Here is a 251,222-nt window from a genome sequence, read left to right as displayed (position 1 = left end):
GCCAGGCACACAGGTCAGCAGCCGGCACTGCTGATGCACCCACTGTGCAGAGGTGTCACAACACCCGTAGCTGCCTGGGGACCGGTATCGACCCATGCCCAGGGCACAGAATGTGATGGGGATCCTCTGTCTCTTGAGGAAGTGGGTGCCCCGCTGAGGCCCCACACGGAGAGGAAGCAGCATCCTGGGTTAGAAAACGCCACGTCAGTGCCCGTAAGCAGGATTTCAGAGTCAGCACTTTCCCTCTGGAGCAGAGGCCACATTGGTAACTCCTGAGCATCACACTTGTCTTTGTGCGTAACCCTACTTCTCTACAAAGCCCAGCCCACACCGAGGAGCTTGCATCACTGTTTACACCCTGGTGTAACTGAGTACAGAGCATGGCTGGTACTAGGAGGATCAAACCCCTCTGAACCTCTTACCATCCCGCAGGACTCATAGGAAAACATTTACAGGAGGGGCAGCCAGCAGACCCAGAGCCAGTTGGCCATGCTTGGTCCAACATGGCCATGAGAGACCCCTTGAGGCTCTAGTGGCCTCTGGCCATGGAGCCGCATCTCCTTGGGGTCAGCATGGGTGGCTGGGGCTGGTATTAGGGCTTCTGGGCTAGTAAATCAGAGCAGGTCCTGCTTGCCCATGGTGTAGATGGGATGGGAAGTGGACTGTGCTCCCCAGCTCCCATGGGGGAAGGACAGGAGGCTGGTGGTGGGACCTCACTTTCAACATTTGGTCCTGATGATGATTGTGGAAAAGGACTGGAAGCCTTGAAGTCTCAGGTGTGGCATTCAACCCCAAACTTGCAGGAAAAGGTGGCTGAGGAGACAGGGTCACGCCAACCAGCCTCCTCAAGGGGTGTGCAGCCTCGGATGGTGGCTGGGAACAGCCTCCTGGGAAAGGGCCAAACACCAGTTTGGTGAGGAGGTATTACTGCCCAGACACAATGAGCAGCAGCCTTAGGGACACCGACATTGAGCACTTCCTATGGGGCTCTCAGGACTGAGTTGTGGGCTGATGGATGTGAGCAGTGCCTATGCCTGGCTCTGGGGACAAGCCTTGCCTCTGTTTTTGTTCAGGGACACGGCTGTGATGGAGACTTGGGTGAGGATCATTTACAGAGATGTTAAATGAGTTAATCATCAGGGCCAGCAACACCTGAAGATTATTTGGCTCCCTGGTCCCTATAAAAGGAAACAGAGGCCACTAGTTAAGCTTGGGCTGATGAGGAGGGGGTGTTTTCTGCTATGGCTTGGTGATGTGCCTGAGCTCCTGCTGTTCCCTGGGATGGTTCCCCTTGGCAGCCTAGGACACCCCAAGAGCAGGAGGTGGGCTGTTTCTCTGTAAGGTATCCTCCTCTAACTGGCTGTGGCTTCCCTGCATGTGATCTGGAGAAGACAGAGCCCTGCAGCTCTACCTGGATTGCATACTCAATGCCTGGCTGGAAGCAGATCTTGTTGTGTGCTCCATAGCTGTGGTATGCTGGTCCTTGGGCTCTGTGCTGGGACCTTACTGTGGTCACTGACATATCTGGGTGTAACTCTAAGACCTGCTGGGTGCTCTCCACCAAGTCAACCCAGGCTCTGCTTTAAGCTGTGTGAGCAATGTTTTCTGCTGAGTGCTGCTCTGGAAGTGTGATGGAGGCTTTTGGGGTGAGAAACTGCTGTGGCATTTGGCCTCTAATCTACTTCCTTGGTGTTGGGCTGCCTACATGGGTTATGGGGAAGGTGAGTTCCCCATAGCAACATTATCTGGGTAGGTTGGTGGCTGTAGCATGTATGGGAGTGGGGATTTCTCTGCCATCTTTTGTGGCTCCTCAGGAGCCATCCACAGACAGTTGGGGCTAGAAACCCACCACAGCATGGAGGTGGAGAGGGTCATGTCACTGCTTTGATTTTCACAGGAGAGAAATCAGAAGGGTCCCTTTAACTGAAAGCTCCAAAGAAATCAGGCAGGGAGGTGTGGGGTTTGGGTGTGGAGGCTATTTGCTGTCAGTGTTTGCCATGGAGGAAGGCTCCTCGCCCTGAGCAGGCAGCATAGAGTGGCAGGAGTAACCACCCATGGGCAGGGGAGCCCCGTGGCTCCCAAAGGGCTTGTTTCAGGGGAACCGTGAGTTTGGTCATATCCAGACACAGCCTGGTGCTTGAACAGATTCTGAGAAGCTCCCCCTCAACAGCATCTGTTATTTTTCTAGGATTTAAAAAGAAAAAAACAACCAAGAAGCCTTGCGTAGGTGAGGGGACCATGCTGTCACCACCGTGACTCACTGGGGAGGTCTGCGATTTCCGAGAACAAAAAAATTGCTGTAGGGAGAAATTGTGAATGATCGTTTGCGGAGGGGTGGCTGAGCTCTCCACCAGAGAAATAGTTGAATTTCGGTTCCTACTTAGGGCTGGCTGGTTAACAAAGAAGTTATTAATAACAAATTAAGCCTGAGCTCACGTCATGCCTTCCTCTGGAAGTGTGGCAAGAGTCCGTGGTTCCTCCTTTGGCACCGTACCCACCCTGCTCCTTTGGCCAGCTCAGCCCTGTAGTAGCTGGACCGGAGGAGTGTGGGGGGCTGATTTGGGCAGGTGTCTTGTCACTGCCAGGCTGCTCCAGGGGACATGCCCGGGGACAATTCCCAGGCAAGGATGTGGGGGACCACCAGTGTAGAGGTGACCTGGGACTTGGCCACAGTGTGTTTGTCTCCCTTTGGTTCAGCTCACGGCGCCAAGGGGAGCGGGTGCGCAGAAGAGGAGCCCTGTGTGGCAGGTTTTTGGTCAGTGCCAGGGCAGATGGTGTGAGTCAGCCGTGGGGACAGCCCGGGGCGGAGGGCCAGCGGCCGGAGGGAGGAGGCTCGCTTGCCTGTCGCTTCTGCAGGCTTGAGGATGTGCGTGTTGCCGCATCCCTGGCCAGGCTGGCGAGGCGCCGGGCAGCGGGGAGGAGGCAGGCAGGGCTTGCTGGAGCAAGGCCCACCGGGATAATTCATGGAGCGCCGGATGTGCTGTAAAACCCGAGAGAATCCGGGCACTGTGCTCCTCCTGAAACCGCCTATTCAGGAGAGAGATGGGGAAGACAAGAGGGAGGAAGCGGAGGGAAGATGGAGCACTGAAGCCCTCTGTGTCCGGCCGGTGACGGATGCAGGTGCAGCTGCGGATTCCCCGGATGCTCCGGCTGCTCCGCACCGCCCTTTCCTGCAGGGAAGGAGGAGATGCACTTAGAAGTCCCCCCAAACCCCCCAGCTCTGCTTTCACTCTGATTTATTGGTGCTGCTGCAGTGTCCAATGCAGCCTTTTTTCCTATAGAGCTGGGCCTTGACATGGCAGGTCTGTGTGGATTCTCTGAAGTCTGATCTAGGGTTGAGCTGTTCCTCATTAGTATAACCTCTCCTCTCCCCAGCTGCTCATTTTCAGGAAATGTTTAGAAATTAAGGAGCTGTGAAAACTCTGCCCAGCCTGTCATCAGCTTGTTCTGAAATAAGCACACAGCCTCAAAGGTTACGAGGGGGAATCCACATGCATGGCCTTGCCTGTCCCTACCCACACAAGCAGATGCAACAGCTCTCCCTTCTTTAGAAAACCAAGCTAAATAAAGCTGCTGCTGTTGTTTTGGTGGCAGAGCACTGTCTCATGCCATTTTCCTGAGCGGTGCTTTTGCCTGTGCAAGGCAAGAGGAAAGAGTGAGCAAAGATTTTTTGGGAGGCTCCAATAAAGCTGATGGATTCTTCCCTGGGGCTGTGTTGGATTGTGATTTCTGACACATTAGCTGTGGAAATCCAGGGTAATTTCACTGAAGCCTTTCCAGATATCTGCCTGTGTAAGAGACCAGGATCTGACCTGACTGTTTTAAAGGAAAAACTGCCCAAGGGATAGCTCCAAGATGCATGTTCTTGCTTTCTGCCTCTCTTAGCGAATGCTACATGCAGCACTCCTACAAGGCAATTCTTCATTTTAAATGGAAAGTCAAGGGACTGCTTTCTTTAGAAACGTTCCTGCAGTGCTGGAAACGACAGGCATTTGTTTCAATGAAAGAGTTTGAGATCTCCAGGAAACTGGGGACCTGGGCCACCTCCCTGTGAAGCTGGTGGCAAAGGAACAGTGTGGCTGGGCTCATGGGTTGAGTGATACAAGGCACTAACATTAGCACGGGTAGTAAAAACCTTTCCTCTGCAGGTGTATGTATGGCACATGCATACATATAGATGCATTTGCAATATCCAGCAAAGTATATAGCAAAATACTCTGTCATATGTCTGTGTTTATATAAAGTGTTCCTTTCAGCAAGCATCTGAAATGCAGATTTGCTATCTTCCTTCCCTCCTTCCTTTCCGTTCTTCCTCAGGCTGAAAGAGGAACTAGGGTTGGGTTTTTTGCTGGCTTTTGGGCTTTGCTGGGGAGCTGTGGCTGGCTGACAGTCTTGGTCACTACAGGATTTCAATGTCTGAGCACCTCACTGGCTGGTGGAGCTAACGATTAGATGGCAGCAGGATGTAACGATGTGTTAATCCACTCGTCGCCTTGTCATATTAATGTGACATGATGGTGTCCTGCTGTGCTGGAGAAGTGTTTGAGACGGGGCTCCTGAGTGCATCACACTGAGTGGCCCTGTTAGTCCTCCCTGCTGCAGGGACTGGGATTTCAGCCTCTCTGGACTCGCCTGGGAGCAGCAGTTTGGAGGCACCATGGGCCACTGGATTCCTTGCAAGGGCTCAGATGAGAAATTAAGGCAAGAGTTTGATCTTGGGCAAGCTCCAGCTCCAAGTGGATCAGGCAGAGCAGAGGGCAGCATGCAGGAGAGCAGGGCTGGCTGCTGCTCTTTGCTGGCAGTGATGTGGAGGAAGAGGAGGCACTGCGAGGTGGCTGGAGGAGCTTGAGGAACCTATGGAGCCGCACAAATAGCCAGGACTGAGTGCACTGGACACAAAGGACAAGTCACTTCTGGGAGACCCTCAAAAACAGCTCAGGAAAGGGCTACAGACCCTCTCCAGCCTGGGCATGTGTGTTTTCTCCCTCTGGAGACCAGGAGGATAACTCGAGGCCTGGTATCTGCTTGTTGCTTCCTCAGCTGGGATCATCAATGAAGCTTCCAGTGGTTTACAGCTGCACTGTTCTTGGCTCCCCAGGGCAGAGACATTTACTGGATCAGTAAATTATTTGAGCCTATGTTTAAATCTACCTGTGTAGGATGGGCTCTGAGCACCCCTGGGTGCTGAAGGCTTGAGAAGCATGCTCCCTGCCTACAAGGCTTAGTAGAGGCTTTAGCCTCAAGGGTGTAAAATGTGGGGAAAGGCATACAGGGATGGAGCTTTTGGGAGAAACCCATGACAGCCTGCCTCAGGAGAGCTGAGAAACAGCATGTGCCTCTGCTTTCAAAGATAACATCCATGAAGGTTTGAAGTACAGAGCTGGGAGACAGACAGTGTGTGGGGAGATAAGAGCATCCATCTTGCTTAAAACCAAAGGCATCCAGTCCAGAATCCCAACACCTGTAGTGGTCAGTAGTGAATGCTGGAGGACAGGTATTGGAAATGGGTAAGCAGACACATTTCCCTGTTATGTTCTCCTAGGACCCAGTGGTGTGGGGCTTGGATGTCTCTTGAAGCAGAACTATTCTGCAATACACATGCTGAAAGAGGTGCCCATGAGTGACAGCATCTCCAGTTTCCTGACTCCCCCCAGGCTCTGATCTCTGAGCAAAACAGGAGGTCTTGCCCTGCCTTGAGGGAAAACACTGGAGTCTCATGTTTCTTTCTCATGATAACCAAGTGCAAGCTGGAAAAGCTGATGCAGACCCACTCCTCGCAACATGCCTGTAAGGAAGGATTGCAAGCAGAATAATAGAGCAAGAGGCACAGGGCACTTGTGTGGAAGCATCTGCCAATTTTTTTTTTGAGGGTCAGATTGGTGGCTTAATGAAAGAAATTATCTGCACAGCACAGCCCTTCCTTAACAAGTGGTTAAAATCCTGCTGAGTGTGAAGTGCTTTTAGGCCTAGCTGTGCAGGTGTCATGAACTGCATGAACTGTTCTTCCGGCCCACCGGTGACAGATGGGGGGGTTTTCAATACATCAGGCAGTTTAGGCTTATTTGGCTTGTGCCCTCACTGATTGGGTTATTCAGTTTATGCATCTCACCGAAGGCCACTTTCAGTATTGCTAAAATCTATTGTGGCTGCACCATGGTTTGCACCCCCCACCCCACCCTCCCCCAACATGCTTTGAGTGACATGCAAACATAAAAAGAGGCTGCTTGAGAGATAGAGGAAACCTACTGTCTGTAGCAACTTGCTTTACAGTTATTTTTGATTGAGGTTGAGGCCACTGTGGTTTGTGCCCCAGAAGAAACCGGGCTGTGCACAGCCAGTTCCCAGCAGTGCTGGTGTTTGCCTTTTACCTTCTCTGATCGCAGAGATGTTTGATTTCTAAAGATCAGAAGGGAATGGGTTCCTTTGACTTCCTCTAATGTTCACAAGGTCACAGAGCAATCCTGTATTTCTTCATCTCATTCAGTCCATAAGAATGTGGAAGCTCGTAGGAGTGTTAATTACAGCCAGTTATAACCTGCTTGACTAGCCAAGATGCTCAAATGGTTACTGAAACCTGCTGTCATTGAGGATGGGCATTGTTCTTCAACCAAGGAAGCCTTCTGGTTTTGAGGAGCTCACAGAGCAGTTGTTCAGCAGGACTGATCCATGGAGCAGCTTGGTTGGATAGTGTTAGAATTGAACATGTTCCTGAGAAATTCTTGCCTGCAGTGCTGTGCAGTTTGCTTTGTGGAGTCCTGATGGCTTGTCATGAATCTCTTCCAGCCCAGCTGGTGAATTTTTTAATCTGCTTGTTGATTACACAGGGACCATGTATTTACAGCTCTGCACTGTTGTTTAGTTTTTCTGCATTATGAAAACACCCAGGAAGCCCCATTGAGGATGAGATGCTCTTTGTGATGGGGCAGCAGCAACAAGCTCAGTGTCATGACCGTGAATGCAGATATGAAAGTTGCAACTGGATTCATGAGCCTGGGAATGGAGGAAGCCACTTGCAGAAGTGGGAATCAAACCTAGAAATTGGGCCAAGTAATTAAGCAACTGGCTGGGTGCTGTGCAAACACAAACCAAATAGACAGCCTTCAGTTTTCTTCTGTCAAGGGGAAAACCTACCAGCTTTTCAGCTGTGATAGTCAGCGATGGGCATCCAGCTGTAACCCAGGGACATGGCAGCACTGTGTTACCAATCCCTTGGTTTCAAAGAGCTAGAGCTCAGAATCCCTGCAGCTTCCAGTACTTGGTCTGCTTCAGGGGTCCTGTCTTTGCTACTGTGACTGAGAGCAATACTATGAAATTTGAGCTAAAAATGGCTGTAGCTGTACAGCTTAGTTCCCAGGGTTATAAGCTGATGTGGCTTTCCAGACAGTCTGTGCTGCCAGGCATAATTTACTGCTGTTTGCACACATGAAGAAAGCTCCTGTTGACCAGAAGATGCCCCAAGTCTCTGTGTGTGAGCACCACAGTGTGTGGTGTGATAGTGCTAGTTTCAGTCTTGGTACCCCTGATTCACCCCAGGTAAGTGGTAGATGAATCACTGCACCTACCTCCTGTGGGCAAGGTGGTGTTTCTCTCCTGGGCTGTGGATTTTTGTGCTTAAATGTGAAACTCTTTGTACTTGCATGTACTGTGTCCTGCTGGCAGTGACCACTGGTTGGCTGCTTGCTTGTAGGTACACTTCACTTTCCTCCTTCTATTAGTGCACAAAGTCTTTTGCCTCCCTCTCCAGCCAGCCAGGACCAGCTTAAATCACTGTCCCAGCCCGTCAGGAGAGGAGACCCAATTCCCAGATGATGCTACAGAGCCAGGAGCACACCTCTTGTTCTTGATACTTTCCTCATCGTGACTCCCACAGGGTGATTTCCCTCAAGGTGAGAAACAGCTGGGAGGAGTGAGGCTAATTCCTGGCCACGTGAGATCCTTGTGCAACAACACAAGTCATCCTGCAGTTTGGCTGTTATTACGAAGCCTCAATTGGTCTGAGGATGGGCCTGGGGCAAAAGGGAGGGTCTGACTCTTTGGGTGACATTCTTTGGGTGGCTGCTGGAATGATGAAGAGGAACTCTGTTGGGTGACGTCCATCAGCTCCTTCCTGGCAGGAAGTCCTCTCGTCAGGGCAAGGAGGAAGTCAAGAGGGATAGTACAAACTGTATTAACCACAAGGGAATCCTTGTCCTCCAGCATGGGCTTACAGGCTCTGACTTGGTGACTTGCTTTGGGGAACTAGATGGTAACACTAAATGAGCCCATTTTCACTATAAATATCCTGGGTCTGAGTTTTCCACTCAACTATACAGACAGTCCCAATGGGTGAGTGCTCCCAGCCTGGGAACAAGCAGCAAATCCAGGCTCTTTAGGTCAAATGTGCTGACAGTATCTTATTAAAGAAGAAAAACACCTCCTTACTAGTCCATGAGGCCTTCCAGTGGTCCTGTCATCTCCTTTCTGCTGATGTGGGTGCTCATCTGACCTTCTGGTGAGCTGGTTCAGGGAGTTAAACTGGCTGAGAAATAACCCTCCCCCCCCCCAAAAAAAAAAGTGATTAGTCTTCACCACAGATGGTATAAGCAGGTGTTGGTGGCAGGGAGGGAATGGGAATGGCTGGTGGAGGAAGGGCAGGAACCACAACACCCTGACTTAGGTCAATTAAAACTGTTGTGGAATTTCACCCTGAGGCTTTAGTGGGATTTAATGTAAGCAATGCAGTAGCCTTGGCTTCTCGATGTGGCATGGGGAGAAACTGCACCTACAGAGCAGTAAGGAGAAAGGAATGAGGTAAGGTGCCCGCAGACAAGAATGGCTCTAACTTCTGAAGAAACACAACACTTGGTAATTACTAGAACTAAGCACGTTTCAAACGTCACTGCCTCTTGCACTGTCAGTGCATATTCATTTCGAGAAAAACAGAATGTGCTGGGGTTGCATTCTCTCTCCTCTTCATGAATCTGCTAACGTGTTCAGAAAAGGTCTGTTTTGAAAGCCCATATTAGAGGTGTATTAATTTTGAACTTGTCAGAATGAGCATTTGCATTGGAAACAGTTCTACAAGTTTGTCTGCATCACAAATGAAACAAACCCTCACGCTGGCCGTAAGCATGTGCTATTAAATTAAACTTGGGTTGATTCCAGCTGAACTCAGGCACAGGCTTACTGGGCTGTACTCTTCCCCATTCATCAGTCTTCTGATTTTGCTCCTTGTGACTAGACTTATTTAAAGATGTTTGAAGAAATAACCTAAACCAAACTAAATATGATGGGAACTAAACTTTTATTTTGGTTCTCCTTGGCTTGCAGGCAAGCCCTGTATGTATGGTAGGGCTGCAGACCCTGTGGATCCATGTGTCTAATCAAAGCAGACAAGAGTGTAATTCAGACTTTGCATATTTCAATGAAATATTCATGAATCCAGGAGGGAATAACCTGGGGTGAACATCACTTTGTATGAATCTGAATATATTCTGTATCACTGTCAGCAACGTGCAGAAGGTTCAGAAAATTCAGAAGAGGGCCTGTGCTTGTTGAGAAATGTCTTACTTCTTTGGCTCTAAGGACAATAATGACTGCATTTGCCCAGATTCTCATTTAATTAGCAGATTTCCCAAATTGGGCCCTTAAGTCCTTATTCACCCTATGTGGAAGCACGTGGCTTCCCAGGGAGGCTGAGAAAGGCCAGCTCCCACTGGAGCTGGTGTGAGTGGAGGGTGCTCAAGCTTCTGAGACGCGAGGCAGGTTCTTCCTTGGCTACTTAATACAGACTTAAGTGCTGAACATTAAACACACCTTCATTAGATGATGCTAGTCTCCATTTTTGAATTGATTCCTCTCAAGACCTATAGGTTAAGAGTGAGAAGGAAAATCAGTAATGGAGCAAAAATGAGTGTGATTTAGAGATCGGATTGCATACAGCTAGAGCCATGCATCAGGATAATGAGATTCAGTCCTGTTTGGTTACAAGCACTGGAGACAGAAGCAGAAAATGTGATCCACCAAGCCAGCTCTCAGGAAATGAGAAACAATAGAGTGAGGAAATCAAATTTCGAACTGCAGGGATATATTTATCAAGTTTTCCTTAGAATTTTTGCAGAGCTTTTTGGTGTTCTCTGTGCAGCTTTTTTTCCGTATTTTTTCGGTCAGCCGACATATGGCTGGAGGATTAGATCACTGTAAAGCACTGTTGTTTGTGACCTATTTGTTAATGCGAGGCTGGGGTCAGTGAGAAGAGATGAATGTACTTGTCATTGTTTGGTGCTTTTCAAGTGCTGTTCCTGTTGTCACTCACACCGTGGCCAGACATTTGGAACAAACTCATTAGCTAATTAGTGGTGTGCTCAGCCCCACGTGGCAGTAGTTGCTGTGTGGGCGATATTCACGTTATGGCTGTGGAACAGGCCCTCCTGTGGCTTCCTGGCAGCCGCTCTTCGCTAGGTTACTTGGGAGGGCAGCCGTGGCTGGGCAGAGATGGGGGAGACTGTGCTGGCCTTGTCTTTGCTGGGAGAATCTCTTGCATATCAGACATGGTGCTGGAGCGCTGCTCATCCTCCTCCTGCTCCGTGGCATGCAAGGGGCCCATCTGCTTTCTCCACATGCTGCCCTCGGAGCAGCTACTGGGGAGCTGCCATGGCTATCGGCTTCTGATGCGGAACGTATGCAAATAACGGCCTTGAACTCTGGCTCTGCCAACACAGCTGAAATGTTGCGGGCTAGGAAGGATTTGATAGAGCAGCTTGGGTCAACATCCAAGGTGTGGTAGAGCCTGCTCGAAAGAGGGATGGGGCAGTGCTGGGATGGAAAGTTTTCTACGCTAGCTCCTGGGTTTAAAATCACGGGACGAATAGCAGCGACTTCCCATTGCTAACATGAAACGAGAGCCATAGATCCACTGCCACGAGCCCCCTCTCACTGCGAATGTCCTCAGGGGACCACCAGAAGGGATGGTCCCTTTGCAGCCTGGGCAAATCTCTGCTGGTGCAGCTGTATCAGTCCAGTACCTGACCAGTGTAGCAGGAACACTGTGATTTAAGGCATTAACGTGGGTGTAATATAAAAAAGTGCCATTTTACTTGGCTGGCTTCTTTAGCTTGTGCTAAGTGGCTTGATCTGGTTGATAGAAAATACAGTTTTGTTGATACAGGCGTGCCAGCTGCAGGAGCTCTTTGCTGGGTTCGTTGATTCGTACACTTATGCTGTAGATGGAGACACCTGGGATGGGGCTGGGAAGGGAGAGGAAGCCGCCTCCTGCTTGGCAGAGTTGTCTGCCCAGACCTGGAAGGAAGGCAGGAGAAAAGGCAGCAGGAACAATCTTGTTCTTCCCATTTTATTTTAACCAAGGTCTTTCTTCTCGTTCTTTAGAGCTGTCAGCACCTAATCATTAGGATTAATGAACGTGCACAGAAATGTTAGGTTTCCATCGTTGCCATTTTCTTCTAAAGAAGAAAAGAGGGAAGTATTCTTTCAGCTCCTGCTGATAGCATCAGATGTGTGCCAATCCTTAATTTTTTCAACCAGAATTTAATTCTGCCTAGTTCTCCTAGCTCAAGGTTAACAGCTAAGCCAGCATAGCAGCTAGCTGCAGAAGACTTGGCTTCCCAGCTACCAGATGGTATTCAAAGCATTTGAACTTGCAGCATTTCTAAACAAGTTGCTTTTAATGCAGCTTACTCAGTATTTCACTGCAGTCCCCGTTCTTCTGTATTTAAACCTCGATTCCGTGGCAATTTTTTTACAGGCTCCATGGGAGAAAGGGCTGGGCTGTAAGTTTTCAACGCTCAGCCTGACCTTCTTTTCACTTGAAAAGCAATACCTTATAAACTGGATTTTGCTCCCAGTTTCCTTTGTTTTGTTATGCTTTAGTAAGGCGAGATTCATCGGGAATTTGGGTTTTAAATGACCAGTAGCACTACCCGGAGCCAAGTGTAATACGAGCAGAGTCCTGCGAGCCAGCTTCTCCCCTGACCCGCACCAACCCTACTGTCTCCTGAACAGCAATGTCCCGTTTCCTTGAATTGTCTCACGGTTTTACGATGGGAACAAATATATTCAGGGAGAACTACAATGAGACTGCTAACCTCTTCCAACCTGCCATCCTGGACGCAGGTTTAGTCATTATCCTCAGAGGGGAAGGACGCGGGCTCCAACCCACCCAGACTGCCTGGCTTCTCCCGCTGTGTGTCTCCTCTGAGCTCCCCTTCGGATCACCGAGTGTGGTGACCAGAAAGCTCCCCCCACCATCCCGAAGCGTCCCCCGATCCATAAATTCTGTTATTTTGTATCGGTGCCTTCAGCAGGCTGGTAACGGTGCAGTATCGCACTGCGTGAAGCGATGGGAGCCGCTTCAGGGCCTGGCCACCCACCCGGGGCTCTGTTTTTTGGGGGGGACCCCCTCTCCTGCCTCCAAAACGAGGCTTCCCCGCCCTGAAATCGGTTTCCCCTTGGCGATGTGAGCGCGGAAGGGGCTCCCCTCGGCTTCCCCAGGCCTTGCCGAGCGTTTCCCCTCCATCAGACGACACGATGGGCCCGAGTAGGAGCCGGGTCCTCTCCTAGGACCCTGCCCGCCGGCTGCCCCCCACCCTGCTCGGTTGAGGGGGCGGCGGGCCTGGCCGTGAGGAGAGCCGGCAGCGGCCCGCCATGGCCGGCGGAGGCCGCGCTGGCGGGTGAGGAGGGAAGGGGCCGGGCAGCGCTGCCCGGGCGGAGGCCGAGGCCGCCATGTCCCGTCCCGTTCCCCCCCCCCGCCCTTCAGCGTCGCCGCGCCCGGGCCGGGGCCGCGCCTCGGGGACGCGCGCGGCCGGTTCCGCCTCCTCCGCCACCTCCCCCCCCCGGCCGCCGCCATGTTGGATGGTGCGTGTGGGTGTCAAACCGAGCCAGAGGCGGCGGCGGCCGCCGGGCACCGGGACACCCCCCTCCGCGCCTCCCGCGGCCCCTTCCCCGCTCCTCCCGCACCCCCCGCACGCAGCGCCAGGTCAGTCCGGGAGCCGCGGGGTGCGGGAGGGGACGGACGGACGGCGGCGGAAGAGCCTCCCCCCGCCTTTCCCCTCAGCAGCGGGGTGCGGGGTGGGCGCGGGAAGGGCCCCCCGGGGGGCTCCGGGCCTCCCCGGGAGGGAGGGAACGGGCCCGGCGGCTGGTTGCGGGGCGGGGGCGGCGGTTGATGGGCCCCCGGGGCAGGCGGGGCGGGGGGCGCCGGGTGTGTGTTGGGGGAACCGGGGGACACACGGCGGGGCAGCCCCGGCGGGGGGCCGGGGTGGCCTTTGTTGTCGCCGTTGGGTGGGCAGCAACAGTTACTGCCCATCATGGCAGCCCGGCGGCGGGGCCGCGGGAGCAGGGAGCGCGCCTCCGAGACCCGCCGGGTCGGTGCTGCCGGGGGTGGGGGGGTGGGACACGATCGCCCCCGGCCCTTTCGCCTCTCGGGGTGCGGGCTCCGTCCCGCTCAGGGCCCGGCAGCCGCCGGAAGGGTTTTCGCCGCCAGCCTCCGGCCGAAAGTTTGGGCCTGGCTTCCCGGGCCGGCCGCGTCCCTGGGAGCCACCTGGGCCGGGGCTGGGGGGGGGCTGGCGGCGGCCTGCCCCGGCGGGGGGGGGCGGGTGGTTCCGGTGGCCGTCACCTCGCCTTTGCGTTATTAACCTTAATTGTGGTGCTGTGGGATCGCTTTTATTTTTGCAGTCGGTTTGGAAGATGTGTAGTAGTCCTTTCAATTATTTTTTTAGGGTTTATTTTTCATATATATATATTTCTCAATCTTTCTGCAGTACCTTTGATGCTACAGATTGGTTTTGGGTAGTCAGTGAGCTGCGTTGTATTATAAGCATTGCTGTTGTTGTGAAGTATATTGAAACAAGAATTATCACAGGCAAGCCACAATGGAAGTTTCCCATTTTAAAGCCGTAAGGCATATCGATAACGTTTGGTCTCAGTTTGATTTGGCCAAGGGGTATGTAATGCTTCCCCCCTCCCCCTTCTTAAGTATGGTGTCATCACTGATTTGAAAAGCTAAGTTATATTTAAAATTTACATGAATTAGACACGTTTCTTTTTCTTAATCTACTAAGAAAATACCCTGAATTATATACATATACATACATTTTCAACCGGAGGCCTAAAATACTTGTTTGGATTGTTAAGGTGTGTTGCGGATGCTAGGGACCGTAGAGGCTGACTTTAGGAGCTCAAAATGCAAATCAGGCCACAAGATTAAGTTTTATTATGCTCTCCACTGAAATACATGTTTTATGGTAATATGGAACTCTTGCATAATTCCAGTGTGTTGCTGTGTTTTGTGCGAGACAAGGTCATAGAAAATTGGATTGTTAGGGTGTAAAATATGGGATGTTAGAATGGTTTTTGATTAAAAATATATATTGTAATGGTATCTTTAGCAAAATACAGCCTATTTAGGAGGTACTTCTAAATATGTTTGTCTTGGCTGATTCTTGGATCCATTATTTTCGAGCAAACTCATATATAGGGTTTTATTGTGAAGAATCAAAACTCGATAAATTTTCTTTTATAAACACAAAGTAATGGCAAACTAGCTAGATAGAATTTCAAAGATAATCTTCCGTATATTAAATATTTAACTACGTTATCAGAAATTATCGAGTACAAATTAACCATGAGTATGCATTCCTGAAGACGAATTCTGATAAGGCCGAATTGGCTGCAAGTTACACTTCAGGAAGTTTGACTTACGAGCCCTGATTGTAACTTCCTTGATGCCATAAAGTAACTATGCGACATCATCCCGGTGTGACGATGGTTCTATGTGGTAGCTTGAGTTTCACATCTGCTGACAAATGAAAATTAGTATCTGCCTTTAAGAAATGAAATATAATGAGATATTAACATGGTGGACCTCTCTCTTTAGAAGGAATAATTGACCAGTTCACTAGGTAGGAGCTAAATAGCGTTGGATAATATTTGAGCAAGAGAAGTCCTATCTGCGAGTTACCTGGTGGTCCTGTCCTGACAGGAGAAGAGATACCCGAGACCTGGCTGCCGGGTAGCCTGGATGGTAATGTGCACGTTGTTTTTCACGTCCATTATTCCTACAGTCATTTTTAATGAATAGTTGACAAACATCTGATGTCCAGCGCAAGCAGTGCTGTATAATGCAATGAGCATAAATGAATTCAGCTTGTACTGACCGCATCATTATTTACATAACTGGTTAATCATGCTAATTTTGTTCCAGCTGTCAGCCATTTGATTGCTTTAAAACTCGGAGCTTTTAAGAAGCCTCAAATCTTGGATCACTGCTATGAAATGCTAAAGGCCTAATTTGTTACTTCATAAAAATGCTGATAGTCTTTCTTGATACAGAAATTGGTGTTTTGTTTTTGTGTTTAGTTTTATTTTTTTTTAGAGAGAAATCATTAAATGATAATCTTGTTTTAGGAGAAATACATTACAGAGTAGTTACGATATTCATGATCTTGCTTTTCTTAGGTCTCGTACGTAGGATGGGGAAATGGCTATTGGTTTTGCCTGGTCTAGAAGAATATAAGTTACTCTAAAATCTTTATTTAATGACTGGTACTCAGGAAGCAACTTTCCAGTCTTCCAGTGCCATATTTGCAGAGCGCTAAATTGTCTCTCGGGATCTTGCTAATAGAAAATGAAAGGTGCCTGGTTTGTATGAATGTCTGTAATGTTCTTTTTCCACTTTGCCTTGCTCTGATCTGTGCAGGGAAAGTATCGAAACGTACTAGTATCCTGCTGTCTTAAGTGCTTCAAAGAACAGCGGGTTTGGGTTTTTTTGTGTATTTCAGTAGCCTGGCTGCTCATTAAGAAGGCATGAGACACCGTGGAGGAGAACAACATGTATGCTGTCCTTTAGAATGAAACCTGCTAGGTCTAATTGTAGGTCTGCTAACATTGGTATACTTCAGTTTGGTTACATACTGCTTATGCGCTGAATAGTAGGCCATAAAATGTCCCAGAATTAATCAGTTGAGGTGGCTGTTACAGGAGTGCTTTCCTATTCTGTGGGGGGAAAAAAATTGAGAATGTTTGTACGTCAGAATGAGTGAATTCAGGGACCGTAAGCATCAGGATGGATCTAGAACTAAGTGGTTGTTGCCGTTGAACCTCTCGGTGGGTGGTACAGGAGGTAGAAAGCTACAGAAAAGCTGTTAATGCTTCTTTATCGTTTTGCAAATAACTGTTTTGTCTTTGGTTTTCAAATTTGGGATTTGGTTGATTTTATATCGATGCTCCAAACTATCGAGAAGAGGCAAAATAGTTGGATCATAGACTTATGAGGTGTGCTTTGTAGGTAACTAGAGGTTGTAGGCAGTTTTTAAGGAGAGAGTAGCTTAAATTACTGAAATTGAGTTCCTTCAAACTGTAATATATAAGTTCAGAGTTACCACAAGAAGTTAAATACATGTGAATAGTGGAGTTTGTACAAATGATTATACTGATTAGAAAATTAGTTTAAAAGTGTTCTGTGTTTTCGACTTGCAGCGTCACTGGCAACTGGAGAGGTTTACCACAATTTGGTTTGTATTTCACTGTTGTGCATTTTTATATGGAAATATTACTTTGAATCACTACGCTCAGTGAAATGCTTTTCTTCTGTATAGATAATTTTTAGCTCTTCTTTTTGGTATTGTTACAAAAATTGAACTTAAAAATTGATCTCGGAACCAGTGCCCTGTACTGCGTTAATTGTTAATAACGTGTATATCTGTTTTCATGTCACCCAGGGCTGTTAACATAAATGCCTCTAACTCGGGCCTTGATTCAAGGTCACACTTGGTCTGTTCACACTGCCTGTGCCTTGGCTTGCACGCCCACTTGAAAAAGCCAGCTCTTTCCAGGTGGGGAAACACGAGTCCGGGGCAGAGGATTGCTCAGGCGCGAGCAGGTCCCCACCGGCAGCGTGAGTGCAGCTGGCTCCAGCAGCACGACTGGGTAAAACCAGTCCCAGCCCAGAACTGGGTACATCTCTGCGTTGGAGGCTCCCCTTATCTAAGTTTTATGGTGGAGGTGGCTAGGTAAAGTTTTAACGAATCTCAAACACAGTATGTTTTCTTGTCCTGATGCATACAATTTCTTTTCAAGTAATGATTCTCCTTCCACACTTAGGCAGCTCTGGGAGCTCTACTCCTAAAGTAATGAGTTGAAATTTTTGCATGAGACCTCTGCAGTTTTCTTCCACATCGTTGACTGCTCCTGTCTTTCCTCCAAGTGCTGTTTTATTAATGTTGTCTACAGTTGCTGAGTCTTCTGTCATGTAGCTGTATAATAAATAGTCAGTGTACAAGGCATGAGAAGTAGAATACTTTTGGAGTGTGACCCCGGCAGGAGAACGCTTGCATGCAGTCTGCTTCTGTAGGCAAGGTACAAACCTGTCTTTTGTCTTTTAGACTTGCCTCTATCTCCTCCTGCTTTCTTGCCCTCATAATTACTTTGTACTTTGCACATGTATACATCTGTTTTAGTGCTTATTTGAATAGCAGTCCTGGTTCCTCTCTCTGGTCGGGTCATATACATGTTTCCTATGGCACGGATTTGGTCACCTTTAGACCCAGTGTGTTGTGGATGTTCTTTTTCAATGGAAATTTCTGTTCTTATCCCTTACAGTAAAATATTAATCTGTGAATCGCCTGCTCTTTTATGCTTATAGTGCAGCACTCAATGATCAATATTTTTACAAATTAAGTGATTTTTTTTTAAAGTTCAGAGCTGCTTATTAGTTTAAAAGCATGCCAGACACCTTACCTAGAGATGTTTTATGTCCATCCTTCAAGATGGAAATCAGAAGACTCACTTGCTTTGTTTGTTTTTCAGTGTAGCAGTAGTTATACTCATGGCCAATTTTGGGGCCTGCCATTCTAGAAGTGACTACTTAAAGGTAGATGGTGGAGTCTGGGGGCTGTGGCTAAAATGCACATCTGTTTCTCTGAAGAAATTCAACAGCCAGACATTGATTTAATCTCCTGCAGTACAACTTATAGAGACTTTCCTGCAGTTCTGAAGATGTCACTCACATAACGTGATGTCTTCTAAAATCAAAGTGGTAGTTTTCATTATTTAAAAGTAGAAACCCAAGCAGAGTGAGCTCTGTGCTTCTGTTTGGTGGGTCAGTTCTCTTTGGTTGAGTTTCGCCGTTCAGGAATGCTGCAGTGTATGTTGTACTCATGCTAGTTAAAAATGTCAGCGTGGATGACAAAGGTGCTAATGGTGTCAGGGATGTTCTTTTACATTTTTTTCTTTATGCACTTTGAAATCATATTAATTTCTAGACTTAACATCAATTTTGTAGTTTCTGGACCTTTACAAGGGCAATGGTCTTTTCATAGCTTTGCTAGAACAAAGACATTTTAAGAATCTTAATAGAGAATCGTATAATCTTATTACAACTGCTCCTGACTGTTTAAATCACTTCCTTGTACTTAAATAACAATCTGTCACCAGCTTTTTCGTGATTGTAGTTTTTGTCAGATGCAATTTATCCCCCTCCGTGTTTTTGTTATAATTTTTTTTTTCCTTCTGATTGTGCAACCCTTAGGTTGGCAAGCAATTTCTTTCTCAAACAGTTCTTCTGACTTCATTGGGACTAATCGCATGAGTAATTGCTCACTGGTGTAAGGGTTGTACAGTTCACATATAAGACCTTTGCAGGACCTCATGGACAAAAACCGCTAAAATATCTGATATATACAGTTCTAATATTCCTTAGGGAAAGGCAAACCAAAGTATTTTTAAAGGTAACTTCCTCCCCTGAGACACAGGCACAACAGACTCCCTCAAACATGTTTCCTTGTAGGTAGGAAATCTGTTCCCAAGTGGCTAGTTGTCTGTTGCTAACTGGGTGAACAGGTCCCAGGCAGCATTTTAATTTTGTCATTCTCCTGTTTGTTTTTTTTTTTTTTTTTTTTAAGTAGTGAGGATTTCTTCAGCCAAATCTGTTGACCCAATTGCTGCTGCAGCTGCCTTTCTACTATCTGTCAGCTCTGTTTGGACAGGGATGAAGGTTGTGACAGCAGCAGTAAGGCATAGATGTTTGGCCTAACCCTGTGAAATCAGCCAAAATTTAAGATCATTCGTTAATCCTTATCCTTCAGTTTTAAATAGAACTATTTTAACACGCCTGCCTGTTCTCTGATGGATGGTCAAGCAGAATGTACTCTGTCATGTGGTATATGTAAAGGAAAGCACTTCAATTATTATTTGAAAAACAGAACTTTAATGCTTTTAATTATTCAGTTAGTTAATTAATCAGTGAAACACCCTACCATTTTGTGACATTGCTGGAATGTGGCTAGTAATGTCGGTTTAGAGAGAGATCTGAATCGTGCGTTACCAGCAGTATTCAGATCCAGGGAAGATCTGGTGACTCTTTAAAATGCCCTTGCCCAGGTATTTCATCATTTGATAAAAACCTCTTTCTGTAATGACCATTTGAAAGCATAAGACTCGCATCTGTTCTGTTACCTAATGAAATATTTGCCTTCTGAGCCCATACTGGTTTATTGCATGGTTTTATGATTGCTTCTTGTAATACTATGCTTCTTGCAGTGCATTTTTTTTTTAAATTTTTTTTAAGGGCTTGGAATGCTTATTACTGACGAGGAGTGTTACTATTTTTTTGCTGCTGTTGTTGAGCAGAGTTCATTAAGTTAAACTTTGTCTACCAGTTTAGGAGAGTGTTTCTCAGAAAGTAAAGATAATGCCTGCGTTGGAATGTTTTTAGATAAATAGCCTAGGTGACACCAAGTACTTTTCTTAGAAGTATGCAAATCAGAAATCAATATTTAGTATTGTAATTGTAGTTTTTGAGAATCTCTACAACTTCCTTGTGTATATTTTTAAAGCAGAAATTTCTACATGCTACTCAGAACTACAGGAAGACTGTCATTGTACCAGACTATAATTAAACAGCCCATTTTTTTATACTTCTTCAGCAAAGTAACTGCTTTCTGAAGATTTTATAGGATTGGTACCTGGGTGACTCCTCTGAAAGCTATTTGTATTTATATGTTTACTGGTTCTCTTGGGAAGATTTAATAAGTAAAATACAGGAATGTTTATAGTTGGTTTTACTTGGCTTTCAGAATTCTTAAATTTTAGAGAAGTTGAAGAATAAAAGCTTGTGTGACAGCAAAATCACTTTTAAACTGGTTTATTGCAGAGAAGCACTGAGGTATATCATCAAAGGATGTGAGGGTTTTTAGTCTGCAAAACTGCTTAAGTGTTGCATTCAAAATTAACAAATCGCTGACCCCTTTGTGAAACACTGAGACAGACTGAAATGTCTGGCTTTTTTTTACGTTTGACTACCTAGTGAATAATCTCCTTTTGCCTAGCCTGCTGGTTTAAGCACGCTGAATAGTATAATTGACATTTTGGTGTCTATCTGCCAACTAATAGTGTCTGCATATATTCAATTTCACAATAATACAAACATATGATGCCTCCAAGAAAGTATTTATATCAGCTTTAAAAGACAGAGCACGTTGTATAACTTGAAGGTGTGTAATAGTGGTGAGTGCTCTGTGTGGTGGGAGCTCTCTGCTTGCATTGCAGGCTGCTGAAATGTTGAAGAGGTGAAGAATAGCAGGATAGTTTTGTAGGTTGTCTTCATTATACTGTTTTTAATATGCTTTATGAGGGGTTTTCTGTTTATGCAGTTTATGATCTAGATCAAAGTATGTAAGCACGTACTTTGAACGTGTGAGGGATCCGTTGATCTAGGACTGGTCATTGACTTTTGATGCCGAACACGGCACGTTGTTTTTCAGTACTGTTAGTTTTCCAGGTGTAAATGCAAGAAACATGCTTGAACATCCTGAATGCAGAAATATTTTTGTTATGTGCGTGCCAGCACAAAATCATGTCTGGATGCCTTGGGACGGAGCCAGATTTTTAATCCTTTCTTTTTTTTTTTTTTTTTTTTTTTTTGTGGTCAGCTTGGATAGTGTATATAATACTATAGCACCTTTTCCTGTCCCTGGAAATGCTGATTTTTAGTTTCTTAAGAAGGGATTTCTTTTTCTTACTCAGATGAAAAATAAACTTTAAAGGAGGAGGAAAGTCTGTGGTTTTTTTTTTTTTTTTTCTTGTTTTAGTTTTATGCTTTATAGAAAGGCTTGAAATATGTCCTCAAAACTTTGTCTCTCTTGTCTCACAGATTCAAAGCTTAGAAATTGAGCAGCAAAAGGTGGGTAGGGGTCTTGAGGTAGGGAGAGTAAGAGAGGGGGAGAAACGCGCTGGTGTGAGTTGCCTTGGTATTCGCACAGCGTGCTCGCAGTGGAACTTTTACTAGGTAGCAGAACTGGCAAATTCCATAGATGTGTGTGCCTGTGTAAATGCATGTATATATCAACTGGAGCTTAAATTTGGTCAGCTAATGATGGTAATGCCCTTGTTACAAAGCTTCACAATTAAAACCACATTTGAGTGCCTATCAAACGTGTGAAACGGATGTGTCTTTAAATGCCACGAGGCTTGTGCTTCCCTCAAGCTCGTCAAAACTCCTATTTTAACTATTTTAATAAAATATGGTGACTTTTGTATTTTCTCCTTTCATGGGAAACCAGAGTAAAAGAGAATTAAGCCCCGCCTTCTGCTTACACGCTAAACAGATGCAAATAAAAGCCCCGTCCCTCCTGGTTGCATCCTCTCTCCTCATGGGTTTCTACATTGTTTTGATTAAAGTGGTTCTGTTACCAACTCCCAGCCCAGAGGGCAGGTGAGAGGAAAAAAAATCCCTGATTACAGCTCAGTGATTAACATAACTTTTTGAGTTTTTAATGTCATCATTTCACAGAAAACAAAGTTCCAGCAGCTTCACAGAGTATAGGGTTGTCAGAAAGGCAAACATCAAAGTGGAAAGAAAAGAGGAGTTTATTTAAAATATAGTAGAAAGACTTAAAACATTCGTGCTAACCTATGAGAGCTATTAAAAATTAAAAAAAGCCTTTGAAGCTAAGCATTAAAGATTTAATAGTATTAATTGAATTAAGCCGTGGGAGTTAAGGATATGTAGACACATGTGTAAGTGTATGTATTCTAAGACATTATCTATATTAAGGAAGCTAAGGTATTGAGAGTTGAATTAATTGCACTTGACTTATAAAGGCTACCTTAACAAAAACCTTTTTATTCTTGGACTTAATTAGAGTAGATACCATTATAACTGAAAGTGTAAACAAAAGTGCAGCGTACTTACTATCATTTTAAAACTGCAGTGAAGCAGCAAAGACCAGACTTGGCATACCTGAACAAGGCAAAACAAACAAACTAGTTTCTAATCTACACTTTAAGGATAATTTTGTTTCTTTATATTATTAAGTCTGATTTTTTTTAAAAGAATAAATACCTTTTCCTTTCGCTGTTACGAGAACAATAACTTAATACCATTGTACTCCATACTATGATTTCTTCCCTCCCTTTTTACCCCGTGATGCTTACTCTGCCTGTAGTTCCAGCCACAGGTGTGGGCTTTTTTTGGTAGTTACACTTTCATGTTAGTTCATAATGTATTTTCTCTTAAGAATGACTGATTTTGGTAGTTTTTGGCTTTTCTTATGTTTTGAACTTTTGACCGATAGGAAGACTTCTTGCTGGAGGAAGATGAGGTACCTCCATAGCTTTGTAAATAGGTAACAAAGAAAAAAAAAATCGGAGTCAAGTCTGTGGCACTGTTACAGTGTGTGGGTTTTTGTTGTTTTTTTTTTTTTTTTTTTTCCTTTGCAAATTGAAAACTCAGTGCAAGACTTAACATATTTGACCTGGACATTAACAAGCAAGGAAAAGCCAGGTCCTTATTGTCATTTGCAGAAAAATGAGCAAGGAGAGCTTCTTGCAAGTGTGCAGGTGGCTTGGCTAAGGAAGATGATGTCCAGAGGGGAGCAACATCAGATATTATTTGGTCGGCATGCAGATACTGGTGTGTAGAGACACCACCAACCTCATCAAGAGGGATAACAAAATTGAGGGTGATCTTAATACATTCATTTTTCCTCCTTCAGGAAGATGGTTGCTGACAGGGTAAGGCGGGTTGTTTGAGCTCTTCTTGCAGCAAATGTAGTTACTAAATGATTCAGCATGCTACTGTACCCACGCATTTTAGCAATATTGATGAATTCATTACCCTTCTGTTAGCTGGTGGATGTTAATGGGCTAGAATTTCTTCTGTGCATTTGGACTAGATGGAATGCTCTTGAAAAAAGATTAGAAAATGGAGTGGGTGAGGTTTTAAGTCACTTTCTTATTCTGTTTATAAATCTGAAGAGAGAGAATGGTTTTAATGACTTGCATTAAAACAGTGGTTAAAAGAATGCTCAACAGTGCAGGGATACCAGGCAGCTATAGGAGGTACAGATAGTAGTAGTACTACACGAGGGATTTACTTGCATCTCTTTTTTTTTACATGTCCCAAGCTATAATCAGCTGCTTCAGAAATACCAGTGGCTTGAGTGTTGGATTACACATGGTCGTATTGTCTTCTACATGCAGACTCCTTACAGGATGTATATGGAGCCCTGAGGACATGTACAGCGTTGCTGGTTGCAGAGTATCAAAGCTGAGAGGGTATAACATGTTCTCTGCAAGAGCCGACTGGAAGAAAATGACCTTTGATAATGGAACAGGCACAGATGCTTTTGAGTAACAAGTCTTTGTCATCCTCTTTGCGAAGAGCAAGCTAACCTCCCACTCAAATAATTTTCCGTCTGAATATCCAGAATAGATAAGAGGGTAGGTAGAATATTACTGCTGAAGGATAGATTTGGAAGACTTCAGGAATTGTTACAATGACAGCTGAAAATTTCTGTGTATCTGCATGGGAGAATGTAGGATTCACTGGTATCTTCAAGCCATTTTTTTTTTTCCCTAATTCCACAAAAATCAACAAAATAATAATAAAGCAAAATAATAACAAATCTTTGCGTTTGTGAATAGGAGTGATTCTTATTAGTGCCTGAATGAAGGAATTGGAAAGTTTTAAGTAGCGTAATAAGGAAAAATCCTTTTATCAAATGTGCTGATTTTTTTGTTTGGTCTTTTAGTGATTCACTTCCATCAAAGATGAACTTAAGAATATAGCTCAAAATCAGGAACTGAAGTAGACCAAAGTGACTAGCAGTATTTTTGAGTGCTGCTTCATGTCAAGCATAACCGAGTCTAAATCCAGGCTGCTGGTGGCAGGGTTATTGTGCAGCCAGAGGAGAGGGCACATACTTTCTGCCCAGCAGAGCTCCTTTGGGTGGAATTGCTTTTCCTGCCAAGGTGGTGAGGCTAGGTACGTTAGACAGCTCTGTTAGGGAGAGGGAAAGAGGTAGGGTTGTTCGGAAAAGATTTTGGAAACTGTGGGTAGTAAAAGGCAATTTCCCAGAAAATGCACCGTTTCCAGTTTTTGCCCTGCTATCTGCTGAAAGCAAGCCCCAAATCTAAACCATCATCTTTACCAGCAATTTGAGCTTTCAAGGTGCAGCTTTACATTTTGCCCTGTAAAATGTAACTGTAGATTGCTGCTGAAATGAATGTTACTTTCCTTATTTGAGGTGTACTTTAAAGTAATTAGAGTGACCTTGGGACTAATTGGTTTGGTGACCTGATCTGTCAGAAACCCCAGCTATCCATCTCCCCCTCACCTCCCCTGGTTTGTCAGATCAGCTCGCTGAACCGATTCTATCTTGAGATCTGGCGGGTGATGGCAGAGCAGGTAGGAGCAGGACGCTGCCTTCAGTAGCAGCTCTCAGCCAGCTGAGAATAAAGTGTAATGTGAAGCCACATCCTCAGTTCTTCTCTGAGCCTGACTGCTGCATGGTAAAAGCTAGTGCAAACCCCCTGTTTTTTGGCCAAAACGTTCCTCCAGACGGGTGCATAGAGGATTTTAGGATATATGTTTACTGCTTTATAATTTTATAGCAACTTAATTAGTCATGAGCATACAGCTGCATGTAGCTTAATTTCTGAGGGTTAAAGTAACCTTACATTAATTTTTACCAGTTATGATAGTTGAATTAAGAGCACATGTTGACTTTTCAAGATGAGTGTGCAACTGTGGTGGCTATAAGTGATGGCACTTGAAGTTTTATGCCTTGAATGGGCATTGATGGACATAGGTGGGACAATAAATCAGTCTCCCTTTTCTTTACAGGCTTCTAGTTTGTGCTAGCAGCCAGTACACTTAATTTAAACTGAAGAAAATAGTAGTGTTTTGGATGCATGGACAGATACAGCTTTGCAGACCTTGCACTGTTCCTTGAACAATCCTTTTCATTAGAAAATCACGTCATAAAGTAAAATTATTAATTAGTCTTTCAGCTTCTACCAGTAGTAACATGGGGAGTTAAACTTTTTTTTCCCCCCTAATCTTTGTCATGATGAGCATTTGCCTTTGGCCTACTGAATTTATTAATGTGGTTTCATGTCTGTGGTGTGTAGGTGGATAGGAGAAACTGCACATGGTCACGTCTGCTTCATGATAATAAAGTGCAAACTGAATTTAGTTAATGGAATCATTAGGTAATTGTAAGTAGCAGGTACCTTCCCAAAATATCAAGTCTGATGCTTCAGCACAGATATATATGAATATAGTAGTTCTTGTCACCTTTTAATTTTAAAAATTGCAATTGTATAAGAAAACACTGCGGCTTAAGAATATAGCTAACATTTTGTGGTCTTGTAACCTTTAGGTTGTATTATTTACAGTTCCTCCTGTGTTCAAGCTGATCTGTCAGGGCCCTGAGCTGTTGGGAGAGGAGATACAATGGCTTCCCTTTGGCAGGTGCCTGTCACCCAGTAAGCAGCCTAAGTGACAAGCCTGGACTTTTCTAATTAGTAATAGATTCTAAGACACATCCTCTGGCAGGAATATCAGGTATATTCCTCCTTTCCGAAATGAAAATATGGAAGGAGAGAAATGTCTTCCGCTGCCTTTAATTTAATTGTAAATGCTACTCAAATATACCCAGTACACTGGATTTATTTCAGATTGTTACCTTTTTGTTAAGGCACACATTGGGTGTTTGTGGTTTGGTTTTTTTTTTTTTTTCTTACTCTGTTTGTGAGAATAAAAGACAAAGTGCTTTCATTCAAGTAGGTAGTCCCCAGAGAAGAAATTCCTTTTGAGAGTTTGGGTAGGTATTTTCACTTCCATGTTGGATTAATTTGCATTTAGAATTTCTGGTTCAGTGCGTAATGGCTTGACCTTACGCCGTTTTGTAATTCTGAATACTCTGTTATTCATTACACACCCGGTACTTGCTGTATTACTAGTGAAAAATAAACAGATCTGCCGTGTAAAATGCAGGTAATACTGTCAATGACACTTGACCCAGCCATAGAAGGAGGAATGTGTTATTTTTAAAGAGATGCTGTCAAAGCTTGTAATCCTAAAATTAGATCTCCAGTGTAGGTTGGATTTGGGTCGTTTGCGGTGATCTGCATGGCTCTTACACAGGCTGTCCCCTTTCGCAGCACTTCAGAGCATATTTGCAGCTGCTTCCCACGCTGTCAATAATTCCAGCTGCCTTACAGGCTGCAAAGTCAAATGTAAATGAATGTCAGAGCACCAGCGACTCTGGCTTGGTGGGTCCCTGAAGTAAAGTGGCCACGTAGTGCTGCCGTGTAGGCTGCAAGATGAAAGTTAGATTTCTGCTCCTTGCCACCCCCCCCCTTTCTGTAGACTTTGTGAGTAACGAGATAAGCTTTTCATTGAGCTCAAATCCTGCCCTGGTAATTTAAGTAGACATGTGGTAAGAAAAGGTGTTACAGAGAAAACTTAAACAAATTTGTGGCTCTAAATCTGTTTTACGGCTAAATGGCCATACAAGCTGGAGTTAGTTTTTCCTCTGCGAGTCTGAGGCATGACTGTAAAATCAGTGTAGAAGCTAACCTTGGGTTCATGAATATGCATAAATTTGAAGGAGAATTATCTTTCAGCATTAACTCTTTAAATAAAGAAATAATTTGGCCACCTGCTGTCTGTGAAAGCTGACCTTGTTCTCTCATTTGTAAAAGAGAGTGGAAAGCTTCCAAAACTTTTAATTTTGAACCATTTCCTCTTCTCAGAAATTACACTGAGGAGACAAGCATTTAAGCTGTGAAAAATGGAAATTAAACCTTTCTTCTGGAGTTAACCCTGTTCTTCAAACCATTTGCCGATGTGTATTTGTAACTCATTTCCTAAATAATTTTGAAGGTTGAGGAAGGCCATTGATGGTAATTTCAGTGTCTTCATTTTACTGTTTTACTCACATGAATTGCTGTTTTCTCTGCCCTACAATACCAAGAGAGAGCTAATAAGTGTGCTACTTGTTGGCTTTTATGTATAGTGCCAAGCTTCTTCGCTTCTCTTAGTACTCTTCTCCAAGTGACCACAACGTACAGTTGCCCCTCTTCCTGTTTGGTTTTGGGAACAATGTTTGTATTGCAGTAGGATATTATACTGTAGGCAATATAATGATATCCTCTGCTCATCCAGTTGTTCTGTAAGAATTATTTATGAATGGGGGGAAAAAAATGTGAAAGAGAATAAGTTTGAAAATTTCTCTAGCAGTGTTGGATATAAGAAAAATATCATTTGTTCCGGATTGTTATATTCCTGAATTTTAAATAAAGGCTTGTGCTCCGTTTTTTTGTCAAAGATTTCTGGTTCCTGCCTGTGGAAAACAAGAATTTCTAAAAGTACAGTGCGCTTGGATTTGTACACTTAATGAGCTACCACAAGAAAACTAGGATGTGAATTTACAGTTTCAGACAATGGGAATCCTTTTTCTTTGCTATAAATAGAAGCTGATTTATTGTTAGGATTGGGGTTGTGTTTGCGTGTGTGCTTTTTGCTCTGTGCAGGTGTGGTGTCCGTGTCTGTCTGTCTGGGGGAACTTCTTCCTTAGTCAGCATCTGGCAACGCTTTCCTCTTAGCCTCATTCTTCGCAGACTGGCTCTCCAGGCCCTGGGTTCTCCAATTTATCCTGGAATACAGGTCCCTGAGGATCGCCTGCCTCTGTCATTCCACCCTGATAGCAAGGAGAGCAGATCTCTAGCTGTTTGTGTGTATTCACAGCTTAGAGGTAAGGCACACGCTTTGGCTTTATAACATGTTGGAACTTCTCCTGGCAGCTGCCTCAGCACATCTTGGGCAGGAGAGGCTCTTGGTGGCTCTTTTAAGGCTTTATATTCACTTAGGTTCCTTTGAAATTATAGTGGGATGCAAATATGTCAGCTGGTGCTGTTCAGATCCCTTGATACTGAGGATGGGCTTTCATAATACAGAGCCGCTCAGCAGCGTGGCTGGCCTGCGATGGCCCGTAGCCCACCAGTGCTCCCACTGTTGCGGTGTTTTGGTCTCTTGGTTGCCACGTAGCTGTTGAGGACTGTCCTGTGACCTGAATAAAGAAACCTGCTTGAGCTGTAGGATTGTATTGTCTAGTGATGACCAGAAAAATATCTTTCTGTAATTGCAGTATGAATCTTTGGATGAAAACTCATAGTTATCTTTTCGTGTAGTTCATGAAAGGGGTGATATCTTTATGTAAATTAAGGTGTCTGTAGAGACTGCCTCGAGATCACAGAATGACTGGATTAATAACTGTTTTCAAAAATTCACTTTTTATATGTTACATTAAATGTCTAATACATGTTGTCTATAATACTGTTAATTAAAATTTTATGCAAATTTCTGGTGAACTTCTTATGTTTAGTGTTAATTTTCACACTTTTTATGGCCCACTTGGTATTAAAGGCTTTTCCATATATTTCCAGTCAACACTTAGCTGAACTATGTATATATTTACCTTCAGGCTTGTTACAAAGAGCATTTTATCAGTGCAGACAAACCCTGGCTTGAGTTTTACATTCCAGAGATCTGAATGGATTCTGCTGAAAGCCTGTATATAGGTGGATTTATATGGCTGTTTCTTTGAACTAAGTTTATTAAGGACTTTGTGGCTTGGCCTCATTTCTGTGTTAGTCTTAGCAAATTAAAGATAATTTCCTCCTGTAGATATCATTTACTGAATTTAATCTCTTGTGAGAGAGAACTGTTGAGTTCAGTCAAGAATTCCTCCTGTCTGCACATTGTATATAGAAAAGCACCATGTGAATTCATTGGGGTTATTTGTGTCATGAAACTATTGGAATAGGAAAAAGGAAATGGGGCATTCCCCTCCAGGTTACCCTTGATAGCCCAGGTGAGCTTCACCTTCTTGTATCTTTCCTTTTCTACCTATTTAAAGGTGACAAGCTACTTATAAAACAGAGAAGATGGCTAGTAGGGCCAAGGAAGAGAAAATGAGGAAGGCTCACCTAAACTGAACAAGACTAACAACTCCCTCTTCCCCTCTGTTTAACCTTTTAAAGAAATCTGTTCAAGCTGATAGCCCTTTTCCTGTTGTTAGCAAGGAATAGCAGCTTTAATCAACTAGTCTTACTTTTTGCTTTCTTTGCAACTGTACTGTTAAAAATGCAAACTCAGATTTTTGCTGAAGTTGCAAGTGCATTGTACTTCCTTGTGGTTTGTTGTGAGAAGTTAATTCACTGAGGACTCTGGAAAAAAAAAAAAAGTAAACTTTCTATGTAAGTATTTGATCGAAGGTTAGAAATGGTTTCTCACTTTTATGCAGTAGGGATATTTAGCTTTTTGATCTCTTACTCATAAAACAGGCTGTTACGGTGCTCCGAGACCTGTAGTAATCAAGTAAAATGCTTCCTTTGTGTGGTGTGGAAGCAGAGAGTTTGTAAAGCAGATACTGAAAGGTATACAGAGTTCTCAGTGAGCGTTACTGCTACTGCCAAAATAGTTATCTCGAATATTGGTACAGCTACATCGTGGGGGGGATAAAAAGTCCATCATCATTCTACTCCAGTCATGCTTTGCGTTTTAATAGAGTAAAATGAAGTTTAGAATAAATTGTCTTCAGTGAGTTAAAAGTAGAACAGGATTAGAAAACATGTCTTTCCATCAAGAAAAGGGAAAATAGATATTAATGTGATTCTCATTAAATGCCTTTGTTTTCATGAATCAAAGATATGAAGGTAAAGAATTGTGCCAGCATTAGTGGATTAATGGTTTTCAAGTCTATTACAGAACAAGTGAAATCTTTTAGTTTTCTGGAAGAGTGAAAAATGCTCATTTCACTTAATTGAATGTGTTCTCTTCTTGAAATGTTTACTTTACATTTGCTTTTCCAGACTTACTCTCTGCTAGTAGCCTTCTTCAGAAGCTTCCCCCTAGCAAAGCTTCCAGGTTGGGGAACGGGGCTGCCATAAACTGGGGCTCCTGCACACGTATGTACTCCAAGCTCACTTGCTTTTGGGGTGTAGCTTTGTTGGTAATTCAGCTAATAAATCCTAAGCATGTCCCAAATGCAGGATTCTCTCCAAACCATTTCTGCACTTGGTGAGGCTGTAATTTTTATTCTGCTTCTTGCCCATGCTTTACAGCAAAACCATGAATATTTTTGCTTCATTTAGCTACAGCCTGTCTGGAGAGCACAGCAGGGCTTTGGGTCCTGCCGTTGTTCGTTTGGTTTCTTCTCTGAAACCAGGTGCACAGGTTCATAGTGCATCTGGTGTAGTTGGGCAGTAATGAAGTCTCTTCACTTTCTGCTGCTGTTTTTCAGAGCTTGACAGCTTTATGTTGTGTTTAATCAACTCCTTCGAAAAGTGAGGCCAGGATTGGATTGTTTTTATTCTTCTCACAGTCTGCCTTGCAGCAGAGCTTGTGACTGTGTCGCTGTGCAGCCTGGTCACTTCACTGATGTGACAGAAAACAAACCAGCCCTAAAAAGCAAATTTTCTATGAGACCTTAAGTTGATTAGTTTTACTGTGCTGTTGTGTCATTGCTAGATTTGATGCAAGAGAGAGAAGAAGCAGTTGGAGGGTTGGGAGGCCACTGGGTTTGGTGCTGGCTAACAATTAGCTTGGGATAGCATGTGAAATTGCACCCTGATTGTCCATGTGCCTGCTTATGTTCTGATTATGATTCACTCTTCAGGTATTTATTTCATTGGCCAAACTTGGTGGTGTATAGGACTAGTAGGTGTTCCCATGTATTGTAAAATTTACCTCTGCAAATATCGCGTGTGGTGTTAAAGTCATTTTTTTCAAAAGCTTGTGAAGTTGTAACAAGTAATAAAACAAACTGCTCTTTTTCTTTAGTTGGGGAGGTACACATAGGTGAGGCATTTGCTTGTACAGTGTACTTTTAAAAATATTTTGGTCAGGCCTCTCGTCCCTGGCCTTTAAAGAAACGAAACTCTCATAAGACAAGAATGTTTTTCATAGATTTACAGCGGGTTAAAAGACAGGAAACGGGGTTAGGAGTAAATGGTTGGTTCTCACAGTGAGGGGTTATTCCCAAAGATCAGTGCTCTTGCAAATACTCCCTCTTCCAGATCGTTTCTAAATAATAAGGTGGCTAAAGTGAACCAAATTAGTCAAATTTGAAATGAATCTTGAAGGGAGAAAGATTGAGATCTGCTGAGTGATAAAATGGCAGATGAAATAGCCTCAGTGCGTTTGCATAGGGAGAAGAAAGGACCCTGGTTTCATGTGCACAACTACCAAAAGGCAAATAGACTTTTAGAAAGTATTTGATGAAGAATGGGAAATCTAAGCAGTAAATGACTGTGTTGCGATAATAACTTTTGTTACTGCCAAATCTGAAATGTAGAGTGCTTGGAACTGCGTATGTCTCAATAAATGGAAGTGTACTCAGTGCACAGAAAGACATCAGGGATGATCGGAGATTGGGAGCAGCTTCTAAATAGAGGGCTTGAATTTCAGGAGATCCTCAGTTCAGGAGGAGATGGCCAATGTCTGTAAAATCGTGACTGAGGTAAAGAAGCTGGTGTTGGCTTATTCTTTCTTAAAAAGCATGCCCCCTGTCTACAGCTTGGCAAATAAATGCCCAAGTTTAAGCTGAAGTACTTGTTTGTGTAGTGTGGTCACTGCACTGCTGTTGCGTGCTTGCTGAGGGTGAAATGGGAAATACAAGTGGCTTCAAAAAAGGGGTTGGTAGAGACACAGTGTGCCCCTTGCTCCACTGCAGGATGCATCTATGGTGCCTAAGCTGCTGATAATATAAGGCAAGGGAATATATATGTTCTTTTCTCGTACCCGTTATGTGAGGATTTGTGTCTGAGGATGTTGGGCTTGGTGGACTTTTTATCCAGCTGGTTTAGAAGGTTTCATACTTCTCATGTTTTTGATTTTTCATGTTATTTACTGCTTTTCTGTGTGGGTGACAAGCTCAGTCCTCATGGCGGGTTTGCAATCTTCTGATCTGGGATCCATATTATCAGTATAGTTCTGTTCATGATTAGACTGGCGCTTGTAACCTCTGCTGGATTCAGTTTTACCAGCTAAAGAACTTACTGCCTGCAGCCTGCTCTTAGTTGTTTGTGATCATCTTTCTACCAGATGCTGCCACCTCCTTGGATAACTTGTTTCAGCTTTGTCGGTGAACTTGCCTTAATCCATTATTGACAAAAAGAAATGGTTTAGATTAAGTAAGATGTGTGTGTGTGTGTTGTGGTGGTGGTTCTTTGTTTTGCCCTTTTTTTTTTTAATGGGTGCCTCACCATTTGAGAGCAATGCATTAGAGAGTGATCACAAGGGCAGGTGAGCCAACAGGTTTGGACACTTAAATTCTGGAGTGAAGCAGCAATCATGAGCACCTGGGAATGTTTATATAGGATCAGCCTTTTCAAATTCTGAGTTTATAATGCAGAAACCTGTAAATGGCCTGGGAGAAGAGATGCCCCTTTTTATTCCTGTTGCAACTAGTTATCTGACAAAAGATCAACATTCTCCTACAGCTGGTTTTAAATACTGGGGAGAACACCAGGATGATTGCAGTTTACCTGAAGTTTAGTGTTGATCTCATTTAATTTTCCATGATGTCATAATAGTTTTTTATTCTGCCAAACCTTTAGTGTAACAAGATAAAATACCAGTAACTCAGTGGACCCGTTCTGTGGTAGTTTAACTTGCCCAGAATGGTTTTCTAAGAAGGGCATATGCCTTTATGCTAAGAAAGTCATAGAGCTGCATGCTGTCCAAGTTGACACTTAATTCTGCTTTCATTCTAAATGGCACTGTAGTAATTTGAAGAATGATAACTATGTTAGGCTTGACATCTGTGCTTTACTTCTCTCCAGTGTCTTTTGTAAGTGATGCTGTTGCTTCTTCGGAGTGTTTGGAGAAACATTATTAGAGGACATCTTGAATGTGCAATCTCTATTAATGTGGCAAGTTCCGTTACAGAATCAGTGCTTAGTGTTCATGCAACTGGTGAATATCAAAGACTATTTTGTGTTAATGTAATAGCAAAATCTGCCAGTTCACTCAAGTAATGTATTCTAAAGCTTAATAGGCCTCTGTTTACTTGAAACAGTGACCTTAAATAAATAAATGAAACAGCTTTCCAGCTCTAGAGCTTGTCCTTGGATTTTCTTGCCAGTCATTTTGCTTTTACAATTCCATTTTCATATAATTAAAAATTCTTCAGTGCTTTGTGAAAGGCACACAGAGCTGAAACTGTGGATCTGGTGGGTGTTGTCAAATGCACAAAGTAAATGCATTTGGAAAAAAAAAATTCCCCTCTAATCTGCTTAACAATAAAGGTCACCTTGAGTTGGAGTGCATCGTCCTGGTGCTCAGTTCTCTTCCTGAGGCCTCAACGGAATGCAGAGCACTGTTCAAGATCTCTGCTCTGAAATTGAGTGTGCTTTAAACTTACCTGAGGTTTCAGAAATAGCTTGGTTGATTTTTAGGAAGTTTGCCTATTCTCTCAGTACGCTGATTCCTACAGCAATGGTAGCAGGCTGCAGTTGTCAACTCTTAGAGGGAAGCTAATGGCTGCTAAGTGTGGAATTTCTTATGTTTCAGCTTGGCTCTGCAAGCTAGCATTGTAATTTCTGTAATTAAAAATTCTAGATAGGTCTTACCTTGTTGGAAACTAAATCCGTAAGTCGTTTCTTGGACTTTGTTTCTGTTTTGTTTTTAAAATTTTGCATTTGCATCAACATGGATATCTTCTTGCTTTTGCCGTGTTCAGCAGTTCAGGTTTTTAATCTTCAATGTTTAATATTGCTTGTGAGAAGAGCAAGTTGTTTTCAAAGTCCGATGCCCTGAAGAAATTCAGGGACAAAATTCATGAGTTAACTCTAGAAAAATTTCTCGAAAGTGTATGTAGATTGCTTTCCATGAAGGAATAATTAAAGACACAACTGACGTGCTTTGTTTTCTTTCCTTACTCAGGTCATGATTTTCATTTTCTCGTGTCATTCTCTTGAAGAGAGGAAATGATTGTAGTGGAACGCGTTACAAATAAGCCACTGATACGGAGCCTTCGCAGTTCAGAAACGTTCATAGAAGAGCAAATATAGCCCTTTTTTGTTTGTGTTCTGGAATCTGTCTTGTTAAAAAGGGAAATAAAAATGACGACTTCGTCTATTAGACGGCAGATGAAGAACATTGTGAACAATTATTCAGAGGCCGAAATAAAAGTTCGAGAAGCGACCTCAAATGACCCCTGGGGTCCCTCCAGTTCATTAATGACTGAAATAGCAGATCTGACTTACAATGTTGTGGCCTTTTCTGAAATTATGAGCATGATCTGGAAACGACTGAATGACCATGGCAAGAACTGGCGACACGTATACAAGGCCCTTACTCTGTTAGATTACCTGATTAAAACTGGTTCTGAGAGAGTGGCGCAGCAGTGTAAAGAGAATATTTTTGCTATCCAGACATTGAAAGATTTTCAGTATATTGATCGAGACGGTAAAGACCAGGGCATCAATGTGAGGGAGAAATCCAAGCAGCTGGTGTCTCTTCTGAAGGATGACGAGCGACTCAAGACAGAGAGGGCCCAAGCCCTGAAGACCAAAGAACGCATGGCTCAGGTGGCCACTGGAGTGGGCAGTAATCAGATCACCTTCGGCCGAGGCTCCAGTCAGCCAAACCTATCCACCAGCTACTCGGAGCAAGAATATGGAAAGTCTGGAGGATCCCCAGCATCCTACCATGGCTGTAAGTACAAGCAGACACACATAGAAGAAGTTCTCTTCCTTTTCTTTTGAGAGATTTTGTATTCTGATTTGCTGTTAGACGGGAGAGTAAACGGTGCCTGCTAGGAGGATTAATACTCTGACTGCAACGGCTGCATCTTTGTAGGCCTGCTCCGACGCACTAATGTCTCTTCGAATGGCTGGTTAAATGCTTGTTTTGGAGAGGATGTCTGTACTGACGTAAATCAATTTTAAAAGCGGTTGTTTACTGTCGATTCCCAAAGGTAGCATTGTCAAGCTGCTTTTGTGAACATGTTCCAACGTTTGATGTGATAGGGCCCCCAACCTCAGTAGGGAGATTGTGAATGGGGGTGGGTTTTTTTTGTTTCTAGTTTTAAAAGGAGTACTCAAAAATTTGTTGTGTTGAGTTCTTTTTGTTAAGTATAATTCAGGAAAAAATTAGAAATGCAGAGTATTTCCTGCATCATTTTGCTACTTTCTTTATGTTGCTGCTATTTCACTTTGGGAAGAGTATTAGTATTTCATTTCCTTTTTTGCTTGCTCAGCAGTTCTTAGAGTAGTAATGCTTTGAATGTGTCTATGTTTAAATATTTATACTATCAGCATTTGGTATGCAAGTATCAGTACTAAATACTGTATTTCATTCTTAAAATAATAATACAATGGTGTGGGAAGAATGGATTCTTTATACCACTGCTTGGGGGAACTCCCTGTCATGTTAGGAAGAGGCCTGATTTGGCACTAAATCCTTCTTACTATAAGTAATGATCTGATGAAAGCTGCTTTGGCTGGAATGTCAGTGGTTGTGGTCTAATTCTGAAGGAAAATCTTTTCTTTAAATGAATGCGTATAGTGTGTGGAGGACTGTAACTGAGCCAGTGTGATGAATCGATTGAGCACCAGTTTTAAGAATCTTAAGTTTGTCATGTCCTGTGTCCCAAAGCGCTTCTCAAATTATAAATACGTGAATGTTGTCAGTACCCCGACATGTACAGACATTTTCTGTGGAAGGCAGTAGGAGGTAGCAGGACAAATCGAGCTAGGATGAAGAAAATCTCTGTCCATTTAAAGCTATGGAAAAGAGCAGGAAAAATTACTTTTTTTGAAAGGAAATATTTTTAGGATGCAGGGTTCAAAAAGCAGTGGATGAAGGTTTCCAGGTATGAGAATTTTTATCTTGTCTCTTAATTAGCAGTGGACTAACAAACATCATAGTTTTCCTCTTAATAACCATACTTGAGCACTGATTCAGTGTGAATTTTTAAAGGACAACCTGTATATTGCTATCACAACAATAACAGTTTTTCTTTTGAGGTCTGTAGATCTCTGTCAACTACAACAAGAATTCTTAATTTAGGAGATAGCTTGAAATGTTGTTGTTTTTAACTGATGCTCATGGACTGAAATAATAGTCACTAAGGTATGCTGAGCACATCTTTGGTTTGTTCCACAGGGTTATTTCTTCACCAGCTCTTAACTTTAATTAGTGCATGTAACTATTGTTTGTCATGTTAAATGCTACCAGAGGCTTCAAACTATTCCTCACAGCAAGGGTTGAGCAATGCAGGGTGTGTTTCTGAATTGTTGTTCCTTGGACACTTTTAAGAATTTTGATGGGGGACCAGATGTCAAGAAGCAAGTCTGTTTATTCTTTCAGTACAAAGTGTTGATTTATGGGATACTCTGATTTGTCTGTGTATGACTTTGCTGTATATCTCTATTTGCAGGATTGCTTTTGAGGTAATGATTTCTTAATCTTTTTTTTCCTTCCCCCTAAGGATGTACCTAAGAAGCTTTAGAAATCTCAGGCTTTTTTTTTTTTTTCTTTAGGTTCTTCCTCTGTTGTAGACTCTCCTGGACTTAATTATCTCTCAGCAAAAATACAGATGATTGTTAGTTTTTCTGATCTGTATCTTTTGAAGTTTTAATATGTTTCTTGTATGGTTTAATTGAGTATAGCAAAGCAAACCAGCACCTTACCAAACAGCTGTGCTAAGTGCTTCCAATAGTGGAAAACTTTGTGTGGAGCGTTGTCCTTTATCCTAGGAAATGAGGAAGGAGTTTCATCAAAATCCAGACATTTAATCTGTTACATAAATGTAGGGCTATTCTTGTGCTTTCTAAATTTAATAGAAAAGATGCTTTTCATTATTTAAAGTGAAAGAGATTGTACCAATCATGTTTTCTCTCATTCTATAACGATACCCTTCTTTTGTTCTGAAAATATGGATTCAGTAAAGTATGTAAAAGGAATTAAGTTTTACTTAGCTCCTGGGAAATACTCTTCTTACAACAGTTTTAAGATGCGGTTGCTGTACTGTATATTCTGGTAGAATTGTCTTTCATTCCTTTGGGCCTTTGAAGAGGAGATCAGAGGCATTTAGATTTGCAAACTATAGCATGAGATTTGCTTATTAAAAATGTATATCCACCCTCTTTGCTAAATACTTAGCATGTCTTGTTAACATTCAAATATAAATAAATTTTGGGAGAGTGTAACAGCCTTTTTACCAGCGTAGCTAAATGAAATGTTTCACCTCTCAGTGTTTTGGTATTAGCGTGTTTTACTTTTGCTCCTTGCTAGATGTGATGGGTGGGGATTGCAGATTTTGAGAATGCGTTCCCCTTACTTGAAAAGATGGTATTTGGCTATAAAATCTCCTCAATTTTGATACTTTCTTGCAGAAGAAAAGAAGCCTGAGCTGGCTGAAAGAGCTTAATATAATAGTTTCTCCAGCACAGATCACTAGGGGAACAAGTAACTTGCAGTGGATAATGTGTCTGGATTGTGTGTGAGGGATCTCTTCCCCCTTCTGTCAGTTACTGAAAGTGCAATATCGGAAAAGTCAGTGGACCTTTTTTGTTCCGTTTCTTCAGAATGTTGAATTAGCTGCAGTGTGCAACACTGGCTGTAAACACTGCAATGCTCAAACTACCGCTCTTTAGCTTCTTAAGCATCTGTGTAGGCTTGTATCTGACAGTGCCTGTAAGAATTGGGTTTTGTATTTGAGGCTGAGCCAGAAAGGTTTTTGTTGTAGAGTTGCTGGTCTTTGTGTCCCAAATTTATCCTTTATGACAAAATAAAAGAAGTATCGATAGCCTGTATAGTGTGAGAGAATTCAAGATGGAAAAGGATCTCTTGACTGATGTACCATCATCCCTCACTGCTGCAGGCACAACACAAGGGCAAATAAGGATGTTTTCCCCATTTCCTTGCAGATATTTTCATCTCATCTCTAACAGTCCTTCAGAAACTGTGGGAAGTGAAATGGTGAAGCATGACAGTTTTTAATAAAATCCTTTTCCCCAAAGCTTTGCCTTAATGACTTTGTTGGCCCTGAAGATCTCTGTGCTGTAAAGCTTGTATAATTCTAGGGAGTACATTATGGCATGTGAATATTACTGACTGTTGATGCAAACATTTGTAAAAGTATGTTTTTGCTATCTAATCTCATAATCTGTAAATGGAAGCCAGGAGAGATACCGTAAAGCTAAAAGCAAAAATAAAGCTCCTCCCAACCTCCATCTTGTCAACAGTTTCTGACATACTGAGGACAATTGGCTATCTTCCAGCTTTAAGCCAGGGGCAATTAATGTTCAGATTAGGAGCTATTCAGTATTCCATGACAAAATACCTAAAAGTGTTTGTTTATTTTGGAAAATGCCTAAATTGTATGGAGTTCCATGAACTCTGATATCAGGTTTTATTTCACATTAAGGGAATGTTCTTGCATGGTGCTGAAACTAAACCTACTGGGGAGAGAAAAGAATATAAGGTCAATATTTGAAATCTTTGGGAGCAGTAGTTCCCCACCCCTCATCTGGCTTTTTGTCTAAATATTGCCTTTATGTTAGACGTTAGTCACCCAGTTTTGAAAACTTCAGCCTCTTGTTCCTAGCCTTGTTTCGTCTACAGCTGCCAATGACCACTTAAACAGGAGTCTGGATGTACAGCTGCATGTGGGAAAATAGGGTGTTCTTAATATAGACCTCTTAAATCTGAACTGTGATGCTGTTTCAAGCCTGGGAGTGCATTTGTTAGAGTTTACTGGTCTTGATAAAGTCCTTCATCTAGTAACTATAAAGTCTTTCATCTAGTAACTATGTTTTTAAAGTATTCTTTCAGCAGGGGCTGACACAGGGATATTACTCTGTGGTTACACTGGAGTTGTCAGCGTGGCAGAAGCGTAACCCACAGTCACTGCTGTGTGGCAGACTGGTCAGAGTACCTGCAAAACGCTGTGCTCGAGCACCTCAGGCCTGCAGAAGCTCTTAGGAGACGGGTCAGGAGCGTAGGGACTTGGATTACCTTGTTCTTTCTCAGCTGTCTTGGGAGGAGGTTAGTGGTGTAGCCTTTAGCAGACCTACCCAGATTGTCCCAGTTGAGTTGTGGCTGCTGAGGAGGCAGCGTGGTCTGCTGCAGCTCCTTGCAGCTGAGCTGGTTACAGGAGTCGGAAAAATGATGGAAAAATACTCGACCTGGAGGGAAGTGACTGACAAAGCCAATTCCTTGGTATCCCTGCCTCCAGAAGATAGTGTGTTTGAATTAGTTTCAACTTCAAAGGAACCCTGGAAAGTGCTGGTCCTCTCCCTGTACTGCCTTCATGTTTTAAAACCAAGTTTACTGAAGCCCCGCTTTTTAGAGGTCCAGTGCTATTAGGCCTAAACCAGGACCTGCCTGTGTTATTTTGGGTTGTACATGTCCTTTCCTTTGGCCATCTGCTGCCTTGGATTTGGGTTTGCGCTTAGAAACGTTGGCAGAACCAAGACTGGTGTGTTTTTTAATGTCCTGATTTCATTTACACAAACGCAGCAGAGTAGGGAACAGCGCAACGTGCACAGTGTGACCTGATTTTAGAGGAGCGCTTTGCCTGGAGGTAGGCCGCTTGGCTGAGAACTCAGATTCATTATACATACAGCCCGTCTGATAAAAGATTGGTGAAAGATGGACTGAAAAGGGCTTTTATGGATCTTGTGAAGTGCCAAGTCTGTTAACCTTACCTGTAAAGATTTTTGGGAGCAATTTCCTTTAGCTGAGTTTTAATATTTCCAGTGATTATTCACATTAAGTTGGCTCACTTAAAAACAGTCTTGTGAAGCGTCAGCAAGTTTGTGTTCACTCATGTATTTCAGCTTTGTCTCCCCTTTCGCTTGGAGGAGAAAATAATTCAGAGGAATTACTGATTTGGGTTTAACACCACAAGAAATTCAGAATGCTCCTGTTTTTCAAGGTTTTTTTTATAATCTGTTCTGCATCTTTGCAGGTTGGAATACATCTCTGGCCTTCCATCTTAAGGAATATACGGCATATCATCCAGCAATGAATCTAGATGAGCTGCGTGGATAATTTCTGTAGTTCGAGGTGTTGAAGGAATGTGGTAGACTCCTGTGTTATCTGTCAGATGGCACTTGACAACTTGATTTAATCCTCTCATCATACTTTTATTTTTCTGGTGCTCTAAGTAAAGGCGGGAGATGCCATTGGTGTAACCAGGTTTCTGTAGTTGCAGTAAATTATTTATGTCTATTAGGATGAGTGTAGGGATCACCTGAGAGAAAAAGAAATGCTCTTTTATGACAAAAGTCTTAAGCATTTGTTCAGTATTAAATTAATTTTCAAAAGTGCTCTGTCTGCTTCAGTGCAATTAGAAATCATGCAGTAAGGCTGATCAGCTCCACCTTGTCACATTAATAGGTGCTATTAATTCTCTTGTATTTGAAAGATCTCTTTTAATTCCCTATGGAAAGGTGGATTACACAATTCTTTCTAGATTAAGCAGTTTGCACATGCCCTTTCATGATTGGAGAGGTTAGATTGGCTTTTTGAAAGTATCCCATCTTTATTTGGGTAGTCTTTCATTTGAAGACTGATGAATGGGATCTCTGCTTGGTTCCCGAGTGAATTGCTATCAGTTTCTAAGTTCTTACCTTGATATTATTCTAATTTTTCAAGTCAGCCTTGGTTTTGTCTACTTTGTAGGCATACTGATTGAGTGAGGAAGCAGCTTTTGTTTCTGAACAAATGTGACTTAAGAACTGAATTCTGTTCTTAAGAATGCCACCTGCAAATTATAAAGCTCTGGCTTATTTTCCATGGCACTCTGTGCCATCACTTGGTCTAGAGTGACATTAAAAAAACCCCAACAAACAAAACCAACCCAAAAACCAAGCACGCACTTCTGAATTAAAATACCCATTCTGATTTTTATTCTGGGCCTGATTTTTTTATCATTAGTGTAGATAATGACTCTGCTTTCTAGCTGTGTACTCTATACACTTTAACTCACTAACTTAACCAAACCTATAGACGGCTTTTAATATAGCCAAAATATAGTAAATTACCAATAGATACGTATGAAAGACGTCACAGCCCGTACTAGAGACAGATGGTGGAGCAGAATCCTGCTTTAGCGATTAACTAAGGTTGGAAATGATTTCCTTGCACTGCAGCTGGAGTCTCGTTGAGAAGACAGCCCCGTGGTGTGGCTCCCTGCAGCAGCAGATACCCACGCAGTTCCTTCGGGGCAGCCTGGGGGGGCCGGGATCTCCAAATTCTCAAAGCAGCAACAAAGCAGGGCTTAGCAGGTCAGAATTGATCTATTGAGTCCCATCTTACATAAACATCTGAGTTAACTGTCATGTGCTGTGGGATAAGAGATTCTTTGTGTGGCAGCGATACTGTTACTAAGGCAATAACCTTTATGCTAGATCCTTGCGACTAAACGTTAGTGCAGGATGAGGCCAACATAGAAGGGCAGTGATAATGCTGTGGGAATTTAGGAGTGAAGTTGCTGGATAAAAACATGTCAGATTACTACGAAGAACAGTGTTTTGAATTGCCCTTAATCCTTTCTCAACAAATATGCTGACAGCTATTTAATGTACATGGTTTTATAACCACTGTAGAAGTTTAAATGTAAAATAACATTTTTATTAATGTTCTTTAATGTGAGGCCCAAGGAAGAATTTCAAATTGATAATTTTTTCCTTTTTTTTTTTTTTGTAAAAGGAGCTCTAACTTGCCTTTTAGAGTTACTAAACCCAAGTAGAATGAATTGCTGAAAAGCCTAAAAGTGAAAAGAAATAAGCTATATCTGTGAGACCCCTTATTATCTGTGTTCAGATCCCGGAGCCGCTGAATGCTGGTCTCTGTTGGGAGCTGTGAGGTCATGTAGCTCTCTGCCAAAGCAAGCCTGCCTATGCTGTGCGTGGCTGGGAGGAGAGGACCCGCCATGAGTAGGGTGCAATTCCTGCTTCTTGCAGCTTTTTAGTGCAAAAATGCTGTGTGCTGTTAAAAACTGAAACTGGTGAGCACTTTCAGTAAGTCGTCCTTCGTGTGGAAATGGGAGGAGGATCAACAAAGTTAACTCATTTCACGTCATCTTAAAGCCATTCTACTATGAGCTTCTTAGTTGTTATGGAATGTAGTTTTGTCAGCAGAGATGGAAAAACTCCTGTGCAAAAACTGCAGCAAATCACATTCTTCCCCACAATTGCAGTTAAAGAAATGGAAGACCAGAAGGTACCTGCGTGATCATAGTCCAGTTGCCATCTGTTCTCAGGTGACTATGTTGGTGTTCCATTTGTATGCTTATCCAGCTCTGGTTTTAAACCAGTATGACACTCTCCTGTGATTCCTGCTGGAAAGCCACTTCTTTCTACTTGTATCTCAGATTTATTCATGGTCAGTTTATACCATTAGTTCTTGTCCCTTTATTTTAAATAGTTTTTGTCACTCCATAGTATTTGCAAGCCTGATATATTTAGCAACCATAAACTACTCCATCTTCTTTTTGCAAAGATAAACACATAAAATATTCTCTCTGCTCGGAAGGGTAGGTCTCCACATCTGTTCTGTTTTGAAATCATCTTGAATTTGAATGACCAGAATTGCATTTGGTTTGTTAGATGAATTCTGACTGGTGCTTTGACGCGGGAGTGCTAATGTTAGTAATACCTGTATTAGGTGAGTGGCTGGGAGTTACATGTTTTAGTATTAAAAGTTCTCTACATCTCTGTCACTTGCAGTCGATGCCCCCAATTAGCAGAAGGTGGTCATCAGAGAAATTATTTTTCTTTCTCTGTATCAGCCCATTTTCCTTCTCAGTCATCTGGGGTTTTTTAATATTCCTGTTTCTCCCTCTAGTTTGACCATTCTTCTCAGCCATTATCTTTCCATAATGTTTATTGCATAATTTTTCTTGAGTTGGTCTTAAAGCCAGTTCTTGAGAAACTGTTAGTAAACTTCCTCGGTGGTAGGCAGTATGACATAATCTCTTCTTCAACTGGTTCTTTCCTATTTCAGTTCTTACACTACCCTCTGTTTAACAGTAACATCCTATCTATCATCGTAAAATGCTTTGCTGGCTACCTTTTGGTAACCTCCCATTGAGTTTTATGCTGGTTTCTTTTTAATTCTCTTTATTTTCATATTTAGAATACTCAAATTTTACAAACATTTTAAGGTTGTATTTTCCATGCTCTCAGACATCCTGTTATCTGATGTCCTGTTTATTCCTACTGTAGGTCTGTAATAGTCCATATAATATATCGGAGAGCCAGTCTGTGACTGTTGGAGCAGAAAGTACTTGTGCAGCAGGCTAAATTTAGCTATTTTATATGAGAAAGTTTGAAAAAGTAATAGAATTGAGGTATGAGTAACAGCTTTATGTGAAGCAAGGAGAGTGTCTGGTTGGCTTGAAAGCTTCGAGATCAGCACAACGTGGAAGAATCGTTCTGTGTGATAAATTAATTTGTCCCTTTAGGAATGGAGTGGGATGGGATGGGATGGCACATTGGGTGTACGGTGGAAAGGAAAGGTCATTCCTTGTTTATGGAGAGTCACCTTCCTTCTGGCCTGATGGATGAGAGAGAAGGCTGCACTTTTTATTTTGTAATGTCATTTTGACCTAAAACTTAGAGGGAGACAAGACTGGGAAGTATTTGGAGGATTAAAGTAGTGACTGAAAAAGTGATTTTTAAAATTACAGTTTGGCAATCTAGTTTTACATGCCCAGCTGACTTATTAAGAAGGAACTTGATTTCTTTGAGCTCAATATGCTAGTTTAAAAATATGGTTCATCTTTATTAAATGTCAATATATATTGTGCCAAACTAATTACCATTCCAACTATTAAATACCAACTTTCTTGCCAAAGTAAGATAAAATTTCTGTCTAAATGATTTGGATGCTAGAGAATTATGTGAGAGAGAGCGAGCACAAAAATTGTTGAATTACTGTATAGTGATAAACCGACTAGTGTTGTCCCATTGGATGGGAATTTCTGCATGCTACTGTAGTGAAAAGATCAGTAAAAGAAGATTTGTGTGTTGAGAAATTCTATATTTTAGCTGTCAAGCTTGACTGATATTCAAGGAGGAGGGGGGGAGATTACCAGCTAGTTGTTAGCTAATAGAGGTCTTCATCCAAAGAAAGACCAACCAACAGCAAAAACCAAACCACCCCTCTAGCCAATATACCAAACATTTTTACTTTTTTTTTACAGAGAATGAGACAGTATTTTTGTAAATTTTGAGTATGAATAGCTGGCTTGTTTGTGTCTGAGCCTGCTTAGCAGTTAAGAATAGTTCTTTATCTGTCCCATTAAGACTGTATTATTTTACAGAAAAGTGGGTGGTATCCAATTTTATCCTGATATTGGCCAACTCCCAGCAAATCCTTACAGACTTTGGAAGATGTAAGAAATACCAACAAATGTTTTCTTGAACAATTAATTCTATAGTTTTATAAGTCAGTGTCCTGCCCCCCGAAGCTCTGATATGCTGAGACAAGGTATCCAGCATTCATTGGTGATACTTCTTGGTATTACAACCCCACTAACACAAAAATTCTTTGTTTTCCTTTAAAGCAATTGAACTGTTCTACAGAGTTCTCCCTGCTTAATTGTTCTGACTTGTTAACCTCAGCCTTGGTACGAGCTTTATCGACAAGTCGGTGGCCCCTGGCACCCAGGGGCCTGTTGCTGTGCTGGGCACCTTTGAGAATAGCTGTGTGAAAATGGGCTGGTCTGGTCCGAGAAATCATCGAACCTGTTACATCTTGTTGTTTGGTGTGTTAAATTTGCTGGGTTTTGTCTCCAACAGCTACGTCCCCTCGAGTTTCCTCGGAGCTCGAGCAGGCCCGGCCTCAGACAAGTGGAGAAGAGGAGCTCCAGCTGCAGCTCGCGCTGGCAATGAGCCGGGAAGTGGCGGAGCAGGTCAGTTCCCGTGTAGGTTTTCCAAAGTGTCCGTGCTTTTGATAGCTGAGACTACAATCCTGGTTTTTTTGTTCAATGGCAGCTTGGCTTTGCTCCAGGTGGAATAGGGGGAGAGAAAGGCCATTTTGGAAGATGTTGCTCTTTTTTTATTTATTTTTTAAATCTCTTTTTAAAGTAACTTCAGCCTCCGAGCTGTTGAGACTAGTGGAAGATGACAGTCACTTTGCAAGAAGACTGTGTGGGAGGATGTTAATCATCACATTACTGAAGATGTTTTCAGTTAGGAAGAACTGAAAACATGACTAGTCCTGAAAACCTTCATTAATGGGGCCAGCATAAGAAATGCCAGTGAATTCTGATTACAATGAAATTTTGAACAATCTGGTCATTCGGTAAGATTGTCTGGAGTAGAAGGGTGACCTGACACAAACTACTAGAATATATAAAGAACCTGGTTTAAAATAACTTGGCTCCTAATCTATCATACGGGTTATGTTACTGCATTAATTCTTAGGAGGTTCATTCTGAATTTGGAGTAAATGCTGTAATTGCGGATAAAGTTTGCTGCATGTTAATATATAACAAAGTTGTTGAATCTCAGCTATGAGTGAAAATTCAAGTCAGCTGGGCTGAGTGTCTCTAATATTTGAGGGCCTTCCTGGGACAAGTTTAGCTTACTGCTAAGCTTACTGTTAAGCATTAGTATCTCTGTGCTTGGAAAGGGAAACTGTCACCCAGTAAACTTTGTCATTATTGGGCAAAGTTAAAGAAAATAAAAATAAGAATCTTATCGGTTGAAATAAAATCGCAAGGGAAATACCAGCTGGGGAATTAGTCAACTTCTGAAAGACATGATGCAAGCAAAGATATTTAAAGTAGTTGAATGTACCACAAACATGGTAGTTTACAGATGTTAAAAACCTACAAAATATACATGGAGTTGGCTAGATTAATTCACTTAGTGTTCTTTTTAACAGTTGCATCAGGTGTGGAGGGAAGCTGACAAAAGCCAGGAAAACTCAAGTTTAAATCACTACATCCTTCAGTGGTGATTTGAATGCTCAAAAACATTACGATAATTTAGAGATGGGATATTTACTTTGTCTTTAAGTTCTGTGGTGTTTCAAGCATTGTAACTGAATTTCAGAAAGGACGTTTCATTTATAGCTTTCCTGTTAGGAGTAAACCCACACGAGGGTAAATGTCAGTCAGCAAAATGGATGTTGTTGTGATCATGCTGTTACACAGGTGTTACAGGGTCAGGGGTGCTCCTGACCTCTGTTTGAGGTGAGAATCACAAGAAATTTTTATTTTTTTTCCCCCCACTTGTGTTATGTACAAGTTACAGCAAATAATCCTGGCAATCCCACTGCGCGTGCCTGTGGTGCGCATCACTCCTAGGGTGGCAGGGAGTACTGCCCAGGCCTCCCGGGCAGTGTCCTGCCAAGGGGGCTAGATACCTGGAGGGAGCGAGCAGCACAGTCTAGGCTAATGGTCTATATCAACAGTGTTGATTTCCTTTGCAGGAGGAGCGCCTCAGACGCGGAGATGATCTGAGATTACAGATGGCTCTGGAGGAGAGTCGCAGAGACACAATTAAAATTCCCAAAAAGAAGGAGGTAGTGCCTTCGACTAAGAAATTCCCGGTTATGCTGCCAAAAGCTGAAATACAGTAACACAAAATAGCTTAATACTGAGCTCTTTTATGCTTTTGGGATTGCTTTGTTGTATAGCTTAAAGCTTCTTCCATGTGGGTTAAATTTCAAACTACTAGTCAATGCAGGTGTGTAAAAGGAAAAAAAAAAAAATAATTGCTTCTTCACTCTCATGGGTTTGTACTTCAGACTGGTAATGCTCTTGATTAAAGCTCAGATTATTCCTGCCCTCAGCATACCACTTTGTTGGACCTAATGGATGCCCTGCCCTCGTCGGCACCGGCCCCACAGAAAACGGAGCCTTGGGGACCTCCTGCTGCTGCAAACCAAACTGATCCCTGGGGAGGATCCACAGTTGCAGCTACTGCCTCTGACCCATGGCAATCATTTGGTAAGAATAAACTGCCTGAAGGAATGCTTATTTAAAAGCTTTTTAATGTTGAGCTTTTCAGAGTTTCTCAGTGTACGGTATCATGCTTGATAACAACAGTATATTAGTCCATTTTGATTGTTTCCTCTAGAACTAATGTTCCCCTAACTCATTTCCAAGCAGAAACAAATGGAAGTTGCACTCTGTTCCTGCTTTTTAAGCAGCTGGGTTTTTGTGTGTGCGTTTTGAATCTTAAGAAAGAGCAGTGAAGCTTCTGTCATCTTTGTACAGCAAAAACAACTTGTCTCAGACTGGGGGGATGCTCATGCTTTGCTAGTTGTGTCCAGGGGCATGGGTTTAGTCTCTTGCCAGTATTTAATACAGGACTTAGGCAGGGTGCTCTGGTTAGGAAGGCCATAGATCTGAATTACCATGTCTTTAATTGCTCCCAGTGAAATGGGATGTGTATACCATCAGAACCAAATGGTTTAAAGTGTTTAAATGGAAATTTTTGTACTAAACAAAAAAATTGAGGTTACCATTTTAAATATTCACTGTGCTTCATATGCTTTCGATGCTAAATTCATGGAATCTGTTTCTGAAGTGAAGGTTCCAGTGCTTCACATCTTAAAGAGCAGTTAAGCCCACTTTTTTTGCTTTTGTGTGTTTGTTTTGCTGCCTGTGTAGTGTGCTGTTTTCTAGGTTAGCCAAAGTCTGTCCAAGGAGTTACTCCTTTGCATAAGAAAGTTGATGGTTCCTCACAGTAAGTGTTAAACTTGCTACATCTGTGGAATTGGAGCTGGATCTACTTTTTGTTGGCTTTGGATTTTTTTTCTTTTTTGAGGGTCAGGGGATTTCTGTGCAAGTGGAAGCTTTTTCCTGAAGACTAACAGTTTAGTTCTGTTAGTTTTGCTTCAGGCTGGTGGTTCTACAAGCTTTGCTATAAAGTGCTTCAGAGTCATTTGCATTAGCATTCCGCACACCACCATCCAGATTCCTGATGAAAATTTTGAAGTTCAATAATATTTTTTTTTTTCCTTCCCTGTGGTGGCATTAAAGCCAACTACATAGCTCCTGGGCCAGCTACAGTTCATTGTTCTAAGTGTAATCTGTTTTCTTTTTGGCGATAAACTGCAGTCATGAGATCAGAAAAAGTCCCAAATTTTGGGCCCTAAGACTGTTCAATATGTTTTTCCATGGTTAAAAAACAAAACAAAATCCACCTTCTTAGATCTCATGCTTGATATATCATCCCCTGACAAGATTTTCCTTGCATCAGCTGCAGCTGTATAATTTCCTCTCAGTGGCTCCCAACTTTATTAATGCCATAGAAAAACCCCTTGTTCCAGCTTGCTGGTTACTTGGCTCCTAAGGATTGTCTTGAAGATCTAAGATTTATGAATTTGACTGCTAATAAAAAAGTGACTTGTTAAGCTGTATTTTTCAAATCCTGCATGTGCTTTGGCATTTCAGTAGAGCTAATGGAAGCTATGGGAAGGTATCTTCCCAAGTGCTGTAATTTTGTGTGCTCTCTTTATGAAAGAAAAGACATTTTTGAAAGCTTCCGTTGATGGGAAGTGCTGTCATTAGCATTTCTTGCGTGGCATTGCTCGTAACTCAGCACTAAGGGTAGATAAAGGAAATGTAAGTACCGGTGTGGGAATAGTTGTATTTTCTTGGAGAATTTTAGAATTTTCCGGTCTGAAGCTGTAGCAAGACCATGTTGCCTGTGGATGAAACAAAGACCAACGTTACAAATTGTGATTTGTGCCGCTGTGTGTAGCGCTGAATTGGTTGTCAAGAATATTGTGATACCAAGGGAGTTTGTATGTAGTTTTAAAAAATAAAACAGTATTCAATTGTAACTTCAAACCCACGTGGTAGTTAAAGATAATAGCTGTGTACCGCCTGGATAATTCTGTCCTGCTCTTGGCTTATGTAGTAATTAAACCATGACGGGTTGAGAAGTTTCATTGGGAAGAGGAAATGTGTTTGTATGTACTGACTTGAAGGTAACTGATCCCCGTAGAGCTGTCCGGGATGTGCATTTAAAGTACTGAGTGCCCATTCCTGAGTGCACTCAGATGGCCGGGGAGGGGCAGCGGGGATGGACGACGTAGGAGCAAAGCGAGAGTGATACCTTCCAACACAGACCTGGCCCACTGCAGATCTGTGTGTGATTTGCTTCAGTGGCCCTGGGGTTTGACAGACCAAAATAGTGTCATTTAATGGTAGAAGGAAGAGGAGGTCACCTAAGCTGAGAAGTAATAAATTAGTTCATTGGGGAGGAAGAACAAAAAACTGGCAGGAAATTGTATATAGTGAGGCAAGTTTCTTTCTCTTTCTTTCTCCCTTTACTGTCTTAATTTGTCACTTTACACTAGGAAGCCCTAACCGTGTGCATAGTCTGAAGCAGTTTGGTAATCTGAATTTGTAGGAATGAAGAGTTGTCAGCATCTTCCAATAAAAATGGGAATCCTGAACATACAACATTTGTTTTTAAAAAAAAAAATATAGGAAGGGGTATCAGTGGACAGCTTAGATCTGTGTCAGGAGGAGTGCTTACCAATGGGAGTGAAAAAAGCACAGCTAGCTCAGGGAAGCTGATTATATTTTTATAAAAGAACAGTATGGTTAAAAGAGTTTGAAAACTATTTCCTTTGAATCTTAACAGATTTCTTTTCTTTGTCCAAGTCTTAATATTGTGTATTTCATACCTTTTACATATAGGGTTTTTAGAAACCTTCTTTCCTGGGAGTTCATAAATATACCCTGTGATCTAGGTCATCTTCAGTCAGACACTGTCTGTTGTGGTGGCAATGTCTGTAGCAAAAGCAAGTTTATTTTCTTGTTGGAACTGCAGATTTTTTTTTTTAATTCAGTTTCAAATGGGAGATTTGTTTTATTCCTCTGTCTTGCACAGAATTTACTTGTGCTTGTTGTTCCGGTATGCTGAGACTTATCAGTATTCCTAATGTTGATTACTGCTTCACCTATTTATGTTTGGTATTAATGGGTGGTAATGGCTCATAAGAGAGATCAATCTCCAAGGAAAGCTTTCCAAAGTGAAACTGTACTGACTTGTGTTCCTGCTGGCTCATTTTGCAGGTGCCAAACCAGCTGCTTCCGTTGACCCTTGGGCAGCACCAGCGGGATCCACAGCTCAGTCTCTGCCCAAAAATGTTGACCCTTGGGCTCCTGCTCAGCCATCTTCTACTGCAGCAAAATCTTCTGTGGATCCTTGGGGACCAGCGCCTGCAAACAAACCTCTCTCTACTTCTGGTGAGAAACAGTCTTATCCCATATCCATATTGTTTGAATAATGAAAGTGAAATCCGAATTATTTTCTCGCATTGCTTGGTTAAAAGAAGCTACGTGCTGAACAATTTGCAGAACTGGTCTGTATAATAAATGGGAGTTGTAATAGCTAGCAGCGAAAAGAACTTCAAATGTAATTATTCTGACTTCGAGCTCTGAATTTGTGTTGCTACTTCATGCTCTGTCCTTTCTACGTTCTTTTATTGGTATGTGTGGATGCATGCTGAGCACTTAGGACTGCTGCTGCTGTTGGGTTTTTAAATGGATTTTATCTTTAATTAATAAGGACTTAATTTCTGGAAATGAATGATACTATAATTTTACTTTTCATCATGATAAGTAGCTATGCAGATGGATGTCTCTGCAGATGTAGATTGACAGGTTGAGCAGCTCCATGCTCTGAGGAGACTTTTAGAGGTGCAAATGAAGGTTTGTTACTTCAGACTGAGGGTGTGAAAACTGTCCCTAAGCCCTTGTGTTAGCAAGACGCAGAAGGTGCTGATTTAATTGTCTGTTCATGCTCTCTAACTAATGCAACCTTGATGAATCTTAATACCTGGTATTTTAGTGTTGGCACTGTGGCTAAATGCATCCTAAATGCATTTTCTGCTGGTCATTCATCTCAGCACACAATAGACAAAGGAATCTCAGAGTACTGCAGAAAGTTGTCTAATCAGCTTTTCGCTGGGCAAAGGGGAATAACTGGATCATTATGAGAATGATTCTTTAACTCTGGTAGGATTTTGTTCTTGATCAGAATGTTGTTGTTATACACAGTTTTTACTCGTTCTCTTGGGTTTTTGTCTTTTTGTGCTCTTTATGGAGCTAAGTCTATTCCTTCATTTGCTTGAAATGTGTTGAAGGTAAAAACTAAATTAGAAAAACATTTGAACTAATATCAAAAAACCCCCCCAAAACAGAACACTTTAAAGCTTTTCAGGAGTGCGATTGCTGTTCATTTAGGTGTGGTTTTTCTTCCTCCATTTCGAGGTAAGGGTGTGTCCACGTTTTGAAAATGTTCTGTTTTCATTGGTTGCAAACTACGGGCAAGTTCTGGTGCTTTAGCTAACAGGGCTTTTACCATCTCTACATGGCGTAGATAACCTTTTCTATTGCCTTCCTCCTCCTTTTAACTTTGGAAGTGTAAGTTAAATCATCACTTAAGCTGTAGCAATGCTGCATTTGCCTTTGGAACTGTATTCAGAAGTGTGTTTTACACTTAAGTGATTAACACACTTTATAGTTTAGGCTGTAAATTTGTTGCTGTTCTCTTCTTCCGCAGCTATATATGCCTGCCTATACATCTCTCTAGTGCAGACACTCAATAAAACCCTGGCATGCTCAGGTGTGCCTTACACTGTGATTTAAAAGCACATTGCTCTGAATTAATTGGTTAACACTGTAAGACAGGACAGTTCTCCGACGTTACCCTTCTCCCTCGTCCTGGGTAAGAGTAGGAGCACTCGAGCTGATCTGAACTGCTGCCCTGGAATCTGACAGAGTGGCTTCTTGGTAACAGGAGTGGGTTAGAAATTGCTCTCACCAGTATCAGGTGTGTGATGCAACTGAAGATCTGTTAATGACAGGGCTGTCTTGTTGTTTTGAACAGGAAGTACATCTTTTGACCTCTTCAGTAATTTGAATGGTACAGTTAAAGATGATTTTTCTGAATTTGACACACTTCGAACTTCCAAAAAGCCAGGTATGAATGAAATTCCTAGCACATGGACAGTTTGGGTGATAGTCTCAGCAACAAATGTCTCTCTTCTTAACTTTTATTCTAAAAGAATAAATAAAATTGACTTTCACAGAGGAAAAGATTAAAGCTGGTGATAATGCAGCAGTAAAAGCTTGTTGTTAACCTTTTGGCCTGTGCATGAACTTATGGGGAATGGGCCTTTTGTGTTGTAAGCCATAGAATTTCACTCTGTAACCTTTTGCTGCATTGAGCCAGAAATTTGTTTGACTTTTAAATTTACAGTATCCAACATGTTTGGAGTATGGCTTATGCTCAGAGAGTCAAACAGAACAATGCTGACTGAATTTCTCAAATGTGTAAATTCTAGTGTGTAACAATAGTAAGATGAGGAGAAAAATACACTTCTATGAATGCTTTAATGTATTCCTTTATTTGGTTATTAGTCACTATATAATAAAAATGCCTGACCTTAACATATAAGTGCTTTGATACTATGAACTTTCAGGATGGCTCTGCCTGAAAGAATGGTGACTAATTGAAATCTGGGCTAGGCTGCTATAACACAAAGGAGAAAACCTGGGTGGAATCTAGCTAGGAAGTGTGCAGCAGTGGTGTAGTGCAAGGGCAGAAGCCAAGGCTTTTGAAAATCTTTTTCCTGGAGACTCTTAGTCCCATCTGTAGCAGTATAGCTGTGAGAATATTCATCAGGGCAAATCAGGTAGCGCCTTCAGTAGAGCACTGCAACTCTAACTGCAGCTTCTTCATACTCTTCTAAAGAACGTTTATCTGCTTGCATGCTATAAGGGTGTAACCTACTGAAACATTTAAATCTGACTAATGCAAACATTAGATTTAAAAACATTTCTGCTGTCGGAGACTTCAGGGTTTCTTTGCTTGTCTATGTAGATCAATGAGATAAGTTTTGTTTTTCTCTTTGTGTTGTTTCAGCTGAATCAGGTTCCACTTTGCCATCTCAGCATAGCGGTACCACAAGTCCTGATCTCTTTGATTCCCAGCACTCAAGCATGACATCAGGCAAACAAAGTGCAGCTCGGAAAACCCCTGAGTCTTTTTTGGGCCCCAATGCTGCTTTGGTGAACCTGGATTCACTGGTGTCTAAGCCGCCACAACCTGTTACTTCACTGAATCCATTCTTGGCACCAGGTCTGTTTCTGCACGTTCCTTCAGTTCTCTATTTTAGCTTTCCCTTCCTATAGGAAAACTCTGCATAACTCGGTGCTATTTGATTTAATGTAAGCTGGTTTGGGCTTGTTTTTCTTGAGTACTTCAGCCAACAGATCATGACTGAGAGCAGGAAGGGGAGGCATCGTGGTTTCAAGGCATACTGCCCGACCCTGACAGCGCAGAGTTTCTACTCTTGCGTCTGCAGCTGATCTGCTGGTTCAGCTTTGTTCAAGCAAGTTCTCTTCCGCTTTAGCCCTTGCTCTCTCAAAATGATCTGTGTTAGAAGAAGGTTTTGGATTATGAAAAATGACTGAGCTAAAGGTGATTGATTGTCAGAACAGGTAAGATGTGAACATGTGCCCCTAGAGAGTCCCTTGGGAAGGTAACAGGGAGTAGGTTCTCGTGGAAGCAGGTGGGAATTGCCCTTTTTCTTGGGCTACAGCAGGCACAGTTGCATCTCTGACTGCAGCCTGAGGTTCCAGATAGCAAACTCTGCAGTATAATTTAGTGGGTTGCTGATTGGGCTGTCTTTAGGCTAGCATGATAAACCAGTTGTGATCAAAACACCCTTTCAGTGTATGTTGAAAAAACCAGGCTGTTGCAGTTCTCCTGTAAATTAGCCCCTGTTAGAAGTGAGCCTTTACTTCCAGCAGGCTTAGATGGTGACACTGAACACGTGGGAGATGTATGTATTTTTTAAAAGCTGTTCATGTGCACTGAGATTTCTGTATGATGCTAGTATGGTGAAATCCTTTAAAATGCTATTGCAATATTTATTTTCTTCACTCTTCGAATGAAAAAAAAAATGACAGTTTATTAAACTCCTTGGGTAGGAAAAAAACAGTAATTCTGAACAGCCTTGGCAGTGTTTAGCAAGAGGAAGTCTGTGTATCTGCCATTACCCGTTACTGCAAAAAGTTGCTAAGGGGTCACTGGGCCATCCAAATAACGCTATACATATACGGTAAAAGGAATTTGTAGTGTTGGCAGCAGACCAGAGAACCTCAAACGCTGGGAAAGTTAGTCTCTGCTTTTTTTTCTAGCACCGCTGTAATTCGGAAACAACTTGTTTACTTTATGAATTCTTGTCAAAACTCAGTGCCAGAAACGTACAGCTTCTAAATGGAGTTGACTGGATGAGATCTTGAAGCAAATGCACAAATCTGCAGTAGCGAGATTGCAGTAAAGGAGTACAAAGAGTCCGCAGTTCTTTTCCGTAATGCAAATTTCAAGTAGCATTTAAACAAAAAAAAGTATTAGAGATCTGGATGTCGTGGTTAGGCATGTTTCGGGTAACCAGATTTAGAACCTGTCTGTCCAGTGACTGCCCTCAGAAGTGGAGATTGTTGATCAGCGAAGGGATGTTTTGTGACATTGATAAGTTCAAGGAAACAGACTGTACTTGTGCACCAGTGCAGCCCCAGTTTGCAGAATGGTGTCCATGCAGGCTTCTCCATTTCGGGGTTGGGAGCGTGTGGGGATGTACAGAAGGTGCGTTCTTTGCCAGAAAAGACGCTCTCCAAAACCTCGTGCTTACGGAGGTGTGATCTCTTTCCCTCTCCCCGCTTCTTCTCTCAAAACTAGGCGCTGCTACAGCACCAACTCCAATCAACCCCTTCCAAGTGAATCAGCCTCAGCCGCTCACTCTAAATCAGATGAGAGCGAGTCCTGTGATGGGAACCAGCCCTTCCTTCAGTGCTGTGCCCCCGATAAGCATGGAGCCAATACCTCTGTCTTCCATGGCCCCAGTGCCCGTGGGAATGGCACCGATACCAGCTATGGGCACTGTGGCCTCTATAACACGGATGGGCCAGGGGCTGAACGTGAGCATTGCAGGATCAATGACCCAACCTCTTCACAGTACAGGAATCCCGCCGTCAGCATCCCAGTCTACAAATACAACTAACCCTTTTCTCCTATAAAGACCCAATTAAAGGAACTTTTCTTTTCATAGTGTTTCCAGGCTGAAGTCTTTACAGCAAAATGAACGTGGCCTGTGTGGACTGAACGGTGTGTAAGAGACTTGGAAGTAGATTTGCAGTTTACAGTTATGATCTTTGAAGAGTTGTCTCTACTTACCAGTTAATCTAAATCTAGTCTTTGCTACAGATGGTACCTTACTTTGGCTTGTTGAGCATTATGTGAAATGTTCAGACTTTTCACCAAAGTTAGATTCTGCCCATTTTGTTACTTTGTTAATCATTTCAATACACTTTCTAGGGAGAACCTGCCATTTTAAACTCCGTTGGCTATTTTGTAGATGTCAGATGATGTGCTGGATCCTGAAATTACTATTTACCTGCATCTGTCACTTCCTATGCCCATATGATAGACCTGAGATTCAGAGTGCTAGTGAATGTTTTGCACATAACTATACACAGTTCTAGACTGTTGGTTCACCCATAGTCCTTACTCTTAGAAGAGAACGATTCGGAGGGCCCAGGTGGCTGGTTTTTATGCATTAAACATTGCAACGCAAAATCGCACTGCTTTCGTATCAAAGGTTTGACTGAGAAAGCAAGCTTGTCTCAAAAGGAAAAAAATCAAAACAAAACAAACCAACAAACAAAAAACAGACAAAAAAACCCAAGAACATTCTCAAGTTGTCAAGTATAACGTGTGCTGTTGTATGCGGTGTTGAATTTGTACACTACTCTCTAAGGACTCCTGAGGAACTCTCTGTGAGTGGCATGCTGCACTCGTGCTGAGTGAGTGTCCTGCTCTGTGCTTGTCCAGTACCAGCTTCGTTTGGAAGTTATCATGTGTATTTTGTTTTTATTTGACTTACAATGTGAGTTGAAAGAAAAAAAAGAAATACAGTGGGACAACTTTGAATTCAATTTCACCGGGGCAAGCTTTAAAACTAATTCAGGCTTAACCTTGCTATATGCAGTTACTCTTGTATACTTTTGCACATATTTTGTTTAGTACAGTTTCATATTTGAGTTTGCAGAGTTACCTAATAGTCCTTTTTTTGCTAATTTTTATAATGTGGTTCTTATTTAACTGTCTGGTTTTGATAGATTTATCAAGTCTGGCTGAAAAATTAAGATATTGGCAAATGTCATTTTTATGGTTTTAATGCCCTCTTATTTATGGTTTTAGCTCTTTGTTTCTGTAAAGAGAGTTTAAAAGGGAAGATTAACACTAAAATATTTACTTTTAAATGAAGTATTCGTAATGCAAATCAAAACAAATTCTCGTGACTAATTATTTTTAGATGAATTGAATTTGAGCATAACATGATTTAAGACTACATTAAAAAGAAAAAACACTAAAGTCGCCTTTCCCTTGATTTGTTGCCGTTTCCCGATTACCAAAATGGACAGACGTTTAGCCTTTGTGAAGATCAGAAGAGAGGCTCTTTTTTCTTGTAATACTTCTTGAGATGTTAAAAATTCTAATGTACAAACACGACTCATTAATTTTATTGACTAATTTTTCTTAATGAAAGGTGCACTCCATATTAATAACCGGTTCCATTTACAGCTATTAATTGTAAGCTGAACTATACATTTTAACTTGCATGTCTGGACTCATCGGCACTAAACCACGCTCAGGTTTCAGCCAGTGTTTCTGGTGGAAACCTGGCCTTCTCAAAGATGGCAACGTTTCTGAGCTCTGCTTTCCCGAGCAACGCAAACGTCCGCAGAGCACGTGGGAAGGGATGTCCCAGTGCTTGCTACTGCCTTGAGGGCATCTCTGTGAATGAACTGATGCATCTTGGTGGCCTTTCCCTAATTAGAAAGAGGGGGGGGAAAAAAACAAAAACAAGCTGAAAGAAATTGCCAGAGTTGTGTGTTCTGGTGTAACGATGCTGTGTGGGACTGTGCCAGTCTAGGGTCGTGTGCCGGAGGGAGGAGGGGCTGGCTAACGTGGAAGGGACTGGGTTGTATCTTCTGGTGGGTAGGGGAGGCTGAAAGACTATCAAACCTAGGGTACAATCACAGATTTTAGCTGTGTAGGTCAGTGTAGCTCTATTAGTATACGGAATGCTAAATGTGTGGATGTTTCTATGCAGATTGTTCTATCCTCTTGAATACTGTTGAATTTGCAAGTAGGATTCAGAATATTCATCTGCTCTTGTTTTTATATAGGAGGAAAGAGAATTACTGTCCACACCCAGTATGTCTTTAAGAAAACAAAACAAAAAACCATTCATGTTGCCTTTCAGAGTAAGGAAAAATACTTTACTTTTTTGTTGTTGTTGAAGTTATTGAAAAGTGTAGACCAGGAAGGGTGTGATTCTTGCAGATGGGGGGGGGAAAAGTGCTTTCCAATTGATCTGTGGCAAGATTTATCCGTCATTATTTTTCCAGTTTAATTTTGTCAACAGTGGAGTTGAGGTCACTTGATGTTTTTCCCTTAGTCTGTCGCCTGAATGCATTTGCAACAGTTAGATGGGGCATTGTCTAATCAGCCAAAAAGTTCTAACCACATCCTCTCGTTAAACACTAGGTAGCTGTTTTTGGAGGCAAGATGGGGTTGGTAGTATTTAAAATGATGAAGTCATCTACGGTTCAGAGTCATGATCTGTCACCATGAATTGATAAAAATGTGCTGTTGGTCTGGTAGGGAGCCCTAGCTTAATGAAACTGCTGAATGGCAAATTGTCGCTTTTACCAAGCCACTTCTGTAAGAGCTGTATTACTTTTACATTTTATATATATATATATATAGACATATATCGCACAACAAACCACAACAAGGCACTCTGAAGAGCCATCAGCCCCAACTGTGGTGCTGTAAAGCATTAGGCTAAGGACTAACGGTGCCGCCATGCCCGGCCTGACATGGGGGTTGTGGCAGGAGCTGAGTTTGAGGGGATAAGCAGCTGGTTTGGTAAATCTGCTCGGTTCCTGGGCTGGAGACGTGCCCGCGCACCGCGCAGGCGTGGGGAGCTGCCGCTGTGACGCTGAGCGGCGGCGGCTGTCCTGGCCAGGTGAAGCTTCAGTTGTGCCCAGAATGGTAAATCTCTTTTTGCGATAATTTAACTGCTCTCCAGAATAATTCTTCCTCCCTCCTCGCCCTCCCACTTCTTTTTGCATGGAGGACGTGTGCGTATCCGATCACATCTGCTCTGGCGTATTTCTCCAAATGCATTTCCCTCTTCCCCTTCTTTTCTCACTTGCAAATATTAAAAGTGCTTTTGATTTTTAAAATGTTAGTATCCCAAAATAGCCTTACTGGTCAAATTGACCAAAGATAAAGTGTTAAATATTTTGTAAAAAAAAAATGATAAAAAAATCTTGGCATAATTTTAAACCCAAAATAAGCTCAGTTATTTATTCAGTTTTATACTATATAGAAACTAAACTACATTGAGGGGACAGGGAAGGAAAACCATGGTGGGTTGTGGTGTTTACAGTCTTTTTGAAGTCCCGTAGCTAAGACAACTATTGTTATCCATCTTCCCTTTTGCTGTTACAGTTTCTAATGTGTACTGTATGTATTAATATTGCACAAATTGTGGAGAAATATATGGTTTATTTTTCACAGCAGAATCTCACAAGACTCGCTTCCTTTACAAGTGTTACAATTTAAATATTTACCAAACTGTTTTCATAATACTGGGAGCCGGCTGCTTTTTATGAATTTGTGCTGACTATTGACATTATTTACTGTATAAATAATTTATCATTTGTACTATTGTATCATAATGTCTGTATCTTTGTGTCATTTTTCCCAAGCGATGTCACAAATGTGATATTTAATAATGCCATCAGAACAGTGGAAAGACAAGGGGTTTGTAGGTGACTGGTCAGAATTAAAATTGTATTGCTTATATTCCAGCCGTGTTGCTTTTTCAAGACTCTGCGTAGTGTTTATAATCCCATTCAAAAAACTGTCGCTGCCACGCTTGATTTAGTTTTCAAGAAAGTTGATGGATTGGTTGAGCTGATTTAAGGTTTGTGCTATAAAAGTCCTAGGTGCTAGGAGAAATCTAACCGTTATTGAGAGTAATGCTTCTTGTACATTGTCAATGTGATTTCTTCAATGCATTCATCACTTTCCTGGGGCAGGCCTGCTCTTACTATGAGAAAGGAGGGTTTCTTATAGATCACTTAAATCGGAATCAGTTGAGACCTTACTAACTCAATAAAAATGAAGACTTGTTGTGTTGCAGGTGACTGAATTGCTTCTTTAACCCACGTTACCCTTCAAACAGCACTTTTGAAGGGATGATCAAGTACTGTCTCGGTGGAGGCTTCCCTGTTTATGTCAGGACAGATGTCTGGGGAAGGCGTGACTGAAAGCCGTTGTGCATGGAATGAGGGTTGGGGAACTGTGACAAAAGGGACTTTGGGAGTCCTCGCTTCCCGCTTCTGCAGTAGTTCAGTCTTGCCCTTCCCGCAGCCTTGGCTCTGTCCCATTGATCGAGTGGCCTTGCAGAGCAGGTAGCAGTGAGCCTGCCTCCAGCTGGGAGGTGATTTCAGCTTCTAATTCTGGATGGTTTAAATTGGCGGGTACTTCATTAGCAGGCTATTTCAAGAGCTACCTCTCCAGAGCCCCTCAGGTTTCCTGTAGTTACGGTTTGCTGCCAGTCAGACTGATCGCTAATCAAATAATTAATTTCTTAATGCTGAAACAGCAGTGGTGCTGGAGACCTGACTGTCGGAAAGGCGCCCGTGGGGGGGGAAAAAGCATCTTTTAATTTCAAATCTGTAGTACAGAGCTGACAGTGGATGTTGTGCAAACCCACTGCCCTGGTAACGCTCTGGTTTCCCTGCAGAGCGAGGCCACCACCCGTCAGGTTTTTGATTTATTTGGCTTCTGTGTTTGGGCCGGTAAGGAAAACAGAGAAACCTCCTTTGCCCGGAGTGGCAGCCTGGGTACCTGTTGCTTCTTGTACCCCGTTTTTACAGAAGGATGCTTTCTGCTCCTGTGCAGGAGGGCTCTCCCGTGCAGGTGTGTTTATCGCTCCTCAGGCTGGTCTCTGTTTCTGTGTGGTCAGTACTTCACTGTTTTACTCCGGCCTCTTGGAATTGCACATTTTAAAATACAGCTGCTCGCTACAGGAAAGATTTAGGAAGGGCGCAAAGTGGAAACTTTTGTGATGACTCTATAATCTTAAAAAGCAGCTGAATACTGCAGGGTGTTCCATGCCGAGGGGATGCTGGAGGGAGTCTGAGCTGATAAAGCCTGTTGTGAGAGAGATCCGGCTGCGGCTGCGCCTTCCTCTGACCTTGGGTGAGCTGCTCTTCCCCTGTCCGGGGTTTCCTCTTCCTCTTCTGTGAGGTGAGGTGGTATTTGCCTGCTTTTGCAGAGGAAAAGGCCTATCTGGATAAAGTATTATCTAGAGGCTCGCCCTCATCCGCACCGGTGTTGCCAAAGTATTTTTGCTGAATGCGTACATTGCCGTTACCTCTTGTTTGTGCTGGGCTGAGTGGTGCAACTCTGCTCTTCCGCTTGTTTTCATCAAACTGTGAGAAAACAGTTTGGGCCCACTCGTGCGATGGCTTTGGCAAGACTTCTGCAACTGCCTGCAATCTACGCTTCGGAGAACCAATGTGATTTAGACAGCCCCTCATGTTAAAAACTTCCACCTTTTTAGAGTTGGCTGTTGTCCACCTTCCAGGTAATCTCCTCCCTGTATTGTGAGTTGGGACACAAGTGAACACGGATTTCATAAAGACAGAATTTTGTTTGGGGGCTCGGGATTATAAATAGCGAAGAGCCGGCGTTGTACACGGCGGTAGCAGTCCTGTCTCTTTGTGTTTTGCTGTCAATCGATTGTACCCTGTAATTGTTGGAAGACTTGGTGTTTCACTGAGTGGAAGTTCCCTTTGGTGCTTCAGACTTCCCTGCCAATTACCCATTAGGGCAGTTAATTAGCAGTCTGGTGATCAATAGGGGATTGGCATCCTACCAGTGTCACACAACACAGCGGTTTGCAGAGATTGAAATAGTGAATTATGAACAGGGGAGATACCTTGGGGGGAGATAGTGTGTCTTCTGGCTTTGCTGGGGGGAGCCCGGAGCCGTACCAAACCTGGATTGAGTGATGGGACCCTCAGATATTTGGTAAATAAATCTGTGAAGAAATTAGGAGAAAAATCTACCCTTTCCCCAGCGGCTGTTTAACATGGGGTCGGGCAGGGAGGTGGTGCAAACTTTATTCCTAAGTAAACTGGTGACCAGCAGAATTAGCTGTGACGTGCATTGAAACGCTGCTCGAAAGTGCTGTTGAAGCGTGAAATATTTTTAAAGCACCTGAACATCTTCATGGCCACCAGACAGCTGCTGTGTGCGGAGCAGAGAGACTCGTGACACAGCCACGTGCAGAGGCACGAAGGCAGCGCGTGCCTCTCGACGCAGATGAGGTGCTGGGGGTGGAGGGAGCAGGTATCCGACAATCATCTGTGGCTGTTCAGCCTGCGCTTCCGCCAGCAGCGTGATCTGTTCTCAACGCTCGTTGAGCAAATGTGTTCCCTTTCTCAGGTGAAGGAAAATCAATGATGTTTCAAATAGCCAGAATAAAGCTGTAGTAAAGGTGGAGTTTGTCTTCTCAGCTCCCTGCTTGCTGCTGCCTGACGTGCAATCTCACCCAGGCATCCCTGCTGCCAGCTTTGCAGTTTGAGCGCTTAAATACACCCTGGGAGAGCCTCACGAGCAGGGTCGGTATCGTGGGCTTAAGTCCTGTTTAAACACTCTACGCTGGAGCTGCTGTGGGTCAGGTTAGAGCTCGATCCAGCCCAGGGTCCTCTCGCTGGCAGCCCAGACCCTCCTGGAGCAAAGAAATTGCCTTTCGTAGTCACCGATACCGACACAGCTGCCTAATAACACCTTTGTGAAACCACTGGCTCTCCCGGCCCCGTGACGGCCTGTGGCACGCGCCGCAGAGCTGGGTTAGGCGGGGGCTGGCGGGAGAACTTCGCGCCGGGGTGCTGGAGTGGGTGGAGGTGAGGGCTGAGCAGCCTCCGCGGGATGCTGACTCAGCGTGGACTTGTCCCACCAGCCGTGCTTGTCACGTGGGGTTGCCCACAGCGCTGTGGTTGAACCACCTCTGGTAGTTTTTAAAACAGAAAATAGACACTTTCCTTGTGCCCCACCAGGGTGGGAACGTGGAACCTGTGGCAATGAGGTAATAGGGTCTGTCGTCAGGTAAAAGGGCTTTTTGGCTGGGGAATGAAATTTGATGGTTTAACCAAGCTGAAGGGAGACGGTTCTGCCTTGGTGTAACAGCACAGATGGCCTAGGAGACCGTGGGCTGGCTGGGGTTGTGTTGGGTGATGGTAGTGGGGTTCTTCTGCTTTTTTAATGTCTTCATTAGCAAGTCTGGCACTAAATGTAGTCATATTCTCCGAGGTGAATTTGGGTGCTTAAATATCTTGGCCTGAATAGAGGTATAAAAATAGAAACCTACAGCAGTTAGATGCTTCTGCTGATCTTCCCTCTGAAGGACGAGAGACTGAATCACTTGCACCCTGCCGTGAAAGTGGGTTGCGTTGCACCCTCGCTTCTCTCCAGCTTTCCTTCCAGGGAGCTCAGGCCTGGTTCTGGTGTCCAAAAGATGGTTTCTAACAGGATTTGTACCCTGAAGATGGCCAGCCCCTGGAGATTTGTTGTCTCAAGCTAAGCCCTCTTACGCTGCAGTGGAGGGTGCTGGGTTCTCTCTGCAGGCTGGTGGGAGCTGTGGTTTTGTGGAGTTTTTTTCCTTCTTGTGCTCCAAAGGTGGAGGTTGTTTCTGGGTTTGCAAACACCCATGAGTGCCTCAGCTCTTGGGGTTTGAACTTACCCACGTTTGTCTCCCAGACGAACCCCCCAGCTGGTGGAAAAAACCTCGGGGATCCCCTCTGCAGCACGCACCCCGTGGATGGATGGCAAGTGGAGGAAAGGGGCTGAACATCCCTTGCGGGGGTGCGGGCCGGGCAGCCTTTGCTCAGCTCTTCTCTGTGTTCCTGTGCGGGGGTTTGTAGGGCCTGGAAGATGTTCAAAACGGCTGTTGGTGGCAGCTCCAGATGTGCTGCTGGCAGAGGCTTGTGTGCCTGGACCTCGGGTCTCAAGCTGGGCTGGGTGGTGGGTACAAAAGGAGGGATTCCCAGTGCTATGGAGGGGGGGGGGGGTTGGTTCCTGGAGCGTGTTTGAGGGACACCCTGGGGATGTCCTGCAGGGGCTGCAGCCACCCGCTCGTCCGGCTGCTGCTCAGTGCCATCCACTGGCACTGCTGGATTAAAGGGGAAAGGCCCAGAGGAAGGTGGTTCTTGCTGGTGGGGCCTGATGTCCCCCAGATTTTGGGGAGCTGGGGGTGCCTGGCCAGTTGCAGACACAGGCCCCATGTTGCAGCTGTGGGTGCAAGCCCGGCTCTGTCACTGCTGATGCTGTGACGAGCCCAGGTAGAGTTGGAGCTGAAGCTCCAATTTTCTTCAAATCTGGCTCTTCTCTGTACTTCTGTGGTTTTGCATTTTATTTTCCTTTTTTTTAAAATTTTTTTTATTTTCCCATTTGGAGTATTTCACAGGAGGCTCCTGCTCCTAAACCAACACTGCTGCTGGGGAGCAGTTGCTGTCAGCTTTAATCCATCTTCGAGACGCTCATTTTCACATGGAAATAACTTCTAGCTGCTGCAATACTGCTGTTGTAAATCCCCCTTGCTAGCCTTGGGACAAAGGCGGTTTCTCGAGCCCTCGCTGATGCACAGATTTCCAGCTCAGTCCCGCTCCCTACGAGGCAGCCTGGGTGGCTCGTGGCCCTGGGAGGTGTTTGCCCCGGGTGGCTTGTGGCCCTGGGAGGTATTTGCCCCATGCTCTCAGGACAAGGGGCAGTGGCAGGGCAGCCGGCACCATTCCATTGAGCAATTTTCATGGAGGAACAGGATAAAACTCGGGTGTCCTTCATGCAACCTTGTTAACTAATTGTCATTAGCAACCTCTAACATCTGCCTAAAGGTTGAAAACTGCCACGAGAGGGCAGGAGCTGATGTTGCTATTTCTAGTTTTGGTAGAAAGGGCTGCAAAAAGCCATTCCTGAGGACTATCCAAACAATTTTCCTTTTTCTGGAGGGTTTGATTCCTAAGGTGCTGTTTAGTCCGTGTCCTTGGCTGTCTCCCTCTCAGTGAGGGCAGGAAAACTGTCCCGTGAAGCAAGTGGGGTCCTGCTGGGCAGCTCTGCCCAGAGCCCCCCCAGAGTGGGAGAGCAGAGGAGGGTTTCTGCAAAAAAAGTCCCCAACTATCGCAGGCTCCATTCTCCTCCAGCCGGTCTCACTCTGCTTTGATGGCCTTGAAGCCTCATCCTGTCAGGACACATGTTCTGAATAAAGATTTTTTTTTTTTTTTTCCCCTGCCCATCTTGAATTAGGAGGTTAATGGCCAATTTCACTGTCTGGGAGAGACTTAAGCGTAACAAAACGGGAGGTACAGCGCCAGCTGACAGCCTTGCACTGCTACCAGGGGTTGGGAACTTCAGTTTTGAATAAAGGGGAGAATGATTAACTAGGAAATGAGCAGGGTGGTTACAGCTGCCTGGAGAGTGGGCGAAAGGAAATTACTTTGAGCCTCCACTACAGCAAGGCTGGGTTTTTCAGGGTTTTGACTGTTCTTGCAGCGTGGGTTCTTTTAACCTTTAACACTAACTGCAACGACCACTTACGGGTCATAAATCCCTTCCTTATTCGCGTCACCCGCTCTCGCAGCACAGCATTGTGTCTGTCTTTACTCCCGTCATGAGAGCAGAGATTCTCTCCAGGGTGAAACAGCTGCAAAATCTCTGCCACGCCTGAGCACCAAAGGCAGTTTTCCAGAAAATTATAAAGGCAGCAGCGAGCCTGTCCCTGGGAGAAGAGCGTGTTTATGCGAGGTATCAACAGTTGCCTCCTGGAACAAAGGAGCGGCATTGAACTCGGGAAGCGCTTGCTGAAAACATCACCCCACACGTGCCCTTGGGGAAGGGGCAAAAGCTCCTGCAGCGAAGCGCTCTAAGCTGAAACAGTTTTAAGGCCTTGAAGACGGTATGTGAGGCTCTTAACAAACATGCTCGAGACACTGAGGAGTAAAAAAAATAAACCCCAAAACCCCAGCAAATCCAGACACAGTAGCCAAAAAGCCCTAATTCTACAGGTGGCAGCGTGGGATCTGCTGACAAGAGTCACATATCTTAAATACTGTTTTATGGGTTTTGTTTTTTTTTTTTTTTAAAACCTTGCTTTTTCACTGTTTCAACCTTTCTTCTGAGGGTCCCTGCAGCTCAGCTGTGAACAGTGAAGCTGTGCAAATGCATCAGTCGATGTTGATGGGTCTCGGCGTGGTAAGTATCCAACTACTCGTATGAAACAGAAGCAATTCAGAAGATCGGCCATAGAACCAGGCTGCAGAGCTGTGTGTGAGTAAATTCACTGCACCCCTGTGGGCACAAAGTTTGGGCTTTATCTGGGTTTAACAGGTTTCTCATGACTAGAAACTCTGTTGTGCAGTTTTGCTCTAATTGGAATGGGGGCAGGTAACTGAGCTCAAGGGAAAAAAAGATATTTAAGCGGTAGTAGGTTTAATGTTTGCCTTTCAAGTGTTTCAAACACAGATATTTATCCTGCTACTGTAGATAACTGCTTCCCAAATACTTTTGAAAAGGAAACAAAATTCCTTGCGTGTCCTCTGAGCCAACAGGAAATACTTACTAATTTGGATTCCAACATGACTCAGTTGAGAGATTACAACAGTTGCCAAAACAACTGGTGGAATTGCTTACTGGAAGCGTAGAATCAACAAAAACAAGATAGGAAAAAAATAAGAGATGAAAAATCATCTGTAACCATGTTTGGAAAAGTATTTATAAATAGTAGAAAAGCTGCTAATGCGCACAGTGAAATTACAGTGATCACATTATCTTTTCAGAAATTATTCATTCACACTGCTCAGCATGAAATAATAACTATCTCTAACGGGCTGCTTTGTTTGATACCTGTCCTGGAGGCTCTGCAGTTCAACGCTGTGTGTTAACCACTTGTATTTCTACAGTTTCAAGGTCCTGGTAGTTCACTTCCAGGGTGGTATCGTGTTAAGTCATTCTCACAGCCATCCCCTGGTAGTTGCAGTCAAACACAAGAGATGACATGCCCAAATTTAAATACGAAAATGACAACACAGTCATTTCAGCGTAGCATAAGCTTCTTTCTCTTTTGTACCTGGAAGAAGAGCAGATCTTGGATGATTTATGACTTACAAACATCCATTCTGGCACAAACACATAAAAGCCCTAGCACTAGGAAGACAAACAAATGTATTTAGACAACGGGGTTTATTCAGCCTAAAAGAAGAGCACTCCCAGTCGCTCTGAGGGCGATTCACTGAAAGGCCATGGCAGGACACGGGGGGAGAAGCTCTTCAGGCCAAGGGCGACCATCTGCGAGCAGCTCTGGAGGCCCCGTCACCCCCAATCACCATCGTTTGGGTCCTGCTCGGAGGAGGACCCACAAGGGAAAAGAAAACCTGAGTGTAGCAGACTTGAACATCCCCGTGTTGCTTTTTTTACTGCCTTTTGGTGATAAAACCAGCTAAGGAAAGCCATGGTGTGTTACCTGTGCAACGTCCTGGCTGGAGGGATGCAGCACAGTGCCTGTGGCACACGACCTGGAGCTGAACAGGCTCATGACTGCACACACAGCTGGCTTACTGACACCCCGCTTTCTCTGTGGAGCCTTCTCTAAAGTTTATTTTTTAGTCAATATCTCCACTTAAAATGCAATTTGTTCTCCCAGAAGTTAAAACCAGGCAGCAAGGATATGTTTAACACCACAGTCTCTCTAACTCCTCCAAAATAAACTGCTCTCCTTTTTTTCCCCTTCCTGAAGTTTGATGCAGAAATAAAATCTGGAAATGGAAGAGTCATCATGTTGTTCTAAATGCAAAGGTTGCTTCACTGGAAAATACAGAAAGGTTTGTTTCTACAGTTTGTTTCTACAGCTGTTTGAACTAGCTGCACACACTCTAAAGGACTTTGCGGGATTATAAAGAAAACTGCTGCTGCTTTTGCAGAGGGAAGCGCATGGCACAGAGAAGCATGTGCGCATTTCACTGGAACAGTTCCATATTCCCTCCTTTTTGGAAGGTGAAATAATTTCAATTTCCCATTTCTACTACAAAAACCGTTATATAATTATTATATAATTATATATTATATATATAAAATATATAATTATAATAAGAACTGGGTTTGCAATGATGTTTTAAATACACAAAACCAGCTACAACTATGAACTTTCCTATTTTTTAAGTATATAAAGACTGTACAAAAGGCTGTTATAAAAAATATTTTGTTACAGGTCTTACTTTGAGATAGTCTAATATTACTTGTAAAAATGCTAAATGTTATCTGATGACATTAATTTACATAATACTTCAACCTGTATGCTTATGGAAAGGAGTATACTTAGCTAATTATTCCAAAGCCTCATGGGCTTGTGTTTCTTTTGGAATAAAGTGAAATTTTCTCAGTTTAGTCAGATACTCATTTCCCTTTGCCACAAAAAGCCCCGAAGTGCTTACTTCTTGGTGAGCCATTGAACATCTCATGCCTGAGTTCAATACTTATGAATCCCTTCCGTAACAGGCACCAGAGAAGGGTTCTGCATGTCGCTCGGGCTCACGTCGTAGCCCAACTTCTTCATATCTTTGGTCACTACGTTGAAGGAGATGGTCACAAAGCCTTGAGATCGTACCCTCGTTACTAGAAGAAAGCAGATGACAATAAAAGCGGTTAAGAAAGGTTTTTGAAGAGTTGTTGAACTCCTCACGTTTCCAGGATGGACTCAGCAGGACAACTAGTCTCCTTTATCAGCGGAAGGTGGGTGGCTGAGCTGGGGCCCGCTGTCGTGCAAGGGTTGCAGTTTGGAGCTCGAGGGACTTACCTTCTCTTCCCTCTCCCTGTGCCACCACTTTGGGGTCAGTAAATTCCGGACGTCTCCCTGTGAACCAACTTGGAGAAGAAAATAGAAAATCATTAACTGGATATATTCACTAGTGTTTAGATTTGATACAGTTCATTATATGCACGCTAAAAAAACAAAGGCGGGGTTTAATGAGACTCCCAGCTTCTGTTTGCAGTAGAGAGTTTTGAAGACTGATTCACTTTATTGCTGATCTACTTTGATCAAAGATAAGTTTTGTCTCTCTGAGGAAAAAAATGAAACCAATTTCATACATATTATGATAAATACAAGTTATTTCTGGGCTAGACAGAATCTTTCTGTGGCAAAGATGTTTTTGAAACTGGTTCAACTCTTGATTACCTGGAGTGACAGAGAGGGTTGGATACTTTGAATACAGCATAGGTGCACAGAATACAAAAGTGTACCAATTAAGAGTGTAGATTCTACAGAGAAGTAAATCAGTTGAATCTTGACTGTTGGGCACAGAGATTCCCATGCTGAGTCTGACCCAAAGTGCTCAAGTGCCACAAGACTGGCTCTGTGCAAGGGTGGGCTCCGTTGGTACAGGCAATCCACAACCGAACAATCAGATCATTCAGACTGTACTTAAACAATAAAATGGAAGGAAAAAACCCTTAATACCCTCAGTTGCTGTGTATAGACTGCTACTTCGAAAGGGATGTGTGTGTGTAACAAAGTTAACAGCAAAGGCATTTCAGACGGAAGAAAAAGTAGAACTGGGAATTATTTTTCCACGTTCTGCCTTTGCTTTCCAGGTTGCTCTTAATGTGGCTATCCTTCAAGACAAGCCTTGAGCTGCAGTGAGATTTAGGGGTGGACTGACCGCAGCACACCTCCTCAGAGTGCAGTGACAACTAAAATGCTCAGGAAAATGAGTCTAAGTAGCAGCTCTGCAAGTCACATCACGGACATGAATCAACCTGTGGAACGTGGAGCTGCCACTCTACAAGAAGTCATGTATCAGTCTGCTCTGCTGAAATGAGTTCTTTTGCAAACCAACAGTGTTCAAATGTGAGGATGAAAAAAGACAGGTTAGCATTACTTCAGGCAGGTAGTTAATGTGTTTTAAGAAAGCTCTTCAAAAGACCTAGACACCTCAAAACATGATTTTACCTACAAAACTATCTGCTGATGATACAAAGTATTCACACATATGCAACAGTGAGTGGCTGGATATACCTCTGTGACTAAGTGCAAGAAGGACTTAAAAAAAAAAAAAGTATTTAATAATTACCTTGTAAACTTCTGCAGCCTAGATGTGGACTCTGGAACAAACATAGCAATGGTTCTTGTATGCCTAAAACAAACATGAGGTGCACAGAACTGAAGAAATGAACAAAACATCACTGGCAAGACTTATATTCATAAAGGTACTAGAATTTCAGACACATCAGATGACTGAACAGCTCAAAGTATAAGACTTTTCCTTCCATGAAGAAAGGGTTTGTCTGCATAGGAAGATTGCATCTTTCCCCATTTCCAGTGGTAGGAACGAAAGCTTACCATGTGCTGAGAGTGATGGGGAAGCAGTAGCACACTGTGCTGCATATTTGGGCTTTCTACATGCCAGTTTTGACTTTACAGTTGTCTACAGGGTTACTAAAAATTATCTGATAACCAGGGGCTGCTGCTAGAAAATCTATGCTCTTTGTACCAGACAAGACATGAAATGGAGATACGGGAACATTTTTGTTTCTGAAACAACATGGTAACTGGAAAAAAATCTCCGTTTCAGTCCTGAAAGCCAGGTTGTCACCTCACCTTCCGGGTGTGAAGGGAACGTGAACAGCTCCATAACCTCTGACCACATCGTTTCCAAAGAAGTCAGGTCCGTAGACGCTCACGACAATCTGCGGCCCTGCAAATGAAGCGTGTGTGAGAGGGGCGCCTGCTCTGCCAGCTGCATCCCCCCACCCCAGCACTCACAGCCGGATGGGTTGGTGCTCTTGAAGGTAATGTCGATGGGGAAGTTCCAGACGAGTGTGGTGGGTGCGACCTCGCTCTTGGAGGTGATCTGGGAGATGCCCTCCTCCAGGCCCTGCGGGGGGAATGTGGCCTGAGCCAGGGGCCTGCGCTAAGCCCAGCACACACGGCTGGCAGGCTGGGTTTGAGGGGCGCATGGTGGGGCCTTACCGCGGTGGGAACCCAGTCCTGGCCGTAGACGAAGCAGAACTTGCAGTACAGATCGTCAAATCCGGGGAACTGTGAGGGAGAGAGGCTGTGTTGCGGGGGAATGCCTGGGGCGGAGGGCAGCCCGCCTTGCTCGGGTCGGGGCTGAGGCCCAGCCGCCCTACAGGCCTCCGGGCGGAGACAGGGCCGCCTTAGGGCACCGGGGACCGAAGCAAGGCCGCGTTACCGGCTCCCCCCTTCCCGCTCACCTGCCCGCTCTCGATCTGCCCGTTGACCGCCAGCAGGAAGACGCTGGGGCTGCCGGCGGCCGCCATGGCGCCGGGCGCGGCCTGCCCCGTTGCCATGGAGACGGACGGCGCGGCGGCGGGGACACACTGCCGCGGCGAACGGCGCTTCGCCGAGCTCCGGCGCGGCTCTCCGCCTCCCAAACGCGGGGGAGATCGCCCCAAAAATCGGGCAGCCCGTCCCGGGACCAGCCGTATCCTCCCCCGCCCGCCCGGTGCGGGCCGTGCCCCGCCGGCAGCGCGGCTCCCCTCACCGCGGCCTGGCCCGGCAGCCCCCTCACCCCCATGGCCGCCCCACCAGGCCTGAGAGGCCAGGGCTGATATTTTGAACTTTCTAGATATATTTTTTTTTTAAGAGTAGCCAATCTCAACCCCAGTAAGCTCTTTTTAAAGCCCAGCCAGGCAACTAGGGCCTCCCCTCATCAGCAGGCGCCGAGGACGTGGCCACTAGATGTTGCTACCGGCCAGGCCGAAGCCGCTTCGTCCTCTCCCAGAGCCACGAGGTGTTTCCCAGGGAGGAAAAGCATTCGGGATCGGTGGGAAATGGTGCTTTTTGTAGTCTCCGGAGGGTCGCCCTCGCTAGCCACGCTGTGTGAGGAGAGGGAGAGGCCGGCAGGGTTGTTAGTGTCCCGCAGCAAGGGGATTATTCCCCCGGCCTCACGGGAGCAGAGCCCTGCCTCGATAACATCGTTCTCTGGATGTGGCCGCACATACTGTGGGAAGGGGAGGAAATGGGATTGTGCTGGTTTAATTAGCCTGCTCTAATTAAAAGGAGGGAGTGAATTTTATGGGTAAACAAGGCAGATGAGTGTGCTGAGGCTCTGCAGAGCTGAAACCGCTGAAATCTGCTGACCGGGTCTTACTGTTTCCCCACAGAGGCTGCCCACACGCACGGAGGCTCGGCCACCATGTGCTGCGCTTCATCCCTTCGCCTCCTTTCTGCCTCCTAGACGGCGCTCCCCTCGTTGAGAACAATCCGGGGGGCAGTTGATTGCCGCCAGACCCTCCGGGGAAGGATGGGAGGAATGAAGGAAGCCCTGGCTCGGTGCGAGTTTGGGTTTCCTGTGCTGTGGTTGCAACGAGTCAGAGACTTTTCGCACATGGGCTGAGCAGAGATGCAGACTCGCAGGGCTGAGACAACAACGCCTCAGTCCTTGTCCTCATCCACAAGCTCCATTTCGTCTCCCTTCTGGCAGAGCTGGTGGAGATGGCTTTGCAGCTTTGGCTCTCTGCAGTGCCACACAGTGGGCTGCTCATGGCAGGTGTCTTTCCTTAAGGCAAAGGGACACCCCAAGGTACCACTTCTTCTGTTGAAAGGGGTGGTGTGGTTTATCTTGGGCTGAAAGTAAACTACCATTACGCTTCATGCTAAAAAATACTTTCCATGTTCCAGTAGACTTATTCTGTCAACAGCTATTTCAACTCGATTTTCCAGGTTTTATCTGAGTTTGTTTTAGTTTTTTTTAACATTCAGCAAGCAAATTTGACCAAGAGAAGAATGGGAGAAAAGCAGGAGGGATGGGAGGGGATGGCTGAAATTTTATCCTTTTTCTCCCCTGCCCCTCAGAAATGCTTCAGAAAAAATAATTCATTTGAACTGAAAATTATCAGGGGAGGAAATAAAGCAGTTCTTGACCAGCTGTCTGATGCAGCTAGCAAGGCTGTTTTAATTAACACTACACTTGGCTACCAGCTACCTCAGAGCTAGCTAAGAGCCAATTTAAGGATGTTTTTCTTGCCTGGCAAGTGATATACAGCTGCTGGAGGAGTTAATATCAGCACTGGGAGACCTTCCCCGTGGCAGAGAGAAGGAGCACGGCTATTCAGCAGCTATGAGTCATCTGTACCTGCTTGTGGAAGGACTCTGTCCCCTCCCAGTCATAATGAGACCTTTTTTTACCTTTCCTCCCTTGCATGCCAGTCTTGTTCTAATTAGTTGCATTTTTAATCTTTGTGAGTAGAACGAAATCCCAAGCAAGGAAGTGTTTTTACACTGCTGGAAAACTTAATTAATGATCCATGAGAGAGTTTGATTTCCAAGCGTAATGAAAACTGGTGGATCGCAGCGATTCCGTGGGTGCTATTTAACGATGTTGCTATTTCTCTTGGCCATGCAAAACATTCACCTCTTCTCTCGGCCTTGCCCTGATCCTGTGAGGCGTGAAGGGACTAACGGGAAGCCTCCCAGGGGTGTTTGGGGCTGCAGCCACAGGAGGAAGCACGCTTGCTTGCTGCTCCCTGACTTGTCACCTCTTGCAGATGCTGTGCCCACGTCGGGTCCCGGCTCCAGAAGAACGACTCCTAGTCCCTTTAGCACTGACCTCCCCACGCAAGGCGTGTTAAACAGCTACGGAAATGACGTTGTCTTCGTTCCCAGAAAGAGCCAGGCATTGGAAAAATCCAAATTGCTTGGAGCTCTGTCACTAAGAGCTTCTGAATCAAGCCGACGTACCTTGACCTGACCCCCAGGGCCGCCCAGGCTGCCTCGCTCCAGGGGCGATGGGCTCCCGGGGAGGTCGGAGCACAGTGGTGCTCCGTAGGGATTGACACCACGCTTGTGTGGGTGAGGGCTGAGCTGGCCCTCGGAGTGGGGGAGCGGTTGGAGGCTCTCCTCGTCCTGGGACGAGCCGTCAGGCAGTGACAGAGGGCGATACAGCCGGTGCTGGGTATCTCGGACCACGCCTGTTGGCCATCACCCTGTCTCTGGGCTCCTGCAGCGTAATTGCAAGAGCAATTGATGGGAGGGGCAGGTCCGGGCGCTGCTGCTCGCTGCTCCCTGGGAGAGAAAGCGCTTCGAAGTCCTGTGCTGCGGGGAGATACCCAGAAAGCAGGTACTTTGTCATCATTACCTTTTCAAGTATGATTAAACCAACCCCGGGGCTGATTTGCTGCTTCCAACAGGTGCTGGGGGAAGGTGGGTGAGACAGAAATGACAATACAGTGGCACAGTGGAAAAGTTTATTTTTAATCCCAAATATTTACGATCAACACCCGCTAAATGGCCAGTGAAATACATTTTATGGTGCCATTAATCTGCAATAAACCCGTTGTATTTTTAGACTGTTTGCACAACATTGCCAGCCTGACTCATCCCTGCCTGCATTTTCTCTCTGCGAGGAGGCTGCAGAGAGCTTCCCTGCCCTTTGTCTTATCAGCCGGTTACTTCTGTTCGCAGAGCTCTGCCCACCTGCTGCTCAAATCAAACGGCGTGGAAGGAGGATATTCTCATAACATCAAACGACATACCAGAGGAGGATATTCTTGCTGTAATTCTTGCTGAATATATTTACCCAGAGATTTATTTTGGTGGGAAGGTAATTGGGAGAAGGCAGGTGGGGCAAATTTTTGTGTTAATATGTCTGAATGCAGTGAGCCAGCCGGGAAATGAGACCTGAGGGGTCACGGCTGTGCCAGGAGGGTCCCTATCACCCCGGGGCGCGGTGGGGAGGGGGCTTTGCCAGGGTAGGGGGGGGGCACACTGTGTTTCGTAACCCCGGGCCAGGTGTGAATCTGAGGAGACTCACTCCATCCTCAGCCCAAGTATGTTTTACCAATACTCCCCCAAGAGCAGAAAAGCAGGGCAAAAAGCCAAAGTAGACAGTTCAATATTCAGTATTCTGCTCCCCCTCGGTATGCTGGGTAATTTAGCAGGTTGGGGTCCAGCTCTGACACCCCCTTGCCCATGTGGCCACCAGCCCTGTGCCAGGCAGAGCACCTCTGGGTACCGGAGGTGTTGCTGCCAACAAGCTGTGAAATGTCCAGTCTTCTATGAAGAATTAATTTGTATTGGAACTTGTTACCATTTGTGAGTTTGGTTTTTTTTTTTTTTAATGAGGAAAATTAATTAGTGCCTCGGTCTGAGCCAGTCAGAATAAATGAACATGCAGGCAGGAAGGGGGAGAGGGTGAGGAGGACTGGAGAAGCTGGTTCCCAGTGGTGCCATCGGATTTGATGAAGGCATAAGGAGTAAGAGCAATAACCAGGCTCTGGGGAGGGGAAGCGAGCCCCTTCCTGCGTGTGGGCTCTGCACCCTGGGGGTGGCTGTGTTTTCGGGGGGTGACTCGGGTGGGAGAGCTGCTCTCTGCTCCTGCATTTGCTGCAAACCCTGGAGACATCGCCATGGACCTTGGGCAGCCTGTGCCTCCGAGTGCGGCAAGAGGAATCAAAAATAAGCTGCTCCAGGGGATTTCAATCAAATATTCAAATAATTAATCTGGTTCCTTCCCCGTGGTGTGACATAATGAGGATTGCTGTCATTTTCTCTTTTTCCCCACTAACAGATTTTTTGTTTTTTTCACTGGATAGTCCAATGGCCACAGCTGGAAAAAAAAAACCCCAGCCCTGACCTATGAGTGAGCGCACACAAGTGAAGGGTCCCGGCGCAAGGAGCAGCCCAGCCTGGTCACAGCCCCAGAACTGGGTAAGAAACCCTCCTGGACTCATCAGCATTGAACCAGGGAGCTCGTCTGTGCCACCGCACGTCCCTCAGCCCAGAGCAACCCCTCTGCCCCCTCCCCACCTTGGCAGAGAGGTGGCACTGGGGCTGGCCCCATTGAAAGGGCTAAAACCCACCATGGGAGGAGCGGGGCTGCCTACATGAACACCATTTTGCTGGAAGAGGATCGAGCACCCACCTGGCGTGAGTTTGAGGGTCGCAGCAGGATTGCAGCAGGTAGACATGTTGAGCTGCTTAAAAAAAATAAGACATGGAGATCTCAGCCCAACTGTGCTGCCAGTGCTGCGGCTCTGCCAGGCTGCACTAAAATGTCTAAGCCCCCTCGTGTGGGAGATGAGATGGCCCCAGCCATTAAAACGCAGCCACGTATTTAAAGCTTAAGAGGGAAGGTTTAATGGATAAAGTCAATTTAATTATTCATCCTAAGAAAGCTTGTACAAATATCAAATGCTTATTAGTATTCATGCAACCTGTATGATCTCACAACACTGACAGATTAAAGGTGGTATCTAATTGCACTGGGGATGGATTCAGAGTTGGTTGTTTTTTTGGGTTTTTTTTTTTAAATGCTTTTTTTTACTCCCCAGCCTGACAAAGAGAATTTCAGATTAATGCCATCTGAGATTTAACCTTGAAACAGAGACCATCTGAAGTCTCTTCAAATCAGTTTGTGATGGTTTCCTCTGCCCCTTCCTCAACATGGTTGTTTTTAATCCTCATTCGATCCCTGTTCCTTGAACGCTGCCGAAGCGGCGCGGGGCGAGCCCAGACCGACGCAGCGCTTCCGTCCCTGTGGGCTGTGGTTTTGTTGAAGCGGAGAGCAGTGGGGCAGAGTCTGGCTGACAAATGGACATGACTGAATTATCATTAAAAATGCAAAATAGAAATTGATCCAATTAAACAATAATGACTTGCATTTACCCGGCGCTTCTCCCTTCCGATCTTAAGCAGCGCAACCCTTGCAGACAGCCTGGTGGAAACTGCTTAACGCTGCAGAGAGTCAATCAGCAGGAAAATTAACACTGGGTGATGTTAAACTGTTTCTCTGTGCCTCTGGTCATGGCCAGGCTTGGGCTGAAGACCCAGTTCTGGGAGCTTGGGGGGGTTTTGTACCTCAGTGTCCAGGTGACTGTCCCCAAAAGACACATCAGGGAGCAATTCATGGTCATCATCTGGCCTTAAATAATTCAGTCGAAGCTTGACTCTCCCCATACTGCCAGGATGTTCTGCAGACTCATGGAAGGAGTTGTTTTGGGTTCTGCTGAGCTTCACGGGGTTTGGGAATGTGTGGCTTTGGCAGAGGGGACAGGCAAGTCCCCTGCCCTGCAGCCATGAGGCAAAGGCTCGTGGCAACCTCTCAGGCACCCTGGGCTTCACTGCGCCATGGGGGATGGAGCCCAGTGGGAAGGAAGGAGCGGAGGCCTGGCTGGGCCGGGGGCGGGACGGCTACATGTAGCAGGAGGCAGTGAGGAAGACCTCGGCCTTGGCGGGCGGGAGGGAAGGGCCTGGAGCCACGCAGCACAATCAGACGCTCTTGGTTAGGAACATCAGAGCTGCTGGAGGGGAGCGAGTTTCCCGTGGTCTGACACACGGTAAAGACTCGCACCCCAGCCTCAGAGAGATGGTCGCATCCCCATCAGCATCCCCACCATCTTCTGGACTCTAGAGCAGGGGTTTGCATCCAGCAAACTGTAAGAAGACACCTTGTCTTCACTAATTGCTCTCAGGACCAGGGTCCTGCCTTGTCCTTCCCTCCCACTCTGGCAAGAGCCTGTTCCATGTCCCCAGCCCCCGGGATGGTCTCGGCGGCGCAGACATCTCGGGAGGCTGCCGCAGCGGGGAGGCTATGCCGGGGAGGTCGGGTCCCCGGGAGGCAGTGAGCCTCGCCAGCTGCTCAGTGGCAGCAAAAGCCCTTTAAATCCCTTCTTCTGCTTTTGGCTGGAGCAGCTCTGAACCTGCAGTTCCCAGCTGAAGCTCGTGTATGGGTGATGTCTGGGTGCCCCACACCTTGCAGGAGGGACGTCATGGGATGGAGACCATATCCCAGTCTTGGCAAGCTGCCTGTACGTCAACTGAGCTCAGAAATAAGAAAGAAAAGGTTATTTTGTTCTGCTGATGTCCCTGAGCATCCGATGCCTTTCGTACAGGGCTGTCACCGTGGTGTGGATTGGGACAGTACAGACCCACCGTGTGTTCTCTCCATGCTGCCAGCAAACTGCCAGCCTGGGCTGAGCTCTTCATGGGTCTGAGTTGTTTATTCCTGCGTTTTTGCCTGTGGGATCCCCTGTGCTTGGCTGGGGCAGGGGGAAGAGGCCCAGGAAAGGGATGGATCCCAGAGCAGCCCAACCCCAGTGCTCCTGAAGGCACGACAAGCTGTAACCACAGGCAGGGAAAACGTTTTTTGCAAACCCCTGTGCTTCACACTCCTGCTTGGAATGAAATGGTCTGATTTAGGCTTATTTTTAGCCTAATAAAGCACAGGTTTGCCAAAAAAGCTTCTAGCAGCAGAGGTTCCTGCCTGAAATTGGATTTTTCTTTCCTTGGCTGGAAACCTGTGGTCAGGAAGGTGACAAGTGGCAGAGAGACTTGAGTTGGAGAGACGCCTCTGCTCCGGCAGAGTGGGGCAGCACTGTCATCCCCATGGCTCATCCATCTGCTGAGGATGGACCGTGGCTGCAGCTCACCCCCCTCTGCAGCGCCTCAGCCCCCCCGTGAATCTGGAAAGATTCTTTGGGAAAGTGATACGAAAAGGCTTGTTCCTTTTGTCCCCACTCCAGAGCAGACAAGGACAAATACCTTCTAAATTTGTTCCTTTTAAAAAAAAAAGTTTTATAATTGAAATTTAAAAAATAAGAGGTTTTCCCTCCTCTGCTCCCCTGGCAGCAGGGCAGCTCCCTGGAAGAGCTGCCTGACTGTCCTACGATGGCCTGCGGTGTCCCGGGGCTGTGCGGGGCCAGGACTCCCCTTGCGGGGCTTCACCACAGTTTAATTCCCAGCGTTGTAATAAACCCCTTCCCTAGCAGCAGTTTGCTCAAGGCTCCTACTCTGTGAAACGTGTTGGTTTTAACAAATACCTCTTTACAAAGGAGATGGTTCAGAATGTCAAACCCACCTTCAGCACTTGCTGTGTATTTTGGGGGATCTCCAGGGGTTTCTCCTGTGTCTCCAGCTGCAGCCGCGCTGGGCTCCTGCTGCAGCAGAGCAGGAGATGCCTGTCCCGTCCCGTTTACATTTCTGCTAGCATAAAATAAAGTAAAATAGCCCCTTGGCTGCTTTTTAGCCTGCTGGAGCCCCATTTAATGCACTCCAAGCTGTGGTTCCCACTGCAAAATGGTGGCTTTAGTACCTGGATCTGATGCCCCCAGTATTCAGCCATCTCACACAGGTGCTGGCCCGTGGCTTGGGGCCCGGGTGGGAGCTGGGGCAGAGCCAGGACAAGGGGCCACAGGAGCGACTCTCCGAACTCATCCCCGACATGTTGCTGTGGCCTCAAGCCCTTCCAACTTGTCCCGCAAGCCCCTACTCCATCACCACGCAGGGAGTTACTGTCACCAGCCACCAGCCGCTTTTTCTTCAGCTCTGGGGCACTGAGAAGGGGGTTTGGGCACAGGGGACTCTGCCTCTCCCGGCAATGCTAAATAATTACAGCAGTAACAGCCCAGGCAGCTGCACGGTGCAGCCTCCCCCTCCACCGAGGGACCCACCGGGGCGTCCCAGGCGCCTCCAGGCAGGATTCAGCCCAGCGCCGGGGAATTCACCTCCCCTCCTTTCCAGTCTGCTGCTTAAACTGCAACGGAAGGAGTTTGCCGCTGTCCCCAAAGCACTATTAATAATTACTTTTATGGTGCTTTTCTGGAATTCCTTGCTATCCCACCGAGACGGAATAATTATTTACAATAATCCTAAATGACTCTTAATTACAGCAGTGCAGGTGCTTGGAGGCAGCCGGCACGAAGCCGCTCGACATATGGAGGCTCTTGTGTGAGGTGAGGGATTCGTCGAGCGGCGCCGTTGGAGCCGGGCGGGAGGTGGGACCAGCTCCAAACACCAGCGGGGAAGAGGACGGTTCAGGCCCAGGGCCTGCAGCCCCGACGGCCGCGCTTAGAAAAGAGGTTTTAGGGGATGCTGAGCTCTGGGAGCACGATGGAGACCTTGGGGCTGGGCTGCAGGAGCTGCTGGCTGGAGGCGATGTGCTGGAGCAGGGCTGGGCCTCCCGGCTACACCCGGCACAAAGTCAGGCCACGCTTCCAGTTTATACAGTTTAATACATGTGAAACAAGATACATTTCCTTTTGAGTAATGAATGCATAAATAACAGAAGATATATGTGAATGCATAAATATGAGGCGGCATGGAACGAACCAAACAAAAATGATTAATTTTTTTGTTTTTCCCCTGTATGTCTTTTCGCTGCCGCTGGCCCAGCGCTCGGGCTGACAGCGCGTCCTCGCGACGGACTCGTTGCTGCTCTTATTTCACATCAGCTTTCCATGGCGAAGCTGTCCCACGGTGAGAGGGCCTGGATGAGGGGTGGGGAGGGGGCAAGGACCGGAGGCTAAAAAAGAAAAAATCAACCCCAAAACTGAAGAAAAAAAAAAAAAAAGTGGTGTTAACAGGTGACCTGAATTCCTCTAGAGGCTTCTCAGTCGGAGCTGGCGACGGAAGGGCCTTGGGAGGCGACTGCGTCCACGCGCGGGTGCGGGGGGTGCGGAGGGAAGCCCGACAGAAAGAGTGCAAATGGGACGGTTACAGCTACCACGGAGGTTTCGAAGGCGTTCTGCTATGAGGAGGACAAATCATTAGCTTAAATGCTCACAAAGAACATCACCTAAGACAGCTCTTTATACCTTTACATACTGTATCAATAACTTACTTTGAACTGCAGTAAACAAAATACATTTCTTAAATAATTTACTATTTATTTGTTTTGTTTTTTTATCTCTCTGTAAATTTAACTTTTTCCTTTTTATCATCTTTTTTTTCCTTTGTAACACAAGAAACCGTGTTTGTGCACGTTAGTTCAGATTATTGCGACATTTAACCTGAATTTCAGTTAAAAAAAGGAAAAAAAAAAAAGCAACAGGACAGTTGTACAGACAAGAATGAATAACTTATTATTGCACTGGCTACAATTCAGTAGTGATTTGGTTTTTTTTTTTCTGTAGTTAGGACAACCTCTAAAGTACAAAAGAAAAATGAGAGAGACGTCTAAAGCATCAGCTGTGAAAAGAAGCTGGTGGGATGATGGTGGAGGGAAGGAGAGGAAAAAAATGAAAGCGAAGAAAGAAGAGAAACATTTGGAAAACGAATGGCCGTAATAATTAGTTCCACATAAAACCCAAGGAAACACCACCCAGTTGCGGAGTCACATGTAATGCAAAAAACAGTATCGTTTCTCTATAAAAATATGTGCATTATGAAGAGAGAGTTTTTGTGGGTATATTTTTTTTTTGTCTTTTTTCCTTGTTTTGTATCTCACAAATACATTATTTCTATTTATATAACTGCTGATATACAGACAATGTACAGCTCCCATCTCCAGGGCACTCCCACGTAACGTGACATCTCTAAAAGGTGCCTTGTTAAAAGTCGAGCATCTTTAAAAAAACAAACCCAACGAAACAACAAAACCCAAAGAGAATCCCCCAAATCCCAACCGCCACCACCTCAAACCCGAATCAATGTGATTGAGGCCACGGAGGGGGGTGGGAGGAACGAAGCAACCCCCTGCATCAACTCCACCTTCCCTTTAGAAAAGAAACCCCCAAACCGCTTTGCAAACCCGCTCCCCCCACCCCAAAACCCGTCACCGTTTCGTCCAGCCGTTTGTTTGGTTTTTCTTTTTAATTTTTATCTCTCTTTTTTTTTTTGTTTGCTTGTTGGTTTTTTTTTTTTGGTGTGTGTTTTTTTTTTTTTGCAAACCTCCACAGCGCTTAAGAACAAGTGACTGCGAGAAAGGAAAAAAAAACCCGAGCGAGCAGCCACCCGCGGACGCGCGCCCGCTCAGTCCCTTCAGTTTGGAAACCCACATTGGTGTCAAGCCCTTGAGACCCCCCCGCTCCCCCCTCCCAGAAAGCTATACTGGGTCATCTATGTCTTCTTCTGTTGCAACAGTCACAGGGACCAAGTCCTGCTTCCGGAGGGGACTCTTAGCGATGCCCAGGAGCTCTTTGCTTTTCTCGGCGTTGCTCCACTGAGTTTTTAAGTGATCCTGTTTTTTCAGTTCGGGAGTGGCGGGGTCCGGCCGGGAGTCCCCGGAGGCCGGCGTGGACTGACCACTGTCCAGGAGGAGATCCGAGAGGCTGCTCAAGGAGCTGCCATCCAACTGCTCGAAGGAGAAGTTGGGGATGGTCAGGTGCTCCCCGCGGCACGGGGGCTGGCCCCGGCGCTCTGTTTTGGAGGCCGGTTCCCCGGGTTGGCTCTCCGCGAGCTCCAGGGACTCTCTGTAAGCCGGGAACTCGCAGGACGGGGTCCTTCGCCGCAACATGCTGTTCTCGGAGGGTTTGGTGCGCGAGGCCGCCCCGCTGTCGTCCTCCATGGGAGGATCTATAGAAATGCAGGGCGGGCTCATCTTCTTCTTCCTCCGGGCTCCGTGGATGTACTCGGATTCCGTTTGGATGTGGGCAGGCGACCGCTGCTTTTCCTCGGCAGGGTCCTCAAAGCTACAGTCCCCATCGCTGATGGAGGGGCAGATCTCGATGGAGTGTCGCCTTTGGTCGTCTGCCCAGATGGGCTTGTTGAGGAAGCCCTTTGTATCGATGCTGTAAAACTTCTTCAAGTCCTTCTCCTTGCTGCTGACCCCGGAGAGGCTGGTTGTGCTGCAGTTCTTGAGAGGCACCGGAGACGGTGCCGGGGAGATGAACGGCGAAGTCGAGCGGCTTCCAGCGTCCGAGTGTTCCCCTCCCCAGTCTTTGGCCGAGCTGTTGATGTGACGAACCTCCTCGTCAGCCAGGTCGGAGGACTCGAAGAGGCAGCCCTCAGGGTCGGGAGGGCTGTCGCCGGGGCTGGGGACGCCATGCTGGCCGCAGGTGTGCTTCCGTGCCAGCGTGCTGGGGTGACGGTGAGGGGAGGACGGCGGGGAGCACGGGGGGGTCCCCGGGAGGGAGGCAGCCGAGGGATGGAGCGGGCTGGGGGTGAAGGTGCTCTGGGGCTGCGTTGCTGATGGTAGTGTCTCTCCAGGCTCTGTTTGCAGGCTGTCCTTGTGGTCCAGAGTGTGCCCGTCCATGGAGTCCCTTCGAATGGCCTCCTGGAAGGTGAGGAGAGAGAGAGATGGGGCAAGAGCCTGCGGATCTGCTGGGCTGGCGACACGTCCAGCAATGAAACATGGCATGTGGCAGAACGGTTGGTGGGTCTAACGCACCCCACCCCACCCCATCCCTGCCCCAGCGTGCCAACCCCTGTCAGACCCTCCCTGTACAAGTTCAGTTTTGCTAACAAAAGCCTTTGTGTACAGGGCTTGTGTCTGCTGAGCCTTTCTGCAGGGTCTTGGTCTTGCTCTAGCACCAAATCCTGAGTCAGTGCAACCTGTCTAAAGTGACACGGTGTAGGGCTGACTGTAGGCTTCTCACAGCACAGGTAAAACTGAATTGGGCATCTTCTCTCTATTCTTTAGCTATTCTTTCATAGAACAGTACATCCACAGAGATGAAAGTAGGTAAAAAGGGCCTTCCCCTGTCTGTCACTTGCTGAGACTGGAGTATATTAAAATTTATGGCATCAGAAATCATAAAATCATAGAATGATCTGGGTTGACCTTAAAGATCATCCAGTCCCACCCCCCTGCCATGGGCAGGGACACCTTCCACTAGCCCAGGTTGCCCAAAGCCCCGTCCAACCTGGCCTTGAACCCTTCCAGGGAGGGGGCAGCCACAGCTTCTCTGGGCAACCTGTGCCAGGGCCCCACCACCCTCACAGGGAAGGATTTCTTCCTTATATCTCATCTAAATCTCCCCTCTGTCAGTTTAAGACTGTTACCCCTTGTCTATCCCTACACCCCTGATAGAGAGTAGATATCCCTACACTCCTGATAGAGATAGGCTTCCTGTAGCCCCTTTAAGTCCTGGGAGGCTGCTCTAAGGTCTGCCCAGAGCCTTCTCTTCTCCAGCTGAACCCCCCCAACTCTCTCAGCCTGTCCTCACAGGGGAGCTGCTCCAGCCCCCCGAGCATCTTCATGGCCTCCTCTGGCTCCGCTCGAGCAGGTCCGTGTTCTTCTGATGTTGGTGCCCCCAGAGCTGGACACAGCACTGCAGGGGGGGTCTCATGAGAGTGGATTAGACAGGGAGAGTCACCCTCACAAATGTTTTGCTCTAAAAATGGGAATTCTACTGTCAGCTCCAAGAAAAGAAACCCGAGAGGGGACTGGAAAAGAAGGGAAGGATCCAGGTGACCACGAAGAAGTTTACCTCTGCAGGCTCTTGGCCTCTCACCTGTCTGAACAGCAGCTTGTTGAGAGTAGGAGATCGAGGTGTGATGTGGGGGGGGAGGATCTTCCAGCGGTGGCGGCCTTCATGGTTGGGAGACCGGACTGCCAGCTGGAGGGACTCTGTTGGGACCCTCAGAGAGGAACACGTTCCCACGGGTTGGGAGCGGATGGAGGTGATGGACCCTAGGAAACAGAGAGAGCGAGAGGTCACCACCACCGCTGGTGTGGGAGATGGGAAGATTTGAGGCAAAACTGGCGCCCGCAGACTCCAGGAGGGGAGTAAACGCAGGAGAGGAAAGGAAAAGCCTGTTTCTCTTGTCCTGTATCCTGCTTTGAATACTGGGCCATATCTCATCAGGGATGGCAGGGGGGTTAGAGATGAAGTCTCTGCAAATCAGCAGCATTGCATGTGGCTCTGCCCACTCTGGGATATCGCCTGTTGCAAACTTTACGCTCACAGCCTCTATTTTCTGTTTCAGGTAACAGGAATCCTCTCTTGCAGATCCTACAACACTCAGAGTGGATGGCAGCCACCGGGATGGCATGGCAACAAAGGAAGGGCAGGAGGTGGGGTGGCATTTGAAGCCCTGCCATTGCCGCTTTCCTGGTGGCTTTGCTTCGGGTGGATTTGTAAAAGGATATTGCCTGTTTGGAGAACATGGATCTGGGAAGTCTGGTGGCTGTGACGGATCCTCTGAGTCGGGACACCTGGGATGTCTTTGCAGTGCTGCCAGGCAAGAGCAGCACTGCTCAGCTCCCGCGGAGCCTCCGGAGCTCGACTTGCAGGTCCAACCTGCCACCGCCTTCTCCAGGAGAAGCCACCGCTGGCATGCACAGGGCAGTTTTCCCCTTCCCTACAGCCCAAACACTACCACCACCATCTCCATGAGACAGACCTTGGCTGACCGTGGTCAGATCAGCAGCATGGAGACAGCTTCAACTGCTTTGACAGTCCCTAAGCTCATGTATCAGGCAGGAATCACTCTCTTGCTGAAGGCTTCCAGTCCCCTGGCTGAGTCTGAAGCCAATCCCTCCTCCCCAGCCCCTTCGTGGTGCTGCTTTACTGCAGTTCTGCGTTGTTTGAAAGATCTTTTGCTTTTTTATTTTTTTGGCTGCAGGATTTATTGTCCTCATTAGCTTGAAACCCAACGTCTGTTTCTACATTGCTGCTCCATGTTAAAAACACAGCTATCCATCACTTCAAGAGATCTCGCCCAGAGGTCAGGGAACTTGAACCTATGACAAAAGCCATCCAGACAGATTGCAGTTGCATTTCAGAAAGAGATTTGTTGTTGGGAAGAAAGAAAAGTTAGTGTTTAATCATTTTTCTTTTGGACCTTTTCTCCAGAACACCACAGAAAGAGCAGAGCAGCGAGCTCCCCCCACCCCACTTCTCCCTACTTCTTTCTGGGGCTCTCCTACCGCCAGTTTCTGACCGAGTCTGTGCTGTTCATGTGCTAATCCAGGCTTTACGAAATGTTTTTTATGATGCAGAAAAACTTTGCCATAAAATCTGTCACAAACATGGTCATAAAATCAAAACCCTATGTCCTCCTCCCTGTCCTTAGTTGGAATTTCCTTCTGTTGGAAACTTTCCATCTAGCTCTCGTATAGGAAACCAAAAACCCCTCTAAACTGCATACTCAGGAACACTGAGTATCTCTGGATTTTTACATTTTTTCCTCTTGTTTTTCTAGTAAATCAGGGAACTGCATTAAGACCAAAATAACACAAGATCTGGTCACGTCACTGTGTAGTCACCAGAGCGTTGGGCGAAGACCACACATCCCTAACTGACATTAAGAAGTCCATGAAAGCACAAACGCTAATGTGAGTCTCTACGTACTCAGTTTTACTTGCACATAACTTATGGGATTGTGACTTAAATCAGAGTGTGGTCAGCTCAGAAGCAGCATAGCTCTGGGTGATGCTGCTTGGATGCATCTACCAGACCAGGTAAAAAGTAAGTCCCTGTCACATCCATCGCTCAAGTGCTCTTGAAGAGAAATTTGGGAAACATGAGAAAATTCTTGGTCAGTTCTACCCACCCCTGCCAACATCACAGCAGTTTTATACTGGTATAAATCCTGGTTTATACCCGCTACAGAGATGAAAAGCATCCCCAGTAGTCCAGCCATGAAACTCAACCTCTGTTTTCTTTGCTTAGCAAAGAATTTGCAGGTGAAATAATAATAAATACTGAGCAGAGAACATTAACTGGTATCCAGAGAGTTTGAACAAATATAGTTACTTCACCCAAGGAAATCAGAGCGGATCTTGCCAGCTCCACCAGGGTTTGCAAACCCACTACTCATCTGTCCAAGCAGTTCTTGCATTTCAAACAATGTTGCATCAAAGGAAACCAGACTGTTAAGTTCTTGGGAGCCACTCAAGAAGCACATGTACTTTTAGGGAGGCAGATGTTTTCTCTCTTATTGATTTCCCCTCCAAATCAACTCAACAAAGGAGAGAGAAAGGCATTTTAGGGGAAATGTATTTGGATGCAGTTGGGTAAATGTATACTCTGTACAGCTCCCAATTCCCTGACTGCGGGGTCTCTCCACAAGATTCATTATAAGGCCAGGCTAGGGAGGCACTGGAGAGTGGTTGCTAATCTTTGTGCTCCCAAAGAAACTCCTTCATCTCTGAACTCAATGTACCGTGCTAAAAAGATACTGCTCTGAGACTGAAGCCTGCCTGAAAGAATAGCTGTAAGGGAGCTCTGTCAGGAAGTAATACCAACTTGGGCTTTTATTCATGTTGATTTTATTGATTTGTAGTCATGATGTCAGGGCTGATCAGAGGAAATGTACCCTCAGCTAACAGCCTGTCCTCTACACCTCCGACACCACTTGGGAGCCCCACTTCTCCCCAGTCACACACCCAAGCCACCAGCTTTCTCCTGAGAAAACGCAGGGACGTGATGAAAACACAAAATTGTGCAGCGCATGGGAAACCACAGTCCTGCTGATGGTATCAAATTGAAGCAAGCAAGCCCTGGCTCAGCCCATCGGCACGGGTTGCTTACTCCCTGTCTAACTACCACACATAGCTGCTACCCCATGGTTTCACCTAGGAGAAAGGAGGGAAAACTCCGCGGGCAGTACCTCTTTGGGATTTGCAGGGATGCGTTTCTATCTCCACCTCGTGGAGGGGGAAAGGGGCTTTCGCTGGCATCACCGGCCGGAACATGTAGCTGTCGTTGGGCAAAGAGTGCATGCGGGAAACGGAGATCTTGCGGACAGCCAGAAGGTTTTGAGAGTCCTGTGGCCTCAGAGAGGCTGCGCTGGCCTGCAAAGGAAGGAGACAAGGAGACGGGGTCATTCAGCATCGTGGTGGTGAATTTACAGCAATGTCCTTCCCGTCTGCTTTTTGTTTTAAAACCTTGTACATGTGTTCCTCTTGGCATCTGACAGAGAGTCTGCAGCCCTGGTGACTGCAATGGGATACCAAAGCTACGCCGGGCTGGCTGAGTGAAGAGCTCAAGTTGCGGCTGGAGTAAAACGAGGCATCGATGACCCACCATTAAGCTGACTCTTGGAGACCGCAGAGAAAACGTAAGGTCCAGGAAAATGGGGCCCACCCTCTAAACACATGAGAAAGCCAGCATTTCTCACACTGTTTTGCTCTTGATTTTCCCAGGGATGTGTTCAGTCCAGCCTGGGTGGTGAAGCCCTTCTTCTCAAAGCTACTCTGGGACAGATGGGCAACACTGAGCAGTCCTCAGCCACACTGACCAAGGGTAACAAGTGTTTCTGCAAATTCATGTACTATTCTCTCCCCAAAACACACATACAGGCAGACATTTAAACATACACATTAACACCACTGCAGACCCTGGGGCCTCTCTCCTACAACACGGAGCATTTTCGGCACCACTGACCCCAGAAGACAGCCACGTGGCAGGAGGCAGAGGAAGGAGAAGGCTTCATAGCAGCACGTGTGTGGGTGTGGAGCCTGTTCTGGGGTAGAAAAGAGATTTCTCTGTGTTTGCCTTTGCTGTCAAATGGGTCTGGTTGGAAGTGCCTGGACAGAGCACGTCACAAACCTTAAACCTGACCCCTCACTGCTTCTCTGAAGCCCTCTTTACTTCAGGCACCTTATATCAAATTTATCCTGGGGTCTTAGGAAGCTTTAGGGACTCAAATGATGTCCCTGTGGTGCTGATGGAGCAGCCGTGAGAGGTGGTGCCATGACTTGGCCAAGCGTTGGGGGAGCGAGAACCCTTGGAACAGGACCTGCAACCTGGCTCCCGGCCCTGAGGTTTTGGTCCTGAACACATTCCCCTCACAATTTACCACGTTATCTAAAGTACGACTAATCGCTCTGGTTTTCCTTTAACGTCAGCCTCCCAATGACTGATTGAAAACATTTTCCCAGCTGCATGTCTTAAATTAAATGTATTTTGCTTTGCTCTGCCAGGCTGTTTTCCCTCTCTGCTAGCAAAATCTGGGCCTGAGATCCCTCGCTGGATAGTTTGGAGGTCACCAAGGATCTGGTTAAATCTGTTTTTTCCATACATTTCTGGCTTACAAATTTATTTCCTCAGATCCCTAAAGAGACACATCCTGAGACAAATTACTCGATGCTTTTATGCTGTTGAGCTTGGCTGGGAAGAGAGGGGGGATCGGCAGCAGTTATTTACAGGTAGTTGGCATCCAGTGCTGACTGCTGTCTTGCCCAGCAGCCCTCCGGGTGCAACCCAGGTCTCTCGTCTGATATATTAATGCATCAGCAGCGTGGCTGTGCCAGTTGGCCTCTTGCCATTACAGCTAATAAGCTATCAGCATCGCAACACCTGAGCTGAAGGCAGGCGGGTGATTGTTAACACCGCAGTGCCACACAGAGAACAAAAGGTCTTGGTCCACTTTCTCGGCAGTCTAACAGAAAGATCATAGTATCTGTCTATTAAATCTCAGTTTGTCTTTACAGGATCTTGTATTGGTTTTGTCTGGCTGGGACGAATGAACAGAAATCCCTTCTTGACATTAACAACTGCAGTTTTTAAGGTTTCAGCTATCGAGACCCAATTGAGTTAGGGACGTGGGCAAATTCCAAATTACTTCAAAGCCACTGTACTATGTACTTGAAATATGAAACATGGACAGGAAGCCTGTTGGCTCACACCTGGTGAGCTACAAAGGTTTGGAGACACACCACTCCTGCTCCTCCTCTGTGGTGGGAAACATCTGATGCACTTGGGAGCTTGATCCCATGCCCTGGAAATCAATGTGGCTCCTTCAAAAGCCACAAAAGCCCAACCTGGACCAGTGCTGCTGAGACTGTGTATGGTGAACCCTGCCTGCAGGCACCCTGAGGGCTTGGGAGGATCCCAGGCATCTGACAGAGATGTGCAAGGCGGGAGCCTACTCGCTGTGGGACCCCTCTCAGGCCAAGTAGAAAGGCAATAAATTGACTGTAGACAGTCTTGGTGACACAGCTCAGAGGCTCAGTTTAGCATCTTTAATCAATAAGCACAACTCCCTCCTCTTGTCTGGGAATCAATAGTCTGTTAGAGCTCTGATTTTGCTTTGGTGCAGAGGGAGCTCGAGAAGAAATAATCCTGCAAACACCTCCACAGGACATGACCCTTCCTGGGTGATTAAACGACCAGAAGATACTCTGTAAGCAAAGGCGACCGGCAGGATACTCTGGAAGAGGGAACACTGTAACTTCTCAGAGGCCTGGAGCCAAGAGCCTGCAAACAAACTGTGGGCAAAATTCCCAGAGGAAGGGCTCCTCCTGATCCCTTTCTGAAGGCCTGTGTCTCCAGCACTGCCAGTGAGCTTAGCCATTTTCCGCAGCCTCTGCGGTGGGGAAGGCAGAGGCAGAACAAGGGCAGGAGGTAACTCCCTGCCTGTGCCTGCCAACGCTGCTGCCCCTGCACAGGCCAGCTCTGGGGGCATCCAGGGTCATGCTGTTGGTCCCTGTAGAGGTAACAAGCTCTCAGGTCTACCAACAGAAACCCAAGACCCTTTGCAGTTGCATTTACAAAGTCCCAAATTTTGTCTATCCCTGAAAGACGCCTTCCCCACGTTCTCCCTTTGAGCCTCTGCAGCTTCCAGGTGGCCCAGGAACCACCCTCCAGAGCTATGGGCTTCCTTGAGGATTATACCTTAATATCACTCATCTTGCACAGGGAAAACCACTTGGTCATCAAGAGATTAACCTGAGCCCAGAATTTGCTTGGAGATGCTGTGAGATACTTGTCACTAGAAGGTGCCTCGATAGTCACGACAGAGATCAGGTGAGAAAGGGGAAAATGGCCCAAATCTAAGGCAGATTAATTCTGGGTGGCCACTGCAAGTTCTCTGATGACAGCAAATGTGCTGCCCCATTGCAGCTTGTGCATCTTCACCACTGGCCGTGGCTCGCGCGTTCTCGTGCCCACCGGAGGACATCTGGAGCTCATTCACCCTGGGGAGGGCACTGTGCTGCAAACCGTGCAAAATCCTTACGTGCTGTGACCTGGGCACCAGTTCGTTGTGTAATTGGGAGTGGGCTACAGCCCTTCTCCTCTGCTGGGTGATATCCTCAGAGCATCTCCTGAATCCACAGCTCTGGTGCTTGCTGAAAGCCCAATGTGCTGATCTACTTATGCCTTTGTTCTCTCAATATTGTATCATAAACAGGTTCTTACAGTTATGGTAAGAAAACCAAACTGGGCTGTTTTCTCCACAAAGGACTCTGCCTGCCTCCAGCTCTCAATGCATCGTTTGAAGACTGCTCACACATCACATTGCACACTAAATGCGAGACTTTTTTTGGCTAAAAAGAGTATTTCATTTGTGTCCCACACAAGGCTGCTGGCAGAGTCGGCTGGGACACGTTCTGTGCCCAGCTCCTGCACATGCAAAGGCAGTACGAAGGACAGAGGATGGAAACGACTGTTGCAGCTGTGAAGAGACAAGTTTAGGACAATTCAGACACCACCACTAGCTGCACAGCACCAAAGCACAATGCCACAACGCAGAAGCAACGGCGCGGCGTCATTCACCTCAGCCTCGTGGCCTGGGGTTTTGTGGGAAGGTGTCAGGACATGGTGGGAAACAGAGCAGAAGGACGGGATTTCCATGATGGGAGTCTCTGCCCCCTCCAGCGTGTCTGAGTCTGGGATGGCTAAAGACACATTGTCACAGCTCAGCGCCTCCTTCAAATTAGGGAGATAAAAAGCATCAGTAGCAGAGCAAGGCTGGGTCCTAACCTCGAACACGTTTGCCCCGTGGCGTTTCCTAGTTGCCCCATTCATCCAGAGCAGGAAGGAAGAGAAAAGGAAACGTGGGCTGCAAAAAGTGGCACAAGTGGCAAGAAAATACAGAGCGTCTTGCAACACCTTTGACAACCTGCAAAGGATTAGTCATACGGAACCCTGCATATATAAGCTCTTCAGTGCAGCTCGCAGGGAGGGCAGGACTGAGCTGCCAGCCAGGCCCAGAGCAGCCTGGGTGTCTGAGAGGGGAGAGAGGGCATCGCCACGAGCCAGCCCCACTGCATGCCTCTGCCTCACTACCACCCAGGGGAGGGGTAGCCCTGGCCTGCAAATCCTCACCTGCATTCAAACAATCTCATCCACAAGGGGAAATCTGTGGCCAGCTCCCTGCTCCTGCTGGGATCAGAGCATCTCCTCTCACTACGGGTTTTCTAGGGCTAAGAGGAGGCTCTGCGTGGCTCCCGATGTGCTCGGGAGGTATTGGAAGATGAGGAAAACTCAATGAACTCAGTTTGCAATCACAGCCTACGTGAAAGGATGAGCCCTCTCTTCCCTCAATGAGAAAAGCAACCTGGGTGTTTATGGCGCATTTTCCTGCAGAAATGTCTATTAGAAGCTACACTCAAATAGTGAATTCTCCATCGCTGTGTAACTAAATTTCTTTTTACCTGACTTAATAAAGTCTGATAGATTTTACAAAAATCTAAGTTAATGTAATTTAATCTCAAATCCCCCATTGATTTTGTGGTAGATTTATTTGTGATCATGGTGACAAAGCAATTTCACATTCACTCTTAATCATACGCTGCTGACATGGGATGAGATAATTATCTCATGTCCCTCCTTCCCCCCCTTGACTTCCGATTGCCCTGTTTTTCTAGAGGACCGATAGAAATCAGAGAGCAAGCAGTGTCTGGAAAATCAACCCATGAACCTCCAGCTTCTTGCTAAGGGGCTCTGACAATTCCCGGGGTCCAAGTCAGCCATGCCCAGCACGAGCCAGTGGGATGCTGCACCTTGCACCAGTGCCAGGCATGCCCTCCTGAGCTGCACACCATGATTGGTTTGAGGCTCCTTTGGAAATTCCAAAGTAGGATTAAAAACAACCTGAGCAGTGTATCTGTGTCTGTGTGAAGGGAATTTATGCCATGCCTTGCTGTATGTGTCAGGGCTGACAGTGCCAGCATTCCCAGGGCTTTCTGAGATTGCTCCCTGGTGCTGCTGCCCCTGCTAAAATGACAAGGACCGATGCGTGGGCTGGGAGAGCAGGACAGGGATCAGTGGTTATTATGTTCTGAACTTAAAATTCAAAACCTTTGAATGAATTAGAAATGGCAAGAGATGGACTTTCAACGCTCCCCCAGAACAACGGTCAGGACAGCGTTAGCCCTGGAGAATGTGTTTCAAGCAGCCATCCACCTCCGAGAGCCCTCCTGAGATGACTCAAGATGCGGAGGTGGCGGTGACAGCTCTGCCATGGGGGGACCCGGGGAAGCTGCCTTCCTCCCACGCTGCCTTGTCTCCTGCCTCTCTGACTCTGTGTCACTGGGGACTGCCCGATGATCAGACAGCAGCGACCGGTAAGAACCGTCCCCTCCCTACCCTGAGCACCAGAAGAGCAGATGCTTTGTGTGAATTATTACCAGGGCTTGGTGCTTCACCTGCACCGCTGACTCTGACTTCATGGTCTCCTGATTTCTGTAGGGTGCCCTGCTCTCCGGGGCCACTGCACCTCCCCTGCTCCCACTGGTGGATGAAGTCGTTGCTCCTCTGGACATCTCCAACTCGATCTCGGCGTCCATCTCAGCATCCTCCTTGGCTTCCTTGTTGCTCTCCTCCAAGTGCTTCATCAGCACTGCCACCACCACGTTGACCAGCACAAACTGTGCAATGAGGACGAAGGTGACGAAGTAGACAGGAGAGATAACAGGCAGGTAACTGAGGCAGTGCTTGTCTTCCCGAGTGCATTCCCGGAGAGTGTCCTGCAACAGAGAGGGAGAGGTGAGGGATTAATAAGGGCTGGGACTCTGCTTGGGCTCCAAATACAGAAATATCAAAGATAACCTGCTGAGGACTGAAAAGCATATAATAACATATCCTGGACACAACGGCTTGTAGGTACAATTAAAATGGAGAGAAGAAAATATGGACACAATGAATTACATCATCTACAAAGAGGAAGACTGTCTTATGGCCCGAAGGCACAGGGCAGAGAGTACATGGTTACTCCGCTCAGCCACAAGAACTGACATAATTTTCCTGAAGTATTATATATATGTTAAAAAGAATGAAGTTTCAGGCTGGGTGAGACTTAGGACAAGTTATCACTTGAAAATACACTTGGCTTTTAAATGGGAAGGTTTTAAAAGGAAATATTTTTTGTTTTCACATAAGAGTTGTCTAAATTTGTTTGAAATCTGTATCTATATATCTACAGAGAGAAGAAAATACCCAGAGACTGCACACACCTTCATGATACCATTCCAGTTGTCCCCCGTTGACACCCTGAAGAGGGTGAGAAAGGCCATGCCGAAGTTGGTGAAAGTTGCGTGCCGGCTCAGCCCTTCGCAGGGGTTTTCTTCACTGCAGTCTGCCGGGGGAGAAGCAGAAGCACGTCAGTGAAGCCACGTTTGCCAGTGCTTACTCAGAGTAGCCCCCCAAACCTGGCGGAGAGACCCTGAGATACGTCGCACTGCATCACACGGCATCAGGGAGGACTGCAAAGTGCTGGTTTCATGGTGGCCTGTGACTACTGAAGGGCAGCTGCAGAGATCATGTAGCCAAATTCTTCTCAGTGGAGGTAGGTGATATAATGAACAGCAACACATTGTGGTGTAGGAAGTCCAGGTTGGACATTAGGAAAGTTGTTTTCATCTGGAGGGCCCCAACAGCCCTGGGACAGGTCAGCAGAGAGGTAGGGGAGCTCTGTCCTTGGAATTTTTCAAGCTTTGGCTGGACAAAGCCACAGCTACTCTGAGCTGTTGCTGTGGCTTCAAGTGGGAGGAGGCCTCCAGAGGCCTCTTCCACCAGCACTTCTGTGATTCTCATGACTTTATCCCAACAGGCAGAGCCAACACAAAGAGATCTAAAAGGACCTGAAAACAAGCAGACTTGCTGAGCTGTCTCAACAAATACTGCTCTACAGTACCCTTTGTTTGTAATCCTCTTGATTCTGTCCTTATCTTGATTATTTTTTACAGAGTACATCTACCATGAGGGATATTTCACTGAGATAAAGTGGAGCAATTTGACATTTTCCCCCTGAGAATTAATATACTAATGAATGTAAATTGAACATATGAAATATGCCTCTTTCCATAAAACACAGACTCATTAAATATTCATTAGGACAGGCAGCAATATCTCTTGCTAGGGCATTTCACTGTTAGGTATTTATTTCAGAGGTAAATAGGGAGGAAAACCAAAAAAGCAAAAAAACACCCACAAATGACCAGTCTTGGAGGGGCAAGCGCTGACGGTACTTGTGGCTGACATGGACTAGCAGTGATTGTGAAAAAGAAAGGAAAGTATTTCCCCATTAAATCAGGGTGGGAAGTGGTGTGCTGACTGCCTGCAGCTTGCCCCAGACAAATTAGGGCTTTTCCAGTCTGCGACCACATGCTGTGGTTACCTGGGGGCTGGCACTAGAAAGGTGTGTGCATGGAGACACTAAAAGGATTCAGCACAGCAGAAGGTGCCTCTGTGAATAAGACATTTTTCATCTTTGTGGCTGAAGAAATACATACCTATATATCGAGATATGTAATATAAACCCCACAGTATTCCATTTGGGATGGATGCAGAACTAATTTTTTCCCAGAATTTGTTGAAGACTGAAAAATAATTTGTCTTTGGTTGAAAGAAATATTCTGCTTTTAGGCATTTGTAATCCAAGCAGAGGGCTGGACTCATAAAGGGGATTAATGACAGCCATAAAATCACTGTGGAGGAAGGGTGCTTCTGATGCTCTTGAAGCCCTAATTGGGACGCAAACACCGAGAGGGCAGACACATCTCCTTCCAACAGCATATTTAAAGGCAGTGACTGCCTTGGCTGGCTAAGCTGGGCCAGGTTGGGCTATAGTGTTTTCTCTCTGACTCCACCTGATTTTAGTTTTAGGACACATGATCAGCTACACAGTATCCTCAGGCTGGAGGAATAAATGATGCTGGACAATCAGGAACCAGTGGATGCTTCCTGATTTATGTAGGAAGGGGAAGGTGATGCTGAGAAGAACAACGGACAGACAAGACTTGGGCAGCTGGAAGAGCAATGTCAGCCAAGTGCAGAAAACTAATGGAGTGTGGTGGAAGCTCCGAAGAGGGACATGTTTACGGTGGCATCCCTCCAGCACGAATCTGACTACCATCCAGCTTTGCAGACTCATGTTCTGTCTTAAGTAGCAAACCTCCATCTTTGTGAATATATCCATGCTGGACAATTGTATTTAAACAATAAATAGTTCCTCTACAGCCAAGGGTGGTGTTGGACAAATCTCTAAATGTGTGTGTGTGCATGTTAGACAGATTCTGTATTACATCCTCATGTGTCATCTGTGACCCTGAGATCAAGAGAAAACTTTAATCTTCAGACCATGAGCTGTGAAGCTAAGGAAGTCTTGAGAATGAGAGAGAGAAGAAAGGAAACAGCTAGATACCAAATAAACATCAACCGGATGAAATAAATTGTGTCAGGCACATTACTCACCTAGCTTGCCAAACAATTCCACTCCCAGGGCAGCATAGATAAAAAACAGGAGCATAAAAAGTAGGCCAAGGTTCCCTACCTACACAAGGAGAAAGCAGAACAAGGGTCAGGCAAGTTGAGGTCACGAATTAAATTGCTCCATCACATTTTAAACACAAGCAAAAGAGGGACTGGTGGCCAGAGGTTAATCATCATCTTCCCTGGCTTCTAACACCCTGGTCCCCTTTCACAGCTCTGCTTTAATAGACCCAGAGAAGTCTCCTATGTCAGGGAAGGAGCAGATACTCCCACGTGCAAAGCAGTCTCTGTGGCTGGTGCCTCTCCATCGCCCTTCCACTTACCTGGGATGCTGCCTTTGTCTGTAATTTGGCCAACTCGTAGCTGTAGCCTCAGTGGCACCTAGCACTGCACTCCAGTGCACTGGTAGCTTAAGTGACCTGGTGCTCTGGTTTTGAGCTTTAAGGGCCTTTCCCTTCTCTTTGCCAGGTTTGAGACTCTGAGCACGAAGGCTGAGGGTTTCAAGTCAGTGTGACATTTACAAGACATCGCTCAAGCCACAAGAGGAATTGCCTGATTTTCAAGGGTTTTGCTGGCCTGGAGGGCTTTCAGAAAGGGAACATATGCTCCAGTAAGATGTAAAGCTCTCCTAGCCTTGCTGCTTTACAGATATTTGACAGCTACCTGAATTTTAGCTTTCAAAAGAAAAGCTCTATTCCATCTACCAACACTTAAACGCAAGCACCGTGCGGTTCAAACCCTGCGTGGTGTGCTGCTATTAGGTATTAACATGCACTGCAAGGTGGCTGAAGGGGATGGTAGTAGAAGTGCAGTGATGCTAAAGGGAACACAGGTTCTTAATAACGATGGCATTACAGTCATCCACACCAGAGTCAATCACTACATGGGGTCTAAGCCTTTATGACATCTCAAAGAGCAGATTTTTTGTGATTCAGGCAGAGAACATGAAGGGCAGAGTAACCCGACCAGCTCTGCATTTTACCCACAACTAACTCTGGTCACATTTACCTTTCCTGCTGCTTTTAAATGCCTTGTGTCTATCAGCCTGTAACAGAGATAGAGCAATCGAGTTCTCCAGTTAGACATGGTCTCACAAGCATTATTTTATCTCTAAATAAAAATGAACTAGGTGGTGATTCAGGTAGTCTGGCCGAGGGGTTCATGATCTCCAAGGTATTTTCTAGTGAACTCTACAGTTCGAGAGAGCTGTCTTCTCTGAGGCAGCACAGCCACAATGTTGCTGAGTATTTTGACCATGCTGCTTAATTTCATTAGAAAGGCTATTATCAGTACCACACCTGTTATCATAAAATTAACACAGCTATCACTTATGAAGTATGGTTTTTTTGTATTAAAGAAATGGGAATAGTCAAATCACCCAGTGGAGACTGTAATTGCTGTGAAGCCTAAGCTGGCTACTACACATAGAGCTTTCAATTCCACTAACATTATCACCATACTCCAGGGAATAATAGAGATAATACAGTGATGTGGATGGCTGGTCTGGATTATTTCATCAGCATGTACTGTCTTCTGGAATAGTGTTTCCTAATGCATGTCTGCTGGACCACTGGTGGTTTGTAAGACAGAAGGCAGTCTGCAAAATGACTGCAAATTAGAAAACACAGGAAAACAGGCACACACCACGCTGCCGGGAAGGCAAATGAGCAAATAATTAAAGAGAAAGAAAACAAAAGTGATAAACGAGTTTTCTAGGTTGAGTGTATATTAAAGCCTGATGCAATAGGACTGTTAGAAGAGGGTCTTGGAATTTTTTCAAAGAAGTCTATAAGCTGAATATTTTACTGCTATTTTAATGCCTAATAAATCATCCTGCAAACTTCCCGCATTGTCGAAATTCCAAAGAATTTAGACTAACATCAAAGTTACTACCAGGTTATCAGTCAAAACTATTATGTATCTCTCAACATGCAAAGCATGTTATGAGCTGACATTTGCTCATAAACAATTTGCATTTGTAAAAGATTCTGTATTTAAGATCGTGACTAATTACATTACTGAACCAACGTGTCCCATAACTAGTTGTTCAAAGACCAGTTCTCACTCACGGGTTTGCTGTATTGGCTCAATGCACCCCAGCCACAGGCACACTCTAAAAATGCTAACAGAAGCATGTTTGCTAATGTGGTGTTTGCTGGTGTCTAAGCTTGCATTTGCCCTTGGCTGAGAGCACACACAGAGGCAGTTCCAAAGCTCGGCTGATGCACAGGATCTCTTGGGAAGTGACTGAATGTCTGACTGATGTGGAAACGTGGCTCCATGAAAGAGAGATGTGGGAGACAGCGGCGAGTCAAAGATCCTGGGATGGGTGATGGCACAACCTTTACAGTTAACCCCCATCCCGACCTGTATCTAGACATCCAGAGCTGCTCCGGAGTGTCAGCTAAGAGGAAGGTTGCTCCCCATGTGCACAAGAAAAACCTGCTGCCCTGACCACCCCCTGCAGATGTAGTATCCACATGGATATGTGCAGGCACTTGGTGGCTCATGAAGTTGGAGAGGACATGAGTTTCTCAGCAGCCCACAAACACCCGATGCTCAAGACAATGTGGCTGAGCAAAATGGCTCATGTCTTGCTTAGGTGCTTCAGCAAAACTGCTTGGTCTGTTTGTGTAGCTTCTGGCTGTACTGAATCGGCACAGGTCAGTGCCAGATTTAATATTTTATCAGTGCTAGCACATGGCTCTCTGGTATGTGTCCCTCAGGGAAAAAAAAGGAAGGTCCTCTTCAGTCCATGGCCTTCACCAAGGCCTGAGCACAGAGAAGGGCCCAAGGCATGCTCTCAGAGATGGGCTGAGGTGGAGGCAGCACCGTCTGCCAGCAGCTGCTGAGCAGCAGAGAAGGCAGACTGGATGTGTGTCTGTGACCTTGAGTGAGTCACTCCTCTCCTGTAACTCAACGTACGCATTTGTATTACCCTTGCGGATAGGTAATTAATGTCTCTAAAGCACTTTGAGATCTACTGAGACCAGACAAGAAAAAGATTGTGCATGAATCATGTTGCTGGGAGGAACGGGAGGGGGCACAGCACATCCAGGCACTTTTCTCCAGCAGCTGAAGGCTGGGATGCCTGTGCTGGACACCCGTCAGGGACAGAGATCCAGCTCTAGTCAGCAACCTCAATTTTGGCAGCCAGTCACCGAAGCAGGCTCTGAGAAGTGGTTCTGCTCTAGCAGCACTGAGCAGGACAACCCATGCTCTGTTTATCCATCACCCTCCCCCTGACTTGGGCTGGTGCCTTTGGCTGGGCAGAGAAAACTACAGATAACGCCTTTCTCTGGCAGGCAGGGGCTATCCGTCATTTGCTGTGGCTCCAGTGTTGAGGGGAGGCTGTGGCCTGTAGGGAGTGAAGCAGAGATGAAGAACATCTTGAAGACGTTCTTGGTGCCTTAAAGTACCTCAGAAAAGCCACAAGAGAAGGCAGCGATTCCTCCTAGACTTCCACTTTCTGGCATCCTGGCTGTCATATACTGCTGGTAAACTGTGTGCCTGGGACAAAGGGATGTTTTGGGGAGAGAGGCAGAGTCCTCCATCCCACCCAGAGGAGCAGGGAGAGCCTGTATGAAGAGCTAACCCTTCACCACCGTGCATCCCAGCTGGACCTACCATTTGGCTGGGTTAAAATGGTCTGTGATCTGCCATTGCAAAAGCCCTGGAATAACCTTGCTCAGCAGCAAGAAAAGTGACTCTCCTCTCCGCACACCCAGTAAAACCCTTCTCCCACTGCCCCTGCATGGCCTGGGGAGGCTGTCTCCGCTTTACTCTTGCAGACATCACTGCTATCAGTTTTCTGCCTCCTCCTAAGTGAGACTACAGTAGCTAAACACCACTGCATGTCCCATCAGAGTTCAACCTCTGACCTACACCACTAAGCAAAAAGCCCCTGCTGTGTTTTCTGCTGCCCTACTCCTGCAATGGCTGGCTGAAGCACACTACTGTTCCTCTGGTGTCTCTTCCTGCTCTGACATCAATTATTTCTGCACCACTGGCCCACACCTTGGCATTTCAGTTGTCCATGCAGGCAGTGCACACAGCTCCCTGGGATGCCTGTCAAGAGCAATTTCTCACAAAACTAAGCCCCTGCCAATCCTTTCCAAGGACATGAGTCCTCCTCATCTTCCTTCCAGCACTCTCCAGCCAAAGCAATAATCCTGGCAGCAGGAAAACACAGGCTAATTTATGCATAGACCCAAGAGAAAATGGACACGTTTGTCTGCTTGGAAAACAGAGGCCATCCGTGTGAATTCCAGGACTAGTGGCAAGGCCCAGACAGAACCTTGGAGGCTAAAGTCATCTCACTGGTGCAACCACAGGGCCACTAGCTGAACTGAATGAGCTCCCCTTTCTGTGTATCCACTCAGTCCCACAGAAACCAGTGCTAACAGCCAGCAGAACAGTGGTTTCTCTCCCTAATGATTTCTGCTTTGCTACTCAAATCTCTCAGGCGTCTCTGCGCTTCTTTCCAGTGTGCAGCATAGCACACACATACCTATTTTCCAAAATCTGTCTCATCTGCAATGCTTGCTGGTGAGACATTTCTATTCTTGCTCTCTGAGCTTCACAGTCACTGTGGGTTTTCAGCATCTGGCAAAAGCAGACTATTGTTTGTGTCCCACAACTGCTGTTAGATGATGCCAGAAAACCTCTTCAAGAGCTGAAGTTGAGATAAGCACAGGAATTACAGCACCAAGAAGAGTTAAACTCCTGGACAGGAGTAAACTACAGGTTCTGTCATTCAGGGCATTGATAGAACAAGGAGCTCTTCACTTTTTTTCTTGGCACAGAGGCCATCTGGGGGGAGTTCCAAGCCTTGAAGACAAAGAGGAGGTATACTATACAGTCCTGCATTTACTTAATGGGCCATCCGCAAGTGAGAAAAAAAGAAGAAAAAAGAACCCAAAACTTTTGGTAGGAAGGTTCCACATTTTTCTATTGTTGGCCCTGCAGAGCCAGGATGGCAACTGGACTGGATTCCACTTTGTCGTCTCCATCAGGCAGAGCACTGGCAGCTTAGCATTGACTGCAGATTTTCTTACTGGCAATCGATACTAGAAGTGCTGTGCAGGCTGAGCTGGGCTGCTCAGTATGGTGGATTCACTTACACAACCAGCATTTTAACCCAGGGAAATGCAATGTTACAAATCTGAGAGTGAAGTGCAGGCCATGCTACAGAAAGGGTGGGTTGTGCTTTGGAAAGCAGGGGATGTGAAAAGGACTAAAGGATTACCATCAGATAGGAGTCTTATAGAGCAGACATTGCTTACAAAACCGATGCAGCCACCAGATGTGTAAGTAAGGGAATATTCAGCTGAAGCACAAGAGTGGTATAATTCATTACATAGCCTTAATGGGGCCAGAGCTCATAAAGTAGAGGAAAACACTTGGAACAGGTCTTCAAAACCTGCTTCATACTGAGAGATCAAAGGGTTTCAGTGTTCTATTTGCCAGACTGCAAGAGATTATTTTATCTCTTATTGCTCCAAAAAGGAGAAGTTCTAAAAGAAAAAAGAGCAAAATTACATCCAAAGAAAAAACAAATGTGGCTAATTCAGACTAAAACCACCAGACTATTTTAGCAGAAAAAGTAAACATCTACTGGAAGAATGTATTTAATCAATAGGGGATGGCCAATTCCCTAACATTTTGCATCCTTAAAACAAGACCAGGTGGCTTTTAAAAGCCACGCTGAAGTTCAGTGCAGAGCTGCGTGGCTGGTGTTATGGTAGGAGCAAGCTTCTGCCATCACAGGGGAGTTTTCAGTCTGTGAACGGCAGCACTGAACTGGCTTAATTAGGACTGGCAATGTCTAAGTGATGAAGTCAGTGCTGGTCACGCTATTCTAGCTCTAAGCAGTGGATCTACTTCATGTTTACACCAGTGTAGCTGATTTTAGCACTTCATACCTTAAAGTCCATGGCAAATTTTGTTTGTTCTCCAAAAGGGTATGCCATGAGGGTCCACCTTCGGAGCTGAGGCTGGCAGTGCCTTTCTAGGTGACCATGGCCCCACTACTAGTTCAACCTCTTGGTCAACCAGCTGTGAAATTGGAAAACTTGGATTCCTGTTTGCAAAGGAGATACCGCCTCAAGACTGCACAGTAGTGGGTAACTTTAGCCAGCGCTGCAGAAGCACAGATGGCCTGTGGCAGGAACCTGATGATCGATTCACACTATCCCAACCATTTTCTGGGACTAAGAGGGCATGGAGGGGGTAGGCAAAGAAGGTACCGTTTTGAGATCTTTCCCTGACCATTCTTTCTGTCTCTCTTGCCTCTCCTCTACTCCATCTCATTTTTTTCAGAGACATGGTAGAGGAGAAGATCTCTGAACTGGTAGACACGAGGTTACCACACAAGGAGGATGTTATAGGGTAGGAAGCCTTCCTGCATTGAAAACAGCAGCTCAAGGTCAGTCTGAAGTTCCAGAAGAGGAGACTGAGCCTGTACTGTGACAGCTTCAATCTTGGATCGAAATGCTAACATTCCCCCAAGATAGTTGGTTCTCTGAGTGTTACTCAAGTTATATCTGCTGCTGAATAAAAACAAATAGGAAGGTGATGAAAATCACCCAGAAGAGAAAGAAAAAGAAGTGTACTGCAATGGCAATACCTTGCCATGGTAAGCCCATAAATGGACATTCTACAGACACCAGACAAAGAATTTCCCCCAAAACCTTAATGAATAGACATCAAATTAACTTTTCTTGTCATTTAGCAGACACATTCAATGAGGATTTTCCAGCTGTGGTTTTAGGCTGCTACATTAATTGGGGTAGGAACTCTTTCCCTGTTTTTGAAATGAAAGCTGTAGTTTTATGAAGTGTGATTGTCGTCGGAGAGGTCTTCCCAAACCTCCCTTCTCATTTTCTGAATTTCACTGGAGGACAAAATGACATTTTTATCTGTGCGAGATCTGCTTGGAACATCCCTGGGGATTTCCCTTTAAAAGACTTTGGTTTGAATGTAAACTGCAAAAACACCCCAAGGAAACAAAAAGCCTGGCCTGCAGCCACCCTATTGTTTGGGGGGGAGAGAAAACAAGGAGAGGGAGAAAACATGCTCTGTAATCACAGTGCTTTTGAAAGGAAAAAAAAAAAAAGACACAAATCAAATGCTTTCTTGAAATGCCAAAACACAGGTCAGGTTGGTAAATTCCACACTTTGGTCTCAGCCAAAATCCTTCACTGAAAAGGAAATCTGAATACCAAAGGGCAAATGCCTCCGATTAGAAACATCTCTATGGCAGTGATGAAAAGTAAATGGGTCTTTCCAAGAAAAAGAAATTCCCCTTGTTTTCCAGTTAATTTTGAATAGATACTTTGCACTTAGGAACTAACTCATAGGGGTATATTTGGGTAATTACATGTACTAGTTCTACTGATTCTCATATGGCCACTCATATTCTGGAAAAGATGTCTACACGCTGGCCAAGCCACAGTGTTATCATCCTGCCGTTGAGATGTGATTCCTCTGCAGACAGTGGAAGCTGATCAAGATGTGACTGCCCACCATGGTGCCCTGGGCCTGCGGGGCTGGGAGAGGGGAGGCCTGACTCTCCCAGTCCATCCCAGGGCACGCTGCGCTGGCTTTTACGCAGAATGGAGCAGGCCCACTCATACAACTCATTCCAACGACTCAGTTGTGAGATATTTTGGAGGGGTTGAAAACTAAGGACTTGTCTGACCATGCTTGTGCATTCTGAAAGCACTGCTTCTGAACTGCCAGCTCAGAGAAGGTGGCTGCAGAGTTTCTCTGTCTCATTCTTGATGGCCTGGCACCTCATATTGGTACTCACTTCTGGGTGAAGTGTGGCAATGTTTCCTTTCTGATATCAGAGCATCTTCACCCCCTCTTGTATAGGGGTGAATGAATCCACAAGTATCTACAGTCCCTTTCCCCACCTCCAGTACTGACTGGTGGGATACAGGATCCTGGCGTTATATGAAATAGGAATGTGTAGGCAGCTGAGCTGACTCTAAAGACTGAAAAATTAGGAATCAGACCACCAAACCTACAAACTAGCAGGACACAGCTTAAATAGCATAAGATTTTAAAAGCAAAAGAACCCTACACTTCTTGGAATTCTTCTGATGTGCTTTAGATCTTTTTGAGGGAGGAGTGCAAGTCACCAAAACACTTCTTTCTTTCTTTCTTTTTTCAAATAAATGGATCCATGAAAAAGCAGTCACAGGAACTCAACACTTGAAGGATCTTATCAAATATCATTAAGATTGTCAGCATCATTGTTCCTCTTGCAGCTCATGAGAATAAGGTGATTTAGGACCCCACTTCAAGCTTTTAACACTCAGAAACACCTCCCCTACTTGGCTTTTAAAGTCTGCAGCTCCTCTCTCAATAGATGTCAATAAGCACGGCTGCTCCTGTCTCACACAGAAAACTGCTGAGCTGGAAGCTGCCTAATTTCAGTCCTTTCACCAACAGCTTTCTCTGTCTATCTTTGTGTTTCCTGAACTTGCCAGTAAAATCTGTGTCTTAGAAGAGCTCTGCCTACAGCAATTGGCTCTCTGTTAACTCTTTTTCTCTAATCCTGGTTTGCCCCTCTAACACACACTGTGTGAGCAGGATGTGCCAAGCAAAACTGTCCTACCATGGCACTGGTAGCAGCAGGGAAAGCTGATATCCTCTCCAGGTGGCTTCTGGTGCCCACCAAACTCGGTGGCATAGGGCTGTGCCCGAAAGGCACAGTTCACCGAGGGACACAAACTGGGCATGGATGAAGTCTGGGGGCTTACCTGGGGAAGTGCTTGTACCACTGTGTCCAGGAGAGCTCGCATCCCAGTGGCCATTTTAAGCAGTTTCAGCACTACAATGAGAATCAAATTCTGGTCAGCAGGGCTGGGAAATATTTCAAGCAAAACCCATAAAGGAAATCTAGCTTTGGATCTCGTAGGGAGGGTTTACATCTCGCTTGCATCTATTTGTACAGATGGCAAGCTCACTGCATCCTGGCAGGGCCTGCAGAACACCTGAACATCCTGACTGCTTCCCACACCAATTAATGTTACGGACATCAGGAAAACAGACCAAAAGCCAGAAGAACTCCAGCGTGCCCTAGGAGGAAAATGAGAGAGTGATGGGGAGACGCTTCATCAGTGAAAAGCATCATCTCAAGCTCTGATCCTCCCTTCTCCACCGCTTCTCGCTCTTGTCTGGTATCAGTATAAAAGGTCTGTGATCCCAGGTTTGAATGAGAAACCAATCTAAGATGCCACTAGAAACACCCGTGAAACTCCACCTAGTTTGTCTCGGAACTGACATTTTGCAGCCTTGTCGCCTAACTGTTCTCAAGTCAAACTGAAACAGCAGGACTAGAAGAATAAATGGCCAAATCACTTCCTGATGTGTCTGGAGGGATGGCTGGAGACCTACAGCACAGGCCATACCTCTCGCTATCCTCAGCACCCGCATGATGCGTATTATTGTTGGATTGATGGGCAGTGCAGCATTCATCTCAATCTCCTCCAGCGTGATCCCCACAATTGACAAGAGAACTATGGCCAAATCCAGCTGATTCCACCTAACAGACGAAGAGAGGAAGGACAAAAAAAGAAATCATACATGGACAGGCACCCGAAAGTAGAGAATTATCTGTAAATAACAAGCACAAAAAAAATCCCAAATGCCTCTCCTCTCTCATATCTGGTCTCATGGTCTTCTAGGTGGTACAAATTCAACTCCCTGCAGCTGGCACAGCCAGCCTCTGAGCCAAGGCTGCTGTAGGCTGTGACAGGGAAGTGTCCCTGCCTACTTCCAGGTCCCCATTGTCCCCCTGCTATCCACTTGGAGCCACTCTCAAGGACAAGACACCAGGCTAGAGGGACCTTTGATGTGACACAATACAGCTGCTCCCATATTATGTCACCTCTCTCTTGAATTACTCCACTTGTGTATCTCCATTGATTTTTAGGCTAACACTTACAGAGGGTCTTCCACACCAGCACTAGAAAGACAGTAAGGTGTGAAGAAACTGAGTGTCTTTCCTACGTAATTTCCCTCATAAGTGACACTGCTCATAGCAACGTCCAACCACTCAGTCAGGACAAATGAGGCAAACAAGCTGATCTTGTGGAAAAGGGTCCAATCTTACCCTGCTCCCCAGCAAGTCGCCAGACCACAACGTGCTTTCCTACACATTTGCTTCTGGCTAAATGTGAGGCAGAATAAGATAGTAGGTCTCTGCAGCTGGGATCTGAAGGCAGCGGGGCTGAACACAACTACCTCTGTCTGCCAAAGGCTTTACAAAGCCAGCAATCTATCAAAGGACTGGTTTGGACTGAAAAGGAGACTCGTTCTGAGGAACTCTGTGACCTTAGATTGCCAAAACTACTATTCTGAGGACTGGATTGATGCTAACAGGTTGTTTCTGACCTCTAAGCTGAGCCGGTCAGACCTGGTGCAGAGGCAGATTCTGCAGGAAAGAATGTATCTAGAATTCTGTAAGATTTCCTGAATTCCTTCTGCAAAGCAGTACTAGCAGTTCTTAGAATTTTTAGTTCCTACACTATAAAGTTTGCACCCATGGAGAGACAACCCTTTGCTCTTCCTTGCACACAGCATGTAGTACAATCATAGTAACACTACATTTACCCAGCATCTGGCTTTAAAACTAGGTCAACACAGCTCTATCCTAAATACACAGGAGTTTAAAATACTCTTACCTGTCCTTAAAGAACCTTCGAAAACCAAATGCCACCAACTTCAGAACTGCCTCGAACACAAAAACTATGGTGAACACATAGTTGCAGTACTTCAGGGCTTCATCCAGGGACTGGAAAGAGAGACACCAGTTAGACCAGCCCCAGCTGTCCTTTCTTAGAGTCCCTGCAGAGGGACTGGCAGGCACAAAGGTAGCATAGGCACAGAGATGTAAGAAGTAAAGTCCTAATAGTCTGCAGAGCTCACAAAACCACACTAAATCACACAGCAAAACTCAAATAAAGGATTAGACACAGATGCAAACAAAAGCCTCATGAGCACTAATACTAGTTGTGCTAAAAATGTCAAGAGCTATCAATCCTCCAAGTTCAGTGCACAAATTGTTCAGTCTGGGTCAGAAAGAAAATTTTACCCCTTCTCCATCTAGTAAAGTTTACTTCTTCTGAACTGCCTAGCCTTGGGTAGAATAAAACACTTGATGGATCATTTCTTTATTCCAGCATGGCAAACCTTAGGACAACGTCTTTGCTTAAAACACTCAGAAAAATAAATAACGTTGGAAATGGATTTAATCTTGCCTTCTTGAAAAATGTTACATCTCTAGAGCTGGGCAAAGTATGTCCATATTTGGTGCAATGTTCACGCTCTCTATAGAGCTGCTCTCGGAAGTCAGGAATCCGCAGTGTTTATACTTTAAGATGATGAGTGTTTATAATGGATTTCATTGGAGCTGGAGGCCAACAATAGCAAAAGAATCTTGCTGGGACCTTAAAATAGATAGCTGCAGAGTGAAACAGCTCTTTGGTTGGGTAGGGATTTGGGGAGAGGAGGGAAGGGGAATTTAGTTAAATGCAGTACAGGTCTCTTACAGCTAGAAAATGACAACAATCAGCATCAAAACAGACACAACTGGAAATAAAATGCAATAGAGGATTCTGCAAAGCAATGTCTGCTTTGTTCGCAGAGGAAGCCTCAGGCCACAGGAAAGCTCTCCTCATCACATTTGTGTGATGACTGTGCTTTGCTGACCCCAGATATGTGGGATGATCATGCACTGATTTTTTGGGAACAAGAGCTGAAAATTTTTTAGATGTTGGCATTCCTCAGTGCACTACTATAACTATTTTTGTTCCAGTGCCTAAAATAAAATGGCAACTTAAAAGAATGTGGGACAATTTACTATTCCATCTCAAGCACACTGCCCAAGCCTGAATTCTCATATAATTTGTGATGTTTTGCATTCAGATTTAAAGCACTGTGTTCTACGTGAACATAAAACAAGTATAAATAAGACCTAATCTGGATAAATAACATTTGCATGCGAAACAATGGCTGTTATGCAAAGGAATTATGGGGGCAGAACAGCGCACAGTCAGCTGGCGTAAAACACACAGGCGTTACCCTGTGGCTTGGTGCCCTCTGGCTTAGCTTCCAGGAGGCATTTGCAGGTTACCTGGCAGATCATGCAATACTAGAAAAGTAAACACTGAGCCTAGAGCTCCGTGGATGATAATGCAATGGAAGATTAATATACGTGGCAAATGGACAGGCTGTATGATTTATGCCAAGGGTTTTCTTGGGAAAGAACGATTTTATGATACATAAAGAAAAAAAGGGTTGTAGTTAAGAGTTGGTTTATTCTAAATTCATTGAGGAAAAGAAACGTTGCTCTGCATGCATTAACTTCATGTTTGTATCTGTTAGTGGAATGTTCTAAAACTCTGGACTGTTTCACAGTTTAAGAGTCAGTCACGCCTGGGATCAGGAGAAGAAATATTTGGACTGGTCTTTTCCTAGTAAAAGTTTAGTTCACTCTCCATTAGCCTTATTCTCTGTCTTTTTTATACAAGAGCAGGAAAATCAAGCTTTTGGCCGAGGCAAGCGACTCATGAACGATAGAGCTGGCCTAGAGTTAGACAGGTTGCGATGCTGAGTCTGGAGCCTGCTGAGGCTTTCAAAGACCAGGGAATGGTTCCAGGGAAGCAGGGCTGGCTGCAGACCTCACTGGTCAACAGCATCCCAAGGGAACAGGGTATGGTCCTCAGGTCCTCTGCTACACCATGCTGGTGTGTTTCATGGCCAACACACTGATGGGTGACTTTACCTTTGGCTGGTTGTAGTGCTCCATTGACATAGTGATGACATTGACCCCGATGATGAACGTGATGAAGAGGTCGAGATAGTGGCTGGTGCAGAGGGTGTGAATGTACTTCCGTGCCGGGGAATAGTCAGCGTAGTAAGGCCTGCGCTGGGCTTCTGCAGGAAAAGACAAAGAAAGGCAACGCAGTGAACGCAGGCCCTGCTGCACGGTTGGCAGCCATCACAACACGGCCTGTGGTCGTGTCTTACACATGCCCAGATTCAGCACGTGGGAGAGCTGATTCAAGCAAGCCACGTGAAATGCCCAAATGCTTCTACCTAGAACCTTCAAGAACCACAGTGGGGTTATCAGGCTCGGCCAAACCTCTTGTGCCTGCAGAAGGGACCTCCACAGCTTTGACAGCCAGGCCTGTTCTTCTCCCAAGTGCTCTCTGTTCTTACTGCTCTTCTCTCAGGCTAAAGGACAACCTTTTCACTTAATGGGACTCTTGTCACAAACCAGAAAGGTTGAGAAGCAGGATGGAAATGCGACCCAAAGCCAGGAGAAAAGCTTCAAACGCAGCAAAGCTTCAACTCCAGTTTAGACAAAAGGCTTAGGGTAGGTCTCATCGGTCTGAACTCGGATATATAACTCTCCTAATCCTGCTGATGTCAGGAACGTTCCATGTAAGAAAGAGAAGAACATAACCTGAGCTTAGCTTCTGTGAGAGAAGGCTTTTGGTGTATTTTAAATGTCTAAAGAAAACATAGTGATGCTTGTGGCAAAGAAGGACACATGCGTGAGGGTTAGTAGCACATGGGAGAGCATCAACGGCAATGGAGCTTGGCATTTGTCTCTACAAAGACTATCAGCACAAGCTCGTCTGGAAATATAAAATCAAGGGCATGGTTGCATCTAAAAAACCATTCAGGCTATGACCACATGAATTTTATATTTCTGCCTCTGGTTATGACTCCTCCTTTCTTCTCTTTGAAATGGGGACATTTCTGCACATGACCAAGTTCCCAGGGCTGTTCCAAGGAAAGTGTTTGGACACTGCCCCGTGACAGAGTTGTATTTACTGCGTGTGTCTCTCTTAAATTAGACTGTGACCACAAGATGGCTGTGGGCACTCAGATGGAGTCAAATTTTTTTCAAAGTTAAGAAATGTAAATATTCAAAGAGTGTACTTAAGGCCAAAGTCAGCATTACTGTAGATTTTGCAAGTGGAAGAGACATGTTAGGTCATACTAAGTCAGAGCAGGATTGTTCTTAACAGAGAGGGTTTTTTTGCAAATGCTTCAGCAAATTCAGCTTTAAATGCATGAGGAGCTGGGAAAAAAGAGTTGCTTCACCTTAAAAATCAGGAGGAAAATAAGTTCAAAAGTACTCTGTGCGCTCCTGAAATATATCTTCCACTACTCTTCTCTTGCTAATATCTTTCAGATGGAGTGACTCTTGAAATGTGGGGTTTTTTTTTTTTTTGGTAGTGCAACTGATGCCAGATTAGAGTCCAAAACTCTAAAATAAATTGGATAAAGGGAAACTGAATCTGTTGCTCTCTTTCAACTACTATTTTTTCTGGTACTTAAAAGTGGAGTGGAGGCATTTGAAAAACATTTCCTTCTGACCAGGGTCACCTAGACTTATTTTTTCTGCTAACGGGTGTGGAAAAACAAGATGAAAGCAAGCACAATTGTTTTTCAATACATTTTTCTGTTGCTTTCATGTGCTTTAGTCCTACCAGTCATCTTGGACTGGTAAGGCTGTGTTTGCTACTGAGCTCCGATAACCTTCCGGTGTGCTTAAAAAATAAAAAAATAGTAACAACATTGCAGTGTAATATTTATTTAAGTCTGTACAATTTGCTTTCATGTGCATTTAGGATTATGACATACTTTTTCTTTTTTTTTTTTAATTTTTCTTGGGAATGCAAAAAATCAGCTTGTTGGAAAGTCTGAGAATACTCCAAATAGTCAAGCATCCATTAAGGGACTATTTATTAATGACTAATCACTTGATTAATGGATTTCAGAACAACATTTGCAGAGTTGGGCAGGGTATGAACACACTGGCTAGCAGCACGCTGGCTAGTCTGTACACTCTGTCAGTGCTCAGCGCTGGCTATGCCTGGTCAACTGGTTGCTCAGAAAACTTGGGACAGGTTTAACTTGACCTGGGATGAGGGAGCTCTAGGAAATGCCCCACTCATTTAGGATGCACTACCCCCTGAAGCCATGTTAACAGATGAAAAAGAAACTTCTGGGGGGACACATACAAGGACAGTCTGGGATAAAGTTGGCAACATTTTGAAACACATGCAATGACACTGCCATGCTCAGTGCAGTAACCATGCAATGTCCATTAGAGGAGATACCGCTCATGCGAGGCTAACGGTAGTGACAGGGGGGCGCAGGAAGGACAGGCCAGCTTCTGCTCTCGGCGATGCTGGTGTTGGGTAGGACAATCCCATGAAGGCAGAGGGGTTGCAGCAGGGTGAAAGCAGTGAGAAATCAGCCACACAGCTTCACTGCAGTTCTGACCCCCTCCGAGCAGGAGAGAGGCTGCGTTTCAGAGCTCCAAGGCCCCCAGCTCTGCTGGGTCACTGTTCGTTCCCACTCCCTTTAGGAACAGAAGTTTTACTTCAGTCAACAGCACAGCAAGTGGCTCTGACCTCCCTTCAGTTCGGACACATATTTTTACCTCTTAGTGAGAATATACTATGTTGTTCTCCCCAGTTTGGGTCTAAGTGTTCACTGCACATATGTACTGCTACAGCCTGCTCAACCAGAGATGTGGGGTCTGCAGGAAAACCTGCGTGAGGAGAACCACGGAGCATGGGGATGTGGGCACAGCAAACAGGGGAGATTTAATGCATCGTTAATTACAGTAGGCAAAATGCAACCTGTGCCTGGTTTCTCCAGGGAAATGGTTTCTCGGATGAGACTCCAATCAGCCAACTAGCAGACTTATATCAGACACAGACAAGTATCCCTTCAGCTGCAGCTGATGGTTTGAATTGGTGGAAATGCAGGAGGGAAAGGAGAAGCCATCAACATATGCAAAAGGAAAACCACAGTCCTTTCTCGCCCCCACTTCTAGATGTTGGCTAATGTTTGAATCTCACCTCTCTGCAGAGTATTTAAACTTCTTTGCTTGTGATTCTGCTGACGTGAAAATTAATGAAGCACTGTCTCCTAGCTTAAAAGCATTTAGGTTGGCATTACAATTGCTAGCTACAGCTCCTCCATTATTCTCCTCTGCATGAAACATTAGAAAGCCCTAATGGGTTTATATGCATGCTTGGCACAAAGTAGCTCTATACCTGCAGCTGCCTGGAAAAACAAGCAAGATCATTTGATAATTCCCTAGCTGGAAATACTAAACACGCAGATATGTGGTGCCCAAAATTTTAGTTACAGCTCAAATGTTTCTGCTGAATAGAGAGATGGTTGTGGCACTGAGAGGATGGACTAATTTAAATACCACTGTGTGCTGCCCACGATCGCTCACCCCTAGAGAGAAAGGTTTACAGTCACTGCTTTGAAAGGCATCTCTGCTGGGTCTTAAAAGAAAACTGGCCTCTTCCTTCTACAACGTCCAGACACTGAGCTCTGTGTTGGGAAATGCCTCAAGGGGAACATGGCTGTGGCCACACTCCTCTCGTACAGAGTGGAAATCAGGAAAAAGCATTTCCTTTTCCAAGTTCTCAGTTTTTGGGGTCTTCCCAAGGCCACTTGGGGCTTCCCTTAATGACTTGGTTACACTACTGAAAGGCACTCTCTGCTCCCCAGCTCCGGGCTCCCTGGGCTGTCAGGCATTTCCAGCTTTCCCTGCACTGCTTTCGGCACACAGTGTCACCCAGTCCCCGCTCACAGCCTTTGAAGCTCAGAGCACTGCCTGCGTTCGACCTGACCTCACGCTCTGCTCACTGGGCCAACAGCTACTGGCTTCATGGCAGATATGGGCGGGTTGGATTTGGCCCCATATCCTGAACGCAGAGGAGATCAAGCTGATCCATGTGGTTTTAATCAAAAACTTTAATCTGGGGAGGCTGGTTTCGGTCTGTGTCTTCTGAGAACCTCATTAAAAGGTTAGGAGCTGCAGGATTATTAAATTACACTACACTTATTTACATAGTAGATATAGTGGATGGAGGTAGTGACTGCGTCAGAAAAATATTCTAGTTCATCTTGAAGTTCTACCTTCACGTGAAAAAGTATGCTGGGCAGTTCTGTCTTTAAAACCACATCAAATGCATTTTTATGGTGTATTCAACCCCCTGCCCTCTTTTCTCACATGAGCAGAGTTAACTGGCAAACCCAGTGCCTTCTTTCAGGGCTGGCCCTGGTCTCAGCTGAGTCTATTGCAGCCCAGTCATGAAGGCTGGGCCTTACGGCTGCTGCTGCTGTTATGGTGGCAGTGCCTTGCTGATACGTTGGGCCCAAGAGCTCCGTTGCTGGTGCCTCGAGTGATGCTTGTCACAGTAGCAGAGAGAGTCAAGACATGATGACAAGGGGTGTGGGGTGCCACCCTGTGCCAGTCCCTTCATCAAAGTGGATCTCAGTTGGGGAACAAGAAACTTTTTGGAAAGATCTGAGGTGGTGTCTGACAGCAGAGATGTGGGCTGAGATGAACCTTCCTGCCAGACTCCTGAGAGGCCTAAAAAGTACCCCCCAAACAGATATGTGATGATTCCCCACCCCACCTGCATGAGGTCTGATGAGGAGCTGTGTCCTGCTGCAGGGCTGTGTCCTCCACGGAGCAATCCCTCTGCCAGGCTCACAGCTCTGCATGCAGGGTCCAACTCCTGGACCCAGCCTGCAGAGCCTGGGATTCGTACCCAAGGCCTGCTTCCATGGGACCATCCAGGCATAAGCTGAGGCTTAACCCATTTCTGGGCCTGAGCCCAAGCCTACTACGGCTCAATGGTGCATTTCTGTGTGTATAGGTACCTACAGATGCCCAAAGACCTCAATACACAGAAACACACACGGGGTTGCTGCACACAGAGGACATTACAGACAGGAGACAAAGACAAAATGCCAGGCAGACAGGGCAAGTCCAGATGGATGGGCGTTGCTCAGATAGTAAGTACATCTGTTAGCTATGCTGGACTTTACTCTTGTTAACAGCCCTAATTCTTCTTCCCTTTTTGGTTTCTTCAGGTCAAAGACTAGAAATGGCAGCTGAAAGAAAAGCAGGGCTCTCTGCTAGACTTCCCAACATAGGCTCCTTGTTTCTCCGCAGAATTGCTGGTCTCCTGTGCCCATCCTGCCCTGTGGCAACTGGCCTCTCACCTGCTCCTCTGTGTGGGTGAGACACATAGCGCTGGGGCGAGTGGAAAGCTGGCCAGCCCACTGTCACCGTGCAGCATCCCACGCCTGCATGTGCACACAGACCCTCCCTCCCCCACAGAGACTCTGCCACGCACGGCACCAACCACATCTCACATCTTTCTGAGTCTGCCACATTTTTTTCACCAAATCCATCATCTTCTAAATTACCCAGGAGGTGAAAACTCCTCCCATTTAAATTAAAAAAAAAAATCCATTAAAATGTAAACAGTAATCTTCCAAAATGCGTATCAGGTATTTGATTTCACCTTAACAACTCAAATTTGGATGCCAAGCTGTCCCTGATGAAGAGAGGCAGGTAGATCTCAGAGCCAGACACTCTGAGGTCACCTCCTGGAAGCCCAGCACATGGCCAAACATTTAGCCTCTCAGTTGCTATATTGGACTTGATCGCCTTCCAGAAAGCTGTCCTCCTCCCTGCTCACTCTCAGTGAAATGTTACAACCCACAACTGTGCAATGCCTAAGTCTGCCGTCTGAAATATCTCCTTGACTCTATCCTTTGAGATAGCTGGATAAAGAGGGGCAATATAACAGAGTCCATCACTTTGACAGGCACTGGCTCTTTTTGGTGTCTAAGCAGCGAGCCACAGACAGGTTTGTAATAAGATTTATTTACTAATCAGGAACAGCAACTGGCTGTGGTTAAGCTATCCCTTCTTACCAGTTCCCCAGGCTATTTTCTCTAAGGATGCTTAATGTTCTTTGTAAATATGCTTTTTCTTTTTTTTTGTTGCATATAAACTTTGAGTTTATCTGAACGTCTTCTTGGATCATCACACTGGGGCAGAAATACTGCACAAGCAGGAGGACTCTTGAGAGCCTGAAACTGATTTCTCTTACTGTGCTGGAAATGCTGCCTTCAGGATTTCCACTTTTAATCCTAGCTGGAACCTCAAACTCAAAAACCAAAACAGAAAAAGGGAAACGAAATTGCATTTGAACTCTTCTAAATCTCTGAAGAGATTCAACGTCAGTTTGAGGCTGGCTAGTTTGATCTAGATTTCATTTTAACCCAGCTACTTCACTCACAACTAGCTAAAATGAAATGGGCTTGGCCTTCACTGTGGTGTCAGGTCAGTCTGTCGTTAAGGCCCTGTGGAGACCATGGTGCAGACATTTAGTGTTGCGGTCTCCCATGGCTCTAATAAAGTGGACCACAAGAGCAGGAGAGGAGCTGCAAGAGATATAGCTGCTTGCCTTCTGTCTCAAGTGTGCATGGATGGAGGAAACTGGCTGGGGTTTCTACTACCAAAGCCTTGGACTGCTATGTCCGTAGAGCCAGGCAAAAGACTATTTGATCTAACTGCAGTTTTCCCAGCTGAAAATGGACACCTATGGCTTGGCGTTTGGGAGACAACTAGCTATTTGTCACAAAGAGGTATCAGGTCCTTACAGGAGATTACACAGGGCAGCACAGTGCTAGGCAAAGAGCCACAGGACTGCTGCGGCAAGCAGGGCCAGAAGCACTCAAACCTTATTCCCGACTAAGCTCATCTTTGATTGCAGTGGCCAAGCCATATTCTCTCACTTACTTCTAAAAAATGCTTGCCAGCATCTAATGCAGGCTATCCCTGTTCACTAAAACTGGCTGGGAAGTTGGCATGGCTGGTTTCCTGGCAGTTTCCCCGGGAATACCCACCAGATGCTATAGGCAGCTTGTCCCTGACGGAGCCTGCCAAGGAGCAGTGGAGGTGAGAATTAATACATGAGAACCCCTGGGAAGGGGGTCAGGAAAGAAGCACAAGCTCAGGTGTTTTTCTGTTCTGGTTTGATGGTCACTACTAGATCCACTAAGAAGCAGATATCAGCTAAAGGCCTTCTGTTGCACCCTAATAGCCCTGCATGTGGCCAGTATTTCCATGTTGACTATTTGCAAGGACAAACCGAGTCCCAGTACATTGCTCAGCAGTGAAGGGCTCCCCCAGCCTCTGATGGGGCAAGCATCTCTTGTAATGGACATCTTTCAGAGAAGAATTTTCTGGACAGCCCCATCTTGGGGCTCCATTCCTCTCCCCAGGACTGTCAGTTTGTTCACGTCCTCATGCAGCATGTTTGTGGCATGCGGGGCCATGCGCTAGGACTCTAAAAAGCATCACATTTTGTCTAAGAAAAGAATTAATAAATCAAACCACCACCATCATCAGATGCAAGCGGCACATTAAGCCACAGGGCTACCCTCGGGACTGGCCTTCACGCACACAGTAAGCATTGCAGCTGTTTACTGCGTCCCTCAGTCACACCACGAGCTCCTGCTCGGTGTTTGGGACACCTCTGTCTTGCAGAGCATGACAGGGGACTCTGCTTGGAGGAGGATTTTCTCCCCAGCCAAGTAAACAGGTAATGCTTTACATCAGGCTGGTAGAGGACAATTCCAGGGTGTTGGCAACCCGAGACTTAAGGTACCGCCAAAGAGGTAACGAAGCAAAACAGCCTCTTGAATCCCATGGAAACAAAACCAAAGGAAAATGAAAGTCTTGCTTTGGGAGCAGGCAGGGCTCAGAAAGATTTTGGTTTGTAACGCAGTCTACCGACCAGACAGGTATATCTCCTTACTCCTGCGCTTTTTCTCCAAGCGTCTCAGCCGCTTCTCCTCCCGACGCCGGGCCTCCTCTGCCTCCTGGTGCTGTCGGCACTTGTGAAAGTTCTCCACCACCACCCCCACAAACATGTTGAGCACGAAGAAGCTGACGATGAGCAGGAAGGAGATGAAGTAGAGAAGCATCCAAGGGTTATGGTTCTGGATGGGCTGGTGAGGTGGGGAATTAAAAAACAAGAGAGAAGTGGCACAGATAAGATGTGTGTAAGCCAGAATATTGGGCACTCTGTAGCAACAAGACAGCACAGTACACTTTTGTGGGAAGGAGGAGAGGGTTGGGAGGAGTTAGGAGATTTTTCCCAAAACAGTTTCTTCTCATTCATTTTCTCACTGACTAGAATTTTGCTTTTGCTGTGAAACCCACCCTAGCCTCCACAATTTGGCTTACAGGATTTAATTATTTTGGCACTTATTTCATACAGCTTAAAATAAATCTCAGTGGAAGTGCATCATCCCACCTGCAAGATCATTTTAGTCAAAAATAGGCTCCAGCTTATTTTTTTTGAGATTTGTGCTCATGGTTAATGTTTCTCAGTTGTTACAGGATCTTCAGAAGCAGGAGAAAATTTAAGTATGAAGTGTTACTGTAGCTACGATAGGGTATTACTCATCTAAGACTCTTGACTTTCCTTTGCAAATGCCACGTAGCACACAAACTTAATGCCTCTTTCACAACATTACTGGTTGCTTCCCATCTTGTGAGATTTGCTCATATTCATCACACCTTCCATGAAGCTGCAGTGCAATGGCACATGTGGCCCTCCTCAAGTACCTAATCATTCTAATTAAAAGCCCCATCAGTGCTTGTTTGTGTACTACAAGCCACTGTAAAAGCTACTCAGCGGAGAAGGGAGAACCTTGGCAGCCCAGTGGGCAGTCGGGACCTCAAGGGGGTCCTGGAGCTCTGCTCCTTCCTGGGACTTCAAAAACACCAGAGTCACCCAGGCATGAGACTTCTGAGAGTGACACATGTGGCCTGGGCAGTACATTTACCTGTTGGTCAATACCCACGGCATCCAAACCGTCGTACATGATGTTCACCCAACCATCTTTGGAGGAGAGGACAAACAAGGACATGAGGGCCTATAAGCAAACAAACAAACAGGAAAGATTGGTCTTGCACTTTAGTCCCCAGAAAAGAAATTAACAACAGACAGTGCTCAGCAAAACCAATCCACAGCTCACAACACATCATCTTGCCCAGAGCTGGTGAAGAAATGCAACATATTGTGGCTTGCTTTTACCTATTTCTGTATCTGGCTTAAAAGTGAGCAAATTACAGTCAGTAATACTCCTTTTCCCTCACATATAGGCTGACTTTTGCTCAGACACATCAGGCTTTCTCATCACCAAAGCATGATTAAAATCAGTGTCAGGCTGGCACAATGTCATGGGGTTTTAAAAAGCAGTAATACACCCCAGTTCCTACTATGGGCTGTCTTGCTTTTCAGTCAGTATAAAGGACCTTATTTTTTAAATTTGCAAACAGAACAGCTAGAAGTCAAGAGATTAAAAGTGACAGCTCAAGTCCATACATGAGGGACTGCATGCAAAAGTAGTGTCTTTAAGACAACACTATCCTACAAAGAAGGAATCATATAACCCTAGGAAGTCTGGCTGCAAGAGATCAAGAGGTGACCTGATCCATTTTTACCCAATGAGGGTTGCTTCTGACAGATGAATGCCTACATCGTTCTTCTAAACTTCCTATGCTGGAGGTTCCACACCCTCCTCAAGGAACGCATTTTAAGTGCTCATCCTTTAAAAACTGGTACAGAAAATCCCTGCAATGAGGACTTTACCTGTCCCAAATTGTCAAAATTGTACTTCCGCCGAACCCATTTGTAGCGTGCGTTAGTGCAGTCAGTCTTCGTAGTGATGTTTTTTATATCAGGGCCATCACAGTAGTAGAACTTGCCTTTAAAAAGCTGTATTTGAGAAGCAACAAAAAAAGAAAAAACAAAGAAGCAGCTTTGAAAAGTCTGTCCCCTGATTTATCTTTCTTCCCCCCAGCAGAGTTGCTTGCCAAGTTCAAATTCATAGAATAGAATCACAGAATCATTTTGGTTGGAAAGGACCTTTTAGACTGAGTCCAACCATTAACCTAACACTGACAAGTCCACCACTAAACCATGTCCCTAAGCACCATGTCTACATGTCTTCTAAATACCTGCAGGGATGGTGACTCCACCACTCCCCTGGGCAGCCTGTTCCAATGTTTGACAACCCTTTTGGTGAAGAAATTTTTCCTAATATCCAATCTAAACCTCCCCTGGTGCAACCTCTTGTCCTGTCGCTTGTTACTTGGGAGAAGAGACTGACACCCACCTCTCACTACAGCCTCCTTTCAGGTAGTTGTAGAGAGCGGTAAGGTCTCCTCTGAGACTCCTCTTCTCCAGACTAAACAACCCCAGTTCCCTCAGCTGCTCCTCACAGGATTTGTGCTCCAGACCCTTCACCAGCTTCGTTGCACTTCTTTGGACATGCTCCATCACCTCAATGTCTTGTGTGCCCTAGTCCTGCTGGCCACACTATTTCTGATACAAGCCAGGATGCTATTTGCCTTCTTGGCCACCTGGGCACACTGCTGGCTCATATTCAGGTGGCTGTTGACCAACATCCCCAGGTCCTTTTCTGCCAGGCAGCTTTCCGGCCACTCTTCCCCAAGCCTGTAGTGTTGCGTGAGGTTGTTATGACCCAAGTGCAGGACCCCGCCGAACTCGGTGGTGTCTGCAAGCTTACTGAGGGGGCACTTGATCCCCTTGTCCAGACGGTTGATAAAGATATTAAACCGAAATGGTTCCAGTACCGAGCACTGGGGAACACCTCTTGTGACCAGCTTCCAACTGGATTTAACTCCATTCACCACAACTCTTTGGGTTTGGCCATCCAGTCAGTTTTTTACCCACTGAAGAGTACACCCATCCAAGCCACGAGAGCCAGTTTCTCCAGGAGAATGCTGTGGGAAACTGTGACAAAGGCTTTACTAAAGTCCAGGTAAACAACATTCACAGCCTCTCCCTCCTTCATCCACTAAGCAGGTCACCTTGTCATGGAAGATCAGGTTAGTCAAGCATAACCCGCCTTTCATAAACCCCCGCTGACTGGGCCTGATTGCCTGGTTGTCCTGTACATGCCACGTGATGACACTCAGGATGATCTTCTCCATAACCTTCTCTGGCACCAAGGTAAGGCTGACAGGTCTGCAGTTCCCCGAATCCTCCTTCTGGTCTGTCTTATAGATGAGTGTCACATTTGCTAACCTCCAGTTCACTGGGACCTCCCTCCTCCCAGTGGCCTGTTCCTTCTTCCAAAGGTCATAAACAATCTTTTTTTTCCTGAGTTCCAGTCAAAACTCTCTGTTCAGCCAGGCTGGTCTTCTTCCCTGTCAGCTTGTCTTTTGGCACATGGGGATGGCCTGCTTTTACAACTTTAAGAGTTCCTTCTTGAAAAATGTCCAGTCTTCCTGGACTCCTTTGCTCTTTGGGACTGCCTCCCAAGGAACTCTGTCAACCAGTCTCCTAAACAGGCCAATGTCTGTCCTCAGGCAGTCAATAACCCGTGTCTTTGCTGTCACATGGCTCTCCATCCCCTACCTCCACTGAGATGGTAGACAGAAGGACCTTGCTAGCACACCATCCCTCAAACACTGGCATGCTGCCTCCAGGCTTATCTCTAGTGAGCCTGTTTTTATCCCTTCCCCCATTCAAATCTAGTTTAAAACTCTTTCAGTGAGCCTGCTAACTCCTGCATAAAGATCCTTTTCCCCCTTTGAGACAAGTCTGTCACCAGGATGCCTGGTGTTGTGTCAAATGACCCATGATCAAAAACCCCCAAATTCTGCTGGTGACACCAGGCTTGAAGCAACATATTGATCTGCTGGCTCTTCCTTTTTCTTCCCTCATCATTCCCTGCAACTGTAAGGATAGAGGAGAACACCACTTGTGCTCCTGAGCCCTTAACCAGTCACCCCAAGGTCCCGAAGTCTCTCTTGATTTCCCTTGGACTTCTAGTTGCATCTTCATCGCTGCCTACCTGGAAGATCAATAATGGATGGTAATCTGAGGGCCGTACCAGGGTAGGAAGCTTTCCCTTCACATCTTTGACCCCAGCCCCAGGGAAGCAGCAGACTTCCCTAAGAAGTGGGCCTGGTCTGCATACTGGGCCTCTGTTCCCCTCAGGAGAGAGTCTCCTATGACAACAACATGTCTTTTTTTCTTTATGGAAGCGGTTTTGACACAAGGCGTAGACCGATTTAACCTTGGTGACCCTTCCAAGCTAGACGAGCTGTTGTCCTCGTCATTGTTCAGTTCCACTTGCAGAGCCTCACACCTATTATGCAAGGGCACCTGGGAAGGTGGGGTGGTCTCAGAGGAAACGCGCTTGCTGCGCTGGGCAAGAACTTGTTGCCATTTTCCCCTATTCCTTGAGTCACTGCGTTCAGCCAGGTGGAGAGAGGACAGGGAATCCTCCGTATTGTGCGTCCTGTCTGCCTGTCGGGCCTTGCAGCTCAGATACCTGTCTTAACACACACAGCAGGAAAACACCTCTGGTGAAACTTCAGGTCCTGAGACATTGTTGTGTATTGCCTCAGACACAGAAGGAAGGTGATGCTGCAGGCCTGCCCTGCCTTGTTTGGAGGATGACAATCTCCCCTCTGAGGAAGAGATATTAAATACATCCTAGAACATAAAGCTGGGAGGGATCTTGGGAATTTGTCTTTTCCTTCTCCTACCCTCAGGCAGGCTTAGTTGGTGCTGTGTCTTTCATCAGGGAGGTCTGCTCTTCTAATCCTGAGGACCTTCTAATGAGCAGATGCCAACCCAGAGCATTTCTCCTGGGGCCTGGCTCTTCTTTCCTAACACCTAACTGAAATCTTCCTTTGGAGAGATTTAAGCTTATTATTTCCACCTTAACCCCAGGTGGTGAGAAAAACAGCTTCCCTCTTGCAGCAGTCACTTACAGATGGCCATAGTGAGGGAAATACTCTACCTGGACCCCTAAAATCCCAAAGATAATGAAGAAAGCACAGCAGATGAGAACAATATTCCCAATAGGCCTCAAGGAGGAGATCAAGGTTTCTACCACCAGCTTCAGACCTGGGGCTCTGCTGATGACTCTGGAAAAAATGGTAAAACAATAAAGCTTTTAATTTTTATGCATGTCCTGTTATTATATGGTTGCTTTTCCTCCTTTGCTTGGGCTGCAGTAAAGCTAACACAACCCTCCTCTACCTGCAGGCAGCATTCAGAGATGATTAGTGACTTATTTGGACAACCAGAACACTCGCAGTCACATTAGATGGAATTAAAAAAGCGTAAAGACATCCTGTCAGCAGGGGGTTGGGCAATTGCTTACTAGTTAACAGTGAGGAGGGAATAATACTATGGGCAGAATATCAGAGAGGTTCCCACTACAGGGCTATTTGTACCTCAGTCCAGAGAGCTGACGCCCTCTGAGGTCTCTCTGATCCAGGCAGAGGGGCACACACCAGGCAGGAGCCTGCTTCCTAAAACAACACATGTAAACAGCTTCACAGCGGTACTAGAGAGCATGTCTTCTCCTCTTTCTACAGACATAAGTGCTCACCCGCCCTGCTGGCCTGGGCCCCATGACAACTTTTCAAACAAAGTAATTTCAATTTGTTTCCTAATTAGTTCCTGAACTGACTCTCAGCTAACAGGAGCTTGTGATCAACAGCTCCACAGCCAAAGGGTCATCCCATTAAAGAGCAACTTGCTTGCTTTCTGGCTGTGAGAGGCCAGGCACGCTCTAAGCACGGCCTGAAACAGGTTTTAGGTGTTATGGAGAACAAGTGTTTGGCTTTCCTGCATGAGTGCCTGGAGAATGGCTCTCCCATGGGTGCCTGAAAAATGTGTTTGCACACAGAAGCATAACTAGCCCAAGCAAGCTTTTCTGGGAAGGCAGGTGTTTTGACTGAAGAACATCAAAGCTTTTTTAGGAGGGGCCTGTAGAGGGGAGAGGGTATGAGTCCTTGCAGGTAGCTTGAGCTTGCACGGCTAATGATGCTTTCATGCCTGCCAAACACAGAGGAAAGAGGAGAGCTGTATCCTGCAGGGACAAAGCATTTCAATAGGGTCTTGTTTGGCAGCAAATAATATGGCAGTTTGAACTGCACCTACAAAGTGTTAGGAATGGTCTCTGGAGTAATCCTAGAAGAAGCTGTGATAAGTGAAGCCGTCATGAGAGGTGATGAATTCCTCTCTATTAATAGGATCTGGCTCAGTTATTCTCCAAGACCAATTCCCTTTTTTTCCTCCTTATGTTTACTTATGAATTAGCTATGCCTTGATTTCTGTTCCTAGTTATGTGTGTTAGACAGGTGCCCCGTGGCACTGCCAGGCCAAGGCTTGTCCAGGGTGACCCAGAGTGGCTCGGGGTGAGCCAGTACTGCAAGGGGACCCTGATGCCACCAGCAGAACAGAGAGTGGGAGCAGGAGAGGAGACAGAAACACTCACAAAGTTGCTTGTCACTAAGGAAATAATACGGAGCAGACAAATAGCTGTTGTTCTTGTGGTCACGGGCCTAAACAAGACTGACTCTTCCTATTAATCTCATAAGCAAGCAGCTTCTCATCAGAAAGCCTACAGGTCTCTGGAGGTGCCTATCTTATTTCCCCTGAAATTTCATGAAAAAAGGCTCGTGTTCCTTGCCAAGCAGGATGGAAATAGAACAGGAGTCATAAGCTGATAAAAATCCCCCAAGCATTAACACTCTGTTATTGCATAATCATAAACAAAATACAAATTCCCTTTATTCCTCTTCTCAAATACTGAAAGTGTCTCCCCTTCCTCCTCCTAGCTGAGAGCTAAATTGTTTTGCAGCAATGTTAGATAGGCAGGCATGGGAGAGCAGGTATAGATGCTGAAGCTTATCAAATTATTGTCAGCACCTGTTCAATTGCAAATTTTCTCCCAGTCAACACGACCTCTTTGCTTTGGAATGACTCTGAGTTTGTGCAGTTTAACAAGGAGCCAGACTGATTTGTAAAATGGTGATAAAAATGCAGCGTGAAGGAGGCATTCACTGCACTAACTGCCTGAGTACGATAACACCTCTCATCCCAAACTCCATCCACTCCTCCATGCTGGAGAAGATGATTTATATTATAACTAATTTCACTGTTTTCAAACAGCTTCACTAGATAAGAGCTCCCCAAAGATGATTCTACCCATACTGTGTTTCGGCTTTCTGTGTTATTAAGCAAGACCTTGATGGATCATTTGCATTTTTCAAACTCCTTGATCTATCAACACAAAGAAAACTCAGCGACGCTATTGGTGAACGTACCGGAGAGGTCTCAAGGTCCGCAGAAGTCTCAAAACACGAAGGACACCCAGGATCTTTGCTCCGCCTGCTGATGCCATGGAGACAATAATGTCAATGATAGATACAAAGACCAGGACTCCATCCAGGACATTCCAGCTGCTCTGCAGATAGGTGTTCTCCCCAGAGAAAAAGCCAAGAGCTACCACCTACAGCCAGGAGAAGAGAGACGTTTAAATCTTCACCCAGATCATAACTAGGTCATGTTCTGGTCTTTGCCAGGCCTCACTAAGGGCCATGGGATGAGAATATAATTACCTTAACCATCATTTCAGCCACAAAGATTGCAGTGAAGATGTAATTAGAAACACTTAGGAATATCCTTTCCTGTAAAACATAGAACAACAAAACCAGACAAGTTATTTCAAGGTGTTAGAAAACAAACTTCTTTCATCTTGCAGGGTCTTGCATCAAGAAGGAAGGTGCTGCATCAAGGAAGAAAACGACTCTACTCACAGTGCTGTGTGGGTCTATGTCTGGCCGCTCCAGCGCTATAGTGATGCAGTTGAGAAATATGAAGACCAGCACCACGTGATCAAACATTTTGTGAGCAATGACCTTCTGGCACATCACTCGGAACCTGAAGAAATGGTGGGGAGAGATGTTTGGGTCAGCAAGAGACTCCCAACCAAATGGCACATCCTTGGAAGTCTTCAGTAGTTGTGCCACCAGCATCAGCCCAGGTGGTGAGCTAGTCTCTCCACAAGCTTCAGCCATTATTATCAATGCAGTAAACAAGATGTAGTAACAGCTACTATCAAAGCTGGTTAAACCACCCTTCATCCTAGACAGGCATGGAGTGAACCATGCAACAATTCTGCCCGCATGTAACAGAAAAAATTACCTAAAAATCAGGAACTGGATTTCTAAAACTCTCAGTGCTTCTGCATCAGAGAAGGATTTTTCTCAAGGGAAGGCTAGCTAGAAATGTAGTATTCCTTTACCACAGAAACCTGGTGGGCTGGCATTTCACTGGGATTTCTTACCGATTCTGTGGGGAAAACAAGTAGAGGGACCAGTCTTCATGACTCTTGCACCACTGTGGTTTGTAGGGCTCCAGGACTTTACGAATCCGGTAGCAGTAACTCTGGATAGAAAAGAAGAAACACCTTTTCTTCCTCTTTTATTTTCCTGCCTCTTCAACTTTCACAGTCCTTTTGTGAAAGGGGGCAGTACATGGCAATTCATAGTGCCTGCTGGGAGTCATGGCGTTTGGGACAGAGATGTGGCAGGCATTGTCACATTTGTCCAACAAAACAGGGAGGAGAGGGGTGGAAGAAAGGGGCTGCTTTACAGTGTGATATGAACATAACAAAGCAAGTTTCTAGCCAGGGAACATTTTGAGATCCAAAGCTGTGTCAAAACCAAAGAGGCCTCAAACAACCAAAAAGTTAAATAAAGAACACTCTTTTTAGGCTTTCAAGCCTTCGAGATGCCAAAGAGCTCTTGTGAGCAAAGACATAAGCTATCTGTTCTGTCTACAACTCATTTCTGGAGGCGTCCTGGGCCAGGGGAACAATCTCAACCCATCCAAAAACTAGGCAAATGCATGCACAACCCCTTGCAGTTTTACCTTGTTAGAGATCACTGCAAGGTAACAGCCCAACCCATTAATAAAAAAAACCCTTTTTGGAAGTCGATGCCCATCACTCAGATCTGGATTCGTTTTGTCTACACCAGCCATTAGGCAGTAACATATTTCAAAGCCTGATTTTTAATCAGCCTTCTTGGAGTGGAAAAGCCACTTAACGCGTGAGCGCCCAATCTCCCCCTCAACTCACATCGTCCAGGTCATCCTCGTAGTCCATGGCATCCTCTTTGTGGCCGTCGACACGCAGGAAGAACTCGCTGGGGACGTGAACCATCTTGCCGTTGCAGTCTTGGTACTCGGCAGGCAGAACGGCCACAGGGCTGATACTGAGCGAGTGGCGCATGGTGGGCAACTGGAGCAGCTCAGGCAGGTCCAGGGAGCTGCGGTAGTCCAGGGACTCTGCCCGGCGGTGCAACGAGGGTCTGCTGACCGTGCTGGACTTGGCGTCATCGGAGTCGTCATCTGTGCTGCCTTTTCCCTCCCCAGAGAGCAATGACTCTCTTTCTCCTGACTGGTTCTTCTTCTTGAGGCTCGGGGCTCTGCCCAGGCTATTCCAGCTTGAGCGTCGGCTTCCCCAGTTGCTGCTGGTGCCCCAGTTGGCACAAGGGGAACTGCGGAGGCTGGACTGGGAGAGGAAAAAGACATTTGGGGGTTTGTTTGCAAGAGGAAGGGAAAGGATATGGCATTTTGCCCAGACTGGAAGACTCTTCCTGTTGCAAGTCATGTCTTCCCCTTCTAGCCTTCCTCACTGCTCTGATTTCAACACGCCAACACCTTGAGATGGGGGCCAAGCACCCAGCTAATCCCACCCTGAAAGTACCCTTTGAACTACACCTGTAGCACAGCTAACGAACCTCTGCGCTGTATGACCTCCTACTGTCCTGGAAGTACCTTTCAATGTAACGCACAACATTAATTGTGCATAAAAACTGAACCCAAAGACACTACTGCTGAAGTGGTGTTTTCTTTCCTCACGTTCAAGTGGTTTCAGCACACAACTTCTCTGGCTTCCAAAGGGGCTCTGGCACCTAAGTCACCCTATTTGCACTACTTTCTCTTCAATTTGCTGCATAAGGAGGTGGAATGAGTGTTTTTCTCCTACAGCAAATTTCTGGCACTGATCAGTGTGTCAGTGCACTTTGGCTGGCAGGTAGCTGCCAGGATGAGAGCACTTAGGGTCAGAGCAGTAAAGCTAGAAGGAAAACTTCTCCCTCCATGGCTTCCTCCCAGCACAAAACAAGGCAAACTGCCTGCCTTCCTCCTCCTTCTCAGTGTTGGCCAGCTCTCCTCTGACTGCTTCATCTTCCTTTGGCTGGTGGCACTGATGTGCTCTCAGAGAAAGGATTCAAACCATGAACAACCCTCTCCAGCAACTCACAATCCCATGAAACCCCAAGGCAAACAACAGTCATCTCTATTTTCTTTTCAAAAGCATTACCTTGACTAAGCAGCTTACAAAAGGGATAGTGGCTCTGCCTCTGTGTGAAGTGCTTTCACAGTCCACTGCGTTGATTTGAACATGATATTGCAGTTACAGAGCAGAGGAATGGGACAGATAAGAAGCAGCAGCAATCCACTTTGTCTATTAACTCTGCTCCCTCTGTTTTCAGAGCTGCCCTCCCTCTTCCCCGTTGCAGGCAAAATGCAATCAGTTGCCAAAACAGTCAGCTCCAGCCAGATCTCTGCTCCATGAGCTGTGCAATCGGTCAGCTCATACCTCGTTTCCTCTGTTTCCCCTCCAATGGGGCTGCTGTACTGTAACTGGAGCTCAGCTGCTGTGTTGGTAAAGACAAACGCTTCATTTCCCTTGACACAAGGTGGATTCAAGATGCAACCCTAAAACACTGTGGGGAGAAACAGGCCTCACCCTCACAGCAACACTTGACAGCTTCTCCAAGTCACCACAAAATGGCAAGTATGGTTGGCAAAAGATGTCTGCTCCTCCTCAGAGGGGTTTGCTGGAATAACTGCATGAACTTAGGACTTGTCTCAGGTTGTGTCTCTCCAGTGAGGTGGCTTGGCATGGACCTCCAACCAGATACTAGGCAGGAAAACACTGAATCCCAGTACATCCCTGTCTTCCCTCTTCACATACTCACTGTCCTTGACTGTTACGTTGCCGCTGTCCTGCCCTAGCAGAGCACACCCTCTTGACTCTGTTCTCCTCCTGCCTTTCCACATACTTCCCACCTCTATCACCCTCCTTTTTATTTTCCAGCAATGTGTGTGCACGCACACACACACATATCTGTGCCACTTGCAGGCACCTGAGGGAGAGTTGTTAGCAACAGGAACCTACCAAGGACTTCTGATCGTAGCTCAAGGGGTCTAGCGAAGCGTTACTCCCCCTCCTTGAGTCCACAAAAGTGTGCAATGAATCCATGTGTGGGGAACACTTTGGTGTGGGCATTGGTGTGGCAGCAGTGCGCATGATTATAGGAGGTGGCATGCTTCCCCTGCCCTCCAGGTGTCCATTTGGGGTGACAGCAAGTGAGTACATCTTCATCTCTGGAGAGAAGGGGAGAGAGAATACGAGGTGAATGCTCAGCTACAGCTACAGAAATCACTCTTCAAAATGGACATTGTTCCTTGGGTCTTCTAGGAACTCCACCAAATGGAGATGAAATGTTGTTGGCAATAAGATCACCCCCACCACAGTGAAAGGCATAAGGCAAATGTCACAACCTTTTAAGATGCCTTCAGCCCTGCCTGGACTTGGAACTCATTGCCCTCCAAAGGAAGCTTCTTTTGCTCACTGTTTCTTGGGATTTAGAGAGTGGAGTTACAGTTTTGCTGGGACTGGGAGAGAGGAAAGGACATTGAGGACTGGCTAAATTCACCCTTGGACGTTAATCTCTTCTCCTTGACATACAGTCTTGCACAGAGATATTTATACACTAGTGATGTGCTCGAAGTTCCTTCATGGGGAAGGCACTGAGCAAACGTTAGTCATTGTCTTTAGTCATCTGTTCAGGGGACAGGAAATGGAAGCTACTTTTACACATCCACCCATCTAGAAGAGTAAACCTCCTGCAACAGAGAAACCTAATGGCACATCTCTGTGGTAATTGCAGAAAGCATCTATTTTAGCTGCATGGCAAGTACAGACTGCAAAATCCATATTCATGCTGAAGACAAACCAGACAGTAACACCTCCCTATGGAGTGCCATAATACTCAAAACCAAAAACCTAATTTTGAACACAGAACTAAAGTTGAACTAGCTCCCACTTTACTGGGCTTAGTGGGTCCTGGTTTAATAACTGCAGAACCAGTCTTAAGGAGGGGGAAGGACGGGAGCATCTGCAACCAGCAGGAAAGAAGTACAAGTCTGCAGTGAGAAATCCAAGTGAGTGCATCACCCCTGCTATTTATCTTCCACTGGCTGCTTTTGTAATGCAGTGTGCTTCTATTGTATCATCTGTTTAGCTGCTGGCTTGCACACAAATACCTGATCTGCACCACAGAAGTCCGTGGGAACACTGCCATTCACTTTGAGGGGTGGAAGATCCAGCTCAAATTTGCTAATCTGCAATACACGTTCCTCTTGCCAGTATATCTGTTTACAGACCAACGGCATTGTAATAGAATTGTTAATGTCCTTATGCTGTTTAGTCACCGGTTGGCACCTATGAGGCTTATGGAGACACAGAATTACTCAAGGACCTTGATTGATGGCCAGTTCAGCCCTGTTTTCTATTCCTGTATTACCTGAGAAGAGGTGACGGTATTTCTTTCCCCTAGAGCTCTCTTATTATTTGAAGCTGTCCAGCAAATAGTTGGTGCAAAGGAAACTTAAGCTGTGGGTTCCTTGCCAACTGTTTGCAATGGACATTCATTTGATTGTTTGGAGTTTGGAATTTCTTGCTTCACCTGCAGACTGAGCAGCTCCATCACCTTGCTGTGATCCAGCTCTGTCTCAGCTTCACCAACAAATTCCTTATGCCCCTTCCTCAGCTGAATTCCATCTGCTCACCACAATCAATATAATTTCTTTAGCTGAAACGAATCTTGGTTTAGAAGAATTTACAGTAGTCCTAACAAGAGCCCAAGCCAAGAATCAAAGTACAGAGAAACTAAACTGGCTCCTGTTTACCATCACGCTATTCACTCTGTTAAAATATGTGATCTCTTCCTGTCCCTTATCTGGTTGCAAACTCTACAGAGCAAAGGCTGTCACCTACTATTCCATGATTACAGTACACTAGTACAATGTGGCCTTACCTCAAATCAATTGCCAGGCCCTCCTGTAACACAAATGAACAGCAACATTTCCATCAATCAAACCTCACCTAAATGCATTTGTGTGAGAAACCAAAAAGAACAGATGAGAACATGATTGATTTGAAAAGCTGCTGAGAAGTAGCGTGAGTAGCTGTCAGCAAACCATTCTGTGGTAATGATACAGAAGAAATGACGAGACACGACATCTAAATAGTTTAGTATAGTTTAAATTAGAAAAACATCTGCTTAAAGGAAATATCAATGCTCATTTAGCTTTCCCAACACTCTTTGCATAGCTGTTCTGTTAACACAGCTATCAGATTAATTGCCAGATAAAATGGATTCTTCCCCTTTCCCTTATATGCTTCTATGAAAAGATGACTGTGGAAGCAGAGTTGTAGTTCTCACATTTCCAGGAAAATGTAGAGACAAAATCCTACCTGTTGCTCGGAGGTCCTTTAGCTTCTCAAAATCATCATCAAAGTTAGCAGATGTCTTGTCCTCATCTGTGTCTGACCTATTGGCATCACCCTGCAGAGAGAAGGATAGTTAACAGACCCAATTCATTTAAACTTTAGCACAAAGCCCATTACTTGGCAGCTCAGAGATACCTCAGCTCCCCCTGATGAGCTTAAGCGTAGCCTCAAGAACCAGGAATGCAGAATGCCAAATTCCCTCTGATAGGGCCCTTGGGAATCACTCCAGGTAAGGCTCTCTTCCTTGTTTTGATTCTTTTTCGTACTTGGACAGAAAGGATGATATTGCAATTGTGACTACTGTTCCTGCAATGTCGTTGTGTTTCCTACATCGTGCCCAGCCTCACTGAATAGTGTATCCCAGGGGAGAACAGGAAAGTGCAGCTTTAATCAGAGGAGTGACTAAGAAAAATTGGCATCGTGGGGTTCCATATTTGCACTCTCCATGATCCCAGCTGAAAGCATGAAGGTTTTAGTGTCAAAGGATGTCAAAAGGTTTTTCATCTTTATTTGACAGCACTGTAAATTTGACTTAGATCTGAAAACCCAGCCCTGATTTGCTTTCTTCACGCTGGCTGGGAATTGAGATTGTATTGGGAAATCTCTTGGCAACATTGAAGCTGAGGCAGAAGGGAATGAGGCCAGCTTGCCTGGCAGCACAGTCCTCTCAGTCAACTACTCTCACACTGGCTTTTCTCCTGGAAGTCCTGTTATTTTTCCCTTTCATACATATCTGCCTCTGCTACCACAAATGATCAGCCTAAATAATGTACGAGCCTGAGACGAAAGAACTATTGTCAGGTTCTCCTCTGCTGGGGGGGTCTGAAGAGAGGAGAGATTCCAGCAGGCTGTTGGCATGACTCTGGCTTGATCCATCAAGACTGCAGGAAAGCTGTGCAAATTGGTAGCAAATGGTTGGATTAAAGCAGTTGATCCTAGAAAAAGGAGCACAGTTCTTTAACTGATGCCTGAACAAATCACCATGGTTTCTAGAGACATGGTGCTGAAGTGGCAGTGAACTTAATTTCATCTGTGATGTATTGCTAACTGGTGCAGCCAAACAGAATGACTGAAAGGCTTAAGCTCCCTTATTCATCTTCTCTGTTTTGGAGCAGAAGCACTAGTGCAGAGTAGATGAAAGATTTGCATAATTTTAGAAGGTTTGTCTGCTCTTCCAGAGCAGCTCTGAGGTAGATTTCAAAATGACATGGGAACAATGTAAGCACAAATATGTGATTATGGTCCTGTTTGAATCCTGGCTGCTTGTTGTCCTATGCACAAACGTACTAAAAATGGTTTTGAGGCCATTCAAGCCTATTCTCTTCTAGGCCCAAACTTGCTCCACAGGCAGATCAGAACCTGAGATCAAACTGAAACTGTGTACTGCGATTCACAGTACAATTTGTAGTGTTCTTGCTGAAATGTTGCTGATGGTTCATTGCTTAGAGCAGCTCTAATGTGCTCCCTCTTAGCTGCAGAAGTCTCCCAGGAGTCACCTTCCATCTAAGTGAAAGAAAGACCTGAGCAAAGGGAGGAGAAGTGTACCTCAGTGTCTGCTATAACTGCCAAGAGCATCACCCTGTAAGAGGGCAAAGTCAAAGAGGTCAAAACAAGAATTTCTGTTGGATTCCCAACACACCAACAGAACCAGGGATGACAAGAGAAAACCCAGCTCCACTGATACTTCTTCCAAGGAGACTGTAAACATCTTTGGTTTACAACCAGAGCTAAGTTATGCATGTGTAAGTTCAAGACTTGAATCGAGCCCTGGTAGCTGAAATACAGCCCTGAGAAGGGTTTTCTGTAACACAGCTAATACCTCACTATGAGACAACTGACAAGCCCATAGGCTTAATGTCGGGATTTAGAATAAATGGAAGTGGAGAGCAAAATGTGCCCTGCAAATGTCATGCCTGTGGTTGCTGGCCTTTTCTGAGGCAGCACTGAGTGAATAATACAAGCTTTGAAAACTACTCCTTACACACATTTAAATCATGGTTCGTAACAGCTCTGAAAGGAGCCATTAAGCCTGAGCAAGAAAACAACAGCTATTCAGCTAGGCCTGCAATCATGCTCTCGGAGGGTATTGCATGAGCCTGCCCATTTCGAGCTTCACGTTAGCAGGTGGTTCAACCTCCAAGAGGGCAGGTAAGGAACGGGATCTGTACCATACAAAGACATCTGCAAGCTGCCAGCTTGCCAAGCGGAGAAAACTTTCTTCTGCCTTAAAGTAATCAGGAACAAAGGATGCAAACTGCTGTACAAGGGTGCTAGATGCAAGATTGCTTGAGCAGGAGCAGTTTCCAATCAGCTGGGTCGCACATGCTGGTTATCGTCCGTTTGGGTTTCCCTGGCATGTCCTCTTTTTCCACCCAGATTTGCTGGTTGGTGGTATCTGAGGATATCTGACACATGTTTGGCCACTGAACAGTCCCCTCTCTGAGCTAACATGCTGCCAACTGTACTGGTCACTTCTGTGTTCAGTTCAGGACAATCTAGTACTTTAACACAGACTTTAGTCTGCTATGACCTGTGTTGTTTTCTAGCAGAACTGAGGTCCAGCACAACCACTCTGAACACAGCTACAACTCTTCTAGAGGAAAACCCCTTCTGGGCTGGAAGACAGCAGCTACTGCAGAGCCTGTAGAAATACTGGTAATTGCTTTGCTTTGGTCGTATTAGTTTAAATGTCCAACTGCAACAGGTCGCACTAGAACAGGAATATGGCAAAGGTGTTATAGTATCCATGGCAAAGCCAGGAGATGCTGAGATCAGTGACACTGAGAAAACTACAGGAATTTGGAAATAAACAGTGTCAGCACGAGCTCTAGTTACTGAGACATGGAGTATAAGCTTGTTCTTGGAAAAGGACCTTCTTGCTCTTCTTGGTCAGCTCTACTGGGTCTTCAGGGCATGGACCACATTGTACAAGCCATCAAAGTGCCACTAATGCAGTGCAGAGCTGCTCATTTTGAAAGTGATGAGCTGGACTGTTTGTGTCTTCTCTGTGTGTGCAGGTGGCACTCAGCACCCTCAGCATCCCTGAAACAGCCCTGAGGGATGTCGATCAGGGTTGTTTTTTCCCAAACTGGGGCTTGGCTCCTGTTGTTTCAATTAATTTTCCTCTGTTAGTGCTGCGAGGAAGCTAGGAGGGATGTTTTAATAATGAATCTATGCAGACATTCTTGAAAGACATAAATGTGGCTGTGCTGGCTTGAGAGAAGGGAAATTTTGGTCAATGAATATTTCAATTCTATTCTATAGTCAGCGAAGGTTCATCTAAGTGTGATCTAAACACAGCAAATGAGAGCATGATACCATTTCTGGGGAAAAAATGAAAAAAAAATCCTATAAAAATAATTTCTTTCTCCCCTTTCCCTTAGGAGCTAAGGCGGTGAAAACTGAAGCCACTTTCTCATTTTCTGAGTCTGTGTGTCTCTGAAGCCAATCCAGCACTAAGCAAACTTTCCCTTCTTGATTGTTGCAGAAATAAAGAAGTAATAATTAAAAAATCACAAAGCGCAATGTAAGCCCTGTCAATGTCACTGTTATTAGCTTTAACTGGGACTGGATGATTTTTGGTAAGTCTCAAAATCATTCCATTTGCCGTAGAACTTTGGAAAAAAAGTCATTTTTTTCTGGATAATATATATGTGCACATACATCATTATATTTACAACAGAAACAGATCATCCTCACTTAAAATCTCCCCCAAAGGGACTTGCTGTGATCAGAAAGGAATATGGAAAAAAGCAGGACAGGGCAGGGGATGGCTGGTTTCACTCTCTCAGGATGCTGAAAACAGATCTAGAGTGGGCTTGCCAGTGAGGAGGAAAACTTGAGAGGTTGCAGGGGCCCTCCACTCACACCAGTACTGTATCACTTACACCACTCAAACCAGTGTGGCCTGCTGCTCTGGATCATGTGGCGCAGGATTGCCTGTCCAGTTCAGATCGCGACATGGCATATCCCTTTTGACTGAGAAATAAAATCCTTTCTCTAATCCTCTCCATGTCCGATGAGGTGAGATGCCTGTGGTTTATCATAAATTCCCTGCTCACTGACCTGGTACAGACATTGTTTTCAGGTGTAGGTAAAAACCTCTTTAGAATTTGTATGTCCTACATCACCTTAAGCATCTCAAAATTTAATGTTTGTAACCTTGCAACACAGCTTTTGAACAGCTGTGCTACTAGTCTCAAATAACACCTAAGGGACAGAGTCACAAGGCCTGGATTGAAAGCCAGTTCACATCCTTCCTGGTTCCCATGACTGCACATGGCTAGATATATTGAAGGCCTACGGCCCACCGTAAAGAACAAAACACAGGACATATAGGAGATTCGGTGAGTTAAATTCATCCTAAATTATCTCCTCTAGATCACACAACAGACCCTGCAATCAACAAAAGTGTTGGTCTCCCGAGTCACATGCCAAGTCCAGTGGGCCTTATTTACAAAGACAGATTCACAAGAGCTTCACGTGCCCAACTCAGCTCATCTACACCACGTAAGTTTAAATTTAGGGCTGCTTCATGGTTAGATGTTTGCACAGACATGGATACATCTCCACACTCTTGCCTACATGTCCTTCTCAGTTTTCTCCCTCCCTCTGCTCAGATCTCTTACCTCTGCCTGGAAGCCTTCTACCAGAATGGCAACAAGAAGGTTGAAGAGCACATAATTGCCAAAGGTCATCAGGGCCACAAAGTAGAGTGCTGCCCATGAGGATGTAGATGCCATCCCATTGTACAGGACCACGTTCCAGTCCTCTTGAGTGAGGATCTGCAGAGAGATGAAGGGGAAGACTCTCTAATTACACCACTCCTCTCATGCACAGCAGCTGCATCCAAATACTGACTCATCCATTTCTTCCTCTCCTTCTGACCTTTTCTGAGCATAATCATTTGCAGGTCTCATGAGATGAGATGACAAAACATTCCTTTATTTAATCTTTGCATGTGAGAGCTCTCTCCTGGCCAAACTTCCCCTCTCTGCAGGAAGATCTAGCACTCTGCTGCCCACAGAGATGACCAGTGCAGATCCTAGATATAGTGACATGAAGGAGTTCCACTGTTTGGTGGTGGTATTGTCTCCTTTGATAACCTTCAGAAGATAACAGACCTGAGGCCAGAGCTGTTGTCTCCTTTTGGGCTGTTCTGGAGCTGAAGAAAGGGTAGTGGACGTGATATTTGATGAGATAAATGACATTGGGTGGCTCAAGAAACTCAGGGAAGCAAAGCGGTTTCCATTAAGCAAAAGCACTGACAAGCTGGGCAAAAAAATACACTCTTTTGCAAAGCCTTGCTCCAAGGGACCTTCCCCAGGGATTCCCACTCTCCCAGATTTCTTGGAGCTCAAAAATCCTGGGGACTATGAAAAATGGATGACAGACTCATGCTCCACATTAATTCATGCTTACAGTGAAAATGGCCTCTAGCCCTCCTAAAAACAAGGCAACTTTGGGGATAGCAATGCAGTCAGCTGCACTGAGCTATGCCACCTTCATGGGATGTAGGACTGAGCCTTTGTGCTCTGTGCCAACTCTATTTCCCAAGGGACTGCTAGAATAAATGCAGAAATCTGTATTTATGTTGGTAAAAGAAAAATGTGAACCTGTAAGACTAATGCTGATTCGTCCTTGCTCCTTTGTAAGAAGGAAAACTTGGCAAGAAGTTATACTCTTAACAGTGAAGACTCTTGACTGGTTTCTACCTTGAATGATACTGTGGTGAACACCTACTCTGCATTTAGAAACTTAGCTTAACGTTGTTTACATTGTGCTTCACTTGCTGCACTTGGGCTCTAAAGACTGAGCTTTTAAACAGAAAACACTGATTTTTATATTTAGAATGTCCTGGAAATAGCAGCTTATTGCTCCATTGTGGAATACGCCAGTGATTTCAAGCATATAACAGATCTTGTCTGCAGAGGAAATGCAACTTTTTACACAAAGACTTTCCCAGCATATAGAGCCAGCACCTCCATCTCTGACTTGTGACAGTATTTGTCACTCCCAGTTAAATGAAATTGTTTGCAAAGTGCGTTTTTGGGGCAGTGAAGGCAAGTAAGGAGACAGAGATCAACAGAATAGGAGCAGAATGGACAGTGGACTGTGGGTCTTGATCTTACTGACTGTATGAAAGGAAAATAAGGGTGGATTTCCAGGCTTTCTTAGACTTTCCTTTTACTGACAACAGATATGCACAGTGATGATTTGAAGTAGACTGCTTCTCTTTCAGAGCTTATAGAGACAAGCTAACTCAGAAACACAATCACTTTGCCCTAATAACTCTACAGTGCCGTTTCAGTCCAAATTTGACACCTACTGGAAGAGTCTTTTGTTTTTAAAGTGAAATAACTTGTCCAGGTGGTCTACATTAAAACTTCCCAGAGGATCCAGAGCTTACCTGAAATACGGTCACAATGGCCCAAAGTAAGGAATCAAAATTCTTTCTATCTGGAACTGTGTCTCCTGTATCAGTTTTCAGGCTGAACTTGCATCCAAAAAGATGCATGCCAAGAATGCTAGAGTAGGAAAAAAGTGAGATGGAAGAAACACGTTATTGTGTGAAATATGGTTGCAGGGAGGATTGCAGTGATTTTTCAGACACTTCCGCCCGCCCCAGTGTTTTGTGTGCCAGTGGTATCTCCCAGGAGAAGGGGCTCTGCTCCACCCCTGACATGATCACTGATCAAACCCTGCCATTGGGTTCTTCCGTGTCACATTTCATTGTAATTATCTACACTGAAGTCAAATCAGGAATCTCCTTTATCTAGAAAATGACAAACCATATTGCCAGGTCTGTAATCTGACTGGTTTCCAAGAACAGGGTCCTGAGGAGCTTTATAGGGTCAAACAGACAGAAGTCTTGGAGTCTGTACAACCTCCATCTCAAATATAGCACTGGCAGAGTCCAGTTACTGACAGCTTCCTGAGACACAGCTAAACGAGCCTCCCAGGAACTCCAGAGCAATCATTGCCTGTTTGTGTACTTCATTCATCCACAGAATTACAGTACTGCATGAAAAACTGAGATTGAGAAGAGGTAAATAGTCTGTTGAGTGTCTGCTTGTCAGTCTATTGTGAGCACTTCTATTGTGTAGGCAGCCTAGCAAGTACAGTATATTGTTATTCTAACCTACATATTACTTAAGCAAGCTGAACAATTAAATCGAAGAAGAGCTGCAGCCTCTGGTACCTGAAGATAAAGATGAAGAGCATAAGCAACATGCAGAAGGTGGCTACATTGTCCATTGTCTTCATCAGGACCACCAGCTGGCGACGGAGGGCGGGCATGAAACGCACCAGTTTCAGCACCCGGAGTAGCCGAAATGTTCGTAGCACAGAGAGGCCTCCGTCCGACTGGCCGATGATCTCCCAGACACTGCAGGAACACCAGAAGGAGAAGAACTATAAACAGAAGTACCGTACTATGGAAGCCCTGAGCAGGCTGGTTTCTTACAGGGTATCACACCACTAAAGCCCTAAAGGGGTAGTTTATTTGCCTGTTACTTTCTTGCTTCTGAAAACCACCTTCATTTCCCAGTTGTGCAGACAGACATGCTCATGCACAAGCTATATCCTTTATAGCTGGTTTCTTGATTCTTTAATTCCCTTGCTTTCTGTGGCTCTTCACAACACAGCATGTCTCCTGCTAGTCTGCATCACTACAATCAGTCACAGGCCTAGCCACAAAATTTGGATCAGGATTTTGTACCAAGAGAATATCCAGAGGGATTTATGTTTGTTGGGGTCAGTTGGTTTGATCAGGCCCCAGACTGGCCTTTGTTCCAGGCCTCTATCGCTCCTCACTTCTCTGAATCAAAGGGATGGGCCAACTGAAGCCAAGAGCACTATCCTGGTTTACACCTTCTGAGTCTCCCTTGACTTCTCTGCCCCAAATTACTGATTGAGGGGTGAACAGCGCTGATAGAAAGAATCCCACCATGAGAGGTGCTGTACGAGCTTCTCACACACACCACGCTGTGACATCCCCAGTGTAGGCTGGGATAGCATTCCCCTGGGAGAGGACAGCAGGACAGTGCCCTCTCTTACCCTCCAGCTTGATCTATTCTGGCCTGAGTTATGTGTTAATTCAGGAGAGGGAAGGCATGCTGCTGGGATATGGACGCTTGCAGTACTCCTTTCCCAGGACCAGCCACTCTGCACTTCAGTGGAAAATTGACCACAGTGCCAGATGTGTGGCGTAAATAGACTTTGTTCTCCATCTGCCAGGTCCATTTACTTTGGACAGCCCTTCTAACGACAGGAATCTAAAAGGCCAGCATAATTATAGCACATCATAGCCAGCGAGCCCTGGATTAACACATGCCACATCATTCCTGTTCCCCATCCCACTCCCCAACCTTTTTGAGCCCTCGGCAGAAAAGCCACAGTGGAGAAAGAACTGGCAGTGACCTGATGACAACTATGATTCCATCAAAGATGTTGTATGGGTTCTTGATGTAGCCAAAGAGGCCAAAGGCAAGGAGTTTCAGGAGCATCTCCAGGGCAAACATGCTTGTAAAGACGATGTTACTGATCTCCAAGGCGTTGGTCAACTCGTCCGGCTATGGGGCAAAAAACCAACATGGTCAGACAGATGCACAGAAGAAATGGCTAAAGGCTGGTATGTTCCTCCCACCCTGGGATTTGTGCTAATGATGCACAAATAATACGTCTTCCCATGTTCCTTCCAGAGAGCCATGGAGGCAGGTAAGTGTCTGAGAGGAACAGCAGACAAGCCTCATGGACAGTCCCTGCGAGTCTTACTGGCAAAACAGAATCCCAGCCCATTTCTGGAGCAGTTGCAGAACAACTGTGCCCAAAAAAATAAAAGCTATGCGAAGGAGAGGGCTCGTTCACTGTTAAAAGATACAGTTATCCAGGTGAACGGTCAGTGTGGCTCGTAAGGCTTCTGTTTGGACTTCCATTGGTCAGGCTGTTTTTGTTGCACTAACCCCGTCAGAGCTTTATGGATATTGCTATATCCAAAGCAGGATCGCTGTCAATACAGCATATCTCTATTCATACACAAACAAAGCACTTTTCTTGCAGACATCTCTTAAGAGAATTAGGAGAACAAATACCAGTGATCTCCCTTGAGATATTTATCTCCCTTTGGAAACTGTTCCCAAAAAAACCTCAAGATGATTTTTCCTTCTGAAGTCCCAGTTAATAATGTAGAGCAGATTTTGTTAAAATGACAGCAGTATGGCCCTGAGTGTCCGGATTCCCTCCAGGATCAGTGTGGGTTTCTCTGAGTGTACAAGACTGCACGCAGCTTAAATCCAAGAACTGATTTTTCCATTCCCTTCCTCTAACACCAGCACCAAATTACTCTGGGCTACAATCTTGCTCTTCAGACAGTCTTAGATGTTCCTTTCCTGGGAAGTGCAGTGACATCTGCCCAGCACCCAGGCTCCAAAACGTGGCACAGCAGGGACAGATGCAAAAGGTGAGATGGGGTTCACTCAGTCACTGGAGCGACTCCCTCAAACAGCACCAGGCTCTGCAATGCGCATTGCTAATGCTCAAGGCCTGTTCCTTTGCAAAAGAAAATGAGTCTTTTTCATTTCCTCAGTGTAATAATATTGCCCAGAAAAAGGTGTTATTTTCATATCTGACTCATCTCCTGACTGATAATAGCTTTCTTTATTCCCCATCCATCATTAGACACTATGTTAAAAGTTGGCAGTTTCTTGGGGATGTTGTATTATTTGAGGCTCCAAAGGGAGATGACCATTGTAATACAGTGGCACGGCCACATTTAACTCCACACTCTGCAAACCGAATCCTTGGCAATTGAAGGAGAAGGTGAAAGAGTTAACTCGAAAGCAGGAAGAGCCCACACATCCCCTACTATAAGCAGCGACAGTCTGTGGGCTGCTAATGAACCATCATTCATAAGCTAAATTACTTTATGCAATAGACTGTCTTTTGCTCAACCATTTATTCAGGAGAAAGAGCACTAAGAGCCTCAGTCCTCATGATTATAATCCATATACACTAATTACTAAGGGACACCAGGGAAAGGACTGTGCAATTTTCAGTTCTTTAGTCCCTAGCAAGGGGTGGCCCAGACGGCTGCACAGTGCACCTGAACACCGGGCTGTCCTCCTCACACCTTCCTTCCTGCAGGGATGATGATTCCCTCCTTCACATCGTTCAGCGCTCGCCCGTGCTATTCCCTTCCCCGATGACACCGAAACAACCTGGGCAGAGCTCTTCTCTTTGCAATGAAAACACAGCTGAAGAAAGGGGCTGCTCTAGGATGGCATCTAACCAGCTCCTCAACAGAGACTGAGCCTGAAACAGCCCTGCAGGCTCCCAGGCGCCTGTCCTGCTGTAAGCCACAGTGGGGACAGGACACCATGCTCACAGCATCCTCGAGCTGTTTGTTGGGAGCAGAGCACGGCTGGCACGTTCAGTCCCCCCTCAGCTGGGGTTATACAAGGGCATTCCTGACAAGAGCAAAATAACTTGCTAAATTCTTGCATCCCTCCAGGCAGCAGATGGAAGGCTCCTTGGGACAGGGTGTTCACGGCAGGCCAAGGATGGCTTGTTAGCATGCTGAGGCTGGGAAATTAATGACACAATCATCAGCAAGGAAGCTGCAGCTTGGGCAGCTTTGAAGAGACAGGGTTGTTCTGTAGCACTTTTTGCTGGGAAACAGAGATCCTGTCTGTTGCTACCTACAGTACCTTGTCGTCTGCAATACAGCAGCAGTCTCATCTGCTAAAGTCAGACTCAGTTCAGTGTTCTCCAAGTTCATCTTACTGCTGCCAGATGTGCTGCCAAGAGTCACAATTTCATCATGAAAACTGGGATAGCTGGTGATCACTTCAAAATCCCTAAAATCCTGGAGTTACGCGAATATGACAAGACAATCTCAGGAGTCATTACCAAAAAAGTCAGTGTCCAGCCTGAAAAGACTAAGCTGAACAAACTTAAATACATCCTCAGGCAAGTAAGAAGAATTTTTAAGCTGTTATTCTCAAAAATCCCATGTTTTCTAAGCCAACCTCAAGATTTTTCTGTGGCCTGTTGAACACACGGTTCAACCAGCTAATCTGCTGCTATCACTGCTTGAATTGATTTGCCAATTTCCTTCGACAACTTGGTGTCCTTTTTGCTCTCTCCAGCGCCATAACTTTTGCTTCATGTACGAGTTCAGAGTGTGCAGGAGAAAAGCTGCAGCCATCTCTCAGGGGAGGGGAGAGAGGGCATGAGGAACAGGGAAAGGAGAGGACAAGGAGGTGGCCCAGATGAGATCATCAGGAGCTGTGGTGAGGAGCTGATCCAGCAGATCAGGAGGACGGGGGGACGCCTGGGTGAGGCTGACGGGCAGCGGGCTGACACTGCAAAGCCAATCGTGCTTCAGACAAGAGATCTTCATTATCCTTTAGTGATCATATTTGGTGTGAAGCAGAACTAATTCAATGACAAGGACTGCTGTAACGTGAGACGTTTGGAGCGCAATCCTGCAGTGACATGGAGGCAGGACCCACTGGGCAAGGACAAGGATGGATAGCCCTGCATGCTGGCTAAGCTGCTGATGTGAGCTTTTGTATTATTAGAGTGGAAGCTGAACAGCAGATGAGCCAAGCATCCAGTGGTACAGCCTTCAAATGTAATTACCTTCTTTCAGCACCAACCAGAGCTCAGAAAACAGCCTGCCATAGATATTTTTATGGCTTATGAAATGGTTTGTTGCTTAGAGCACAATTCATTTCCCACTTCTCTCAGTCCCTGATGAGCAAAGATCTAGGAGGAGGGTCAAGGAAGAGACACTTGAAAGCCAAGATGGATTTGGCCATTCCCCTGGACTCAGCCACTAGGAGACACTGTTGTTTTGTTCAAATTTAAGCCAACCCCAGAGCAGGAATTTTTCCAGAATCTTTTTTCTCTGGGAAAAACAAAATGTTGATCTGCTGAAAACAAAACTTTTCATGGCAAGGATTATTTTTGTCAAACTTCCTGGCTAGAAGAAAATGAAATTGCAACAAAGCTTTAAAATTGCTGCAGCGTCTTGCTTTGACCTTCTCAGAAATGGAAATTTCAGGCTTTTTTCTTGAGACATGGTTATGTCTCAAAATGCAACTCCCTTTCTAGCAAGGAATGTTTAAAAAACAAAGGTTGGCATCAAAATGATGCACTTTCAAGAGAGTAGTTCTAAAGTGGTATTTTTTTGCTTTTTGCCAAACACTTTGTAAATATTAACAACTCTGTCAGGGGAAACTACTTGCCCACCACAGGGCTCTGAACCGCATCAGTGAAAACTTCCTTTTTCAAATTACAGTGAGAGTGCATGACCCCTCATCAACTTTGGATATCTCCACATCTTTTGCTGCTGTGATGCATGACGGTTACATTGGTCCAGGTTTTCAGAGATAGGCCAGGCCAAATGGAGCACGGCCAAATGGCAACCAGGTGACATGGCACGAGGCCATGGAACACCGAGGAATCCCCACAACAGATGCGATGTGGGAGATGGTGGGTAATGCTGTCCCCCTGGTATGAGGGTCACAGTACCAGACATGGCGGCTGGAACGGGAACTGCCATGCTGGAGACAGTCAGCAAAAACGAGCACAAAGAGTGGTTTAACCCACAAGTCCCACTCCCCAGGTCCCAGGCAACATTCAAAAAAGGTTCAGATCTGAGTACAAATTTTATAGATTTCAGATTCAAATGAATCCTCATACTTTAGCTGCAGGAGTGAGTTTCCCACCATTCAAGAGAAGGGTAGAAACTGTATGGGATCAATTTATAAGATTTCAGCATCCTTGAATATGAGTTTAAAGTAACAGTTAGCCTTGACTCCAGGCAAAACATGTCCCAGGAAAGCACAACCACCTCTACTCACTTTGAAGGCCATATTTATGCTGCGGAATATTTCAGTGATTCAAACCCGTGTTTTTATTAGAGACAAACCTCAAACGTTTCAGCAGTTCATTCTGAGTTCAGATAAACAGACAAAAAATCCTCTTCTAAATAGTTTGGGTCTGAAAACCTCGGAAGACTAGTCTCTTTCTGAGAATCTGGTTTTAGCAAGATGCAGCACAACCCCAGAGCCTTCCCGGAACTGGGAGAAATTCAATAAAAGAGAAACCCATAATGGTCAAATTATTGATGGGCCCTACAAGCAGAGGATGAAGAACAGGAGTTGGACTTCACAGTCTTAGATTCTTTTTGTGCAACTAAATTACTGCACTTGTTCAAGCAAGTCACTATCTCTTTGTGCCTCTGTCCTCTCGCCTGTCTTCTACCCTGACTCTTCTGCTTGATGCCTCCACAACCACCTATTTTACATAGCTCAGGTTCAATCACCAGCAGGATGGCACCTTGCCTTGGCTGGGGCACCTTTTTGCTTTGATACTGAGTAGAAATAATCATGCCTGCATCACACTGGAGAAAAGGGCTGTTAGACACCTGGTCCCTCCGGCTGAACGAACAGGGAAGTGCTTCCAGAGTTAAAGATGTGCTTTTGCTTCAGAAATCCCCCCCAAGCCCAAAGCAGCCGTTCAACTCCTCCTGAACAGGGAGAGCTGAGACTGGCAGAGACGCAGAGGAGTGGTAAACAAATCCAGAACATTTAGTCTCATAAACATCCTTTGCACTGGTGGGTTTTTTTTCCTCTAGTCCCGGGCCTAAAGCTGTCAATGGGATTTTGAGCACTTGTTTATGTTGGCTTTTCTGCTTTGTATTTTGAAGTTCAGTCTGCAGAGACTCTGACCAGGAAGAGGAAATGTAATGAACTGCCAATTTGTACTTTGTTTCCAGACACTCCGTATTTTCTCTCTTCACCCCATTTTTGAGAGATTGTAATTTTCCAATTACCGGTTATTCCATTGCAACAGATCTCACCTGTCTGCTGTCTTTGGCATCATCCCCATTCCACAGAATTAAAAACCAAAGGGAATGCATGAGAGAGGCAGGGAGCAGGGAAAAAGGCATTCAGGCTAATTCCAATGAGGTGGCAGAGGAAAAGAAATTCCAAAACACACAACTTTTTATATTAATAAACCCAAAGCATAGCAATTAGTGCAATACTGGATAACCCACCCAGCACTAAGCAACTTCACTTTTTAGTGTGTTCATTGGTTGCAAAGGCATTTGCGAGCTGTGCCCAAGGACTAAAGGAGGGACTGCTCCTGATGCTTCCTAGCAAAGATCCAGTAACAGCGATGCGCAGAACAACACCCAGAAGGAACAGGTCTACCTTCAAGGACTTACTCTCCCTCTGGCACTCGTGCACAGCCTGCTCCTCCTTCTAAATATAAGCTCCTGCTTTCCTGAGGCCAGGCAGTGGAGTCAGCTGTGGGGTGCAAAGGCTCTGCTCCACCCTATTGGAAGGAAACCTAATTATGGGGATTTTAAGATCCAATTCACACAGTGAGCAATAGGCAGGGTCAGGATGGGAACTCAAGGATTTCTATCTTTCCACTGAAGGATCTTCTAAGTGGTGTTAGCGATACACAGGTGATACCAGGACACCTGCAGCCTCCATCATGATGTCACCAGCTGCAAAAAGGCGACAGTCCCAAAAAAACATGCAAAGGGATACCAACCGCGGTGCAATTCTCCTCCCCTCACAGTGGAGGGGGCAGACAGTGCCTCTTGGCAGCTCAGCCTTGCGCTTCACCTTTTCAACTCCTGACGGACATCTGTGCCCACTCATCCAAGAGGAGAGCCAAGACACTGCAAGCAGCCACCCTCCAGGGCCCATCCCTGTCACGAGATCTGCAAGGCAGAAGGAAGCCCTTTGCATCTCCAGTGCACACCAACTGCAGAGCACGGAGCTACACTTGAGTCGGCTTTTCCTCTACGGAGGGAGAGTAAAACCTGCTTGCTTTATTCACCAAGCCATACAGCCTCCTACATAACTAATCTGTTTAACTGATGGATTACTGGGCTCTGCATTACATTTGTAGGGTTTACGTGCCACTGTGAAGGCAATCGTGAGATGAAAGCCAGTTTTCTGGGACAGATTAAAGCGATGGTTTGGGATGGATTAGACTTTTTTAATAAGAAATATTGTTCAAAAATTGTGGAAAATAGCTTAAATGAGTTTGAAGCACTGGCACCACAAGAGGGGAGCAAATCAATGAAATTGCTAAAGAGAGCTCAAAATTATAAAATATTCTTTTTTCTCTAAAAAACTAGAACATTACAGAATGTGTGTGTAATACTAATATTACAAGCAGACTCCCACTGAGCTAGGCAGTGAGCATCAGCCTGCAACCCTGGCCTTGTGTGCCTTCTGAATATAGGATGAACGGTTGGATAAAACATCGTATGGGACTGTCGGAGGGTGGGTTTAACCCATCAAGAAAGTGCAGAGATCTCTAACCCACTGCCTGTTGCCTTTCTTTCCTCTCCCTGGAGGTGGCTGATTTCTCCCAGTCCTCACAGCACCCAGCGGTCCCCTCCTCCCCACGCGCCACAGCTCATCCACATCCAGAGTGATCTCCAAATCCTTGCACTCTTACAAGCTCAAGGTTTGTATCTGAAACCCTCAGCTGTGTTTTTTGCACACTCACTCCTTTGAAAACTTACATCAAACACCAATTTCTTGCCCATATCCTTTTCCTATGGCAAATTCTATTAAAGAGGAGCCTTAGTCTCCTCAGGTAGGCTCTGCTCATGGGCTAGGAGCTGTAATTAACAGTCATATCACAGGCATTTTGCTACAGAGCAAATTTTGGCTAAAGGACATGAAGGTATCAGCAACATTTGCCCTGCTGGACACAAGCTCAGGCCCCTCCAAAGTCAGCCCAGCAACCAGAGATGGCACGGGACAGGCCCAAGCTGAAGTTTCTAAATGCTTAATGGAGTGAATAGGAGAATCGGTCACCTCAAGCACCCCTGAGGCTATTATTTATCCTGTCCAAAACAATGTAATCAGCCATTCAGCATGAGAGTGGATGCTCTATGTGCTGGTATCTGGGGGCTGGTCTCTTCCCTCAATCACAGCGGGTATTTATCACCAGGGAGAGAAACTCTGTCCTGCCTCCCCCGAACATGCCCCACTCTACATGTCTGGGACAAGAACAGTCCAAATATCACTGCAAATTTACACTGGGATGCAGAAGCAATGCAGTTAGAGGGGCCTGTGTGCCCCTCCCCAAGCTTTCGCCCAGCCTGTGCAGAGGCTGAGCACTGGTGACCACCTTACTGAAAATAATGGCATGTGCCTGAAACCCCAGCAGAGAGGACAGAGAATTTCACACCTGAGTAACAGCAAAAGCGTTTAGGGCCACATGCTTCAGGAGTGTCTGCAGGCTCTGTCAAAAGGCAGCCCTGGCTGGGCTGGGATGTGGAACACGTTTCACACACCAGTAATGAAGTATAAGCATGTAGTGTGCCTTAACTGTAATAATAAACATGAACATCCCCTGGCCCAGAAATGGGTGAAGGAGGGAAGCTGCAACATCTCATAAGCATGGACTCAATACTGCAGCAATTATATTCAGAGGAGACAAGGTTGCCCTAAATTCTGCAAGCTGTGTACTTGTTTTTATTTACAGCTACTTTGTTCTAATGCCTCTGAAGCACTTTGGGAAAAGGTCCTCTCTGAGGGAGTTTAAAGAGCCAGAAGCTCACGGCCGAAGCAGAGAGCTGTCAGGGAATGTAAGTGACATCTCAGAAGACCTCTAGCAAATGTGAAGGCTACATTTTGACCGTTATTTTTCTCCCCTTTTTTTGCTTGTCGAAGACCAAATGGAATAATTCTGATATTTCTAAGGTAAGTAAACAAACAACCAAACCAACAAAACAAAAAAACCCCAAGCAATTTAAGACCTGGCTTCTTCCCTCCTCTGCCTTCCCTGCCCTTAAAAAAAATATGAAGAATAATGCAAGTGGGATTTTCAATTTCTGCATTTGAAATACTTCCTTTATAAACCATTTTGATGTAGTTTATTTACTACAACACTGAACTCTGCCTTAAAATCAATTTCAAAACAGTTTAGTCAATCTAGACTACAGTTCAGATCACAGAAATTGCCTTGCCTTCATATGATATAACTTCTCTTACTAGGAAAACTGGTTTGGATGGTGCTTTCCCATGCACATGAGCACAGCTGGAAGCTATTTATGCTCTCTGGCCTTGGAAAAGGACCAGGGACTTGAACTAGGATGCCCCAGCTCCTAGAAGGCTGCCCTGGTCACCAAGATGTTTGCTATTCTGAGGTGCCTTCTGCCCTACACTTGACAGCCAGACACCACAACCTCTCAGAACCCAAAACTCTTCTCAAGGAAGGGTTTAGCTGTCACTAACGTCTCTACTAAAAGCTCTGACTTTGATGAGTTTGTGCTTTCTGATGAAAAAAATATTTTGCTGAGAGATTTCCAAATGGGCTCTACTTAAAAGTAGGCTGGAAACAGAAGGAGAGAGAGATCTCCTCATGCCTACTGATGAATGTTCACTCTCCGGCTTTGGAATTAAAAATGGAGAATTTATTCTCTCAGTCACCTCTACTCTCAGGTTTTATGCCTTCCTCTAAATGGGATCCTTCATGTGGAGCGATAACAGTTTAATTGAAGATAGCCGATGGTAATTTTTCCTCCTTTCAATTGACCTACTTGATCTCCTAATGCTCTACGGAATTGCTTTTACCTCTCTGCTCTGTGGCATGAAAGTCACTGCTAATAATTGCCTACCCAACTGCATATGGCCAGCCTAATGCAAAACACGCTGCTCCTTTCTGGAGCTGCAAATAGGGCATCAGTGGAGGAATGGAGCAAGTTGCTTACAAGCATGATGTACTCTGACATTAAAAAAAAAAAAACAACATTAGAGTTAATGTTATCCAGCAATGACCATATACCAAAGTCATATACTCTCCGGGATTTTTGTGTGAATCCTTCAAGTTCACTTGGTATTGACACCTGGCTGGGAGTGTTTTCTACAGAAGAAATCTTGGCTGCTACACTTCCATCTCTTGCAACAAGAGCTACAAATCAGAGTTTGTTCTCTGGGATAATCAGCTCCGCTGTAGCTTCCTTAGGAAGCTTCCCAGGCACAAGGTCCCACACGGCACAACATATTTATGGTATTACTTTCCCATTTCTCAGTTTCATTCAGCAAAATGCAATTTCATTTCAAGTGGCATAAACGCCAAGCTGGATTAGATCAATTGCTGTCTTCTCCACCCTCAGGAGGAAAGGACCTGGGCAATCTGAAATGCTATCAGCAGTAGCGTACAGAACTAAAGCTACTATTCTTGAAAAGTAGGCCAATCAGCTGGATTACATCTTGATGGAGAATCACTTGGTCTGACAGATGGCTGGAAAAATAAGCCTTAAAATGGAAAAAAACCCAAACCCTATAAAGCAACTCCCCCAAACAAGGCCAGAAATGCTCAGGTTTAGTTATTAAACAAGAAGTCACAGGAGGAAGGAGCCAACTCTCCAGATAACAACCAAGGAGGAATGCCTCCAGCAATACACCAAGAGCACTGTAATAGCTCACCTGGGGAGAGAAGCTCTAGTGCGGATTCTGCAAACTGGTCCTCCCTGTCAGTACTGATACGCTGATTAGTTTCATTGAAAAAGAAGAAAAATGGAAATATGCCTGAACTGAGGACAGTGAGTGCCTAATAATTCCTCCAGTGCTGGGTGCAAGGGAGGAGGTGCCTGTTCAGACTGAGCTCAGTGCCAAGGGGAGCCATGATCATCCCTTCACTCTCAGCAATGCCGTGGCTGGAACGTCGTTCAAGAGTACGAAGGACAGCACGTGTGCCGCAGCGCATCAGGAGATGCCTCTGGCAACTTCCCAATGTTTCAGAAATGGACCTGTTGTACCCCTTCCCTCTTCTCCTAAGCAGCTGTTATATATGAGCAGGCTTTTCTCTACGAGCAGACTGCCATCTCACCCCACATTGGCTTAGTTCCTTTAAGAGCATCTGGCAAAAATCCAGGGAAATTATACAGACTGAATCATTCCCATCCATATGCTGGTGGAGTCCTTCAAAGAACCAGCAGATCTGTGAGGCGTGACATCTCTTAGCAAGGCCTGTGTTGACTCTCATCCAATATATTTGGCTTATCCCTCACCATAAAAAAAATTACACTTACACAAGGAATTATATTCACACAATTCTTGCCCATTGCAAACCATTTTTTTTCCTGACCACTATGTGTGCTGAAGTCAACAACAAATGGTCAAAAATCATCAGCCTAATGCCTGAAATCAGATTTGCTGGCTAATCAAAAAGGATGGGGTTTTTTTTTGGTTTTTTTTTTTTTTTTTTGTATTTAAGATGAAAATACATTGTATTCCATGCCATTAATTAGAAAGAAGAGCCAGGGTCTATCTTTTCCTTTTAGATGTAAACTGAGTCACAAAGTTACAAGAGCTGGTGAATTTAAGAAAAAGCATACAATATTGTGAAAGGATATGCTGTAAAAGGATAGACACAAAGAATGTAGAAATATGCTACAGCCCCTTTCAGACAAAAATGAACACAGAGTCCCTGCCCCAAGGAGTCTGCACAAGAAATCAAGGTTAATCGATGACTGACTTTGCTAATATCTTGCAGCCAAACTACAACTGCGAGTTTCTGACTGTGCTCAGAGGTTACAGGTAGCTCCGACAACATCCATTAGAGGTGGCAGGAGCATGAACATTGAGAGAATAAAGAACCGTTTCCAAACATTTGATTGTACTGCAAGAGGCACCTTTAGCAATGATTATATGATCTTTATCCACAGCCAAGCAACCGGCTTACTCTCTGCTAACAGAGAGATCAAAGGCCGCTGGGTTGTCATTAGCAGGCAAACTCAATAGAAGTTGTTTACTTCACCCAAGCTAATGGCACTGGAAATATTTAATAAAAAAATGGACACACTCTCTCTATTACTGCCAAGATGATTCAGAAGGGGCCACTTAAATCTATTTTGTCAAACCATTACTCATCCCTTGCTAATAGACCTCTATGGAGAGTCCCTTTGAAAAATACACATTCGTGACTTGGGGGCTGCGTACTGGTATTAGTTGATGAGGCACATCAAGAAAACATGATAGACGGCTGCTCATGGGAAGAACAAGATGGGGAATATGTTTAGTCTATATCTGATAAAGACCTTGACTTAGTCATCTTTTAAGCCCAAGGAGAGGAAGCTGAAGTGGCCTGATGGGGAAATAAGTTCAAGGAGAGGATAATTCTTCAGAAAAATTTGAGCAATTTGCTGTAATTGACCTCTGAGTGCTAAGTGGAAGAATGAAAGATGAAAGAAGATTAGGAGAACTTTTCTGAGGTTCAAGGATCTTGGGGTAGAAGAAGAAAACTAAAATGTTGGGTGGTCATCAGGAGAAAATTTGGTGTATCTTACAGAACACCAGGGTGTTGCCCACTTGAACCTTCATTCTTGGGTCACCAAGGGAAGGTTCAGTGTCTACAAGGAGATGCCAAATGTCAGGACTCCCAAGCTCTTTTCCTAACTCCTAGACTAATATCTAGTCTCTCACATGGTCCTAAACACGTATCAGACATTTGGGCATAGACAGTTCTTTATGGGCTTCCCTCTGGGATGTGCAGAGACGTCCATTAACCAAGGACGTTCACCTTCTGGGGTTGTCTTAAAAGATATGAAACAGCTTACAACCCTGATATAGGAAGAGTTGATCCTGCCTTAGAGCAAGAGGATGGACTAGGTAAGTTAAACTCTATCTACTCTGATTTTTGTGACACTGGACTGAGAAGATCCCCTAGGTTCTTAGGATCCAAGCCACTGCTAGGATAGGTAGCTATATCTTGTCACTTGTTTCGTAAGCTGATGAAGCTCATGGACATCCTGTGGGGACAATACAGCTGGGGGAACCTCCAGCCCTTTCGTCCTCCAAGACAGGACTGCACTTGGTACAGACTCAGTTTTGATACAGTTTCTCTGAAGCTTCTGGAAACACTCATGAAGAGCTTAAGATTCAAAAGCATCGGCATGGAAATGATTATCCGGAAAATCCACATCTGTAATACAGGCAGCAACTCCTTGCTGCTCTGCATCAAAGATAGGCTAGGAGCCTGAAGAACAAATTCAGGGGAAATCCACCTTTCCTCCCCTCTAGCAAACCTAAAGCAACCCAAGCAATTGTTACAAGCTTATTTTTGTCCCTGAGAACACAATGCTGTGAACAGCCCAGGGTGCTCTAGCCTGCAGCCAAAGCAGGCAGATGGGAACTCTAGAGCTGCCATGCTGTTCTTGCAAGTGAATTATTGATACGTTCTTCTTAGCCATGAGCATCAGACTAAAGTGGCAATTAAAACCATCCACAGTGATCAAAAAGAAAAAGCAAAGATGAAAAGGTACAAAACCAGCGTCTGTATTTCCCAGCAGCACGTGCTATTATGACTAGCAAGGAAGGCTTCTGGGTCCTGATCCTTCAGGAGTGTCTTCAATAACAGCCCGCATCAGAGCAGGGGGACAGTGGGGAGCAATACAACACCACCATTTCTGCTGGAGACAGGGGAATGAGTCGCTCCTGGGAGCGCAATGCCCCATTTTAGCTTTTCAGTGTGTACAATATAGGCATTCAGACTCAGAAATTTAAAAATAACAACTACAACCACCGTCATCCCTCCTGCTCCCTGAGACAACAGCAACTTGTTTTGCTAAGGCAAGAAAGGACAGAAGAGGTCAAAAAGGAACTACAAGACAGAGCGGCCCTCCAGCATAGTCACATCACTTGGACATTGCACAAAGTGAAAGCTTGGAATTACTGAATGTGAGCACAAACCAGCAGCAAAGCCCAGCAACTCTTGTTCCTCCTCACATCAGCTGTTTGTATCCTATAGCCAGCTAGTGGATTTTCATCTGGCAGAATTTCTCAATTTCAGTGGAACCACCACTGAGTTTGGAGATAGCCCAGTGCTTCCACATTTTCACCTTCCTGACAAAAAACCCCAATGAAATGAAATCATATTAAACCATCACAAATGTTCAGAGATAACCAAGGAACAAAATTAACAGAAAATGACTGTGCTGGATTTGCAATGTGTTTCTCTTGAAATATTTATCTCTAATACTGGGGGAAGAACACAGAAATCTGGAAAATAGGGCTTAAAAATGAGGAGGTGACTTTCCATTGCATTTTTCTCATTTCTTTTGCATGAATTATGCCTCACCCCCAAGCATGCCCTGGATTTGCACTGTTTCTATTGTTATGGGAACAAAATGATTTAGAAAAAAAAGTATAGTCTTTCCAATTTTATATAATGAAATAAAATTACTGCTAAAATAATGAAATTCAATTAGCCCTAACAACAGTAGTACTAATTAAAATTATTGTAATTCACTACTACTACAAGGATGCAGTGACAAGCTTCAGAAGATGCAGGACTGCTGAACACCTGAGAGTAGAGACTCTCTTCCCAGGCTGGTGGAGTGGATGTGTTTGGTTTTGGAGGTTGTTAGTTCAGCCTTGGTGAGTTGGGCAAAGGGACTGTTACGCTAACTACTAATTACACTGCTAATGGCAACAATAATAACATCTCTCAAATCATCAGCACTGATGCTGTGAACGCCAAAGCGATGCAATTACGTGCTGCTGTCATTTCAAGGGGAGCTGCGAGGTGGAGAAAAGCAAAGGTAAAAGAGACAGCACACTCCTCCTGATTTATCATCTTGCAGCAACTTTGCTACAGAAGATGCCTGGTTTGGGTGAAGGGCCAGGTAGCCCTTTCCATCCCTCCTCTCCCACATGACACCAGGCTGTGCCCAGCCCTCATGCTCTGCACAGGCCATGCTATCCCCCCGTGTTGCCTTGCCACGACGTCCTCATCCTGATCCCACGCCGTGTGCAGGAACCACGGCAGGAGAAACCCTCCAGGCAGAGGAGATGAGCTCTGGGTCGCTGCACTGCCTGCTCCCCCAGGACAGCACTGGGGCAGCACCTGACCATGCCACAGCCCTACTGAGTCGCGTGGCTCTGCCAACCTGCTGCGCACACCATCCATTCACCCAGGGAAAATCTCTCAGACAGTGACAGCTCAGACAAAAAGAAAAAAACAACCAACCAACCAAAGGATTTCATTTGCAACCTTCCTTCCTGACACATTCAAGTTTTCCTCCTGGCAGCTTTTCGCATCCCTGCCATGGCTCTGACTAGCAGAAGTGATGCCTCTCCTGTGGGAAGAGCTGCGAGGCACAGTCATGCAGGACAGGTTGCTCCAACCCTCTGCTCTAACCAGACCTCACAGCTACGCCAGTCGCACCAGGGCTTTGATCCAGCTCCCTGCCCTGGGAGCAGAGCCAACCACCCCCTGCTGAAGAGGCAACCCTAAGAACAAGCCAAACTGATCCATATCCTCCAAACAGCTATGTCAGTTCTCATATGAAACAGGCAACACAAGGTTTTATTTGTAGAGAGTGGGAGTGAAAGAAAATTCAAGATGCAATCTCCAGTGTAGTGGCTTTAATAAACTAGCAAAGCTAAAACAACCATGTGCAAACAGTGAGCCCTTGAGAAAGCAACTCAGCTCGCAAATGTCTCTGCCCTGATGGAAATTCTCCTCATGGGTTTCCAAAATGGACAGATCACGGTGAAAGCTGTCAAATTATTTTGTTTCTTAGTCCCCAAATGTGTCAAGGGGTGGGATACACTGTGGATCTCAAGCAATTATTTCCTAAACATCAGGACTTGCTCTTGCTTGAGAAGGTGGCAAGTGTTTCCATGGCAATGAGCTATTGCCTTGGTGACCATGGACCTGGACCGATGCTGCTAAACCACTGTGACCTTCGGACATCTGAGCACAGCAAGGAGTTTCCCCCTTTGCTGTCTAATGATGTTTTTTTTATTTCTGAGGCCTTCCTTGTCTAAAAGTTGCCTTAGATGGTTGTGATAGAGACAGAGAAGCACGAATTACTACAGAGAAGCATCCTCTGTTCACACCTGCCTCTCTGCTACCCAACCCAGAATTAACATGTCTATCAGCACAGCTGAGGAGCAGACAGGACTGGACCTAGGGTTGGTTTGCACTGGCTGCTAGAAAATTAAACAGAGGAGGCACAGGACTTCATTAGCCCAGACATCAAAAGTACCTTAATCTATTTGCATTTAAACCTTTTTAAGAGAGGTCAAACTGAGAGGCAGTTGTGTTAACAAGGTGAAGAAGTGAGCTGGCACATAAAAAAAGCAACTTTGTACATAAACAAGTATCCTCCTGGCAAGAAATTTACCTAGATTTCTGTGGAAGAGTAAAAAGTGTCTGTATCTCCCTCCAAACAATCTTCAGATAAACTTCGTGCTATCATAAAAGCTCTACCCCGGGGGCTCAAATAGTAGAAAATTGTTGCATCTCTGCCTTTGAGAACTTCTGCTGCTTTTCTTCCCAACTTTATCGTTGAAACACACTCCTTCCAAGCGACTGGCAGTCCGAAACCTGATCGAACTGAACCATTACATTAGTTGCTTTTTAAATTTGCACAAACCCTGCACTCTACAACTCCGAAGTGGTTTCTATGGAGATGCTAAAAAAATGGAATGGCACCTTCTGGGTGCCAAATTTGGCACGGCAAAAACTTGGGTGAGCAGCAAACGCTGCATGAGAGGAGTGTGAGGAGTGAATTAGAGACCCAGAATGCGGCTGCTTACTCAGAGCCACAGATAATGGGGGTAAGTTACTGCTTTGGCTGACAGGCGTTAACCAAACTGACACGCTGCATTGAGTATCACGCAGAGTTTAATTAACTGCAGGCAATGGGGCATTAATACAGGAGAGGACAGCCTGCCCGATTTTCTTACGGTGTGAACGTGATAGGGAGAGGGAGGGACGTGAGCATTTGCAAGGCAGAAGCGATCCTTGTGCATTAAGAGGTTTCTCAGAAGAGCACTGGAGCTGTGTTTGGCCGCCTCTCAGAGCAGCTCTATCTCCTTAATCTGCAAAACTGGGCAGAGGAGTCCAAATCTTGCAACTTCCTACACAGTCTATTTTAGAGTCTTAGAAACAAAAACAACGCACAACAGGAAGGATGTGATTACTAGAAATATGTCTGAACTCTCCCACACCCCAGCTCCATCAATCTTGATGGCTTCACCATTTGCATTGTTAAGACAGAGCTTTCACGTCCCATCCCATCCGTATGGTCCTGCCGGGTTAGAGCTCTGGTCTGCACCGGTGCCCAACTCCCCCAACACCCATGCTAGGTCTCAGTCTGCCTCACTCTGCTTTTCAGGCACTGAGTCGGACACAGAAAGGCCCATAGGCGCGGCTGAAACGTCACATCTCGTGTTGACACAACTACCTTGAGCCACACAGAGCCCTAATCTGAATACAGCGACCCTAGAGAGACACAGCCACCAGCCCTAAGGCTCTAACAAGACCTTCTATACCAAGTACACTATTCCTGAGTATATTTGATACTTTTCAGACCAAGTTCTGTTCAAACAAAGGCCAAAAGCTATTTTGTCTTATTTAAGCAAATCACTAAAGTCAACCAGCCAGGGCTTCAAACTTCAGACCACGTGCACACAGGAGTAAGGAAGCACAGAGAAACAGTGCAAACGTGGCGGGGGGGACCGAACAGCGTGGCGTTCCCTTGCTCTTTAAAGAGAGGGAGAGTATCTCCTCCTTCAGCCATGGTAATTGGGACAACTGCTTTTAAGTGAATACATGATAAATGGTACGGAGCACTGTCTACCTCCTGGTGAGTGGTCACCCCTGGGATCTGAACACATGGCTGCATCGAGTCTGGCTAGTGCCAACCTGATTCTTAAACTATTAAACCATTCCTTCAGGCTCTGTATCCTGTACTTTCTGTGTATATTGTACAAGGGAAAAGAATTTGATTTGGGGTTTCGAGAATTTCAAACAAGGATAAACAATTAGAAAAGTATTTGCTTCAGATGATGATAAATAACCCTGGACTGGAGAACCTCAGAAAATATCTGCTCTTCACTCGGGCGTGGTGACACAAAGTCTTCTGCAGTGCTGTTTTACATGCTTTCCCGAGAGCCCAAACTTGTTAACCTTCATTTCACTGCATGTTTTCAGAGGAGTGACAGCTGCAGCCATAAATACAGCATTCAGATTTCATGCTATAGTTAAAAAATCAAATATGAATGAAATCCTCTGCTATTACCCATTGACTAGCAAGGGAAAAAAAAAAAAAGGAGTGGGAGGAAACTCATAGCATTAAATCATTTCTGAAATACAAAAGGACTTCTGCAAGCTCAGGTGGGAAATATCCGCTCCACTGTTAGCTGCAGGGTCAGTATCTGTCTGTTGGTCTCAGCCTGCCTGTCCATCACTCACTCACAGGTTAAACTTAAGTCTCAGGAACAGGGAGAATCTGTGCATAAGAAAGGAGCAGAGGTACATTCTCAGCCATCAAACTCCCCACACTGCAGCAAGGGAGCAATTCCTGGTACTTTGGGGGGTACCTGTATATGCTGGTACTCCGGCAGTGGGAAGGAAGGGATGTAAATAACATAACTCCAGCCTGAACATTAGGAGATCCCAGTGGCACCCTAAAGAGGGGACACAGCTAGGGAAAGAAGAGCAGGGAACAAGAAGAGGAATGGGAATGTTTTTTTGGATATCTTTGAGAAGTGTTTTGGTGGGTTATGTTGTCCTCAGAGGAGGTGGGGAGCTGTCCCCCCCCCACTCACCTCTGGGTCTAGGGGCTTTCAGAGGCATTCACGGCTCCTAGTAGTCCTCAGCATAAACTGGGATTTCTGGCATTTAATCCCCCTGCACTTCCACACTCTGCAGTTCACTCCCTTGTACTTTGGCACACATATCAGCTGATACCTGCCAGCACTCCAACGTACCATATTAGTAGTTCTGCTTTAAAGACATTCAAGATGCTGATCTCTTATTTTGGCAACTTCAAGAGACCTTAGCACAAGTGAGAGATCTTCTGCAACATGGCCCCTGTAACACAGGCCATTTGCAAGGAGATAATTGCCCCGCAACCCACACAGCTTTCAGACTCCCTGGCTGAAACTAATTTACACAAATGACTTTAAACTCTTTTCACTCCCAGGCAGCAGTGACTGTGGATGAACAATGCTGACAGGGTTGATGTTTCCCCTCTGAACCCTTCATGAACAAAAGGAAAACTCCGATTTTCTCTCATATTGAGCAGCTCCCTGTGGTTTGATTTACTTCCTCTTATTGATTTGATTTGGGGCAGGTTGGAGCTGTAAAGTTTCTGCCTAGACTCTGGATAGCTTTGAGAGCAAGGCGCACCTGGGGAACACAGAGCCAGGGCTTTGTTCCCTTGGTCCCATCACCAAGCTCCAGGTAGAGCTCCTAGGAGCGGCCAGCACACTCTGGCTTCACAAACCACCTCAATCCAAACCAACTTTAAAGCATAGACAAGTCCATGTATAGTCATGCTGAGAGTCAGAGAACTCTACAGGATCTGTCTATGTGCAGCAAAGTCAATTCCCTTTGAAGTATATAAAATAAATAAAACACTTCTCTTTCTGCTGCTTTCTTCAGGGCCACTATAGTAAAAAGTTTTGGATTTGTCTGTGCAGGGGACAAGGACAGGATGAGGAGAGAGGGGGTATTAATTTGTACAGGTATCAGGCAGGAGAGGAAAACTCCTGAGAAATGCCTTCACTGGGGGAAAGAAGCCAAGTGTTCTTCCTGCCTCATCCTCCTCGGTGGCAGACTCCCTGCTCTAGCAGGCTTTATCACTGATGCTACAAGGCCTGTGCACAGAGTGTTTTTCCCAAATTGGGAGTCAGGCTGTCTTTAAGGCTGTAAACCAGACAGAGCAAACAAAAATAGAGCTTTAAAAGAATGCATGCAGGCATGCCAAATCTCCCTCATTTTCGAGTAAGAGTCTCACTCCTTTCAGATGCAGCTTTCTCCCCCACCTCTCAAAACCATTTCTAAAAAAGCATCCCGATCTTGTAACAAAACATTCAGAAGGTGGTTTCAAGGAGACATTTAAAGCTTCATTCATAATTCTGGAAAATCTCACTGTCCCAGCCGGAGAACCCTGGTTAAAACCTGAGGAAAATTCATGATTCAGGTTGACAGCAGCAGTAAACATACCTGGTTATTTCCTTGCAGTGGTAGTTCTCCTCTGGCGTAAGGTGCTAGATTGCTACCCTGAGCATCTTTAATCCTTTGCCTGCTGATGGGGACAGCCGGCTCTGCCTCTCCACTCCGAGGTACCCAGAGAAGGGTGGTGTACAGGGCACCTTAGCAACACCACTGAATCTCCACACAGAGCTTTTGGACCAAGTTGCCATCATTTCGTATGTACTGCCAAACACTAACCCCACTTTGCTCTCAGGTGTGGCATGACTGTCTTTTCTACACCTTCCTAACATTTTCTCAGTTAAATCTATTTTTAAGACACAGAGAAAGCAATCATCCACAGGGAGTGGCTGGAAAGGCACAAAAGCATTAAATTAATCATGACTATTTCCTTTGCCTCTTAGCAGTTGGGAACCACCAATCTATAGGCACCATTAGTCCATGGCACAGAACCATCGTGTACCACCCTCCCCATCCTCTTATCTGCATATCCCCTTGTGTAACACTCCTGTTGTATTTGGGCTGTAAACTCCTTTTCACAGAGTTTACCTGCCACCTCCAGGCATAAAAACTGGTGCTGGGAGAGGTGCAGTGCTCTGTTCCTATTCCCACTGTTATTATTACTCGTAATAACATCTAGCAGGCCCTGCCCGGGAGCCCCACATGGTGGGGTGACGTACACAGAACAAAATGCAATCCTCGTCTTGTGGAACAAAAAATCCAAGACAAAAGATGGATACAGACAGACTGGGGAAGTGTAAGGAAACAAAGAGACAGCCTTGGCTAACACGGGAGATGGTGTTCCTGGTAGACCAGCAGTTGCATCCTCCCCAGAGCTCCTGAGAAAGTCCAAACCACTCCTTGCTTCCTGTCACTCCAGGGCACCTTCCTCTCCAAGCCTTGCCAATGGTGCCTAAGCACTTTTTCCTGCCTCCATCCGTTGGTTTGGCTGTCTTTTACATTTCCTCCTCTGCTGTTCTCTGCTAACCCTGCTCTTGTCCCTACAGCCCAGCCGACTTTCATGGAGGCAGCTGGAAGGATGGGAAGCTGCTGCTGTGCGCAGTACCAAAGCCACGTGGGCTGCTCGGAGGGACCTGGGGCTCTGCACGTTGCCTGCAGGCACCATGATGTCTCTGGAGGGGCTGATCACAGCTGCCATGAACCAGATGCTCGAGCTCCTCCTCAACTTGTGTCTTGTCATGACTCAGGCAAGGGACTACCAGGTATGCCTGCTCTGGAGCATGGAGTGTGCTCACCCCTAGGTGTGTTTACCTGATCAAAGCCAACCTCCCTCTCACCAACTCCCCTCACAGATGAAAAGCATTCAGCTGACAGCCAGCAGGAAGGCGCAGACTCAATGCAACACCACACTTTTTGTTTGTGAAAGCCACCTTCTTCATTACAGGCCCCCTCTCATCGCAGTTTCCCTTTGCAGAAAGCAAACACCCTGCTGTCCAGCTGTGTCAAGCCTCCCTGCCTTGGAGCACATTAGAGCCATTGTCAGCATACCATGTGAAGCAGGCTGCCCATGGCTGTGATTTACGCACATTTTTGTGATGAAATGCAGCTGGCAAGTGCACTCTGCTTTCATTCTTGGGGCTATATTACACTTGGTTTATTTTACCTGCCAGTTGAAATGCAAACAATCTGTCTACGTTCTATATATAACCACCCGTTGCCATCATGTATGTTTATGAAGCATGGGGCTTTCATGGATTCAGTCTCAGAAGCCCTGCAGGGTTGTCTCAGCGACTCTCTCAGCTGACTTGCTGCATGACCCAGATGAAAGAAACACATCTGGTGGGTCCCCGCACACTGTGGCTACACAGCGTGGGTCTGTTACTGGTGCTGTGCAGATCTCCAGTCTCCATGCCACAGCTTATGCTGGGAAGCATGTTACTATCACCTGCTTAAGGAGTCTGTCATCTTGGCAGAGAGCAGATGTGATTTATATGGGCAATCCCTCACCACAGAGAACAGCTAATGGCGTAAGTGAGGGGAAGGAACTGAACCATTGGTGGTGGTAAAACGTGCCTACAGTTCCACAGGGAGTATCCTAATATTATTCCCTAGGCTAATGAGCACATCTATAGGAACCAGATCAGACTGCAAACTCCCCTCGCCATGACTAGCTCTGTTGTTCCCCTGACTGCTCAGTATGTCAGCACTCGAATGAGTTATTACACCCAGTTTCTGCATTGGAGAGGTGCTGTTCCTGTCTGGTAGGAGGCAGAGGAATGGAAGGATCTCTAGTATGCTTTCCCTTATATAGTAAAAAAAAATATACCAAGAACATACAATCCAACAGAAGGAAAACAGAGCAGTGGAGAAGTCAGTTAAATTACAGAGGAGAGTAAGAGAGAGAAGGCTCCATGAACACCACACACAGTAGGCTCCCTGTGGAAGGATGTGATTTACCCCCTTTGCCATGACAACTGCTAAGGTCCAGCAGACAGTGATGGAGCCCTGAGCCGGGACACCTGGCTTTTAACTGCAAACATTTGCCATCCGTTCATGTCTTGCCTCCAATCCTTGATTCCCTCTAACACGGGAATGATGCTTTGCCAGGTGTAAATGCTCCACGTATGAGCTGCTGCTGGCTCTGATCAGAAGGCTTGCAGCCTGAACTGTGCAGAGGGGATCCCAAAACTGTTACCAGGTTTGTTACTGTCCTGGCAGAGTGGCTGTCTGCAGAAAAGAGGGCCTGGAGAAAGGTGGTCTGGAGAGCACTAAAAAGGTGGTATGATCTTGGGGCACAAAAGAGGATGGGAAACACCCCTCTCTTCCCCAAGGTCACCAAAGCCCTTCTCTTCCCTCCCAAGAGGTGGAGACAGAATTCAGGTTATCACCAGTTATTTGTTGAATGAGCCAAATTTCTGCTGCTCTGCTCAGGAGACCCAGTATGTGTTCTCGACCCACGCAGCTTCCCTACCAAAGCAACTCTTGGGGAAAGCTGTCCACTTACTGCTGGGACCTTGGAGGGGGAACAGGGAAGGGACAGCTTCATATGCGGCTGACAAAGCCCAAACTCATAAAGCAAAGGACTATTAAGGGCAGAATGAGTGTCACATCATTTATGCAATAAGCACAAAGATACTGGGCTGAATTTTCACATCCTGGGATGGGCTGGGGGATTCTGTTTGCTTCAAGTCCAGCCACTGTGTAAGTTCTTAAAACTGGATCACGCAGAAAGTTTGAAGAGTGAACAAGTTTTGCCAGTTGAAAGTCAGAATCTCAGATCAGGATATTATTTTATTGACTCACAACTCAAAAGGAATTTAAGCAATTTGCTTCAAACACTGCTGAAAGATTCTCCTCTGCTTTCTGAGTAAGTGCTGAGCTTTCCAGGCCAAACCAATTTTTCAAGCCAAAATTGACAAATGCTAAAATAGAATGTCACTAGAGAAGCTAGTTGCTACCTTAAATCACACAGAATTACTTTTATTCCAGAATAATAAAATGTGCTACTCAAAACCAATACTTCTCTTGCACTAATAAGCAATGGACCACTGGGTGCCCACCAAGGTCAGCTTCAACCTCCTCTGAAAACAGCTGCTCTGAACGGAACATGCCATGGATGAGGGATCAGAAAAGCAATTAAAGGCTCTTTGAACAGCAATAGCTTGGAACAAATACTAATTTGTAATTCACCTCTGAGAAGTGAATATAAAATAGCATTTCTAGTGTCATTTGATGTAAATTGAGCCTTTTATGTGGAATCATTACAAGTATCAACACCTACTTCTGCAAATTCCTCTGGGGAGCAAAGTGGGGGGTCTCTCCTCACAGCTTAAATCAGAGTTCCTCATGGATGAATTCAGAGCTCACCCTTCTGCAGGGATAACACCAGCATCTCTCCTGGACAAATGAACAGGACTCTGTCCTTCTACTGAACAACTGGGGAGCTGGGAATCAAGGCAGATCAAAGAAGTAGCAATCATTTCTTCAGACCAGCCAGTGAAACACACACAGGACCTGACTCTGGGACAAAAAGGTATCAGCTTTCAGTGGCAAAGAGGCACTTGGAAACAGCTCCAGGAACAGGACCTGCCTGTGCCAGACACCTCTCCCTGCTGTCCCAAAGGCATGGAAGAGGTCATGGTTTTGGAGCTCATTGCTCCTGCTTGGTTGCTGCAGTGCCATGGCACGTTCTCAGATACTCTGGAGAATTGTCAGCTGCAATGAATGCATAACAAAATCATCCAATGTATTGAAATTGCCTGGAAGATTAATGCAAGGATTGCCTTCTTTGTACTTGGCTTTTCTCATCTGTGGGAGTGCTTATTCGTGCTGGAGATAGACAAATAAATAAATAAAGCATGAGAGGAGGGAGGGAGAAAAAAAAAAAAAAAAAGGAACTCCAAACCAGCCAATTAACCTTTGAAATACAAGTTGTGCTGCTGCTAACTAACAGCATCCTGTAACCTCCTAATTACCAGCCATGTACAACGTGGCAGTTGGGAGACAGAGCTGGCTGTTAACCCTGCGGATGTGCTGTGCGTGAGGATCTGATCGCCGCTAATGACTGAAGTCCCAAAGAAACTCGCTTCCCATCATCAGCTGCCTCCTGCTACCCGGATCTCCTGCCGCAAACCGGCTGTGCTGCCATGAAATCTTCAATCTGCCTCTGAGAGGAGCAGGACTGCTAAAGGACAGCTCTGTGCAAAGCAATTCTAGCAGCTCCTCATCTTTCCCATGAGTCAGCTAGCTGCTACAGTGGTCGTGCTCTTAGCCACAGGACAGGATCCTTGCCTAAAAGGGTATTATGTGGGCTACGTGCATTAAATGGCATGGTGCCAGCTATGTTAGCCAAGAGCAGCCAGAGTAACCGTGTGAGCAGATTGCTGGGAGCTTCAAATTCCCATAAAAACACATATTGAGCCTTGAGGGATTTGGATATGGACAGGTCTCTCATTCATCCGGAGGCAGCATCCGGGACTGCGGCAGTACAGACACAGATCACCTTCCTGTCTTGTCAAAGGCTGCTACCTAAGTGCTGCTATGGCACACATACCCCCTTGTCCTGTGGCTACGATAAGGGTCAGCAGTAAAGCCCACCGGCTTTTGCCTCCAGCCTGGCACCTTGCAACCTCAATTTCCTCATCCAGAACATACGGACAATAATGCTCGATTGCCTCAAGAGGGCTCCGTGAGACTTCTCTGCAGAGTGCTGCTATGTCCCGGGATGAAAGGCAAGATAACACACCAAGGACTAGCACTGCTCTATCTTCCACGCCATATGTTGTTCAGTACCCTCCACCCCTCCCACACACACAGAGGATTGATGCCTTGGCTTTGAATAGCACTCTGAAACAAAAATGTATATGGTGTGCCCATCTATTTGCAAAGCCACTGATGACTATAAAGTCTGAGAAGGCGGAAAAGAAAAGCAAGCAGACATTAATAATTTTTTATAAAAGAAATTGGGCATTTCCTTACAGACAGTGAGGTCTGGGGAGGGCTTCCCTGTGGCTGCTGCACTGATTGCAGCCCAGTTTGATAAAACCAATCAACAGCTGAAAACTAGGGGCAAGAGTCAAGACCAGGGAACCTGTTTAAACTGTTCCACCCAGAGCAAATGTCTCCATGGTAGGTGATGTTTTGCAGGGCTTCAGGGTCCATGAGTCCCCTGCCCATGCTGCTGTCAGCAGGCACAGAGCACAGGAGGCCTCCCCAACGGGAGTCACTGAACCCTGCTCTCTGGGTAACACTGAACAGTTCGGTGGGAGCAAGGAAAGCAGAGGAGAGCCACAGAGCAGCTCCTAAATCCTTATGACTTGGGGAATGGCCTCCAGATTTGCCCTTGGGAAGGTGGACGAGGAGATGACGGCAACACCCATGCCTGGTTAAGAGCCTGGGGAAGGCTCACACCTTCTCACCTTGTAATATCTGCTCTGAGCAGAGGTGCAGAGTGACTGGGCAGCACCCGTCACTCATTAACCAGAAAGCTGTGATTAAACTGTTTTTCCTGGCAAGGGTCATGGCATACCCAAAATGAGCCATTCTCACATCCCCTCCATCCCAACACCACGCTGTGGGTTTGCGACAGCTTCGCTCAGGCATCTCCTCCTTATCTCCATGCAAAGCCAGCTCCCACCCCGAGTCTTGCAGCCAATTCTCACACGAGGAGGGCCATGGGTTCTGAAATCACCCTGCTTTGCTCACAGAAGCTCCGTGCTTTCATGCCAAACAGTCTGGGAGCCTAGAGCCATTTTCTGTTGCTTTGGGATAGTGTTTCAGCCTCTGGCGATGCCCTGGAGGTCACTCGGTTGATAGGAGAGTGCTTGGGTGAGGTGTTTCGAGGCTGGGCTCTGACAGCTCCACGACTCCTTATCCCCACTGCATATCAGAGACACTTTGCAGTGAGGCACGTGGAGGAACTTTTACAGGTTTCACTTCAAAATTCCTCCCTTTTTATTGGGCCCACGCTGGGCAGTGCCTGTAAGCAAAGCTGGCGGGAGTCTGATGCTCCTTAGCCAAAAGCTTCAGAATCTTTATTGCCATTGGCTTTGAGATGGTTTAAAGCAAATCTTTTACAAGGTAAAATCCAATATAAACTTGCCGGCTACAGATTTCCTTTGTTAGCAGCAAGGATGTAATTATCACAATTTACCTTTATACGAGTGATTGTGGACATACTCCATGCAATCCCTGGGCTTTCTCACTGCAGCCTGCCTAAGGTTTTCCCCCAGCATCCGTCATGGCAATATCCAAGGACTGACAAAGCTGTATCTGCCTGACAAAAGAGCATCCATGCAGAAATGCAGCTGCCGCAAGGAATGAATGGTCTATTTAAAGGCTACTGACAAGGTGTATTTCCTAATTTTAAAACTTGTTGTGGAACAACTAACCAGACAGAAAGCTGACAGCAACAGCTATTTCTTTGTTGGGTTTGGACACTCTCTGCTGTGAGTGTGAACTAATTTATTGTTGCACAGCTGAGGTTCATGTGTTTTAGCACAGTACTTTTCTGAAAGAAAATGTCTCAGCATACAATATGGGGGTTTAAAGCACACAAGTGGAGAGAAAATAAAAGTAGCAACACTCTGGAGGATTGTTTGCCACGGTCCCAAGCAGGACTTAATCCTGGGAAATGACAGAAGAAAATGCAGAGACTCTTGTCCTGCCTTTGGATGTACTCTGCCTTTCCTCCTCACTCCTGAGTGGACAGACCAAGGCAGAGAGGAGGAATACCTTTATAAATAACCTTGACCTGCTCCTGATCCTGCAGTGGAGATTTTGGGATCGCGCAGGATGAATGTTGCAGCATCCACCCCACAGAAGATCAGTATGAGGATCTCCTGGCCTCAGTGGGGTGCTTTTTCTGTACCTGATAGAGGCATCATGAGAAATTCCAGAGAATGTCTCGAGAAAACAGTTGAAAGGAACCCATTTTTCTGAGAAAGAAAAGCCCAGAAAAGCATAGCTTTCCCCAGAGTGACCAACTGGAGATGCTCAGATGACTCACCTCCCTCTCCCATTGCACAGCCCCTCAGCTACCATCAGCCAACAACAAGGACAAGCTGTCCTTCGCTGCCAGCACTGCTTTCTGCCATCACCGTGTTCAGACTAGTACTGGGAACAGCATGATTTCTCTTTCCACCTTCCAAACACTTAAAAGAAAGACCTACTTGCACCCTCTGAGATCAAAGTAAAGGTTTTGGAGCCTTCAGGGAAAAATTAACTTCTTTTCCTTTGTTGCTTTTAGCATTGCCTGACAGTTTAAGTCTTTATTTAAAGGTGCAGGATCAAAGAAGAAACTTCTGCGTGGGTTATTTGCACTACAAGATCCACTGCGCACCACCACCATCAGACCAAAGGGGTATTTCCACCAGAATAATTCACGCTTACATGAATAATTCACAGCAAACAACTTAAGCAGTCAGGCTCTGAGCCGCTGTGTCTTAACACACACATTTAAACTCTCCACACCTTGCAGCGCTGCCAGACACCTTCCAGGCTTTTTGCACACAGGATGCTCCAGCTCATCACACACCTGCAGGATCAGGCCCTCGGCCCAGCGTGGGGTTTCCAACTTGCATGAAAAACACTTGCTCCTCCTCGGGCATGGCTTCGACAGTCACCCCAAGCCACCACGTGAAAACACCTGAAACCACAGACCCTCAGGGCTCTCACCTGCTCGTGGTACTCGATGCCCATGCTCAGCGTGTTGATGAGAATGGCTATCATAATCCCCCGGTTGAAGTACTTGCTCTCCACGATCCTCTTCAGCTTAGTGCCAAAAGCCTTCCACAGGCGGGTTACCTTGTTCCTCTCCTTGGGTTTTTTCTTCTTCTTCCTCCTCCTGCCCCGCTGCTGCTGGAGCTGGTCTCTGTGGTCGCCGTGCCGCAGGTCCTGGGTGAACTCGTAGACGCCATTGCTGTCGGAGTCGCAGCTGTCGGACTCGCTGAAGGCGAACTCAGGGTCTTCCAGGAGGCTGGCGCAGAAGGGACAATCCTGCAGCTCGCAGGTCAGCGTGCCGCCGGGCGGGCTGGGCAGCGGGCAGGCCGTGCTCAGCCCCGACAGCCGGCTGGGCGTCCGCCGCAGACCTGCAAGGGGAGACGCGCACCGTGAGCCACCTCACCCCCTCAACATGGCGGACAGCCCCTCTCCCCGCTCGGGCAGCGCTGGGCCTGTCCAGGGCAGAGCAGCTTCTGCCGTGTCCTCAAATAAATGTAAAACCTTAATACCACCTTCTAGACATCCATCTTACCAAGCAGCTCTTGCTTTGTGTCATTTTCCCCTCTGTTCCCCTCTCCCCAAGCCCCGACACTCACCCTCTAGCCCCCTCCATGGACACAGGGCTGAGGGGCCTCTCTCCACAGAGCGTGGGAGCCATTTTGTGTTCTGCTGCTGGGGGAAGACGGACTGGCACATTTTCAATTATTTTTGATTATATCTGACCATGCTAACATCATTAGTGGTGATCTGAGCATTATCAAGCTGTTACACCCAATTTAGCTAGCACTTCCATTTAGCTAATAATGAGGAGGGAGGGGGACACACGGACCAAAGGTGGCTACAGACCTCGGATCACAGCTTGGAGAGTCACGTAGTCCCATCAGTCTCCTTCATCCCTCCTTCAGCCTTTAATAAAGCTCAGGTGAATTCTTTGCTTGAGGCACAGGACTGAGCGTTCAGGGTGTTTTAAAATCAAACACGTTGCCACATGTTTTGTGGTGTAAGGAGAAATGCTGACTGCCCTCAGAAAGCCAGGGTATGAAGATATGGACAAGTGTAACAAGGATGATTTGGGTGGAACTGGAAGCAGATTTTACTTCCTCATATTTAGGAACCAAATTTCTAGTTTCCTCATATTTAGGAACCAGGTATTAATGGCAAAAAAAAGCCCAAAATGAATGTAATTCTGCAAGCCTGGGATCCTTCCTACAAAATGACATTCAAGCATCAATGAAAGCTTTCCTTGAGATTCAGGAAAATAAGGTGAGGGAACAGTTTTCCCCTGTAACATGCCCCTTATCTGAAGGTTGGACAGGGACACTTGGATTTGTTTTGGGAAGACCAAGCAAAAGGCAGTGGATGCTCCTGGTTCTGGGCCCAGGAGCTTGGATCTCACCCAGCAGTAATGCTGCTGATTTCAGCCACTCCTGGCTGAGGATGTCTTTAAAGAGAAGGCAGCACCAAACAAAAGCACCCTATTAGCTTGAAAACTGAGTTGTGACAAGAGTCAAAATGTATTTTACTTGCCTGAATGTCACTCAGATATCACTGGCCTTCAATATAGCCTTGAAGGAAAGGACTGTCCTCCTCCTGGTCATTATATCAAAGACACCAGGAGGATCAGAAATATTTGCCCCCTCACTCAACTTGCAAGCAGCACCAGTGCAGCACTGCACGTTAGCACAGCGTTTCTGATCAGGACAGATCCAATGAGGAAAGACTGCAGCACAGCCACAGTAGCACAGATAGCAGAGGTAGTGGTCTTGCCAGACATCTTTTAATGCTATCAAAGTGTTAAAAATTATATGAAAAACACTGGCGCCACAGATGTCTTCAAAATACCAGAGTCTCCTTGGCTGCCTGCTAAAATAACCTCACAGCATTGCAGGGCACGAGAACACGGAGGAACAGGCTGTACTTTATGCTGTTCAATTCCACAACAAAAGAAGGGAAGAGAATACTCTCTCCCACAATTGCATCTTTCCCAGCAGACACCAACCTTGTTTCCAGCTGGGGCTGTGAGTGCCCTGGCTGCTAATGCCTCCTTAATGCTCTCAATTATCACTTGTGTGCTCTCCTTGCACAAGTCTTACAGTGAACAGAGTCTCCTTGTTGACTTGCAAGAGTGGAGAGAGAATTAAGTGAAATATCTCTTTGTCTGCCCGAAGAGGCTGAGGCCAGGAGGGTTGGGTGAGCTTGTGAGCCCACCTCACCTTCCCTGTCGAGCACAGGATAGAGACTTGACATGGCTCCTTTGCTAAGTTAAGGCTGGGATAGAGAAACGTGAGTTGGGAGCTGTGCCTGGCAGAGCTACACCCTCAGAAGTTAGCTTATTCGGCACTTAAGAGATCCTCCTGAAGCCTGGAAGACACATCCATCATCCCTGCTGCACAAAGATGGTTGCAGCGCAGAAGCAAATCCGACTCAGCCCTGTTGGTGTGGCAGGAGGGGCTGCGGCACAAGTGGGAAGGAGGGCCTGGAAAGAGCCAAAGCCATGGAGGGGAAGAGCTGGGCATTGACACACTGTGTGACTGGGTCTCCAGATGGACCCAGCTGACTTGCTTCCCTTCCCAGCCCCTGGGCTCCTCAGGGTGCCAGAGAAGCTGCCGCTCACCAGCTAAGAGCTGCGGCATCCACCCCTTCCCCTAGACATGACCACACTTCTGAAAGAGACAAAACAATTTCAGGAGATCTGTTTAAAGCATTTTGGCATCCTCTGGGCTGAAATGCCTCCGTAAAAAGAGGATACTACAATTGCATTATTAATAGCAACTCCATCTAACCTCTGGCTTTCAAACAACCACCACAGGTTACCTCAAAGTCTCCTACGTCATTGAAATGGCCCTGGGATGTCACAGTTGGGACAGAGATCTGATGTTTTCTTCTCCTGAAGAGGACCCCTGCAGCAGATCCCCTTGAACAACCAAACCTCTGACTTGAGCACTGCCTTCCAAGCAACAGCTCTTTCTGCTCATCTCGCTTTCCCAGTTCCAGATTTCTGCAGAGCCTGGGCTTCTATGTCAAGGTAAATACATTTTCTCATAATAACCTTCATTAACTTGCATAGTTAAAGATGAACAAGTGATTCATATAAAGCCCTTGCTTAACAACAGAAGAACATTGCAACTAACCTTGCCCCCTTCTGCCCTCCTGCTAAGCTCCCAAGCGTACAGAAATGTCCGCCGAAGGCAATTTCTATAAACAATCCGCTTTACCCTTTTGTATGGTCACTTAAAAAAAAAAAATTAACAAAGACAAGCCACCCAACCTATTTGGCAAGCAACCTTTACTGTGACCCCCCCAAGCTAGGCTTGGTATTTTTTCAGCACATACATCACTAGGATAAATATTTGTGTCCATGCACACGCAGATAAACAGTTTTGGAAAACAGAGGCATTGAAAAAAACAGATGATGAGTTTGGCTTAAAGAGATTAAAAAATAGAAGCTAGAACTTTTTGACTTTTTACTGTTTGAGGGCTTAAGACTAATTTTCAGCCTTTATCTCCAGCCATGAGGACATTTTGCAAACATTTTGCAAAAGAGAAATCTAAGTGTTGCATGTAATCACTACTCTAGCAGTGGGTGATTTATATGTGAAGGGAAATAAAACTACACTAAGTAGCAGCATCAGCATGGCTGCAGTCTGTACAGATAGGGATGGGACAGAGGTACAAGAGAGTCCCAAAGATGTTCCTCATTCATTCAGATTGAATGGAGCTCCAAATTTGCAGTAACGCTCAGTTCTACATTTCTTCTGCACATGGGGAAAGACAAGAGGGAAAGCCCAAGACCTGTAGCTCTGCTACACTCCTGCTCTCACACACATCTTCTGAGGACTAGCACAGAGAAAGACCTTGCAGTGGCCATGGGTCTTCCCCCAAACCTTCTGCTTCTTCTTGCCAAAAAGAAGTTCAGAGGGTCAGGAGCCCATCAAACTAGAACTAGGGGTTTCTACAAGTGTCTGTTTTGAGTTCTTTCAGAGCCTCCCTGTTTGAAACTTCTTGTATTTCCTATACCTTATGCTTCTCCACCAGTTTCCACCTGCTCTTCCCTTTCAAGGTACCATCTCCCAGTAGCTGGGGCTTCTCTGCTGCAGGGCTGCAGCTGGCAGGTCCGTCATTCACCAGAGATGTAATTCCAGGGGCTGCACAGATCTGTTCTTGGGTGGGAACAGAGGGAGAACCTCCAGGATACCACTAAGCACATGAGAGCAGCTCAGAAACACATGCTTTGTAGCCACGGGAAAGAAGCCTCCAGTGGTGGCCTGAACTCACTGCCTGGACCATCCTGTATCTTGCTTTACCCAATGACTGCAAATACAAGGGTAGAAGGAACAGAGCTCTCAGTCCCTCAATCTGTCCTGCTTCTGGCTTCAGCACTCAGGTCAAGTAACATTCACAAAACAGCCTCCATCTTCAGCACCCTACACGGCTATCATTAACACCTTAACTCTTGAGCAATTTTCCCTTTGCCCAGTTTTCCTAAGCAAAAAACCCCAGCTTGTTTGCCCTTACCATGCTCTCCTACCAGTTGCTGCAGCTTCTCATAAGAATCTGTACCCAAATTTACAGGGCTATTAACCACAGCCACAGGTGAATTGCCATTCTTCTTTCCTTTGGGAACTGGAACAGAACTGGCTTTGGTAGTTGGAGAAGGCAGGATAGTAGGATAGTTCATGCTGCCATGGTTGGAGAGTCCAGCAGTCAGTTTAATGCTTGCAGGGGCATTGGAAGACTTACAGTTCACTTGTGGTCCTTCAACGTGACAGTCTGCATGGTAAATGCTGTGCACAGACTCTGTATCTGGAGGAGGAGCAGGGCTCTGCAAGTTGGGTGATGGAGAAGGAAGCATCAACTGGCCCCCAGGTTTCATAACCTTGAGTTCCAGGTCACAGATCTCAGGGTTGGAGCGTGGCCCCCGAGGGCTCCCATTGCTGATGTGATAGTGGTGGTGGTGGTGGTGGTGGTGATGGTGGATGAGGTGGTGTATGGAGGTGATGCGCTTTTTGCCTCGGTGGCTTTGCCCATTTGTGGTGTTGTTTGGGTTGACTTTTTTCCGGCGTTTACTCTGCCAGTTATTGTACAGGCGTATTGTCCGCCGTTTCACCTTCCTGAAGATGTGGCAGATGTACTTGAGCAGCTCCTCGTAGCAGCTACCTGGCTCCGAGAAGCTGGCAATTGTGCTGTCATTGGAGAGATAACGGGCCCGCTGCTCCTGCATCAGCTGGTTCTCCCGCTGCTTTGTTTCAGAAAACTGTGTTGCTATCACAACCAGGCACAAGTTAATCATGAAGAAGGAACCAACCTGGAGAAAACACAGGGGAAGGAATTAGCAAATTAGCAGTGACTTTACAAAGCAAGACACACTCTTCACCACCACATGCTGTCTGGACTTGAAGTGTGGTTCTTAGAAATCCTGAGATTTCCAAACATGCCAAATCTCAGGGTCTGCTCACCAAATGTTATGTCAACATGTGCCTGAGCTGCTAAATTTGCTCCTAAGCCATGTTAAATTATTTTGGCAATGGCAAAGAAAGCTGTTAACAATAGCCTTCACCACTTTCCTTCCCTCAACAGTGATGACATTTGCTACTAACGCAGGGTGTATGAAACACAACGCAATCAGTTACCACCACAAACCAGATCATTAGGAAACACTTGGCCAACCTGCAAGGAAAGATGGTCTCAAGTCTGAAACTGCCTCTTTTCTCTTCCTCTATCACTTCACACCCTGGCATAGTGCACCCTCATTTCGAGGAGGACAGTCAGGGTCCATGCATCTGTGACCTTGTACTCTTGTATCTCTCTGACACAGAGAAATGCATCTCCATCAAATTCAGTGCTCACAGAAGGGCCTGATTTATTGTCTGGTTGAGTTGAAGTGTTCTTGGGTGATACCAAGGTTTTAAAAATGAAGTCCCAAGGACAAGAAATGTGAAGTGACCTAAGGCTACATCCTTCTCTCAGCTGTTGAGCCCACAAACTGTTTTTTCATCACTTGGGTTCATAAATCAGTCAAAGGAAAATGTCAAATATTCCCACCAGAGAATCAGTGCCCTTAGGCGTGAAAGGGACTGACGTCAAGAAAGTGCCACTGTCTACATGGCCAAACCTCTGCACTGTGCTCAGTAGGAAACGTATGGATTTAATCTGGACCATTGTCTGGTGAATCCTCAGGGGAAGCCGTTGGGAGATGGTTTGCAGTGCTATTCTCCAGTTTGTAATATCAGCCCGGATACTGTTTGAGAAGCAGCAAGGGTGCCATTCCCAGCTCCAAGTGACTTGGAGATTAGTCACCTTCTGGCTTTTCTGCAAGGATCCATATGTAGAGAAGGGCTCAAAAGAGTGGAGCGTAAATCTCTACTATGCATGGCCCATTGCTAGAGGCTCAGAATTCACTGGCTTCAAAATGCTATCCATTACTGGGAAACTCTCACACTGCTCTGATCCATGTCTTTCCCACTGTTGGTGGGAGCTGTGGTGGTTTGACTTCCCAAGGCCTTCAAAACCACATTGACGAGGATGGGGTTATATATAAAGAATAACCAACCACAAAAGCGCTTCGAAGTGCCTCCATCCCACATCCTGCCTGACATCTACATGGTACTTTTTTCCTCTGCTCTCCTCCTGACTTAAATGCTTAACTTTTCCACAGATGTAGACCCCTGAAGAAGACTGCACTCACTGTAAAAACAGAACCTTGTTAACATGGAACGGCAGCTTCTGAAGGCAACCTCCAGCGCCTCCACTGCGTAATATTTTGTTTTTAGGAACAGCAGCACCATAACAAAGGCGCACTGCTATTATTACTGTTATTTAAAGGGCTCAGATGAAGTTCAACAGTTTGAGTGCCCTTCATTGAAATGAGGTGTCCTCTGGCATATTGAGGAACCTAAAGGAAGAAAAGCTACAGCCTCTCTGCTTTTTGTTCTCATTAGCAGTTGTTTGGCCAAGGAATAGCAGTTAGGACGCATCAAGGTGACAAGACCAAGACTGGGATAGTAAGAGGGAGGGAAGACCATATGGCTTGACAAGCTGTGACTATGCATCACGTGTGACACTAAAAAGGACTGTTGTAGCCAATAATCTGTCCCCACGGCACTAATCACAACCTGCATGATTATGCTTTATGGAGGGAGGAAGGTCTCCTACTCTGAATCCTAGCTGGCTCTTCTCTCTGAAAAGCCCAGGGAACAACTTTACCCCACAAGGACAAGGAATGGGAGCATCTCATAGTTCATACTTACTATTATAAGCAATATAAAATATATAAAATTGTAAAAAGAATGTGCATCCATCACATAATACATGATGTCAACCCATCCTTCCAGGGTTATAACCTACAGGAAGACAGAGAAAGAAAGTGTAAGAACAAAAGTCAACCAAAAAGTTAGTAAACATCAATCTTCTGACAGCGCCTGGTACTCATCACCCCACAGCATCTCTCAGGATCCATCCAGACCTGCTGCACTTCTCTTCCCAGTTGGCTTATGATAGCAGCAATGTGTGACCAAAGGACTGGCCTGAGGTTTCTACAGGGATCTGGTACGATTAAAATGATAAAACATTACAATAAAACATCTGAAACACTGGTTCTGAGCCAGTGCAAAGAAATTCCAAGACAGGATTATAAACAAACCAAAAGCCTCTCTGTGCAGAGATCTGGGCTTTTACTTTAGCCTCCTGGTTTTGTAATGCTACCGATAAAACTCCTAAGTTTTTAAGTCAATTTTGTTTCTGTAAAATGGATTTCTTTGTGATTCCTACTGGCTCACCGTTACAACTGCATCACCAACATCATAGTGGGAAAGCATCTGAATGGAAGGGAGTTACTTTAATTAAACGTAGAACCGATTTCATCTACGTTTTCTCAGTCTTCCTTCCACTAAAAAAGCAGCTGAGGATTTAATTAACACCACACAGGCTGTGTGCAGAGCAAAGCAAATCCTGCCATGTAATTTACACTTTTTATTTAGATAAAACATACCAAAGTTCTAGCGTTATCTTGCTACTAGTCCTAGAGCTGAAATTCCAGCACTATTTCCATCAAAATCAAAGCTCCTGTCTGAATTTACTTGCACTGACGTACCCTATTCACTACACCTAACGTGAGCCTTGGTGGTCCTGGTGTAAACCCAGAATTGCTGCCTGCCTCCAATTTGAGTGGCATCATTCCTGATTTAAACCATGTTTGCAGTGAAGGAACTGTGAATTAGCTTGCTGTGAACAAGAAAAGCATCAAGCCTCACTGGTGTGGAGGACTTTCTGTATGGTATGTACGGAAAAGCTGATCCATAAAGCACTTGTTATTGAGGCAGTGAATAAACCAACGTTCTTGTCACACATGGAGCATCAGGGCAAAACACTTGCAGGGAGGTCAGACATAAATCGTTGCCACTTTTCTCCTGTTTTTTTCACTCAAGGAGCTGGAAGAAGCTCCTAGATATGAATCTTTGGTGGATGACCACATCTGCAAGGGGAGATGCAAGGAGAGCACAACTGTCAGTACTCACTGTTACCCTGAGACTGTCAGAGCACCTTGTATCAGCTCATAGGTGCTGGAAGAGAAACACTACCTCCTCCTGATTCCTCTCACCCTAAAGTCAAATGTGGTGATGTCTTACCAGCAAGTTTTCAAACCCACTTCCCGTGTTGAAGCACGTGTAACTTAACACCATGCAGCTGAGTGAGAAGCAGCCAGCGAATACAAAACCTATAAACATGATCCGCGAAGGAGCAGGTAAAAATTGTCTCTACAGCTGTTTTACTCTGCCAGCAGTGCTACTTTGAGCAAATCAGGTCTAATGGCACGCTGGCTGGATGCACACAAACTGTACCCACCTCTCCTGTTCCTCATGACATGCACTAGATATTCTTTCATATCACATCCTCACTGCTGGTTAGTGATGTACAGCTATCAGACAGCAGTGCTATGCTTTCAGTGGCATGGGTTTAACGAAACCGAAAAAAAAGAATGCTGTTGGCCAACATGAACTCCAGAGATCAATCTGTGGTAGGAAGTTTTCAGCAACAGAAACAGTTTTTTTGTGTGGGTCTAAGTGCTGTTATTCACCCTGGAGTCTGAGAAGGGGTTAAGCTACTGTCTGGGCAGACACAGGCAGTAATTAGTCTGTTCAGCTGTACAAGCAATCAAACTCAAACTGCCCTTTTCTGCCTTTCGTTTAACATGGTTGAAACATTTACAGAGAGCAAAGTTCTTGTCAGTGGCACCCCTTGCCTGTGTGGGCTGTGCACAGTAGCCAGTCCTCTCTTGCACTCCATGCCCACGTAGGTTCATGGTGAAACTGGAGGGATCAAGTTCGGAGGCAACACAAGACTAAATCAAATCACTGCCAGCTACCTAAGAAACAGTCTCCTTTGTGCTGTTCAAAGTCCTCTCCCTTCCTTCCCCTCTATTTGGGTGGGCATTTCAGAGTCAGGCTGCCACAGCTCCATCCATTTACACTTGGAGAATGAAAAATGAGCCCAGCGACTTCAAACTTATTGGATACACCTCTACACCGAATATGCATTTGGCTGGCAATCCTCAAATCAGATGTATTAAAACGATTAAACACAGAGCCCTCTCTACAAAAGGAGTTACCTGAGGGCTGCTGTTGGGCTTCTGCAGGTGCTGCCAGCTCCCCACCTGGGAAACAGCTGCTGAGACAAGAGTGAGGGCCAACCAACAGTTATAGAGGTATTTTTCTTGCATGCTAGACAGTATTTTCAGCAAGAATCAATCAACACACCACATTTCTCCTCCGGAGGGCTGAAAATGCTCATCCAGCTCTCAGAATATTTAAGATGTAATTAGGATTTGCATTATTTACTACTCACTTGTAAACCAAAGGGATACAGGAGGGATAAATAGACTGTTGGGCTTTTGTTCTCCTGTTTGACATCTTTGTGGATTCATTCTTGGGCTCATCACCCAGTATAAATGCAGCAGTACCTAGGAGCAGGATTCCTGAGCTGACAAGCATTAGGGAGTACTAGCAATCCTCTAGGAGAGCTCACAAACATCTGTCTACTTTTTTTAATCAAATAGCTCTGGAGAAATGCAGGACAACACACGTGCATAGCCACCTGTCTGGACTGAAACAGTGTCTGTGATTTTTACAGTCTGATTCTTGCCATGCTGTGGACTTCCTTTGTGCTGTCCTCTAAAGTGTTCCAAATGACTATACGAGTACATTTTGACCTACAAGATCTCTCTGCATATCCCCAGCAAGGCCTTGGTGTAAATGGGAACCAGACCATTCGGATTTGCCAACAGCTGGTCTATACACCACGAACAAAACCCTTTAACTATTTGTGGAACCAAGTCAAAGGCATCTGCACTGGTGCAAGGTTCACTGCTGCAGTGCACAGTTTGATCCTACACACACACTCGCAGATCAGATGAACTCAGAGGGAAAGCTAGCAACTCTTGATACTCTCCCAAGAACAGATGTATTATTTCAGTGTTGCTTTGCCTACTGTTCCTCCCTTGGGGCACCCTGAATGCAATATCACCTACTTCACTAAGCAGAAATGACTTCCTCCTCTCTTCAGTTTCCAATCTGATTAATCTAGTTGACTGCAGCTCCAGCATTTGGCCCTCCAAGCCCCTTATAGATGTCTTCCAAGGACCTGGAGCACCTTTCTTGTGCTTTCCAATCTCAGAAATCCATTCTCAGTAATTAAATTCTGTTCAAGCCATGGTTGTTCACAGACAGACATATTAAACAGTGTCTCCAAATGTACCAGTTCAAAGCTTCCAATAAATGCAACATACAATTATTTATCAACAGAGATAAGACAGCAAGAAACATGTTTCCTAATTCTGCTCTGATGAAAAAGTTGTGCAAAATACACGGCACACTAAAATTGGCAGCTGCAGGGAAACAGCTGAAAGATTCAATTAAGATGATTGGCAAGGTTGCTCTGGAGGGTGCTGCCAACTGTAATCACAGGCTGCAGACCCAGTGGGAAAGGAGATGCTGCCCCCTTAGCACAGGGAAATGATTTTTGCCTTCGAAGGACTGGGACCCCAGGCAGAGAACAGAGCTGTCCTCTAACCCACCAGCGATCCTGGATGATGCTCCGTCCGATTCTCCTTGCCTGTTCATTCAGTCCTTTACCTCTTACACAGCATGGGCAGGGATGGGATAAACCATTTGTCTCCCATTAATACCTATGAGGCTGAGTACTAAAGCCCTGAGTTTTGTGTCTGATCCCCTCCCATCACTGCAAGAATTTAACAGAAAGCTCACTCAGGTGAATGTAAATGCAGATTTTGACTTCATTGATCTTTGGCTTGGACACTATTCATGCAGTCCCAGTCAGGCACTCCCTGATCACCACATTAATATGAGCAGGGTGAGAGTGGACAATCAGATTTGGGTTTTTTTGTGTTCTCTGTTCTTTGATTCTGATCCTCCTGGTTTGCTCATGCCACAATAATTTCATCAGTTGTAACAAAGATGCTCATCTGATTTATAGTAGCATAACTGGGGACAGAATCAGGTCTTCTAGTCAAGCTAATCAGAATCAATCTAAAACTTCAGAGTGAAAAATCACAAGGGAGATGTAGATTAAAGACACTGGCAATTAACTCAGACCTCCTCATTGTTCCCAAGGAGACAAGAGGTTTACATTGTTTTTCTGGGGTCACTTAAAAAGGTCTCTCAGAACAATTTCTTTTATTATGTCAAGAAGTTCTCATCATGAAAATCCTTGTCTTTGAGCTCTGCCCAAATTTTTGCAAGTTCTTGGCTATAATACATTCAAGAGCAGGTTATATTTTTGCTTTAGTATCAGTTAAGAAAGAAAAAAGAAACATCCACGGGAAAAAAACCTAACACCCAAACTCGAACCCAAACTACTTTAATTACTTAAGTCAAACACTGAATTACTTTCTGTATATTAGAAAGCACTAATGGCTAGTGCCAGATGGACTGCTGCACATAGAAATCAACCTTGAGGTGCCACTAATCAATCGAGGAAAGTTTGGAAAATTACTGTGTGAAATGAAGCTGAAAAGATTATAAGAACAGAATGCACAGCATACAAAACTCCAGCCTAGCCCCGAGGCCTGATCTTTCTCATGGTAAGATTTCACTTCTGTGATTACTTGAACAAACTTCTTTTGCAGAGGCAGTCTCCCTAAGCATGGGAATCAAAATCAGCATCTCACACTTTGCTCAAAATCCCTATAAAGCATCGCTCTGGCAAACAGAAATTTCCATGGTTGCTGATTTCAGAATCAGAGGTGCTTGTTCAACTCAGAGCCTGGCCAAAGCAGGAGATGATATATCGAGAAACCCAAGTGTTTCCAAACCATTTGAAGTGTTCATCTTAATTGACATTTATACTGTCTCAGACTCTTCTTTGGCCTAAGTTGGGTCCTTTGGGGACAAGATGGGCATTATCTGCATCAAAATCAGTTATGCTGAACCAAACAGCAACTCTGAGAACTGCCATGATTATTTGATTTTATTTACTTTTTATCTCATCATTTCCCTGGCTCTGCTGCAAGGCTTTTTTATTTTTATAAACCTCATCAAGACGAGATCCAAGGATATAAATTGAGAGCACTATTAGTTACTATGATGGTCTCAGTAAGTTTTATAAGGCCTTCAGTATTCATTTCTGAAAGCCTCTTATCTGTATTCTGCCCTCTTGGACATATACATTTGGCTAGCAAGCACTGACCAGTGAATAATGGAGTATTCCTTTTCCACATGCAGAGTGCTGGGCAGCTAATCAAATCACTATTTTTGAAGTCAACTCCACAATTTTAATTATTTCCTCATGACACATGTTGTTAAGTAACCTCCATGGTCAGAAAAACAGGTTTTATTACATTGAGTAATGTCCTTTGATGCTTCTCCTTTCACTTTGAGGGCCTGCTCACTTTCCAAAGCAACTTTAGCCATTTCTTTATAAATTGAGAGTCATGCAAAGCATGCAGCTGCTCTGAAAAGTGGCCCTGCAAAAGGAAACTGTGCAACCTCGCATGTCTTGGATTTGTGACCTCTCAAATTTGTTCCACATAAACGTGATCTCTGGTCAGCATCACCAGTTCACAGTGAATGTTGAAAAGCAGAGTGCAGCCAGGGTGCAATAAAGTTGGACACATCACTGGGACTGTTATTGGTGGCCCAAAACCTCATGAAAGTGAACCTACAGGCTTAAAAATGGCATAAAAACTCAACAACTTTTGCTACAAAAGAAAGTTTAGTTGCTCTTTCAATTTCACGCTAAATAATGCAAGATCCTCATCCAACAGCAAAAACATCACTGATTTCAGATGACTGCTGCTTGCCACAAATCACATCCCAGTCCATATTCATGAGGTTTGATTTACTTGATAATTATCCTGTCTTCATTGTTTGTGTAAAGTACCTTATGCACAGGGAACGTATTTAACTGTTTAGCTTCAGTAGTAATGAGTCCATTATCCTAGAGAGCGCCATAAATCAGAGTTTTATAGCAGAGCAAAGCTGAAAGATGAAGAGTCTGCAATGAGGAGAGGGGAACCGAAGCCAGACTGAGATCCTTGCTTACAGATGAGTGTACCATATAGTAATTACATGAATGACAGCGCTTCTCCAGACACCACTGTCTGGAACATAACAGCAGTTTGGGGTAATGGCCCAAATGCAAAAAGCAAGGATTTTTGTTATTTGTACTGTTACACCTTATAATCATATATTATATAACATAATTATATTAGAGACTATCAGGGACAAAGGGTGCACACCTTCAAGCGCAACTAGTGCAGGACTAAGACACAAAACACATTGAGGTGTCCAAGTGTCCAAGTTTTACCCATTCACACTAATCAGAGTGTGGGGACATGTCTTGGTTCTCCTGGATGGATCTGCCAACTCAACACAGTCTGGAGACAGTTGTGTGAGGACATCAGGGTAAAGAAGCTGAACCTTTGGCTTAGCATACAAGTCTCCCCTAGGCAATGTACAACTCAGTGCAAGGTGCAGTAGCAGCAACTGATCATGGAGCAGGTTTGGGACAATCAAACCAAATTAAGATTTCCCTGTAAGAACCGATGTACCTCAAGACCAGTAGCTTTTTCAACACCTAACTGGACTCCAGATTAGGCCAAGGCTTGCTGCAGGCACCCCTCTTTCTACTCTGAATACAAGAATCTATGATCGAGGTAGGAGGAAACCCTTCCAAAACTACAGAGATTGCAGTAGGTTTCTGCGCCATGCTGGGTCCCTCCAGTACCTCCCATAAGTTAGCAGGCCCAGACCTGGAATCAGGATGGCCTCTCTGATTTGTACTATATGGGACAATTCCTTCTAACCTTCAAAATGAAGGAGATTTTTCAAAAGCAACTAATCCTCTTGGAAGCACACTCTCAGATGCTTTAAAGGGGCTGGATATTTTTAGATTGGGTATTCAGCAAGAAAGCTCTTCAAATGCAGAAAATTATGTTTATTTGGCTGACCAAATTAAAAAAAAGCAACACCAACAAAACTCAAACCCCATCATTTAGAGTGAAATATTTTTGGTGATCCAAAACAGATTCAAGCATCATCTTGAAGCAGTGGAATTGAAAAGCTCAGAACTCTTCTTGCCAAATTCAGCACAGATAAGCATTACTGACACACATCTCCAGTTTAAGGAATGAACCATTTGACAAAAAAAAATGTCCTCGCCAGAAAATTATCTACTCAATGAACTCTGAAAACATGGGCACCCAGTGTGACAGCTGCTTCTGAAAAACATGGCCCACAAAACTACATGTTGCACACATATATACAGTTGCGGTTGGAAGCCTCAGACTCTTTCACTTCCTTCTGCTTCAGTGTGCCTTTTGGATGTTCCCCAAAATATTTAAGACTACTGGAAGTGGAAGAACAGAGGCTGCAGCAGACAGGCAGGAAAGCATATTAGTAGCATCTTGTGTACAATACCCTTGAGACACCGGGGTAACCATTCCTGAGTTGTCATTTTGTAAGGAACTTGGTTGAGGTACCCTAAAGGTCCCAGCAGCAAAGCAAGAGAAACACAGGCCCTCAAAAGGTCCCTATTAATATCTGTGTGAGTCACAGCCCAGCTAAGAGGAAGGTGTGTGAGTAGGAACCAAGAGGACTGACCCTGCCAGTTCTGTCCTACCTGTAGATTCCAGAGCAGAGGTTTGTGCTTATTCTAAGGGAAAGCAACGTTAGGGCTTGAAGGTCTTGCCTCCTCAAATGAGATGTTTTCTTGACTGAGTGACAGTATAGATGAGGAGGGACTCCAAGCTCATTCTTGTGTTTGGCCATAGCCAAAGCGCATCAAAGCGCATATAATTCTTCCTTTAATTCAAACAGAAGATACAGTTCCCATTACAGATTTAGCTGAAAGATTTCCAGGCAAGGGAGAAATCCTCAGGGAAGGATTCCAATCATGATGAACAGAGGCTGAAACAATGTGAAGTGGGCAAGACTGTGGAACAGGTCAGGGCACCAAGCAATAGTGAAGAGACAAATGAACCTTCCTCTTTCCAAACCTGAAATCTCCCCCCAGCTCTGTACCTTCTCAGCTGACCCATCTACAGGCACAACAAGCAGGGGTGGAGATCCTGGCAGAAGCAGAGTCAGCAACACGGAGACAAAAACAAGCTCCTCATCAACACACAACGCAGGGTCAAAATGAATAAATCCTTGATTGGATTGAGATAGCTTACACAAGCTCCCAGGGGCTTTTCTGACAAGCTAGAGCACAGAAGAGGTAACTTCACATCGAAACAAAAGGGCTTTTTCAGCAGGTGGCCTGCAGCATACGGCTGTCACTGCCAAGCTGTCACACCTGCTCAGGCAGCCTGCCATCATGTTAGGAGTAAAGCATCCACAGAAGGACAAATGAAGGAAGAAGTGGGTGGCATCAATTCCTCTACTTTCCCACCCCAAACTTGTTCTCTCTCCTGAGCTGGTCACCCACACCTTTGTGGCTGTAACAGCTTCGGTGAGACCAGGTGCAAAGAGAAGATCTCCATCTAAGTACACTATCAAGATAACACCTTGAACTCTTGCTGCTGCTGACAGTTCCTTTAATGCTGCTCCGTTTCCAGACATCTTTCTTCAGGAAGGTGATTCAGCTTTTCCTTTCTTGGGCATTCTTATGTCACACGCCTGCTGGGTTGCCTTCAGCTCTCACGAACACAACCAGGCTTTTTTTTTTTTCCTGACAGCAGGAAGGGGGCTACTGAATGCAAAACAGTCTTCTCAGAATTCCCTCACTAGGGTCTTCTGATGATGGGCCAGAGATGTGTTACTTGTATGACTTGATGAACTTGTTAACTAAGATTTCTTAAGCAAAACCTCATAGAAGCAATACGCACTCAGAGCAACATAAGCCAGAAACGGAATCATGAATCAGAGAGCTGCATCCAAGGACTAATTTCAAGAGGGTCTTTAATTAAAGGAAATCCCTTAGAAAAACATAACTAATTCTGAAATACACATGAAAAACAGGCCATAGAAAAGGTTACTCAGCCAGCACCAGTGGTGTCACAGCCCCTCTAAATTGCCAGGCAAATCTTATCTCTTGTATTGGATGGACATTTCCTGAAATTTCCATGATTCCTCATTTCCTGAAACATCCATAAAATTTTTCCCCATACATTTGCTCTCAAAGTTCAGTTCTTCCAACTATATCCTGGGAGGAGGCACAGAGGAACAGCTTGTTCCCTGGATCTCATTTTGGTTCCGCCTAGCTGATGGTTATTGCTCCTTCAACTCTGCCTCACTAGTTTTGCCAAAAGCATTGCCTCCTGATGTAAAGTGCTATTATAGGTCTTACTTATCTGCAAGTCAGACATGAAATCATCCAAGCAATGGTTCTGTGGCTTGCAAAGTAACCTAAATCATCTCTTCCTCCCTGACTGTGTATCTTACCAGCCATCCAACCTCCTTTTGTTTTAACAGGGTTTCTGCATTCAGGCCTGGCCACACCGAGACTGATAGTTAGGAAGGTGGCAGTGTTTTGGTTGCTCCACTGAGGCTGTCAGTAATTCAAATTCAATTGGACTTTGGTTAGGTGGGTAATTCATCATTTGTAGTGTGACAACAATACCTGTAATTACTGCTCTTATTGTTGCGGCTGAAATTCATGTGCAATAAAGGGATCTTAATATCATGCCAAGCCTCACAGTTAATTTAGGTTCCATCTCCTTTCATTTATTCTGTAATAAGCTAATTAGTTCCCATAATTTGCCATTGAACTTGCCTTTGTAACAAATATATACATGAATTAGCCTATTACACAACAAATGAGGGGAATCAAAACATGAATCATTTGCAGGATTACATAAGGAATTATTATCCTCTTGAACACCCGTAGATGCAGCCACCATTTTTATTACTTTAAAATTTTATTTGCACTAGGTTGGTTCTCCTGTCCGATGCCTCTGACTTACTCTTCTAGTTGGAAGGTCAACAATGCATTTTACAGACATGACTTTGCTGCCACATCCCATGTTCAGGATCACTACCATGAAGTTAAACGTCTTTCAGCTTGGCTGCTTAAATCAAATTCTGGCAGCTGAAAGAGCTTGGCCATACTGCTGGCCTCCTGCCTTGGCACACAATTCACAAGGACATTTTGGAGTAGAGATCTTCAGATTTCCCTGTTGAAGTCTGCTTTTGGTTTTGTTTCTTTGCAGCCTTCACAGTATCAAACTGTGCCCTTGGAAACTCTTGGGCATGACTTGCAGTCACTGAACTCGGAAGCTTCCTTCCAAATCTCACCTGTGGGGCTCATTTCACCAACCTCTCTTCTGACAGCTCTTCAACCATGCTAGATTTCCAACTCATTTGGGATAAATCGTGAGGGATGCATTATCTGGCTTTGTCCTAAGATTGCCATTATGCAAACTGGAGGCTTGCCAGACCTTGAGGTTCAGTCCACCATCATAATTCTTGTGGAGTACTACATATTAGTTATTCCCCAGAAGGGATAAGGACAATTGGACCAGTCTCATCCAGAACACAGCAGAGTGCTCTCTGCCCAGTAATTCAATACCAATTCACAGGGAAGCTCTTGAGCTACTAAAACCATCAGTTCTACTTTCTGCACTACTTACTTTGAGGCCTCATCTAACTGCTGACCTGGTGCTACCCAGCTTCAACTATTAAACGTAACGAGAGCACAACTCAATAGCTTTATTTGTTAAATGTTCTCTGCTTACAGCAATTGTTTTGATTTAGCATCTACCCTCTTGCAGTAATGATTTACTCTTTCCATATCAAAGTTAAGCAAGCACCTTACTCCCAACAGCTGCTTCTTTACCTAGAGTTATATGGTTTTCAGCTTCTAAAAGTGATCCTTACTTCTAAAAGAAATAAAGATGTAAGAAGAGTTTTTGCCTGGAAATACTCTTTAGCATTTGGATGGTCTAAGCAGCACTAAAACCAATCATAAACCTCCTGGCAGCTGCCGAAATGATCTATGGAAACAATATCCAACTTTGCCAGACACTCTGTTCTGCCCAAAGGAATCAGTTGAAACCTCTGCTGTGGCTAGTGTGTTCTTCCTGGCTTAAACTGTACATTCAGGCCGAGGAAATGAAATACCAACATGAAATGAAAACTTACAGCCTGCAAAAAGGCTCTGGAAGTAAAAAGGAAGCAGGACCCTCAAGAAGCACTTGCTCATTTTCACTGCACTAGCACAGGCACTCCGCAACACGTTGCTCTCTGCCCTTTCTCTGGCAAGAACATTGCTGCCCCGTGGTGGGAGCCAGACGGGACCTCCTGGGCACATCCATCAAGCTCTGTCAAAGAGCTATGCAAGAGCAGAAAAAGGAGAGTGCAAGTGCAGCTGGAGACCTGTCTACTATTCTTGCTTTCACTTCCCTCCTTCCTTGATGCAACATTTGCTACCAGTCAGGAATATTCAAAATTACTATGGCAGCTCCTCTCTTGACATACTAATTCCAGGAAAGAACCAAAGCATTTTAAAAAACATAGCCTAGTAGAGACTTGGAATCTGTCTGAACCCTTCTGGATTTGGTTTTAAGCCTCTGACACCAGCAGCAGTGTGATTCAAGGTGTGCTACTGTGAGCATGAGAGCAGGCAAGATGCTCGGAGCAATCAATTGCCCCTTTACAACTCCCAGATGAAAACTGGAAGTTATTAAGTTCATATTATAACATGAAACTAGAAGAAAATTCACAAATGAAATTTAGAGCTCTAAATGAGTAATTATTCATCATTAACAAAACTAAAAGGGAGAATTTTTTCTTTAAGGAATAGACTTCACCTACACTTCAGGAGGACTAAATAAAACAGGGCATCTAGCCAAAAGCATAAAGAAATTGTATTAAAAACAGAGAGTGAAAATTAAAAATGGAAAACAGTACATGGATCATTTAAAATGGGCTAGCCCAAAGAGACCATAGCCTCTGAACTGTGTAGATGAGCTATCCAATGTTCCAGAGCTACAAATGCTTTGAAAATGCTTCAGTTGGAGTGTTTTTATCACCTGTAAAGGCTCCCCCAGTCTGAGCTAGAAGCACTTTGGTCTCTAGTGAAGAGCTGTATAGGTGTGGATCAAGAGAGACTCAAATTCCACGTGAACAGTATCTCTTCACAGGTATTCTAGCCAGAACAGATTTCCTCCCTCCAGCATACCATGCTAACAGGTATAACCCTGCAATTTTAGAATCAAGCCCAAAACATGACATTGAGCTAGTTCCTATATTTTAGAATGATAATAAGTCTTGCTTAAGGACTTTGACCACACTCTCCATTTCCTGATACTACAGCAATAAAGACAGACCCTAACTCTCAGAAATCCCTGGGATTTATCCAGGACTGATTTGCAGTGCTAGGACTTGCCATACTTTTGTATGTTTCAAGAAGTATTTTCCCTTTCTTCTACAGTGCACTGAAAAAATGGCTATTCTCCCCAAATACTCTCTTGCCACATTTGTGCAGGTTATTGTCTGATTCATTTACTCGATATGTCTTTATTTGCAGTTTCACACAGGTGCAAGCAGATTCCTTTCTCCTCTGATGCATCTATCAAAATCTTTCCAAGCAAAAGATGACAAACCAAAAAGAAACAAAAATCTCTGGGAGAATCCTACCTGAAAAATAGCTATCCAGGCATATCCAATATTATCAAAATTGATAGCTCCGTTGTGTGGGTTTACATCCCCTGCCATGCATACGTTGTAATACTGGTTCCAGTTTATGCAGGCATTCCTGCTGCTGAAGTCAGGGTTGTATAAACTTGGGGTGTAGGAGTCCATGCTCAAGGTGCACTCCACCTTGTACTCCTTCCTGTTTGGGATGTTGGAGCATTTCTGCATGCCGTTTTCACGATGCGATGAGCAGATGAACGGGTTCTCCTCCGCTTCGTCGGTCCGGTAGTACGGATGCAGGAAGGTAAGGTTGTATGTCCTGGAGGAGGAAGAAAGAGAAGGGTGAAAACAAATGGTGCATCCCTTGTTTCACCAGCAGCAAAAGGTACTGGTTTCTGTGCCTGGTTTGGGTATGTTATTTCTCATTTGTCCTTCAGCCCCATCAGACTGGGGATGGCAAGCCACAGTTGATATCAGCCCCTACTTTTGTCTACAAAGCTTTTTTCATCCTGTAATGCACCTGTGATCTTCCAGTTAAAGATCACCCTAAGTTTTTCCAAGCAAAGAGGGCAGCTGGAAGTTGAAACAAGAGGGTACAGAGAGAAAAATCCCAGCAGGCCAGGTGCTTCCCAAAAATCTAGGGAACTTTTTGTTTCTATCTAAGGATTTTAAGCTAGCTTTTGAGATGCTCAGAACATGCTTCAAAAAAGCTGATGGCGTAGCAGCTTTCCAATAAATCTGCCCCTCAGCATGTCTCTGTGATGAGTGAGCTGAACTTTAACAAGGAGAGACCCAGCCACAGGCCATCAAATTCCTTCCGTACTTACATAAGAAAAGAAAGAGCCCACATTAATGGGAACTGTATGCTTACTGCATATCTGATTTAATTGGCCTGGATAAAGTTTATGGCTCTGTTACAGCTAAGATAAGCAAGTGCTCTAATTGCAGCATGACAGGGACATGCCTTTTCCCAAGCCGTGCTCTGGGGCAGATCAGAGAGCAGGCAGAGCCTGGGACTTTTCATGCTGTTTGATTAGCATTAGGGAGACCCACTGGCACTCATACTGCTGAAGCACTGCTCAAAATGAGAAGGTGCAAAATCCTAGATCTGACTTTATCTGCTGTGTTCAGAGCTGCAGGGATCTAAGATGCTATATAATCAGTCAGGAGATAAGGGAAAAGGCAACACACAAATTATACAACCAAGCAAGATGTGGGGAGAAGATAAGCAGGTAATTCTTCAAGATAGGACAGCTGTATTTTTATCTGTTTTTGAATGTACCTAACTATTGAATAAATCTGGCTCTAATGACTACCAAACTAGCGTTATTCCATGCAAGTGCTTGAAATTGCTCCCCAAAACCCTTGAGTCGATCAAGAGTCACTCAGCAACTGCATTTTAAGGAGAGAGCAATTGCTGCAGGGCAGGGCTGAGGGGAAATCAACCCTGAACAACTTTCCTGGAGAATTTGGTTCTCCTCCATCAATTAATTACTTGAGATGGGTGTTGAGGGTTCAATCCAGCTTCAGGAATAGGCAAGAGTAGCACATCAGAGGAACTGGGCATTGTTCACTGGTAATTAAATGTATTCACCAGCTACTCCCCTCCCACTGCACAGTGTTCCCACACCTCTAGACAAAACTGTAATATCTTCTTCGCAGTTTCTATGCCTTAGATTCAAGAGACAAGAAAAACTTGAAAAATGTTTTTCTTCCAAGACTGCCTAAAAGCCTTCTCCTTCCCCTCCCACGAATTGGTTTCACTTGGAGGAAATTTCCATATAAAACAAGCTGAAAAAAAGGCTGAGTGCTACGCTAGCACGGTGTTTGCTAGAAGATCAGATACTACAACCAGCAGGGTTTGTCACACAGAGGGGGGTATTGCGGAGGCTTGCAAAGGATTAGAACACACCGAGGTGTAGGGATGCGTCTGGGAGTGCTACAGACTTCAGCAAAGACAGCTGGGGAACTTGAGAGAAGAAACAGAGGGAAGAGGAGAAGGGATGCCTGAGAAGGGGCTTTTCCTAACTCACAAATGGCAGGCAGAGCCCTGTCAGCTCCGTTTTGGCCGTAGCAGGTACACTGAGAGGGGCTCAGTTCAGAGGCAAAGGGCTCCTGCACCCTCAAACGTGGTAGGGACTACACCATACCTGGGACATCTCTGCTTACAGTCACAGGGCCTGCCTCAGCCTGCACACCCAGGGGGGTTCTGGGAGGGCTCTGTACCTCTGTGACACAGGACACAGGCCAGGGCAGAGCCATCCCAGCCTCAGGAAGGACATTTTTCTCTGAAATCTCCATGTTTGAAAGGCGCATGTCTCACTACCCTCCCCCCAAGAATCTCAGTAGCAGGTGCTCAGTAGCTCTGAAGTCTTTCAAATAGGACATTGGGATCGGGGCTTTCTGTACCCTGTGGTGGTGACAGGGGTCTAACACCCCCAGAGCCTGGACTATGCTGTGCACTGCCTGATACGGCACAGGAGCTTGGCCACAGGACTCTGGGGTATGACCAGCTACCCCAGGGCTGGCTTCACCACTCTTAAAACCAGGACTTCATGGGTTACAGGCAAAGAGCTGCTCTAAGAGTCCCTAAGGTGATGGCAGGACAGCTCTCATGTGGTATCTTCTCATCAAAGCACCTGGACCTCCAGCTCAGACTCAACAGATCTCTGCAGTTCTCAAATCCCCAGTGTGACAAGTCATGCAAACTCAAAACTTTTAGGCAGCTCAGTGCCGAAACCTGTTGCTTGCAGCACAGCCAGCCACAGAGGCAAGTCTCAGACAGTAACCTGCAGCCCTGAAAGTACACACGGAACACTCAGCACTGCAATGACCCTGTGCAATCTTGGGAACATCCCTTGCTCTTTCTTGTTTCCCTTAAAACAATGCTGACCAAGGTTCTTTGATCTGGATGTGCCACTCCAGTGACATACTCTTCCAAACTACAACTGATTTTCCAGGAAAACCTGCTCCAGAGTCAGGTGGAGCTGTGAAACTCAGCAAAAACTTACTACCTTCACCGCTCTGGAAGCAACACCCTACCCCACCACCAGCAGCAGGAGTTTCCTGATCACAAACACCTTTTGGCAGCGGGCAGGACAGGAAGGCTCGGCACACGGCAGCTCATGGGCCAGTGTAATTAGGATTCTATCCAGAGCAAAGCTGGACTTGCAGAGAGAGATGGACCATCTGGAGGGATGATTGTGTAATTAGCAGCTATGGATGCACAAGCTCCTTTCCTGGGAGCAGTTCCGTGTTCAGATGCAGACACACGCATGCCGTGCCAAGAACACTGACCATGGAAGAAGTGCTCAGACAGAAGGGCTGATGCATCAGCGTGATGCTCTGCTCTGACCTTACACCCGAGCTCCCTCTACCCATCACAGCACAATATACACAACATTCAGCACCACACACAACTCCGCAGCTGCAGGACTGAAACGTGTTCATTGTCCCAGATTAAGCATCTTTATTTCAACCCCCAGAGCTGATCTCTGATCTCCTGGTAGCCCACCCCAGCTGGGCAGGCTGGACAGGGACACAACTAGCCAGCAAGCAGCATGCCAGCCAGTTCTGCTGGAGCCCATGCACCCAGTTTTGTTGGGATGGGTGCATGGGCCCCAGCAACCAGGCTGAGGACCTACAGAACCAATCCCCCTCCTGTGCAACACTTCTCTATTCACTACACATTGCAACTGAAAAGGCCCTTGATGAGCCACATACACAGATTTGAGAGACTGCACGTTTCCCATGAGTCACCGTTTAGGAAGCCTTGGGCTGAAGAAGAAATAACTGCCTGCAGACACAGCGCCCTGGGCTGTGATCTAATAAGCTGCGTAGAGAAGATCTGGGTACAAACCCTCTGGAGAACCAAAAGAACGACACGCTTTGGTGGCCGTGGGAGGAAATTAAACCCAGGAAAACAAAGCACAGCTTGACTGTGAAGGGTGGATAAAGACTGATTTGGTTCTGCTGCTGCTTAACTGATTTTATCCTCCCTTTTCTCTTGCTCATTTTTGCAATAGCCCTCAAAATCATTTACAAACCAGAAATCCTCCCTATAACAGGCCAAAATTAGTTGCACAGGGGCCACTTTCTGCTCAGCCTTTTTCAAGCCCTTCCCTCTTCTATGTCCGCCCTGGGCACAGACACCATGAGCACCCACCCAGCTGGGAGGGACCTGCACGATGCTCTGCCACCACTGAGTGCAGCGTGGAAGGGACACACCAACCGACAGCAAGCACTGCCAATTTAAGACCTTTTTTCTAGTTCCTCTGCTTGATGACCCTGCTGGCAAAACCAAAAAGGGGAAAGAAGGAAGGAGAGCAAGAATGAGAAACGGTGTCACAGAAAGAGGGAATCCCCAATATCCGCAAAATAAATGAACTAGCTCTGCCAAGGCCATTTACCTCCATGTGCAGGAAAGGTCAACCTGACTTCCTTGTTACTTGCCAACAGGCATAGTCCAAATAACTTATTAATGGTAATGAATCCACTAATCATGAGACCCTTGTGCTCTGGGGAAAAGACATAAGAAACTAAGCCCCATCATGGCTCTTGTTATCACATTAGAAAGGATTAACACCCCTTTCTCGGCCAGCTGCCCAGTGCATATCTTTCTCTGGGCCTGCAACAGCTTTGCAATGTATTTCCCTTTCCTTGTCCCTGGGCATGTTCGTGTGCAGGAAGGACAGCAGTGGGGCAGAAAAGTCCATTCTGCCCCATGTCAAAAGAGGCTGAACAATTATTCTCTGCTCCATCTTCCCCCAGGCTCAGTCCTCCCAGCCCAACCATCTCCCACGCAGGACATCATCCACAACCGCTGGAGTGTGGCTTGTGCCCTGAGCACAATCCTGCTTCAGCTTTCCGAGCAGCAGAGGAGGAAAGGGAAAAGGTGGAAGAAACTCAGCATCAAGCAGGATCTGTTCCCTCCAAGAGGAGGCTGCTCTCTGGAGGAAATTCTGCTGACAACCCAACGTTGCAGCACAGAGAGATGCCAGGAGGAACAATTAAGCAGAACAGAGAAGTACCTTTCAGACAAACTCAGAGCTGTCTGCCTTAGTTGTATGTGCCTTCTTGCAGCTCTACAAAAGCCAAGGAGCCAAAGGCAGTACGATGCCAAGCAGGTACGGAGTTAATTAAGACTGAAGCGCTCACATTATAACTGTCCTGCAGCATTAAATAAATACAAAGCACTTCACAGGTCTCTCCCCTCTCCTACTTCCAACCCACTGAGTTCCTTGAAAGGCTCCATGAGAGGGAAAACACTTCTCTGCATAACAACACAAAGCAAGGAGCAATCCCAGCAGCAACAACACAGTCAAACTGGGGATGACCCAGTTCCTTTATTTACAGTGATAGCAGCTCATGATGGCAGGAGTGAGCCAGAGGGGCCATGTGGTGGGGGAGACACACCTTGGAGATCTTACAGATAAACTGCTGGCTTCGCTTGCCCTTCCCACACATGCAGGGCAAGCCTTTCTCTCTCAGACCAGACCAACCAAAAAGGCCTTTATGAAATTCCCCCTCCAGCTCCCACTGTCAGGGCTCTCCTGCGCTCGCTCACACAGCAGTGGAGCCCATCCTGGCACTGCTGTGCAATGCCAGGGGAAGCACAGTCTGGCCAACAAGCTCCCCAGGGCTTGAAGAGGTTTCTGAGCCACCAGAGCCCTCTGAGGCACTGCTCTGGTCTCCAGAGCTGGTCAGGGCGTGACATCTTCTCACATGTCCTGAACAGCAGTGACCCACTCCAGTTTATTGCTTGTCAACTCACTACTGCAACAGCCCAGTAATTGCCTGTAATTCCGTCAAAGTCAGTGCTAAAAGAGTCCTGAATAAAGCAACCTCCTTCCAGCATACTGCATTGCAACAGTGCAATTTTCAAAGACAGAGAAAGCAGGTATTTGCAGTGCACCTCAAAGAAGTCCCCAAATCTCTATCAGAATGTACTATATTTAAAAATAGCTTCTTTACTTGAAGCAGCCAACTTTCAAGGGGGATTTGAAAGAAAAGGTTTCCACAGGAAGAAGAATGATGGCAAAATCAAAGTCACTTCTTCCATCTGATGCCTACTGTAAATCTGAATGGCCCAGAAAGCTGCTGCCAGCAAGCGTGCAAAGAAGCATGCAGCAGATAAGAAACTATATTTGAAGCATAGGTCTCTGAGCTCCCTTATACTTCCTTTATGCCAGAAAAGCTTTGGGGCTATGAGCCTTCCTTGCCTGGCACCCTGGGTTGTGTTCAGATGCTCACCCTCACTTTAAAACGGTTCTGTTTTCATTTGGGAGGGTTTGACACCACCACCAAGGTGAGTCTCACCAGTAAGTCAGGTCTTCCCCTTCATGGGGCTGTAAGGAAAATCTGAGCCAGGACCATCATCTGCTCAGCCCCAACCCAAGCCTGTCCATCCTCCAGCCCCTCACAGCCTGCTGAAGGGCTGGTAAACATGATTTTAGGCTGAGGACAACAGCACTGGGATTTAGTGGGACTTGGCAGACAAAACTAAATAACCAGAATCTCATTCCCCCTTCCTTGCAGAGCTCTATTCTGTTTACTTCTAACCAAAACCAGAGCTTAACTTTAATCCTGAATCCCCTGGGTGAAGGTTTTGCTGTTGGTTTTGTTCCCTTTGGCAGCTTTTCCTGGAAGGGGACAGGGGGTCAGGCTCTCCAGCACTGATGCCGAGCACAGCAGCTCAGCCCAGGGATGGAGCACGAGGACGCAGTGATGGACCCGCTCCAATCCGACCCTGGACCTGACTTTGTATCTCCACACTGTCTTGCAGGCAGATGGCATCCTGCTGCTGGTCAGCAGGACCTGCTAGGTTGGGCCCAGTGCTGTATATTTTGGTCCATCTGTACAATAGCAGGTAGATGTAACCCTGAAGTGCCTTCCCTGTTACTGCCACTCCATGCCTTCTTCCCCTATACAACTTGCTGTTGGGGTGTTAAAGACCACTGCAGGGGTGAACCATATCCCGATGCCTGGAACTATGGATTCAGGAGAATTGAGAATGACAGAAAAGATGGCAATAGTTCCACCTGGATCCCCCAAAACTTCCACACCAAGCTCCAATCAACCTGGGTTAGCTTCTAGCTGGAAATGGAAGGACTGGCTCATTGCAGCCAGGTTTCTCAGGTCTAAAGCTAACCCAGCAAAACACAGACCAAGATGGTACCAGGGCAACCCACATTTTTTATGCTGATACCAGCGCCAGCAGAGCTAGAGTAGCCCTGTCCTGAAACAGAGCTGCCCCATTTCTCTGGAATGCTGAAACTTTGCTCGCAGTATCCCTGAGCACGTGGCATCAAGCAACAGGACTTGTGCATGGGCAATGGAGAGCCCCCAGCCACCCAAATTCACCCCTGCCTACAGCTGGAGGGGACCCAGGAGCCAGCACAAAGCTACAGTGAAGTGGGAAGGAGATCTCTTACAAATCTTCTGTCTCTTCAAACAGCTCCTGAGGCTTAGCACAGGGAGCCTGACTTTGCCTTCTGTGACCGGGACCAAGACCCTGATAAGAAAATCCTGCAACGCCTTTGATGCTGCTAATGGCCATTACATAACAGCCTGCTTAATATCTGTACTTAGCAAATGTTTCCCCTGTGGTTAATTTTAAAAGCTCCACTTTGCAGGAAATCACACAGCATTTTAGAAACCTGGTCAAAGAGATGAGAGGGACTCACTGAGGCTAATTACAGTTCTGTGCTCCTTGTGCTCAAACATTGCCTGCACATAGTGCCTGCCCCATGCAACCGGGTCACCCGAGCACAGCTTTAACACCATTCTTTGGGCTTTTAAACGACAGCTCAGGGGTTACTCTGAGTGACAGAGGGTCTTGGTGACCAGCAAATAACCTGCTGTGAGTGCAGGAGAGAGCTTGCGAGGTTGGGGCATCAAGATGCAGGAGCAGAAGCATACACACATGGCAGACTCATCGATTTTCTGCCTTTCAGCATTTCTGATGGGATGAGGAAGTGCCATCAGAGACAGTCTGCAGTACAGAGAAAGGCTCAGACAGCTGAAAGCCACAGGACTACTCAGGGAGAGGCAGAAACAGGACCTGGGGTAGAGCTGAGGGATAATCTCTGCTTGTCTTCCAGGTCCAATACAAGCTGTAGACAGCAGATGATTACAAACAGATATAATTACAGGCTCTATCTCCTCGTACCGAGCTAGAGTTGCCCCGATTAGCTGGTCTCAGACATTTCCTCACCTCTGATCCACTGACATCTTCAGCAGTCTCTGACAGGAGTCCTTCGGAAGGACTTTCCCAGGCAGACCTCCTCTTTCTGTGGAAGCTTGCAGGCTGCACTTGGTTTTGATCTTTTTGCTGTGCTGATGGATTTTAAGGTCTGCCCTTACCCTGCACTTCTGAATGGGCAAGTGCAGAACAGCCCAAGCTCGCCATCATGTTGAGGGATTGGTGGGGACCAGCAAGAACCGTGCTGCCCCATGGCAGGGGATGAGCCAGGAGCCAAGAGTCATCCCAGTGCCAGCAGCACTGCACGGACAGCCTGAACACAGCAGGCAGAGCCCAGGGCTGGCAGCAGGGTCCATTCAAAGCCCCAGACATGGCAAATGATGAACCACATCCAGGACCCATCCAGGGAGCTCAGGCAGGAGCCAAAGAAACCAGAAACAAAGACAGAGCTGAAGACAGGCACACCAACAGCACAGCTCAAACCAGGACTAAGAGCCACAGGCTGAGCTTAAATAGATCTCCTGGGCCATGGGAAGGGTGTCGATGGGGGTCCCAGGTGAGGGTCATCAGGGCAATTAAGGCCTATTAGGACCTATAGGCCTATAGGTCCTAATAGGCCTCAGGACCCACCTGGCAGAGATGCTGGTCCCTGCAACTGCCTAGCTTGGAAGAACCAAAACTAAAGTTTATATCAAAAAGAGCAGGTGATCAAATGTGCTGCCCATCCCTGATGCCTGTCCCAGACTGAGAGCGGTGTACCAAGGTCTTTAATGCCTTTCACATCAAGCTTCTTAATACACCCACGAAGATTTATTTATGTGTTTCACAGCATATCCATGGTGCTGTCTGTACCAGCATGCAGACCACCTCATCAATCCCCTGCCAGGTGGTGTGGTGTGCTAGGTGACCTCCCAGACCCGTACAGGTTTGTTCACTGGCAATTTTAGGAGAGCTGTAATGCTTTTGTTTGTTCTAAATCCTTAAATTCACAGAGTCAGGGAACTCAGCTTCCTCGGACAGAGATAATCCAAACCACTAAAGTCCCCGTCTGTCAAGTGCAGAAGGAAAACATGAAAAAGTCACTCCAAACCCTTGTTAACTTGTTGGCAAGTGGATTTTTTTCATACAAAAAGTACCTTGCCAGACTCAAGAGTCCTGAAGCCAACAACCTTAAGAAGAAGCAAGATGATAGCCCAGTTAAAAGCTGCCATTGCATCTGTGTGGCACGGCCACATCATGCTCTCAGCCACAGCGCTGCTGGATCCTGCCCTGGCTGCACCCCAGCTGGGCACTAACCCCGCTGACCACCGGGGTTTCTCTGGCAGGGGAGAGGGAGAAAGGAAGAAAAGGTGGAGGGTTTTTTGCTGTACTTACATTGCAAAATTCCTGTCGAGGAAACACCTGTTTCTCAGCAGCCCTGCCCAGAGCTGCACACCGACAATCCCAAAGATGAAGAAGACAAAGAAACACAAGAGGAGGACGTTGCCTAACATAGGCAGAGTATCTAACAGCAGGGTGACGAGTATTCGCATACCTGTGGGGAGAGGAGAAAACAGGTTAGAGGAGCCCTTTGACTGGAAGAGTGGGAATGCCACACCGTTTCCAGCTTGGTTGTGCAGCCAGTGCGTCCCAGGCAGAGGATTCGGGGTGTTTATGTTTTCCCCTAAACCTTAAGCCTGAAAAGGAAGGTACGAGTACAAAAGGCTGAGCTGCAAATGGGAACAAACAGCATATCTCCAAAGAGTGGACTTAAAGGTGGGGTTTTCCAACATTTTCAGTAACACAGCACTCAAAAACACACAAACATGGGCAATGCTGCAAGACAGTCTTTCCTGGACAAACGCCCCTGCAAACCATCAGCCGCCTGAGAAATTGTCAAAATATATATTTGTAAACATATTGAACCTCTCTCATGAATCACACAGATTGTTCCCCTAAACAATACGGAGCCTCGTGTAGGACGATAGTTGCGGCTGCTCTCTGGGTGTCCTCCACGGACAACTCCTCTTCCGTGAGGACTCCTCTCCTTGCTGGCTCAGAACTACCAAGCAGGGGAAATGTTGACTTTTCTGAGGAGGGGAAAGCAGGACGCAAATGTGCCTTCCTGTAAGGAAAGCTCTCAGCTCTGCTCCCATCCCCTCCTCCTGAGCAGGCTGCTGGGAGACCTTCCCAGCCACCCCTCTGCAAGGCTCCCCAAGAACCTGGGTGCAGAGCAGGGGCTGCCCCAGCACCTCTGCTGCCAGGGAAACGCTGATTTCTGTGCAAGATCTTCCATCCTAAATAAGAAACTTGAGGAATGAATCAACCTTGCAGAGCCTCAGCCAACCCTTGCATTCCTGTCCAGTATGTTCCCAGCATCGCTGCCCAGGGGAGACTGGGCAAGAAGGCAGGGACTGGGCTGGCACGTGGGGGCTGCCCTGTCTCACACGTCAGGGCACCTTCAAACTCAAGGATAAAACAGGAATAAAAAGGAAATAATGACTTGCAGCTCAACAGCTCAACAGAGGTTAAATGAACCTCTGAGACACCAACCAGTCACCGTTTCAACAGCTGATAAACGATGAGAGGAGAACTAATGAAAAGAGGAAGAGACAAAGGCAAATTCTAAATTACAGAAAAGAATAAACCCAGAAACTGAGCCGTGGGAGCCCAGCGCTCAGCAGAGAGCAGGGCTCAAGTTTATGGCATGGTGGAAATCAATGCGTCTGCTGGGCAAGGTGACACTGCCACCTTTAGAGGCATTTTATCCCAGTAAAATTCTGCTCTGCAAACACCTTTTCCTGCCTGCATGGAGCTTTTTCTCCCTCCATTTCCCCTAGCAGGATGCCGCTCTCCATCAGTCATCCCATTTGAACAGAGAGCAGCAGTCACACTGATGCATTCTCTCTTCCCCCACCGATTTCCACGTTGGCTTCTTCCCCCCAGCCAGCTCCCAGGTCATGCCTGATGCCTCTCCTGCCAATTCAACGACAATGCTGGGCTGCAGCCTGGCATCTGTAGACCCCAGGGATGGGTGCTGGGAGGAGCAGGGTCTCCAGGAGAGCAACACTCATCCAACCCGGCACCTCCCAGGCCGTGGCAGGGAGCCGGAGCCCTGTCACACCACTTTACCCCCCTCCTCGTGTTGCTCTGCCAGCGGAAATGCAACCCAGCCAAGCAGGGCCGGAGCTGACATTACCTTGTCAGCACGGCACGAGAGGATAAACTGCCCCGGCCAAGAAGTCTGTGCTAATAAATAATTAGGTGTGAGTAATAACCTTTGCATCCCCAGGCAAGAGCCTTTCAAGGTCTCCATGCCCAGCTGCGTCTTGGCTCCGGTGTGGCTCCCCGCTGCTGGCGCCGGCGGTGGATGCCTCTCCGGAGGAGCCGGGATCCTGGCGCCCAGCCCTGTGCCAGCCCCGCCGGCTGCCCTCCAAACCCTGTCCCCGTGCCACCCCAGCACCAATGCCACCCTGCGGGGAAGGGACATGGTGCTGGCAGCCAGGCTGCACTGGCAAGTGCCACAGGTGGTGCAGGATGGCGGCCAGCGTCCCAGCCATCCCCTGTAACCACAACGCCGGCGTCAGCCGCGGGATGGCACCGGCCTCTGCTCGAAGCACACGGGGAAACCCAGAGCTGGAGGCAAACGGGGATTTGATTTTGTAACGCTTGTTCCCAACATGTGTTATCAGCGTAAGCCCCCCAGGAGCACATCCCACAGCACTGCCCTTCAGCCTTTCCTTGCAAATCTATCTTTGGAAGAGCAGAAAAGACTCACTTAATTCCCATTGGAAAGAAGATGCTGGGCTTTTCTTCTTTTCCCCCTCCCTGCTCTCATTAATATCCTCGCCTTCTTTTTCCCAAAAATGGTTAAAATTTATCTCCCTGTGCCAGACAACTTTTTTCCGCTCAGCTACTTTTGGTATTTTGGGTTGTTTAGTGGCACCATTCTTGAGATTGGATCCATCTGTTCGCTATCCGCTAAGGGTGCTCTGGGCTCCCAGCAGAATGTCAAGTGTGCCATGGGAAAAGAGCACGAGCATCGGTTAGGCTGAAACGAGGATCAGGATTTCTTTTCGTTCCCATTACCCGTGATGCCTGGTTTAAACCACATAGTAGAAAAATAAAAATAAAGCAGTGAAATGGATTTGAAAAAACAGTGACCACTACTAAAAAAACCCACTAACTACAGCCCCTGCCAAACATATAAATCGCAGGAATTATATTTTTCCCGTCATTTTCAAGGAATAATTTCTAATAGAGATGATGTTTTTATTGGCTGGGGTTCTCCTTTCTTTTCTTAACAAATAAAATAAAAATGAAATAATCTTGTGGGTGAATTTATTGTGCCTGGAAGCGAAGAGCTAATAGCACTGGCTGGAGCCCAGGAAAGTGCCCAGGCATCACGGGGATAAATCGCCAGGCTATTTCTCATGGGTCCCTGCTTCCCCTGTGCTGCCACTGAACACCAGGCTCGTCTCTTCTGACCCAGCCATAATTTCTGTCTGCTTGATGTCCTTTTGCAACTGCTACCAAGCTGAAAACCACGCTCCCGCCAGCGGTGGGGTGGCTGGGGGAGCGTCGCTGTCCCAGCGCTGGGGACGGCATGGACGGGGCTGAGCGGGCCCTGCTGCCACGCTGCTGGTTGGGATGTGGTGGATGTCTGAGGGAATCCCCCGGCTAAGCTGTAGCATCCCCATGGATGCAAGACTAGAAATGTATCATAGAATCATAGAACGGTTTGGGCGGGAAGGAACCTTAAAGATCATCCAGTTCCACCCCCCTGCCACGGGCAGGGAGACCTTCCACTAGCCCAGGTTGCCCAAATCCCCATCCAACCTGGCCTTGAACCCTTCCAGGGAGGGGGCAGCCACAGCCTCTCTGGGCAACCTGTTCCAAAACGTAACTCTGTTATTACCAGAAACTGCAAAAATACAACAAAATAGAGGGTTGTTGCTATCCATTTCCCACAGACCCTGGATTATATCAGCCTGAAACACTAAAAGTACCTATGTTAGAAGTAAGCATCTCATAAACAAGTAAAGTCTGTGATTATCTGCCCTCCAGGAACTGAGATATTTCTAAGAATACTAATCCTGCCCTGGCACTTGTTCAAGACATTGGTAGTAAGTTCAAGACAATATTAAGACCAGCCTAGCTGCTCGACAAGCTGGGCAACTCAACTCCAAACACTGATTGAGATTTTTGGATTTAATCTCACACACTCTTAGCAAAAAATTGAGAATTTTCTATTGCCCATCTTTAGAAAAAAATTTAAAAATCGAAGTGGCAAGTGTAGCAGAAGACAGCCTAAAAGGCTTCCTTCAAAGCTTCAGTATCAGACTCCTAAGGAAGAAAAACACAAGCTGGACCCAGATCAAAATTTCACCTAGACTTGGAGGCATTTGGATCCCTGGGCCGCAGTTTAATAGGCATGTAAATCCTCAAATTCCCCCGGCTTCTGCTCTCAGCCCAGCTGAATCCCAGCTTGAGACTCCCACTATTTCAAGGGAGAGCTACGAAGGGCTTCATGGATTTAAATAACTTTGGAGTGAGCCTGATCCTCACCCCAGCCTGAAACCCTGGCGGGGCTCCGAGTCGAGCACGTGCCAGCGCTCCTCCGCTCCTCCCCGTCCCAGCGAGGCCACGGAGCCACCGTGCTCAAAACCCCGGGGGAAAACTTTGTGTTGTGCTTTTGGGCTGCTCCGAAACCCTGGTAACAAAACCTCATTAGGAAAACAAAGCTCCGGAGGGTTTCATGGTCCCTTTTAGCCTCTTGTTTCTTTTTGTCTTGTTTTTAACTTCTAATGATGTCACTGTCGAATTTATAGATTTATTTTTTTTAAAAGAAAAATCCTGAAGAATTTGAGCTCAGAGAGAAACTTCAAAGACTCCTGTGCGCAAACATCCATCTGTTCCCTTGCATGTTCATCTGAGGTACTGGAACCAAAACCCTTCTGGGGGAGTTTGTTTTGCTGTCCCTAGATGTGCCGACACGATGGGCAATTAATCTAGGCAGGATGTTCAGTGAGGACCGGCGGGGCTGTGTCACTCAAATGTGCTTTTAAAAAGAACAGGAAACGTAGGGTTTTTTTTGCATGGAACCTCTATGATTTCCATACAATGCTGCTGCATTTTGAATTGAGTGGATTTTGGTTAAAAGATGATGAAAGCGCTATGAAATTAGTACCTTGCAAAGGATTGCTCAGCAGACAGCTGATTCCAGCAGGAAATTATTTCAATTTGTTGGTTTGTCTTTCAAATTGGATTTAGAAGACAAGCAGCTGAAGCCACTTGAAAATGGATTTAGGGGCCACTTGAACTTTCTATCGTGGGTGAACCCAATTTTGTTTTACATGACAGCAAACCTTCTGTGGTATTTTACCCACAACAGAGGCTGCTGCGCTTCTAATCCTGAACACAAAGAAATGGAAAGACCTTAAATAGCTGAGAGAGGAAAATGAACCCATCCAGGGCAAGAAGATCCTCCTTCGAACTGACCTTTCCCCTTTCTTTATAGCAACTTTGTTATTTACTTTGCACTAGGAGCAGAGATACTCGCCTCAGAGTGTTCACAAAAACGCTGGAAAACAGCCACAAAAATTTGGCACCCCAGGTATAAAATCTACTCCCTTGCCCTTTTCTAACACTGATAATCATAATAAATGATCTCTAACTTGCCATTAAAAATTAAAATAAATGAACTTGCTCTCAGCAGCAGGAGAGTAGACAGCTACTGCAAGGCTCAGCACGCAGAGAGCCAGCTGGGGTGGCTTTACCCCCCTGGTTTTCGGTGGGGGCTGAGCCAGGCAGAGCCAGGCAGCGTGGCTGTGGTGCAGACAAAGGTGTTACTCACTTGGGACCCTGTTAATGGCTCGTAGCGGCCGAAGTACCCGGACGGTGCGAATCGCAGACAAGCTCACGTTGTGTCCGTCCAGAGAATACTCCATCATGCTGCGGGGGAAAGAGGAGAGGCGTTAGGATGTGGGATGCTCAGTCTCTGGGCATGGGGGTACTGGGGCTGTCGCTGTGCTCTGGGAGCCATAGCTCAGGCTTGCAAAACCACCCACTCTGTGTTTGCAGCTCATAATGTGCATCATGCTGTCAGTGGGGGATATAAGGGATATTTCAGCCTCTAAGAGACTGAAAATACCCACAGGAGCAGTGATGGTGCAGGGGCCGGCAGGCAGACGTGCTCCAGGCTAATGGGCTGCAGGCACAGGTAACGCATCGGAAAGCAGAACCTGGCACGACAAGGAGCTGGAAAGTCAGGGCCACAGAAATCGGGGCAGATGGGGAGCCCCCAACTATCTGCTCAGCTCCCGCAGCCGTGCTGCTCTCCATTTCCATTAGTTTATCGTGCTCCGGCCAGCGGCACATCCGCAGCCTTCCTGGGGAGATTACTGCACAACTCCATGCAGCTCAAAGCCAATAAGATGTTTATGATATTATACCCCCTACTAGCACCCCAGCGTATTGTCACGCCAGCTTATCTCTCCCCGTATGACAAAAATGTGAATAACCAAGCCGACAAATGACGTTAAAGTAGTTTGGGTTCCATTTTATTATTAAGAATAGGGAACATTTTCTTTTTCATGCTCCGTCTCCATTTCACATAAACATTTCTCTTCCAGGCTGGGAAGGATGTTAAGTCAAGTGAGTTTTCTTGCTCTTTTATAGCAATGAGTGGCAAATGCGTGTAGTGTTGATTTTTAATGGGGTTATGGCTAGTTAGCATGGCTGTAATTACAATTTATGAGTTTGACTACAGGGAAGCACTTGTAAATATGTCACAAATCTCTCACCACGCCTGTTCAAATAACATAACAGCATCAAAAGCAACCCTGCGAGTAAGCTGTTGGATCCCATGGAGAAAGAGCTTTTGTTTTCGTGGTTTTTTTTTTTTTTTTTTTAAATAAACAAACAGATACGGAAGGAGGAAGGCAAATACAAGCTGAACTGCCACAACCAAGTACTTCAGAAGCTTCAGTGGAAAGAGAGATTTTCAACTGAATTGTCCTGCAGCCAGGATGGACCAAAATTGTTACGTGCCATCAGGAAGCAACACCTGAATGGACTGAAGCAACAGCTGAACGGATTTCAGGCAACAGCAGAAGGAGGTTTGGTTTTGGGCCAGCCTTGCTCAGGCACTTCATCGCCCATGTGCCCAGCTCTGCTCTGCCAGAGCCTTGCACTTTGTATTTGGTGCCTTGTCCTGCTCTACAAAGTTTAATTGGGAATATCTAGATGTTCTGATATTTGTTTCTCTTTGGTGTAACCCTGCAATATCAGTGGCATTGCACTGAGGTGACTTTGGCCCATTAGCCTTAATTTGCTGTGTGCAGAGGCCCTGCTGATTTTGAGCTGGTTTCAGTGATAACCTTTCAGATATATTTTTCTTCTGAAGTAGTTAGTGCATCTTTATAAATTAAAACCACCTTAAAGCTTGTACATAGGAGCTGAGCTGAACATGATGAACAGCTTTAAAACTCAGCACGGCATGAAAACAGGTTTTAAATCTAACGTGTGTTCATTAAGCAGCCAGAGCAGAGCAGTGGGAAGCAGCCTGGAGCTGCATGAAGGACCACACAGTGGGAAAGCCATCGGAAATGCCCGTTCACACCTGCATTGAGGGGCCTGGAGCCAGCACCAGGTGTCTGCTCTAAACAGACCTTACAGGAATAGACAAAGCATTGTTTAAAGTCCCTGAAGTGAACAGCGCTGAAGCCTGAATCTGTTCGCTGGCGTGGTCCCAATACAGCACACTCACAATTTATCGGGTGGCTGAGTAAGTGGATTTTAGTGTAACTGATACAGTTTTTGAACTACTATTAGCATGTAAAAGAAGTATGAAATGCTCCAGTGGGAGCTGGTTTTGTACTTCGGACAACACATGCAACTATTAGTGTGTTAAAGGGCCAGCTCCTGGGACCTCACTTTTACTTGGCCCTTGGAGTTTCAATGGGGCTGATAAAAGATGAATAATCCAGGATTTGGCCTCGGAAACAGACTTTCTGACCCTGATACTTTGGACTTCCGTGATACTACATTTAGGATTTGAAAGTAAGTCTCAGGAGGATCTACACTGCCCACCAAAGCCAACCTGAAACACTTGATGGATTCCAGATTGGACGTTCTACAAGCAGCGAAAACATTTGAAACCTTCATGAAAAAGTCAAAAGTTTCTTTGTCAAGGCCAAGCTTGGAGTCCTGTTCTCATATCACACTTGTAAACCAAGAATACCCTGGAAATGCCTGACAGAAGCCTGCTGGAGCTGGAAATTCTGGGTATGCAGGGACCAGAGGTCTGGGTGGACTGGTACTGGGGAGGCAATTCCCTACAGCCTCTGGGTACTGAAAAAAAGGAGGCACAAGCCTTTGTGATGTCTTCTACCATGAACAGTTTCCAGTCCTTCAGCTGTCAAGTTAAAGATGTCCGAAGCATATCATATGAGCCTGCAACATCTCCAGGGACTGGATGCACAAGAAACCTCTCTGGTTTCAGCTCTTGTGGACAACATTTTTGATGCTCGGGAAATGCTTTCAACTTGGCTGCTGGACAGACTGAAAGGTTGTAAGCTCCATTCGGTCTGAAATTTTCCAGGGTACATTTCTCAGGCGAGCAAAACATGAAAGGGCTTTCAGTGCTGGAACAAACTTCAGACACAATCTGTTGCTAGAGGCAGAAGAAATGTTTATTTTGTAGTTTCCCGGCTTACCCTCCACTCTCTTTTGTATACTTGCTAGTAAGCCAAATCAGCTTACTTGAGGAGACCGAATGAGACAAACAAAGCAGGCAGCACTGCCTATCGCTTGTTTTCCTTCTTATCAGAAAAAGCCTCATAATAACTTCATCACATCCATCCGCTTGCTGGAAAAAGCAGCTCTTGTTATTCCAGTAGTGTCATCCCTGCTAAAACCACCTCCAGTTTTAGGAGCAGACACTGGATCGAACGGTGGTAGTGGGAGAGGTGAAGGACTCCAGCCCGTTGTGCAGCTTCTCCTTGCCCTCCACCAGTGTTACTGGCCAGTCCAGCTCTCAGACCAGCCTCTCTTCCGAGAGATGGGAAATAATGTCACAGGTACGGCTCGAATACACCAAAATCATCTGGAGATGGCCCAGATCAGCCAGAGAAGGGGCTTTTCCTCTTCTCATCTTCAGCCTGAGTAACTGGCAGGAGGGCTTCCCATCGGGGTCTTCTGATGCTTCTGCTGGTTTAATTCTTCTCATATGCCAGCCACGGAGGGTGGGGAAATGCCCTGGAAAACTACCAAGTTGACTCATCAGCCACCTTCCCCCTCGTCCCGGGTGCTACATGAACAAAGATCCTGGTGCCAAACCTGACTGAGGTATGAGCAGAGGGCTCAGCCTTTCTGCCTGCATGTTCTGTTTTACTCTCCTGCTTCGCTGGGATGATCTGTTTGATGATGTGGGAAACCTCTGCTTGCCCATCAGGAGAGCTCATCCTGCAGGTTCAGCGTGGGGAAACACTGTCGGCACGTTGGTTATGGATGGCAGATTTCTGATCCCAAGTTCCCCCTGCAACCACAGCCTTGCTCTTCCCCTACTACTTCTGGCTTAAACGCTCCAGCAGCTTTGGAGAGAAAAAATAATGAACCGGTTCTTTTGTTGTCCCTGCTGTTCTTTCCTGGACTGTAACCACACACGGAGTCAAAGGAAGTTCTGCTAAGGAGAGCTCATGTTTTATTCAAACCAGTAAGGCCATTCCTAATTGTCTTCCAGACAAATAACATGGAGCAAAACAAAACTCCATTAGTGCAGTGAAGATTGTACATCACTAATGTAAGGGTAAAAATGCCCGAACATATTACAGGAATGTTCTAATTAACCCCAGGCTGGTCATTATAAACCCAGGAATTCAGAAATAAGGCAGAGCTCTGTAATTAAAGCTGTCTATCCCTTTCTAGGGTATACTAAACCGATAAGAGAGCCAGGGGTATCTGAAATCCATTTATTCATAGAAAAAAAGTTTTAGACTTGCCAGGCTTTTAGTCCACTCCGTTTTTCCCTATGGGTGTGAGGGCATTTGTGTTAAAACCGCCCAGATCTTCCTTATATCAGTTTATTAGCACTTCCTGCACAAATAAGCAGCTGTGAGAGATGGTATTAAAATGTAAATCAAGAGAACTTTACAGAAGGCATTTGCATGCACTTGTAATTTGTGTCAACTTCTGGCCAGCTTCTTCCACTGGTATTTCAACCTTCTGAACCAGACTTTTGGGCTAGATTCTCCTTGTTTGGCCAATTTCTGCCTCTCTGCCTCACTCTAATGGTGTCACATAGCAGGAGTGGGGCTGAGCTGCTGCGTGCTTTTTCCACCCATTCTGGAGACAGCAGTCTTAACTACAAGCACTGGGACATACCGGCCACCACAAGGACTAGATCAGCGTGCACTTGATTTGACAAGAGATGACACTGGCCAAAGGATTGCTATTGAAAACCAGATGGCTTTTGCCCTGACATTCATACCCCACTCCATAATCTGGCGTAGTTGCCAGAGGTGAAACCAAATGAGACTTATGAGACTTGAGCCTGGCAGCTTTCACAAGATGTTATGAAAACCAGCCAAGACAACCTACAGATTTGGCTCTCTGGGGTTTTCTTGCTTTCAACACGAAGAGCAAATTTATGAGGTTTTGTTACTGACCCCGCCATCACGATGAAGAAGTCCAGACGATTCCACGTATCTCCAAGGTAACACTTCTGCCCGAAGATCCCCAGAGCCACCATCTTGATGACCATCTCCACCGCAAAGAAAGCGAAAATGAAGTCGTCAAATGCCTGGAGACCAGTAAAAGATTATTACAGTCAGTTCTGCTGCGCTCTCTTATCAGGGAAAGGAAAAGCAGAGACCTGAGTGCTCCCACCATAGAGGCACTCTGCATACCCTGGCAGACGCTGCAAGGCAAAGCAGTGGTACCAAAGTGCCACCTACTGAACTCAGAAATAAAACCTGCAATACCTGATGGGTGATGGCATCCCCTGAGCACAGCTCCTGGGTCAGTCCACTGCCTGGGAAGCATTAGCAGCTTCTACTAATCTACTGACAAAGATAAAAGGACATCACTGTTGTACAGTTGGGTCTGGGAGGTCGCAGCAACTTGTCGAGGAAGCTGTGTTTCCAGACGGGGCAGCTCACACCTCCTAGAAAGAATTTGTCCCATCTAACACAGGGGGATGTGCCTCACCTCTGAAGCCTTCCCAGACTCCCAAAACAACCAGGTTCCTACCCACAGACCCAGACACAGCTGGGAGTGAATGTGCACATCAAGCAGAGGCCAAAGCAGTAACTGTAAGGGCATCCCACTGGCAAGCCTGTGTGTCCAGTGCAGGACCTCTTAATGAAGGTCAAAAGTTTGGGTTTTAGATTACTGTGAAAACAAGAAGAGAAAATAAAGGTGCGCAAATTAATCCATTGCTGCCCTATAGAACATGCTTCAGCCTTTAGTTAAAGAATGACTTCTGTAGAGTAGTGGGGACTTGGAGAGCTGTGATTTCTCCAGCCTTCCTGGAGACTACAGGTACACGCATGAAAAATGAATATACTTGGAAGATACCACGAAATGGACTCTGTTGTAAATACTCTTCCACACGCTGCCTGTAAACTTGAACATCGGGAGATACAGATTGCTTTTAAATCACATGCAGAGGCTTTGTCGTTTTGAATGACAGACTTGATAAAGCACAGGAACTTTGCGATCTACAGACATGACTGCTGCTGTGCAAACCACTCTCTTAATGACCATACCGTTTGGTATTGTGTCTCTGGCACTTCCATACTGAGGCCTGAGTGGATTAATGGTAAAAATAACAGAGCGTCCACATTGAAGCCAAGTTCTCACTGCACATCCATGTACCTCTGCGTGGCTGCGCGTGAGCACCATCTTCTCTGCGTGTTGGCTTTATCAACCAACCTCCCCTTGGTAAACTACACAGAAATTTTGCTCCGTTATTTCAGTTCATTTAATAACTGGCATCCAAACTCCTCCATAAAGGAATTCAGGCTTTTTTACCTCATGTTCTGGCTTCCATTCCCTCCTGCAAGCTGTGACAGGGTGAGGGATAACGATGGCTTTACTTGCAGCCCTTTTCTGCCTGCAAACCTTTCAGGATAACACTTTGGGGTTTGCAAATATACATTATAATCATTAAGATGGTATTAGAAACCAAATTCAGTGCCTGGGCTCCTCACAGCTGTACGAGTGTCTATTCTGAAGAGAACAGACCACGCAAGCTGTCTGTTTGCAATCTGAATAAATTATGAAAAAAAGGAAGCAAATAAGGAGCATTCAATAATTCAATCCTCGTCCAGGCAGGATTCCCTTTGTCTGCCTGGACACTTTGGCAGGAACAGGCATCCTCCAAAGTCCCACGTGGGTGAATACACATGCAGAAAAATGGCTGGCACGTGGCGTGTAACCTTTCAAGAGAGATCAGACACTTTCTGACGGGCTCTCTGAGGGATGCTTAGCCCACAGCTGCCTGCAGTGTGACATTTTCTGGTGAAGGAGGTGGACTTATTACCTCTGATGCTGCTTCAAACCAACCCTGTGCCTGACCTGAGACAATCCCTATGCTGGATGCCTCTGGTGGCAACAGTTTCTCCAAAATTGATCCCATTCCACAACAAACCTCTAGCAGCTTCTCAATTCATCTGGTTTACTTGGCTCTGCAGTTAAGAGATCCTCTTTTAAGGTTGAAAGAGGGTTTCATGATAAACTCTGCTACTCCTGGCATCTGCAGGCAGTTCTGGACCAATCTTTGCAAGAGGCAGGAGAGGCTGGTTGGAAGGATCGCACTGGCCTTCCCGTATGGCTGAAATGCCCAAAGGGAAGTGAAGTAGCAGATCTGTGCGGGATTTGAACGAACCAAGCCCGTTACACTACCGCGTGTCGGTAGTCCCTGCCGAGGTTGATGTAATGCATCAGAAACAAGGCAAGTTGGTTCCAAGCCTGAGGACTCAGTTGCTGCAGGAAGCCCAGCGCCAAGGTGCAGCCCACACACCAGATGCTGCCGGGATGTGCTTCCAAAATGAATCCTGCGGGCATATGGCAGCAAGGGGATTGCCAGGATGCAGCAAGGGATGAAGTGACAAGTGTGATGATGCCCCACTAAGCTTGGGGTGGCCAACAAGGGTCTGTGAGCTCTGTATGGGTATGATTTCTTAAAGGTCAGTTATCCTGGCACTTGGCAGTGCTGCACTTCAGCTGGTGGGGCTCTGCTGTGGAGCAGAGCAGGCACGGGCCCGTCCCATGCTTTCTTGTTCATGAAGAAGGGAATGAAATGGCAGTCACCGGTGCTGTATTGCACAGACCAGACTGCAGCAATCCAGGAGATGCTGGCTAGGGTGGAACTGACTGACTGCGAGCAAGAGGTTCCCTGCAGCACTGTCCATCCTGTAATTAAAAAGTGTTGAACACCTCCAGTGGGAGCCGGATGCCCAGTTTTGAGCTCCCTTACCCTCATTAAATATGTAGAGAGAGGATCTTGCTCGGGTAAGCCCAAATCACTCAGCCTTTGGGTCTCACCTAGGGCCATGGAAGCAGGTCTCCTTGGAGGACAGGCTTTGCATGCCAAAGTGTGGCTTACTGGAAAAACCATCCCTATGGGAAGGGCTTTCATGGCTGGATCCTGGGGAAAAGGGTCAAGATGGGGGTCCCAGCTCCCAGGGTGACCACCCCCCTCCACCCCACACATCCCAGGCAAGCGGGGCAGCACGGGATTCTTACCTCCAGGATGGTGCACCGCTCCGACTGGCACTCCACATCCTCGCAGGGCTGGAACATGCCCAGGGTGACGCAGTTCAGGAGGATGACCAGCATGCTGATGTGCTCGAACCAGGTGAGAGGAGGGCGTTAAGGAGAGCACACGCTCCAGCGGCCATTAGGAGGGGGGAAGCTGAGGCACCCTGTTATTTACGTGTCAAAAAGCCTTCAGGCCTCGCACAAGCAAAGAAGAGAAAACATCCCAGATTTGCTAAGGTTTGAAGTTTTTGGCAACTGAGGAAAGGGCCTTGGAAAGGGTACTCCTGCTGAGATGAAGGGACAAAGGATGCCTTTAATTTCCTACACAGCAGCAAAGCCAGAGAAGCACAAGCTACGCTTTCCACCTCAGGTCCCCCACACTTCATCCTCTTCTGTTCCTGCATGCCCAGGGGCAGCTGAGAGCACAGCTGCCTCTGTCCTCCTCCCACAGTGACTTTCAACTCCAAATCTCAAAGGGTTTTAGCAGTGAATCACCCCACATGTCCACTAGCATTAACTCTTCCACTACCAAGCTAAAGAAAGCAAGACAAAGATGAATTAACTCAGGCACCATCACCACCATAAACCTGGCTTGTGCCCAGTTCCTTGCTCCAAACAGTGAGGTTGCTCTCTTTGTTTCCATCTCCAGTCATGAGAGTGGGTGCTGAATGCAGGTTATCTCATTCCTACCTGGTTTCTAAGTCTCAAGGAGCTCTACATCATGACCAAGGATGAAGGCAAAGCAAAGCCAAGCTGGAGGCACAAGTTGGTAGGGCCAACGATGACGGCATGTTGGGATAGGGGATGTAATCCAGGACCCAGGGTACACAGCACAGGCTTTAAAAGGAACTGAAAGGGCTCAAGGTTGGATGTCTCCAGTCACCAAAACAACAAAAGACTATATTCTCTTGCAGGACCCACCAGTGCTCAACTGCACTAACATTAATAGTTTCAAAGTAGTAAGTGGTGATTTGCATCAGCGCAAAATAGGTCCAGAGCTTATGATTACTGCTGCTGGTATGACTATTAAAAATAATAAAAAAAGATTTGGGGGAACTAAACAGGAGTTTCACAAATTAGGCATGAATGAGAGAACTGTTCTTAGGAAAATAATTGGAAACATCTGTGCATGAATAAACCTTTATGCTTTCAAACACACAAGCTTATGTGAGAAGGGATCATGGAGAAAGAAGCACACAGACATTGTCTTATTTCTGATAACAACAATTCTCCTGCTTTGGAAACCTGAACAAAAAAACCCCTACCATATTTCTCCCTGCTGCTTTTAGAAGTATTTTATCTGGCATTTTATCAGTTCAGCACAAGATTTATCACAGCACAAGATTAGGCAAGTGCAGGGCTGCAGTCTCAAACTCCTTTTGCACACACACTCTCATTTATCCAGATTAAAAGAAAAAAGTGAAATCAGCAGGGTCAGGTCCAGCAGCTTCTCTAAAACCTGAACTCAACCCCCTTCTTGTTTTAGAGAGGGCTTTCACTTGAAAATTCAGAGCTAGGAACACCTTGGAGCCCATGCTGGGAACCAGACACATCGGACTTGGAAACCTACTTGTCTAAAATGGAAATGCATGAAATCAAATAAACAAATGAAATAAAAACCCAGGTCACCCTGTCAGTGATGTAGAAGGACCTGGAGCAGGCAAAGCTCCTGGCCACAGCCCTAGAGGACTTGTGCATTGCTGAAATACCAAAGTCGATTTATTTTAATTTCTCCCTCCCTTCAACGACTTCTTTATGATTTTTGACATTTTTAGGGCTGTTTGGATCTCCTTCCCTTTCACCTAATTAGAAGCAGAGTGGTAATCCTGCTCCATAGAGACAACAGCCTGCATCAGACCTGAACAAAGCCCAACCCGTGGCCACATCCTAGTTACCATATTTGCATCACTTGATGGGATTCATGTGGAACTCCCTGTAAACAGGGCTCCTGTGCTATTCCCAGGGTGCCTGCAGTTGCATTCATTTCACTTCTTATACTTGATTTTTTTTTTCCTTTAAAGTAAAAAAAAAATAAAACCATGTGGATTTTGCACTGTTAAAAAATGTATAACTCTGCTGATGAATTAGGTCTCCTCCTTCCCTGGAGAAGGGGACTGCACTGGCCCTGTACCTGCTTGCTCCAACCTTGCTCTGTCCTGCCCCAGGACACTGATCCTGGGCTCGTGCTGGCTCCATCCCCTGCTGCTCCAGCGAGGGGGAAGCGTACAGCCTAGGCTCTTCCCCCCCACAAAATGATAAAGCTTTTGAATCCACCATCCACCAAGAGCTGCTGGTTGCGTTACTGTTCTCCGTCCCGCTCTCCACTGCCTGAGCCCTTGTTTCTAGCAGAACCGATCAAGAATTAGATTTTGTTTTCCATTAGAAAACACTGATTTGTCAAAAGTGAATCGTGGTCACGGACCAGTTCAATTAAGACAGACTTTTTTTTTGCTTAAAACGTGGAAGAGTCCATCCCTAGCAAGGCAGAGGCAGAGCCTGTTGCTGAAGGGAGTCCTCAGGAGTACGGGGAAACCTTGATGGATGCCAGGGTTTCCCACACCCCGGGCTCTTCTGGCTTCTGGGTCAGTGCCTGTTTGCTGCTCAGATCGCTCTCATTGTGATACAAAAATCACAAACAGTTCAAAAAGAAAATTTTCTGAGCAGAAAACATGCCTGCCCTCTGGATCCAGCACCTGCCCCTGATTTTTGATTTCAGTGGAGTGACTGAAGTCTAAGGCTGAAGATGTTTGTGGGGTAAAGCGCCCCTTCTTCTGAACTACCCCAGACCTTTGTTCAGGTGCTCTGCTCATCAGATTTCTAAAAAACTTACTTCTTTCTTCTAAATGATCTAGTTGTGGTTTTTATGGTTAAATAATCACCAGCATGAGAAGAATTGCCACTGGAGTTGAAATGAGAGCCCTGATCCCTTGAAGAGAGGTAGAGCCGCCACTGTCCCCTGTCCATCTAACACCAAAGTAGAATTTGGTGTCTTTCATGGTGCCAGAAGAGTTGTTTTAATTTTCTAACAGAAAAAGAAAGGCTCTCCCTTAGCTTTGTGGTCACAGATGTTTAGAGTCTGTCAGCATAGTCAGCAAGGATCAGTCACAGCAGTGAGATGGAAAATGGCAATGCTGCCGCATGTAGAAAGAAAAAAGACAAAAGAAAACTTGTGTTGCCTTTGAAGAAAAGGCTGGAAAGGTGGAAGAAAACCCACTGTAGGGAATGGTTTTGCTTTGGCCAGAGAACAGACTGGAGGAGGAAGCCCCTGCCCAGGGCTCAGACATTTCCCAGGGATACTCCCGTCATCCCTCATCCCCAAACCCTTCCCGAGAGGATGAGGCTGGAGGGGTTTGGGCTGAAAGGTCCTGTCCCTGCTCAGCCCCTCCAGCCTACCTTCTTCTCCACTGCCTGTAGCTCCCTCAAAGGCATTAAGGTCCTGCCCTATTTATTTTCACATCAGATTAATGACAGTGAAATCCTTAATTCAAAAGCAGGATTACCCCGAGTGCTCTGCCCTAACGAGACTAATCCTCCCTCCCTCTGGTGCACAGACATTGAAGGGAATTTCAGTTCACTCCTCCCTTCCTTGCTCCTGCCTCTGGAGAAGCCCCAGAAGCTGTGATTTAACCCCTGTCCGGCTGCTTTTCCCGAGCCCCCCCCCATTCAGCCTTCAGCAGCCACGTGGAGATACCCCAATGCAAACGCCCTGGGCAGCGGGAGGTGATGCTGCTTTGCAAAGGGGGGGTTAAAAAAGGCACCTTTTCACAGCATCCTTCCCACAGAGCCTGGGCCAGTTCAAAATGCCCATCAAGAAAGAAAAGCCCCATTCTGATAATGCTGGGAAAACACCCAGAAAAGAAAAAGAGAAAGGAAAAGGTGAAATAAGTCCACAAGCAGCCCAACACCGGGCTTGTGCCAGCACAAATAGCAAAGCCGTGGCTAGAAACAGAAGTCCCACGGCACAGAACGGCCTCGTGGGTGACCCTGCGGCATTGCCCAGACCCTGCCCGGCTTTTTTGCAACCAGGAGGTCAAGGAAGGTGAGGGATGGTAACAGCAAGCTCAGCCATACGGGGCTCCTGCTCACACTCCGAGTGGCACTGGGTGGAACTGGGACGGGATCCTCCTGGTCGTCTGGCAGCGGTGGTGGCTGCGACCCGCTAAAACCGTGACTGTGCAAAAAACGGGTACTCCTGAGTTACCATGGAAACTGCTGCTCTCGAGGCCACCAAAGCACCACCCAGTTTAAAAGCAGCCAACTTCACGCCTAGGAGATTTGAAAAGAAAAAGATGCAAAGGGGAGATCTAGACTAACTGCTGGAGGCAAAGTTAATTGCAAAAGATTTGTTTAATATTTCTTTCTTTGACACAAATTCCAGGGTAAGGACATTTCAAGCGTATCTGGGTCGAGCTCAAAACACCCAGACGCCCTTCGGGCAGGAGCTGGGGAGCGCCAGAGCCCTGCCTGCCCGGGGGGGCTGCTCCCGGCCGCACAGCATCGCGCTGCGGGATCGACACAGTCTCTTACACTAAAATCTAACCCTGAGTTTAGAAGTGGCAATACAGAAACCAGGCTCTGCCCCAAAATGTTGTTGGTCCCACTTAGTGCAATAGCTGAGGCTGATGCTCTCCTGATGCTTTTCACAGGGTTTTACTGAAATCACCTCCAGGAAGAGCCCAGTGGCTTGAAGATGAAGAGCTCTGGTTGCTGAAGATGCCTCGGCACGGGCAAGACCTGCTTTTCCCGCTGACCTCTGCCGTGGTGGTTTAGCTGGTAAGGCCTTGACTTGATTTAAAAAGAGAGATGGGAATTCAAGGGTGTGTTGAAGCAGTTGCTCAAGAAAAGCTCGAGTGTTTCCAGCAGTAAAACTGAATGGCAAGAGCCCAACGCAGAGAGTTGAGGTTGGGTGGCCACTTTTTGGCTCCACATCATCTGGTTACTGGTATCTGTGCCAGGGGTGTGTTTGAGGAGCAGGCAACCCAAAATAAAGCTGGTCAGAGCTGGGCGTGTGTCCTACCCAGAGGGAGAGCTCCTGACACCTCCTGCCACCATCAGCAGCCCCCACCCTCTGCCACTAGCAATGGGGTTCAACACGCTCCTCCGTCACCGAGGTAGTGACAAAGCAAGACTCTCATCTCCTAAGGACATTACTGATTAATTAAGGAATCCAGTTAACAAACAGAGAAGAAAAAAAAAGTCTTTAAATCTGCTGTCTGGTGGGTCCAGAGCAGAACGGGACATCAGAGTTGCTTTGCATCTTAACATGCAGAGTGGAGCGAGGATGCCTGCAGTGGTCCGGCATTTCATAGCATCAACAATTTTTCTTAATGCAACAAGTGTTTCCCGAAGACAAGTTTGCATTTGGCCTCTGATTTAACTTTTTCTTTTCCTTTCTCCCTTTTTAAAGCAGTGCACTTGTGACTTTTTGCACTGCTGACCTCAGGCCCCAAACGGAGGAGCAGAGGAACGGGGCAGACCCCGGTGTCACCACCACACCTCTGGCCAGTGGCACACAGACCTGCCCACAGGTCGCAAAGATGAAACCCAGAGGGAGAACTTTAACACCCTGCTGTCCTGATCCTCACATTTAGCTTCAGAAGAGACTTAATTTATGAGTTTATGGCAAGAGAACAACCATAACCAAAAGCAGAAATAAACTGTGTGTCTTCACCGAGCTCACAGAACTCACACTGTACTTTGCATCTACTTAGTTCAACCAGTTTAGGCACAGATCTAATAAAACTAAGACCAGCCCCAGCTAGGCCTGACAGCTCCATCTCCTCCAGAGATAATTTGTACACTGTAACATGGACGGTGGCAGGCAGAAGAAAAGAATGACTCTGCTGAACTGAAAAACACCAAACCCAAACCCAGCAAGCCCCAGCTCCTTCCCATCATAAACCTCTGATTCTTGGACCAAAGAGAAAAGTAAAATTAACTGCAGTGATGCAACTTGGATCTCTGTCTCATGCAGTTTAGCCAGCAAAACAATGTGGATAGTTCCTTTTTCTAGAAGACTTTCAGATCCTTACACATTTGTGCAATGCTATAAGGGGATTTCCTGGCCCTGCAGGTCGAAGTCTAATATTTTCTTTAAATTTTCTTTAAAAATTTGAAGGCCCTCTTAAATATAAAAATGAAAGAAAAATAAACTGCTTGTCTTGTTAGAAAGCTAGGTTTTCGATATCTCTTTTAAAATTGCATAGGTACAGAGTGGACTGCTGTGCCAGCAGCCCTGGTTTGTGTCTTGTTCACTTTGCATCAGTCATTTCCCCACCCCAAATAATGCACAGAAACTTCCAGTGACGTGGGTATAGGCCAGGCTCAGACGTACCACAACGCAACCGGTCTCCTTCACTAGGCAGTTCAGTCAGTCTGCACATCCCCATTTTCAGGGAGATAATCTCTACCATCCGTCACTCTAATTCTAAAAATATTTCTTCAATAAACACAGTAAAAAATGCCGGGACCGTATTACCGCTGTGTTGCAAACTCCCTTGTTTTCATTCCATGCCTCGTGATGAAGGACATGCTGCCTCAAATTCCCAGGTCCTTCAGAGGAATCAGTCTGAGCTTCATTTAAAAGTTCCCCTCCTCAGCCTCAACCCTCATTTCTAAGTGCCCACATTGGAGAGAGGCAGGAGCGAAAAGCCTAAACACCCAGCAGCTGAAAAGCAGCAAGACAAGATCATGGTGCTTACTATATTCACATAATCTTATTATTTTTAAGCCAGTCAGGGGATTTTGGAGACTTAACCCATTATTTTAAACGCTTGGATTTGGCAGTATTGTGATTATTACTGTTATCGTATCTGTATGTACTGCACACGATGCTGAGGAATAACACAAAGCAATAAAAGCCAAGTTATAGTTACAAGGAGAACATATGTTTACAGAAGCAGCAGCCAACTGAAGTTTCAGTTTTTATAGTTGAAGATGTGACTAATGCACTAAATATACACACGCACACACACATATATATATACACACACACATCTGAGAGACTGGGATTTTCAGAGTGCTGTTGGTGAGCTGGGTATGTACTGCTCATCAGAGAGCAGTAGGACTTGGGCGTGTAATTCCTCCTTTGCAAAATCACAGCCTTGAGAAACGAGGCTGGGCAGAAACCTGAGGACCTGCTTGTAAACCACCCAACCCAGCATCTGTCCCCCAGCAGTGGCAAGAGTGCAACTGGCTGCAGGAGGAGAGCTTGGGGTGGTAGGAGAGGGGCTCCATCCTCCACCCGAGTGGTCTAGCAGACCCCGAGGATGCTCACTTGCTTGGTCAGACCACAAAGCAGCCGCTGCATGAGATGGCAACGAGGCTCCTGAAAAGCTGTGGAGCGTCAAAGCACTTGCAGGAAAAGGTGATGGGGATGGGGGGGAGCAGGGTATGGGGTGGGCACGGCTGCTGCTTTGTTCCACCGAGCCCCACGGCACTGCCACTGCGTGTGTCCATGTCCTCTGACTGATGCACGGGCCACCCTGCATTGGGTACGGGTGGGAAGCTGCTCCAGTGTAGAAATACTGAACCAAAAGTATCTATTGCCTGTTTTACCAGTATTTAGGGGTGCTGCCCAAATACTGGCAAATTATAGTAATAACACTTCCCATCCCTTCATGACACCAATGACAAAAATAGCTTTAAAAATGTGCAATATCTACCTCATCCTGTATGCTAAGTAACAGCAAACAGTCCAAACTCAATGATATTTGGTAAATAGAAGCAGGAAAAAAAAATAAAAAGAAAGAACAAGAAAGAAAAAGAAAGAACAGAACTGGAAGAAAAATGAGTCAGAATAAAATTCCCAAGAGGCAGCGCTGGCTGGTGCTGGCATAATTTTAAGGAACATTCTTATTTTTAAAAAGTTGATTGATTAAAGCTATTTTTAGTGCCCATACTGCACTGGATCATTCGGGTTCGTTTGCTTATGAATTGTAAAACAAAATGAGGCAGCTGCACTTCAGAAATATATACCTCCCCAACAGCACCACAAACACACAGACCAGAAGCAATATTTCAGCCTGAAAGACACCAAGTTGGCACATGTCTTTGGAGATGGGGCTGACTGCAGAGAATTCTTGTTTAAGAAAGGATTAGCCTGAGTTACTGGAATAATTGCATCGCACTAGTTTGCTATAAAATATCCATAATGGGATTCCAACCCGGTAGCAGCCCCAAATGGACCTTGAGCAACAGGCTGTTCTGCTGGTCTGCTGCAGGACGTGCCTTTCTCCCCCAAAACAGGAATAATTCCCTTTGCCTTGCACAGTCAGAGATCGGGAAGCTGATTTTGGGGCAGAACTCCTGGATTTGACCTCACTAGATGATTTTTGGCTGAAGCACAGCAGGTTGCAGCCCTGGGCATCCCAGATGTGCCGTATGTGTTGCAGCCAGGGCATCCCAAACCTGGAAGACTTCCGTGTCGTGATGTTTATCATCGCGCAATGCAGAAACCTTCCCGCAGCTCCTGAGACCCCTCTGCAAACCAGAGACCTGCTCCACAGGGGTTCTCAGTGCCCAGGGTGCCCACGTGTCCTTTGAACGCCCCCTCTTTTAGTTTTGGCACTCTGGGCAGCTGGAAACAGCATTTGCAGTGAAGGTATCTGCTCTGAAAGCACCGAGAAGTTGGCATTTGTGCAACTGAGCCGCCACCACAAATAGCCAGCGGTCCTCAAATAACCCCCCCTTACTGACAAATCTTGGTAATGACGGTAATGCAGAGAGTAAAGTTTGTTCACAGATCATTCACTGGCAGTAAAAGGAGGCTAGATCCATCTTACTACCCACCTTAAATCATTCACCTTGCTCAAGCCAATCTTTTGGAGCCATAATGAATTTAAAAGCAGTTAACTCCAAGTCCTTGTCATGTGTCATTTGTCAGACAGTTTCATTTTCCCTGCCCGTTGTCACAGCTTTGTAAGGCTGTTACAAGACAGGCGATGCAGCAAGTTGCAGCTATTGGGGATTAAACTTCAAACTAAAAGGATGATACAGGCATAAAAGCACCTCGCGGGGTGCACATGCTCACGCTGCCTCCCGATGCGGCTCAGTCGATGAAACACTAATCCCCCCTGTTCTCAGGGCTTTTTGAGCATAAAACCAGGATCCGTAAAACCCGATCACTACCGCTGCTGCTCTTCCCTGCCACGTGCCCCCCCCGCACAAACCTGTCCCGGCAGATCTTGTACCTCTCAAACAAGCTCAGCAGGGAAATCAAGGCGACACAAACCATTGCTATACCCAAACTCACAGGAAGACCTCCCACATCAGCCCGCTGGCATGGAAAAATCACCTCCACTGCCTGTGTTAAATTAGTGCCTGTTAATGCCCAGAGTGATGATAGCAAACGGATTTAGCGGGTCGTCAAGGCACCCATAACTGCTGCGAGATGCCCCGAGAAGAAACAAGGTTGTATCAATTAAAGTGACATAAATGGACTTCAGCACAGCCGTGCTGCACTGGGCCAGCTCAGGAGCTGCCCTCTGAATTTTCATTTTATTAGATGATGGGAAACACCATCTTGCGTGGTTTAAGTTCTGCAGCTGGAACCCCAGGGCTGGACTGTGCCAGAGGAGTTGGGGTTAGCATGGTTTTCTTTTCTGTGAGACTGCTCTGAAGCCCTTGAGTGGTGGGTTCAGGCCATCCAGGAAAGCCTCTGTTCCTGCCATTTCCACATATCTTTATAAAAACCCTCAGTAATTAAAAGGTGCTATTCCTGACTGTCAGTGCAAATAGATCTCGGGGCCAGGGCCACAGATCAAGTCCCTACCACTTCACCCAGAATAAACCCAAATGGTCTCTAAACACATCACAACCCGCTCAGGCACTGAATACCCCAAATCCACCCAAATGAGAGCGTTGCATGCTCACTAAATTCCCAGCCTTCATTTACCCAGCAAGGAGACAAGGACAGAAACGGTGTTTTGCCTAGTCCCCTCTGCCTGTGTGACTCACTTGATTAAAATACATATAAGCACCCATCTAAGCAGTGACATGCGAGGGTGCGCAATCAGAGCAGGTAATTACTTGGGAGAGACGGGTGTGTGGGTGAGACACCAAATACTCAGGAAACGGGTCACAGAGGGCAGAAAGCTGCAGCTGCGTCCTCGGGGGTGGCTCAGTGTCATGGCAACTCGGGGCTGTAGCTTGGCTTCCCAAAATGATGCTGCTGGGGGTGAACCCCAGGCAGGAGGTTGAGCCCTAAACATCTCCTGTGCCAGCTTTGCTCGGTGGTGGGCGATGCTGGAGGGGGCTACAGGGAGAGGATGGGGGAGATGCGGCTCACCAGCTGCCTGCCATCAGTCCTGCCCTCGCTGGGCTTGGCTCCTGCGTTGTACGAAGTGATAGGGCAGCGCTTCTGGAGTTTATTTTGCTTTCTGATTTTTGCTTTCTGTCTGTGGGTAAATGCAAATGTGGTTTTCTCCACAGGGAGACACACAGGTGTGTTCAGAGCAAATACCACCAGCCTCATGCAGCCAGTGTGCCAGCAGGTCTGGAACAAGCATGGCTTCTCCCATTTACACCAGTATCCTGGTGAATTCGGTGGGCTGAGGAGGGGAAGCAGCCTTCCCCTATGCCCTCGGTGCTGAGGAGTAGGAGCTGTCATCCACAGGGGACCATGCAGGTGACAAACTTTGCAGCATCCCCTTCTGAGGAAGGTCAGTGCAAAGATGAAGCTGCTCCAGGGCTGCAATTCCCCTGGAAACACATCACCTTTGCATCCCATTTGCCTTTTCCCTACGTGTGCCCCTAGCAAAATGCATGCCATTCCTAGCCTGCACTCAGCTAAATTGTTCCACCAGCTCGCTGCCTCAAAAGTGTAACCCTTGGGAAGCCAAACTCAGCTGGAATCCTGCAAATAAAGAGAAGAGGATGACTTTGTGTTCTCTGCCTCATCTATCCAGCCAGAGAAAAAGTGCTTTACAAGAAAAAAGCAAGCAAATAAATTAAACTTTGCAGAAGCACCGTGTGGTGGGTAAGAAAAATCCCCTTTTACAGATGGGAAATATCAACAGAGAAAGAGGTTGGAGGGATGGTTTGCGAGGGCCAGTGTTCCTGCTTTCAAGCCCAGTTTGCACCCACGCAGTTCGGTACAAGCCAAAGGAGACAAAATACATCCCCGTGTGAGTCACTCAAATCAGGGTGGGTGTCAGGCAGCAATTGCACCCCATCATCCTGAGCCACCCCAGCCACCTCCCAGGCCAGAACAACCGGCATCATCCAAGCAGGGACAGCAGGACCTCGGGCTGTGTTTGCGTTAGCAGGATGATAGCTAGTGCTTCCCAGGAAAACACCACTTGGAGGGATGTGGATCTCATTCTAGGGATTATTGGATCAACTGCTCCGAGTAACGCCCTCGCAGCAGGTACTGAACTCTCATACCCACTGCAGATCCCCTCCAAATGGGGATCACAAACCTCCCTGTAGCTGTGCAGGCAGATGCTGTGAGGGGGGCACACGCCTTGCTCCGACCTCATCCAAACCCAAATGCTCCTCCAGGTTTCCAAGGGCAAACAAAAAGCCAAAAGATAAAAAGATGCTGGAAGAGAAATAGCTGTACTTTTCTTTCCACTGTGCTTCACTTCAGCTACAGACAGAGCTGCGTGGGACTAAAGATGCAATGCCCCCAGCAACCCTGAGGATAGTGTGAACTGGCCTTTAGATGGTAAGAGGACAAGAAAAAACTCCCAAGGGACCAGTGACCCCAATGCCACTGTGCCCGCCCTGGGAAAAAGCCAGCATTTCCCCAGCATAGGCTCCCTGATACTCCTTTTGTGCCACGATGCCCCATACTGCAATAATTTCAGTGGGAATTTTTAACCTGATTCTCAGGAAAAACGGTGTTTTTCTTCCCTACCTTAGATGCTTCAGGTGTGTTACACACTGTTAGTATCCCATCATGGCTTTCAGGGTTGGTGTTAGCAAGGGAGAGAGCAGCCATGGAGGTTTTTTTCTTGTTTCTATATCAATTCAGCTGCACTGGGTCCAACTTTTTTAAAAATAAAGGGTCAAATTTTTTTTAAAAAATTATCTGCTGCATTTCAGTCACGTCTCCCTCTGTAAACCAACCCCATTCCCAGCTGGTTTTGCCATTGGGGTCCTGGCCAAGATGCGGTGACACCCCGCAGAGGGATGACCTCCCCTGCCAACTAGCAGCCAGGATCGATCTCGTCACAGCATCAGAGTTGCCCAGGGTGGTTTCAAAAGTCTTAAATATTTAATTTATTATCAGCATTGATCCCTCTTTTAATGAGCCAAACTGCACCCAGAGAGAGGGGTGTTTCCACCAGCCTGATCTAATCTCCCTCCACTTGAGTGCTTCATGTTGAAATTGGGTCACTCGCATGAAAATTTTGTTGCGTTTTTAAATTCGATGTGCCCCATAGCCTTTATCTGGGATTTCTAAATATTTGCAGTCAAACAAGATCAGCCCTGAGGAGAAAGTAACAACTCGGTGGGGGATTTCTTGGCTGGAATCTGCCCCATCTCTGCCCATTTCCAGCCATGCTCGCAGTGGTTCCCTGCATGGCTGGTGTCCATGCTGGGCAGGAGAACCAGCCACCATTAAAATAATTATTGCTTCGACAGCAAATGAGGCAGAAACTCGGAACATGAATTATACAAGCGCTGGGGCTCTCCCCCCAGCTGGGCATGAAGTATTTAACAGCCGAGGAGGGATGTTGAGCTTTAAAAACATCGCTGCGATTCCTGCCCTGTCCTTCCTTGCCCAGCTCTCACTCTGTGGGTGATTTATCCAGTGACACCCTCAAAACCTGCCCTGACACCAGCTGCCTGATGACCCAGCAGTTTCAGTGCGTGGTTACATCCTCATCCTCCAGTGGGATCTGGCCACCGGCTGCTGAGCTGCTTCGGGCTGAACTTCACAGGCTTTTGGACAAAGTCAAAACACTGTTTACATAGAGGGAGAAATAATAATAATAATAATAATAATAACAATAGCGAAGCAAATGGTCTATGAGTAGGCTGAGCAAAGGACAAGGGTAGTATGAGGGATGAACCATGACCCAGCCCAGGGATGGAGCCGAGGGCTCGTCACTGCAGCAGAGTCTGGCTGCCCACAGCCCCGGGGTGAGTCACCAGCACACCTGAACAAACCTGGTCCTCCGCTCACGCACAGCGAAAATCAATTCTGTCAACATCAGGGCAGGAGGATCTGATACAAACGGAGGCAGCAAGCGCGGCTGGGCCAGCTCCCCTCTGTTTGCAGCTGGGATCACCACCCTGCAGGTCCCTGAGCAAGACCAGTTCTCACAGCCCGGTGATGGGTTTGACAGAAATGTGGTCAATCAAAGTTAAGACTGGCTGGGCTTGGGTTTTTTTAAACATTATCAGCATCAATAACAGAAGCTGCCCTTCTTGCCTCACATAGTTAATGCTGTGTCATAAACTTGGCTGCCATTATCGATATCAATATGATGTCAGTGTCCATGTAAATGTCACTTGGTAGCAATAATGTCAGCGCTGCGGTCCCCAGGGTCAATAAACAGCAATACCAAATGTCATCCAGCCGGAGAGCCTTGAGTAATTGGGAAGTGCTAATATAAAGGTAAAAATCAGGGATGCACATGGGGCATGAAGTTTGTTTAGAGGAAGAAACGAATTTCACCATCGTCCAGAGCTCTGACAGCTTCTGGATTCAGTCCCGCTGCTGCAGCTCTTGGTCTTCGCTGCCACCATGGGCAGGAGCTGCCGGGATGCTCTCTCTGCCTTTGCACTTTACCTGGGCACAAAATATGCCCTGACCAAATCCTGCCACCCCTGTGCTCCCCACGGAGGGTTTCTAGCTGCTCTCGGGGAAGGGAAAGGCGCAGGGCACGGGCACCCTCCGCCTGCCCTGCCAGCCCAGCAGAGCCATTCAAGGGCCGGCTCCTGGCACGCACACGGGTCCTGGGTGGATGTATGACACGGCATTTCCAATGAGCCTTCCTGGGGTTACTTGGGAAGTAGAGGGGAGAAAACATTTCGTGAGTGCAACTGAGTGAAAAGGAAACGCCACCGCTGTCTGGTGTTGCGTTTAGCGCGTGGGGGCTGAGCAAAGGGTAACCCGCTGGAGGAGCTGGCAGACGGCAGCATCACCAGCTCAGCGCTTGGAGGGGCACTTCAAAACGGCAAAACGTTTCTGACTTACTGTCTGTAAATCTGCTCCCACCCTGTGCTGTGCTGGAGAAGACAAATAGGTCCAAGAAGCGTGGCTGATCCATGCAACAAACACCCTTTTAACCTAACTGATGATGTCGAGATGTTTTTACTGCAATTCTCAACTCATGCTTGAGCTCAGTGAGCAAAGTTATCCCTGCTCGATTTGTCTCTGCGCAGCTGTAAGTGGCCTCAGGAAGGCTTCCAGCCTCTGCCAAATGCCTCAATGCATCCAAAATGAGGTTCCGTCCAATTTTGAGTGAACAACAGAGCACAGGCGGGTGTTTGCACTGGCTCAGCCAACCCCATGGCACTGGGATTACCTGGTTTTCCCTGTCTCTGGGATGCAGCAGCAGCTCTGCCTGATGGGTCCCAGTCCTGGACTCGTAGAGGAGCCACGGCGGAGCCCTCGGGGCTTGCTGAGCTCCTGGTGGATCCTGAGCTGGGCTGTCCACAGACCTGGGCATGCTCAGAGCTAACCAAGGTGACAAGTGGCAAAAATGAAGGGCAATAATAATTGCAATCATTATAAGCAGATGGGATTTTGGTGCCTTCCATCACTTTCCATTCACTGCCTGCTTATCCTCAGGACCCAAGAGATGTATCTGCTACAACACTGAGTTTTAGGAATGACTGTGCCGACACTGGAAGCCCCCAAGCTCTGCCCCATGACAACCTCCACGCTTTTTAACTCAGCTGCAGGAAACTGAAGTCCTATTCCCAAAGAACCGAGTGCTTTTGCAGCCAGGGTCTCGTGACAGATTTGCATAAACAGCAACATCCATCACAAACAGATAAAACTTACCTATCTCAGTACTGCCATTTGATGGATTGACCTGCTCTGTTAAAAGAGAGTATTACTGGGAGAGCAAAGAGGGTTTTCTTTTCTGACTGCAATATTAAAAAAAAAAAAAAGGGGGGGGGGAAATAAAATAAAATCCCCAATCAAACACTTCATGTTATACTTGGATCCATGGCACATTCTTCTGATGAATAGAGGCAATTATTTTTCAAAATAATTTAAGCAGCTTTGATTCAAGGGGCAGTTTAGACTGACATTTAAATGAGCTCAAATTTAAACCGAGCTGTATTATCAGCTAGTGATTTTCTACTTACTGCTTTAAATAACTCCATGTCCCACGTTTGCAGCGTAATAACTCCCCAAATTACAATAATCTCAGGAGGTGAAGGACCTTAATGATGGAGTGACCTGCTTCACCACGGGAAGCACTCTGGGCTCGGGCAGCTGGTGGGGACACCATGCAGCAGCGCAGAGTCCCTGTGAAGTTGGGGACATTACAGTGCCAGAGGACACACATCGCAGCATCCCAGTGCAGGATGCTGCTGGTCATGGCAGCGTCACAATGTGGTTTAAAGGACTTTGGAGTTAACCTTCCTCTCCCAACCTTTTCACCCTCCCCAAAACCTCTGTATCACTTTAGCAGCATTTATGTTGTGTGGTTAGGTTTCCCCTGGCGAGTTCAGGTTTCGCTGGATGCTTCGGTGCTTTCTCTCTGATTTGTTGTCCTGGATTAGCTGGTGAATGGTGAGGACTGGACACATCCCACTGGCACCTAACCAAGCTTGAACAAACCCCAGAGAAATAACAGAGCTGAAACATGAACCTCTGCCCCAAACGGGAGCTGAACCTGAACCGCTGCTTCCTGGGGATGCCAGGTAGCTCAGAGGCCTGTGAGTGGTCTCCTTTGCCTTGTGCCCTAAGAACCTTTGGCCAGAAACACCACAACATCACCCCAAAAGGGACTTTGCTAGGGAGCTGCTGGCCTGGAGCAAAACCAACTGGAAATCCTGCCTGAGGGCTCGTTCCTGGTGAACAAGCCATGTTTGTCCCTGCTGTGGGTTCAGCTGCCTGGTCACAAAGGGGATGGAAGAAGGGGATAGGAAGAAATCTATTTATTCTGGTCCATGGTGATGTATACATTGCATCATCTGTGACAAAACCAACATGCAAGCGCCTGGTTATTATCCTCACAGTGATGCCCAGATCCCTCTACCTGGGATTCACTGTGAGGCCCAGGACTGGCTCTAGCTGGGGTCAGATCTATTTGATTCTCACACGAGGGGGGGCCTAAAAATGCTGGATGGTGCAGAAACAAGTGGCTGCCTTTCCCCAGGTCGTGCTGACTCTGGCTTGGATCATGCTATTGCTCTGACTGATGGAAAAACTCAGGAGCCAGAAAACGCATTTTACCCAGCCATAATGGTTAGATTGGAAATATCAACACCTTTTTTTCTTGCAGAAAGAGTCTGGCCATCTCTAGGTTAGAAGCTGATTCCAGGCACCCCTGCACATGTTTTATCTGCCCCAAAGATGAGCCAGTCTCCAGCGCTATAAAAGCAACGCAGCATCTGAACCCCACCTTTGGTAGGCATCAAGACTGGGTGCTGTGCCAGCACCCTGGTGAGAGCAGGACTTACCACTCCACGCCTGACAATGGGACCATGCTAGAAAAATGCTGAAAATGGTAATTGTGCTCAAGCACAAAGCCCAACAAGGCAAATCCTGGCAGCCTAAACCAATCTCCTTGTGCACAGTACCCCAGGTGCTCGCTCCCACCCAGCCAGGGACTGAAATCCTGCAGTGAGGACCAGAGGGCCACGGCAAGGGGATGCCCAGTGCCTCTGGGATGAGGATGCTGCAATAAGAAGGGGTACAGGTCCCTGGAAGTGACTTTTGCAGCCTTCTGCAACCAGCTGTGACCCTAACAGCTGTCCCTGGATGGCCACGCCAGCACGGCGAGGCTCTTACAAGCCAGGAAAAGCCCTTAACAGCCTTAATTTTTCTCTCTGCTCGCCTCTGCTATCTCTTGCTTCTGCCTCCAACTGGAATATTATCAAAATAAATAGAGGATCTCAAGATGCAGCTGACAGAAAAAAAGAATGACGGCTGGCCATTCCTTTCAAACTGAGGGAACATGAGCCAATTCTCAGCAGATTTTCAGGCCACACAAGGTTCAGACATGCAGTCTCTAGACCTCCACCACCCGTTTGCCTAACTGAGCTTTGATGAGAGCTAGATTTTTCTGCAGCCTCAAATTACTACTTTTTTTTTTTTTTTGGTCCAAAATAGTTTCAGTTTCATGGATTTGTTTTTCAGGGCTTTTTTTTTTTTTCTTTTTTAACCCCCTTCGTTGATGAGCAGAGGGGGGCATTACATTTGCTAATGACACTCTGTGCTGCTCAGCACTGCAGGGAGGAGGGTCCCTGGTTTGGGGACCAGGAGTCCTTTGCATCCCGACACTGGCAGCGCTGCCGAGTGTACTCTTCACCCAGGTTCTTCATTACTGTAATGCTGATTAACGCCTGCACTGCTAATGAAGCAACAGGGTCCGGAGGAACAGAGGCAAAGGGAGGGGGAAGGAGAAGCAGGCCCTGAGGGAATGGACAGGATGGAGCGAAGGAAATCTGGAGAATTGAGTGGGCCCAGGGCTCCAGCTGCATCCCGAAGGAAGGGAGATGCAGTGCTGCATTAACTGAGTTATCTTTTTCTGGTTTGAAAAAGCTGGGCTGTGCTGGCATGGCCAGCTAGTCAGGTGACAGCAGAAGCCAAACGAGCCAAGTCTACCTCTCACCTATCTCAGAGCTACAGGTGGGGAACAAGCTGGGTGATGGCACTACAAGGGGCTCACAGGGGGTCAGGTCTGCATCTGGAAAGAAACTCCACAAAAGCCCAGCTGAAAGCAGTGAGCCAAAAGTGATGCTCACACTTCCCCCCCATGGCTGCACATCCCACTGAGGGTGTGATCCTTCCCTCCCATTGACAAGGTCCAGCCAGCCTCGAGCAGGACGGGCTGGGGAGCCCGGTAAGGATGCTGCTGGAGATGGGCTTTCCTTTCCAGCTTTATTCAGCCCTGCATTGCAACCCCCAAATATCTGTGCTGGCTGGAGAGCCCTTCAGGCAGACGCAGGTGGTGTGGCATGCAAGGGGTTTGGTCAGTGCATAAATCCTCTGGGTCACAGAATCACAGAATCATTCAGGTTGGAAAAGACCCTTGGGATCATCAAGTCCAACCCTCAGCCCTACTCTACAAGTTCTCCCCTACACCACATCCCCCAACAGCTCATCTAAACGACCCTTAAACACATCCAGGGATGGTGACTCCACCCCCTCCCTGGGTAGCCTATTCCCACAGGGTCCTCAACAAAGTCCCCAACAGGGCTCTTCTTTCAGCATTATTTTTTCTTTTAAAACTTATCATCCCAGTTAGATTCTCTCCAGTAAGCACCATCAAGCACCAAGAGGAGGGGAGTGAAGCTGAGCAGCAGCATGGCTCCTCCTGAGTGCTGCTCCGCTCCCTCTCCCTGGACGGCAACTGGTCAGGGAATGGCCCCATCCATCTCCTGCTCAAGGCTGACAAGTGAAATTGCTTCATATCCTTCCCAAAATGCGTGGAATGAAACTGTGATCTATTTTAACACATATTCAAAGGGACACTGTCAAGTAGTTTAGATCCAAAATGAGAGATTTCGTAAACAAACCAACCAAACAAAAGACTTACAAAGCTTGATATTAATAGAAAAGTTATTGGGCTGCTTTTTTTTTTTTTTTTTTTTCACACAGCAATAAAAGAAAGCTTTTTAAAAAGTCCCCCTGCAGTGTTTGCAACCCAAACAAAACAGCATTATTCTGACACATGAGAACCAAGGAGCAGGAGCTGCAGAGAAGGCGTGTGGAGGGCAGCTTTGGGAGAGGTGAAGAAAAGCTTTAACTCCCTTGTGCCCCCGCTTTTCACCCTCATCCCCAGGCTCTCCTACCTCAGCTCGCACAGGCTGGAGACTCCCCAGCATCAGTAGGGCTCCATGGGAGGATGATCCTGCTCACAGGCAGCAGATGGGTGCAGAGACCCCCTGTCCCTCACAGGGGTCCTGGCGCTGCCTGCAAACCCAAGCACCGGAGGAGCAAAGCCCGGGGCAGGGATGAGCAAAGAAATTTGGGCTTGCAACCATGAGAAATATCAGTGCAGCTTCTCCCCCTCCCTCTTGAGCAGGCCAGGTTGGAGAGCAGCCAGCTGCCTCACGTTTAGCCCCTGATCATTAACAGGGGGTCCTGACTGCTGCAGCTGGTGGAGATGACCAGCTGAGGGGCTGGGTAGGTGCTTCTTGATGATGCTGGGGTGGTGCTGGTGGGCCAGGCAAAGTTTTGCAAAGGAGGGAAAGATTATCAGCTGTATTTTGTAACTAGTGGAAAACAACTTGGGTGCAGTGGCTTGGGCGAGCACAGAATGAGGGAGGGGAGAAGGGACCTGCCTCCCCGTCCCACAGCTGCCTCCTGCGCTCCTCCAGTGATGCTCCTTCAGTCATTTTGCCAAATTTTGTTTCCCACCGATGCCGAGGGCAGTGATCCCCTCCCTGGCCCGGGCTGCCTGCAGCAGGGCAGCTCTGCAAGAACAAAACTACACGTACAGCCCAGCACAGGCAGCAGGACCCCTGAATTTCAGTGTCTCTACTGGCCCAATTCTGCCCCAAGGTGGTGTCACCACCACTGCAGCCACATTTCTAACCCGTCCTCACAATCCTCACCCCGCAGCATCGCTGCGTGGAGGTGCGAGCACCCAAAATTTCTCCTAAAACACTCCCTCCCTTTCGCGGGCCGGCAGCTCCAGCTCTCTGGTGTTGTACAGGCACGGGAGACACTGAGAGAAGCCACAAGCAAAGCTTTGCCTAACGGGGTCCCATGCTGGAAAATGAAAAAAGAAGTTGCAATTTACACTTTAAATGAGTTAATGTTCATGAAGGGCTCTTGTATTGGTGCAGGCGGTTGTGAGAGCCAACGCAACAAAATGCTAATTCAGCTCTGCAATCAATGGTGCCTTTCTTAGAAGTGGGTAGATAATTATGTCTAAACAGAAATGAGTTTTTTAAAGAGGTAAACAGCTGAAATTCATTACCTCCCTCTCTAGGTATCTGGAGTAAATTGGTGACATTGGCAAACGCAGGAGGTTTCTGAAGGTTGCCCATAGGCAAGTTCAGTTACTGCTGGTAGCCATGATGCAACGGGGAAGGGCACGATGCCACTCTCCACGCTGGATTTCACTGGCATGAAGAAGACTTACAGGATCAGAGGATGCAAATATAACCAACAGCTCATCAGACGTAAGTCTGTCCCAAGCGGGGCAGTGGTTGTGTCCCCGGCGCCGACCCATGCAAGCGCCCGTGGAAGGATGTGCCTGCAGGGAACAGCAGAATTTGGGCCAAGGGAAACAGAGCTGCAGCCCACCAGCTTATCTCCTGATGCATCAAGTCTCCAAGAGGATATTTATTTAGCAATGTCTTGCTAAGAGAAGAAAAAAAGATTAGTTAAAGCTATTTGGAAACACTGCAGCAAACTATGGTCTTTCCTTGAGAGATAATTACTCATCTGGTTTCCCTGTCTAATGTTTATTATTCTGTTATTAATGAGGCCCCTCCTCAGCGCCACTTTCAGCTTTCAAAAGAGCATGTTGGCAAATCACCAGGAAGAACGATCGCAGCCCTGGGATGCACACCGGTACGTTAGCAAAGCTTTGGGGAAAACACATAAAACTCAACCTCTCGGATTTTTTTCAGTGTGCACAGACACAAATAAGACCCAAAACGCCTGTGGTGGGTGGACAGGCACCAGGCTGGGCTCAGCATCGGGGATGCTCCAACTTACTGCATCCACCCCCGCCGCGTAGGAAATCCAAAGCGCGTTTTGCTGGGAGCACACGTGCCCACCTCGGGCTCTTGGCAAGTGTTCCTGCCAGCGGAGCAGAAGAGCCGATCGGGAAAGGCTCTCGGACATCAGACTCATGTTCAAAGCAAGAGGGGTATGTGCGAAGCACCGTGGGGGTGTCGGGGTCCTGGCTTGGGCTCCCTGGGGGAGCACCAGCTGCCCAGGGAGCTTGGGGTCTGTCCCCCAGCCCGCTGCTGTCTGTAGAGAGACGCCTGACCCAAGCCAAAGGAGAACAAATAACAACCTGGATGCTGAAATGAGCTTGCGGAGGGTTTTTTGCCTGCTAGCTGCTTTTTACTTAGGCTAAATGGGTATAAAATTCAGTGGATGTTTGCAATGGAGAGCGCCAGAGCAAGGTGAAGGCTGCCGAAAGCCTCTGCGCACTGGGCTTTAAATTTTGATAGAAATCATCTGGATTTGAACCGGCTCCTTTTTCTATTTGCCTCCTGAGGGTGCTGCAGGGAAGAGGCTTTTTGCTCAGAGCACTGATGGACATTTTAACGTTAAGCTGCAACAGCGATCGACGGCATTTAGGGTTTAGTATTTGGTCAAGCACGTCTGTAAACTCAATCAGCTCTGGCCCCAATCCAGCAAAGCACTTAAACGTGCCTTCTCCTGCAGATTTTGCCCAGGCTTAAAGAGCAGGCAGGGCAGTAAATAGAGGGCGAGCCTGGTGCATCGGGAGGGGAGGATGCAATGCTGCCTGATGGCAGGGAGAGGATGGGGTCAGCAGTGGGTGAGACAGCAGGAGGGGAATTCCCAGGAGATCACCAGTGGTATTATTTACACATATTTCAGAGGCAAGCCGGGACCAAAGAAGCATATAATGACAGTAATTGGTGGCACACAGATGATTAACCTGAGTTTCTCAAGTTCTGCCAGTGCGGTTTTCTTCGTTTTCTTTCTAAAAAGTACTACCTTGGATTTATTTTCCAATAGTGAGTGAACCCAGGGCTTTCAGCTTTAATTGGGCAATTCTGTGGCAATGGGAAGTTGGCAACTTGTGCAGGGAGGACAGTAGGGCTGAGCGAAGAACAACCCACATCTGGTGCTTCTCCCATTCAATAACAGAACAAAGATAAAATGTGGTGTTCAAATAAAAGCCAAAGGCATCATAGGAAGCACACAGCTGCAGAAAGGTTTCCAGGCTTAACACATAAGCCCAGTGCAGCGATTCCCACCTTGGGCTGAACTCTTCTGGAGGTGTTCTGGGCTGCATATGTCAACCTTCTTTTCTTGCATGGGAGTGATGATGGAATTCTCCATCATCATGTGGATATAAAAACAAACATAAGACAGGAAGCAATTCATTTGCAAGCACAGGCAGGCTGGGAAAAATGAGAAAAGACACTCACATGAAGCATCATGGGCAATCCTTTTGAAAAGACTTTGCAGGGCTCCTTTGAGAGAACTTGTCTCGTGGATTTAGTATCAACGTACTCAATGTTCAAGTCATTAAACATGCATAATAAATCCAGGGAAATACCAAAACCATTCCTCTAGGTTAATTCTGGGCCTTTTTAACATTTGGTGTGACTGAACGGGTCAAAGTTTTAGAGTACCAGCAGAGAGAGACAGCACCTGAGTTGTCCTTCTAGAAGCTAATGCAACATCTGACCTCCAGCCCCAAGCCAGCCGTGCTGCTTTCTGAGCTGCCAGAGAGGCCTTGCTCCTCCCGAAAAGGAGGACATTTGAAGGTGCAGACACTGGCATTTCAGGCTCTTCCTAACTTTTCCGTGTGAGTCTCCTCCTCTGGGAATTTTCTGGAAGCTCCAGCCATCAGCACACATCCAACCTGGTTATGATACCAAGCTGCAGTGCTCTTAACCTGATGAAAACCCTGGTGGTACCAAAACTCATTTAGCATAGTTAATTGCAGCCCTAATGAACACAGATCTTGCACTCCTGTGGTTTTGATGGGATTGCTTTCTCTACTTGTTCTCATTGAGAGGCTCTGGATAGGATATCCCAGACTCTCTCTGTGCTGCACCTGAGAGATTCTCTGCAGATGGTGAGATGCTACAAGGCAATCTCCTCTCTCTCCCGCGGGTCCGTGGCAGTCATTCTCATGGGTGGTAAATATGACAGGCACAGTGCATCACAGCCCTCACCCTGCCCATGGGTAATGCATTTCTGCACCCTCCAACCTCCCATCATGCCGGCAGCTCAGCGTCCGCACCAGGAAGGATCTGCTATTTGTGTCGACAGCAAAGATAGAGTTCCCCAGTTATGAAGTTACTCACATGTGCAAAATCTTGAGTGTGGCACAGATTCTCAAAATCATCTGGGACACTTATTCCAACTGACCCTCTTCTACAGTGTTTCCTTGAGTTCAACCGCAGCTATTGAAGCAAACCTGTCCCCTAGAAGACTTCTGTGCCCTTCTCCACACACTGAACAAGGTGAGAATGATGACAGTCTTCTCTCCTGCTTTTAACATCAGGACCAGAGGTTTCCATGTTGCTCATTGTAAATACCAATTTGGGGACCAGGATCTCAACATCTCCTGTGCACCTCTGCCTCGCAATGGCTTCAATCCACAGCGCAGTCATGTCCAGCTCTCCTACAGCTTCCTACCACACACAGAACATCATTGCTGATGCGCTGATGCTCTTGCTAAACCCATTTTTCACCATGAAGCCATTAGGAAGTTCCCAGTCTCTTTGCAAGCAAAAACTGAACCACACAATAATAGTGCCACCCCCAAGAAGAAAACAAGAATTCTTTTAAAAAATTGCTCATATCTGTATAAGCAGCGGAAACTCAGCCTTGCAAGGCAACTTGCCACTGCTTCTATCCATTAATTAGATCCCCTAATCCACTTTTCTCCACCCAAGATGCTGCACTTTCTGTAACACCAGACTCGGCACGACAGACTTGCTGTAGCCCTTGGTCCCCACCATAAACTAATGTTTCCTAACTGATGGAAATGATCTCTCTCCCTGGGGCAGGATGGCATGGTCTGGTGTTGAGAGCTGTAATTTTTACTACTGTTTCTCTCCTGACTCTGTTGGATAATCAGTGCTTTGCTGCAGCCATCGCAGGGCTGCAGTGACAGCAAAATTTGCTCGGCCGTGCTTAACAGCCAAACTTTTCCAGAAAGAAAAATATTTTGCCGTCTCCAGATTCTGCATTGAGTAAAAATAACTCTCAATCCCCGTCTCAATTAGTCAAACATCATGAAGGGCTGAAATGTGCATCTAATTGTGCCTTTCTTGCCTCAAATTATCTCTGAGAAAGCAACTCAGTCCCCGCCAGTCCCCTGGTTCTGCAGGGCACCGCGCCGGGGCTGGTCCCTGTGGGAGGGCAGCCAGGACGGGCACAACGGGGCAGCCCGTCCATGGGGTCTGCAGGGGGAAGGGAAAAAGGTTTTGGGGGAAAAAAGGGAGAGAAAGTGCTTACAAAGACAGAGGAAGGGAAAGCTCTGGGCCATGGTGTGGGTGGTGGGGACCAGAGCAGAAGTGGGGTGCAGAGCTGTACAAGCCACTTTGGAAAGGGCAAAGCTGAAAATTTAGAAGCTGCTCTAGCTCTAAGGCATGCAGAGAAATAGATTTAACTTTTAAAAAGAAATCCAAGAAGACAAAAAACCCAACATTTGCTTGTAGACTAGAGTTCATTAACTGCAACAGACTTAAATTTGGGAATTGTGCTTCACTGCCCAACAAACTATTGGAAAATATTTAACCAAAGAATGGATGGGGAAAGTCTCTAAGGCCCATCACGGAGAGGCACACCGACACTGCACACCCGCACGCAGCTGCCCTGCCGATGCGCGGCTCCTTGGTGGCTGCGTCCCCCTCGGTGGCACTAAGCCACGCGGAGGAGGTGACACCCACGCTGGCTCCCGGGGAGCCCTGCAGCAGCACTTGCTCTTATTCTCTCTGGCTGTCGTCTCTTTTTTTTTTTTTTCTCTCTGAGCGATGAATAATGAGAATAAAAATGAGAAAGAAAGCGGTATGACAGTCAATTACTGCCTTTGTGATTAACCACCCAAGAGCAGCCCCTGCTTGAAACAGCACTTGGTGCTCCTTTTAAGCGAAACCATTCTGCTGGATCCCACGATGGACATTTAAACAGGAAGACAAAGTATCTGCTGATTTATTTTCTTGTTTTCTTATATAATCACAGCTTCCTAAATGTTAATGTCTCCACACTACACAACTGCCAGCAGTATTTGCATACAAGCCTTGCTTCTGTACATGTGAACGCATGGCGCTCTCGCTAGCAGAGGTGTTGGTGTGTTGGGGGAAGGAGGAATTGCTGCACTTGGGGCTCCCCGCTCGAGGAAAGGAGCCTGCGGCTCTTTGCAGATAAAGGCAAGAAGCTTGGCTGCTCAGCCCCTGAAGGTTTCAGCGTGGGGTGACAAACCTGGGACAAAATGCAAAATGCAGCCTCCCAGGATCCAGGTCTGAGCTGGCACCAGGAGTCGGGGGCTGTGGGAGTCCCACAGCAGCCCTGGGAAGTCCTTCCAGCCTGGACCAGACCACCCAAATTGACAGCAATCCACCCTTTCCCTGCAAATGAACACCAGCAAAAAGGAGAAAACCCTCTCTATGGAGAGAGGTAAGAGCTCCAAGGACAAATCTTTCCCCAGCATCCAATTAAAGGCTTCGTTATTCCTTATTAGCACATCAGGAAGAGCAGGATACCTAAAGCAAAGAAAATCTCCTAGATCCGGAGAGTGGCGGTGGCTGCACACATCAGATCACAGACTGAAGTTACACAAAGTTAATGAACCACCCGCCCAGCACACGTTAATCAAGACACAGCACCGTGCCCAGATTCAAAGAAAACACAGGCTCTCCATTGGAGGTGAGCAAAGTACTGAACCCCACTCATTTCACTGTGATTTTCTCCTTTTTTCATTCATTTCATAAAGAAACATGATTTCTACCAACTTAGTTTTTACCAGACCCAGGACCTACCCAGGTAACTCTGCCTGGAGTGCATTTTCCTCCGCCCAGTGCTGCTGCTCTTCTCTGTACAGATAATTAAGAGTTGACAGGCACAGGACCAACACAGGACGCAGCTGGTGGGTCTCCACTTTAGAGTGGTGTTTGGGAAAAGCACTTTGCCATTTTGTGCCTCAGTCTCTCCATCTCTACAACCAGGAGGAAGCAAACAACCTCTTTTTTCAAAGTGCTTTGAGCTTGATTGATAAGAAAAAGCCTAGATATCATCATTGCTTTAACTTCAGCGATTTACCCCCCAAAGTTCTGACCTTCTCCCTTGTCCCCACCTAAATTTACCAGTCTGGGACCAGACCATCAAAGTCATTTAGCCCATCTCTTCTCCCTGGATTTGTCCAAACATATGATAAAATCACATTATGACGAACCATAACCACCACCCCCAGGACTGAGTGCCACTACAATGAGAAACCTCATTTTGGGGTTACATCAGGGTTGCAAGCAAAGTGTGATCCTCTCTCCTGATATTTGGGTAGGAAGGCAGCCTGTCTGTATTATAATGGATTTCTCCAAGTGTTTCTCCTGTTATAAAGTCCTGTTGGACAGGGAAGGGATCTTACCCCTGGACTCGGCACTGGTGAGGCCGCACCTCGATGACTGGGTTCAGTTTTGGGCCCCTCACTCCAAAAAGGCCATTGAATGACTCGAGCGTGGCCAGAGAAGGGCAACGGAGCTGGTGCAGGGTCTGGAGCACAGGTCTGATGGGGAGCGGCTGAGGGAACTGGGGGGGTTTAGTCTGGAGAAGAGGAGGCTGAGGGGGGACCTCATCACCCTCTACAACTACCTGAAAGGAGGTTGCAGAGAGCTGGGGATAAGCCTCTTTAACCAAGTAATAAGCGACAGGACAAGAGGTAATGGCCTCAAGTTGTGCCGGGGAAGGTTTAGACTAGATATTAGGAAGCATTTCTTTCCAGAAGGGGTTGTTGGGTGTTGGAATGGGCTGCCCAGGGCAGGGGGGGAGTCCCCATCCCTGGAGGTGTTCAAGAGGCGGGCTGACATAGCACTTAGGGATATGGTGTAGTTGGGATCTGTCAGTGCTAGGTTAACAGTTGGACTAGATGATCTTCAAGGTCCCTTCCAACCTAGATGATTCTGTGATTCTGTGAAAGTCTCAGGGATTCTGTCTGTAATTAGAGATTCAGTTTTCAGACAGATAAACATTTGTGCCATACTTGGTGATTCTATTGCCATCACTAACACTTGCACACTCAACAGTCAAGAAAACACTTAAACAAACAAACCAAACTCAAGTTATTTTAACTCTGCCTGAAGTTATTTTAACTCTCTGGGGAATCCAGCTGACGTGTTTTCCCTCCCCGCAGATCAGCTGCCCCAGGTTTCAATGCAAAGCACTGGCTGAAGCTGCCCGAGTCCTGAAACACTTAAACACAGCTTTTTTCTCCCCTCTTTTTTTTTTTTTTTTTCCTAGAGAACTGCATCTCTGAAGAAGTTAAAGGTTACCTGGAGGTTTAGAGCACTGCACTGTGAGATGAGCAAAAAATTATTTTTCTTTATCAGACCTTGCATCGGTCTCACACAGCTCAGAAGATTCCAGCCTGCGTGTTGCTTCCAATAAAATATTCTGAATGAAGGTACCATTTAGACATGCTTTATGAATATGTATTAAATGATTATTAGAAGCAATGACTGCGCATTCTTTAAGAGGTTATTGTAAATCATCATGCAATAAAATACATCAAAAATAAACTCTCAACCACTGATGCTTTAATAAGCTGCAATAAAAACACATATCAGAGCTTGTAATGCTGCTGAGTGTAACTACGTGCAGCTTTAAGGAACTAATTTAAGTCCGTTCTACACCTTCAGCTCGCAAACACTCAGGCAGGGCTGCACCCCACAGGTTGCTGGGAGCAAGGGGAGCTGCTCCTGTGGGTGCTCAAACCCTCAGGACCCCAGGTGATGCAGGAGCCAGAAAACCCCATGGACATTAAAACATAAGGGAAACCTCTGACATCCTGAGGGCTGGGAAAGGAGCGGTTGTGCAGGGAAGGCCAAGCACCGGGCTGAGCCATCGGTTGCACAAGAAACTTGCTACCAGGCAGGTTTTTGCCAGGTAAAACTCTAAAGTTTCTGGGTTGGGTTTTTTTGCATAAGGAGCCTGGCCCATCTGAGCCCTGCGGCTTGGGACAGCGGGCAATGATGGTCGTGTTTTGGGCAGACAGAAAGAGTCAGGAGCCATCCCCACATCCCGACAGATCTGCAACCTCCCAGGGCAGGTGCTGAGCCTCCTGGATGTAACAGGGGAGAACAGGCTCCCGTGTTGCCCTAAAACCAAAACAAGAGCAAAGGCACTTCCCAGTACGCATACTGGTTGCAGACAGCCCTGGTCTTTTCAAGCATTTTACTCCCACAGACGCCCCTGGCTCATGAATGAATCCTGCATGAGTAGCAGACTTTGCCTCCTTCCCAAATGTAAATCTGGGAGATGCCTAAAAATATTAAGGTGCAGACAGGGGCTCTGCTCACCCCTGTGCAAAGCCCCCCCCGAAGCTGAGATCCCAGGAGACACCCAGGCAGTCGTCTCCATTCATCCCCTCCTTGCTTTACTGATGACAGTAAATCATCCTACTAGATCATTTTATTCCTTATTATTTTTAGCAAGCCTGAGGAAAGAAATCACTTCATTTAACTTCAAAGATCTGCTGTGCCTATCTCTCAGGGACATCCAAACCGCTGCTGCTGCATCACATCTCAGCTGAGCTGAGCAACAGGCGCCTGCCCATGGGTGCTGCCCGTGCTGCTGGGCGTGTGTGCATGGCAAACCTGGTCCTACCTCCAGATTTTTATCTCCTTCTGGGAAATCACAATTGCGTTTGAATTCTGGAAATGAATGGCTGGTGCGTGCCTCGGTGCCTGTATGCTGAGAGCAATTTGCACATGCAGTGAGAATGAGCAGCAGAGTCCACTGACATTTCCCCGCTTGAACTCTTCTCCTTTGCCTGGTTTCTTATTCTGCTGATTTACGGCTCTTTTTGCCTCTCTGGAAAATTTGTCTACAAAGTCCACTTGTACAAAAGGGACAAACCAGGCAGCCACCAATATCCCATGCCAGACTGGTTTGTGTTTATCCCAACCACTGCTCAGAAGCAAACTTCTGACCTTTTAAATTGCAGAGAACTGTAAGATTATACCGATAACAGTTAAGAGCTTTTAAAAAAAGCTCCTGGCATTTGTCTTCAAGGACCCTCTGATCTCCAGGCTGCCTCTGTAACTGTTGGCTGGGTGTTTCAAGAGGACAACAACAATTTTTGCAGCTCCTCCGAGGACAGAGGGCCAGAGTGAAGGGAGGGTGAGGCAGAGATGGGCATTGCCTCCATGCCAGGATTACCCAGGAAAGCCCCAGCAGTTGGGTCATTTTCAATTAAATTATCTAGAGAATTGCAGCATCTTCCTTTGGCCGGGGTGAGAGAGGAGCAAGCCAAATCTCTAGCTATTTTATAACCCTAGTTTTTTATGAGTCTTTATTGCAAACTCCTCTGAAAACAAACAAACAATTTGTAAGAGCAGAGGAGCTGGCTGAAATGCTGACAGCTGCCTTCGATGCTAAGTAGAAGAGAGAAATACCTGCAGACTGTAGCAATTGGCTCCAAGTAATTTTTGCTGAGAGACGGAGAGAGGGTTAGCAAAGCAAAGGGAAACGCAGGGCAGGTGGCTCATCAGAGCCACTTTCATGTTGCAAAACTACTTTCCCTCCATCATTTCTCTGAAGAGGGAATTTTGCCTTGCAGGAAGGAGTGGACCGTGTCTGAGCCCGGATGCCAAATTGCATTTTGATGATACCTTTCATTCCTCAAATGAAAAGGACTGAAGCAGCACCTGTAATTTGGCCCTGACGGCTGAGCCCACCTGATGGAGAACGCAGCCCCACCACCTCTGGAGAGCCCCAACCATTTCTGTTGCCATTTGCTTTTCTTTGCAGCAAGGCTTTCTGCATGGGGAAATCAACCCAGGGAAGGAAAAGACATTAAAATTATGCAAACAGCTTTCACAGCTGAGAAGAGTAGCTCTTGATCTGTGCTGTCATTTGCTGTTTAGAAATAAGTAACACAGTCCTCTGCGTGCACGGAGACACCAGCGTCAGCAAGAGGCTGCCCAGCACGGCTGGCCGGGACTTACAGACAAGGGAGGGTCATAAAAAAGCCAGATGTTAATGGTGAAATCACTAACCAGCAATCGGTCGTAGCCCAGCACAGGACCTGCATGGTGCTGAAGCATCATATGGTCCCTCTGGGACTTAAAAAATGCTCTATCAAGCATTACAGCACAAAACTTGCCCTGCTTCATCTGCGAACTAAAAGTCAAGTGTTATTCCCTCAGAAATAGGTCTCCCTGAGACCGTTGTTCCAGCAAATGGGGCAGCAGCAAAGAGCATGTTTGAGCCAGGGCTTTAATGGCACACTGGGGTGGCCCTGATCTGCACAGGAGGCACTGCGGGTAATGCCTGGCAGCAGAGAGCTTTTCATTTCAGCAGCAGCGCTGCCTCCACCAGTTCGCACTCTGGTAATTGGTTAGGAAAGTACCGAGCACCAGCAGGCTGATCCAATACTTGTATGGCCTGAAAGGGGAGGATGCAGTAACAGAAATGTCCTGCGGAGCTTTTCTGCAGTTGGGAATTGTGCTAAGGCTCCTCGGGTGGGAGTCTCCTGACTTTCAGCATGTGCTGGAAATGTCCCCATGTTTCTTGCCTGGGCGACCAGATGGGCTGAGGGGTGGCTGTGATGGATAGTCATGATTTACCTGGACAAAAGAAGCTGCTTTTGCACATTATGTCCAACTTGCACTGCACGCACTTTGCTAAAAGGTGGTGTCAAGTCTGAGGGCTGGGGATGCCTGAAGGCATCAAAAGACCCTGATATTAAAATCAAACAAAAACCTAGATCCAGAAATCCTATTTATATATAGTTTATATACTTATATAGTCTGATCAAGGTTAAGTCATGAACCAAGTGAAGAGCAAAGGTTTGCAGAGTGTATTTCCAGCCCAGCTTTGTAGACTCATGGATGGATGGCTTTGACAAACGTTCACATTTGGGGGTTTCCACCCAAGCACATGACCTGACCCTGCTGACTGAGAGCCATGTGTTTGCCCCCGTGTGATGCCAGCAAGCTGGCGTAAGCGTGAATCAGATTTACCAGCTTTCTGAAACACAACACAGCGGGAGGCTGGAAACCGATGCCTGGGGAAGGCTGATAGAGGAGCATCCGTTTCACCTCCGTTCATGACAAAGCCCATCAATCCTGTGGAGTGGCAAATGCAGAACTGCCTCCAAATCTATATTAACCCACGCTAATGTGGCAGCCCTGGACAGCACCGCCGTACAGCTCAATCAAAGTGTCAGAATATGAATGAAATTAGGGTTTGATGAAATTGCACTGAGGGCGTAGCACTGACAGCAAGGGCATGCGCATATGTATCCTTTTCTCATCTCCCATGCCTCGCTAGAGCAGTTGGAGATAAATTTACGGAGGGCTCCAGGAGCTGAGTGGTAGCAATATATCTTGCTTTTCTGTCTTTTATAAGGACACAGCCATGGTTCATTCAGGGGACCTTAGGAGACATCCACTGTCAATGAAACCTAAATATCTGCCTACGCTTCTTTGAAACCCTGGAGACTGAAAAGAGGACAGAAGAAGGACAAACTGTTCAAATCCTGGATCTCACAGGAGCTATGACCCTGGCCCTGAAGGTCATGTTGCCCCGTTATCCTCACCAGAACAGTGCTGGTTTCCACCAGCAAAGTCATCAACCCAGAAACCCTGGTGAGGGGCTGCTAAGAAGATGTGGCTGCACCATGGAAGATGAATCTTGGCTCGGGAGCTTTTGCTCAGGGATCTGTTGCCCTGTGTACATGTGCGTGAAACCTCAGTGGCCAGCTCAAGTTCTCCGTCACTCTCATTAAAAAGCCTCAAGTTCAATTTGCCAACGTGCATTTAGCACGAGACTAAATGCAGAGTCGTGCACAGCAAAACCTGAGTTTTGCACCCCACAGTTTGCAGGCACAAAGCAGAAAATGCTGCCGAGATAAACACGTGGCACAGAGCCCTCCACAGCCACCATAAATTCTTTTGAAATATTAATATTAATAATTAACTATGTTCCACTGCATTATCTCTTCTTATCCGCTTCAATGCAACTTCCTTTTCTCGCAGATTTGAAACTAAATGCGAGTGGCATAAAATGTTAATACTTAGGGACAGTATCTAAGTCAATAGATAGAAGCATCCCACCCCTTCCTTTATGCATCTCAGGCTTTATTCTGTTTTCACATTCTCCATACAGTTGTTTTGCAATGACAAAGTTGCACCTTTCACAAAACACAGAAATGCAAGTTCACTTTGAATCATGACTAAACAGTCCCTTGAAGGATTAAAAATAAGAGAAAAATCTGAGGTTTTTTTCCCACCAACTGAACGCAGCATATTAAATTTGAGATGAAGGCCATGGTGGAGAAGAGCATTTTGAAGCTGCAGAAAGTATGTGCCAAAGGAGATGGGAGTTGTTTTGGGGCATGGCGGTGCTCAGGGAAGAATGTTTTTTTGTTGTTTTCCTCTGACTTGAAGAAACACCTTGAACCAGTATGAACAGACTGCGACTAAATCACCACGAGACACTCAGCGCGGATCAGGCGTCTGCTCTGCCTGAGCTACATCACCATTTCAAAGTCCGTCTCCCTCTTTCCAGGCTCCAGAAAACATGGGCTACACGCTCAGACCTCCCTGGGCACCACATTACTGGTTCAAAAAGACAGTGTACACCGTTCATTTAAAAACCAATCAGCAAGATAATCCCCCCCTGTGCTGAAAGACAGCGGATCTGGCGGAAGCACAGGGAAAGCAGCCTGCGAAACCAGCGGTACGCACAGTGGCTACAGCTCCCTGAAGCTGATCCCACCGAGTCGTCACGTTGTCCCACTTCAGATGTTTTATCAGCATCGTCATCAGAAGGGAATGACTTTGGTCTCTCCCTCTCAGCAGCTCTTTTATCTGCCCTTTGCATTGCTTTAATCTGTTTGCTTTTTTGTTTGCTCTGTCTCTCCAGCTGGAGACAGAGGTTGAACTGAAAAATATTTGCGTTCCAGTCCAGAGTCACTGCAAAGGCCTCCAGACCTCTTCCTCTGAAGACATGGAAAATCTTTGCGTTTAAGATCTGATCGGTTGCAGAAAACCCAAAGAAACCCCTCAAAGCCACTTGTCTCCGCTGCTGGGTGCCTCATGAATGGGGCACGAAGAAAAATGAGTACAAACCCTGCAAGCCCGCGGGCCTGGGTGAAGCAATCCTGTCTGCTGCTCTCTGTGCATTTCCACCCTCGGCATTTCTTTAATTAAAAGTGGGATTGCGCCATCGCGGCGAGAGGAAAGCAAAAGCCTGGGACCCTTTCAAGGAATCCCAAGACTATTTGCAAGGGAGCTCTGTTTTTCCTTGGTTTGCAAGCAGCTCGTGCCTACTGAGCAATTTTACTAAAAATACCGGGAGTGTTTTGACACTGAATGGTGCCAGAAATACACCCCGTCCACAGCGTAAGGAGGGAAGCATATGCTACGCTCCATTTCAAGGTCTTCTCCAAAAGCTGGGCTGGGAGGTTGGGGGTGGAGAACACGCTTTAAAATAGCATTTTGCAAACTTCTGGGGAGGTTATTGGCAATAGAACGTGTAATTCTGGAAACGTCTTAGCAATTAAAAGTGACTAACTGCAAGAGGAGGATTTCCCCCGTCACCTCATTTGGTTTTATCAATGCGGCGCCTTCCCCTGCCTGCACCGTGCCCCGTGTCCCGCCGCGCACGACACCCCGCGTCCCTGAGCGCTTGCACCGTCAATCTTCTGCTTAATTGCTTCTGACAATCTACCCATCACTACTTAATCACTTGTCATCTTAAAGTGACAATTTTTTCTTTCCTTTTTGGTTTGTTTTGTTGTTTTTTTTTTCCCCTCCATGGTGCATCACCAACTCAATTAAAGCTCAGCTGTAAAAATTAACACCTGCATTGATACAGACGGAGTCAGATCCAGCAAAGAGGCACCCAAAGGCAGATCCTGTCTTCCTGCTATTCCCTATATGTCTCTAAGAGCAGCTGATTTTTATGAAAACAGAAGTGCTTTCAGCAAAAAAAACCCTCAAACATGGTTTGTAGCTTTGCACCAAGTTTAGCATCTCTCCTGCAGTGTCCCGCTGATCTGGTAACGAACTACAAGGGCACAATGAGTTTTTTGCAAACAAGTAAAAAGACGACCTGAAGCAAGGGGGAGCTAAAGCCGTGGGGGCAGGACTGGATGCACTGTGCTCCGACTCTGCAGAAGGGCATCTCAGCCCCAAATTTACAAAGATTATTACAGCCTGCTACTCACTATGTCAGATTTCTTTGTAATTGTGGGATGAGGGTCTCAATGCAGCACACAGGAGGGGAAATAGCAACACTGCAGCCTCTCTGGTCTCATTGGTCCCAAGATTTGGGAAGGAAAAAGGGGCAGGAGTAGTTGTGCTTTCATTAGGGACCCAAGCAGGGAGGAGGAGAGGAGGACACACGGAGAAGAGGACTTTGATTTCTCTGGCGTTTTATCTAAATTGAAGGTTACAGACTGACAGCTCCAAATGAGGAATTGCCAAATGTTGGCCTCCTCGTTGTCAGAGCCTAAGAAAGTGTGACAGAAGTGGTGGGTGTGAATTTTAATGTTTTATTTTGCCTGATCTTGGGAAAGCTTCCCTCGTTTGCATTTGAAGTTCCTCAGTAAATTATTCTGACTTCACTTTTTTTTCCTCAAAGAGCAACATCTGGAGTCTTACAACCATCACTCTTAACTTTTAGGTACCTCTGAAGGATGATGAGTAAAGAAAAGCCTCACTAGCCAACCTAAATAGCAAAAGCCATCCTTGTGTCCCCAAATCTGCTATCAGCAGCCTTGTGGAACAGTTCAAATGCCATTTATAGGAGTTTTTGGCTTCAGTAGGACTTCACCAGAGCTCAAAGTGCCTTAGAGAAATTAAGGAATGCCCCTGCTCTGCCCCAACTGAGCAGCTGCCTCCTCCCTGCCCAGCTCTGGTTTCACGCAGGGATGTACACTCAGCAAGGGGCCAGAGACCGAGGTTTGGCATTAGCTGTAGGAAACAGGGCTGTGACCATGGTCCTTGGCCTCAGCCGCTTATCAGCACTGCGCCTGGTCCGCTTGTGCCGTTTAATTACACGGATGGATTTTCTGTGCCAGGTTCCTCAAACTGCAGGGCTTCAAAATTCATTAAAATCTTCAAGCAGTTCCAGCAAAATTGGAGTATATTTATATGTTAGGCTTGCAGATGGGTCTGAGCTCTCCCACAGCCGCAGCATGTCCCAGATCCAGCCCCTCGCAAAGGCTGCGGCTGCCAGGGACCTTCACCCCATGTCTCACCCCGTCGGGCGCTGACCTGAGGTCCTGTGGCTTCCAAAGCTTCACTGAGAAATCTGCCTGCCTGTCGTTTTGGCAAAGGATCGTTAGATTATGGCGTTCTGTAGACAACTGTCACTACGGCGTATCGTTAGCTGTATGCATTTCTCAAAATAACTCAGTCGGGTGCAGCAGCACTGCAGAGCTCGAGCTCCCCATCACTCACACCAGGTCTTACAGCACACAGCCCCTCGTTTTGTTACAAACCCATATATCAAAAACAATCACTGTATGCATCTTTACACTAAATCTGATCAACTTTTTATAAAAAAGAAACGCCTGGTTTCTGCAATAGCATTACAACCACTTGGGGACAACCAGCTGTACTGGCTGGGGCCAAACAGATCAGTGCAAACAAATATAAATTCAGCAACCAACCCATTAACTTCGCAATGAATCCAGGTGACCACCCAGTGAAGGAGTTACTGCATCTCCCATGCTGTGCCTTGTCAGGTATCCCTCTGCTCCTCACCTGGATTCGGTAAGAGACTCTGCCAGGACAACAAGATTTGAGCTCATTTTATGCACTAAAATGTTCACGTCACTGATATGACTTAACCACTTTACTAAAACCCATTATCATGGGCAAAGAGGAACTCCAACATCCATGAAAGAGGAAAATCCATGGAGGTTTATGAGATGCACAAGGACAGACAGATCTGGCTCCAGCAGCCCAGGAGCTGCTGAGTGCTGGAGGCAGGGCTGGCATTCGGGGTAACACCATTACACCCATCTCTGGGTGATGTTTCGCCTTGTTTAACAGGGATTTTTAACTGAGTAAAAGCAATAAAAACAATAATATAAAAGGTGAAGGAGCAAGTGCAAGGTGATATACTCAAGAAGTTTCTGCAAAGCAGGGCAGTGGTTTCAAGCCCTGGACCTGTGTTTTCACAGAAGAGACTTTGTATCACCCAGCAACCCTTTGCAACCCTGCATTTGAGGGGTTTGGAAAGGAAATCCTGAAGCAATCATAAAAAATTAGGGTTATTTTCACACATTTCTGTGGAGTGAGTTTTCTAGCTCTCCTGACATGTCCATAGAAGACTAACTAACTGGTTTTCCCAGACTTTATCAATGTCCGTGAAACTTTAAGACGTACAAAACACAACCTCTTTGCCAGCAATTTCTTAACCCAGCACAGCATTGGGCAGTTGACACCAGCCCAGAGCTGGACCAACCAGCAACACAGGGCAGAAAGCTTCTGCATGGCCCAGAGCACCTCCATCCTCTCCACCACCTGCTTTTTCTTTCCCTTTAAAAGTGCTGGTGTTTTTGGTTGCAGTCTCCGCTCAGAAACTGCAACCCAAACAGGCCCTTTGGCCATCGCTTGACTCGGAAAGCTGAGACATGGAAAAAAGCTATTGACCCCATATGAACGGGTCCACACATGCAACCACGCCAATGCCTTCGTGCAAAGCATCCCACCTCTGCAAAGCTGCTCAGAAGGGCTGGAGATGATTTCCCAATGTGCACAACCCTGGAGAGAAAGGAAGGGTCCTCTGCCCCTCTTAAAATTTTCTTTTTCGACAGCTCCCATGACCACGCCATCATTTTTATGCTAGAGACCTTATTTGAACCATTTCTGTAGGAGATGGCTTCTCATGACCTGGTCTGCTCAACTCGCTTCAAAAGGCCACAGAGGAACAAGACTGCAATGGAAGAAAAAGGAAAAGCCATCTTCATCAAGATAATACTGAAGTTATAATAGATACACCCCAGTCCAGCACACTCCTCCTGGCTCACGGCAGATCACCCGGCTGTGTCATAGGGATAAAAGCAATGACCAATTTTAAGACCTGCTCCAGCTTGGACCTGTTGCCATTTTAACTCATTTCAATGAATGCATTAAACGCAGCCCTTGTGATCACAGAATCACAGAATCATCTAGGTTGGAAAAGACCTTGATGGTTGGACTCATCCAGTCCAACCATTAACCTAGCACTGACAGTTCCTAACTACACTATATCCCTGAGCGCTATGTCAACCCGCCTCTTAAACCCCTCCAGGGATGGGGACTCCACCACCTCCCTGGGCAGCCCATTCCAACGCCCAACAACCCGTTCTGTAAAGAAATACTTCCTCATATCTATCTAAACCTTCCCTGGTGCAACTTGAGGCCATTACCTCTTGTCTATCGCTTACTACTTGGTTAAAGAGGCTCATCCCCAGCTCTCTCTACCTCCTTTCAGGTAGTTGTAGAGGGCGATGAGGTCTCCCCTCAGCCTCCTCTTCTCCAGACTAAACAAGATCAGACTGCTTTTGGACAGAGCAAGCAGCGTCGATTCCTCCGTCACATCACTGTGGCTATTTTCTCCACGCAATGCCCTTATCATTTTCATGGTGTTTCCTTTTTCTGGGTTAAAATTCAACGCTACCGAACGAAAAAGCGGCAGCCAGGTCTAATTTATTGAACCAACTCATCTCCACGGCTCTTACTGTGCACTCTGCTTCAGAGGAACAATGAATAAGCTTAAAGAACAATGCTCACTCTTAATTAAATGGTGTTGCAAAAAATATGCATTGGTGTTGGACCACAGCCATGCTGCTTAAGATTTATTAAATTTGACAGTTTAATATGCTCTGAATATCCATGCTCCTTCATAAGTAGTGCTCAGAAAACAGTTTAAATATGCTTTCAATTTAATTATACTTCATCCCTACTTCCCTCATTGTCGGCAGACCAGTGTGCCATGAACTGACCTCGCCGGCAAAGCTCCTGCTCAGAAGGGAGGACAGGAAAGCCACGGCCGCTGATGGAGGTGTGCAAAGCAGTGCTGGCACGAGCCGGCACATCCCTGGGGCACGCAGAAGTTGGCGTGCACGGTGGCCACGGCCACCAAGGCTGCCGCGCTGGCAGGGTCCCGGCAGCCCATCGCGCCGTTTCGGTGCCAGAAGCAGCTTCTGCAGCCGCGGCGGTGACAAAGCTCTGAAACGAGCTGCTGGACTGGGGCCAGCATCCTCCCACCGTTGGCAGCTGCTGGCGTTTCCCGGCGCAGAAACGCTGGGAGATGAACAGGCGCAGAGACCTGTCCTGCACTTTGCTCGCCGGGAAGACCTGCTTTTCACGCTTCCCTGCAGAACCTCTATTTCTGCTAAAAAAGGGAATCTCGTGTCCAGATCTATCAACCACGAGATACGGTCTTGATTCAACAAAATACAAGACATATGCCTCACTTCAGCACTTAATGTGCCATCCACCTCACTGCACACTAAGTCAAGGCTTCAAAAATTAAACATATGTTTAAGAGAAAAGGCCCCAATGGATAGTCTCAGAATTCATAGAAATAAGGACTTGAAAATAATTTCTCCCTTCCCCAACTACTTGGAGATGCCTTTGAAAGTTGACAGCAAAGAGACAAAGTTGCCAGCACTCAAGTCACTGATAGATTAATTATTTCTACTTTTGGAAGAGGGATATCTAATTTAATCAAACACACTTCAGAAAGCACTAATTACTGTGGAAGTGACTATCATTTACCTAAAGGGCAACTACGCTCAGAGAAGCAGAAGAAGTGGCTTTGCTTTCATCCCACCACCATCACCTTCCATTATCTGTGACAGCTACTAATGACACCACAGACATGGAGAAACTGCCCCATAATTACTAAACATCTTCCAGGGAGCTGGGAAAATACGAAGCTGAAGAAGTGCTACAATATTTCCCTTTAGTTTTGTGAGCTGGTGGCAGACAGCAACGAGACACAGTTTGATGGGAGTTGTGTCTCCCTTTCCAAACTGACAGTGAGTTTTGGGGATGCAGGTTGAGAGTCCTGGTTCCAAACCTGGAAGACACATGCACCCTCGCCCAATCCCTCACATCTGAAGACAAGCACCATCTTTTTTTAGGGATTGGCAGGATTGGGGAAAAGATGACCTGAAAAATTGCACATTTTTACAGATGTATGAGGAATTTGGATTTGAAGAGCTTTAAGATTATATCAAGAGAGATGTATGCGTTTATGCAAGCAGACACAATAAGCCTGATCCCTAGATTACTTTCCACCAGTGGAGGATTTTGGCCTGTGGCTTTCCCTTGTCTGTGAATTGCGACTTCCTTTTACAGTGCTCTGCTATTACCAGGAGTGGCAATAATACTGAGACACTTTATTTTTCCTAGTAACTTCTTTGCTGTATTTACAGGTTTCTGCCATGGTCAGTGGATTCATCGCCCATCCATGCCGTGGGCTCAGCCGCTGGCACATCCCTGCAGCACAGCGCCTTCGAGCACCTCGGAGCCACCCACGGGTTTATCCCACAGCACCTTACAGAAAGCTGCTTTGCCAGAGATTATCTGCTGGTTAATCACAAAGGAAGCGGGACATAATGAGGTTGAGTGACTGGCACAAGATCACACGGAACTAATCGCTCCTGTGTCTTGCCTGGGTGCTTCAGCATCCCCTTTCCAGAGCAGAACATGTGCATGAGGGTGATGGAGGGAGGCCAGGAGATGCGATGGTGCCGGCTGTGAGATCCCAAGGGCTTTGCAGAATGGTTACTTAATGGTGGAGAAGCCCACAGCCATGGCAATGCAAAGGTCGCCCCACTCCTCCTCCCACCACTGGTCACTAACGAGAGCTCCTGCATCACAGGCGGGGAATGTGGCACAGCTTAGTGTAACTGATCCAAAGACGGGGTTAAAACCGATTGAAAAAGGCTCTCCTTTTCCACCCTTTAATTATGGAGCACTTGTACTACAGTGACCTTCAGGGAGAACATGGGGGTTGAACTAAGGACTGCCCGAACCAACTCACCAAAATTCTTCCTTTTATGGCCCAGCAGCCTCACTCGATGCTAAATCCAATATACTTTGGGAAACCGAATTGCCCAGTGTCGTCATAGGCTGTCCTTATTTAATCACGTTAAAAGCCACAGAGATAGTATTATTCCGGATTAGAGATGAATAAGGCTTTTAAAAACAAACTCAAACCAAACCAATCTGCTTACAAAAAAAGCATTACAATAAGTAAAATTGTTGCTATCAAATGCACACTAAACCAATAAAACTTGGAAAAGCAGAACTGTCAGACCATGGGAAGGCTTGTGGAGGAGACGATCTTTCCTCAAGCCACAGCGTTTCTAATCACTTACAGGACAGATAGCAGGTAATTTGGGTCAATGCTTAAAACATTAAACCATTGCTACAAACCTCTGGATTTAACAAGCTTTGGGACTTAGCAGGCAAGGGATAAAGCAGCAGAAGTTTATATACTTCCAGGGCCATTCATTCTCCATACAATGCTACACCCTGGAAAGTCTCATAATATAGCACTCTTCATCCCTTTTTGGGGCCATTTGCTGGTAAAATGAAACTTGATGAATAGGGTGAAGGGTGACATTTTCAAACTGCTGGGGGATTTAGGGAGCCAAGCCTTGATGGAGGTGACGTACACACTTGCATCCTACCCTGTGAGGCTGGGATGCAGCATCGAAATTACCTCCTCTCAGCTCTTGGCTCTCCCTAGAGATCCACTGAATGAGGCATGTCTTGAGTGAGTCTACCCCACACAGAGATGTTGATTTTTCTGGATACCCAAATGACTAAAATACTCAGAGCAGCCCATTCCTCGAATCACATCCCCATGCTGGAGCCTTTAGTGAAAAAAAAGGAAAAAAAAAATGGAGGAAAAAAAAAAAAAAGCATCCTCATTTGTGGACTTCACATGTTAATTCAGATCCCAGAAGAAAAATCAGGGGGTTAAGGAAAAAATGTCATCTCTCAGAAAGGCCTCTTGGGGAGAAGCGTGGGAGAGAAACGTTTCTTCTTCCATATGGTTTTGTGCTCGGCGTTGGGAGCTGCCTCTCCTGCTACATGCGCGTGGCCCGGGTGCCTCCATGTCATGCTACGAAGCTCAGAGAATTGCTCCAGAAACTTCCTTTGGGCCCTGCCACCCCTGAGCGCGCTCTCAGGCACTGGAGGGATGTTTTCTGCCATGACCATGTGTGCAGGGAAAGCTGAGGGGCCTCCTTCAACCACCTCCTGCTGCTTTGGGAAAGCTGTCCCTGCTCAGCTCCTGGCCCGGTTAAGGAGATGGGGGATGTCCATGCTAATGGGAGATGCTGAAATGGAGCCAAGGACGACCCATAGGGAGATTTTCTCACTGTTTCAAGGCAGAGCAAAGGACAAAGCCACATTTGCTGGCTCCCTCTGCTCATGCTTGATGCTGGTAATTACTGAGTAGTACGTTGCAGAAATCCCCCCTGGAAAGCTAGATCTGCAACTAGCCACAATTTTCTCCTTGTCTGCACAAAGATGTACAAGTTGTATGATGTTTCGCCCATGTGTGGGCTGATGAGGACAAGGGGACAGTTAATCCTCTGCAAAAAGCCCTCCCACATGAGTGGGGCTGGGAGCAGCCTGCGATGTTGCAGCCAGGACCAGTAACTTCACAAAAGCTGTGGGGCATCGCTGGGGCAAGACTGGGGCCGGCCACGCACCCGCCCTTCCCAGGTGACACCCAGCCTGTCCTCGTGTCACTGGTCCTGTCCCTCACTTGGGTGAGCAAGACCAGACAGAAAAAGCTTCTCCAGCCCTGACAAAGGCACCCCGAGAGATGACGAATTTGCAGCAGGAGCCCACTTGCACCATACTTCACCGCGCATATACAAAAGCTATTTCAGATACAAAACCATAATAGGCTTTTGTTTGCATTTAATATTAGAGGATAATAGAACTATTAGCTCCATATTTTCATAACAATTCTGTTGCACAATCATCTGAAAGCTAAAGCAGCAATATTGCTTTTAATCTTCCTGAAGACATTTTGTGCCCTGTGTTCCTCAGGCCTCCCTGTGCCCTCCTAC

General features: G+C 46.1%; 3 protein-coding genes and 1 long non-coding RNA gene across 10 annotated transcripts; 2 read left to right on the top strand and 2 right to left on the bottom strand.

Annotated features, from left to right (window-relative positions):
* Positions 1 to 12,817: 12,817 nt before the first annotated feature.
* Positions 12,818 to 59,568, top strand: EPN2 (epsin 2). Of its 7 annotated transcripts, none has more exons than XM_074885524.1 (9): positions 12,818 to 12,970; positions 34,226 to 34,999; positions 45,103 to 45,215; positions 46,742 to 46,834; positions 47,105 to 47,261; positions 50,349 to 50,522; positions 52,168 to 52,260; positions 53,206 to 53,421; positions 55,027 to 59,568. In XM_074885524.1, exons 2-9 carry the CDS (start codon positions 34,405 to 34,407, stop codon positions 55,362 to 55,364), a joined length of 1,779 nt encoding a protein of 592 aa, XP_074741625.1. In that variant the 5' UTR covers positions 12,818 to 12,970; positions 34,226 to 34,404; the 3' UTR covers positions 55,365 to 59,568. The 7 variants fall into 7 exon arrangements, with proteins under 7 accessions (XP_074741625.1, XP_074741623.1, XP_074741627.1 ...); XM_074885522.1 differs by having other exon boundaries at positions 45,103 to 45,227; XM_074885523.1 differs by lacking the exon at positions 12,818 to 12,970 and adding an exon at positions 28,014 to 28,031 and having other exon boundaries at positions 45,103 to 45,227.
* A 6,594-nt stretch (positions 59,569 to 66,162) lies between these two features.
* On the bottom strand, positions 66,163 to 70,827 carry B9D1 (B9 domain containing 1). Its single transcript, XM_074886377.1, has 8 exons — positions 70,702 to 70,827; positions 70,457 to 70,525; positions 70,250 to 70,361; positions 70,085 to 70,181; positions 69,558 to 69,620; positions 68,282 to 68,349; positions 67,920 to 68,100; positions 66,163 to 66,559 (listed from the first exon to the last, which is right to left on the bottom strand). Exons 1-7 carry the CDS (start codon positions 70,795 to 70,797, stop codon positions 67,955 to 67,957), a joined length of 651 nt encoding a protein of 216 aa, XP_074742478.1. The 5' UTR covers positions 70,798 to 70,827; the 3' UTR covers positions 66,163 to 66,559; positions 67,920 to 67,954.
* Positions 70,828 to 73,244: 2,417 nt separating this feature from the next.
* LOC141950753 (uncharacterized) lies at positions 73,245 to 76,107 on the top strand. The gene is made up of 3 exons (XR_012631147.1): positions 73,245 to 73,568; positions 73,913 to 74,003; positions 75,043 to 76,107. It is a non-coding gene; the product is annotated as an uncharacterized LOC141950753 (long non-coding RNA).
* Positions 76,108 to 81,018: 4,911 nt separating this feature from the next.
* On the bottom strand, positions 81,019 to 209,232 carry CACNA1H (calcium voltage-gated channel subunit alpha1 H). Its single transcript, XM_074886017.1, has 34 exons — positions 209,125 to 209,232; positions 206,043 to 206,176; positions 201,230 to 201,327; positions 195,769 to 195,928; positions 186,195 to 186,510; positions 173,352 to 173,444; positions 170,620 to 171,409; positions 166,060 to 166,472; positions 138,340 to 138,491; positions 137,120 to 137,305; positions 136,328 to 136,445; positions 134,547 to 134,702; positions 129,883 to 129,973; positions 127,519 to 127,727; positions 125,410 to 125,844; positions 124,615 to 124,715; positions 124,085 to 124,208; positions 123,887 to 123,955; positions 123,593 to 123,777; positions 121,273 to 121,399; positions 118,083 to 118,208; positions 117,274 to 117,363; positions 116,238 to 116,430; positions 108,350 to 108,501; positions 106,248 to 106,357; positions 104,973 to 105,106; positions 104,322 to 104,392; positions 95,533 to 95,611; positions 93,294 to 93,415; positions 92,487 to 92,807; positions 90,613 to 90,765; positions 86,723 to 86,906; positions 83,620 to 83,798; positions 81,019 to 82,439 (listed from the first exon to the last, which is right to left on the bottom strand). The coding sequence occupies exons 1-34, from the start codon at positions 209,215 to 209,217 to the stop codon at positions 81,270 to 81,272; spliced, it is 7,134 nt and encodes a 2,377-aa protein (XP_074742118.1). The 5' UTR covers positions 209,218 to 209,232; the 3' UTR covers positions 81,019 to 81,269.
* Positions 209,233 to 251,222: the final 41,990 nt, after the last annotated feature.

The sequence above is a fragment of the Strix uralensis genome, chromosome 16, assembly GCF_047716275.1.
Source record: "Strix uralensis isolate ZFMK-TIS-50842 chromosome 16, bStrUra1, whole genome shotgun sequence".
NCBI classification, from domain to species: domain Eukaryota; kingdom Metazoa; phylum Chordata; class Aves; order Strigiformes; family Strigidae; genus Strix; species Strix uralensis.
The sequence above is the reverse complement of the archived record's forward strand: the minus strand, read 5'-3'. Positions and strand labels throughout refer to the sequence as shown.

What these genes read in the sequence shown, in the direction of transcription:
- EPN2 (XM_074885522.1), top strand. Translation starts at nt 34,405, where the DNA reads ATGACGACTTCGTCTATTAGACGGCAGATGAAGAACATTGTGAACAAT. An exon ending in CGGAGCAGGTCAGTTCCCGT is followed by an intron (nt 45,228 to 46,741) that starts GTAGGTTTTCCA and finishes TTTCCTTTGCAG; the next exon opens with GAGGAGCGCCTCAGACGCGG. An exon ending in GAATCCATTCTTGGCACCAG is followed by an intron (nt 53,422 to 55,026) that starts GTCTGTTTCTGC and finishes TCTCAAAACTAG; the next exon opens with GCGCTGCTACAGCACCAACT.
- B9D1 (XM_074886377.1), bottom strand. Translation starts at nt 70,797, where the DNA reads ATGGCAACGGGGCAGGCCGCGCCCGGCGCCATGGCGGCCGCCGGCAGC. An exon ending in AGGACTGGGTTCCCACCGCG is followed by an intron (nt 70,362 to 70,456) that starts GTAAGGCCCCAC and finishes TTCCCCCCGCAG; the next exon opens with GGCCTGGAGGAGGGCATCTC. An exon ending in GAGCACCAACCCATCCGGCT is followed by an intron (nt 70,182 to 70,249) that starts GTGAGTGCTGGG and finishes CTTCATTTGCAG; the next exon opens with GGCCGCAGATTGTCGTGAGC.
- CACNA1H (XM_074886017.1), bottom strand. Translation starts at nt 209,217, where the DNA reads ATGCTGGTCATCCTCCTGAACTGCGTCACCCTGGGCATGTTCCAGCCC. An exon ending in GCTACGATCAGAAGTCCTTG is followed by an intron (nt 125,845 to 127,518) that starts GTAGGTTCCTGT and finishes TTCCTCTCCCAG; the next exon opens with TCCAGCCTCCGCAGTTCCCC. An exon ending in CCCCAGGCCACGAGGCTGAG is followed by an intron (nt 86,907 to 90,612) that starts GTGAATGACGCC and finishes CTTCCTTTGCAG; the next exon opens with GCCAGCGCAGCCTCTCTGAG.